This window comes from Pelobates fuscus, chromosome 5 (genome assembly GCF_036172605.1).
Source record: "Pelobates fuscus isolate aPelFus1 chromosome 5, aPelFus1.pri, whole genome shotgun sequence".
Lineage (NCBI taxonomy): Eukaryota > Metazoa > Chordata > Amphibia > Anura > Pelobatidae > Pelobates > Pelobates fuscus.
This window is the reverse complement of record NC_086321.1, coordinates 101252603-101496395: the sequence shown is the minus strand read 5'-3', so window position 1 is coordinate 101496395 and position 243793 is coordinate 101252603. Positions and strand designations below refer to the sequence as shown.

General features: G+C 43.4%; 1 protein-coding gene across 1 annotated transcript; it reads right to left on the bottom strand.

Annotated features, from left to right (window-relative positions):
- Positions 1–224: 224 nt before the first annotated feature.
- LVRN (laeverin) lies at positions 225–164909 on the bottom strand. Its single transcript, XM_063454109.1, has 20 exons — positions 164111–164909; positions 84004–84146; positions 80513–80652; positions 73772–73898; positions 69835–69989; positions 67430–67543; positions 66639–66782; positions 56695–56760; positions 56505–56570; positions 53352–53521; positions 52393–52469; positions 51547–51683; positions 51199–51254; positions 36141–36288; positions 31994–32088; positions 29771–29878; positions 28953–29132; positions 28215–28349; positions 24985–25066; positions 225–377 (listed from the first exon to the last, which is right to left on the bottom strand). Exons 1-20 carry the CDS (start codon positions 164833–164835, stop codon positions 225–227), a joined length of 3021 nt encoding a protein of 1006 aa, XP_063310179.1. The 5' UTR covers positions 164836–164909.
- Between the last annotated feature and the right edge of the window lie 78884 nt (positions 164910–243793).

The window sequence follows — 243793 nt, the reverse complement described above, 5'->3', positions numbered from 1 at the left end:
TTTACTTTTGTGAGGTAAATAGAATAAAGAACAGGAAATGTACCGAACCATGAATCAGAGCAAATTTATTTCACATTCTTATAAATTGTAAAAAAATATATAAAATCAATATAGAATGGAGTTCTGCTGTTTAGGTACAAAATAGTGAAACTTTGTATATACAGGAGAACAAATTTAAAAACAGAAATTATTATTATTATCTATTTTCACAAAAATTGACATTTTCAGAAGTCTGAATCATCCGTGTTCTTTTGTAACCAGTTGTAGATTTTGGTATTCCATAAGCTTGTCCACGCCAAGGTGGATTTCCTGTTACTTTCAAGTCTCTCCAGTGTGCTGTCTCTGTCTGCAACCGTCCTGTTAATTAATTGTTGTATCTGTAAAAAAAAAAAAAAATGAAAGTGCGCATTTTATTAAAATTCTGCAGTGCCACGTTTACAAGTGATTGCAACACTAAAAAGGCAGGCATCATTTAATGTTTGTTTAGCTGGATCAACAACAAGGAGACCTAGGCAACAGCCTATATCACGATTGGGTTAGTGATCCAACGACAACAGGTCCAGCACGTGGGGTAACATAGGCAACACAGTTCCAGGAATGCATGAGGTTCTGAAACCTTAGAGACCCAGAGAAAGGTTGCGGACAGTAGAGGCTAATCTGTATGGGCAGATTGGGCAGCTCCCTCCCAGTTTTTGTAGCAGTAAACAAATAAGAATAAAAAAGAAAACAAAGCAATGTTGTTATGTTATGCTGCTGTTAAAAGCATGCTGTGTCTGCCATGATTAGTTCAGCAATTTACTCCACCCCTGTTACTAATGCCTGTGGGTGCTGGTATAAGGCTAACATCAACTAATCATGTCAATATGCCCATTTTTATAGTCCTCTTTAACATGCTTAGTCTGCACTACTGTCTGGTCCAAGGGCACACTAATAAAGTTTATCCTCCTTACATTTTTCCTTTTGTCTTGTTATAGTATTTATTATTAGTGATGTTGCGAACATAACATTTTCGGTTTGCGAACGGCGAACGCGAACTTCCGCAACTGTTCGCGAACGGGCGAACCACCATAGACTTCAATGGGCAGGCGAATTTTAAAACCCACAGGGACTTTTTCTGGCCACAATAGTGATGTAAAAGTAGTTTCAAGGGGACTAACACCTGGACTGTGGCATGCCGGAGGGGGATCCATGGCAAAACTCCCATGGAAAATTACATAGTTGATGCAGAGTCTGGTTTTAATCCATAAAGGGCATAAATCACCTAACATTCCTAAATTGTTTGGAATAACGTGCTTTAAAACATCAGGTATGATGTTGTATCGATCAGGTAGTGTAAGGGTTACCCGCTTCACAGTGACAGACCAAACTCCCCGTTTAACGTACCGCAAACAACCGCAAACAGTCCATTTGCACAACTGCAAACTCCCCATTTGCACAAGGTTGGATACCAAGCTAGCCATGTCCCGTTCCTTGTCCTCACTGATGTCATTGAAGGTCTCTTCCTCCACCCAGCCACGTACAACACCAAGGGTCCCCGAAAGGTGACAACAAGCCCCCTGGGATGCCTGCTGTGTTTGGTCTTCCACCTCCTCAAAGCCACCTTCCTCATCTGACTCCTCTTCTTCAGACTCCTCTCTCTGCGTTATTATAAGGTGTGTTAAGTAGTACTATTCCTATCAGTTTAATCCCTGTTACGTCCCCTATCAGGGGACGTGTATATGGCATCGATTTTAGGAACGGGGAGATGGAAAAAGATGCTTGGTCGGTCCTCCTACTTCAAATTTGGGGCAATGCGCATGCAATCTAATGTGCCACCAAATAGGAATAGTACTACTTAACACACCACTCCCATCAGTTTAATCCTGTTTACGTCCCCTATCAGGGGACGTGTATATGGCATCGATTTTAGGAACCGGGAGATGGAAAAAGATGCTTGGTCGGTCCTCCTACTTCAAATTTGGGGCACTGCGCGTGCAATCTAATGTGCCACCAGATAGGAGTGGTGTGTTAAGTAGTACTATTCTTATCAGTTTAATCCCAATGTCACGACTACTAGTGTGGTCCAGCACGCAGAAACTATGTAAACATATACATAGGCAAGAAAAGGAAAATAAAAGGACAGAGCGTAAACCGGACCTTAGAATGGCCGGACTAATACGCTAGAGACAGAGAATGGTCAAAGGGAAAGCCGAGGTCAAGGAAGCCAGAAAATACACAATACCGTTTACACAAGCCAAGTCAGGGAAACCAGAATTCAGAATAACCAGGGAAAAGCCAAGATCAGGATACCAGGAAATCAGATTCACAATGATAAAGCACTCTCAGGAAACCAGGAACAGGAAACCACGACAGGGCAAGGTACTGGGGTGAGCTAGGGATTTAAATATCACGTGGCGGGCCGGCAGCCACGACACCCTGTTACGTCCCCCTCATCAGGCCTTTTTTAGTCGAATGTATAGCCCACTGTCAGTCCCTTCAGGATCCATCCCTCATTCATCTTAATAAAGGTGAGGTAATCTAGACTTTTTTGACCTAGGCAACTTCTCTTCTCAGTGACAATACCTCCTGCTGCACTGAAGGTCCTTTCTGACAGGACACTTGAAGCGGGGCAGGCCAGAAGTTCTATCGCAAATTGGGATAGCTCAGGCCACAGGTCAAGCCCTCACACCCAGTAGTCAAGGGGTTCATCGTCGCTCCTCAGAGTGTCGATATCTGCAGTTAAGGCGAGGTAGTCTGCTACCTGTCGGTCGAGTCATTCTCTGAGGGTGGACCCCGAAGGGCTGTAGCGATGCATAGGACTTAAAAAGCTCCGCATGTCCTCCATCAACAACACGTCTGTAAAGCATCCTGTCCTTGCCGGCGTGGTCGTGGGAGGAGGAGGATTACTTTCACCTCTTCCCCTGTTAGATTCAAGTTGTGCTGTGACATCACCCTTATACACTGTGTAAAGCATACTTTTAAATTGATTTTGGAACTGCTGCATCCTTTCCGACTTGCCGTAATTCGGTAACATTTCAGGCACTTTCTGCTTATACCGGGGGTCTAGTAGCGTGGACACCCAGTACAGGTCGTTCTCCTTCAGCCTTTTTATACGAGGGTCCCCCAACAGGCACGACAGCATGAAAGACCCCATTTGCAAGCCTGGGTGCCGAGCTACTCATGTCCTGTTCCTCGTCCAGCCACGTACAACATCACGGGTACCAGATAGGTGACAACGAGCACCCTGGGATAACAAAAAACAACAAATACAGGGTGCGCTGGATAAAATAAACGAAAACGATAACACAAAAAGGAAAGTCTCTATAGGTACAGTGTAGACCTTGAGTAAATGTTCTTCTGTTCTCGCTTTGGAATCGCAGTGGTTGGATATGAAACACAAAAGCAGAGAAGGGGGGGACCAATAGTGCAAAACCGTATGGTAGAGAGGATCACGAACAACACAGACGTAGAGAAATGCCAACTTACAATTTTTAGAGCTAAGCCCAGCTCTAGGTAAAACAGCTTACAGTGGTATTTGATACTCCCCACATGTAGGATATAACTGGGCAATTGGAGTCTCCACACGATTCTTTAAAACTTCTGAGACAGACGTCAGCATATAAAATATATAAAAGAAAAAAAACCAATGGTGCAATAACTTAGGTAGTACTGCAACAACAGACAACACAGAGGTCCTAAGAGTGCCAACTTACAATTTAGAGAGCTATAACCAGCTCTGAGTAAAACAGCATACAGTGGTATTTAAACTCCCCACGTGTAGGATATTCCTCTAGTGATGCTTGTAGTGCCGGTCTTATGAAAAATAAAATCACAAGAGAGGGTCCATAGTGTTTTCCATATGTAAAAATGACAAAGTGATAAAAAGAAACGTACTTACAGTGTTCAGAGCAGCCACACTGCTCTATGAACCAAGCGTAGGTGGAATAATCCCCACCAGGGATTTCTTTTGCAGTACTGGATCTTGTTAAAAATGATGATAAAAAGATCAGCCAGGATAAAACAGCAGCATATAAAGTAAATGAACTAACCCAAAGTAAAAGGTAGTAACAAAATACTTTAATATAAAACAGAGTAAAAATACACAACGCGTTTCGCCAAACAGTAGGCTTTTTCAAGTGTAGAGTAAATAATCCTGGCTATTCACATTATATAGGCAGCTAATTTGCAATGAATTTCAAAGATTGGCGCCAAAATGGCATCATTACCATGTGACTGCAGTCACATGACTTTCAGTTATACATATGATAGGTGGACATATTAAAATAGTGAAAAAAAAATCGTTTTTATATTTTAATAGTATAGGGTAGTACTAAACCCACATATGACCTGAGGGGTATAAAAAGAAATAGACTTTTATGTGAGGGAGGGAAGAAATTAGGTTGTGAAATGAAAGGTTAAAGGTCGCGAGGGCGTGGCCGTTTTTAAACCAAAAAGGTGGGCGGGGTCGGCATAATGCTGTGTGTATTCGCTGGGAATGCAGGGAAATGTAGTCCTGGTCACATGACATTGGTTTACACATATAATAGGTGGACAAGTTAAAACAGTAAAAAATAATCGTTTTTATATTTTAATAGTATAGGGTAGTACTAAGCCCCCATATGACCTGAGGGGTATAAAAAGAAATAGGCTTTTATGTGAGGGAGGGAAGAAATTAGGTTGTGAAATGAAAGGTTAAAGGTCGCGAGGGCGTGGCCCTGGGACCATCTTAGTAGAGTGGAGTGTAAATAGAAGGCGGCCATATTGTTGAAGGGCAAAAGGGGTGAAATGTAAGGGTGGGCACTATATTTAAAGGGCAAAGGGGTGGAATGTAATTATGGTTGGAGGAGAACATACAGAATATTAAAACATATTAAAAAACAGTGACAATATAATACAATTTTATGTGCAAATATAAAAAAAAAAAAAAGTTAAAAAAAGAGGAAAATAAAGTTGCAGATTGTATATGGATAAATATTGCTAATAAAGGTTACAATGTATTTTGCTACTATTAAAAGAATAATCCTAATAACCATATTAATTAAAAGTGAATATAAATTATTATGAAACAATACAAAGAATTACAAAAAATTAAAAAGGTCAAATTCTGCATTTAAGCCATCTGGGGTTAGTGTCTTAAGATTAAAAACCCATTCCATTTCGGCTTTTCCCAGAATATTTCTTATATCACCGCCTCGCCATGGAATATTGCATATTTGAATAGGGGTGAATTTAAGAACGTTGGGGTTTTTTTGGTGGTGTGTCAGAAAATGCTTGGACACTGTGTGATTTTCAAATCCATTTTTGATGTTTCGACAGTGTTCTGATATCCTAATTTTTAGGCACCTTGACGTCATGCCTACATATTGGAGGCCACAAGGGCACTCCAGTAGGTATATAACATTTTTCGTACAACACGTAATGAACTGTTTGATATTATAACTTTTGTTGGTAATATTGGATTTAAATGTTGTGGTTTTATTTGGGACTGACGTTTGGGTAGTTTTACAAACAATACATTTTCTGCATTTAAAAAAACCTTTGATGTTAGACAAGGTGGATAATTTTTTTGATGGTTTGGTCTTTGTAAAATTTTTTGTTTAAAAGCGTTTTAAAATTAGGGGCACCTCTAAAAATGATATTAGGTTTTTCAGGGATAATTTTATTGAGAACAGGGTCTTCAGATAAAATGTGCCAATGTTTGTGGATAGTTTTCCTTATGTCTTTGTTCTTGTTATTATAGTCAAAAATGATGGGTAGGGAAGGGGTAGTGGTGGAGTTTTTATTTTTGTATTTTAGCAGACTACTCCTTTCACCAGACTTGATTTTAGTGATAATGGTTTCAAGTTTTTCTTCTGAATAATGTTTGTCTAAAAATTTGTTTTTTAAAATGTTGCTTTGTTCGTTAAAATCTTCGTTAAGTGTGCAGTTTCTTTTGAGTCTTAGAAACTGGCTTTTTGGAGCGCTATCTAGCCAGGGAGTGTAATGACAGCTGTTTTGATCGATGACTGTGTTTGTACACACTTTTTTAAAAAAAGTTTTCGTGTTTAATTTACCATCTTTAATAAAAATGTTTAGATCTAAAAAGCTGATTTCTTCTTTACTAAATTCTGTGGTTAAAACAATGCCTTTGTCATTATTGCTTAAGTGATTTAAAAAGAGTTTTAAGGAGTTTTCAGTACCTTTCCAAATAAAAAATAAATCATCGATGTAACGGAAATATGAGACCAGGTTTGCCCTCCAATCATGGTTACCCCAGACTGCTTCAGTTTCCCAGTCTGCCATGAATAGATTAGCGTAGCTGGGGGCAAACCTGGTCCCCATAGCCGTGCCTCTTTTTTGAATATAAAAAGAATCTAAAAACCAAAAAAAATAGTTTTTTAAAATGATATTAATACCTTCTATGATGAAGTCAATTTGGGGTTGTGGTATTCTCTTTTCGGCTTCAAGTATTGTTGTGACTGCTTTGCAACCTTTGTTGTGGGGGATAATTGTATAGAGTGATGTAACGTCGCAAGTCACTAAAATGTAGTCATTGTGCCATGTAAAATCTTTAAAAAAGAGGAGAAGGGACATAGTATCTTTGAGGTAGGATTTCATATTTTTTACAGATGGTTGGAGTAAAATGTCAATGTATTCCGATAGGTTTGATAAAATAGAGTTGATGCCAGAAACAATGTGGCGGCCTGGGGGGTTGGTTTCATTTTTGTGGATTTTTGGAAGAAAATAAATTACTGGGATTTTAGGGTGTGATTTATTGAGGTAGTTAAATTCTTTTTTGTTTAAAATGTTGGAGTTACTCCCTTTCAGTAAGTAATTATATAAAGTGGCTTGGCTTTGAGGGCTGGGGTCTGTTTTTAGCTTCTCATATACATTAGTGTCGTTTAGTTGTTTGTGGGCCTCTTCTATATACATTTCTTTTGAGAGGATTACAAGGCCGCCTCCCTTGTCCGCTGGTTTAATAACGATATTTTCGTCTAATTGTAATTCTTTAAGTGCTTTTAGTTCTTGGGGGTTTAAGTTAAGTTTGTCTGACTTTTTTTTTCTTAATTTTATCAAGGTCTTTTAAAACAAGTTTTTCAAAAACCTCTAAAGGTCCGGACTTGCAATTTGATGGATAAAATTTAGATTGTGGTTTAAGGTGGGTATTGATGATGTTAAGGGTGGTGGTGGGTTGGGTAGGGGTGGTAGGAAGGGACGTAGTTTCATTTCCCATAAAAAATCTTTTTAAAGTGGCTTTTCTTACGAATTTGTTTACGTCCAAGAATGCTTGGAAGGGTTTAAATGATGTAGTGGGTGCAAATTTTAAGCCTTTACTGAGAACGGCTATTTGGGTGGATGTGAGTGTTTGTTGGGACAAATTAAAAATACCCCTTTCTTTAATGGGTTTTTGATTTTCTATTCTATTAGCCTTTCTCTCTTGCTCCCTTCTGCCACTGCTCCTTCCTCTAATGAATAACTTCTTTTTCTTACTCGTGATGCTTGGAATGATAGTGGGTGAGACTGTGTGTTGGATCTGATTTCTAAAAAATTATCCTCCGTGTCTATTTCAGAATCTACTGATAGGAGTTGATATCTGTTATGGTTAGTGATGGGGGATTTTGGTTGGTCTGTGTAGCCATAGTTTCTATGTGCAAATCTAGATCTTTGAGGTCTGGGGGAGGCATCCTTATATGTATTTGAAGTGTCATTTCTATAAGAGCTATAGTGGTTGTGATTGTAGTGGTTTTTGTGGTGGTGGTAACGAGGTGAGTGCGTGGACTCCCTTTGGGAGGTGTAGTGATAGGTTCTGGGATGTTTTTTGAGTAAGGGCTGGGGTATTGGTGGTATATATGATCTTACTGTGTTGTCATAATGTACGTTTGAATGTTGGTGAGGTCTATATGTGTGGTCTGATGTGTATTTCAATGCTTGGTGTTTAGTTGGGTGTTCATAGTTAGAGTAACGCGAAGTGTGAGCCTTTTTCTGATGTATAGGTGGACTACTACCCACCTTAAACCACAATCTAAATTTTATCCATCAAATTGCAAGTCCGGACCTTTAGAGGTTTTTGAAAAACTTGTTTTAAAAGACCTTGATAAAATTAAGAAAAAAAAAGTCAGACAAACTTAACTTAAACCCCCAAGAACTAAAAGCACTTAAAGAATTACAATTAGACGAAAATATCGTTATTAAACCAGCGGACAAGGGAGGCGGCCTTGTAATCCTCTCAAAAGAAATGTATATAGAAGAGGCCCACAAACAACTAAACGACACTAATGTATATGAGAAGCTAAAAACAGACCCCAGCCCTCAAATCCAAGCCACTTTATATAATTACTTACTGAAAGGGAGTAACTCCAACATTTTAAACAAAAAAGAATTTAACTACCTCAATAAATCACACCCTAAAATCCCAGTAATTTATTTTCTTCCAAAAATCCACAAAAATGAAACCAACCCCCCAGGCCGCCACATTGTTTCTGGCATCAACTCTATTTTATCAAACCTATCGGAATACATTGACATTTTACTCCAACCATCTGTAAAAAATATGAAATCCTACCTCAAAGATACTATGTCCCTTCTCCTCTTTTTTTAAAGATTTTACATGGCACAATGACTACATTTTAGTGACTTGCGACGTTACATCACTCTATACAATTATCCCCCACGACAAAGGTTGCAAAGCAGTCACAACAATACTTGAAGCCGAAAAGAGAATACCACAACCCCAAATTGACTTCATCATAGAAGGTATTAATATCATTTTAAAAAACTATTTTTTTTGGTTTTTAGATTCTTTTTATATTCAAAAAAGAGGCACGGCTATGGGGACCAGGTTTGCCCCCAGCTACGCTAATCTATTCATGGCAGACTGGGAAACTGAAGCAGTCTGGGGTAACCATGATTGGAGGGCAAACCTGGTCTCATATTTCCGTTACATCGATGATTTATTTTTTATTTGGAAAGGTACTGAAAACTCCTTAAAACTCTTTTTAAATCACTTAAGCAATAATGACAAAGGCATTGTTTTAACCACAGAATTTAGTAAAGAAGAAATCAGCTTTTTAGATCTAAACATTTTTATTAAAGATGGTAAATTAAACACGAAAACTTTTTTAAAAAAGTGTGTACAAACACAGTCATCGATCAAAACAGCTGTCATTACACTCCCTGGCTAGATAGCGCTCCAAAAAGCCAGTTTCTAAGACTCAAAAGAAACTGCACACTTAACGAAGATTTTAACGAACAAAGCAACATTTTAAAAAACAAATTTTTAGACAAACATTATTCAGAAGAAAAACTTGAAACCATTATCACTAAAATCAAGTCTGGTGAAAGGAGTAGTCTGCTAAAATACAAAAATAAAAACTCCACCACTACCCCTTCCCTACCCATCATTTTTGACTATAATAACAAGAACAAAGACATAAGGAAAACTATCCACAAACATTGGCACATTTTATCTGAAGACCCTGTTCTCAATAAAATTATCCCTGAAAAACCTAATATCATTTTTAGAGGTGCCCCTAATTTTAAAACGCTTTTAAACAAAAAATTTTACAAAGACCAAACCATCAAAAAAATTATCCACCTTGTCTAACATCAAAGGTTTTTTTAAATGCAGAAAATGTATTGTTTGTAAAACTACCCAAACGTCAGTCCCAAATAAAACCACAACATTTAAATCCAATATTACCAACAAAAGTTATAATATCAAACAGTTCATTACGTGTTGTACGAAAAATGTTATATACCTACTGGAGTGCCCTTGTGGCCTCCAATATGTAGGCATGACGTCAAGGTGCCTAAAAATTAGGATATCAGAACACTGTCGAAACATCAAAAATGGATTTGAAAATCACAGTGTCCAAGCATTTTCTGACACACCACCAAAAAAACCCCAACGTTCTTAAATTCACCCCTATTCAAATATGCAATATTCCATGGCGAGGCGGTGATATAAGAAATATTCTGGGAAAAGCCGAAATGGAATGGGTTTTTAATCTTAAGACACTAACCCCAGATGGCTTAAATGCAGAATTTGACCTTTTTAATTTTTTGTAATTCTTTGTATTGTTTCATAATAATTTATATTCACTTTTAATTAATATGGTTATTAGGATTATTCTTTTAATAGTAGCAAAATACATTGTAACCTTTATTAGCAATATTTATCCATATACAATCTGCAACTTTATTTTCCTCTTTTTTTAACTTTTTTTTTTTTTTATATTTGCACATAAAATTGTATTATATTGTCACTGTTTTTTAATATGTTTTAATATTCTGTATGTTCTCCTCCAACCATAATTACATTCCACCCCTTTGCCCTTTAAATATAGTGCCCACCCTTACATTTCACCCCTTTTGCCCTTCAACAATATGGCCGCCTTCTATTTACACTCCACTCTACTAAGATGGTCCCAGGGCCACGCCCTCGCGACCTTTAACCTTTCATTTCACAACCTAATTTCTTCCCTCCCTCACATAAAAGCCTATTTCTTTTTATACCCCTCAGGTCATATGGGGGCTTAGTACTACCCTATACTATTAAAATATAAAAACGATTATTTTTTACTGTTTTAACTTGTCCACCTATTATATGTGTAAACCAATGTCATGTGACCAGGACTACATTTCCCTGCATTCCCAGCGAATACACACAGCATTATGCCGACCCCGCCCACCTTTTTGGTTTAAAAACGGCCACGCCCTCGCGACCTTTAACCTTTCATTTCACAACCTAATTTCTTCCCTCCCTCACATAAAAGTCTATTTCTTTTTATACCCCTCAGGTCATATGTGGGTTTAGTACTACCCTATACTATTAAAATATAAAAACGATTTTTTTTTCACTATTTTAATATGTCCACCTATCATATGTATAACTGAAAGTCATGTGACTGCAGTCACATGGTAATGATGCCATTTTGGCGCCAATCTTTGAAATTCATTGCAAATTAGCTGCCTATATAATGTGAATAGCCAGGATTATTTACTCTACACTTGAAAAAGCCTACTGTTTGGCGAAACGCGTTGTGTATTTTTACTCTGTTTTATATTAAAGTATTTTGTTACTACCTTTTACTTTGGGTTAGTTCATTTACTTTATATGCTGCTGTTTTATCCTGGCTGATCTTTTTATCATCATTTTTAACAAGATCCAGTACTGCAAAAGAAATCCCTGGTGGGGATTATTCCACCTACGCTTGGTTCATAGAGCAGTGTGGCTGCTCTGAACACTGTAAGTACGTTTCTTTTTATCACTTTGTCATTTTTACATATGGAAAACACTATGGGCCCTCTCTTGTGATTTTATTTTTCATAAGACCGGCACTACAAGCATCACTAGAGGAATATCCTACACGTGGGGAGTTTAAATACCACTGTATGCTGTTTTACTCAGAGCTGGTTATAGCTCTCTAAATTGTAAGTTGGCACTCTTAGGACCTCTGTGTTGTCTGTTGTTGCAGTACTACCTAAGTTATTGCACCATTGGTTTTTTTTCTTTTATATATTTTATATGCTGACGTCTGTCTCAGAAGTTTTAAAGAATCGTGTGGAGACTCCAATTGCCCAGTTATATCCTACATGTGGGGAGTATCAAATACCACTGTAAGCTGTTTTACCTAGAGCTGGGCTTAGCTCTAAAAATTGTAAGTTGGCATTTCTCTACGTCTGTGTTGTTCGTGATCCTCTCTACCATACGGTTTTGCACTATTGGTCCCCCCCTTCTCTGCTTTTGTGTTTCATATCCAACCACTGCGATTCCAAAGCGAGAACAGAAGAACATTTACTCAAGGTCTACACTGTACCTATAGAGACTTTCCTTTTTGTGTTATCGTTTTCGTTTATTTTATCCAGCGCACTCTGTATTTGTTGTTTTTTGTTTTCTCCATTTTCTGAAGGGTTTGAGGGTAGCCCTTCCTTTCAGGTGTGCAGCTTTTTTTCCCCCTTGTGATCAGTACTGTAGCGCTGTTCCCCTCCCACCTTTTCTCACTAGAGCACCCTGGGATGCCTGTTGTGGTTGGTCTTCCTCCTCCTCCTCAAAGCCACATTCCTCCTCTGACTCCTCTTCCTCACAATCCTCTTCCAGCGTTGCCGCAGGTCCAGCAAGCGATGCTGATAAGGCTGTTTCTGGTGGTGATGGTGACCACAACTCATCCTCTTCATGCTCATCTACGGCCTGATCCAGCACTCTTCGCAGGGCACGCTCCATGAAGAAAACAAATGGTATGATGTTGCTGATGGTGCCTTCGGTGCGACTGACTAGGTTTGTCACCTCCTCAAAAGGACGCATGAGCCTACAGGCATTGCGCAGTAACGTGGCAAAAAAATTCCCAGCTCTGCAGAGGCTGTCCTAGCACCATACAAATACAATTCACCATACCTAGTCATACAAATACTCGTTAACGGCCTTTTCTTCTTGGAGCAGGCGGTCGAACATTAGGAGTGTTGAATTCCAACGTGTCGGGCTGTCGCAAATCAAGCGCCTCACTGGCATGTTGTTTCGCCACTGGATATCTGCAAAGTGCGCCATGGCCGTGTAGGAACGCCTGAAATGGCCACACACCTTCCTGGCCTGCTTCAGGACGTCCTGTAAGCCTGTGTAATTATGCACAAAGCGTTGTACGATCAGATTACACGCATTGCCATGCACGGCACATGTGTCAACTTGCCCAAATACAATGCCGCCAACAAATTTCTTCCGTTGTCACAAACCACTTCGCCGATCTCCAGTTGGTGCGGAGTCAGACACTGATCCACCTGTGCGTTCAGGGCGGACAGGAGTGCTTGTCCGGTGTGACTCTCTGCTTTCAGGCAAGTCAACCCCAAGACGGCGTGACACTGCCGTATCCGGGATGTGGAATAGTACCTGGGGAGCTGGGGGGGTGCCGTTGATGTGGAGCAAGACGCAGCAGCACAAGGCGGTGTCACCAACTCCTCTGCAGAGCCACGCATTCCATGCTTGGCAGCCGTCAGCAGGTTTACCCAATGCGCAGTGTAGGTGATATACCTGCCCTGACCATGCTTTGCAGACCAGGCATCAGTGGTCAGATGGACCCTTGCCCCAACACTGTGTGCCAGACATGCCATTACTTCCTTTTGCACAATCGAGTACAGGTTGGGGATTGCCTTTTGTGCAAAGAAATTTCGTCCGGGTACCTTCCACTGCGGTATCCCAATAGCCACAATTTTTTTGAACGCCTCAGACTCCACCAGCTTGTATGGTAAAAGCTGGCGGGCTAATAGTTCAGACAAGCCAGCTGTCAGACGCTGGGCAAGGGGGTGACTTTCTGACATTGGCTTCTTACGCTTAAACATAACCTTGACAGACACCTGACTGTGGGCAGATGAGCGGGAACTGCTCAAGGCGAGAGATGGAGTGGCGGATGGTTGAGAGGGGGCAAGGAGGACAGCAGTGGTTGATGTGGCTGAAGATGCTGGACCAGGAGGAGGATGGCGGCTTTGAGTTTGCGTGCTGCTTGTACTCATGTGTTGATCCCATAGGCGTTTGTGATGTGCGATCATGTGCCTTCGCAAAGCAGTTGTACCTAGGTGGGTGTTGGACTTCCCACGACTCAGTTTCTTTTGGCACAGGTTGCAAATGGCATCGCTGTTGTCAGAGGCAGACACACAAAACAAATTCCACACTGCTGAGCTCTGCAATGACGGCATTCTGGTGGTGGCAACAGCATGCGTTGATTGGCATACTGTCTGGCTGACCCCGGGTGCCGATGCATGCTGTCTGACTGTGCCACCTCCCCCTGCTTCCAACTCGTCTCCTCCTCCTCTCTGTCTCCCCATCTGAACTTTCACACTGTTTTTCTTCTCTTCTAGCGGGCACCCACGTGACATCCACGGACGCATAGTCATCATCAACCGCTTCACTTGTATCTGACAACTCAGCAAAGGAAGCAGCAGCGGGTACAACATCATCATCATCATCACACCGTACGTCCATGTGTGTAATGCTGCCTGACTGAGACATATTCCTGTTATCTACATCCTCTGGTAATAATGGTTGCGCATCACTCATTTCTTCAAACGGATGTGTAAATAACTCCTCTGACAGATAAAGTGAAGCTGCTGTGGTGCTAGTGTTGGTGGTGGCGGCAGGCGGGTGAGTGGTAACTTGAGAGGTGCCCAAAGCTAAGCTGGAGGAGAATGGTGCGTCAAGGTTCCGAGCGGAAGCTGTAGAAGAAGATTGGGTGTCCTGTGTTAGCCAGTCAACTATGTCCTCAGAACTTTTCGAGTTCAGGGTACGTGGCCTCTGAACACTGGGCATTATTCTACAGGGAGTGCAGAATTATTAGGCTAGTTGTATTTTTGAGGATTAATTTTATTATTGAACAACAACCATGTTCTCAATGAACCCAAAAAACTCATTAATATCAAAGCTGAATATTTTTGGAAGTAGTTTTTAGTTTGTTTTTAGTTATAGCTATTTTAGGGGGATATCTGTGTGTGCAGGTGACTATTACTGTGCATAATTATTAGGCAACTTAACAAAAAACAAATATATACCCATTTCAATTATTTATTTTTACCAGTGAAACCAATATAACATCTCAACATTCACAAATATACATTTCTGACATTCAAAAACATAACAAAAACAAATCAGTGACCAATATAGCCACCTTTCTTTGCAAGGACACTCAAAAGCCTGCCATCCATGGATTCTGTCAGTGTTTTGATCTGTTCACCATCAACATTGCGTGCAGCAGCAACCACAGCCTCCCAGACACTGTTCAGAGAGGTGTACTGTTTTCCCTCCTTGTAAATCTCCCATTTGATGATGGACCACAGGTTCTCAATGGGGTTCAGATTAGGTGAACAAGGAGGCCATGTCATTAGATTTTCTTCTTTTATACCCTTTCTTGCCAGCCACGCTGTGGAGTACTTGGACGCGTGTGATGGAGCATTGTCCTGCATGAAAATCATGTTTTTCTTGAAGGATGCAGACTTCTTCCTGTACCACTGCTTGAAGAAGGTGTCTTCCAGAAACTGGCAGTAGGACTGGGAGTTGAGCTTGACTCCATCCTCAACCCGAAAAGGCCCCACAAGCTCATCTTTGATGATACCAGCCCAAACCAGTACTCCACCTCCACCTTGCTGGCGTCTGAGTCGGACTGGAGCTCTCTGCCCTTTACCAATCCAGCCACGGGCCCATCCATCTGGCCCATCAAGACTCACTCTCATTTCATCAGTCCATAAAACCTTAGAAAAATCAGTCTTGAGATATTTCTTGGCCCAGTCTTGACGTTTCAGCTTGTGTGTCTTGTTCAGTGGTGGTCGTCTTTCAGCCTTTCTTACCTTGGCCATGTCTCTGAGTATTGCACACCTTGTGCTTTTGGGCACTCCAGTGATGTTGCAGCTCTGAAATATGGGCAAACTGGTGGCAAGTGGCATCTTGGTAGCTGCACGCTTGACTTTTCTCAGTTCATGGGCAGTTATTTTGCACCTTGGTTTCTCCACACGCTTCTTGCGACCCTGTTGACTATTTTGAATGAAACGCTTGATTGTTCGATGATCACGCTTCAGAAGCTTTGCAATTTTAAGAGTGCTGCATCCCTCTGCAAGATATCTCACTATTTTTGACTTTTCTGAGCCTGTCAAGTCCTTCTTTTGACCCATTTTGCCAAAGGAAAGGAAGTTGCCTAATAATTATGCACACCTGATATAGGGTGTTGATGTCATTAGCCCACACCCCTTCTCATTACAGAGATGCACATCACCTAATATGCTTAATTGGTAGTAGGCTTTCGAGCCTATAGAGCTTGGAGTAAGACAACATGCATAAAGAGGATGATGTGGTCAAAATACTCATTTGCCTAATAATTCTGCACTCCCTGTAGGGCCAAAGGGAATCACAGCACCACAACCACATCGGCCCCTGTGGGGTGGCCTGCCTCTGCCTGTCATTTTTTTTTCGATTAGTGGTACTATGCGTGCAAGCTACTGTGACAACAGATATGAGTGGCACTGTGCAGTGGCAGAAGTTGGCAGAGAAGACGCTGTAGGCCTGACACACACGCTTGCAGACAACTAACTGCTATTCAATCTATTACAGTCAAATGTTTTTATTTTTTTTTTTAAATGTACACTACTGTTACACCAGATATGAGTTGCACTGGTGTGACACTGTGCCCTGGCAGGCCCTGAAACGCACACGTGTGAAGGAAACTGACTGCTATTATATTACAGTCCAAAAAGGTTTTTTTTTGTTAAATGCAAGCTATTGTGACACCAGATATGAGTGGTGGCACTGGGCAAGTGGGCACAGTATACGCTGTGAGCCTGACACACAGGCTGGCAGGCAGGCAACTGCAATTACATTACACAGAAAAAAGCAGACGGATGTTCTAGCCCTAAAAAGGGCTTTTTGGGGTGCTGCCCTTACAGCAGAGATCCTTCAGGACTGTAGTGGACACTGAACACTAGCCTAGCTATCAATTTCCCTATCAAATCAGCAGCAGCTACACTGTCCTTCCTCTCACTAAGAATGCAATGAATGTAAAATGGATGCTGTCCAGGAGGTGGGAGGCTCTGGGAGGGAGGGTCTGCTGCTGATTGACTGGAATGTGTCTGCTGACTGTGAGGTACAGGGTCAAAGTTTACTCAATGATGACGAATAGGGGGCGGACCGAACAGCGCATATGTTCGCTGTAACGGCTACCCAGATAGAGAGAGGGTTTCTGCCGTTGAAGACGTCCTTTTTCCCTGCAAGCTGCTGTGGAGAAGTAGGCTGATGTAATCCCATCCACGATATCCAGAGTGAGGAGCAGGTTCAGCTGTAAACAGGAGCAGAATAATATTCCCAAATAATCCCCTTCCAAGAACGAGACGAGGCTACGTTTTGAAGGGTCAAGATGAACTGAGGACTGGAACACCCAGCCTGCTTTTTATTAGAAATAGATACACACAGAACACTCCCAGGGGGAGGATGAAAACAACCAATAATACAGATGGTAACACCCCCACGTCTCCTCCCCTCAGATAACTACATAACCCAATTAAAATGTCCACATTTTTCCACCAGTTCTGGATGTACCCCAAAAACAGGGGGTACAGCTTTAAATCCGGTAGCGCTGGATAGCTCTCCTTCAGGGGGACAATATATCCAAAAATCACCCCATTCGGATGTACAGTTCGGGAGATACAACGTTCCAAAGTTTTGACCGACCGCACAGACCAACTAGCCGAAATTAGTTCCATGAGTTTTGGCCTTGCGGTCGGTCTCCGTTCGCACGGTAAAAAGGTATGATACTCTGGCCATCCATGCGAATCGCGGGGTTCGCTGGAATCCCCATAGATGATTGCATATAACTACCGAACGAGGGGACGTTCGGTAGTTTCCGTACGAACTTATGGAGGTCTGGAGGATTCAGCGGTGTTCGCCTGTTTGCGTATCCGTTTTCAGTTCCATGCGGTTACAGGCAAACACCGCTGTTCGCACACAAGATGGCCGCGAACACGTGGAAAGTCCCGAAATGGCGGCCACCTCTGCATTACACGTGAAATTCGCACGGAACCAGACGAACAGGGGAATGGAACGAATGGATGTGTAAGTTGTAATTCCCTTGTTTCTTTCACATCCACCAGAGGTTGGTAGGGATCTGTTACACTGCTCCCCTTTTGTGGAACACTCCGGCAGACCCGGATTGATCCTTTTCGGGTCAACTTGGGGCTGTCCGGTCCTTTGTTAGGGCAATAGTTCTGTTTGTCTGGACAGACCGTCCGCGTTCCCATTAAACTTGCCAGGGCGGTATTGGATGGAGAAATTGTATGGCTGTAGTGCGAGACTCCATCTCAGTAAGCGTCCATTATCTCCAGCTACTCTGTTCAGCCATACAAGGGGGTTATGATCAGTAATTAAGGTGAATTCTTGACCATACAGATATGGGGTTAATTTCTTTAGGGCCCAGACCAGGGCTAAGCACTCTTTTTCCACTGCCGCGTAACTCACTTCTCTAGGTAACAGTTTTCTGCTGAGATACGCGACAGGGTGTTCGCCCCCGTCTTCGCCGACCTGGCTTAGCACTGCCCCCAGTCCGTACATGGACGCATCTGTGTGGACGACAAATCTTTTGTTAGGGACGGGGACAGATAAAACAGGTGCATTGATCAAGGCTTGTTTCAAGGTTTGGAATGCTGTTTCACAGGCGGGAGACCACAGGACTACTCTAGGTAAATTCTTCTTTGTTAAATCTGTCAAGGGTTTGGCGATGGCGCTGTAGTCAGGGACAAATCTCCTGTAGTACCCTGCTGTCCCTAAAAATGCTAACACTTGTGTCTTAGTGTGGGGTGTGGGCCAATTGGCTACGGCCTCTACTTTAGCGGGTTCTGGTCGTTGTTTCCCACACCCCACCCTGTGTCCCAAATACTGGACTTCAGCCATGCCAAAGTTACACTTCTCTGGCTTTAGAGTTAGGCCGGCGGCCCTAATCTGATCCAACACAGTCTCTATGTGTTGTAGGTGTTCCCCCCAAGTCTCGCTATAGATCGCAATGTCATCCAGGTATGCGCAAGCGAAGTCCTGGAAGCCATCAAGGAGGCGGTCCACTAAGCGCTGAAAAGTAGCTGGGGCGTTTTTCATCCCGAAAGGCATGACCTTAAACTGGTACAGGCCAAACGGGGTGACAAACGCCGACTTAGGGATAGCGTCCTTGGCCAGGGGAATCTGCCAGTACCCCTTGCACAAGTCAATGGTGGTCAGATAGCGTCCCCTGGCAATGCGATCCAATAGCTCGTCTACTCGGGGCATGGGGTATGCGTCTGTCACAGTTCGGTCGTTGAGGCGTCGGTAATCGACACAGAACCGGGTCGTCCCGTCCTTTTTGGGGACTAGGACGACGGGAGATGCCCAGGGACTGTCGGATGGCTCTATAACCCCTAGTTTTAACATCTCCTGAATCTCCTTCCTCATCTCTTCTTTTACAGCCTCGGGAATTCTATAGGGAGTTTGTCGGAGCGGGGCTTGTCCTGGGGTTTCTACGTAATGGGTCGCTACAGGGGTGTAACCTGGCTCCTGGGAAAAGGTTAATCTCTTTTCAACTAGTAGTTGCTGGAGTTGTTCTCGTTCTGTGGGAGTTAATCGCTCCCCTAGCTGTACTGTATTAAGCAGGGTTTTGGACTCGGGGTTGGCTAATAGATCAGGGATGGGGAGACTGTCAGGGTCCTCAGTGGCGGGGATGCATATGGCGGCTATGTCTTCGGGCCGTTCTTGGTATTCCTTTAATAGGTTTATATGAAAGGACTTCTGTATCTTTTCGTCCTTGCTACTGGCAATGATATAGGTGGTGTCACAGACCTGGGCTACTACTTTGTAGGGGCCTTGCCAGGAGGTCTGCAATTTATTTCCTCGAACGGGTTTAAGTACTAGAACTTTCTGTCCTACCTGGAATGTTCTCAGCCTAGCGTTCCGATCGTACCAATGTTTCTGCCGACCCTGGGCCGCATGGAGATGATCCCGGGCCATCCGGGCTAACTGTTCCATACGGTCCCGCATTTCTAGCACATATGGTACGATGGGGACACCTTCGTGTTCCGTCTCTCCCTCCCAGTGCTCTCGGATGAGGTCGAGAGGGCCTCGCACCCTCCGTCCATAGAGCAGTTCAAAGGGAGAGAACCCAGTGGACTCCTGCGGTACCTCCCGGTAAGCAAACAGGAGGTGTGGCAAAAATCGCTCCCAGTCTCTGTATTCCGCCGTAAAGGTCCGTAGCAATTGCTTTAGGGTACCATTAAAGCGTTCACAGAGACCGTTAGTCTGGGGGTGGTACGGTGAACTAAGTAGGGGCTTAATACCACAGACCTTCCACAACTGCTGGGTTAAGTCTGCGGTAAACTGGGTCCCTCTGTCCGACAAGATTTCCTGGGGAAATCCTACTCTGGTGAATATCCCGACTAGCGCACTGGCGACAGTGTCAGCCTGGATATTCGTCAGAGCGACGGCTTCTGGGTAGCGGGTGGCATAGTCCACCACGGTAAGAATGTATTTCTTACCAGAGGGACTGGGGTTAGGTAGGGGTCCTACTAGATCGACTGCCACCCTGCTAAATGGTTCCTCGATCACAGGCATAGGGGACAGTCGAGCTTTCGGATGATCCCCTCTCTTCCCCACCCTCTGGCATACATCACACGTGCTACAGTAACGGCGCACGTCCTTCGAGATTCCTGGCCAAAAGAAGGTCTGAGTGATTCTGTAGGTTGTGCGGTTACCCCCTAGATGTCCTGCTAACGGAATGTCGTGGCCAATTCGGAGAAGCTCCAATCGGTACTTTCTAGGTACCACTAATTGGCGCTTCTGCGAAGGAGCACAGCCTCTCTTCCTGCCTTCGGTTAATCTGTATAATCGGTCCCCCTCCCATATAAAACGTTCCCGCTCATCCCCTCTATTGTCAGCTAGTTCTCGGTACTTTCGGAGGGTGGGGTCCTGTCTAGTTTCCCTCCCAAACTCCTCTGGGGTGTCCCAAGCTAGCGGTCTATCTGTAGTGTCATTGCTAGGTGTCTGTCGGTGGCTTACCTGGGTCTCCCGACCCGTTGGCGGATCGTCCTCGATACGGGTCTGTGAGCGGGTGGTCACGGGGCAAGCCGCAGCAGTAGTGGGTAAAAAGGCCGAGGCTAGAGGGCCAATATCATTGCCCAACACGACCTCAGCGGGTAGGTTGTCCATAATGCCCACCGTGGTCTTTCCTGACCCGACTCCCCAATCCAAGTGTACCCGGGCGGTGGGTAAGCGAAAAACAGCCCCCCCTGCGACCCGAACAGCAACAGTACGGTTAGACACAAGTTCTGGTTTCACCAGATGCTTTTGTATTAAAGTGATGGTAGCGCCAGTGTCCCTTAGGCCTTGTGCTATCTGTCCATTTACACGCACCTCCTGACGGTGGTGCTGGCGATTATCTGGGGAAGCCGCTTGTATGGGGTTGGCCTCATATAATATTCCCAGGCATTCCTCAGGGCTCCCTTCAATTTCCAGGCAATGAGCAGCAGCGGGGCGTGAAGATGGGCTTTCGGTGTTAGATGTGCGCCTCCAGTTATTATTGGCCGATCCCAACGGGCAAACACGGGCAATATGTCCCAGGTTGCCGCAGCGATGACACGTCACTTTGTAGGATTCCCGGGGCTGGTTGTTAGACCCTTGAGGACGTGGAGGTCCTGGGGGTACCGGGGCCCGGAATTCTGTGCGTGCAGCGTAGGTTGGGGTGCGGGCCTCTGTTCTAGGTGCTGGTCGCGTAGTACCTTGGCTCACTTTTCTTGTTTCCACATATTCGTCCGCTAGTCGTGCTGCCTCATTTAAGTTGGCTGGGCGGCGATCTCTCACCCAATCCTGTGTTTCTGCCGCCAAATCTTGGAAGAAATGTTCCATCAAGAACAATTGTAGCACTTCTTCTCCGGTGTTAGCATTGCACCCTTGCATCCAATGTGATGCCACCCTTTGTAGCTTGTTTGCCCATTCCATGTGGGAGTCCGCTGCCTTCTTTTTGGACTCCCGGAAGCGACGGCGATACGCCTCTGGGGTGACTGCGTATCGGGTGAGTAGTGCGGCTTTCACCCGCTGATATTGTGTGATATCTTCGGCCGTGAGTGCCCGAAAAGCCTCATTTGCTTTTCCTGAAAGTTTTCCAGCCAGAATAGTAACCCATTGGTCTGGGGGTATCTGGTGCAGTGAGCACTGCCGCTCAAAATCTGCCAAATACCCATCAATCTCTTCCTCATTTTCTGCAAACGCTTTAAATGCAGTAAATGGTATTTTCCTCCCTGCAGCAACGGGAGGAGGAGTAGGAACTATATGTGTACTAGCTTGTTGCGCCAATACATGTTCCGTGTCTTGCCTCCTCTTAGTCTCGATCTCCTCTTTTGCGTTCTTGAACAGTCTGTCTAATAGCTCCGTGGTCTTTTCCGGATATAATGCTAATCTTCGCTGTACAATAGCAGTGAGTACATCGTTCTCGCTGACCGGTGCAATAGGTTCAGTTACCTCCATGGATCTATCCATTTCGTCCAGCTCCAGTAGGTCAGCTATCAGTTCTCTCCTTGGTCTGTTACTAGCACTCCTACCACGATTTTCCAATAGATCTTTCAGTGTGGGTCTTTTCAGCTTGGCATACTGAGACTCCATTCAGCACTTGCTCCTTGGGCAAAAAGAACCATCCCACCGCTGCCACCAATGTAACGGCTACCCAGATAGAGAGAGGGTTTCTGCCGTTGAAGACGTCCTTTTTCCCTGCAAGCTGCTGTGGAGAAGTAGGCTGATGTAATCCCATCCACGATATCCAGAGTGAGGAGCAGGTTCAGCTGTAAACAGGAGCAGAATAATATTCCCAAATAATCCCCTTCCAAGAACGAGACGAGGCTACGTTTTGAAGGGTCAAGATGAACTGAGGACTGGAACACCCAGCCTGCTTTTTATTAGAAATAGATACACACAGAACACTCCCAGGGGGAGGATGAAAACAACCAATAATACAGATGGTAACACCCCCACGTCTCCTCCCCTCAGATAACTACATAACCCAATTAAAATGTCCACATTTTTCCACCAGTTCTGGATGTACCCCAAAAACAGGGGGTACAGCTTTAAATCCGGTAGCGCTGGATAGCTCTCCTTCAGGGGGACAATATATCCAAAAATCACCCCATTCGGATGTACAGTTCGGGAGATACAACGTTCCAAAGTTTTGACCGACCGCACAGACCAACTAGCCGAAATTAGTTCCATGAGTTTTGGCCTTGCGGTCGGTCTCCGTTCGCACGGTAAAAAGGTATGATACTCTGGCCATCCATGCGAATCGCGGGGTTCGCTGGAATCCCCATAGATGATTGCATATAACTACCGAACGAGGGGACGTTCGGTAGTTTCCGTACGAACTTATGGAGGTCTGGAGGATTCAGCGGTGTTCGCCTGTTTGCGTATCCGTTTTCAGTTCCATGCGGTTACAGGCAAACACCGCTGTTCGCACACAAGATGGCCGCGAACACGTGGAAAGTCCCGAAATGGCGGCCACCTCTGCATTACACGTGAAATTCGCACGGAACCAGACGAACAGGGGAATGGAACGAATGGATGTGTAAGTTGTAATTCCCTTGTTTCTTTCACATCCACCAGAGGTTGGTAGGGATCTGTTACATTCGCCATCCGTGGCGAACGTGAACAAGCGATGTTCGCCAGGAACTATTCGCCAGCGAACCGTTCGGGACATCACTATTTATTATATATTTTGGGGATCAAGCCCTAGTGTATAGGGTCAGGGAGCTGCTAGTGTATAGGGTCAGGATAGCTGTTCTTTTTGTTTTAAGTGCTTGTTTATTCTGCACTAACATGATTGCTCAAATTACCCATTGGTTTTGCATTAGGCAATCACATCCAGGACTGGAATGTTCTGTTTGGTGTTCTAGGGCTGTCGTTGAGTTACAGCATCAGGGATTCATTTGGATCGGTTTTGAAGTGGTTCTTTACAACAAATGTGTATCTGTAGGTTGATAGTGTGGAATAGGGCATAACATTGACATTGGGTCAAAGTTTGAGTTCATTTCTTAGCCATCCTTCTGTTATTTACCTTTTGGGTACAAGAGGGTGGCTGGGGCTGTTGCAAGTCAGTTTGGCAGCTGGCTATCCTAAGCAGGGAGTAAGTGACGGTCATGTCCTCTCAGAACTGGCTATGGCTGCCATTTTTAACAGGGCCCAATTGCGCTATTAAAGGGCTGCAGTGCTGACCAGAACCCTGAAGACATATGCCCATCGGGTGACCCAAAGTTCATGGGCCACCCGATGAGCCCCATCAGTGTGCTGGCCCTGGTGCAGCTGCTACAGATCAGATCAGGACCACTGGGCCTGTGACAACCATCATGTTTGTTACTCCCCTGATGGTGGCCATGCCTGAGGTTATGATGACCCATGGTCGCAGGGGTCGTGGCTGGTCACAAAGCTCTACAACTATAGCCTTCCAACTCAGTGGACAGTGACTGATAAGTCTCAACTAGCCTCAACTAGGATTAACTAGTGGATCTGTTTTTTTTCCGATGGTTTCAGAAGACTGGAAAGCTTTTACGAGGTTTGAAGGAGTTGGAGAAAATCACTGGTTTGATTTAGAGCAGTTGCTTTTAGCCCAAATGTCATTCAATTGCTGGTGATTCATCTGGCCCCAAGGAATTGACTTCAGTACATTTTTTAATGTAACATCACTGTCTTCTCAAGGGTAAAGAATGACCCCTCCAAGACAAGGAATTTTGTACTGAATGAGCTTTGCTGAAATAATTTTGTTACGTTACATATAATAGAACAGTTGAAGAATGGCTTACAATTTTAAGATTGAAGAGTTGGTCACCAAGTTAATGTCATGTACATAATGTGGGTTCCTGTAATAAAGTGTCCAGAAACACTGGCTTAGAAATTTGGGGGATTAGCCAAGTTGGAAGTTGTTAGAGAGACTGGAAAAAAATTATTTTATAAAACACTGAATTAGATTTTGAGGAGCTGGGAGTGGGTTCATCTTTGAAGAGGATATACTGTGGATATACATAGGAGAACACACAGCTAGAGTTAGGGAGAAAGATGGTAATAAAGGAATGTGTGATAAGCCAGATGAAGTGGGAAACTAAAGAAACAAGGATTTAGGGGGAAAATAAATTGTGAGAATAATAGTTTGGTACAAATGGAGAGCTATGTATGAGAACTGTGCATGTTTAGGGGCAATCTTTACATCTGCTGCGATCATATGCACTAAAGTCATTTAAAATAAAAGTTCATGTTACAAAGTAGTCCCTGATTAGTGTCATATGTGCTTTAATTTGACTATGGTGATGTTATATAAATAAAATTAATTACATCAAATGCAGACCTGGTCCCATGCACAGCAGATGACCACAGTATTATTTAGAACCATGCTTCTGAAGCGTCTTTGTTGGGTCCTAGAATGTCTTGAGGTGTGATCTTTAAGGTGCATTTTTTTTTTATGTCAGACACAGATCATTATTTCTGTATGTTGAAGATATCCTAACAATGCCCATACGCACCTCTTGATAGTGTAAATCTGAAACGGCTTTATACCCAAATTCTGGAAGCAATAATTGAAAGAGGTAATCTTTGCCTTCAACTCTGTAAATAAAAAACAAAAAAACAAACCAAAGTGACTCAAACAGATTGAAACAAGTGAATGTAAATAATATCTTGCATGTTTGTATCGTCATGATCAGTTTTAATCAAGTGTTTTTCCCTTAAATTAGCACCACTTGGGTTGCTGCATGATCTTTAGTACATGGTATCCATATGATGCAAAATAATAATTTTTTTTCAAATCCCTTTTGTGCAGATGGGAAAGCTATCTGATTCAAAATTAGGACCAATTACCTTTGCACTAGGATTTGAATAAAGATTCATTGTATTGTTCTTTAAAGTTCCAATTATGTTATTTTTTCTCAAGAACCTGGTCGAGGAAGTCCCAGCTGACCCTGTCAAAAGCCTTCTCGGCATCGAAAGCTAATATAATAATACTGAGCTAATTTGTTGTGAATTTAATCTGTGTAAAAGGTTGAGTATGTGACGAATGTTATCAGACGTGCTCCTTCCCTTCATAAACCCCGACTAGTCACCATGAACTATACTAGGTATAACAAGGCTCAATCGGTCAGCCAGAATTTTGGAGTATATTTTTATATCAACATTTATAAGTGATATAGGTCTATAACAAGAAGTTGCAGATGGGTCTTGACAGGGTTTTAGTATCAGGACCAATGTGGCTTGTAACATCTCTCGTGGTATTGATTTATTTTTAGATATTTCAATAAAAGGTTTCCTGACCATTTCTAGTTTTTTTTTAATTGATTCTATAATCTCAGGTAATAAAAAGGGAGTATTCAACAAATCTAGTTTAGATTGCGTAATCTTTGGGAGACTTAGTCGTTCTAGAAATTCAGCTATAATTTGTGATTCTGGAGGAGTATTTTGATAATTATATAAAGATTTAGATTCTACGAATGTTTTAGCTATATCTTTTGGAATTAAAAATGTGGTACCATCTATCAAGATCTTTTTTATTATCTTACTTTTTGAATTATATTGCAATCTTTTAGTTAATAATTTACCTGTTCTATTATTGCCATGGTATAATTTTTGTTTTAATATAGTTATAGCTCTATTAATTTGTTCATATGTTTTTTTCCATATTTTAGCTCTAATCCGTGTGATCTCCATGGTACAGTTTGAATTTTTTTTGTATTTTATTTAATCTTTCCATCTTGGTAAGCTCAATTTGGAGTTCCCAAAGATCCTTTCCTCTGTTCTTTTTTAATTTTGATCCCAGTTTTATAAATAATCTTCCCGCAAAGCACTTAAAGGATCACTATAGGGTCAGGAACACAAACATGTATTCCTGACCCCATAGTGAAAACCCACCATTTAGGTGGCTTGCCCACCACCCCCCCACACACCTTATTTTCAGCTCTTCACGGGTCTGCCGACACTGGCCCCGCCCCCTTTGTGACATCAAAATGTCCAATGTTTAGCCAATCCAATTGGGAAAGCATTGGATTGGCTAAAATCAGCAAGGGGGCGGGGCCAAACACTGTTTTGGCCAATCAGCACCTCCTCATAGAGATGCATTGGATCAATGCATCTCTATGAGGAAATTTCTAATGAGGAAAATTCAGCGTCTCCATGCAGAGTCCTGAGCCAGGAAGCCCTTCCAGTGGCCATCTGAGGAGTGGCCACTTGGAGGTGTCCCTAGGGGCAATGTAAACACTGCCTTTTCTTTTAAAAGGCAGTGTTTACATGAAAATGCCTGAAGGGAGGTATTATACTAACCAGAACTTCTTCCATCTCAAGAGATATTTGATTTACATTTAAAGTAGAATTTATTAGGCTCTCATTCAGCCTCCATTTGGACCTCATCCTAAAATCCTGGTTGTTATTGAATTCTAAAAATACTGGTGCATGATCCGACCAAACGATTGACCCTATGGTTGTTTTTACTACACGATTCAAAAATTTTGATTTAACAAAAAACATGTCCAAACGAGAAGAAGATTGGTGGACATGTGAAAAAAATGTATACGTAATTCTTTTCATTAGGATGAAAGGTCCTCCAAAAATTGTATAAATAATGACTAGTTAACGTGTCTTGGAGGGCTTGGGATATAAGTTTAATCTGGGGATCATGTCTGGTGGAGTCGATTTCATTTTTATCTAGAGATGGATTCAGTATACAATTAAAATCTCCTCCTAAGATAAGATACCCCTGGGATACAGATTCAATTTCGTCAATGATATTACTAATGAACTTGGTTGGAGCTTGGTTGGGGGCATAAATATTAGCTAAAGTGTATGGAATATCGTTACTTTTTGCAATTAAAACATATCTTGACATTGTTTATCTTGCGGATGTAAACAAATGTAAGTCTAGCTGAAACTATTGTGACTACTCCTCTTCTTTTTCTCTCCCCATAAGATTAGAAATATAAATTATTGGAAAATCTTTATATCTCCATAATTTATCAGGTATGTCTATCCAGTGAGTTTCTTGAGTGAACATTATATCAGTTTTATTCTCTCTCATTAATTTATGTAAACAACCTTGTTTATGAGGGGAAGTGAGTCCCTGAACATTCAGTGTCGTTATTTTAAGTGTCATTCTCTATTATACTAATCTCCATCCCCAGCCCGTCCCGTAGTCCAAGCGAGCCAGAAGGGGGAAATAAGGGGGGAAAAAATCCATATAACATCCATTCATTCCTTGTCGCATAGTGGAAATTCTTAAGTCCACAATGCAGGTCCTGCTACAGCCGCAGGCACTGGGTTCTTATCTGTGGGTCATTCATTATGTACTTGATATTTAGAGGCTAAACAAAACAATAATAAAAAAAAAGAAGATATGTAAAGTTGATATCTGCTTTCAAAATCACAGATCCCTAAATAGTCTAGTATACTTTCAATGAGAGTTTAAATATATGTCAAAATGTTGTCAATCCCAGAGATAGTATTTTTTTCTTTCCCTTTTTCCTTCTATCCTAGGTTTTTCATTATGATAAATAATTCTTTACATCTAGAATCATTTATAGTTATTATAAATCTCCAATAAATCTCCCAAACTTCACAAGTAAATAGTTTTGTTTAGTTTTTTTTCTCATTTAGGATTTCTTAATTGTGGTTAAACATAACAAAATAAAATGTCATTGTGGTAGGATAGTCTATATTAATAAGTTGAAGATAAAATATCTTCAATATTAGTAATAGTATTCCCAATACTCACAGATCTTTTATTCGGTCAAAGTTGTCTTTCAAAAAATCCCAAGCGATATATTTTCCTAAATCTTGCTTGATCATGGCTTGGAAGACGTCTAAAGCAACATGTACATTTCCAATTTCCAAGATATTATGTAAATATCTACCAAAAAATAAATAAAGAAATTAAAATTTTGAAAATACCAACTAACACAAGCTCTCCAGCATTAGTAGTGGATATGGGGTGCAACCACCAATGAACCTCAGGTAAGACAAACCATTCAAAAATGATTTGACTACTTACAATGGGTGGGCGCCAGGGCACTCTATAATACTCTACAGTATTTTTTTTTATAATGATAATTTGAGCATTAATTAGGTTTACTTTTATATAATAGCTTTGCGCTTTAAAATTTTGGTTTTACACATGGATAGTATACCCACACTTCTATTAAAAGATCTGAAGAGAGAGATTGGAAACACACTCCCAGTTTTAATAAGATATATTTCAGATTGCAAGCTCGTTTGGGCAGGGCCCTTTTCACCTAGTGTTTCAACATGTCAATCATATTTTGTAAGAATTTAGCGTTTGTCTGGTTTACCTATTGTACAGCTGTATAAATAGTTGTCATTACTATAAAGAGTTAGGGAGAAGGTTCTACTGAACACCTCAGCTGTTGAAAACCACAACGAATTGGGATGATAATGGGGACAAGGGTTAAGATGAACATTTCTACTCTGTATACCTGGCAGTTCAGTTCCTTACCTCTGAAGTAGCCAGGGCTCTTTTGTGCAGGAAAGACTGTGGCTCAAGTATTCATTGTCAAAGTCATAGTGATCTTCGCTGATTGACTTGTTAAATATGTTCCATGCAAACTCCCACTCCCTCTCATTACCCACTGAGATGGCATAACAAGTGATGGAATTTTGAACGGAATATGGAATTCTAAAGAATGAAATAGCAAGCTTTGTTAAAAAAAAAAAAAAAAAAAAATAATAATAATGAAAAGAATATTGCAACTAGAATAAGTACAGTTCTTGACTTCTGCTCTCTCGATAATTTTATTATGACTTCCAGTTGTGGAGCCTTAATGAATCCAATTTTTTGGTTTTGCTGTGCATGAGAATACAGAGAGTCTTGTGGAGCCACAACAGCACGTACGAGAGCAACAATACTTGACATAGACAAACAGATTGCATGTCATTGTACTGTGAGTAATATTGCATTAAGTGGCTTTCCGATGAGGAAGCACAATTTTATAATGTAATGATAATGTTAAGCGGAAATGTCCAAGTAGTTAGAGAAACAACACATTCAAACAGAAAATAACTACTAGACATGCTGAATAACTAATAACGGAGTAGTAGTACCACTGGGTGTGTATGAATCCAATTTTGAAGCTCAGCAACCCATTCTTCAATGGTTATAAAATATAAAAAATTAATTCTGCAAAACCCTTTCATTAGCTGTGGCCATAGCAGAGTTGGAGAATTTTTTAAAATCTGTTACTCTAGCCTGAACTATGCAATTCACTACTAGAAAATCCTTGTGTGTACATTTAGGTAGTAAACGTATAGTCTTACTCATTGGTGCTGTTGTCCATCATTACAGAGTACATTTCACGTGCCAGGTCCAAGCAATCTTGCAGTCCAAGTGAGCAGGCAGTTTTAAAAATATTGTTGATTGTTGTACTTAAAAAAAGGAACAACACTGGTATAGAGATCAAGGGTGAAACATAAGACTCAATTAAAGGAAGTGACACAAGGTTTTGCAATTAGCCTAGCTGGTCTGCTTTTTGGAACCTTTAAAGTTATTCTTATTTTACCTTTCCATAAAAGGTATTACATACCTTTGCCAACACTTAAAAAATTTAAATCCAGGAACATGTTGGAGTGAATATATTCAGTGAAGAGTTACTAAGTCTGTCATTTTTGTTACTGGGTATAATCTACAAATACATTCATAATTATCCAGGAATTAAATAAAAAGGTAAACGAGGAAGAAAGAAATAGAATCACCACTTCGATAACATATCCCTATTCCTTATATATTGAGTGCAGATTTTTCTGTCTTGAATAACAGACAATGGAAAATTCTCAATAAGCTATTTTTTGTATTTCCTAGCACAAGTACATCCCTTATAACTGTTCAAAGTGTGCATTTTTTTTGTATATTTAGCTGCTTCCACTTTATCCAAGTCTGCAGCATCTACAATATACATAGTAGCATTAACACCCCTACAATAGGGTTCCACAATTTTTGCTGACACCCAGTATCCACTTAGATGGCAATATTCATTGACCAGATGCTAGGACATTAAAATGGCACTGTCACCGTCTGGGGAATTTGCAGAATTAAGACCCCCGACAGTGACATTGCCTCTGGGAGTCCGGTGGTTGCGGGGGAAGGTAACTTACCTGAACCTGTCCCTTGCACACCGCCTTCTTCCTCTGGCGGGTCCGCTTCAGTGCCAGGAGCTAACGTCACTGCTGTACTCTTGTGCATGTGCAAGAGTACATAATTAAGGTCTATGGAGGTCCTCCATAGATTGAGTCAATTCCCTGCAGCTGTTACTGGTGACAGCTGGGGGGATTGCTACTTCTAGATGGCAGTAACTCCACCCAGTGTCAGGTAGAGACAGGCCTAGGGAATATACATAGAAAAAGTAGTCCCTACTTTGTCTCAGTATATCTCTTAAATGGGTTGGATTTTCAGTGAAATTCCAACACAGTCAAAATGAGTATTTCATAAAGGTTCTATCTTTATGAAATACTAATTAGTTTTTGGGGGGTGAGGCTTTAAAGTGGTCTTCCCCCGCCAGTGTGAACCCCATCTCCTCCTTCCTGAACATGGACTGGAACTAGTCCTCATGGCGCCAGTGGCAGGTGTAATGAAAGAGGAATCGATTATGACCCCAGCTGCGGGGATTGGGGTGGACATGTGATGCCTCCCTCTCCCAAGTTCGCAGCTCTCCTGGGAGGAATTGTAATCACTTCATCTTGGCACAATGACCACATAGTGGCTGGTCTAGTAGCCTTTTAATGCAGGGCATTTCCTGGGACTTTTCCGGCATAAATAGGATAGCTGACAATTATGATATTAGTTTGATGAAAATTTTCCTACTAACCAGATTAGGTTAGTAAGTACCAGAAAAGATAATATGTGTTTACTATTCCTGTAATAGGTTTACTCCCACTTTTAATATACTACTCCACTGAATAGGTTTGTTCTCAGTAGCAACATATTCTTACTACAGGGAAGAGGTTATCTTTCAGTTCACCTGAATTTGTATGACTAGAAGGAAGTGTGTTATCTTTTCCCTAGCCATACCAACAGGTAGATCCCAAATGTTGTGTAACTACAACTCCCATGATGCTTTGCATGCCTTTAGAATGACAATTATCCCGGAAGCTGTTGTTTTAAAACATCTGTGGATCTACCTTTTGGACACCCATGGCCTCCAGTGTCCCTTCAACAAATGTGTAACATTCTAGCAGATCAGAGAAACAAGGACTGCCCTGTCTACATTCCAAAAAATAAATGGAAAGATGAATGAATAGTTGTGTTCTGAAAACATGACCGAGGAGCGTCTGGAGGGAACAATAGATATTGGGTCAGCCTTTATTCACCAGAATCCGAACAATCTAGAAAGGAGCATATCTACAACCGATTATATATATATATAAAATTTTATATCATCTATCCATTTCCAATCATGAAGTAATAACTGTTTTACAACTGTATTTTTTAATGTCCCATGATAAATTAGGCTCTGGGTTATCTGACTCGTGCAATGCAGTACTTACTGAATTAAATAGTCATCAGCTGTTTCATCAAAGTTACTCCGAATTAAACTTGCATAGTGCTGATATATTGGATTAATTCTTTGTAAAATATATTTCTGTAAATAAAAAAAAAGTACAAAAAAAAAAGTATTAACTGAAATTAATGATGTATATTCCATTTCTATATGCTGGAGAACAATAGCCAATTCCGTTTTTATTATTCTATTATATTTGTCATTTTATTTTTATTTCACAATTGTAGTTGTAGTCAAATAAAAAAAATGAAATGAGAGGAACTATGGAGGTACGCTTTAATAAGAACATGGTTTATTAAGGATGAGACACCTTTGGATCCAAACCTAACTTGGTTACTGTATCCATCATGTATCTATGCAATCAATAAGCTCCAGAAGTTACCACAGCAACCTGGTACCTACACTACTCTCCCAGCAGCTTCATCTTCTTTAGTGGTAACTCACAAGCATCAGTCAACCAATGGATGGAGTCATTAACATGTCTCCAAACCTCATATCCGAAAACTAGATAATATCAATAAACAGGATGATTGTAGAATACACAGTGTCAAATAAAGATGAGACAAACAGTTATAACTTTGATGGAAGACTGCTGTGAGACATTAGGAACCAATCGCAATGCTGGGTATATGCCCAGTACAGAGAGTATTTCCCAGCTCCTGTGCTTTGTGTCCAAATAATGCTACTTGTGGCTTCCTGGTAAAACTCTGGGAAGTGAACTGGTATGTATTAGTGGGGTATGTGTGCGGGAAAGGTGGACTTACAGTTGGTCAGCTTAACCAGAGAACTATAAGGTAAGTAAATGCATTTTAAACATTAAAACATACAGACAATAAGCGCTTTCAGTTCTGCCAACCAAAATACAGCACCTTTTTGTAAAATCCACTCTTTCCATACAATGATAACCACCTGTACTTTACATCATTTTAATTATTCTTCATAATTAACCCTTTAGATGCCAATAAATATTAATCCTTAAAGTTCCAATCCCCCATTTCTAATTTTAAGGACAATCTCCTGCTGATATTTAACTCTTCATAGGCCTCACTTGTCCATTTATTGTTACCTCCTGGTTAACTAGAGCTGGGACTCATAGTCTATTGGCAAACCCCTGATGCTCTATACATGTAACAAAATCTTTCCACAGTAGAAGTGTGATGATAAGGTTGGCTGTCTCAGGGACCTGGCAGATGAGGCTATGATAGCATCCTACCTGCCAGCTTTGACTCTGCTGGAATCAGGGGGGATGGCCTGATGAGGGGTCGTATCGACCTGTGCATTCACAAGGAAAGTAGGTGGGTCTGCCCATTAGAGGGGCGTGTTAGTATGGCATCAAGCACACAATGCTCAAAGACATCTGCCGTACATAGAGGTTTATGCAGAGAATGCTCCTGAAGCTCTCTGTACAGGATCCTAGTGGCCGCTGCACAGTGAGAGTGCCTCTAATAAAATATGCTCATGCTGTGCTGCCCGTGAACAGTTCCCTGGTGCCCATAATGTGGCATACCAGGGAAATAAAGTGCATACCCTGACAAAAGCAGGTCTGTAGGGAGGCATGGGATGGCAGGCTCCCCAATCCTGGCAGACTAACCAGGAACCAGGACCCAAAGAGTTCTGTATCCAGGTTAGCATGGATGGTGTGGGATATTGAATGGTCAGGCCAGGAGGGTGTGACAACCAGAGATAAAGCAGGCTGACTGGCAGACATATTCAGAGTACTGTTAAACATCTTCCAGCATGGGTTAAATAACCTGAAGTCACATCTTGTAACTGTTACTCCTATAGTCTTTGTACCCCTGACGCAAATAACAGTTCCACGTCTGAGAAGAGATGCCAAGCACGTTGTCTGCATAGACCTCATTCTGCTGCTGGGGATGGGTGCTGTGGCCTAGGACAACTCAAAAGTCATCAGAGTGACTATTAAGTCGTACTAAAAGATGTGGTCACCATAGCTGGAATATGCTCAGAATGGAGGTATGGACTGATATTTGTCTCGGTTTTCATTTTTCAATATTAAAATGTGAAAATCCTCTAGTGGGAGCAGGATATACATCCCTTTTATCTCCACCTTTCTGCATCCCCCAAAACTCTTCCCTACTTCCTTTCTATTTCACATGCTTTCTTCATTTTATTTTAAAGTGGCTTGCTACCTCCTCCCCTTCACAATAAAAATTGTATTTCACAAAATTATCACTGAAATTACAACGCAGTTATAGCATAGAGTAGGGACTACATTGTCTTATGCAAAAACTGACATAACTTCACAAAAGGTGAAAACTTTGAATGCTAATGTTATTTCCTCCAGGCAACACTTGTGACATCTGTGCAGAAAAAAAAGCATGGTCTATGGAGGATCCAGTGTTCTCACAGGTCTCATTAGTGTTGTACTCTCACACATGCGCAAGAGTACAGGACTGACATAGGCTCCTGGCAGATGAAGCTTCAGGAGCTCAAGAGGGACATCCAGGTGGTCATGGCGGTGGCCGTGAAGGACAGCTTCAGATAAATAAAATATTAATTCCCCTGCACCCTTGGGCTTCTGCACTGCAAACAGTGAAGTCAGCACTGGGTGTTTTGCAAAATAAACAAAGACTACAAAAGGTGACAGGGCTGCTTTAAGATCTATCTATACTTTGTGTTCCAAGATGCTGTTTATTGCAACATTGTTTCATATATTATACATATAGAAAATACCTGTATAGTATCAAATAATTGTTGAAAATTGTTGTTTATGCACTGTGCTGGGAAAAAAAAAAATCTGCCATCGGTTGATATGTGTAAAAGTGGCATGTATCTTGGCATAGGCACATGGTTTACAATGGCCACCTTTGATGAGACTCTCAGCGAGTTTTCCAGTCAATCAACACACTTGAGGGGCCAATTTCTGTCTCCTGTGGTCCAGTGGTACACCCTCTGGTTTTGATTGGACTAAGTTCACGTGTCTTAGGTAGGGTTTCATCTACTGACTGTATCCAAAACCAAAGATCCCTACTATGGTATGTATTCAATAAATTGTGCATATATGTCAATACAATTTGCATATATCTTGGGGAAAAGTAGAAGTAACTTTACTCTCAAATAACAGCATATACTTTTTCCAGGTATTTTTTAATATGTTTGTACTAAAAAAAAAAAAAAAAATCACATTTAAAAAGCTCGTTATAATTTTGCAGTGAAACTTTGTAACTGTGATAATAGCCATTGGGTACTGCGGTAGCAGTAGACGTGCAAGACTTAGCACCTGCTCCATTTGATAAAGAGGATGCAACAATCATTTCTATCACATTGAAATTTATATTTGGTAATTAATTATACATCTTTAGGTGTAATAGGTGCAATTATTTTTATGTTTAAACTTCAGTTACGAAAGTCAGCAACTACAAAGGAAAAAATACAATTTTTATTTTCTTTAGAGTAGACATAATTTTCAATATCGATTAAATGTTAACATTAAGCATTGCCCTTAGAGTGCAAACGTGAATTGCAAAGTAACTCATTGCCCGACAATGCATTGAACACTTCTCAGACACAAAAGTGTTAAGACATTTATTCATATAGAAGCATTTAAAAATAGTTACTTTAATTAACCGTATATTTTTGCCCAATGCCACATGCATGTACATTTAATAAAACTGGCACAGAGTATAGGATGCATTTCTACGATATATAGGTTGATATCGGTTATATCTCAGTTTAATATTTTTGGAAAAGTCTTTCAATGATTTAATGTTTTTGTATCAACTTTTGTAAAATATTTGAATACTTTCTGATAAATTGATGCTTTTTTATATACAATTTATATTTTTATAGTTTGAAAAATCATTTGATAAGTTTATCCCTTTAATAATGACATAATCATGACTGCATTGTGCAGGCAGATGTTTTACTTCTACATCTACAAGCAACACTCAAACTATTTTAACAATATAAACTGGCAAAAATGGATAACATTTGTTTTAGGTCTTGTCATTACAACATTTTGCTTTTTTAATGATTACAATTAGGGAAATATTGAACAAGTGATTCAATATTTTGAAGAACAGTAATGGTTGTTTTAGTGCCCTTTGGAGATAAATTTGCATTTGCAAGGCATGAACACTTCAAAAAAAAAAAAATCTATAAAGAGAATATACCTTTATCAGTGGAAATGTGATATAATTGATGTGTGGGTTTCGTTCGGGCATTATATGTGACAGCACTGTATCCCACACTATGATTTCATCCTCTTTCTCGAGGTACTTTGTCAAACCAAGAGCAGCATCATATTCTATGTATCCAGATCTAAAAAAGGAAAAATATAACCAGTGGTATTGAATGAAATATTAAAACCATGTATCTACCCATTACAGCTTATTGTATTTGTTCTGGTGAGTATAATCATTCCCTTTAGACTTTTTGCAGTAAACATTGTATATTGTGAGAAAATACAGTGTTTACATTACAGCCTAGTGATAACTCCACTGGCCACTCAGTTGGCTGCTAAAGTGGCTTCCTTGGGTTGTGCAGCACCGCCATTCAGTGTCTTCACCCTCTGCATGGAGATACCGAACTTTCCTCACAGAGATGCATTGATTCAATGCATCTCTATGAGGTGATGCTGATTGGCCAGGGCTGTGTTTTGCTTGTGCTGGCTCTGCCCTTGATCTGCCTCCTTGACAGTCTCAGCCAATCACATGGGAAAGCATTGTGATTGGCTCACAGAATCACTTCTGATGATGTCAGTCAAGCAGGCACAGGGGCAGAGCCAGCAGCTGCAGACTTGAATACAAGTAAGATTGTACTATGTTTTTGGGGAAAGGGCATGGCAGGGCAGGGGGCTAGATGGTGGTTTTAACACTATAGGTTCAGGAATACATGTTTGTGATCCTGACCCTATAGTGATCCTTTAAAGTGATTTTTGACATCTGGTAGAACTTTTTCTTAAACATGTCTGATTTTAAAACCAAATAAAAAACAGAACACCAGATAACTATAAATTAGTGAAACAAATGTGAACTATTGAACTTGCAGAAAGAAGTTTGTAAAGGTATTTGCTTGTTTTTTTCCCATCATTGACCAGAAATAAAATGTATTCTTTCACATAACGCAAGATGACATTATATGTTAAGATAGAATAGAATAGTTGTAAATTAACCAAACACATTTCCCTTGCGAATTTCCTATAACCGCAGTACGGCTGGAAAGAATAAACATATCTGTGTGGGGTCATTCTCTGTGTCCCACAGCCACCCTATATTTTTAAATGCTTGGGTTGATTGCCTTTCCTTTTTCTTACTATATTTGTGTTTTCATGCAGAAACATTTCAGAGATCAGTGTTTTCCTTGACATCAGAATTACTGTTCTACACCTTTTCATTATACTTAAATTCTTGTTCAAAAGCTTATAAAATGCGTATTCAGAAAAAAAGATGTTATGAGGTCAAGATGAAACACTGCACATCCAGGCTCCTACAACCAGGACCACTTAAAATCACTTAAGTGGTCATGGTGGTTGGAGTTACCCTTTAATTTTGTCTGTCATTGACATTTTAAAATCACTTCTGAGTACAGTATATATATCATATGTTATGTTTAAATAAATGTGCTCTCACAGTGCTAACAATAGTGTGCTTGGTACCTATTGCAAGAGCACAAATCATGAATTTCACCCACTGAGTATGCAGTTGAAATGTTGCTAATTGAATATTGAGTTTGAAATGTTGACATTGTTTGTAGTGTTGCAGTAATGTCTCTGTGTTCAGATAGATTTCATTACACAGATGGCACGTTAATGCAAATGTAAAGAATCATTCCACTAAAAAGGGTAAAATTAGGTTTTGTGGGAGGTTTGGGTGAGGGCTAGGTTTAGGGCCGTTTGAAGCATTAAGTATAGTCACGCTTAGATTTGCCTGGCTGAGAAATAGGAGAGTTACAATACACAGCATCATGAATTTAGGCATTCCTTAACCTTAAAGGACCACTATAGTGCCAGGAAAACAAACTCATTTTCCTGGCACTATAGTGTTAATAGGTCCCCCCTACCCTCATGGCCCCAGGCTCTGTGGGGAAGAAGGGGTTAAAGAGTTACCTTTCTCCAACGCCGGGCTCCCTCGGCGCTGGGGACTTGTCTCCCTCTTCCACTGAATGCACATGCGCAGCAAGAGCCGCGTGCACATTCAGTCAGTCCATAGGAAAGCATTCACAATCCTTTCCTATGGACGCTGGTGTCTTCTCACTATGAAAATCACAGTGAGAAGCGCGGAAGCGCCTCTAGCGGCTGTCAATAAGACAGCCACTAGAAGCTGGATTAAACCATATGTAAACATAGCAGTTTCTCTGAAACTGCTATGTTTACAGCAGGCAGAGTTAATCCTAGAGGGACCTGGCACCCAGACCACTTCATTAAGCTGAACTGGTCTGGGTGCCTATAATGGTCCTTTAAGTGTAACTAAATCTGCATCATGTGGCACACTTCTTCACCCTATGTAATTATACAGCTGGGTATAGCTATTCCTGTTCTAATCAATCTATTCATCATATGATTGTACAGCTCAATAGTATGAGATGGGTGTTGATAGCATTCTCTCCATATTCTTATCAGTGAATTACTCTCAAACAGGGTTTATTTGTTCTTAAGGGGAATGTCTAGGTTCCATGTATTTATACAGTAAAAAATATGCATTTATTAATATTTGCACTTATAAGCTTTTCAAAACCCCTTCATAAAAGTCTTCCTGATCTGAGCAGCAAAACTTGCTGTTTTTCACCTTGAGAAAGGCAGCCAGTAAGTGCCGGAACGCTGGGGTATTGGTGGCTCATGTTTCTGTCCTGTTAGGCTTGTGAAAGTTGGGTAATTACTTTGTATTACGTATCTTGCCTTTTTTGCTTTGTCCATTTATTTTCTTTGTATTGACAATGTTATTTGTTTGATTAAATGATTTCTGTATTTAACTCGTGGTTGTTATAGTGTGCATTCTGATCCTTTGTATATAATAATATATATGTATCATTAATATTTACACAAATATATATTATAAGCATAATTTGTATAAGTATTGTTCTTACAATTTATACCCAAATAATATAATATATATGCATTAAAATACATGTAGTATTTCTGTGGTTATAGGTGTATGGGTTTAGTAAATAGCTCCATAATTTGATATCTTTAAATATGGCAATCCCACATAAGGATAGTAAATTAGCCAGCTATCTACTAAGCTGCTGAATTATCAAAATTAAGAAAATTGCTTCTATTCATTTAGATTTTTCACCTGTTAAATAGATACCGCCCTAAATGGTACCCTGATGTAGAATTGCCATATTTCAGGGGTGGGCAATCTGTGGCCCTCCAGATGTTTTGGACTACATCTCCCTTGATGCTTTGCTAGCATTATGGCCCTAAGAGCATTATGGGAGATGTAGTCCAAAACATCTGGAGGGCCACAGATTTCTCATCCCCTGCCATATTTAAATATGACAAATTAAGGAGCTGTTTAGCAGATAGCTCCTTATCTGGCTGCCATTTTGACTGCAAATGGGTGTTGCCAAATACATTCATAGAAGGGTAGATTTCTCTTTAAATCAACAGTTTTATGAATTGGTAGGCACACAGTTAACCCCTAAGCACTTTAGGAAGCTGACGTGTTTTAGGGGCCCTTCAAGTTGCAGGAAGAATTTTCAATGCTAAGTTTTGTATATATGCGTGCTATACTGACGCAATGCATTATAGGGCTGGTATAAACATTTTATTCCCAGTCCGGCCTTGGTGCCACGAGGAGCAGGCCAATGGCCTGTCACAGGGGGCCTAGGAGGTTGACAACTAGCCACCTTAGGGCATCTCCTGAAGTGGGTACTTATTTACCAAGGCAGAGTAGGCACCATCTTACCTGGACAGCAGGTGCATACTCTGCCAAAATATACTGGAGGGAGAGAGGAGACAGGTAGCAGGTGACTGTGAGGGATCACCGATATACTTCTAATTCCTAACTGCTCCCTCGCGCGCCCCCTGTGGTGATCCTGGAAGCCGGAATAGGAGGCCACTCCAGCTTTGACATCACTAAACATCGTGAGGGAGAAGTGAGCTACTGGAAAATTACAGGACCCACACAATCTCTCCCAAAGGTAGGTAGGCTTGAAATCGCCAAAAAAAATATAAAGACACGAGGGGGCCGGCAAAGTCGAGGACTGTCCTGGGCGGCAAGAGCTCTAGCTACTTCACTGGTCAGCAATATTCAGAGTTAATTTCAAATTTAGGGTAAAAATAGCTGAATAGGAAACATTATCTTTTAGAGATGCTTCCAGTTTGGCTATGTGGTCCTTAAATTTATATGTGTGTATATTTATTATAGTATTATAAATATATAATATAAATTATAAATATTAGATATTCTATTATAAATGGTATATCAAAACTAAGTATATATGTTTACCTATTTATAAATATTTATTTGACTATACCAGTTGTATGCCTTCTTGAATTAAGCCATTTAACATGAAACTTGCAATGCAGGTTATATACAAAGACACCTCTGAGGTTAAATTAACACTCCACTGGGATCTTGTTCTACAAACTGCTCTTTCATTAAGCAAGATGTATATTTCAGAGGACATCCTACAGGTCATAAATCCTTTCATATTTAGCTGAATAGTGCCATAGACATAAAGATGAAAAAGGTATTTGGACGAAGATCAATATGGTTTTCTGAAATGTGTGAAGAAGCATCTTGGATCTATGTTAATGCATACAATGTATACGTGCTTTATGGTTCGTTTTCATTCAAAACTGTAAAAAAAAAAAAAAAGAGGTGTATGGCACTACACCCTAATAAGACATTCCTGAATACTGACCACAAATGTGTGAAATAGGATCCAGGATCAGGATTTATATTCCAAACATTCAGAATGCCCAAAACACCAATGTATAGAAATCAAATACTATGTACTAGACACAGGTATAGGAAAAAATTATAAAAAGAAATGGGGAAAATCTCCTGGAGAAATCCCTCTTGAGTACAAAGTGGTAAATTGGCTGATATAATAAAGTACAACCTATATCAATTAACGAGGAAGTGGATACTTTATTTTGATGGATAGGTTTAAAAATATCTGAAAGGTAAACTGCCAGGCTTTATTTCCCTTGCCTAAAATGTGTTACCAAAGGCAGTACCCTCTGTCACGAAGGAAAGATAATTGATTGATTGAAATAATGATATTAGTGGTCAATTATAGCTTAACATCTTTCAATTTTCAAAGATTAATGTATTAATCAATTTCAGACAAGCCTTCATATTATCTGGTCCAATTGGACCTGTAATTAATGGGCTTGTATTGAACCGAAACATGGGGAAACAAAATGTAAAATGGGGAGAGAATCGCTAAGGTGTTGACTGGCTCAAAAGGAAGATGAGAGGCAAGTGTCAACAGTATGGGAAGATATATGTTAGATACTTTGAGATGGATAAGTGCTCACAAATTGATATTTTAAGGCAATAAAATTATAGACAGAGTAGAGTGAAAATACAAAGGAATAAACGAACAAATGGCTCTAATACTGATCTAAAAGGCACAAGACTATCAGGCAGCCAAAAAAATCAGGGCAAATAAAGGTCTTGTTATGGATCAACTTGTAATCCTGACAATAATTCCCACATATACGGTCGACTAAATGACTGGCAGATCAGCTACGCTGTCCCTCTAGCACCTTCATGGGTGCCGGTTAGACGTGTCCCCGCAGCTATGGCTGATCGCTCTCGTCTACCTCCTCAGAAAACCTCTTGTCCAGTCAATAGACCCCCTCTTCCTCGTTACAGGACAATAATCGAAACCAAAGTGCAATTAAAAAAGTAAGTGCATAGTGCTAGGTGAATAAAAATAAGAAAATCCTGACGCACGTTTCGGTGATATAGAAGCACCTTCGTCAGGGGAGAAAACTCTCACACTGAGAGTCTCCGGTATATAAAAGTGATGGGTCCCACCTTCCAATCGGCTGCAGGATCTCAGATGTCAGTAATCCGTTCCGCCAACAAGGCGGTTAAATCCCATCAGCTCTCCCTGTCAACGTCATCGCTAAAAGCAAATCTTAGACACATCCTTTCTAATTACATTGTATCAACATGGAGAAAAACAGTGTAATTCATTCTGTAAGGGGTGAATCAATGTATTTTGGTATTAAGATATTGTTAAAGTTCAAAATGAAATTAATTTTGTCTCACTAGGATTCCCCATCATTTATTTTGTAATTTATATCAGCACCACTGAGTAATTACTCGGAATTTATAGTCCGTGGCTCCTAATCTTGAGTAGAATGTTGCTATTCTCATGTATCACTAATAATGAAAATTTGTTTTTATTGTGTTTATCATTATAATATTTGATTGATCAAAGAGATAATACTTTCATTCTGCACTATCTTGCAACTTGCAAAGATTTATTATCTTTGTTGCCATTTATGATATGGAGTACTGTAAATCTCCTAGTTTTAATACTTTAAAGGAACACTATAGTCACCTAAATTACTTTAGCTAAATAAAGCAGTTTTAGTGTATATATCATTCCCCTGCAATTTCAATGCTCGATTCACTGTCATTTAGGAGTTAAATCACTTTGTTTCTGTTTATGCAGCCCTAGCCACACCTCCCCTGGCTATGATCGGCAGAGCCTGCATGAAAAAAAAAACTGGTTTCACTTTCAAACAGATGTAATTTACCTTAAATAATTGTATCTCAATCTCTAAATTTAACTTTAATCACATACATGAGGCTATTGCAGGGTCTAGCAAGCTATGAACATAGCAGGGGATAAGAAAATCTTAATTAAACAGAACTTGCAATAAAGAAAGCCTAAATAGGGCTCTCTTTACAGGAAGTGTTTATGGAAGTCTGTGCAAGTCACATGCAGGGAGGTGTGACTAGGGTTCATAAACAAAGGGATTTAACTCCTAAATGGCAGAGGATTGAGCAGTGAGGCTGCAGGGGCATGTTCTATACACCAAAACTGCTTCATTAAGCTAAAGTTGTTCAGGTGACTATAGTGTCCCTTTAAAATGGCAATGTAATGAATAAGGAGTTTGGATGCTTATAGATCTAATCTACTCAATGATGAAAAGAAAAGGGGGGAGGGGGGTTGTGTAATCCAAAAATATTGAAATTATATTGAAATTAAAAAAACATATGTTGATAAATCATTGTGATTGTAATCAGCCATATTATATAGATTAGAGATCATTAATGAAAGATTATGTAAACCCCTCACTCAGTTTGTGAGGAGAGAGCGTTCCTAGACGGTATATCTAAAAACACTCCCTCCTCAGAAGGCGTTTATCAAAGTTGCCTTTTCTTTGGTCAGTAGTTACTAGTTCGATGCCTTGAAACTTAAGCCCATTAGGATTACCTTGATGGGCAAGTTTGACATGTCTGGATATTGAGGTCTCAATGTTTCTGAGGGTTTTAACTGAATTGACGTGTTCTAAGATACGTCTCCTGAAGGGGCAGAAAGTTTTCCCAATGTACGTTAAGCCGCATTGGCAGGTCAGGAAGTATGAGTCCTTTGGAACTGCAGTTAAAAAAATTACCTAACCATAAATTATTCATTATAGTTGCCGTTTTCAAATTGTTTGGAATCCTTCAAAATGAAGTTACACATTTTACAGCGCCCGCATGTGTATGTCCCTTTCAGTTTACTGGACAGCCAGTGTGGTGGAGTGACAGCTCTTTGAAAATGGCTGTGCTAGAAGATCTTTTATATTTTTACCCCTCCTTGCCGTAATGGACGCACATGGGGCAATTACACTCTTGAGATGTTCATCCTGTCTCAAGATGGGCAAGAATCTATCCATGATGGCCTTTACATTGTCCCAGCCCGCGTCATAGGTTGCTATGGGTTCTCGGTTTCCTCAAATTAGACTCCTCCCCTAGGAGGCTCTAATTTTAGATTTTAAATCTATTTGCACTGATTTTTTGGCTCTCTGATAGTCGTGTGCCTTTTAGATCAGTATTAGAGCCATTTATTTGTTTATTCCATTGTATTTTCACTCTACTCCATCTATAATCTTATTGTCTTAATATATTATTTTATTTATATAGCGCCAGCAAATTCCGTAGCGATGTATCAGTTTGTGAGCACTTCTCAATCTTGCACTCTCTCACATATATCTTCCCATACTGTTGACATTTACCTCTTATCTTCCTTTTGAGCCAGTCAACATCTTAGCGATTCTCTCCCCATTTTACATTTTTTTCCGTGTTTCGGTTCAATACAAGCCCAATAATTACAGGTCCAATTGGACCAGATAATATTAAAGCTTGTTTGAAACCGGATTAATGCACTAAACTTTGAAAATTGAAAGATGTTAATCTATAATTGACCACGAATATCATTATTATCTTTCCTTCGTGACAGAGGGTACTGCCTTTGGTAACACATTTTAGGCAAGGGAAATAAAGCCTGGCAGTTTACCTTTCAGATATTTTTCAAACCTATCCATCAAAATAAAGTATCCACTTTCTTCGTTAATTGATATAGGTTGTACTTTATTATATCAGCAAATTTACCACTTTGTACCCAAGAGGGATTTCTCCAGGAGATTTTGCCCATTTCTTTTTATATTAAATTATTAGGGTTCATGCCCTGAGTGGGTGGGTACCACTCACACTGACCACCCATGATTGGGATATTTCCCACACAGGGGCTATTAGCTCATTTTGCTTTGAATAGGAAAAAAATGCTTTAAAATAATAATTGAGATGGGCAGCTATACATCAAGGATTTAATAATCAAACCATTACTTGCCGTGGGTATATAACCAACGTTCTAATTGAAAATCGAAATATCTAATTTGAAAAAATAACTTTCAGTTTATATTCAACCATTTTGATCTAAATTTTACTTCAATAATTGTCATTGAATGGCAAGATGTCATTCTTAAATTACTTATGGTTGCACAAAAATATTGTTTTAAAGAAAAAGGCAAATGATAGCAGTATGTGGCTTAGCTCTATATATGTGAATGTCAGCTCTCAGCCAATGACCTAAGTCCTGGGTTGACATCTTACAAAGGTGTAGTGGTTATGGTGCTTGGAGTGTTCCTTTAACATTGACTAGTTCATTTCCTGCAACCAAAGGTAGCAGCTCTAGTTAAACCTATATATTGAACTCTTCCTACACATTATTATTCAAGACCCAGATCAACTTCTAGTCATACAGTGAATGCTCAATCTAATATCCCAGTCCCACTATATATTTTCTTTTTGCAATTTAGGATTCTATTAACTGTGATATATTAATATTAATAACATGCTGCATGTCCCATTAGGCAAATGCAGGAAATGTGGAAACAAAAACAGCGCTAAATTAGTCACAGATAATAGAAACTACCCTGTAGGAAAAGTGATTCAGATTATTTCATACACTTCTGTAACAAGGATTGAACTGGCATGCCATTACTGTACATTGCACAACTGATTCCTTTTCATAATTAAATAGGACTGCAAAAAAGTCCCAGCTTACAATATCAAAGTGTCAGGCAGAAATCAAGTGTCTTCTGTGGTATATAAGGTAATGTGTGCACTATCTCTAAGCTCCACAACACTCCATTTCCTCTCTCAGATCACCCAATAGCCTCACCCTAACCCCCCTCAACTCAGAATGGACCTGCATTTTCTTGACCTCCAGCAACTTTCAGCTAATCTCCATTCCAAACTCTCATGCATTCCCATACCTTCTCCTGTCCCTCTCTGGCTTTCTCCTCATATAATGCTACCCTCACCTCTGCCCTGGACGCTTCAGCCCGCTCCAAAGATGCACCTCAAACCTTGGCACACTAAGTCGACCCACTACCTGCAGAGATGCTCCTGTTAAGCAGAATGCTGCTGGAATAAGTCCCACACCTTGTCAGACTTCCTTCATTACAAATTAATTTTGTGTTCATATAGCACAGCCCTCACCTTTGCTAAATAATCCTACTTTTCTTCTCTTGTTGGTTCATGCTCACGTAATCCCAGGCATCTCTTTAATACCTTCAACTCTCTCCATACTAATTATTTTTGACCTCTCTGTCGTCTTTGACACTGTTGATTATGTCCTCCTTCTCCAAACTCTTCAATCCCTCGGTCTCTGTGACACTGTCCTCTCGTGGTTCTCCTCCTATCTCTCCCAACATTCGTTCAGGGTCTCCTTTTGCAATGATATCTCCTCTTGCCCTGTCTTGGTTGGAGTCCCCCAAGGATCTGTTCTTGGTTCCCTTCTGTTCTCTCTTTACACTGCCTCTCTTGGAAACTCATTAACTCCTTTGGATTCTGCTACCATCTGTATGCAGACACCAAGATCTATCTCTCCTCCCCATATCTCTCCACCACGGTTCTACAGCGTGTCACTGCTGGTCTTTCTTCAATCTCTGACTGGATGTCCTCCCGCTTTTGAAACTCAATCTCTCTAAAACTGAGCCTCTTATTTTTCCCCCTCATAATGCTGATCCCCCCCCCCCCCCCTTCGCTTTCCCTGCAAGTTGATGGTGCTTGCATCAGTTCATCCTTGCAAGCTTGTTGTCTTGGATTCTGGCCTCACCTTCGTGTCACATATCCAGTATGTTGCTAAAACCTGTCGATTCCACCTTAAGAACATCGCCCGCATCCAACCCTTTGTACCACAAGATGCTGCCAAGCAGCTGGTTTATGCTCTGGTAAACTCTCGCTTGAATTACTATAGTTCTCTCCTTGTTGGTCTCCCCAGAAGCCGAACTGCCCCACTACAATCGGTAATGAATGCTGCCTCCAGGCTGATCTTTCTCACCAGTCGCTCCTCCCATACCTCGCCCCTCTGTCAATTCTTACACTGGCTTCCTGTATCCTATATAGATGTAATACTAACCCTTACTTATAAAGCTCTAACCAACTGTAGTCCTCTTACATTTCTTCCCTGATTCATAGATATGCCCCTTCTTGGTCTCTCCACTCTGCTGGTGACCACTTCCTGTCCGCTGCTCGCACCCTTACTGCTAACTAGCACTTCCAGAACTTCTCGGGGGTGGCTCCCTTCCTTTGGAACAGCCTGCCTACCCGCATCAGCCTCTCCCCTAGTCTTGAATTGTTTAAGAAGTCCCTCAAAACACATCTGTTCAGAAATGCTTATGGGCTCCCAGAATATCTATACTTATCCAAATCTGTCTCTTGCTCTCCTAAAGAGCCATACTCCACTCTTACCTCCAGCTCTGCTACTTTTCCACCTTGTTTGGTGGCTGTCACCCTTGCTGCCCTGTTGTGTATTTGTACCCCACCTCCTCTAGACTGTAAGCTCATTTGAGCAGGGTCACCATCTACCTATTGTTCCTGTGTCACTGTGTAATTGTCTCATTTATTGTAAATTTCTCCCCCTTTCATAGTATTGTAAAGCGCTGCGGAATTAGTTGGCGCTATATAAATACCAATAATAATAATAGTAATAATAATAATCAGTAATAATTAAAGGACAAATTCATACCAAGTCTTCTGTGTCATAATAATGGTGCATTTAGAGGGACACTATAGTCACCCATACCATTTCATCTCAATGAAGTGATGTCTTCAATACTTTCCTATGGGAACGTTTGAATGGGTACAAGGCACTCTCTGCATGCCATGCATTAGGTTGCTAACGCTCTTCTATGCGGAGCATTGGGTTGGACACCGATGAGCAGCACCAAAGAGTCTTGGCAGTGATTTGGCAGTGATAAGGTAGCTCAGTTAGCAAATTCCCTGACTATAGAGCCTATTCATAAAACACAAGGTCACAGATTCAAATCTTAGCAGGGTCAACTTAGCCCTTCATCCTTCAAAGTTTGATAATTTAGTCCCATTGATTGGGTAATAATAACATTTATTATTACTCTGCTGTCGATTTGGTAAATTCGGAGTGCGTGCGCTAAAAAGTACTTTGAGTCTCACTGGGAGAAAGCTCCTATATAAATACAAGTTGTTGAGAATAGGTAAATAAAACTTTTTTAAAATGTTAATGCACACGGAGGGGGTCCCGAGCAGGACCGATCTTAGGCTCCAGACTCCTGGGACAAAGTTAGCTCTGATCAGGGTAGGGCAAAGCATCAAATCTGCCCCAAGATCATCTGGTAACAGGATTCCCCCCCTACCTGGCCCAAGGTAAGCGTCTGGGGAAGGAGGGAATATACCAATGTTTTTTCTTTATCCCTTATCACCACAACTGCAGCTTCTATGCCCTATTACTGCCCCAACCCCAACTACAACTCCTAAACCCCCACTTTAGCCTCCAACTCCACCTACTACAACCCTAACACCTCTACTACAGCCTCCAATTCCCACTACTACAGCCCCTTACTCCCTACTATAGCCCTAGCCCCCCACTGCTGCCCTAACCCCCTACAACAGTTCATAACTCCCCACTACAGCCCCATGTCACTCTACTACAGCCCTATCCCCCCTACTACAGTCCATAACCTTACTACACCCTTTTACCCTAATAGCAGCTCCTATTCCCCCACCACATCCCCCATCTCCACTACAGCACCCAACCCCCCTACTACTGTCCCTTATTCCCACTGCAGCTTTTACCCTCACACTGTAGACCCTATCCTCAACTACAGTCTCTACCCAAAAGCACTGATATCCCCCAACTGCAGCCTATACTCCCCTTACTACAGTCCCTAACTGCCTACTGCAGCCTCTACCCCCCACTACAGCCCTTATAATCAAACAGCAGCCCCTATTCTCCAATGCAGACGGTATCCCTACCACAGCTCCAAACCCCCCTACTATAGTTCGTTACCCCCACTGCAGCCCATATCCCACTCTCTACACCCTAATGTAGCCCCTATTCCCCACTAGTGTTTACCCCCTACTACAGCTCCTATCCCCAGGGCCGTCTTTAAGGAGGGGCAAAAGGGGCAGCTGTAGGGGGGCCTAAGGCAGCTACCCCATGGGCCCGTTACAGCACCTGAGGTAATCAGGGGCCATGGCCATTTAATACTGCTCTGGACCGGGCCCCTGTAATATGGGGGTTGGCTGAATACATACACACAGCTAACCTCCTCACACACTGCCCTGTGATTCCTTTTTTTCTCCGTGGCATGCTGGGAGGAAGTGAGGTCAGACCACTTCCTCCCAGTAAGAACAGATCACCTCCTCCTCAGTGCCGCTGGGGAGGAGGCACACACCACACGGAGGCATTGTGGGGGAGAGGGACTGAGAAAGCTGATGGCAAACACCCATCAGCCTGGGTCAACAAGCTCCCACTGGACCCCAGGGAAGCCACCTTTCTGTACCCAAAAGGTAAGGAGACAGGAGGGTGGCTAAATATTTTTTGTTTTGCTAATTTCTGATATTACTTTTATTTAAGTGTTGGTGTTTGTAATGTAACACACAGGGAATAACTACATGTTAAAAATCCTAGAAGAATCTGGCAGTTCCCTATTAAATATAAATTAAAAAAATATTTATTTTAACATATTATTGCATAAAGTGTTATCAAAGGCTGTACACCATTTCCAAATGTCACTTTTGCAAAAAAAATTGGACCAGGGTATGTAAGTTGAGACATTATATTGACCAAGGTTGCTGGCAGCTGCTGTCCAGGATCTGCTAGATGGCAGAGATTAAAATATGTACATTTACACATATGTGTGTGTATCTGGCTGTGTTTGTGTCAGTCTATCTGTGTGTATGTATGCTTGTGTGTCAGTGTATATGTGTACCTGTGTGTGTGTGTGTGTACGTGTGCATCTGAATGTGTGGTAATGCATAAATGCCAACACTTCACACAAATATACTCCTACATTTCATCGCTGGCACTGTACACATATACACCCCCCCATTTATACCTTTGTGTATGTGTGTATCTGAGTGTGTGTGTACATACCTGTGTCAGTGTGTGTGTGTGTGTGTGTGTGTGTGTGTGTGTATCTCTCTCTGTGTGTGGATGTGCCAGTGTGTATGTCTGTGTGTGTGTGTGTGTGTGTGTGTGTGTCAAAGTGCTTGTATCTGTGTGTCAAAGGGTGTGCATCTGAGTGTGTGTGTGTGTATATATGCCAGTATGTGTCAAGGTGTGAGCATGTGTCAGTGTGCTTATGTGTGTATCTGTGTGTTAGTGCGTATGTGTATAGGTGTTAATATGTATGTGCATACATCCCAGAAATCACACAACATGCAGACAGATCCCTGCAAACACAAACATTACATACAAACACACCAGTATGCTGAAACACCAATACTACATACAAATGTACATATGCATTTAAAAGACAACACTACATCCAAGCACCCCCCTGCATGCAAATACAAACATTACATACAAATACATCCCTGTATTAAAATGCTAAAATTATATACAAACGTACACCTGCATTTAAAAGCCAACACTACAGACAATCACACACCCCTGCATTCAAACGCAAACACTACACACTAGTACACCACTGCATTCCAATGGTAACAGTACATACAAATACACCCCTACATGCACACATACACTCTATACAAAATCATGATGACATTCAATTGCACAAACACTGCTCACAAATACAACCCTGCAAGGATGGTAGATCCCCAGCTGACATAGCATCGCAGGAGTTGTATGACAGATGGGGATCTATCTTTTCTTTACACTCGTGCTACAGGGGAGGCGTAAAACATTTTTTTGCACCAGGTCACTCTCTACATTAGTTTCACTGCTGGGTTGGGGTGGATGAAGTGATTGCATGCCCAGAGGGCCCAGGCAGATGCTTGCCCAGGGTCCAATCAATATTAAAGACGGCCCTGCCTATCCCCCCATTTGCATAATAATATTATGTTATCTATATTACATAGTTCAGTGTTTTGTTTGACATATTTTTCATTTTCAGAAAAATTCAAAGTACATTGTGATTAATTTATAAAACCTGGAGTTGCATAGAGTTGCACATTTTAATGCAAATATATTCAGTCTGGATGAGCTGGAGACAATACACAATAAGTCAGTACTTACAGAAAAAGCATTATTCAGTCAGCCGCTTGTACCTTATATAATACACTGACATGGTTATTCACAAAAGTGAGAATTCAAAGTAAATTTCAAATTTAAGGTAAAAAAAAAAAAGTTAGCCAGTTACACTATGATTTCTGCTACGCTGGCCTTAAATTTAAAATGAACTTTGAATCCTCAGTTTAGTGAATAACCCTGTCATTGCTGTACATTTGGGACTTCAAATTAATTATTACTACGTTTCATACTCACTTTGCCAGAGTAAACGCATTGTCTATCAGTTGGACTCTGTTAACCACTGGGAAAACCTGCACAGTAACAAACATGATGTGAGACAACACAGCGTAGTGAACATTACAAACACAATACTGACACTCTCTGGTACCCTCAGGCTGGCTATGGATGATGTGAGTTGTCTGTAGCCTAGGCACCAAGTGTTGCATAACCCACAACAAAAACATGCAATTTGGACTCAACATTAACACCAGATATGATTTATTAGAGCAGCATAGTTATCTGAATATTTTCTTATAGACACCTCTACCACAAATAAAGTAATGCCATATGTAAACCTATTTAAGTTTGTGGTTTTTTTTTTACCTTGTGGAATTTTTGAAGTTGTTTTGCTATATTATTCCAATTCTTCCCATCATAGTTAATTCTGTAATACCCTGTTATGTTAATATTTAACAGAATCCAATCGTCATCGGAAGTGATTTTCAACTCTGGAAAAATACCTAAAATGATATGAAAAACTTTAAAGCTCTTTCTAAAATATTGTGCAATGCATGAAACCTATTTTATTTTAGCACTGTGTCTGATCTGAATGATAAACCATAGCATAGCAACATAAAGTTGGTAAATATGCTAAACCTATTGTACAGTGATGGTGACCAGCAGATGACAGCAGATACTTTGAAATTGTTTTAATTGTGGATGCCCATATTAATTCTGTGTGTTAGATCATTGATGCTTCATGATATAGTCGAGGGATTACTCATTCCCTCCCTGTTCTAAATATCTGTACACATTATACTCCTGATCACATCAAAGATAGAGTGAGCGATAGAAACATAGAATGTGACGGCAGATAAGAACCATTTGGACCATCTAGTCTGCCCAATATTTCAAAATACTTTTAATTAGTTCCTGGCTAATTAAAAGTATTTTGAATTATTGGGCAGACTACATGGGCCGAATGATTCTTATCTGCCGTCACATTCTATGTTTCTATCTCTCACTCTATCTTTGATGTGATCAGTATAATGTGTACAGATATTTAGAAAAAGGAGGGAATGAGTTATAGTTTAATATAAATTGTCCTTAGCCCTGAATTTTCCAACTAGTAAAATGTATCCATTTATTTGTCATTCCCTTTATCTTCTCTTTATATTAACACATTGGTAACAGACAAAAAGTAACATAATAGAATATTTTCTTACTTACTGGATTGGTTGTTTAGCCAAATTATGGACTGTTCTACTCCATTTTTCATCCATGAAACAGGGATAATCCATGTGTTACTGAATGTAGAGAGAATGTAGATAATTAGATACGTACAGTTTTAAGTATAAGTTTATAAAGTTTCTTTCACGTTCTAAGAGGTTCCTAAAATAAGTCCTATAAAATAGTTTAATAGAATACTTTGCATCCTCATGTCTTATTTACTGGGTATTTACAGACACTCGTCCACGATTCTATACAACATTAACTATTACAATAGTATAAATCTAAAATGGTGAAATGGTAGATACAAGTTAAAGACCAGATTTCCAAGGGGGCTGCATTGTCAGAAGGCATCCACATCACTCAACCTACAGCATCAAAAATGAAAAGTTTAGCCCTTGCATGTATTCTGTTGATTTACATTAATAAAAAAATATATATATATAACGGTGCAGTGTTTTTACTCTATGTCACTGCCAAGTTTGGGTTTATCTTAGAGGAAACCCAATCACACATAAAACATGCCCATCTCAACCACCATGTGCTGAAAAGATTAAATAAAAAAACTAAAAAGACTATGAAAACAAGGTGTTGGTTGACCTTAAATTTGAAATTCAATTCGAATTTTCACTTTAGTAAAAAGAAAAAATCCTGCAAGTGTCCCCATAATTGCCTATTACTTCTAAATTAATTCAGAGAAACAAGGATAACGTAGTTCGTGTACAAATAGTATCATAATATAAATGTAATCATCACAACGAGGTAAAATATGTGATGTAACGCCTCATGGTAGTTACATAGTACTAAGTCTAAGTTTGCTGTGAGAACAAGACGACATCATATAGAACACTAGAAGAAATAGCTTTAGCATAGTTAAGGAAATAAAAACACAACAAAGACAATATATATATATTAGGTATATTTGTGTGTCATGTATAAATTGCAAGATACTAACATACTTATTATTACTTGTTATGTTATTTGAACTGGCAGTCTTGAGTTGTTCTTGGATCAGATTCCCAGTAGAGGTGTTTAGAGTTAGCAGCGGTATCCCTTCGTGCCATGTCCATGAATCCATGATTTGCCTTAATGATGCTGGTAACTGAACTTCTTCCTGATCATCTATAATCTTAGAAAATGTTCTATATTATTGATGATAATGACAGTCAGTAATGGTCTTATTGACACAGGTGACCCTGCTCAAAGTCCTAATATGTTCTATTGCAGTAAAGTCATTTTACCATAGCCAACTAATCTCTAACTGGTTACCGTTAACTCACAGAGTTATTTACTAAATTGAGAATTCAATGTGAAATTTCAATTTAAGGCCAAAGTAGCCGAACTGAAAGCACAGCTGAATTAGAGAATTATTTCGGTCTTTTAACTTTAAATTTGAAAGTTTGCTAACTTTCTCACTCTGTACAAAAATAATCTTTCCATGATGAAACATTAATAATAACATTTTTTTTTTAAATATTGCAAATCTCCTTATTGTTTCAGAAACATTTCACTACCTATGAGTTTTCTTTTAACTTTTACATTTTTCTACTGTTTGTTGGATATATAAAATGGAAATATTAAAATAATGAGGGTAAAGATGAATTACAAATAATTGTTCATATACTTTTGATACTTTTGACATTTTATGGTGTTAAGTCACACTGGTTACATGTAAACATAAAATATAGCAATGCAACAAAGCAGTGAACAGCTAGAATAATAGTTGTGTGCGAAGCAGAGCATTCTGCCAGTCGGTGTAAAATTTTACCATGTGACCTTGAAAATAACCTTGCACTAAGGGACACTACAAAGTTAGAACTCATCATCTTCATCCTTCAGTGCCTTATATAAGATAGGACTGTGGCTATCCACCCAACTGCAATGGTCTTCTCCCAGTCATCACTCTCTTCTGCCTTCTAGTCCCCATACCATTCTATACTATAATTAAAAGGATTACTCCAACCAAAAACAGTGTTTTAATAAAACACTGTATAACACTTGCCAGCAAGGATCCCAAATGACCATTTCAAAACACTGACGTGGTCATGGTCCTTGGATAAATCTTTTCATTTATTGTATATACACTGAACACAATTATAAACACAACACTTTTGTTTTTGCCGCCATTTTTCACGGAAAACAGCCACTGGATGTTGGCTTAACTCCAAATGTAAACATATCAGTTTCTCTGAAACTGCTATGTTTGCATCTGAAGGGTTAAAACCTGAGGGACCTGGCACCCAGACCATTTCATTGAGCTGAAGTGGTCTGGGTGTCTATAGTGTCCCTTTAAGTTTATTTATTCATACCATGATGGCTGTAAGTTATGGAAGGCGATTACTAAGCACAAACCGTAAAACAGGTGAAGCCATAAATAACTTCCTACAGCCTTTAAAGTTTTACTGAAGTTTAATATTAGATAAAGATGATTGCCTCAGGCCTGTCTTATGATGCAACTTCAAATCATCTGGTAGACATACAGACAAAGGGAAATGTTGCGAACAGCTTCAGGATTACTCACAGCTAAGGCTTGTGTTGCTGCATACTGAATAAGCAGCCTACTGGGACTTCCATAAAAACCTAGTGAGATGCCCTGACCTTCATCGTGTCTGTCGCTGACAGGATGCTCAGAATGCTTTCCTATGTCTACCCTCTCAGTTGTATCACAAGGGAAGAGTGAAAAGTAGACTGTGTGCATTGTATGGCTCCCTCCCAGTGTTGTGTGTGAGAGGGTCCTGCCATGTCTTTAATTTCACAGGCTCTCATACACGGAATCGTGAGGGGTCAGTGCCAGTCACTGCCAGACTACCAGGCATAGGGGTACGAGTTTGAAGGGATTATGAAACTGGGTGTAAAGTAATTGGGGCCATGGGAATATGATTTGGATGTATTTGCACTGAGAATTACAGGATTGTTGGGCTAGGAGGGATGTGATTGAGGCTGCGGTAAGATGCTTGTAATTACATTGGGTGAGATTGATGTGACTGGAGTTGGTATAATGTAATTGGGCCTCGGGGTAATGAAAGGTTTATGGGATTAAGAGCACTGGTGTTGAGTGTGATGTGGTTGAGACTAGGAAAATAACTTTAGGACTGTGTAACTTTAGGGACATTCGATTAAGTAGTGTAGCGGTACTTACCCTTTCCAGGTGCAGGCCGGGGTCCTCCGTTCATCCGTTCATCCGACGGCTGGAACTCGGGCGCGCTCTTAAAGGGACAGTGGGAGCCTAAATTAGAAAAGGCCCCCATTGGTCCCTGTCATGCCACATTCCCCATACTATTACCTTTTGGGGGCGTGGATATGACAGGGACCAATCAAAATAGATGTTTAGTTATATATACTTACCTCTTTCCCTTAGTTCCTTGCCCTATCGTGGTTTCTGTTACAGTTCCCTTTAGCGCTTGTTGTGTTCAGTTGTGTTCCTTCGTATTTGACCTTGGCTTTGTATTCTGACTTTGTTTACTCTTTATCCTTATCTGTTCTGTTTGCCGGCTTGCTGTTTACTGTGTACCAGACCCCGGCTAGTCCTAGTTTACGCTGTCTCTTTGTGCCCTTGACCTCGGATCGTTCCTGACTCTGTACTTCTCCTATATACGTTGAGTCCGGCCACTCTAAGAACCGGTAAACGTATCTCCCCTCTGTGTTGTCTTCTGTTTAGCTGGATCCTGCGTGTTGGGGTATATTCTCGTTACAAGTAGGCTTCACTTGCTAGAGACAATATCAGAAACTCAGAGTAAATTATTTAATTATTTAGCCATGCTGTATGATTGATGGCGGACTTCAGACCTGATGTTACCCAACTCTTAAGTTACATGTAAAGATTTGTAAAACAACTAACAAATACATTAACAAAGTGAATAACATTGTGATTTGATATTAAATTGCCTGCAATGAATGTTAATTATCAGCAATATAACAATAGGTCTTCGCATATGGTTTCCTATTTTAACATGTTAACAATTGTGCAACTGTCCAGCAACATGTACTAAAATATGAAGCTTGATTTGATAAAAAAGAAAGACTTAAAGTTAGTAATGGAATGTAGTCATAGTATTATCATATATTATAGACATGCTGTACTGATGCAGTAAAGAAAAATGTGGAGAATATACCATTTGCAAATGATCCCATAGCTCATCCTGGTCAGCATTTGAGAATGAAAATGTCTTCAAGTATGACTGTGATGAAACAAATGGAAGGCTTATTATTGCTTTAGGAGGTAAAAGGGATTGTAATATTTCATGTGATCAATTAGTTAATCTGGTAAAAAAAAAAAAAAAAATCATGCAATTGAAAACTCACTCTGATCCCCTTTAAGAAGAGTTTCTCAGTTAAGAAGTTGGATAACATACGAACAAAAGCAGCTCCCTGTGGAATGAAAAGTAGAATTGGTTATTTTCTTTCAGGAATTTTTATTAATGCAGATTCCCATCTACATAAGTGTTTCCATACTTTGCTAAAACACAAGATATTGAATATTGCACATGCTTGGAAAGAACATTGGTAAGCAACATAACCATTAAATGCCATATGTGTCTGGCCACTGTATCCACCATTTTTTTTTTATTAAGCGGTTTGGAAATAGTTTGAGGAAACACTGCTTTTCTTGTGTGTTTCCTGTAGTGGATTCTGGCAATGGATGCAGACCACAGTTGTTGATACCACAATATGGCATTCAGGCATATGGATAAACCTACAACAAAAAGAAATGTAAAGTTTTTTTTTCACTTTAATAGAGCATATTGCATATTTTATTGATTGATTTTAAGTAAGAAATCTGAGCGACTTTGACATGGGTCAAATAATAATGGCTAGATGAGTGTGTCAAAGCATCTCTAAAATGGCAAGTTTTATGGGTGTTGCCAGTATGCAGTGGTTAGTGTATGGTGCTGCACAGACACAGACCGGTCAAAGTGACGATGGTAACCTCTGTCGACCAACGAAACCACTTTTAATGGGGATGTGAGCAGCAGGACTGGACCATGAAGCAGTAGAAGAAGATTTCCTGTTATGAAGAATCACATTTTCGTTAATCATGTGGATGGCTGTGTGCCTGTGCATCGTTTACCTGGGTAAGCGATGGCAGTAGGATGCACTATGGGGAGAAAGAAGGCCGGCAGAGGCAGTGTTATGCTCTGGGCAATGTTCTTCTTGGATCCTAGTATTCATGTGGTTCTTACCTTGACACGTACCACCTACCTATAGAATGTTGCGGATCATGTACACCGCTTCATGGCAATGGTGTTCCCTTATGGCAGTGACCTAATGCACCCTGCCACACTACAAAAATTGTTCAGGAATGGATTCATGAACATGACAAAAAGTTCAAGGTGTTGCCTAGGCCTCCCAGTTCCCATGATCTTAACTCGATTGAGCATCTGTGGAATGTGCTGGAATAAATCGGATCCATGGAGACCCACCTCGCAACTTGAGAATGTAAGAGATCTGCTGCTAATGTCTTGATGCCAGATACCACAGGTATCTGTGGATGTGTATTTAACCCATGTATTTAACGTCCGCAGATGTACTAGGTACGTCCGACAAAAAAAACAGTCGTTAAGGACCACAGACGTACCTAGTACGTCCACTGAAAATATGAGCGCTACACTTACCTGGACCGACGCTCCGTGGGGATCCCGGTCATGGGGGGCTGCCCGAGACCCCAGCAGTCCCCCAGCAGCAGCTCCGGTCACCATGATCACATGGTCGCAATTGAAGTCTATGGAGCTGCCTGCAGGGGGGCTGAGCTGTCAGGCAGTCCCCATGACACAAAGTGTGAAAAAACTGCAATTTTACTCACCGTAAATTCCTTTTTCCTTAATATGGTGGCAGTACAATAGGGATGTACTCTTCCTTTAGGGCAAGCATCTGAAAGAAATAATTAATTAACATAAAAAGTTCCTCCCCTTACCAGGTATAAGAGACCCTGCAGCCTTAGGACCTCAGTACGTATCAAGAACACCACAGTGGAACCACAAAAACCTTTAGAAAACGTTTTATTAATTAGATGAAGGGAGGGTGTGCTGTACTGCCACCATATTAGGAAAAAGGAATTTACGGAGAGTAAAATTGCAGTTTTTCCTGGCATATGGTGGCAGTACAATAGGGATATATCGAGATCCCAGAGTAAGGGCGGGAATTTAGGCCATAACAGCTTGTAACAGCCTGTGCCCGAATCAGCGTCAGAGGCAGAGAATACGTCTAGCCTGTAATGTTTCACAAAGGTGTTGAAAGAAGACCAGGAAGCCGCTTTACATATCTCTTCCGGAGATGCACATGCTTTTTCGGCCCAAGACGTAGCCATGGCTCTAGTGGAATGTGCTTTCAAGGAAGCAGGTATAGGAAGGTTCGATGAAGAATAAGACAACTTTATAACCTCTACCAGCCATCTTGCCAAAGTGGCTTTGGATGCCACTTGACCTTTGAATTTTCCAAAAAAAATTACGAAAAGATGATCCGTCTTCCTATATGCAGAGGTGCGTTCTAAGTAGATTTTAAGCGACCTCCCTACATCCAGTAGGTTCCAATCAAACTCCCAATCAGGCTTAGCCGGACCAATGAAGGAAAGCAGACAAATTTTGACTTTAACTTTGGAGGAGATGACTTTCGGAAGAAAGGAAGGTTTAGGGAAAATAACCACTTTATCCGGATAAAACTTCGTAAAGTCAGGCGAAGAGGACAGTGCTTGTAGTTCCCCAACTCTCTTAGCTGAAGTAATTGCTACCAAAAACACAGATTTTAGGAACACATTCTACAAAGAGTCCTTTTCTAAAGGCTCAAATGGCTGAGAACACAGACATTTTAAAACTAAGGAGAAATCTCAAGAGGGAAACCGGATTTTAATAGGAAGCTTTAAAAGCCTAACTGCTTTAAAAAACCTCCTAATGAGAGGATTAGAAGCCCAATTTTTTACCAAAAAATTACTTAAAGCAGAAACTTGGACCTTGAGGGTAGAAAGACTAAAACCCTGTTCAAGACCATCTTGCAAAAAATGAAGGATTGTGTCAGCAGACGGATGGGATCTAATGCAATCTTTAGCAATGCACCAGTGAAGAAATCTTGTCCAAATCTTCAAGTATATAGAAGAGGTAGAGCTCCTGGTGGAATTTAAAAGCAATTGAAACCTATCTTTCTTAATACCCTTATGATGCAGAATCAGCCTTGCAGCAGCCAAGCTGTCAATTTGAACATCTTCAACACTCCCACTGGGACCTCCGCGTTTTCCAGGATATCCGGCGTAACCGGAAGAGTCCAGTACTCTAAAGTCATATTCTTCAAAACCGAGAACCAGCTGCGATTTGGCCAGCAAGGCAGTATGGCCAGGAGACGTGTGATCTGATGCCACTTTTTGCAGAATTCTCGGGATTAAGCTTACCGGGGGAAAGATGTACGCAAGGGGAAATTCCCACCGGATTGAAAGACCATCTATAACCAGAGGCCTGTCCACCTTGAAGAGGGAGGCAAACAAACTCACTTTTGCATTGGATCTTCTTGCCATAAGGTCTATAACTGGAAGACAGAATCTCTCCACGAGCTGAGCAAAAACTACTTGATTGAGAGACCACTCGTTCTGGGACCATTTTGATCTGCTCAAATCGTCTGCAACCACGTTGTCTACACCACAAATGTGAACTGCTGAAATGTCGTCCAGATGGTACTGAGCCCAAGACATGATCCGTGAGCAAAGGAGATACATTTTTTTTTACTTTTGTACCACCTTGTTTGTTCAGGTAGGACACAGTAGTCTGATTGTCCGACTGGATCTTTACAGCTTTCCCCAAAATGAAAACTTTGAACTGTTGAAGGGCGTAGAAGACTGCTAGCATTTCTCTGAAATTTAAATTGATTCCTTTCTTTCGTCTTTTGACCAAACACCCTGTCTTAAGTGATATCCTAGGTGAGCTCCCCAACCTGTGTTTGAGGCGTCTGTCGAAATTACTACCCAAGATTTTAGACGAAAGGACCGGCCTTTTGTAAGGAATTTTTCCTCCAGCCACCACGAGATTCTCTCTTTTGTATGATCTGATATACGCATGATTGCATCTAAGTCTTCTTCCTTTTTTGACCACTGCGCAAGGATTTCCCATTGTAAGGGCCTTGATTCCGCTCTGGCCCATTTTACTGCTGGAATCGTAGAGGTCAGATTACCCAAAACCTGCATGGCTTTTCTTACAGAACATTCCGATACTCGAAGTAGTTTCGTTATCAAATTTTTTATCTTTTTCTTCTTCTTGCTTGAAAGATGAATTGACAGAGTGTCTGACTTGATCAAAAACCCTAAAAACAGGATGGACTTTGAAGGGGTAAGGTGTGACTTTTCTAGATTTATAATCCAACCATGTTCTTCCAGGACTTTTAGAGTGTAGGTCACATCTGATTTCAGCGTGGTTCTTGAATCTGCTTTTATCCACCAGTCGTCCAAATAGGGCATGATTGTGATACCTTGTAGCTTTAAGAGTGCTGTGATAGGAGTGAAGATCTTTGTAAAAATCCTGGGTGCCGAGGCTAGCCCGAACGGGAGAGCTTTGAACTGGAAATGATGGATGCTTTTCCCTTTCTTTATAGCAAACCTGAGGTATCTTCTTGAGTTCACATCCATAGGAACATGCAGATAGGCATCCTTCAGATCCGAGGTGGCCATAAAATCTCCTTTTCGAAGGATATGTGTGACAGACTCTATTGTCTCCATTCTGAAATGTTGATAAGGAACAAGTTTGTTTAGGGATTTTAAATCTAAGATTGGGCGAAAAGACAAGTCTGGTTTTGGAACAAGGAACAAATGGGAGTATACCCCTTGATAAACTTGGGAATTTGGAACCTTTTCTATAACACCCTTTCTTAAAAGGAAAACAGTGGTGGAAAAAAGGGCTTGGTTTTTTAATTTTGACCAGTAGGAGGAGACAAGGAAAGTTGACCTTGGAGCATCCAAGAAATCTATTCGGTAACCTTTTTGGACTAGATTCAAAACCCATGGATTTGTAGTTGTCTCTCTCCATTTGTGAACAAAATTCTGCAACCTTCCGCCCACTCTGATGGCGTCAGAAACGTTTGTTTTCAAAGGATTTCTCCTTTGTTGACGAAAACCCCTGGGTTTGTCTTGAAAACCCCTCCGATGCCTAAATTGGAAATTTCTGTACCTGGGCTTCCAGGAATACTTTCTGTCTTGAGGCAAGGCCTTTTTAGTGTCCGACATCTGTCGGACTAACTCTTCTAGGGGAGAACCAAACAACTTTTTCTTCAAGGGAAGTTCACACAATGCAGATTTTGAAGCAGTGTCTGCTGCCCAGGCCTTAAGCCACAGTGCCCTTCGGGTTACTGACGAAAAACCCATGACACGAGCTGATAGTTTAACCCCTTAAGGACCAAATTTCTGGAATAATAGAGAATCATGACATGTCACACATGTCATGTGTCCTTAAGGGGTTAATCACCTCCGTAACAATATCCATAAGGTACTCATTGGACAACCTCAAATTTTGGAATAGGAGGGACAGGTCTTTGTCCTGGGTATCACCCAGACATTCTTCCAAGGTATTCAACCAAAGATTCTGAGCTCTCGCCACTGAAGCCCCGGCTAATGCAGCTTTAGCCTGAAAACCTGCTGCCTGATAGGCCCTTCTGCTGGAAGTTTCATCTCTCTTGTCCATAGGGTCTTTCAGACCCGAAATTTCCCCAATAGGCAAGGTAGTTTTTTTAGACAATTGAGCAACTTGTACATCAACTACCGGTAAATCTTCCAATTTATCTTCCTCCTGTATTTTAACAATACTTTTAAAATGACTGGAGATAAAGGCCCTTTTTTCTGGGTTCTTTCCATTCCCTGGAAATTAAATCCAGCATATTTTGTTGGATTGGAAGAGCTTTACTCCTGGTTTTATCTACCGTCTCATCAGAAAGGACCATAGACACCTCTTTAATAAATTTCCTCAGCTCGTCACGAGGAAACCCCACCTCGTTATCAGAAGAGTCGCTAGAGGATTCTGAATCCAAAAAGGAACATTCCCCTGAAGAGAGTTCTGAGCCCGATGGTGTCCTCTTCCTTTTAGCTCTCTGCTTAGTAGCTTTAACTGGAGAAGTGTGAGCGGTTTCTTTAAAAGACTCAAAAGGTCTGGGCTAGATTATCCTGAAACCAAGACAAAAAAAGACTTCATTTCTTGTTGCTTGGATTTTTATAGCGATAATGAGGAGCAAATATTACAGATTTTCCTCTTAAACCCATCTGGCAAAGGAGTGGAGCATTCACTACAACAGAGATGCTTAGACTTGGAACTAGCTTTTTTTTTTAAGCAGGAGTAGGAACCTTGTCTTTATCGATATTGTCAGTAGAAACAGGGCTAGACATATCTGTAATACACAAAATTTAAACAATATTTGAATTCGAAAAATAATTTAAATACCTAGAGAGGTTTAAAGAATAGAAACCAGCAGGATCCTACCTCTAAAACCTCTGACCCGTGTGGGGGGGCTGGTGACACGGGAGATCTTCACTGCTTAGCATCCATGCTGACAGAAAGATCTGCACAGCATATATAGGCAGATCATTTCAAATCTGGCACCATTTCCGGGGAGTTCAGCCCACGCATGCGCGATAGCGCGGTCGGAACTCCGGTGGAAGCAAAACCACCCGGGCGTGCGTTCCACCGCTGTGCGCATGCTCCTCCGATGGACCGGGATTTCGCTGCCCTAATGAACCGCCTCCTTGTGTAGCCGGTGACCTCACGCGGCATAAAAGCAGGCTTTCATACCTGCCCCGTAACTGCAGTATGTCCCATGGCCACTCAGCGCTCCACCCGGGAGGCTATCAGGCCGAATCCCCCTGGCAGCAACCCATGTGCCTCACCAATCTCTCCAACTTCCAGATGCCGTCCGTTCCTGTTGGAACAAGAAAGAGAACTGAGGTCCTAAGGCTGCAGGGTCTCTTATACCTGGAAAGGGGAGGAACTTTTTATGTTAATTAATTACATCTTTCAGATGCTTGCCCTAAGGGAAGAGTACATCCCTATTGTACTGCCAGCATATGACAGGAAAAAAAAGTTATCAAATATTTTGTACATATATTAATTATTATTTATATAGCGCCAGCAAATTCCGTAGCACTGTACAACGGGTACACTAACAGACACATATTTGTAACCAGACAAATGGAGGCACAGGAACAGAGGGGTTGAGGGCCCTGCTCAATGAGCTTACATGCTAGAAGGAGTGAGGTATAGTGCCACAAAGGGTATAAGTTGGAGTAATGAAAAGTATTGTCAAAGGCAGCAGAAAGATCAAGGAGAATTAGGATAGAGTAATGGGCGCGAGATTTAGCAGCGATTAAATCATTGGATACTTTGGTCACACCTGTTTCAACAGAGTGACGAGCGCGGAATCCAGACTGAAGCGGATCAAGCAGAGAGTTGGATTAGAGGAAGTCTGTCTATCTCGCACATATATCTCAAAATACACTTCTAATGTAATTCTATATATACATACAATCTACATTTTTTTATTATATATACATATATATATATAAATAAAATAATTTTTTAATTTTATTTATGTTATATATATATACACACACACACACACACACACACACACACTCTCTACATATATATTTAACTATTTTACAGAATTATTTGATTTTATTAATTATAATTTGAGGGACCTGCCTGACAACCCAGGCAGACAGTCCAGAGAATTTAATTGGCAAGCCCTATATTTAACCCTGTAACTTTCCAGAACACCATAAAACCTTTACATGGGGGTATTGTTATACTCGGGAGACTTCGCTGAACACAAATATGAGTGTTTAAAAAAGTAAAACGTATCACTACGTAAAAGTGCAGTTTTTGTTTTAACAAAATGCAAAAAAAACAAATAAAAACGCTAACTTTGGTCAGCGTTCCTGACTAAGTGGCTACTACAAAAGACTCATTCCTGGGCTACCATATGGTCTCAAGAGGCAACATAGACCCAACAAACCAATCTGGCAAACTATTGTTATACTCAGGAGACTTTGCTGAATACCAATAAGAGTTTTTCAAAACAGTAAAGGATTTAACCCTGCTCACACTGCATTGTGCTCTATGGGGATTTAAATCCCCATTTAAACAGCTGCATGCCATCTCACTTTGAGCTCTGCATGCAGCTCATCAAAAAAAATGGGGCCACTAAAAATGGCCCCAACTGACAGAGGGGACCCCCAGGTTTCTAATGATACCTGGGTTTCCTGGTGTGAGCAGGGATTTAACTCTGCTTACACCACAATCTAGATATAGGCATTTAAATGCCTATTTAAGCAGATACATGCCGCGCTGACTTCCAGCACTGCATGTAACTCATCAAAAAGGCTGGGGTCACTAAAAATGTCCCCAGCTGATAGAGGGGAGCCCCAGGTTTCCATTGATACCTGGAACTCCCTTGTGTTAGCAGGGATTTAACCCTGATCACACCAAATTGTAATAGAGGGGATTTAAATCCCCATTTAAATGCTTGTTTGCAGCGCTCACTTTGAGCTCTGCAAACAGAGCATCAGTCAGTCTGGGGACACTAATTCTGGCCCCAGGTGAGAGAGGGGAGCCCCAGGAATCAAATGATACCTGGGGCTCATAGTTACCAGCAAGGTAATAGACCCTGCTGGAAAAATACTGCATGACGGAAATGTTCCGTCATGCATCCTTAAGGGTAGGACCAGCATGACGGAAAATTTCCGTCATGCATCCTTAAGGGGTTAAACATATCTTGAGTATGTATTCAGCTCAGCCTATGATGAGCTGAGCAGCTGGCATCACTCTGCTCTCCAGCCAATCACTGCCCTCGTATTATTGGTATCTTTGCTACTTTGCATGGACATAAAATGCCATACAGATAATAGGGGCACAGTGATTGGCTATGGGGTTGGATTCAAGTCAGCAGCTCAGATCACATTGATCTCTTATTGGCTGAGCTACACTGTTTAACTTCCAATCAGAATGGTTTTTAGTGAAAATGGGAGGTGTGACAAAAGTTATGGTGCAGAAAGCTGCAAACAAAATAAAAATTGAACAGGGAGAAAAAAACAGCATGAATATGATGTCAAAGCCTATGAAATACACTTCAGTTATGTAACTGCAAATGTGCAGACTGGAAGAGAAAACACAATCAGGATAAAACGAGGACAGATAAGAACATACATTACAAACACATTGATTTGCATATAATCTTACCAGTTAGAATAAGTGTGCTGTCATTTCCAGAGTGAGTAAAACACAAAGCCTCTTAGACTGCGGTCATCCTCTCAAATATTGAAAGTAACTGGATGGTGGCCCATCTTTGTCTTGAACGGTGGTAGGCTGTCTATGCCCATCTTTTTTTATACAGTCTGTTTGCAGCCATTCTACCTCTCCTTTAGTGCATTATTCGTCATCTTGGTGATCCATCTTCCACCTACTGATAACATCTTTCACCTTCCACCATATTTGAATCTTGCAGCTGGCTTAATGTTTGGGACTTTTCAAACCCGAACTGTTCAATTTCCTGTTTAGTACAGTTTGCAATAGGACTACATTTCTGTCATGTGTGAATTTAGGCCAACTCTTGCTCTCTTCCTCTGGCTGTGTAGGTGCATGATACCCCAAATGACCATCATGTCCAGCTGGCATTTTCTACCTAGCCCTTTTTTGCTTATCACCTTGGGACCAGCAGTTGTGCCTGCCTTTCTATCCAAATGTCTCCACTCCTTCAACCATGCTGTCCAGACTCAAGCATACTTGAATCAACAATTAGCTTATGCTCTCAGCCAATAAGCTAAGGCCCGCACTGTAAGGCCTAGCTCAGGAAAACTAACAGAAGTTCCTGATAAGAAACTTCAGACTCTGTGGCGTTAGTAGTGGAGGCAGGGAGCAACACCCAGTTCACCCCAGGTAAGAAGTTGAACCATTGGAAAAAAGATTGATTATTTATAATGGGGGAGCCAGGGAATTCCTAGCACCATAGCAACTTCAGTAAGCTATAGTAGTTATTGTACTTTGAGTGTTCCATTAAATATCTTGACTGTTCCATTTCAGGAGTCAGTTGTGAAGTCAGTGTAAACTGTATATATAATATAAATAGCTAGCACATCAAAACTTTATAGAAAAATAAATACACATATTTATATGTGTTACAGTCAACAACACTTCTTAAATATTAAGGATTTGTTATGATATGCAAAAACATCTTACTGCAACTGTTCACAAGGTTTCCAAACAAGCTTTTGATTAACGTAAACTTAAAAATAATACCTTATTGTAAGAGACTATATCGAAAAATGTTACTATATTGTCTGTTTTTTGGATGTCATCTTCCTTCACGGAGAGAGCTCTTAACTGTCTCTTGCTGTCAGATCTGAGCAGGTTTGCCAAGCTGTGCATTACAAACATTTCATTCTGTAACGTGAAGCAAATACAATATTTATTTATTTAACATCACACCATCTCCTATACATTATGTAGATCCCCCAGGATATATCCTTAGCGTTCTGCATTTTAGCCCTTTTTAGTGTCAGAGGTAAACCCAGCACATTGCTTTGCTATTTATTTTATCAAGAAGGATATATTGTGATTTCTCTTGCGATGGGTACACCTTGGGCATTAGCAATAACAAAGATAAATCCCACTGCTGCTACGGATGCGGTTTCCATTTCAAGCAGTGGTAGAAGCCTTTAAAAGCACGCTCTTGTATAATGCTCTTGTTACTTGAAGTCCACTTACAACTTGATATCTGTTCATCCATCCGTTCGTTCATTCATCTATCAACCGACCCACCCATCCATCCATCCATCTAATCTATTTTCCTGACATTTACTAAGAATAGAGACATAAGAAGACACCTCTAATATCTGTTGTCTTCCACTGGACATAGTGAGAAAGGGATGGCGGTGTAAATCCTGGACACATGGAATCTGCTGGCACAACCATCAGTAATTTCTGTATTTGACAAATACGAGCCATCCAATGCATCTAAAATATACTTCACACTCCAGTGTAAAGCTGTAATAATGAAGATCTTTATGTTACTACTGTAGAGCACTTACTAGTTTTAGCTTGCAGTCAACGGAGCTTGCACCCAAGAGTTCCATGTACGATGCAAATCCTTCATTCAGCCAGATATCATTCCACCATTTCATGGTAACAAGGTTCCCAAACCACTTGAATAATAATTTAAAAAACAAACAAACAAACAAAAACAACACAAAATTATATTTGGATGTACTAATGTCACATCTATAAAAATACATATATGAGATGGCTATTCTAGTACAACAACAACTGACGGTTCACAGCTGAGCACCCAAGGCTCGTTCCCAACGTTGTCATTACTTTGACCAACCCGCCTCTACTAATTTAAATGCCTGTCAATGCGGTTCATGAGTAGCAGCTGTTTACGGATTGTACAATTTCCCCAACTGCGACAGGGAGTTATCAGCTGCCACTAAGTAGCATTCAACAGCTCCCATTATTCTATATCAGAGCCATTAACCGCTACTTAGCAACTGGATAACATTAGCTAAATCCCTTTATATCATATCGAAAAAAATGAAAGTTGGCTGTATGGAATTACAATGAAACCTTAAAGCACATTTCAAAGTATATTAACCTGAAACTATAGAAATATTCTTTATATAAATATTGTGGAAGGATAAATGAGCAATTTTACAAGAGTAATTTAGAAACAAACCTCAGAATTGACATATTTAGCATAGCATACAGTGTATGTGCTGTCACTATTTCCCACTAAGGCCAGTCACACGGTGAGGAGAGCATGCTCAGAGTGAACCTTATTACTGGCAAGGTGTGGTTGAATTTACACAGAAATAGTTTCTGTGCTTTACCAGTGAGTAGCTAAGCTGCAATGATATTATCGAAAGTCACAGTTTAGAAAGAGCAATGAGATTGGAAAGCACTCAGTAAATAGTAGCTAATACTTGCTGCTGTGTGTAGTTAATAACAACAGCTTATAGCGGCTATTTACCAAGTATGCTGAAAATAATAGGGCTCTATACAAAAACAGAAATTAACTCTGATATGTGCAGTATCAAACTTCAATGGTCTCATTTACACAGATCAGCATAATTTGTAAAACAAAGTTAAATTTCTGGTGAAATATAGAGATAAAGAAAAACCTATCAGGGAGAAGGTGTCAGGTTACTCTGAGGTAGGGGGGATAACCCCCCCAGGCTCAATGAACTAAATAATTGAGAGAAGAAACAAAAGGGTGAACCATAATAGGTGAACCCTTCTGAAAAACGAGTAACCCAGATACAACGTAACTTTTAATTAATAAAGTGTAAAAATGGAGGTAATAAAAAATAAATAAATATAAAATATAATCGATGTAAAAAAAATAATAAAAATAAGTAATAAAAAATAATTAATAATAATTAATATGTTTTAATTACATACATTTTTACACTATGTTAATTAAGTTAAGTTACGTTTTATCTGGGTTACTCGTATTTCAGAAGGGTTCACCTACTATGGTTCACCCTTTTGTTTATTCTCTTTATTTTAAAGTTGCATTTCTTCCACACAAAAGAGGAAAACGTAAATCAAAGTGAATGATGTGAATCAAAGGTTTTACCTTAAGGAAACATGAAGAGGGTTAAATAGTTAAATATTTAAGAGTTAAACTGTACTGCTATCTGAGCACACAGGCTGTTATTTGTTGTATTTTATTTATTTTTATTAAAAAGATGCATACCAAATTGCCTCTATAATAATTGCCCTGCTTGTGCTTCTGATCCTGGCATTATTTTATTTATTTATTAATATTAAGTACAGCAGCAACTAAGCTTCACAAAATGTCAATAACCTTGTTTAATTGTGAAAATAGAAAACAATATGCATTTAGTTATTATGCAAAAAAAAAAAAAAAAAAAATCATAAAATAAGGCCAACACAAGTATTAATTGTGTTGGGCTATTTAGATGAAAATGTTAAACCTAGCACATAAAGATATGTTTTAAAAGAATAACACTTTGAAACAAAATGAGCTAACATAGGTACTACATCGCTAACGGTGATCTGCCGGACCTCTTGCTGGTGGGTTATCGTGGTAGTTCACGCACATCTGGAGGGCCAAGATCAACCATAGCTGATTTCAAAGATTGTCAGGGTTGTTTACTAAAGTGAACATTCAAAAGTGGAAGACTGCCAGTTTAGCAGTTTAGATACTTTGCCTATAAAATTTAAATCTGAATTCTCACTTTGGTGAATAACATTGTCTACCAACAGCTGTAACAATATGCCAGTCAAGGCTCTATTTATATAGAGATTTATAAAGCAATGTACATGAAGCAATACATAACACTACACTAATCAAGGCTCTATTAAGATACAGATTTATAAAACAAGACTCTATGCGTAATACAATAGTATTGTTCCTTTATCAGTGTTGACAATTAAGACAAATAAAGATTAAGGACATTTTACCACATGCCTGGTGCCCAATCTCATGAGCAGTAATAAGGCAAACCAACGCCTTTGAATTGCGGAATTTATGTTTCGGGTTATAAATCAACGAAGGCTCATGAAAAGTAATTAATCCCCAGTTTTCCATTGCACCAACGCCAAAGTAAGGCAACGCCACAAAATCTAGGAGAAACAGAAAAAAAATGAGAACTGGCAAAGATGCCATCCAAAACTAGAAGAAACCAGTTGAGCCTTTAAGTGGAAATATTCTATCCGCACATATGTGAAGTACTGGATTATCTACATTTGATTGCCTTACGGTATATTAATCATTGATACAGTCAGTAGGTAACAACTTAAATTCCTGATATGTTCACTGCAGTCCAGCACTTCCCTAGATGTCCATAGGCCTTTTAATTTAACAAGAGCATTAGAACTGTCATCTATACTCACTTATGGTGGCGGAACCACCTCCTCCCCCAGAGAAACTAGTAAAGTGCAGAGGCTCTCCATCTACACTGCAGGGCCCTGCTTTGTGCCTTCATGGATTGGAGGGGAGATCAGAGATCTCCAACACTTTGCTGGGCAGCCTGTAGGGGAGGGACCCGTGAGCTCTAGTCTGCAGCTCTGCCGGACTCTCCTCTCGCGAGCTCAGAGCATTGCCGCAGTTACCATGGCAATGCTCCGGATCTTGTGAGATTGAACTCTAGCCCCAGAAGCTGCAGACTAGAGTCCACTCCCAGTTTGGAATTTGGACCACCAGGGCTTCCCCACCGGGCTTGGAAGCAATGTCCCCCCTTCCCCGAGCAAAAGTAAAGAATAAAGTATATTTATTTTAATTAAAATAATGTATATATGTTTGCCTTAATCTGTCCCACTACCCCCCCCCCACACACACACACAAACAATAACTCCCTACACATTCACACACTGCCCCCCATGCACACACTGTCCCCATACATACCCTGAACCCCTCACACAGTGCCCAAAGCAAACTGAAGCCCACACACACACACATTGTACCCTTCTCTCACACACACACACACACACTCATTGCACTTCGCTCACACACACACACACTGATACCCTTATCACCTACTACAGGCCCTATCCCTACAGACCCCAGGAAGTTGTTAAACGGTTCTTAAATTATTTGACTACTTACTCTTGGAGCATACCATGGCTTTTCTGTCACTATAACCACTACATAAAATTGTATTGGATATTGTACCTGGATAGTTCCTTTAACCCCTTAAGGACACATGACATGTGTGACATGTCATGATTCGCTTTTATTCCAGAAGTTTTGTCCTCAAGGGGTTAAATAATCTACCAGTGCCACCCCCTGCCTGTACTCTTACCGAAGGCAGAAAATAGAAAACATCGAGTAATGTGTGCTAAGTGCATACAATAATAGTGTTATTATTATTATTATTATTATTATTACAGACTGAAACGTCGACTGGAACGTTGTGTGAATTTGTAATTGCTCAATAAAGTAACAGATGAAATTTACCTTGAAAGACTCCTGAGTGCTCTCTACTGGTATCGTATACAATTTGGTTGGAGACAGCACCAGAGCATTAAAAGACCGGGAGCATCGAGTGCTGGGACCTGGGACGTATATATATATATACGTGCCCTCTTTATGGGCTTAGAGCTAGTCAGGAATTTCAAACACTTCTCTAATTCAAGTTCAATTTTATTGTATAGTATAAAAAAACATTAAAAACAATAAACAGTGGGGACTTTAATGTACAGAGTAAGCCAGAGAACATGGTGAATATGTCAGTAATCTTTGCTGTGCTCATGGCCAGTCTTAAATATCCGCACAATGCGTTTTAACTTTTGTCTTTCTCAGGGGTATTAAACTCTTCAGCTCTACACAATGTGAGTATTTTTGCTTATTACTTTGTATTTCTTTTTAACAGATATAAATACCATGTTTTAGTGTTCCTGGATCTATTGCATCTCCATAATTTTACACCTTCTGGAGGTATATACACACCATTATTATTATTGTAACAACTGTGCACACTTTACCTGCTGTTTTCTATTTTTGTATTGGTTGGTTGAGAGAATACCTTTGTTAAGAGCTGCATGTGTACTTTGCGTTCACATAAAAGTATATTGAGAAGTGGCTCACTGCTTTTTTGGAACTTTGTAAAATGCAGCCATTGTTCAAAGAATCTAAATCACAATTATTAAAAATGTTATGACAACTGTTTAAAAACTAGGATTTGCCCCAATGTTTGTTTAGTAAGGGTGTGTTATTACTTAAAAAGTTTTAGACGTTTAGTCACATTTTAATCCTAAACATGCGATGCATATTAAATTAATATTAATTAGAAGCATACGATGTCCATTTGTTTTGCAGAATTTCCTGTACACTTTTTTTAATGCTTTCTTTTTTAGGAAGAGAACACAAATAGCAAGGAAACATTCAGGAAAATTGGCTGTGCATCACATTATTCCCACACACACACACAACACAATAATGTACATCATGCGTGTTGTTAGAGGGGAGCTTTGGAGGGAAAAATTGTTTGCTGAGCTTTAAGTCTTGGATTCAAAAAGAAATCTGAAAAATAACATTTTAAATTTTAGATTTTCTATCTTCTTATCTACTGGGTCAGGATGCAAACTGAGGACATCCATTCACTGGAACACAGTTGTTGAAAAGGACAAAATAAAATAAGATTTTGTGTGTTGTAGTAGTGTGTGCAAATATGGGGATGCCCGTGTAAAACATGGCAGTGTTGTATATTTAAGGTTTGTGTGTGTGAATTTTTTTTCCATATCCTTTATCTCCATATCCCCTATTATTTTGTCTCACTCCCCTTCTGTCTTTCTTATGCATCTCCACCTCCTTCCTAAATTTTCCCGCTCTCTTACATCTATAACCCCCTCCTCACCTTCCTTACAGACACTATCCTTAAAATATTAATTGCATTTTTTACAATATATTTATTCTCTCTGTCCTACTGTAATTCCCGTGTAGCAATTCTGAGTTCTTTATATGGAATTGGCTGGGCTGCTCCTAGCACCAACACTGTAGCTCCTGTATGTGGCACTGTGTGGGGTCAGAGAGGTGATATGAAATAACATCGTGTCTCTGCCCCTTCAATCAGAAAGGAATCAAACATTTAGAATGGACAGAGGGGAAGATAATGCTAATGGTAGATAAGGAGCTTGGTTCTCAGAGCTGCCTCTGCTGGTTCACGACTTATAAACTATCGATAGGCCTCCAAGATCCATAAGCCCTCAGTCCATGATCCAAGTAATCAGTCCAACTCAGTGAAGATGCTCAAAAGAGATTTTGTCATGACTCAGCGGCCACCATTAGTTGCTTAATAAAGTAAACCATTTAGGATTAGGAAGTCATATTTATATTTGGAAACTGAGCTGATGTAAAGATGGAGTAGTAGAGTATGCCTAAGTGGAGTACATCACCGATCTTGTCTTGACTCATTCTTATAACTTTATTTATCAATATTATTTTAGAGGCTTCTGATATGCTATATTTGCAGCTGGGAAGAAAAATTTAATATTTTGTGGATTAGGAGACAAGAGAGAAAGGTCCAAGGTCCCCTGTAGTTTATTTAGAATGCAGGGAGTAACATACACACCTCTCTCCTATGTATTGCAGCAGGTGCCCCAATATAATATCATATACCATTGCCTGCTTTCTCTAACAACATGCACCAAAAAGTATCAGATTTGAAGTTGTAATTCACAGACATATCGCAGTCCTGCTAGATGATTTACAAACAGGAACATAGAAATGCAGAGCTCTAAAGCCCCCCCAGAATCTCATAAAACTAGACACATCCCATGTTACGCCAATTAAAATGGCAAAACATTAATGAAAGTTAATTGGAAAAGATAACAGAGGAAAAAAGCTGTTCAATATAATTCCATAACAAGTAAAAATTAAATAAATTATAATCGTGATGAAATCTCACCTGTTTTTTGAAGAGGATATGTGATGTTTAATAAATCTTCCATAAATGAAAGTAATGGTCCCACGATACTCCGTGCAAAGTCTGCATACCCGTTTTGTACAACTTCTTTGCGAGCCCAAATTCGGATCTATAACAGTGCCATAAAAAACTCTTTAGAACATTATAATGCACAATCATTTAGTTAATGAAAGGTAATGGAATTTTTTTTCGTATTATTTGTTTCATAATTTAATTCATACAGAACTAAATCCCTTAGAACCAGTGGTATTTTTCTAAATATTCAAAGTGTTTTTACATTTATATGTTTACTTTTACCAAAATAATCTAAAGTTTTATCCATTAAATATTTGGGTGCAGTTAATTTTTCTTGTAAAGGTAGACTACTTGTCACTTGAAACGTGTCTTCAGAAAAAATGTATTTAAAAAAAATGCATCCTTATCTTATATGAGAAAATCATTCAGCCATATACAGGCACCTTGGGTTATATAGTGTTTGAAAACCTCTATATAGTCTTTATAGTTTTCCCTGCATCACTCCCTGTATAGTGTAGTGGCATTATCATACCAACTGTCAAATTCAGACACTGTCTGACCTAAGGTGTATGTATATGTCACAGACTTCCATGGAACCTGAGCTGCTCCCCTCCTCGGGCCATACAGACGGAATGCGCCACATGGCTGCACTGCTCAGTGCCCTGAATAGGGAAAGAAGTAAAACTTCGGTCCCGCAAACGAATGTCAGGCGCCTGCAAAGAAGTTCAGACACTACCCACTCTAAGTGCGCGTCCCTAAATAAATTTTAAGTGGAGGTCACGCCCTTAAAGTGACCACGTCAGCTAGATGACCCTATGCTGTTTGGAGTCACAGAGATGAAGTGGACCAATTAGAACACATATGAACCTATTTAAAGCCTGTTTAGGCTCTATCATGGTTTCTGTTTAGTAACACGTTTAGTGATTCCGCAACTCTCTTGTGATTTCCTGTTGTTGACCTTTGCTTCGTTTTGACTTTGTTAACTTCTGGTATCCTAGGCCTGTTTGTATTGTATTGTAACCATGTTTGTACATGGTTGAAGGATCCTGTCATATACTAAAAATAGGGATGAGTTTCTTGTTTTTTTACATATACTTAAATTAGCAAAAAAACTATTTCCTTTCAAGAATTGATGAATGGATCATTAAATTTAAAAGAAAGTGTTGAAGTGACAGTTCTCCTTTAAGCTTCACCTTTTGTCGAGATTGTCAAGCTTAAGAAAAATACATAAGACAAAGTAGTCCACCATTTAGACTTATGTTTAAAGGGACACTCCAGGCACCCAGACCACTTCTGCGCATTGGAGTGGTCTGGGTGCCAACTCCTACTACCCATAACCCTGCAACTGTAAATATTGCAGTTTTTCATAAACTGCAATATTTACATTGAAGGGTTAATTCCTCCTCTAGTGGCGATCTACTAGACAGCCACTAGAGGGCACTGCGCATTAGGTCTCATCTAGCCAGCGGCCGCGCATGCGCAATCGGTCTCCCCCGCCGGATGAAGTCGGTGGGGGAGGAGCGTGAGCGGACCCTAAACCAGGTAAGTCCCTGAAGGGGTTTTCACCCTTTTAGCAACATGGAATTTGTTTTACTGGCACTGGAGTGTCCCTTTAACCCCTTAAGGACCAAACTTCTGAAATAAAAGGGAATCATGACATGTCACACATGTCATGTGTCCTTAAGGGGTTAAAGATCAGAAATAAACAAAAAAAAGAACAGATTATCAAAGAGCAAGTGAAGAAGAAACAATAGGAGAAAGGTAATTTTGAGGTGACAGGGCAACTTTAAATTTGCTGCCACTGTCAAAGATGTTTACTGCAGTGCCCCCAAGAAAATCAGTAGGCTTGATCAGTAGAGTGGGAGTAAACTCTTAGAGGAACTTACTAGTTAGTTAGCACATAGAGAATATATAAAAAAAATTAAGTAAGAAAAGTACCTATAAGGGACTTGGTGGTGTGCTATAGGAACCGATGGGTTAACCCTACAAAAACTGTTGGCTGCAGATGTGAACCTTGTTAAGACAGATATTCAACAGGTCACAGAGAGTGAGAACAAATGAGGAAGACCTCATGAAGGTACAGTCCAACCTGTCATCACTCAAAGACTGTCTCCATCAGCTACAAACTTAACAGAGGGCACTATCAACACACATGACTGCTCAAGAAGACCGCCAGCGCCGAACCTACATAAAGATCAGGGGTATACCTGAAGCAATCTCTGTCGAAGAATTGACGCACTATGTCCGACGCTTGCCAGCCACTATATTGCCGCACTCTGTCGCTAAGAAAACAGCCATAGATGGGATTTACTGCATCTCCAGCCCGGCCAGGGCTCCCACAGCTATGGTCAGGGATGTGATCGTGTGCTGTATATCGGTGCAAGACAAAATTCAAATTATGTTAGCCCTAAAGGGCAAAACCCCACTGGCCTTTGAAGGCTCCCGCCTTTCCTTCTTCCAGGACCTCACAAGATCCACTCTGTTATGGAGGAAATCGTTAGGTACCATAACCACTCAACTAAGAAATGCTGGAGTGACCTACAGATGGGGAACAAATGGATCCCTACAAGCCACCCACAACGGGACCACACAATCTCTAACCATGCCAGAAGGAGCACCCGCTTTCAGGAAGGCACTGGGCCTTCTCGACTTGACCGCAACCCAACCCCCAGCAAGACCCCAGAATCTTTGGGATCCGACCAACATCACTACTTTTGTACCAAGGGAAGGATCCTCCCGAGACCCAGCTACCTGACTCAGAACCGGGACTAAGCTTCCTTGCCGGGAAACCAAGCACCCTGGCTGCCCCAAAGGGGACGTAGGACACTCATGTTCCCCACACAATGTCCCACCAACAAGTTTTGGCTTTAAATACCCAATTTTATAGCTCACTAGTTTATAATATGTTTTCAGGAGTATTATATAATTGTTATCTAGGTTTGTTTTACATTATATCTCTCTTGTGCAACTGCCTGCGACCAAAAGGTCACCACAATAAATGGTGCAACAAGCGAAGTTGGCACCTGACTACCTGTAATAGACCCAGCGGTACCCTCTATTTCCATCTCAGCACCAGATGATAGGTCTTGTCACCCCCTCCCCAACACCCCGCTGCCCCCAAGGTTAGGGGTATCACATCAAGGTGCATATTGCCCCAAATCCTATGGCTTAGCTCCTGAAGCCTAAATTACTTGCTTGTAGTAGTACATTATGCACCCCGAATACATTCTCCTGGGGACCACTGGGTGAACTTAGTTACATGACCAGTTACCGGGTTTTGATCCCCAGCCAATGTTAGATACCCTCCCCTGTCCCATAGCATTCTCCCCCCCCCCCTCCCCTGTCCCATAGCATTCTCCTCCCCCAGGGCTCGAGTCCTGCAGGAACGCGTCGGAACGGTGTTCCTGCACTTTTTCCACAGCAGGAACGCCGTTCCCATTACTAGTCCTGCAGGACACAGGGCTGGCACAAGCGGCTGCCAGAGCAGGGGGAGCACAAATCCGAATCCCCTGCCTCTGACTGGGGACTCGGATTTTTAAACTCACCTCTCCCCCTGCAGTCAGTGGAGTCGTCCGGCCTCTCCTGATAATGTCAGGAGGAGGGGGCGTGACTTTCTCTGCTCTTCTCACAGGACCGCTGGGGAGCAGAGGAAGTCACGCCCCCTCCTCCTGACATCATCAGGAGAGGCCGGCTTACTCCACTGACTGCAGGCTGCAGGTTCCAGATCCTGTACCACCCCTCCTGGCCCAAGGTAAGCCTCAGGGAGGGGGAAGGGAATTTAGGTTGTTTTTTTTATTGTTTTTTATCCCTTTCCTCCTCAAGCCCTGTCTCCCTCCTCAAGCCCTGTCTCCCTCCTCAAGCCCTGTCTCCCTCCTCAAGCCCTGTCTCCCTCCTCAGTCCTTGCCCCCCTCCTCAGTCCTTGCCCCCCTCCTCAGTCCTTGTCCCCCTCCTCAAGCCCTGTCCCTTTACTCAGTCCCTGTCTCCCTCCTCAGTCCCTGTCTTCTTACTCAAGCCCTGTCCCCCTCCTCAGCCACTGCTCCCTTCACCAGCCCCTGCCCCCCTCCTCAGCCTCTGTCCCCCTCCTCAGCCCCTGCCCCCCTCCTCAGCCTCTGTCCCCCTCCTCAGCCCATGGCCCCTTCCTCAGCTCATGGCCCCTTCCTCAGCCCATGCCCCCCCCTCCTCCTAAGCTCCTGTCCCTCTTCCTCAGCCCTGCCACCTTACTCAGCCCATGGCCCCTTCCTCAACCCCCCTCCTCCTAAGCTCCTGTCCCTTTTCCACAGCACTGTCACCTTACTTAGCCCCTGTCCCCCTCCTCAGCCCCTGTCCACCTTACTCAGCCCCTGTCCACCTTACTCAGCCCAGTGCTCTTACTCAGCCCCTGCATACGAGCATCAGCCCCTGCCCCTCTTCCTCAGCCCCTGTCCCTCTTCCTCAGCCCCTGTCCCTCTTCCTCAGCCCCTGTCCCTTTCCTCAGTCCCTGTCCCTTTCCTCAGTCCCTGTCCCCCTTCCTCAGTCCCTGTCCCCCTTCCTCAGTCCCTGTCCCCCTTCCTCAGCCCCTGTCCCCCTTCCTCAGCCCCTGTCCCACTTCCTCAGCCCCTGTCCCACTTCCTCAGCCCCTGTCCCACTTCCTCAGCCCCTGTCCCACTTCCTCAGCCCCTGTCCCACTTCCTCAGCCCCTGTCCCACTTCCTCAGCCCCTGTCCCACTTCCTCAGCCCCTCAGTTCCTGTCCCTTTCCTCAGTTCCTGTCCCTTTCCTCAGTTCCTGTCCCTTTCCTCAGTTCCTGTCCCTTTCCTCAGTTCCTGTCCCTTTCCTCAGCCCATGTCCCCTTACCTCAGCCCATGCCCCCCCCCCCAAGCTCCTGTCCCTCTTCCTCAGCTCCTGTCCCCCTCCTCAGCCCTGTGCCCTTACTCAGCCCCTGCATACAAACGTATCATTTTTTTGGGGTGGGGGGAAGGGGGCGGGGAGTGGATCTTGGGTGAGTTCCTGCACTTTTTTACCCAGGACTTGACCCCTGTCCTCCCCCCCCTCCCCTATCCCATAGCATTCTCCTCCCCCCCCGTACCATAGCGTTCTCCTCCCCCCTCCCCTGTCCCATAGTGTTCTTCCCCCCACCCCTCCTCCCCGTCCCAAAGTGTTCTTTCCCCCTCCACCCCTCCCCTGTCCCATAGTGTTCTTTCCCCCCCACCCCTCCCCTGTCCCATAGTGTTCTTTCCTCCCACCCCTCCCTTGTCCCATAGAGTTCTTTCCCCCCCACCCCTCCCCTGTCCTATAGTGTTAGGGTTACCCTCCCTCATTACTCACAATGCCTTATTGGCTTTTTTAATTTGTTCTTTTATATTTTTGTTTGCATAGTCCCTGTATTTATGAGCATATTCAATAAACTGTGATTTTTAAATTATTTCTTTTGATTATGTAAAGGGACCTCATTGTGCCTTTTGGGTCTTTCATAGCCCAATAGACCCTTCAGTTTGTTTGTTTTTCTCAATATTAAAAAATTGTCTGGGTCTACAGTATCACATGACCATTGAGGATGTTTGGCCTATTGGTTTAGGGCTTGTCTTATTGGTAAACATTTATATACAAATGAGATAGGTTCCTTCTGTAAAGGCCCCCCAGAGCTAATAGATTGTCTGGTATTGCCTTATATAATTATTTTTTTTTCATTTTGTACATTCCTGGCATTTTCGTTTAGGACTGCCCTTATGGGTTGGATGCATCTGGTATGAATATAATGTAAATTCCTACTGCCGTGGCCCAAAGGAGTGAAGACAATTTATGCATAAATTAAGCTATGGATCTTTTTTGTTCTCAGTGGGTGTCCCCTACACTCTATTTTTGTTTATTAACAATACTCATGTACCTCCTTATACCACAGGGGAAATATGTCAATAGAAACAATGTCAAGGTCGCACTCCTATTTTAATTTAGAGACAAATAATCATATAAAATCAAATACAGATCTCCCACAATGCGAAAAGAATGGAAAAACTAAACAAAACAATGTTGCATGGAAGGATTTCTAAGTCATGGAAATCATGCACTTTAATTCCTGTATGAAATTAGTTAACAAATAATAATAAATGAAACATGGCACCAATTTAGTTTTTCCTAAAGAAGAATTTTATTTCATAATATTACTGAGGTTTTAATTTTAAAATGTATTGGGAGTGCATTTCTTCAACCATTTTAAATGGGGGATTATAATCTATACTAGAGGTGCCAGATGCCATCACTACTCAGGTCTCAATTGAAATGTGTCTCTATTGATTATATGGAGACAAGTGTGAAGAAAAGACTATTTCTTAAGCCTAGTTAATGTAGATACAGTTTTATCTGTAGTAACTATTAGAGCAGAAAAAAAATGGCTCCCAAACATTCCATGAGGACAGTCACTTGCGGCTTCCTTAGAACTCAGAGGACCAGGTACACCAGTTGTGTCCATAGGAATGTGCTACAACATAAGAAATATATCCGATAACCATAGCATTTTTCAAATTACCAATTTGCCACTGGATTGTTTTTAGTTCTCTCCAGTATCAATATTCGATTATAATGAAACAACCAAGGATACTCAAGAAACGTTATCTTCATTTTCCCTAATTCAGCCCTGGAGTGTGTATTTTTATGAGATTTTGAATATTATATCAAAGTTTGTGAACCTTAGAAACAAATTCTGTCAACAGGTTTAGCATATACATATATTTTACCTCATGGCCCCTTTCAGTTGTGTTGACGTAATCAAAGTCGCAAATTACAAAAGCAGTTATATAGGTTGACATTTTCAGTGTAGTATTAAATGTGGTAACAGTCCACATATTTCCATCTACATCTTCCCTTTCGGACACAGCTGTAGGAAATAAATTAATCTTAGTACAGACATTCACACTATAACAGAGAATCCATGCAGTTGGCACAATGTGATATGTAGTAACAGTACAGAGCTCAAGCTGTACTGTAGTTGGTATTTTTAATTCCCATTAAAACACCCATTCTTGACAGATAATGCTTATTTGTTTGTCCTTTAGTCAAGTGAAAGTAGAGTATATAACACAATAAAATAACAATTAGTGTGCCGAGGTAATACTAAAAATTAACCAAAATATTTACTCTTTAGCTTACTCCAGCATTACCACAAAACCACATTTCAAAGCTACGGTCTCCTATTCGATCATTATCCCTACCCACCCATAATCTGTCTGTTAGGTCCTCTCTTTTCTTAATTTAATGTCACTTGTCCCTTTGTCTCTGTCTTGTCTGACGATTCAATTTATTTTTACTAAAATGTCAATGTTTACCAACATGAGGATATCAGAGTAGCGAACCATTCCACACATCCCTGAATTTAATTACATGCAACAAGAGTTTAAAAGGTTATTTCTGAGAATCTGCTTAAACTTTTGAATTTCAGTAATTTTCCATTTTCTCACAATTGTACAGCCTCCTCTTTCCATATGTTAAAAAATGACAAATTGCCAGAGCAGATGAGTGAAACAACATCAATAGCATCTCAGCTCATCCCTTTATTAGAGCTAGATTTAAATGTCACCATCATAAAATATATAGTCAGCCTTCCCGTTCAGCACATGAGTGGGGAAGGTTTATAATTAACTTGTATTTATCTAAAATCCTTTCATATCTGGAATGCAGTAAAGTGAAATGTGACACGTAAAATACATTTAAACTCTGATTCATCATACCACTATTTCCATCTTGAAAGATTCCCATATTAATGACTGCCTAATTGAGGCTACAGCACTAATCCCAAGACACTGGAAACCAGAAGCCTCTCCTACGGTTTAAGGAATGGGTGAATGGAAAAAATCTGCTTAAGGGAGCCACGCCAATGTTCAGAGTTTTGTTCACTCCGTCCCCGGATCCTTGACTCAGAGAAATTCTGGTTACTGTTGGAAAACTAAACTGTAACTGATGTATGGGTCAATCACATCATGCATTCTTTTCTCCCGAAAGTCATCCCAGATCCAGGAGTTCAGTGTTTCTTTCCATGACTCATCCCCCCCAACCACTCTCTGTCGGCGTCCCAAAAGGTTCTGTCCTTGGTCCCCTACTGTTCTCTATCTATACTGCCTCCCTTGGTAAACTCATCAGCTCCTCTGGCTTCCGTTATCATTTCTATGCGGATGACATGCATATCTACCTATCCTCTCCTGATCTCTCTCCACCCATCTTGACTCGTGTCTCTGACTACCTCTCTTCGATTTCCAACTGGATGGCTGCTCACTTCCTTAAACTCAACCTGTCCAAAACAGAACGTCTGGTCTTTCTTCCCTCAAGTGCTACTATTCCCATGTCTGCCTCCCTCCAAGTCAACAGCGCTACCATCACCTCTACCTCAAAGGCTCGCTGCCTGGGTGCTCTTTTTGACTCCAACCTCTCCTTCACCCCTCATGTCCAATCAATCGCCAAATCCTGTCGCTTCCATCTCAAAAACATAGCGCGCATTCGCCCCTATTTAACCCCGGATGCGGCTAACATGCTGGTCCATGCTCTTGTTCTCGCTCACCTTGACTACTGCAATATCCTTCTCAGTGGTCTTACGTGTTCCCAGATTGCACCGTTGCAATCTATGATGAATGCGGGGGCAAGGCTCATTTTCCTGTCCTCTCGCATGCCTCCCCACTCTGTCAGTCCCTGCATTGGCTTCCAGTTAGATATAGGGCTCAATTTAAAATTCTGGTGCTTGCTTACAAGTCCCTACGTAATGCTGCTCCAACCTACCTATCCTCCCTAATACACAAGTATGTTCCGTCAAGGCCCCTACGATCTGCCAAAGACCTATGTATATCCTCTGTCCGTACGCCCACCTCTAATGCTCACCTCCAAGATTTCTCCAGGGATGCACCTCTTCTGTGGAACTCCCTTCCCTTCTCCTTAAGGGAAGGGAAGGGCGTTCCACTCGTTCAAAGAAAATCATTGAAAACTCACTTCTTCAAGAAAGTATATCAACTAAACTGTTAGCAGGTGTTTATCCCCCATGACTCCTCTCCTGCAACTGTCAAAAATTACCTACTAAGTCCTCAATGAATATTTTACTAACAACCTACTTCGTACCCCTACTTTTACCCTTTGTGTCACCATACCACACTCCCTCTAGAATGTAAGCTCATTGAGCAGGGCCCTCTACCTCTCTGTTCCTAAATGCCAATTGTCTGGTTAAACTTACATGTCTGTTAGTCCACCCATTGTACAGCGCTACTGAATGTGATGGTGCTGTATAAATAATAAAATAATAATGAGCAGTAACCTCAAAAAAGTATTAAAAACATATGCTCCCCTTCTCTCTCAAACCTACTCTGCTGTGATGAATTTATGTCATCCTTCTCTCCATCCTCTTCTTTGGAGTTTACACCAAATATCATGTTTCAAGCTGTCTACTTTTTAGTTTGGCTTGATGTTTGAACAATTCAATCATGACATTTTTGGCTGTATGTGCGGCTCGTACACTTCAGAATTGAAACCTGTGTATCTTATATACTGTGCTTTGTATGTATTCTCTACATGTGTTGTAACATAATATTTATTTTGAGAATAAATTACATTGAAAAAAACTAAAATTATTTCCTTTATCCTTAAACTATTTTGATCAATGCCGCCAACCCTACCCTATTTGGGCATCAAATGCTATTAAACTCATCTTTATTCCAACACCTGGACATTTTCCTGGCTGCAGCTCTGATCCACCTCCTGTGAAGGCATCATTACTGATGACTTGCATCCAGAGACTTCCCTTGAAGAAGAATTGGGACACACTGACAAACAGCGACACCTGGCTCATGCATTGCAACTGCTGCGATCCACCAACACTGAAACCAAAGCTTCGCTCTGAAAACTACTCACTTCTACTTGGGATTATACTTTCAAAGCAAGTGATACAGGAAACCATCCCATCTGTCTGCTTGACTGCCATATCATGTTACTCAGTTAATTTTGAAAAGTGCCAATTTCTCTTGAAATCAGCACTATTACAAAACAAGTCAGAGGGGACATGCAGTTAATCCCTAAAGAACTTCAGAAAGCTGACGTACTTTTGGGGAATTAAGTATCCCTTTAATGGAATGACTACCATAAAATGTCCTTCATAGAAAATGTGTTTTGAGTTATTTTTTTCCTGATGGACCCATTTAAAAGTTAAACAACTAAAAGTGAAAACAAATTTGTTCTTAATCAACATATTACCTACCTATAGCAGGCATATTGGATAGGGCAACATAGCTTGAATTATGAACCATTCTAGTTTTAAAGGTTGCTTTAAATGCAGGTTCATCAAAACATGGGTAAACGGTCCGTGCAGATGTTGGCTCCATCTCTGAGGCAATCAGGACTCTGTAAACAGAAAACAAGGCTAAGTACATGGAGCGCAACCATGGATAATTTATGACAGTCACTTATCACAAGTTAGCTTGAAACAGATGTTATAAGAAAGCATGGTATCCTTCCTTTAGGCAAGAGACAGTCGCGCAATCTTTACTTGATCTCCAAACCAGCTGTACACGTCACCCTGGGCATTGTATTCTATTAAAACCACATGTATGCAACGGAACATTGTGGAATTTATCCTATCCAGCAATTGACAAGTTTATTAATACATATATTTCATATTTAAGTCAACTTTATGAATTCGAGAAAATGTAGAAACACACCATGTTTTGTCCCCCTTGCAGTGTCTTGCTCAAGCTGGAAAGACCCATAATCATGTTCAAATTGAATTTTCGATATGGTTTCCGTCTTTGCTTGTTGTGGGAAGGATGATAAATCAAATGATGTCAAGAAGGTAAAAAAAAAAAAAAAAAACAAACATTCCTGCAATAATAATCATGGTTGCAAATACATGAGCTAAGTAGTTTTACTAAATGGTACATGTCCAAATGAATTTAACTGTGAAGATTTAGGAAGTAGAGACTTTTTAGCTTTTAGATGTCCCTTAGAAACAATGTATCACTTCATGTGTACAGTTGTGATGAAATAATTCTTTATGCAAAATATACAATTTGTGAGTGCCAACTTTGAGTAAGAAAGTAGAGAAAACTGGATCATATGTTGGTGGGAAGAGAAGGGATGAATCTTCCAGTCATGATGTTTGATGGTGCATTACCTCCCATACATATAATTTTAGTTGATAAAGCGCACTGTAGAACATATATTGGAGTGAATTTATGTTACCGGAAATAATGCAAATTAAAGAAACACTACAGCACTGGAAATACAAACATGTATTCCTAACGATGTAATGCTTAAAAGATAATTATTACTTATCTTTCAGTCCCCGCTGCGATTGCACTCTGACTCTTTGGGTGAGATCATCAGTGTACATGATCTCAGCCAATCCATTTGTTCCATTGGAAGGTTTGTACACTGCACCAAACCATTAGATTCTATGAGAGCATCTGGTTAAAAAGCCTAGTTTAGCTCAGACATTGGGGCGTAAGAGCATCTAGTGGGTGTCAGGAAAATAGCCACTGGAGGCATGTTAGCCCTGCAATGTAAATGGCAATGCCATTCCCACTGTATAAAATGGTTTTACATCGCAGATTTTAAAAGACAGGGAAGTGGCACTTTAGACCAGTTCATTGAGATTAGGTGCTCTGAGTGCCTATAGTGTCCCTTTAAATAGAGGGCATTTGGAATGAAAGAGAGCATGGAAAGACAACTTAGTTCTGAGATTCATAGCAGGTTCAGTGTCCTTACTGTTGGTATGATTAAATAGCTTACCTTTTGTGCAAGAGAGTTTGACAATTGATTTTATGCTTTTTTGAATAGTGGAAGAACTGTTCTTGTTTTGGTATGCATTTAATAAAACTTAAAGTGTGAGGCTAGGTTGCATAATTAGACTACAACAAATACTGCATATTCTTTTATTTTAATAATCCTAAATACGTACTTCTGTATAAAATCCAACTTTTCATACCTGGTACATATACACACACATATTAAAGGAAGACTCCAAACACCATGACCACTACAGATTGCTGGGCTGCTAATGGTGTCAAGAGTGCCCTGGCACAGAATACTTTGGCAAATCGTCTAAGAATGGTTTGACAATTTACCCAGGTGACAGGCACCTGCAATGCATCTGGAGAAACTTGGTGTCTCCCGTGAGGAAAGGACCGCCTAATTTAGGGCCATATATATTGGCTTAGAGTGCTGAGCTGATGTGCTCAGCCAACGAAGGTGACCCTGCTTAGTTTAGAGTAGTTACCTAGATTCTCATGTAGGAGAATCAGAAAGCAAGCGGTCATACCAGCTCTGCATTCCAGATGTCCCTGATGGTCCTGGGCGCTGTTCGGACAGCAGCAATGATGCAGAATGCTCCACCTCCTCCTCCCTTTATGCTAGTCACAACCTGCGTTTTGTGTGAGCGCCCTGCTAGAACTCTTTCCTACCCACAATGTGGGTTGCATTCGTTTTAGGTGCACAATGTGACACAGACCAACTAGAGGCCTATATTAAGTCCTTGTGACCCCTCTTCATTGCCCTGTTGTGGTTATTAATAGCCTTAGAGTGTTGTTTTTTTGGCATACTGGAAATGACTTGCTTTGTTTTACAGTTAATTTTGTATTCTATACCCTTAACTCTTCGTTCGGATTACTCGTTTATCTATCTGTCTCCATCCCTTTCCTTGGCCTGTATCTGACTATTCTCTATACCTTAAGTCTAGCCACTCTTTAACATCTGGTCATACGTCTTTATTTTAAAAGTTTAAACTTGTCTCACTGTTTGCAAGTTAGGGCGTCTGACCTTGATACAGATATTGCGGTCACTGGTGCCCAGGGAGAACCTCTCCAGGGATAGTGTATATCAGTTTTGCTTGTATAAAGTTGCTCTCTATGTATGTGAAGGTATAGAATTTTATTAGTATACAGCTGTTCTCTCAGACTTTTTGTGTTCCTGAACTGATGGGAACATATATAGTAGGCTGCTTCTGAAAGCAAGTTCTAATGCTCTTTTGATGGTGCTGGCTGGGAAAGAACCTATCAGAGAATAAACACCTTCTGTATTATGAAAGGTATCTTCTTAAAGTGACTGTCATTGCCCTCCCCCAAAAAGGAGTATTTAATAAAGATACAATATTTATTAAACACTCACATTGACGGTGTTGGAGTTTTGATTAAAGGCAGTGAAAATGCAGTGTTTACATTAAAAAGCCTGTAGGGACAGGCTATAAACACAAGAAACAACTATGTAAAGCTGTAGTGGTTGTGGTGACTATAGTGTCCCTTTAAACAATAATCACCCAATATACCCCAATACTAAATTTACCCTGACTAATTCTAAACCATAATAATAATAAACTTTATAATAACTAGAACTCATCTTATTCTTTTAATCCTTCTACCACAAAACTCCAAGTATATTAACTGTGACTTTAACCCCTCTCAAAGTTAAATTCCGATTTACCATATCCATTTCTATGCATTTAAACTATGCATAAACCTACACAGTTGCTACACGCACTATGCTAACAGATTCAAACAATATATTACAAGCAGAAATGTACACATATACATAGAAATATAAAATAATAATGTCAATTGTTGGAAACTTTCATGGCTGCAATGCCCAGCTAATACATTAAAGTAATTTAAACCTCTCTTTAAAGTGGGATGGGTGCCTTAGAATTCTGTGCCTAGAGGCACATGACATGTACACTGATCAGTCACAATATTTAAACCACCTGCCTAATATCATGAAGGTCCCCCTCGAGCTGCCAAAACAACTCTTATGCGTCGAGGCATGGACTCCACAAAACCTCTGAATGTGTCCTGTGGCACCTGGCACCAAGATATTAGCAGTAGATCCTTTAAGTCCTGCAAGTTGTGAGGTGACACCTCCAAGGATCAGATTTCTTGTTTAGCACATCCCACAGATGATCAATTAGATTGAGATCTGGGGAATTTGGAGGCCAAGCCAACACCTTCAACTTTTTGTCATGGTCCTTTAACCATTCCTGAACAATTTTTGCAATGTGACAGAGAGCATTATCCTGCTGAAATAGGTCACTGCCATCAGGGAACACCATTGTCATTAAGGAGTATACGTGGTCTGCAACAATCTCCAGATAGGTGGTATGTGTCAAAGTAACAGCCACATGAATGCCAGGACACACATACTGCCTCCGACAGTCTGCCTTCTTTGTATAGTGCATCCTGCTGCCGCCATTTCTTTCCCAGGTAAATAAAGCACACACTGTCAGGGTACCTGTAGTCTCAACCTCGGAGGAGGTGAGAGACTTAGACGTTTATCCTCCCAGAGGGGTTGTTTCTTCCGTTCCTCGCGGTTCTCTCGGCCATTTACAAGCCGACCGCGAGGGATCCACTTCCTTATATGACGCGACGCTCAGTAGTCGACGTCATGACGCCAACCCGGGTCGACCTGTCAGTCAAGTCCCGAGCACTAATCAGGACTCGTCGGGGGCGTGATTACCCTCTAGAATCAAGGTATAAAGTAAGGCTTTCGGCATCTGCTCATTGCCCTGTCGTGGTTCTAGCCTGTCTAGTCACTCAGTGCTCTTGTATTCTAGTTGTCTCTTTGGTTCTGACCCGGCTTGTTTGTTCTACCCTGTTTATCTCTGTTACCCTTTGACTCGGCTTGTCTCTCGCTTACCTGTCCTCTCGTTCCCTCGACCTCGGCTTGTTCCTAGACCATTCTCTACTTACTCCTTACGTTAAGTCCGGCCATTCTAAGGTCCGGTATACGTACCTACCACCTGTTTGTACTCTGCGTGTTGGATCCCTGTCCCGATCCTGACATTACGACAGGGCCAATGGATCCTGCAGGTACAAACACTCAGGTTGGTCCTTCTGACTCTAGGTTCGACGCCATGGATCACAGAATGGACCAGATGGCTCTAGCACTACAGGCGTTACTATCTCGTTCTGGTAATCAACCAGAGGAGATGCGTAATACTTCTATCTCTCCTGTGAGTTCAGGTCTAGAGGTAGCCACTGTAGGTGCTTCTTCCCGTATCCCGTATAAGTGTTGTGGTTTCTTAAACCAAATAGGTATCCATTTCGAATTACAACCCCGCTCCTATCCTACAGATAGGGCGAAGGTTGGATTTATTATCACATTACTTGTTGAGAAAGCTTTGAGATGGGCCAATCCATTGTGGGAAAATGATAATCCGTTAGTATATAATTATAATGCCTTTGTAGCTGCTTTCAGAAGAACTTTTGACCCTCCAGGTAGAAAGGTCAATGCAGCTAGATTACTGTTGCGCCTTAGACAAGAAAACCGAACACTTGTGGATTATGCACTAGAGTTCAGGTCCTTGGCGGCAGAGGTTAAGTGGAATGAACAGGCTTATATAGATGTATTTTTAAACGGGTTATCAGACATAATCCTTGACGAGGTTGCTACTAGAGAGCTTCCTGAAAATTTGGAGGATTTAATTTTTTATTTCTCGCATTGACGAACGTTTAAGAGAGAGGCAGAACACTCGAGAGAGAAACCGTAGACCTCCCTTTAAACTAGCTCCTTCATTTCAAAGTTCTGAATCCACAACCTCACTTTTTCCAGAACCTATGCAGATAGGCAATACTCGCCTCTCAGAAGAGGAGAGACAGTACAGGAGAAGGGAGGGGTTGTGTATGTACTGTGGAGTCAGAGGTCATTTACGCCTAAATTGTCCTAATCGCTCGGGAAACGCTCGCACCTAAGTTTCTCTAGAGGACAGGCCTTGGGTGTTTCTATTTTGTCCTCTAATCTTAATTATAAAGATCACAGGCTTCTGCTACCCGTTTCTTTAACTTGGGAGAAGGGAGTACTAGAAACTATGGCATTAATAGATTCCGGAGCTGCTGAGAGCTTTATCGACCAAGTTTTTGTTACCAAACACGCTATCCCATCCCAGTTAAGGGAGACACCCTTGGCCGTTGAGGCCATAGATGGTAGACCTTTAGTTGAGCCTGTTATTTTCCGTGAAACCATACCCGTTAAATTAACTGTTGGTATCTTACACGAGGAAGACATATCTTTATTGCTTATTTCTTCTCCTTCTGTTCCCGTAGTCCTGGGGTACCCTTGGTTAAAAAAACATAACCCTATTATTGATTGGGAATTAGGGGAGATAATCTCATGGGGTCAGGGTTGTCAGGACAGGTGCTTACGGACAGTGTCACCGCTTTGCGCAGTTAACACACCGATTAATTCTACCTACTCTACAGAGGTACAAATACCGCCCCTGTACCTGGATTTAAAGGCAGTATTTGACAAAAAGAATGCTGATACTTTACCTCCACACAGGTCTTTTGATTGTAAGATTAATCTACTACCTGGTACTATGCCCCCCAGGGGTAATGTATATCCTTTGTCCACTAAAGAGAACTTAGTCTTAGAGGAGTATATTCGTGAGAACCTTGAAAAAGGATTCATTAGGAGATCCTCCTCTCCTGCCGGGGCTGGGGTTTTTTTTGTTAAAAAGAAGGATGGTACACTAAGACCTTGCATTGATTATCGAGGTTTGAACAAAATAACCATTAGAAATGCCTACCCAATTCCTTTGATTACCGAGCTCTTTGATCGTCTAAAAGGCTCCAAGATTTTCACCAAGTTAGATCTCAGAGGGTCGTATAACTTGGTGAGAATTCAGCAGGGACACGAGTGGATGACGGCGTTCAATACCCGTTATGGGCACTATGAATACACAGTAATGCCTTTTGGCCTCTGTAATGCACCGGCAGTATTTCAGGACCTGATCAATGAAGTTCTTAGGGAATTTCAACATGACTGCGTTATTGTATATCTGGATGATATACTTATACACTCTAGAGAGATTGAGACTCACCACAGACAAGTCAGAAGGGTATTGCGCAAGCTTCTTCAACATGGCCTGTACTGCAAATTGGAGAAATGCAGCTTTGACCAATCCCAGATAAACTTTCTTGGTTATGTGATTTCTGGGGAAGGGTTTAAGATGGACCCGGATAAGCTCCAGTCCATTTTGGATTGGCCTTTACCCAGGGGCCTCAAGGCCATTCAGAGGTTTATTGGACTCTCCAACTATTATAGGCGCTTCATTAAGGGTTACTCTTCAATTATAGCTCCTATTACCAATATGACCAGACAGGGGGCTGACACTAAGAACTGGTCTACTGAAGCCCTTCTTGCCTTCAAAACACTCAAGGAACTGTTTGCTTCTGCACCAATTTTAGTTCACCCTGATACGACTGCCTTTCCTACTCGAGGTAGACGCCTCAGAGACAGGTATAGGTGCTATCCTGTCCCAAAGGTTAGGTGTGGATAAGCCCTTACATCCATGTGGTTTTTTTTCCAAGAAACTATCAGGCCCTGAGAGCAGATATGACATTGGTGACAGGGAACTACTAGCAGTTATCATGGCTTTAAAGGAGTGGAGACATTTATTGGAGGGCACCTTACATCCTGTTACTATTTTGACAGACCACAAGAACCTGTCCTATATTGGGGAGGCCAAGCGCTTGTCCTCCAGGCAAGCTCGTTGGTCTTTATTCCTCACGCATTTCAATTACGTGCTCACTTATAGACCTGGTTCTAAGAATTCTAAAGCCGATGCTTTGTCTCGACAATATGAACCTTCTGCGATATCTGAGCCGGTTTTGTCTTCTATAGTACCCAGGTGCAATATTATCGCCAACACGAGTCTTAAGATTCACTCTCCGTTGCTTGGTCAGATCATGAAGTTGCAGCATCTGGCGCCTAGACAGACTCCTGGGGCAAGGCATTTCGTTCCTCCTGAACTCCAACTGGAACTCTTACAGTGTTTTCACAACAGTAAGGCGGCTGGGCATCCGGGTATTCGCAAGACATGTTCCTTGATCTCTAAAGATTTCTGGTGGCCTTCTTTACGGAAGGATATTAGGGATTTCATCGGAGCATGTGAGGTCTGTATGAAGACTAAGCAACCTCATACGCTTCCATGTGGGTTGTTACATCCCTTGAACATTCCAGAGAGACCATGGTCCTGTTTGGCTATGGACTTCATTGTAGATTTGCCTGTTTCTAAAAAACAGACTGTGATCCTCACGGTGGTTGATAGGTTTACTAAGATGGCTCATTTCGTGCCCTTAACTAAACTCCCGACTTCTCCTGAATTGGCGGAGATATTCGCGAGAGAGATTTTTCGCTTACATGGGATACCTTCCGAAATTGTTTCCGATAGAGGTTCCCAATTTGTTTCACGTTTTTGGAGATCCTTCTGTTCTCAACTAGGCATCAAATTGAATTTTTCTTCTGCCTATCACCCTCAGTCTAACGGAGCTGCTGAACGTACCAATCAAAAGATTGAACAATATTTGCGTTGTTTTGTTTCTGAACACCAGGACGATTGGGTCGGTTTGATTCCTTGGGCGGAGTTTGCACACAATAATCTCGTTTGTGATTCTACTCGTTCCAGTCCCTTCTTCATGAATTATGGCTTTCATCCTTCCATTCTTCCCTCGGTTTCTCCTTCCCAAGGGGTACCGTCGGTTGATGTTCATGTTGCCAATTTGAGGAAGTTGTGGGATCAGACTCGACAAATTCTCATACATAATTCCATGTTGTTCAAGAAACACGCTGATAAGCACAGAAGGGCGGCTCCGGTTTTTGTTCCAGGGTATGGTTGAGTACTAGAAACATTCGTTTGAAGGATCCTTCTATGAAATTCGCTCCTCGTTACATTGGCCCTTACAGGGTTCTGACTCGAATTAACCCAGTTGCGTATCGCCTAGCTCTTCCAGCTGCCTTACGCATTCCTAACTCCTTTCATGTTTCTTTACTGAAACCGCTAGTCTGTAACAGATTTTCCTCCACTATATCCTCTCCTCGCTCTGTTCAGGTTGAGGGTCAGGAGGAGTATGAAATCAACTCCATCATCGATTCTCGAATCTCCCGGGGGAAGTTACAATATCTTATTGACTGGAAGGGATATGGTCCTGAGGAGAGGACTTGGGTACCTCAGGAGGATGTACATGCTCCTCGCCTCCGCAGGGCTTTTCACTCCCGTTTTCCATCTCGTCCCGGTTCCTTCCGCCCGGTGGGCGTTTCTGAGAGGGTGGGTACTGTCAGGGTACCTGTAGTCTCTACCTCAGAGGAGGTGAGAGACTTAGACGTTTATCCTCCCAGAGGGGTTGTTTCTTCCGTTCCTCGCGGTTCTCTCGGCCATTTACAAGCCGACCGCGAGGGATCCACTTCCTTATATGACGCGACGCTCAGTAGTCGACGTCATGACGCCAACCCGGGTCGACCTGTCAGTCAAGTCCCGAGCACTAATCAGGACTCGTCGGGGGCGTGATTACCCTCTAGAATCAAGGTATAAAGTAAGGCTTTCGGCATCTGCTCATTGCCCTGTCGTGGTTCTAGCCTGTCTAGTCACTCAGTGCTCTTGTATTCTAGTTGTCTCTTTGGTTCTGACCCGGCTTGTTTGTTCTACCCTGTTTATCTCTGTTACCCTTTGACTCGGCTTGTCTCTCGCTTACCTGTCCTCTCGTTCCCTCGACCTCGGCTTGTTCCTAGACCATTCTCTACTTACTCCTTACGTTAAGTCCGGCCATTCTAAGGTCCGGTATACGTACCTACCACCTGTTTGTACTCTGCGTGTTGGATCCCTGTCCCGATCCTGACACACACACACACACGACTATCCACGTGATCTAAAATAAAGCATGATTTATCAGACCAGGCAACATTCTTCCATTGCTCCATTGCCCAGTTATGATGTTTATGTCCCCACTGAAGGCCCAGTCATGATTAGCTGCTGACTGGCCTGCGGCTACACCGCCCCATACACAGCAAACTGTGAGTCACCTTTCGATCAGAGCCAGCATTACATTTTTAAGCAATTTGAGTTACAGTAGCCACTCTGTTTGATCAGACCAGACGAGCTACCCTTTGCTCCCCATGTGCATCTAAGTGCCTTTGGCACCTATGACCTTGACACTGGTTGTCCTTACGTGCACTAAGTTTGGTAAATACAAACCACTGCAAGACTGGAAACATCCCACCCCCACAAGACATGTCGTTTTGGAGATGCTCTGTTGTCTAGCCATCACTATTTGGCCCTTGTCAAAGTCACTCAGATCTTTTCACTTACCCATTTTCCCCGCTTCAGCACAGGAAATTATATTGCTATGTTTTATAAAAATGAAGCAATAAAAACAATTTCAAAATAAGATCTGATTGTTCATTTGCTGCCTAATATATTCCCCCTTTTTATAGGTCCCATTGTAATGATATAATCAATATTATTCACTTCACCTGTCATTTTAACGATGTGGCTGATCAATGTAAGTTGTAAATGTTTAAGTTATTCCAATGTGATACACAAAAAAAGGTATATAATTAAAAGACAACAAATATACACTTTGATTAACGTAATGTAAATTTACAGAGGTCATCAACAAGTGAGAATGATGAATTATGATGGCGTACAGATTTTAGATGAAAACACGTCTTATTCAATAAAGAACAAATTGCTAAGAATTGACTGCTCATTATCATATACATAAAACTAAAGAAATTAAACCATTTTGAAACGGACATGAAATTACGTTTTTTTATTAGGTAATTTCAGGGTGCAAAGCTATAGGTGTGTTATAAAAGAGAGCAAGGGAATGATGTGTTTAGGTAGTATAAAAAAGGCAATTATTATGATGAAAGAAACAAAAATTATTTAACTTTAAAATCTTCGCACACTTTAAAATCTTCCCCAAGTCTTTAAGAGATCCCTCTCTACATACCTGAAAACATAATGCACGTGTCATGGCTGATTATATTTTTCCTACCTGTTCAATGTTGAATTTTGTATATATTGTGTATTAATATTGTTATTGTACCCTAATGTAACAATGCAATGTTTTGTGGACCCAGGACATACTTGAAAACGAGAGAAATCTCAATGTATCTTTCCTGGTAAAATATTTTATACAAAAATAAATTTGGTTACACAGACAACAAATCCGGTAAAAATATTCTTTATCACAATATTATCGAAAGGTTTATTCACAACCAGGGCAGTGCACCACAAGATAATGGTTATCACAAAATAAAAATAACAATAACCATCTATTGCCAGTGGTAAAAAAAAAAAAAAGTGAACTGCTGTTATTTTGTTCCCTCTGGGTAAGGGTTAACTTGCAAATTTCCATTATAAATGGTAAACATAATTTCCCATCCCCTTTTTCCACTACAACACAGACTTGTTCACTGATATTGAAGAATGGCGGTCTAGAAAAGCTGTTGGGAGCAACTGGGCATGTGTAGAATTTAGGTCAGTTTTTAAATCTGTCCAATCAAAGAACACATACGCTCAGTTTTTGAAGTGGCCTATTTTACCCCAAGCAAAGCAGTATTGGATGCCCATTGTATGATAGTTAAAGCCTTAAAAGTATAGCTTATAATGCAAAGGTTAGGAGTTCAATTCCCCAGTCCTGAGGGTTTTTTCTGTTCATTCTGTAAATATCAGATTCTGTTTTTTTATTTTTTTATTTTATTTCAATCCCTGCATTGTGTTTTTTTTTCTGCTTAATATGTTTGCACAAGTGTCATGTAGTCATTAAAAATATATTTTATTAATATGTTGAGTGAATGCTCTTATTCAAACTTGGGCACACTGCATTCATTTCACTTTTTGAGATTCTGTGGGGTGAACATGCACGAGTGAATAGGTTTACTATCTTATGTGTTGATCCATGGAAAATGATATAGTCACTGCATGCAATATCTCAAACATTGTTTGTTTTATTATTTAGCAAAACCCTTAATCAGTATGGCAGTATCTAGAGGGGGACTTAACCATGGCATGTAAACATTACGGTTTCTTTTAAAAAAAAACAGCAAGGTTTTAAATTGCAGGGTTAAAATTAAAGGCACACTGCATTGTATTGAAGTGCTCTGGGTGACTATAGTGTCCTTTTATATAGCTAAAAAAAAAACAAAAAAAAAACTCACACAGAAAACAAACAGAAAACCGTTTCAACCCTTTAAAGACGACAGGGAGGATAAAACACAGCATTATTCACATTTTATAAATGTATTACTTCTTCAAATAAATAGAACAAAACAACCAAAAAATGGTTTAGGATACTCAATAAGCCATATGGTAGCACATCCATGTCTGTCCGCTCTTCTGCCTATTCATATGCCCGACCGTGGGAGGAATGAATGAGACAGTGGACAGCCCCCCAAATGCAAGCCCTTTTCCATTCATCTGTTCCCTTGGTTTTCCTTAGAAAGGCTACGGTTAACCAAACACTGGTTCACAAATGTATGCCGAAACCCCTCTGGATCAGATAGAGGGGGCAAAACGATACCCTATGGTCAGGTAATATATAGCCATCACATAAAATGTATGCGACTAATGCATATCAAATTATTGAGGTAAACCACCAGAAATATTTCCCCAACCAAATCTGGTCAATAATACAGGCAGTATTTTCAAGCAAAAGATAGCGATGGTTAACTAAAACCCTTACACTAATACACATGACATATATATATATATATGGGTTTTAGTTAGCACACACACACACACACACACACACACACACACTATATATATATATTAAAAAAAAAATTATATATATATATATATTAAAAAAAAAATTATATATATATATATTAAAAAAAAAATGATATATATATATATATATTAAAAAAAAAAAATGATATATATATATATATATATATATATATATATATATATTACACCCAGCAGGACATGCAATTTTATTTATTTGCTACTTTAAAGAACTGACAATTTAGTTTCAAAGTGGAAATGCATTTAACCAAGAATAAAATAATGATTGGTACCAAAGCAAATTATTTTAAGTGTTTGGCTAGAGAAAACCAGCCATTTATACTAATGCCTCCATCACAGATTGTATAAAAATTGGCAGGAAAAAAAAAAAAAAAAAAACATTTTCTCCATGTTAATCTATTCAATTATCAATACTTTTACTTCTTACCTTTTCATTTTCTTCCATTTAAGTTGGCAATCTTATGTTGCACTTTTGACTGGACTCTGCACTTGATCATTTAGCAGTTGTAACCAACCAGCAGTATAACATTAAACGGTGTTAAATACACCCGTATTGTACCAATTTGTTTTATAGATTTTTAAAGTGAATGGTCAAATGTCAGAATCCAAGGCTGCAGTGCATACAAAGCTTTGTATATCTATCCCATGTCTGTCTGAAAACAACTACAGTTGCCAAATCATTTTTCCCAGCTTACACAAAAAGACAATTTCCTATTCTTTTACAGACTAAGTATAAGGTCATCTGAGGAATGAAGAATTTTTGGGTTTTGTTTTTTCAGGGCAGTAAAAGTTATATGCTTTATTAGAAGATATACATACTCTGGCTGGATGTCTTTGTAATCCACCAATAAATAAGGTTTCTATAAAAATATGTGTATGTCATAAAATTACTCAAAATGCCACCAATATTTTTACAATTTAATTAACAGATCGATTGGTTAAAAAGTTGACAATAACCGTGTTATTAGATATTGGCATTTGCATCTGGCATATCTGTATTCATCAGCACATTGGTTGATGTGTTCATTCCTATACATCACAATTCACAAAATCTCAGTAATAATCTGAGCAAAGAACGAATGAGCTAACCAACAAACTGAATTTGTGTAATTAATTGGTCTGTTTGCACCAGTAACGGGAGAGGAAAAGAGAAAAGAGCTAGAACTTGATGTTTTTGGAAAGGGTTGCCTTCATATAATAAATTCTAACCACAGCTGGGATTAGTTACTCACACAACGAGTCCAAGGGTCAGTATGAATATCGAAATACAGGATTATCTTATTATATAAAATATGACTGTAAGGACCATCCACAAAGAAATAGATGAACTGATTTCACCCTAGGGAAAAAAGGAGTTGATCATCTCTATCTTATTACATGCTCTGCTGTGGTGACGAAACGATAAATTTACTGGCACGTTTCTCATAGACCCAAGCATTTTTACATTTTTTTACAGAATTATAGCTACAAATAACATAGCTGTGTCACGGTTTGCAGCTACAAACAGATTATGTCAGCAAAAATAGTCATACAATTGTATTGTAATATTACAGATTGTATCATTAAAGGCAGTGTGTTTTCAGTACCCGTATACACTGGGCTGACCAGTTTGTTGTATGCATGTGTGCATTAGGGATGACCATTCAATCCCAGACTACGGTGCATATGAAAATGAAACGGATACTCTAAGCACCAAAACAACTTTAATGAAGCAGTCTATGAGTGTAGAATACTGGAGTTCATTCCCCTACAGCTTCAATACTCTAGTCTACCATTTAGAAGTTAAATCACTTAACTTGTTTAAGCAGCTCTAGCTACACATGGCTGTGACTCACACAGCCTCCATGAAATAAAATGTTTAAATTTTATAGCATGTTATGTTTCCTGTATAAGGTCTTATACATGCGCTGTTAGTTGAAATGTAATCACACACATTGGAGGCTGCTTAAAACTAGACTGCATATATCCCTTTTAGCTGCGCTAATTCAATGAAATGCCTGTTAACAGATGAAAAAAATTAAACAGTTCATTCGGAATACTGAACAAATCGATTCGGTCTCCATCAATTAAAGGGACACTATAGTCACCTGAACAACTTCAGCTTAATGAGGTTGTTCAGGTGAGTGCTACAGCTACCCGGAGCCTTTTTCTTGTAAACACTGTATTTTCTGAGAAAATGCAGTGTTTACATTGGAAGCTTGGAACACCTCTTGTTGCAGTCAATCAGACGGCCACCAGAGGGACTTCCGAGTTCAGAGGCCCTAAAAAGGCCTCTCGTCCGATGCATTCTGGGTGAATGCATCAGACGGGCTATCAGCACACAAAGCACTGTGAACGCGCTTTGTGTGCTGACAGCCTGTCAGCACTGCTGTGGGCGTGGCTTCAGCTGACAGCTGAAGCCCGAACCCACAGGGATGCTGTCCGGCCACAATAGTGGTTGAAGGGGGGGGGGGGGACCTACTCTCCTCCCCCCCACCGGCCCCCACCCCTGAGCGGTGGGTGGGGGCCCTAAAAATAAGGGGGGCACATACTGCCCCCCCGGCCCCCACCCCTGTGCGGCGGGTGGGGGCCCTAAAATAATAAATAAGGGGGGGGGGACATACTGCCCCCCCCGGCCCCCACCCCTGTGCGGCGGGTGGGGGCCCTAAAATTATCAATAAGGGGGGACCTATTGTCCCCCCCCCGGCCCCCACCCCTGAGCGGCGGGTGGGGGCCCTAAAATTATCAATAAGGGGGGACCTATTGTCCCCCCCGGCCCCCACCCCTGAGCGGCGGGTGGGGGCCCTAAAATTATCAATAAGGGGGGACCTATTGTCCCCCCCGGCCCCCACCCCTGTGCGGCGGGTGGGGGCCCTAAAATAATAAATAAGGGGGGGGGACATACTGCCCCCCCCCGGCCCCCACCCCTGTGCGGCGGGTGGGGGCCCTAAAATAATAAATAAGGGGGGGGGGACATACTGCCCCCCCCGGCCCCCACCCCTGTGCGGCGGGTGGGGGCCCTAAAATAATAAATAAGGGGGGGGGACATACTGCCCCCCCCGGCCCCCACCCCTGTGCGGCGGGTGGGGGCCCTAAAATAATAAATAGGGGGGGGGGACATACTGCCCCCCCCGGCCCCCACCCCTGTGCGGCGGGTGGGGGCCCTAAAATAATAAATAGGGGGGGGGGACATACTGCCCCCCCCGGCCCCCACCCCTGTGCGGTGGGTGGGGGCCCTAAAATTATCAATAAGGGGGGACCTATTGTCCCCCCCGGCCCCCATCCCTGAGCGGTGGGTGGGGGGACCCTAGTTAACCCTCCCCCCCCCAAAAAAAAACCTTATCTCCCTACCTACCCCCCTCACCCTAAAAATAATGAGGGGGGACCCTTTAACTAAAAACCTGTAAAGAAAAAAAATAAGAAAAACAACTTACCATTCGATGTTTTCTTTCTTCTAAAATCTTCTTTCTTCAGCCCCAAAAAAGGCCAAATAAAAATCCATAATAACCGACGCAATAAAAAAAATAAAAAAAAACCCGAGCGCAAAAAAAATAATCCATCTTCACCCATGGAGGGCTCCGCGCAGACTGAGCTCCGCAATGCGGGGGAAGGCTTATAAAGCCTTGCCCCGCCCTGCAATTAGGCTAAGAACACTCTGATTGGTGGGTTTAAGCCAATCAGAGTGCTCTTTGTCATTTTACAAGCGTGGGAAAATTCCAAAGAACTTTCCCACGCTTGTAAAATGACAAAGAGCAATGTGATTGGATGGATTTCAAGCCATCCAATCACAGTGCTCTTTGTCATTTTACAAGCGTGGGAAAGTTCTTTGGAATTTTCCCACGCTTGTAAAATGACACAGAGCACTGTGATTGGATGGCTTGAAATCCATCCAATCACAGTGCTCTTTGTCATTTTACAAGCGTGGGAAAGTTCTTTGGAATTTTCCCACGCTTGTAAAATGACACAGAGCACTGTGATTGGATGGCTTGAAATCCATCCAATCACAGTGCTCTTTGTCATTTTACAAGCGTGGGAAAGTTCTTTGGAATTTTCCCACGCTTGTAAAATGACACAGAGCAATGTGATTGGATGGCTTGAAATCCATCCAATCACATTGCTCTTTGTCATTTTACAAGCGTGGGAAAGTTCTTTGGAATTTTCCCACGCTTGTAAAATGACAAAGAGCACTCTGATTGGCTTAAACCCACCAATCAGAGTGTTCTTAGCCTAATTGCAGGGCGGGGCAAGGTTTTATAAGCCTTCCCCCGCATTGCGGAGCTCAGTCTGCGCGGAGCCCTCCATGGGTGAAGATGGATTATTTTTTTTGCGCTCGGGTTTTTTTTTTTTTTTTTTTATTGCGTCGGTTATTATGGATTTTTATTTGGCCTTTTTTGGGGCTGAAGAAAGAAGATTTTAGAAGAAAGAAAACATCGAATGGTAAGTTGTTTTTATCTTATTTTTTTTCTTTACAGGTTTTTAGTTAAAGGGTCCCCCCTCATTATTTTTAGGGTGAGGGGGGGTAGGTAGGGAGATAAGTTTTTTTTTGGGGGGGGGGGAGAGGGTTAACTAGGGTCCCCACCCCCTTTGTATTTAGGGCCACCGCTCAGGGGTGGGGGCCGGGGGGGACAATAGGTCCCCCCTATTGATAATTTTAGGGCCCCCACCCACCGCTCAGGGGTGGGGGCCGGGGGGGGGGCAGTAGGTCCCCCCCTTATTGTGAATTTTAGGGCCCCCACCCGCCGCACAGGGGTGGGGGCCGGGGGGGGACAGTAGGTCCCCCCCTTATTTTTTATATTAGGGCCCCCACCCGCCGCACAGGGGTGGGGGCCGGGGGGGGGCAGTAGGTCCCCCCTTATTGTGAATTTTAGGGCCCCCACCCGCCGCACAGGGGTGGGGGCCGGGGGGGGACAGTAGGTCCCCCCCTATTGTGAATTTTAGGGCCCCCACCCACCGCTCAGGGGTGGGGGCCGGGGGGGGGCAGTAGGTCCCCCCCCTTATTGTGAATTTTAGGGCCCCCACCCCGCCGCACAGGGGTGGGGGCCGGGGGGGGACAGTAGGTCCCCCCCTTATTTTTTATATTAGGGCCCCCACCCGCCGCACAGGGGTGGGGGCCGGGGGGGGCAGTAGGTCCCCCCCCTATTGTGAATTTTAGGGCCCCCACCCACCGCTCAGGGGTGGGGGCCGGGGGGGGGACAGTAGGTCCCCCCCCCTTATTGATAATTTTAGGGCCCCCACCCGCCGCTCAGGGGTGGGGGCCGGGGGGGGGACAGTAGGTCCCCCCTTATTTATATAGTTTTAGAAAGCGAGCTGAGCTGTCAGTCAGACAGCTCAGCTCGCGAACGCGCTCAGGTTCTTCATAGGGCGGCTGTCAATGCCGCTCTATGAAGAACGCGATTGGTGCAGCGCGAAGCCGCGCATGCGCACCACATCGCCCTGACGCTTCTCTCAGAGAAGCGACCTATTGGGCCCCGCGATTTCGTCATTTTGACGAAAAAAGGGGCGCGGCCTGGCTGGGAGCTCGGCGCTGGAACGGAGGTAAGTTTTTAATTTAAAAACACCTCGAATTTTTTTTTAATTAAATGTAAGTTCATATAAAAGCAAGAAGGAAGGCTGGGGGACCTGTCTTTCTTGCTTTTATATGTAGACTATAGAGTCCCTTTAAGAAGGCATTTTATTTGGTTAAAGCATCTGAAAGGGATTCATGCACAAGTTTACTATAAACTTCTGCAAGTAAATAACAAAACAGGAGATATAAATTCTAAACTACAAACAAAATTAGGGGAAGCAATTTCCCAGATCACCTGCCTTGTAGACAGTTCTCATGGAGCTGCATTAGGAAGTCTGTGATTGGACAGCGACAGAAAGTCTGGGCGGGGTTTAGAAGGGGAGACTTTCTAAAGACTGCAGATAAGAAAACTACAGGTTTTGCAAGCTGTTTTTTAAAACAAAAATGGGGCGCAAGAGAATACGGTGAACGGGCAGCAGGACTTCCAGGCAGTCCAGAAACGAAATGCCAGGATGGGTGGGACCAGTCTGATAGGTTTCAGAGATGTTCTCGCTGTAATGGCACAAGATGAGCTAAAACCAGCTTGAGATCTGAACAGGAACCCACCTTTCTGTATAAGACAGTGTGTCTGTGTGTGTCTGGCAGTGTATATGTGTGTTACATAGTTACATAGCTGAAAAGAGACTTGAGTCCATCAAGTTCAGCCTTCCTCTCATATGTTATTGCTGTTGATCCATAAGAAGCCAAAAAAAACAAAAACACAGTCTGAAGCGCTTCCAATTTTGCAACAAACTAGGAAACAATTTCTTCTTGACCCCAAAATAGCAGTCAGATGTCTCCTTGGATCAAGCAGCTATTACCCCACTAATTAGAAATGATATCGCTGTATGTTATTTTTTTGCAAGTATTTATCCAATTGCAGTTTAAACATCTGTATGGATCTGATAAAAGCATCTCTTCAGGCAGAGAATTCCATATCCTTATTAATCTTATTGTAAAACCTTTTCTTTTCCTTTATATGCAATCTCCTTTCTTCCAGCCTAAATGTGTGACCTCTTGTCCTATGTGTAGCCCTGTTTATGTATATATTTCCAGCTAATGGTTTGTACTGGCCCCAAATATATTTGTATAATGTTATCATATCCCCTCTCAGGCGCCGTTTTTCCAAACTAAAGAGATTTACATTTTTTTAACCTTTCTTCGTAACTAAAATGCTCCATTCCTTTTATCAATTTTGTAGCTCGTCTCTGCACTTTTTCTAGTGTCATGATATCCTTCTTTAGAACAGGTGCCCAAAATTGCACAGCATATTCAAGGTGTGGTCTTACCAGCAATTTATAAAGAGGCAAAATTATATTTTCATCCCGAGAATGTATGTCCCTATTTATACATGACAAAACCTTACTAGCCTTAGCAACTGCAGATTGACATTGCATATTGCGGCCTAATGTGTTGACTGTAAAACTGTAAAAATTCTCCCACTTAGCTATGCTTTCAGTTCGACTACTTTGGCCTTCAAATGGAAATTAACTTTTAATTCCCTGCAATTCTCACTTCAGTGAATAACCCTGTAAGTGTGTCTGGCAGTGTGTGATGTGATAGGAAGATGGAGAGAGAAGATAGTAAATACATCAGTGATAAAAGATATATTGATTTTCCATTTGTACAAAATTCCACATAATTTATTAAATTTTACAATTCTAGTTTGTTACAGTTTTCTTTTATATGAGTCTAGAGCTAATGGTCCTTAGTAGTGAACTCACATAAAAGTTGATGCCTTCCTGTGATGTCATAAGGGTAGCTTCAGCTATAACAGCTTGAACAGTCTATTCCTCCCAGTTACATCTGAGGCTCTGTCAAAGCTTCACCACACAAGTTCTTACTGGGATAGAGCTGGGGTGCTATATTTTGTGTGGCTACTCATACACCTAGTGGTGGAACCAATGAAGAGAGGGCCCTGGTCCAACAAGGTTTTTTGGGGCCCCTCTCTAATGCAAGCATAGCCAAAAGGTAGGTCCCCAATTGTCGTACAACTCCAATGATGCTATGCCAGATAGGGATCTACCATTTCCCTGTCCTTGCAGGGTTGTATCTGTGAGCAGTGTTTGTTTGTATGTTTGAATGAAAGAATGTTTTTGTATGTATTGTTGCCATTGGAATGCAGTGGTTTACTTGTGTGTAGTGTTTGCGCAGGGGTGTTTGAATGTAATTTTAGTGTTTTAATACAGGGGTGTGTTTGTAGGTTATGTTGACTGACATTTGTGTTTGAGTGAAGGGGTATATTTGCATATAGTTTTGCAGTTTGAATGCAGGGATGTGATATATGTAATGTTTGTGTTAGATTGTCGTGTTGGTGTTTGCTTGTATGTATGCACAAATACTGCCTGATACATAAATACATACTTACATAGATATACATGCCACACGCGCACATCTTGACACACACACAAAGAAAATTAACGAAGACCGATTCCACAAAAGAGAGGGAAGCCTGACTTCAAAGATTACCACCAATTTATTGGTAACAGAAAAAAGGTTGAGTAAACTTTATTAACATTAATAGAAAACCTATATAATAAAAATGACAAAGTGCAAGAAAGGGGGGATGTTGTAGTAAGGAAGGAGAAACAGATCCCATAAAGATTAGATCTTAATTAGATTGGTGCTAGTATTTAAAGGAATACTATAGGGTCAGGAACACAAATATGTATTCCTGACCCTATAGTGTTAAAATCACTATCTAGAGAATCCTGGGGGCGGGGCCTGATCCTCAAGCTGGCCAGATGTGCTTTCTATAAGCTCCTGCCAGCACAACGCCTAAATGTGCTAAAACTAAAACAAAAAGCATTATAAACAGCATGAAACCAAGCACAGACAATACCTTTGACAAGGATAACCAAGCTTGCAAGTTTAATCTTCCATCTGAAAACTGGCCTTTCATGACTGCCGTCCCGTCGGCTAGGAGAGGTGGCCGATCTCCCGTCGGGTTACTGCACACCCCGCAGTGAACCAACTGAAGCCCCGTTATCACTCTGCCACCCTCCCCCTTCCCCTCCCCGCGCCTTTGGTCTAGTGGGGGAGATCCTGGTCCCCACTGGGAACACCAACCATGCAGCCGCAACCACATCGATCTCTGATGATCTTGAGACCACGTGGTGGAATAAAGATGGCCGACGCATTGACTGTCCCAGTAAGCCAAGCAGGCCCAGTGAGCCCAAACTGGGCAAAAAACTTTGCAGACAGATTCGACAAAGTGTGCCACGATTTTTGGACTCGCATAGCAAGCCACTCACGCATTTCCACTTCACCCAGGGACAACCACGAAGGGCCTCAACACTGCTCAAGCCTGCAAAGCCCACATTTAACGGCTTTAGCTCAATGCCAAAAGCAAGGAGGCAGAAGAGGAGGAAGCGGAGAGCACACTGACCACAGAAACGCCACACAGTCAGCAGCCTTCACTAACCTAGGCCAACCAGGGACAAGTCCCAAAGCACGGGCCACATCCTCGGGATACAAAGATTCAGCATGCAAAGTAAGTCACTGGCGAGACCACGTCTGGGTAGCAGGACATAACCGGACCGGAGGGCAAAGTGCACTGGACTGTGCTAGAGCCTGGGGCTGGTGGATTACCGCTATATGGGACTTGAGCAACAAAAATCTGCCGGGTCCATCGCTGTGTCAAGTGGGCATAAGATAAGATGCGCACAATCTCAAGCCTAGTTCTGGAGGTCCCTCACTCCTTCCCTAAACTGGCCCTCTAGCATATTTGGGGCAGCAGTTTCTATGTCTGCTTTCTGCATACCAACAGTATTCCAGTCAGTACCAGTGGTATTACTTCTACTGTTTAATATACCTATCTAACTATTATCTTGTCTGAAAGGTTATGCCATAAAGGAAGCGTAGATTAAATTCTCACTCTCAGATGCATCTATATAGCATGCTTAGCTGGTTTATCCCCTTCTTTATCTACACTGTTATGCATTACTCATGAGCCTTAAAATGTATAAAAATGTGCAGTCAACTCTTTAATTAACTAGGTTTTCTTAATCTTGTGAAAGTTATCGTGACATTGCAAGCTTGTCTATTATAATGTGCACAGCAAAAATAAAGAATATAAATAAAAAAAAAAACAAAAAAAAAACAGAATCCTTGCACAGCAAAAAATTAAAAATAAAATCACTATCTAGTCCTCTCGGGCCCCCCTTGGTCCTTCTAAATATAGTGAAATATTACCTTATTTCCAGTCCAGTCCTTGGAATCAGAAGTGTTTATCTCAGCAAATCACAATGCTTTCACATAGGAAAGTATTGGATTGGCTGATATCATCAAGGCGGCGAGACAGGGGCAGAGCCAAACACCACCCTGGCATATCAGCATCTTCTCGTAGAGATGCATTAAAATCGATGCATCTCTATGGAGACACTGAACGTCAGTGCTGCACACTGGGCAGCACTGCCCCAGGAAGCACCATCTGAGCAGTGGCCACTGGAGGTATCCCTAGGCTGTAGTGCAAACAGTGCATTTTCGCTGAAAAGACAGTTTTTACTGCAAAAAGTACAACTACAATAAGCTGCACTTGTTCTGGTGACTATAGTGTCCCTTTAATATGTTACTGTATTGCAACAGTGTATCAAATGCCTTTTCAAAGTTAAAGGACCACTATAATGCCAGGAAAACACACTTGTTTTACTGGCACTATAGTGCCCTGAGGGTACCCCCACCCTCAGGGACCCCCTCCCGCCGGGCTCTGGGGAGAGTAAAGGGTTAAAACTTACCTTTATTCCAGCGCCAGGCAGGGAGCTCTCCTCCTCCTCTCCGATCCTCCCTTTCGGCTGAATGCGCATGCGCGGCAAGAGCTGCGCGCGCATTCAGCCGGTCTCATAGGAAAGCATTTATAATGCTTTCCTATGGACGCTTGCGTGCTCTCACTGTGATTTTCAGTGAGAATCACGCAAGCGCCTCTAGCGGCTGTCAGTGAGACAGCCACTAGAGGATTTAGAGGCTGAATTAACCCTATTATAAACATAGCAGTTTCTCTGAAATTGCTAGGTTTATAAAAAAAAAGGGTTAATCCTAGAGGGACCTGGCACCCAGACCACTTCATTAAGCTAGAGTGGTCCTTTAAGAATATAAACATGTAATGAGTTTAGATGAAAATATCAGAAAGGTTATTAAGAAAAACCTCCTACTCAATATGGCTAAAGATGCATAGTTAGTTATGTCTCTCGCGAACTCTGTACTGAGACTGTAAAACCATTGACATGTTGATCTGCATCAACGCTACCAATGGCAATGAGCTCACAGAAGCCATTAATTATTGTGAATTGTATCTAGTGCTGTGGAATGAGGTAAAAACATGTCATCATACTGCATAATCTTTTCTATGCTCCTCTACGATAGACTAATATTGACATAAGAGAAATATAGTTCAGGTTATACAAAATCGTTTCAGATCAGTGAAATCTGGCAGTCCCGCATCAAATTGCAACAGTACATGGAAACATAAAACTGCATTCAAACATGAACACTACACACAAATACATCCCTGCATTCAAACACATACTTCTATTCAGACACTGCTCACATATACAACTTTGCAAGGATGGTCAGATACCTAGCTTGCAAAGCATTGTGGGAGTTGTACAACAGTTGAAGAACTACACTTTGGTCTACCTTGCACTAGAGGGGGAGCCCAAACACATTCTTGCACTAGTGCCTTATCTTCATTAGGTCTGCCATTGTTACCAGTGGGTACCTGATTTGCAACTCCTCTGCAAGTACAGGATTTGTTTAAAATTCTTTTATTGAGGCAATTAATTCACATTGCAGACAAAGGTAAGTTGGAGTTACATCACATTGGTATATACTGTATGCAGCGTGTGATAGTTGTATAATAAACAGGGATGTGAATACAGTAGTGCCTGAGTAATATTGCCTCCTTTTTTGTTGTTGGAAAAAACAACAAAAGAGTAACAAACTATAATACTAATAAAAGGTGTAGGGTGAAGTTGGGGGTATCACCGCTTGGTGTGTATGCAAAAGACCTGAGGCATTGTTAGTGGCTGTTTCTTCCTGTGTAATCTTGTATGGGAGACTATGAGGGTTTTAGTGTCATCGTGTGACCATGGAGACATGGAGGGGCGATTAAGGAAAGGAACCCGCTGAGTAACAGAATAAGCGGGTTGAGCAGGCTCAGTATTTACTGGTTGTTGTTTATGAGCCTAGGTCATAGCTAGTAGTAACCATGGTAGGATGTGCTTAAACCAGCTTTTGCTCTTGGTGCCATAACCAAGGTGGTTTGTCAGGGTATTTATATCGGCAGACATATTGTGCTATGATAGAAATTAAAGTGTATATTGCCTAAATCATTCTGAACAGAGCAGACTCCATTTTGTTATCTTCAAGCTAACAAAAGACACAAGATTTCTATCCCTTCTGTAAAACTAACCACTTTGCCAGAGCTAAAGGAATGCTTAGTATATACAAACCTGTTGATAAGAAATGAGAACGGGGAATGGACAGACTGTCTAAATGCTAATGGAATATAATTAATTTTAAACCCAGACATTTATGACAGAGAAGATTAAATAATATAATTTTACTTTCGATATTGTATAAGATCCCATTGTAAGTTTAGGGGTCATATTTAGTTATAACTGTCATATCAGAAATTATAGCAGAATTGCCAGACACATAGTCTGAAGAAAGCCCAAAGAAACTCTTTGAACTGACAGAAAACTTAAAGTTATAGACAACCATAAATATAAGGTAAATAACGTCAGAATAGCCACCAGGAAAAGTTAACTCTTTCCTGGATAGGAATGTTTAGTGGGACGAGACTGCCCTCTATAGACCAAATACTTAAATTGCTATCTGGAAAGTAACCACACCTCCAGTTTTCTATTGGTCTATCACCTAGTGAATTTTCCCTTTTAAAAAGTTAAGACAAAGGGAAGAGAGGTATGCAAAAGAAGCAAAGAAGCAAGAGGTGAGCAGTCGGGGGCAATGCAGAGAAATCCATGACAGATATCCACTCCAGGGCACTCAAAATTTCTTACACACCAATCACACATCCATTCAGTTCCTGAGACTACCTACTAATCTGATTAAAATATCTACTCAACTGGTAATTATACTGGTTTCATTTAATTAATCTAAATGGATTAAAATTTTCTAATAGCAGGATATATGACTGGATAAATTACGATCCGATTTCGATATTTAGAAATCTTAGTTAACTAAAGAATATATAGTTATAATATCCCAATCTGCAGATGGGAAAATAATAGTTATGTATTAATGTGACATATCACATGTTAGCATATCGTGATATTTATCCAGGTGTATTGATTTGCTCTAAAATAAGATAAAATATCTGTTTAGGCAAGTTAAAATTCTGCTTATAGAACATGGTAGTTTGCTCTTATTGGATGGTTCCAGGAAATGGCTAATGAGCTAGTTTAAATGTTATTTTATTTTAAATTACATGAGAATAGGTCTTAATTACCTAGGAGGTCTAGCCAGCATTGAAAGGGTTATTCTAACTGTCAGCTAAAGTTTTATGGCCTTAAGCTCCAAGCTCTGTGTGTAAGTTTCACTTTCTTTCTGTGAACTACCGTCATAAATCTTGTCTTGACAATTAAGACATTGTCAACCATTGATGTGTATTGCCATTAATTGCATACCATGTTATACTGAATATTCATTGATTATTGTCACGCATGTTGCATATTATTATTATTTAATTTGTCACAATAAATTGTATCTATTTTTATAACAAATTGTGATTTTATTTATATGGAATACATTTCACTTACACGATAACGATCTTTGGGATCTGAGAATTGAAATAGTGGGCAATTCTCAACTGTTTACTATTATTATCCCATAAATATCCCCACAGGTTGCAGGGGAGAAGGGAGGAAGGGGAAGGGGGAGTGGAGTAGGTACAGACCAGGAAACCTTCCATTGCTTCAAGGTCCAGTTCTGACACCGACATCCCCATTGAAGGCGCCTTTGGTGGTGGACACGGGTCATCATGGGCACTCTGACCAGTCTGAGGCTACGTAGCCCCATACACCGCAAACTGCAATGCACTGTGTGTTCTGACACCTTTATATCATGGCCAGCATTATGTTTTTCAGTAGTTTGAGCTACAATAGCTCTTCTGGGTGATCGGACCAGACAGGCTAGCCTTATTCTATCCATGTGCATCAATGAGTCTTGGGCGCCCATGATTCGAATGCCGGTTCACCGTTTGTCTTTCCTTGCACTGCTGCCTGGCCATTATTTTATCATGGTGCACTGTGCAGCCACACCGCTCACAGTCCAAAGGCCGGCATCAAAAGGTTTAACCCCTGAAAGTAAAAAAAAAAGAGCCCAGACACCTTTAATTTGTTATGGGGCATGGGAGTATTCCTTTGATGTGAAATTTTTAATCACGGTGTTCATTCACTTTTATTTAACTTATACTGCTCTGTATTAGTTCAAATACCTAAACAAAACTACTCTGCTGCTCTATGATACCATTTTGTACATTTCTTAATGAACACAGTTACTCAATAACAGCCACATATATTGAATTTGTGCTGACAGCCAACACTAGAAAGGAGAATGGATGAATGCGTAACGGAAAATAGCTAATTTCACATAATCTGTGATGCTAGAGTAAATGCGCAGCTTTCATGTACAAACGTTAACCACTTTTCAATGTTAGTGTACTCTATAATTTCCATATTTGGTATTTCCTGTCAAATATTTCTGGTTCCTCATTCATGACCTAGAAAATAAACACCTCATCACATACTCTACTTTTTTTCTCTCTCTTTTTGCTATAATAAATATTGCTCCAAACAATATTCTCTTACACATTTGGAAAATCTCTGATGGAAACTTTAGGTAGCTCTTCCATAATATGTTAATTTTTAAATTGGATTATATCACAAAAGTAAAAAAAAATACATATATAGCCAACCTATACAATCTACAGATGATGAAAACTTTATAAAACAAACTACAAAAACAAATAATAGAGCAGGCTGTCCAATGTGTATAAGTCGCTAAAGGTTTGTTGAACTGAACTCACATGTAACAGAGCCAGTAGATACACTTATGTCTGGCAGGAATTGTGCTCAGACCAATAAAGGTGCTCTCCAGCCTTCAGTCACTGCACCTTGGGGATAATTAAAGTAACACTGAAGCGTTAGGAATACAAATGTGTATTCCTGATGCTACAGTTCCCTGGTGGCCGTTTAGGTGACCAGCCCCCACCTGCAGGGAGAAAAAAAAAAGTTTTACTCACCCTGTTTTCCTACCAATGTGGGTCTCCGTGGCTGGTCCCACCTGCTTGGCTGAGATCATCGAGATGAGCTCAGCCAATCCAATGCTTTCCCTTAAGAAAGCATTAGGAGCCTTGTGCAATTGCTTGTAAAAATGCTGCTCTGCAACCATCTGATTAAAATAGTAGAGTTTTACTCTGCTATTTCTGCTGAAGCGCCTATAGTGTAAGTAAAAAACTTTTTTTCTACAAGTATAATTATCGAAACAAAATCATATAAGTAGGACATTATAGATTCTCTCTTTGCAAGAAACTTCTTCAATCAGAATCTGATCAGATTGATAGAAGAACAAGAAAAAAGTAAGGAGTTGAGACAGGTTGGCAAAGAGATGGACATAACTGGGAGTGGAAAGAATAGAAACGAAAGTTGAAAACATGGATAGGATGGAAGGAAAGATAGAGTACAGTATACTATAGATAAAGACAGCAACAGAAGAATAAAAATAGAAACGGCATAGCGAAACGAAGGTCAAACCGATTCAGTCTTGAACAGAGAGAAATTATTCCACTAGTATGTTTAATAGGTCATATCTAAAGATACGGAAGAAAACACAATTAGCTGCCAGCACAGACAATATATATTCGGAACATGGTTATCCATATTGATTTTTATGACAACAACAAAAAAGAATGTAATAAGAAACACTTTTACAGGAATGTTACCCTACTATGTAAAAATGTGACTACTGGAGGATATTTGTTACACTAAGCGTCATCAATGGATTATGGAAGATGCTAAACTTTTCATTATGATATCTATTCTTGGAGGTATAGAAAATGTCATAATTATATATATATATATATATATATATACACACACACACACACACACACACACACACACACACACACATACATATACACACACATCATATAATAATGAAAGAAACCCTATTTCACCAGAACAACTACAGCTTAATGTAGTTGTTTTGGTGAGTATAATCATTGCCTTCAGGCATTTTCATGCAAACACTGCCTTTTCAGAGAAAAGGCAGTGTTTACATTGCTCCCTAGGGACACCTGATGATTTCACCAAGGAGGCAGATCTGGGGTGGGAGCAGCGCTGGAAATAAGATAAGATTAGTTTTAACATTTTCTATGGGGATTAAGGGGGGCAAGCCACCTAAATGGTGGATTAAACACTATAGGGTCAAGAATACATGTTTGTGTTCCTGACCCAACAGTGTTCCTTTAAATGTTCATTATTTTGTAAGCTTTACTTCCCATAATAACCTTAGTTTCATTAACACACTGCAGCATGACACGAAAATATTTCCAAAGATTTATTTTTTAAATTTTAGGAACATGTACCTCAGTATTTCAAATAATTTGTAAGATTGAATGAAAATTAGAAATATACTGAACAAATAATTTATATAAATAGCCATTAGATTTATTTCAAATGCTTCACAAGCGGAAGCAGAGGAAGGAAGGCAAAAAAACACAGTAACAAACTATAAGAAACAAAGCACGTTATTATAAAAACAACAAAATGCTTAAAAACACATTCATTTTTTTACTCCCTTTTGGTATGCAGTTCCATGGAACTGAAATGGCCTTTTCTTACAATCCAGAGTGAAAAGTCCTCGTGCAACAGCTATAGTCATAAGACTGACTTTATAGACCCTGGTATTCTAGATCACCCAATTTTCATATACTGACCTGACAGGTCAATGGCATGCCAATCGTGTCATGATATTACTGGCTTTTCCTTAAATGGTTAATTATTTAAACATCCCTGTTCTGTTAATAATCCGGTTTCATTGCTTTGGCAAGCAGGCCTGCTCTGCAATGGTGTTACAATATGGGAACTGTATTCCAATCCTCTTACCAAAACACTGTTCTAAATGTAGCAATGTCTACATTCCAATAATTTACAAATTACTATAATAACAGAGGAACACAAAAATTGTGTATGGTATTACAGCGGTCTTCCAATCCTCTTACCAAAACACTGTGCTTAATATGGTAACGTTTGTATTTTAATAGTTTACCAATATGCGGTTTAAAAAAAGGACGAGAAAAGTGTGCATTGTGTTCATGTTTTATATAAATATTACACTGTTGGATCTAAGGGGTAAACTAATAAAAACCTAGCCACTCACACTATAGTTATCATTTATAGAGCCAACATATTCCACAGTACTTTACAAAAATACAATGGGGATATAGAACGAGTGTCAAAATACAAAGTAATGTTGACAGAAAGAAGTGAAGAGGGTCTTGCTCAAATGAACTCACACTCTAATAGTTGGGTAATATTGATAAAATATTCTATATAGATTTGTGATTTTATAATCCAACATCTTGTTGATTAGAGCACCCAATATCACTTTTTGAAGTCATCATTAGCCTCAATAGTAGATCACAGAATGCTGTAGATTGAATGTCATTGTGATTTAGCAGAAGACTAGACCACACGTTATCAATGGAACAAAACCGAAAACATGACCCGTGCACAGACCACATATTTGGTTTTGTACTTCGTATTAGGCCTGAGGATTACTGTAACTATTGCTGCCACCAAAGAGCTGTGAGGGTATGCGCACAAGACTTCATTTTGTGTGTTCACATTTGTACAAATAATTAAATTAAGAAATATGGGTCATTTCATGGGGATCACAGACATATTCTTATAACTGTTTGAAATGCTATGCAGAACATGCTGGATTATATTCATAAATAATGAAATAGCTACGATGACAATAGAGTTTGATGCTGCCTGTTTTGAAGGAGCACCCTCATGTGACGAAGTGCCCTTCGCCACTTTGTCCTGGAGAGGCCTGCTTGCCTGCCTCCTCCCCTGCGACTATGGTCCTGGACTATATTGCACTGTAAACCCTGTATTCAGGCATATGGACTTGTATTAGACTGTCTTTTTCCCTTTATCTATGCTGTAGGTTTGGACTGCTAATATAACCTAACAGCCAGGGGATTTAGGCGAATATATTGCATGAGAATGCCATTACTGGAGAATACAGCCGTTCGTATGATTTCATGCGAATTCTTTGTGCTCTGAATAGGTGGCCGCCATTTCGGGACTTTTCCACGTGTTCGCGGCCATCTTGCGTGCGAACAGCGGTGTTTGCCTGTGAACGCATGGAACTGAAATCGGAAGCACAAACAGGCGAATACCGCTAAGACCTCCAGACATCCAGAACTACGCACGGAAACTACCGAACGACCGGCCGTTCGGTAGTTATACTTAACTTAGTATGGGGATTCTAGCGACCACAAAGATGCGAATGGATGGCAAGAATTTCGTCTATTTTACCGTGCGAACGGAGACCGACCGCAAGGCCAAAACTCATGGAACTATTTTCGGCTAGTTGGTCTGTGCGGTCGGTCAAAACTTTGGAGCCCTGTATCTCCCGAACCATCCATCCGAATGGGCTGATTTTTGGACAGACTGTTCCCCTGAACAAGGGCTATTTGGGGATACCAGATTTAAAGCTGTACCCCCTGTTTTTGGGGTACATCCAGGACTTGGGTAAAATAATGTATGTTTTAATTGGGTTATGTGTTTATCTGAGGGGAGGAGACGTGGGGGTGTTACCATGCATGTGATTGGTCAATTTCATCCTCCCCCTGGGAGTGTCCTGTATGTACCTGATCCTAATAAAAAGCAGGCTGGGTGTTCCAGTCCTCAGACCTCTTCTGACCCTCAATACGTAGCCGTGTCTCGTTATTGGAGGGAACTGCTATATCACACTGGGGATTGCTATGCTCTGCATATTCCCCTGAGCTCTTAATCACTTAGCTCTTTTAAGAGCTTGTTCCAGATACGCTCTCCTGGAGGAGAGGTCTTCCCCACACGGTCCTGGAGGACAGAAGCCGATCCAGGGTGGAAGGAAGACGGCGCGGCTCCAGTTAAGCTACGGCGGTTGTGGAGTCTGCGGTGGTTGTGGTGTCGTCTGCAGTGCTTGGAGTCCTCTGAGAGCGCTAGGAGCATCCATCAACGGAGGGTACTCGGTCGGGGTACACGGAGCTCCGTTACATTGGTGGCAGCGGTGGGATGGCGTCCTAGTGCGAGGAGAAGCAGCTCAGAGACACTGGTAACGTTTGGAGTTACAATTGAGGGCAACGCTAGCCATTGGGCAGCGCCCCTGGCTACAACAGGATGGCTTCCCTAGGGCGAGGAACAGCATCCTGGGAACACCCAGCAAAACTGGACTATTGGTATAGTCACGTACAGTTTGACGCTATGCTGAAGCGGCGGTTGGCTGTCTACGGGCCCCTTCTAACCGAGGAAATGATACCAAGAATGAGGAGAGAACTGGCGGAGTATCTGCAGATGGAAGCAGAATATCGGGCAGTGAGGGCAAAGTATTCCGTCCCTGCGCCCCAACAACAGCGTGAGTTACAGGGGGCCGAAGGGGCCGTCCTTTCCCCCCAGCAGCCGTGTGTCCTACAGAGAGCAGAGACAGTTGGTCCCTCTCTACAGCAACAGGACCATGGTAAGGGAGTGGAGACAGGCGGTCTCCCTCTCCAGCGGCAGTGTGTACCCCAGGGGGCCGAAGGTGCCGTCCTTCCCCCCCAGCAGCCGTGTGTCCTACAGAGAGCAGAGACAGTTGGTCCCTCTCTACAGCAACAGGACCATGGTAAGGGAGTGGAGACAGGCGGTCTCCCTCTCCAGCGGCAGTGTGTACCCCAGGGGGCCGAAGGTGCCGTCCTTCCCCCCCAGCAGCAGTATGTCCTACAGAGAGCAGAGACAGTTGGTCCCTCTCTACAGCAACAGGACCATGGTAAGGGAGCGGAGACAGGCGGTCTCCCTCTCCAGCGGCAGTGTGTACCCCAGGGGGCCGAAGGTGCCGTCCTTCCCCCCCAGCAGCAGTGTGTCCTACAGAGAGCAGAGACAGTTGGTCCCTCTCTACAGCAACAGGACCATGGTAAGGGAGTGGAGACAGGCGGTCTCCCTCTCCAGCGGCAGCCTGTGTTTCCAGGAAAGGAGCACAGCACCCCCTCTCCCCAGCGGCAGCTTCCCCCAACAAGGGGAGACACCAATCCTCCAGACGGCGCAGATGGGACCGTGGTCTCTGTGCCTGACCTACAGGGATGCTGGACAGCCTTTCCAGATCCCCAACTACCCTCACCGGGACACCCAGAGGAGGGGGTAAGTACAAATTCCCCTCCCCAGCTAACTCCTAGCGTGGCACCAGGGTTAACGGAGGCGATGCTAACCCCTCCTGACGTCCATGTTCCCTTGACTACTGAGCCGGACTATGGTCTCAGTACCCCAGCGGAAGAGCTGGCAGCTGGACAGAGCGCAGTCGGCCTCTGCCCTACCTTTGTCCCTGGTCCAGAGCCTGATGTCCTGCAGGCTACCCCAGCAGAAGAGCTGGCATCTGGGCAGAGTGCAGTTGGCCTCTGCCCTTCAAGTACCCTCGGCATGTGGCCTCATTACCACAGCCAAATACCCAGGTGCAGTGACTGTGTGTTGTGGGTGGGCTGTTCCTGTACTTTGATGTTGTGGGGGGGCTACTCGGACATCTGTTTATTGTGGGTTGGTGGATCGACTAACGGAGGCACTGACCGACAGAAGGTCAGGTGCCTGGTTAGTCTTCCCCCCAAAGGGGAGATGTGTGACGAAGTGCCCTTCGCCACTTTGTCCTGGAGAGGCCTGCTTGCCTGCCTCCTCCCCTGCGACTATGGTCCTGGACTATATTGCACTGTAAACCCTGTATTCAGGCATATGGACTTGTATTAGACTGTCTTTTTCCCTTTATCTATGCTGTAGGTTTGGACTGCTAATATAACCTAACAGCCAGGGGATTTAGGCGAATATATTGCATGAGAATGCCATTACTGGAGAATACAGCCGTTCGTATGATTTCATGCGAATTCTTTGTGCTCTGAATAGGTGGCCGCCATTTCGGGACTTTTCCACGTGTTCGCGGCCATCTTGCGTGCGAACAGCGGTGTTTGCCTGTGAACGCATGGAACTGAAATCGGAAGCACAAACAGGCGAATACCGCTAAGACCTCCAGACATCCAGAACTACGCACGGAAACTACCGAACGACCGGCCGTTCGGTAGTTATACTTAACTTAGTATGGGGATTCTAGCGACCACAAAGATGCGAATGGATGGCAAGAATTTCGTCTATTTTACCGTGCGAACGGAGACCGACCGCAAGGCCAAAACTCATGGAACTATTTTCGGCTAGTTGGTCTGTGCGGTCGGTCAAAACTTTGGAGCCCTGTATCTCCCGAACCATCCATCCGAATGGGCTGATTTTTGGACAGACTGTTCCCCTGAACAAGGGCTATTTGGGGATACCAGATTTAAAGCTGTACCCCCTGTTTTTGGGGTACATCCAGAACTTGGGTAAAATAATGTATGTTTTAATTGGGTTATGTGTTTATCTGAGGGGAGGAGACGTGGGGGTGTTACCATGCATGTGATTGGTCAATTTCATCCTCCCCCTGGGAGTGTCCTGTATGTACCTGATCCTAATAAAAAGCAGGCTGGGTGTTCCAGTCCTCAGACCTCTTCTGACCCTCAATACGTAGCCGTGTCTCGTTATTGGAGGGAACTGCTATATCACACTGGGGATTGCTATGCTCTGCATATTCCCCTGAGCTCTTAATCACTTAGCTCTTTTAAGAGCTTGTTCCAGATACGCTCTCCTGGAGGAGAGGTCTTCCCCACACGGTCCTGGAGGACAGAAGCCGATCCAGGGTGGAAGGAAGACGGCGCGGCTCCAGTTAAGCTACGGCGGTTGTGGAGTCTGCGGTGGTTGTGGTGTCGTCTGCAGTGCTTGGAGTCCTCTGAGAGCGCTAGGAGCATCCATCAACGGAGGGTACTCGGTCGGGGTACACGGAGCTCCGTTACACCTCACATCTCAAAAATATTTCATTTACTTATCTCATATAGTTAAATAATGTGTTTGTGAGATCTAATAAATGACCGAGGGTGGTGGTGTTGCGGAGACAGGCTCAGGCACCGAGGGTGGTGGTGTTGCGGAGACAGGCACAGGCACCGAGGGTGGTGGTGTTGCGGAGACAGGCACCGAGGGTGGTGGTGTTGCGGAGACAGGCACCGAGGGTGGTGGTGTTGCGGAGACAGGCACAGGCACCGAGGGTGGTGGTGTTGCGGAGACAGGCACCGAGGGCGGTGGTGTTGCGGAGACAGGCACCGAGGGCGGTGGTGTTGCGGAGACAGGCACCGAGGGCGGTGGTGTTGCGGAGACAGGCACCGAGGGCGGTGGTGTTGCGGAGACAGGCACCGAGGGCGGTGGTGTTGCGGAGACAGGCACCGAGGGCGGTGGTGTTGCGGAGACAGGCACCGAGGGCGGTGGTGTTGCGGAGACAGGCACCGAGGGCGGTGGTGTTGCGGAGACAGGCACCGAGGGCGGTGGTGTTGCGGAGACAGGCACCGAGGGCGGTGGTGTTGCGGAGACAGGCACCGAGGGCGGTGGTGTTGCGGAGACAGGCACCGAGGGCGGTGGTGTTGCGGAGACAGGCACCGAGGGCGGTGGTGTTGCGGAGACAGGCACCGAGGGCGGTGGTGTTGCGGAGACAGGCACCGAGGGCGGTGGTGTTGCGGAGACAGGCACCGAGGGCGGTGGTGTTGCGGAGACAGGCACCGAGGGCGGTGGTGTTGCGGAGACAGGCACCGAGGGCGGTGGTGTTGCGGAGACAGGCACCGAGGGCGGTGGTGTTGCGGAGACAGGCACCGAGGGCGGTGGTGTTGCGGAGACAGGCACCGAGGGCGGTGGTGTTGCGGAGACAGGCACCGAGGGCGGTGGTGTTGCGGAGACAGGCACCGAGGGCGGTGGTGTTGCGGAGACAGGCACCGAGGGCGGTGGTGTTGCGGAGACAGGCACCGAGGGCGGTGGTGTTGCGGAGACAGGCACCGAGGGCGGTGGTGTTGCGGAGACAGGCACCGAGGGCGGTGGTGTTGCGGAGACAGGCACCGAGGGCGGTGGTGTTGCGGAGACAGGCACCGAGGGCGGTGGTGTTGCGGAGACAGGCACCGAGGGCGGTGGTGTTGCGGAGACAGGCACCGAGGGCGGTGGTGTTGCGGAGACAGGCACCGAGGGCGGTGGTGTTGCGGAGACAGGCACCGAGGGCGGTGGTGTTGCGGAGACAGGCACCGAGGGCGGTGGTGTTGCGGAGACAGGCACCGAGGGCGGTGGTGTTGCGGAGACAGGCACCGAGGGCGGTGGTGTTGCGGAGACAGGCACAGGCACCGAGGGCGGTGGTGTTGCGGAGACAGGCACAGGCACCGAGGGCGGTGGTGTTGCGGAGACAGGCACAGGCACCGAGGGCGGTGGTGTTGCGGAGACAGGCACAGGCACCGAGGGCGGTGGTGTTGCGGAGACAGGCACAGGCACCGAGGGCGGTGGTGTTGCGGAGACAGGCACAGGCACCGAGGGCGGTGGTGTTGCGGAGACAGGCACAGGCACCGAGGGCGGTGGTGTTGCGGAGACAGGCACAGGCACCGAGGGCGGTGGTGTTGCGGAGACAGGCACAGGCACCGAGGGCGGTGGTGTTGCGGAGACAGGCACAGGCACCGAGGGCGGTGGTGTTGCGGAGACAGGCACAGGCACCGAGGGCGGTGGTGTTGCGGAGACAGGCACAGGCACCGAGGGCGGTGGTGTTGCGGAGACAGGCACAGGCACCGAGGGCGGTGGTGTTGCGGAGACAGGCACAGGCACCGAGGGCGGTGGTGTTGCGGAGACAGGCACAGGCACCGAGGGCGGTGGTGTTGCGGAGACAGGCACAGGCACCGAGGGCGGTGGTGTTGCGGAGACAGGCACAGGCACCGAGGGCGGTGGTGTTGCGGAGACAGGCACAGGCACCGAGGGCGGTGGTGTTGCGGAGACAGGCACAGGCACCGAGGGCGGTGGTGTTGCGGAGACAGGCACAGGCACCGAGGGCGGTGGTGTTGCGGAGACAGGCACAGGCACCGAGGGCGGTGGTGTTGCGGAGACAGGCACAGGCACCGAGGGCGGTGGTGTTGCGGAGACAGGCACAGGCACCGAGGGCGGTGGTGTTGCGGAGACAGGCACAGGCACCGAGGGCGGTGGTGTTGCGGAGACAGGCACAGGCACCGAGGGCGGTGGTGTTGCGGAGACAGGCACAGGCACCGAGGGCGGTGGTGTTGCGGAGACAGGCACAGGCACCGAGGGCGGTGGTGTTGCGGAGACAGGCACAGGCACCGAGGGCGGTGGTGTTGCGGAGACAGGCACCGAGGGCGGTGGTGTTGCGGAGACAGGCACCGAGGGCGGTGGTGTTGCGGAGACAGGCACCGAGGGCGGTGGTGTTGCGGAGACAGGCACCGAGGGCGGTGGTGTTGCGGAGACAGGCACCGAGGGCGGTGGTGTTGCGGAGACAGGCACCGAGGGCGGTGGTGTTGCGGAGACAGGCACAGGCACCGAGGGCGGTGGTGTTGCGGAGACAGGCACAGGCACCGAGGGCGGTGGTGTTGCGGAGACAGGCACAGGCACCGAGGGCGGTGGTGTTGCGGAGACAGGCACAGGCACCGAGGGCGGTGGTGTTGCGGAGACAGGCACAGGCACCGAGGGCGGTGGTGTTGCGGAGACAGGCACAGGCACCGAGGGTGGTGGTGTTGCGGAGACAGGCACAGGCACCGAGGGTGGTGGTGTTGCGGAGACAGGCACAGGCACCGAGGGTGGTGGTGTTGCGGAGACAGGCACAGGCACCGAGGGTGGTGGTGTTGCGGAGACAGGCACAGGCACCGAGGGTGGTGGTGTTGCGGAGACAGGCTCAGGCACCGAGGGTGGTGGTGTTGCGGAGACAGGCTCAGGCACCGAGGGTGGTGGTGTTGCGGAGACAGGCTCAGGCACCGAGGGTGGTGGTGTTGCGGAGACAGGCTCAGGCACCGAGGGTGGTGGTGTTGCGGAGACAGGCTCAGGCACCGAGGGTGGTGGTGTTGCGGAGACAGGCTGAGGGTGGTGGTGTTGCGGAGACAGGCTGAGGGTGGTGGTGTTGCGGAGACAGGCTGAGGGTGGTGGTGTTGCGGAGACAGGCTGAGGGTAGTGGTGTTGCGGAGACAGGCTGAGGGTAGTGGTGTTGCGGAGACAGGCTGAGGGTAGTGGTGTTGCGGAGACAGGCTGAGGGTAGTGGTGTTGCGGAGACAGGCTGAGGGTAGTGGTGTTGCGGAGACAGGCTGAGGGTAGTGGTGTTGCGGAGACAGGCTGAGGGTAGTGGTGTTGCGGAGACAGGCTGAGGGTAGTGGTGTTGCGGAGACAGGCTGAGGGTAGTGGTGTTGCGGAGACAGGCTGAGGGTAGTGGTGTTGCGGAGACAGGCTGAGGGTAGTGGTGTTGCGGAGACAGGCTGAGGGTAGTGGTGTTGCGGAGACAGGCTGAGGGTAGTGGTGTTGCGGAGACAGGCTGAGGGTAGTGGTGTTGCGGAGACAGGCTGAGGGTAGTGGTGTTGCGGAGACAGGCTGAGGGTAGTGGTGTTGCGGAGACAGGCTGAGGGTAGTGGTGTTGCGGAGACAGACTCAGGGTAGTGGTGTTGCGGAGACAGACTCAGGGTAGTGGTGTTGCGGAGACAGACTCAGGGTAGTGGTGTTGCGGAGACAGACTCAGGGTACCCTGAGTCTTTCTCAGCTCGCCTTCTATACCCGCCCCCCTCCTAAGCAAAACTGTGTTTGCAGAGAGAGAGATCACAAATAGTACAAAATTAAAGACAAACACAATCTCTCTCCATCCCTCCCTATCCATATCCATATCCATCCCTCCCTATCCATATCCATATCCATATCCATCCCTCCCTATCCATATCCATATCAATCCATCCCTCCCTATCCATATCCATATCAATCCATCCCTCCCTATCCATATCCATATCAATCCATCCCTCCCTATCCATATCCATATCAATCCATCCCTCCCTATCCATATCCATATCCATATCCATATCCATCCCTCCCTATCCATATCCATATCCATATCCATCCCTATCCATATCCATCCCTCCCTATCCATATCCATATCCATCCATATCCATCCCTCCCTATCCATATCCATATCCATCCCTCCCTATCCATATCCATATCCATCCCTCCCTATCCATATCCATATCCATCCCTCCCTATCCATATCCATCCCTCCCTATCCATATCCATATCCATCCCTCCCTATCCATATCCATATCCATCCCTCCCTATCCATATCCATATCCATATCCATCCCTATCCATATCCATATCCATCCCTCCCTATCCATATCCATATCCATATCCATATCCATATCCATATCCATATCCATCCCTCCCTATCCATTTCCATATCCATATCCATCCCTCCCTATCCATATCCATCCCTCCCTATCCATATCCATCCCTCCCTCCCTATATCCATATCCATATTCATCCCTCCCTATATCCATATCCATATCCATCCCTATCCATATCCATATCCATCCCTCCCTATCCATATCCATCCCTCCCTATCCATATCCATATCCATTTCCATCCATCCCTCCCTATCCATATCCATATCCATCCATCCCTATCCATATCCATCCCTCCCTCCCTATCCATATCCATCCCTCCCTATCCATATCCATATCCATCCCTCCCTATCCATATCCATATCCATATCCATATCCATCCCTCCCTATCCATATCCATATCCATCCCTCCCTATCCATATCCATATCCATCCCTCCCTATCCATATCCATATCCATCCCTCCCTATCCATATCCATATCCATCCCTCCCTATCCATATCCATATCCATCCCTCCCTATCCATATCCATATCCATCCCTCCCTATCCATATCCATATAGAAACATAGAAACATAGAATGTGATGGCAGATAAGAACCATTCGGCCCATCTAGTCTGCCCAGTTTTCTAAATACTTTCATTAGTCCCTGGCATTATCTTATAGTTAGGATAGCCTTATGCCTATCCCACGCATGCTTAAACTCCTTTACTGTGTTAACCTCTACCACTTCAGCTGGAAGGCTATTCCATGCATCCACTACCCTCTCAGTAAAGTAATACTTCCTGATATTATTTTTAAACCTTTGTCCTTCTAATTTAAGACTATGTCCTCTGGTTGTGGTAGTTTTTCTTCTTTTAAATATAGTCTCCTCCTTTACTGTGTTGATTCCCTTTATGTATTTAAATGTTTCTATCATATCCCCCCTGTCTCGTCTTTCCACCAAGCTATACATGTTAAGATCCTTTAACCTTTCCTGGTAAGTTTTATCCTGCAATCCATGAACCAGTTTAGTAGCCCTTCTTTGAACTCTCTCTAAGGTATCAATATCCTTCTGAAGATATGGTCTCCAGTACTGTGTACAGTACTCCAAGTGAGGTCTCACCAGTGTTCTGTACAATGGCATGAGCACTTCCCTCTTTCTACTGCTAATACCTCTCCCTATACAACCAAGCATTCTGCTAGCATTTCCTGCTGCTCTATTACATTGTCTGCCTACCTTTAAGTCCTCAGAAATAATCACCCCTAAATCCCTTTCCTCAGATGTTGAGGTTAGGACTCTATCAAATATTCTGTACTCTGCCCTTGGGTTTTTACGTCCAAGATGCATTATCTTGCACTTATCCACATTAAATGTCAGTTGCCACAACTCTGACCATTTTTCTAGTTTACCTAAATCATTTGCCATTTGGCTTATCCCTCCTGGAACATCAACCCTGTTACATATCTTAGAATCATCCGCAAAAAGACACACCTTACCATCAAGACCTTCTGCAATATCACTAATAAAAATATTAAAGAGAATGGGTCCAAGTACAGATCCCTGAGGTACCCCACTGGTGACAAGCCCAAGCTTCGAATATACTCCATTGACTACAACCCTCTGTTGCCTGTCACTCAGCCACTTCCTTACCCATTCAACAATATTGGAATCCAAACTCAAAGATTGCAGTTTATTGATAAGCCTTCTATGTGCAACAGTGTCAAAAGCCTTACTGAAATCTAGGTAAGATAGTTTGGCATGATCTCCCTGAAGTAAACCCATGTTGTCTCTGATCTTGAAATCCATGTGTTTTTAGATGTTCAACAATCCTATCCTTTAGCATGGTTTCCATCACTTTCCCTACTACTGAAGTAAGGCTTACTGGCCTATAGTTGCCCAACTCCTCCCTATTACCTTTCTTGTGAATGGGCACAACATTCGCTAACTTCCAATCTTCTGGGACTACTCCTGTTAACAATGATTGGTTAAATAAATCTGTTAATGGTTTTGCTAGTACACCACTAAGCTCTTTTAATAGCTTTGGGTGTATTCCATCAGGTCCCATTGACTTATTTGTCTTTACTTTTGACAGTTGAAATAGAACCTCTTCCTCTGTAAACTCACGTGTAATAAATGACTCATTTATCCTTTTTTTTAACAGAGGTCCCTTTCCTTCATTTTCAGCTGTAAATACCGAACAAAAATATTCATTGAGGCAGTCAGCTAGACCTTTATCCTCATCTACATACCTTCCTTCTTTTGTTTTTAATCTAACTAATCCTTGTTTTACTTTTCTTTTCTCATTTATGTATCTAAAAAAAGTTTTGTCCCCCTTTTTTACTGACTGTGCTATTTTCTCTTCTGTGTGTGATTTGGAAGCTCTTATAACTTGCTTAGCCTCTTTCTGCCTAATCTTATAGGTCATTCTGTCTTCCTCACTCTGGGTTTTTTTATAATTACTAAATGCTAACTTTTTGTTTTTTACTATTTTGGCCACATCTGCGGAGTACCACAGTGGTTTCTTGAATTTTTTGCTTTTACTGACAAGCCTAATGCAATTTTCTGTTGCCTTCAGTAGTGCAGCTTTTAAATAATCCCATTTATTTTGGACTCCATTTAAATTGCTCCAGTCTGATAATGACTCCTTTACACATATTCTAATTTTAGAAAAGTCTGTTTTTCTAAAAGTCTAAAACTTTTGTTTTTGTGTGGTGTGACTCAGTCACTGTTCTTATATTAAACCACACTGACTGATGATCACTGGATCCTAAACTTTCACCTACAGTAATATCTGATACCAAATCTCCATTTGTTAACACTAAATCTAGTATGGCCTCTTTACGAGTTGGCTCCTCAACGACTTGTTTTAGAGACAATCCCAGTAGGGAGTTTAGAATATGTGTGCTTCTGGCACAAGTAGCTATTTTTGTTTTCCAATTCACATCAGGAAGATTAAAGTCACCCATGGTGATAACTTCCCCCTTCATTGTTATTTTAGCTATTTCTTCAACTAGTAGATTATCTAACTCTTCAATTTGTCCTGGGGGCCTATAAATCACACCTACACGAACTACTGTTTGATTACCAAATTCTAACGTAACCCAAATGGACTCTATGTTCGTCTCACTAACCTTTATTAGGCTAGATTTTATGCTATCCTTCACATACAGGGCCACCCCTCCCCCTTTCTTGCCTTCCCTGTCTTTTCTATATAAAGAGTACCCTGGTATTGCTATGTCCCAGTCATTTTTTTCGTTATACCATCCCTCACTATCCATATCCATATCCATCCGTCCCTATCCATATCCATATCCATATCCATCCCTCCCTATCCATAAATATATCCATCCCTCCCTATCCATATCCATATCCATCCCTCCCTATCCATATCCATATCCATATCCATATCCATCCCTCCCTATCGATATCCATATCATCCCTCCCTATCCATCCCTCCCTATCCATATCCATATCCATCCCTCCCTATCCATATCCATATCCATCCCTCCCTATCCATATCCATATCCATCCCTCCCTATCCATAACCCTATCCATATCCATCCCTCCCTATCCATATCCATATCCATATCCATCCCTCCCTATCCATATCCATATCCATATCCATCCCTCCCTATCCATATCCATATCCATATCCATCCCTCCCTATCCATATCCATATCCATCCCTCCCTATCCATATCCATATCCATCCATTCCTCCCTATCCATATCCATATCCATCCCTCCCTATCCATATCCATATCCATATCCATATCCATCCATCCCTCCCTATCCATATCCATCCCTCCCTCCCTATCCATATCCATCCCTCCCTCCCTATCCATATCCATCCCTCCCTCCCTATCCATATCCATCCCTCCCTCCCTATCCATATCCATATCCATATCCATATCCATCCCTCATCCATATCCATATCCATATCATCCCTCCCTATCCATATCCATATCCATATCCATATCCATATCCATCCATCCCTCCCTATCCATATCCATATCCATCCCTCCCTATCCATATCCATATCCATCCCCATCCCTCCCTATCCATATCCATCCCCATCCCCATCCCTCCCTATCCATATCCATATCCATATCCATATCCATATCCATCCCTATCCCTATCCATCCCTATCCCCATCCCTATCCATCCCTATCCCCATCCCTATCCATCCCTATCCCTATCCATCCCCATCCCTATCCATCCCCATCCCTATCCATCCCCATCCCTATCCATCCCCATCCCTATCCATCCCCATCCCTATCCATCCCCATCCCTATCCATCCCCATCCCTATCCATCCCCATCCCTATCCATCCCCATCCCTATCCATCCCCATCCCTATCCATCCCCATCCCTATCCATCCCCATCCCTATCCATCCCCATCCATCCCCATCCCTATCCATCCCCATCCCTATCCATCCCCATCCCTATCCCCATCCCTATCCCTATCCCTATCCCCATCCCTATCCCCATCCCTATCCCTATCCCCATCCCTATCCCTATCCCCATCCCTATCCCTATCCCCATCCCCATCCCTATCCATCCCCATCCATCCCCATCCCTATCCATCCCCATCCATCCCCATCCATCCCCATCCCTATCCATCCCCATCCCTATCCATCCCCATCCCTATCCATCCCCATCCCTATCCATCCCCATCCCTATCCATCCCCATCCCTATCCATCCCCATCCCTATCCATCCCCATCCCTATCCATCCCCATCCCTATCCATCCCCATCCCTATCCATCCCCATCCCTATCCATCCCCATCCCTATCCATCCCCATCCCTATCCATCCCCATCCCTATCCATCCCCATCCCTATCCATCCCCATCCCTATCCATCCCCATCCCTATCCCTATCCATCCCTCCCTATCCCTATCCATCCCTCCCTATCCCTATCCATCCCTCCCTATCCATCCCTCCCTATCCATCCCTCCCTATCCATCCCTCCCTATCCATCCCTCCCTATCCATCCCTCCCTATCCATCCCTCCCTATCCATCCCTCCCTATCCATCCCTCCCTATCCATATCCATCCATCCCTATCCATATCCATCCATCCCTATCCATATCCATCCATCCCTCCCTATCCATATCCATCCATCCCTCCCTATCCATATCCATCCATCCCTCCCTCCCTATCCATATCCATCCATCCCTCCCTATCCATATCCATCCATCCCTCCCTATCCATATCCATCCATCCCTCCCTATCCATATCCATCCATCCCTCCCTATCCATATCCATCCATCCCTCCCTATCCATATCCATCCATCCCTCCCTCCCTATCCATATCCATCCATCCCTCCCTATCCATATCCATCCATCCCTCCCTATCCATATCCATCCATCCCTCCCTATCCATATCCATCCATCCCTCCCTATCCATATCCATCCATCCCTCCCTATCCATATCCATCCATCCCTCCCTATCCATATCCATCCCTCCATATCCATATCCATATCCATCCCTATCCATATCCATATCCATATCCATATCCATCCCTATCCATATCCATATCCATCCATCCCTATCCATATCCATCCATCCCTATCCATATCCATCCATCCCTCCCTATCCATATCCATCCCTCCCTCCCTATCCATATCCATCCCTCCCTCCCTATCCATATCCATCCCTCCCTCGCTATCCATATCCATATCCATATCCATCCCTCCCTCGCTATCCATATCCATATCCATATCCATATCCATATCATCCCTCCCTATCCATATCATCCCTCCCTATCCATATCATCCCTCCCTATCCATATCCATCCCTCCCTATCCATATCCATCCCTCCCTATCCATATCCATCCCTCCCTCGCTATCCATATCCATATCCATATCATCCCTCCCTATCCATATCCATATCCATCCCTCCCTCGCTATCCATATCCATATCCATCCATCCCTCCCTATCCATATCCATATCCATATCCATCCCTCCCTCGCTATCCATATCCATATCCATATCCATCCCTCCCTCGCTATCCATATCCATCCATCCCTCCCTATCCATATCCATATCCATATCCATCCATCCCTCCCTATCCATATCCATATCCATATCCATCCCTCCCTCCCTATATCCATATCCATATCCATATCCATCCCTCCCTATCCATCCCTCCCTATCCATATCCATATCCATATCCATCCCTCCCTATCCATATCCATATCCATATCCATCCCTCCCTATCCATATCCATATCCATATCCATCCCTCCCTATCCATATCCATATCCATATCCATCCCTCCCTATCCATATCCATATCCATATCCATCCCTCCCTATCCATATCCATATCCATATCCATCCCTCCCTATCCATATCTATCCCTATCCCTATCCCTATCCCTATCCCTATCCATCCCTATCCCTATCCCTATGCCTATCCCTATCCATCCCTATCCATCCCTATCCATCCCTCATCCCTATCCATCCCTCCCTATCCCTATCCATCCCTCCCTATCCCTATCCATCCCTCCCTATCCCTATCCATCCCTCCCTATCCCTATCCATCCCTCCCTATCCATCCCTATCCATCCCTCCCTATCCCTATCCATCCCTCCCTATCCCTATCCATCCCTCCCTATCCCTATCCATCCCTCCCTATCCATCCCTATCCATCCCTCCCTATCCATCCCTATCCATCCCTCCCTATCCATCCCTATCCATCCCTCCCTATCCATCCCTATCCATCCCTCCCTATCCATCCCTATCCATCCCTCCCTATCCATCCCTATCCATCCCTATCCCTATCCATCCCTCCCTATCCATCCCTCCCTATCCATCCCTCCCTATCCCTATCCATCCCTCCCTATCCCTATCCATCCCTCCCTATCCCTATCCATCCCTCCCTATCCCTATCCATCCCTCCCTATCCCTATCCATCCCTCCCTATCCCTATCCATCCCTCCCTATCCCTATCCATCCCTCCCTATCCCTATCCATCCCTATCCCTATCCATCCCTATCCATCCCTATCCCTATCCATCCCTATATCCCTATCCCTATCCATCCCTATATCCCTATCCCTATCCATCCCTATATCCCTATCCCTATCCATCCCTATATCCCTATCCCTATCCATCCCTATATCCCTATCCCTATCCATCCCTATATCCCTATCCCTATCCATCCCTATATCCCTATCCCTATCCATCCCTATATCCCTATCCCTATCCATCCCTATATCCCTATCCCTATCCATCCCTATATCCCTATCCCTATCCATCCCTATATCCCTATCCCTATCCCTATCCATCCCTATATCCCTATCCCTATCCATCCCTATATCCCTATCCCTATCCATCCCTATATCCCTATCCATCCCTATATTCATCCGATGGAGAGGGATGGATAGATGGATAGGGAGGGAGAGGAGGGATGGATAAATATGGATATGGATAGGGAGGGATGGATAGATAGATATGGATAGGGAGGGAGAGGAGGGATGGATAAATATGGATATGGATAGGGAGGGATGGATAGATAGATATGGATAGAGAGGGGAGGGATGGGTGGATATGGATAGGGATGGATATGGAAAGGGATGGATATGGATGGATGGGGTGGATGGATGGATAGGGAGGGAGGGGGAGGGACGGGGAGGGATGATGGTTCGATAGAGAGGGATGGATCCATCCATCCCTCACTCAAAATCACTCACTTGCCAACCCACACTCACCCCGTCACCCACTCACACTTACAAATCACACACTCAGTCACCTGCCCATACTCAGTCACTCACTAACCCACACTCACCCAGTCACCCGCCCACACTCACAATCACACACTCAATCTAAATTTTTTAAATAAGTGTACTTACAGTTTGAAGTCAGGAGATCTCTGCCTTCAGCTTGTCAGCTCCAGCCAACTCCTACGCTGCTGCTGACAGGCTCTGGGAGACAGGATGCTTGTGCACAGTGCTGCCCTGTGCTCTGCTGACAGCAGATCTGAGTGGATGGAGGCGTATTATGCCTCCCTCAACTCGGAAGTCCCTCTGCTGGCAGTCTGAGTGACTGCAACTAGAGGCTTTCCTAGCTTTGAATGTAAACACTGTATTTTCTCAGAAAATACAGTGTTTACATGGGAAAGGCTGCAGAGAGCTATAGATCTCACCTGAACAACCTCATTAAGCTGAAGTTGTTCAGGTGACTATAGGGTCTCTTTAACCTTTCCTGGTAAGTTTTTTTTATCCTGCAACCCATGAACCAGTTTAATAGCCCTTCTCTGAACTCTCTCTAAAGTATCAATATCCTTCTGGAGATACGGTCTCCAGTACTACGTACAATACTCCAAGTGAGGTCTCACCAGTGTTCTGTACAATGGCATGAGCACTTCCCTCTTTCTACTGCTAATACCCCTCCCTATACAACCAAGCATTCTGCTGGCATTTCCTGCTGCTCTATTACACTGCCTAACATTTTAAGTCATCAGAAATGATCTCCCATCAATCCCTTTCATCAGATGTTGAGGTTAGGACTCTATCAAATATTCTGTACTCTGCCCTTGGGTTTTTATGTCCAAGATGCATTATCTTGCACTTCTCCACATTAAACGTCAGTTGCCACAGCTCTGACCATTTTTCTAGTTTATCTAAATCCTTTGCCATTTGACTTATCCCTCCTGGACCATTAACCCTTTTACATATCTTAGTATCATCAGCAAAAAGACATACCTCACCATCAAGGCCTTCTGCAATATCACTAAGTACAGATCCCTGAGGTACCTCACTGGTGACAAGCCCATGCTTCGAATATACTCCATTGACTACAACCCTCTGTTGCCTGTCACTCAGCCACTGCCTTACCCATTCAACAATATTGGAATCCAAACTCAAGGATTGCAGTTTATTGATAAGCCTTCTATGTGCAACAGTGTCAAAAGCCTTACTGAAATCTAGGTAAGCAATGTCTACTGCACCACCCTGATCTATAATTTTAGTTACTCAATCAAATAAAAAAAATCAATAAGGTTTGACATGATCTCCCTTAAGTAAACCCATGCTGTCTCTGATCTTGAAATCCATGTGTTTTTAGATGTTCAACAATCCTATCCTTTAGCATGGTTTCCATCACTTTCCCTACTACTGAAGTAAGGCTTACTGGCCTATAGTTGCCCGACTCCTCCCTACTACTTTTCTTGTGGATGGGCACAACATTCGCTAACTTCCAATCTTCTGGGACTACTCCTGTTAACAATGATTGGTTAAATAAATCTGTTAATGGTTTTGCTAGTACACCACTAAGCTCTTTTAATAACTTTGGGTGTATTCCATCAGGTCCCATTGACTTGTCTTTACTTTTGACAGTTAAAATAGAACCTCTTCCTCTGTAAACTCACATGTAACAAATGACTCCTTTGTTCTTTTTCCTAACTGAGGCCCCTTTCCTTAATTTTCATCTGTAAATACTGAACAAAAATATTAATTGAGGAGGTCATCTAGACCTTTATCCTCTTCTACATACCTTCCTTCTTTTGTTTTAATCTAACTAATCCTTGTTTTACTTTCTTTTTCTCATTTATGTATCTAAAAAATGTTTTGGCCCCTTGTTTACAGACTGTGCTATTTTCTCTTCTGTGTGTGATTTGGAAGCTCTTATGACTTGCTTAGCCTCTTTATGCCTAATCTTATAGATCATTCTGTTTTCCTCACTCTGGATTTTTTTTATAATTACTAAATGCTAACTTTTTGTTTTTTACTATTTTGGCCACATCTGCGGAGTACCACAGTGGTTTCTTGAATTTTTGCGTTTACTGACAAGCCTAATGCAGTTTTCTGTTGCCTTCAGCAGTGCAACTTTTAAATAATCCCATTTCTCTGGGACTCCATTTAAATTGCTCCAGTCTGATAATGACTCATTTACACATATTCTAATTTTAGAAAAATCTGTTTTTCTAAAGTCTAAAACTTTTGTTTTTGTGTAGTTTGACTCAGTCACTGCTCTTATATTAAACCACACTGACTGATGATCACTGGATCCTAAACTTTCACCTACAGTAATATCTGATACCAAATCTCCATTTGTTAACACTAAATCTAGTATGGCCTCTTTACGAGTTGGCTCCAATGACTTGTTTAGAGACAATCCCAGTAGGGAGTTTAGAATATGTGTGCTCCTGGCACAAGCAGCTATTTTGGTTTTCCAATACACATCAGGAAGATTAAAGTAACCCATGATGATAACTTCCCCCTTTATTGTGATTTTAGCCATTTCCTCAACTAGTAGATTATCTAACTCTTCTATTTGTCCTGCAGGCCTATAAATCACAGCTACACGAGTTACTGTGTGTTTACCAAATCTAACGTAACCCAAAACGGACTCTATGTTCGCCTCACTAACTTTTATTAGGCTAGATTTTATGCTATCCTTCACATACAGGGCCACTCCTCCCCCTTTCTTGCCTTCCCTGTCTTTTCTATATAAAGAGTACCCTGGCATTGCTATGTCCCAGTCATTTTTCTCATTATACCATGTCTCAGTAACAGCGGCCAAATCTACATTATCAGTTGCCATTATTGCCACAAGTTCATGGATCTTATTCCCTAAACTGCGAGCATTTGTAGACATGACTATAAGCTTATCATTTTTCAACACACTTGCTACAGGCACCTTCTGTCCTTGTTTTGGGGGGCAAATGGATTGATGTTTTATCACCCTTTGCCCCCCCCCCCGCCCCTCCTAGATTAAATACATCCTAGCAAAATCTCTGAACTGCTCACTGAGAACATTTGTTTCATTTTGAGAAGGATGCAAACCATCTTTTTTGTACAGTTTATTACCATTTCAAACACAGCTACCATGAGAAATAAAGCCAAATCCTTGCTCCTGACACCATTCACCAAACCACAAGTTAAAGTCCTTAATACGCATCCGCATGTCGTTCTGAGTGTTATGCACAGGCAGAATTTCAGAGAATGACAGTGTGGAAGCAACCTTCCCTATATCATTGGCAAAAACACTAAAAACTTCCTTAACCTCTGAAACCTCATTGCAAGCCAAGTCATTTGTCCCTAGATGGACAAGATTATCCAATTCCCCTTCCTGCTTTGCTTGCTTAACAATATTACAATATTACGCCTCCTGTCTCTGTTAGAAAGTAGCTCCAGGAAGACATCTCACAAGACCACCATTGTCCATCTCCACACCTCTTATGATAGAATCCCTCAACAACAACTGCTTTCTATTAGACCTCACCATAGTCTCCAAGCCTGTCTCCACAACACCACTACCCTCCGTGCCTGAGCCTGTCTCCACAACACCACTACCCTCCGTGCCTGAGCCTGTCTCCACAACACCACTACCCTCCGTGCCTGAGCCTGTCTCCACAACACCACTACCCTCCGTGCCTGAGCCTGTCTCCACAACACCACTACCCTCCGTGCCTGAGCCTGTCTCCACAACACCACTACCCTCCGTGCCTGAGCCTGTCTCCACAACACCACTACCCTCCGTGCCTGAGCCTGTCTCCACAACACCATTACACTCTGAAAGTGCAGAAATGAATTATGTAGAGCAACAGACTGCAATATGCCTTTTATCCACAATTCTAAGTCTACCAGATCCTACAGTAATCCATATGCCATTCCTAGTGCATCTCTGCGGCAGTGGCTTTGCAGCAGTTCCAGCCTGAGTTTGTTTACCAGATAATTTACAAATCTCAGTCTTCAAAAATACAATCTCCTGCCACAATATAGAGAACTGTTTACAGATTAGACAGCATCCAAATCTCCAAAAAGTGGAACATGAAACAAATGCATAACAACTATTACACTGAACTAATCTTAAATTATTTCTTTTTTTTTGTCCTCCTGAATATCTCAGACTATCTCCAGAATATCTCACACTTTGTAGCAGCACTTAGAAGCAGCTGCCAAGCTGAGATCTACAACCCGTATATACACTCCTAAAGGCACCACACACTAGGAATGTTTAACACCTGGGTAGGCCTATGCTTATTTGCAAACAAAAGCTAATTAACAAACAATCAATAGCAAAAACCTACCTAATCAAATCAAATGCCTTACCAATTACTAACAGGAAATCAAACCTTGTGCAATCAGTAACCTTTTCCTACAGATGAATCTTACCTGTAACCGTAAAAAAGAAAAAAAACTCTCAGCAAAATCTTAGAGACAGTTGAAGATTATGTAAACCTCTCCAGAATATCTCCAATCACACACTTTGTAGCCAGGGCCGGACTGGGGATACAAAGCAGCCCTGGGAAAAAAAAAATCTATGCCAGCCCCATAAGTCATTGCGCCATATATTGTCGCATGTAATATGTAAGGCTATGTCTTGCCACCCCAGATGATTGAGTAATTATATATATATATATATATATATATATATATTGCTTTTTCTAATATAATATATTGGTCCTTTCAGAGTAAAACATTTAATTATACAGTAAGCATACTCACATGCAGACACAGACAATCTCACTGACACACACAAGCTCATTGATACACAGCCTCATAGACAAACAATTTCACTAATATACATAAGCTCATTGACATAAAAACACAAGCTCACTCACTAGCAGACACACACACACATGCAAGCAAGCAAACTCACTAGCAGGCGCACACACACACACACAGCTTAATGTAGTGGTTCTGGTGTCTATAGCCTGTCCCTGCAGGCTTTTGAATGTAAACACTGACTTTTCAGAGAAAAGGCAGTGTTTACATTGCTTCCTAGTGACACCTCTAGTGACAGACACTCAGACGGTCACTAGAGGCGCTTCCTGTGTCAGTGCGGATTGGCTGAGATCATCAAGCTTGATGATCTCAGTCATAGAGGCAGAGACCAGCATGACGTTGGAAAAAAAAAAGTGAGTAAAACACTATTTTTACAAACACACACAGACACTACGACTGACACACACACACCATGACAGACACACACACACCATGACACAGACACACAGTGACACAGAGACACACACACGACACAGACACACACACACACAGCATGACACACACACACACACAGCGTGACACAGACAGACACACAGCGTGACACAGACAGACACACAGCGTGACACAGACAGACACACAGCGTGACACAGACAGACACACACACAGCGTGACACAGACAGACACACACACACAGCGTGACACAGACAGACACACTCCCACTGACATACATACTTGTTGTTACCTGTGTGGGTGGGTGGGCAGACTGATAGGTGCCCCTCCCCTTCTGTGCCCTCTTTTGCCCCCTGTCCTCCTGTGTGCTTTTTAGCCCCTTCCCCTCCTGTGCCCTTATGTAGCACCCTCCCTTCTTGTGCCCTCTTTAGCCCCCTCCCGTGCCCTCTTTAGCCACCTCCCTTCCTGTGCCCTCTTTAGCCCCATCCCGTGCCCTCTTTAGCCCCCCTTCCGACTTGTACCCTCTTCAGCCCCTTTTGTGCTCATCTTTTGGCCCCTCTCCCCTTCCTGTGACCTCTTAGCCCCCTCCCCTCCTGTGCCCTTTGTTACCCCCTCCCCTTCCTGTGACCTCTTAGCCCCCTCCTGTGCCCTTTGTTACCCCCCCTTCCTGTGACCTCTTAGCCCCCTCCCCTCCTGTGCCATTTGTTACCCCCCTCCCCTTCCTGTGACCTCTTAGCCCCCTCCCCTCCTGTGCCCTTTGTTACCCCCCCTCCCCTTCCTGTGACCTCTTAGCCCCCTCCCCTCCTGTGCCCTTTGTTACCCCCCCTCCCCTTCCTGTGACCTCTTAGCCCCCTCCCCTCCTGTGCCATTTGTTACCCCCCCTCCCCTTCCTGTGACCTCTTAGCCCCCTCCCCTCCTGTGCCCTTTGTTACCCCCCCTCCCCTTCCTGTGACTCCTTAGCCCCCTCCCCTCCTGGGCCATTTGTTACCCCCCCTCCCCTTCCTGTGACCTCTTAGCCCCCTCCCCTCCTGTGCCCTTTGTTACCCCCTCCTCCCCTTCCTGTGACCTCTTAGCCCCCTCCCCTCCTGTGCCCTTTGTTACCCCCTCCCCTTCCTGTGACCTCTTAGCCCCCTCCCCTCCTGTGCCCTTTGTTACCCCCTCCCCTTCTTGTGACCTCTTAGCCCCCTCCCCTCCTGTGCCCTTTGTTACCCCCCCTCCCCTTCCTGTGACCTCTTAGCCCCCTCCCCTCCTGTGCCCTTTGTTACCCCCCCTCCCCTTCCTGTGACCTCTTAGCCCCCTCCCCTCCTGTGCCATTTGTTACCCCCCCCTCCCCTTCCTGTGACCTCTTAGCCCCCTCCCCTCCTGTGCCCTTTGTTACCCCCCTCCCCTTCCTGTGACCTCTTAGCCCCCTCCCCTCCTGTGCCCTTTGTTACCCCCCCTCCCCTTCCTGTGACCTCTTAGCCCCCTCCCCTCCTGTGCCATTTGTTACCCCCCCTCCCCTTCCTGTGACCTCTTAGCCCCCTCCAGGCCTCCTGTGCCCTTTGTTACCCCCCCTCCCCTTCCTGTGACCTCTTAGCCCCCTCCAGGCCTCCTGTGCCCTTTGTTACCCCCCACCCTCCCCTTCCTGTGACCTTTGTTACCCCCACCCTCTCCCCCCCTCCCCTCCTCTCCTCCTCTCCCCTCTCCCCTCCTGTGCTCACCTTCCAGCCCAGCCAGCATTCCTGAAGCTCTTCTTGCGGCCGCAGGGGAAGCTCTTCTGGCGGCCGCTGGGGGAGCAGGCTGTTCTGTCTCTGCTCCCCCTCCCTCGCGCGCAGCTTAATGAGACCGGGGCCGGAATATGACGTCATATTCCGGCGCCGGTCTCTTTCTAGCGCGCGAGGGAGGGGGAGCAGAGACAGAACAGCCTGCTCCCCCAGCGGCCGCCAGAAGAGCTTCCCCTGCGGCCGCAAGGAGAGCTTCCCCTGCGGCCGCCATCCAAGCTCTCCATGCGGCCGCAGGACACCCACATTTCTCCCCGGCCCCAGGTGCCAACGGCCCACCGGGAAATTTCCCGGTATCCCGGTGGGCCAGTCCGGCCCTGTTTGTAGCAGCTGCCAAGCTCTGTCATTATCAGACTGGAGTAATTTAAATGGAGTCCAAGATAAATGGGATTATTTAAAAGTTGCACTGCTGAAGGCAACAGAAAACTGCATTAGGCTTGACAGTAGAAGCAAAAAAGTTAAGAAACCACTGTGAGATACTCCGCAGATGTGGCCAAAATAGTAAAAAACTAAAAGTTAACATTAAGTAATTATAAAAAGAAAAAAAAAAACAGAGTGAGGAAGACAGAATGATCTATAAGACTATTCAGAAAGAGACTAAACAAGTTATAAGAGCTTCCAATTCACATAAAAAAAATAGCACCTCAGTAAAAAAAAAAACAAAAAAAAAAGGGGGGGACAAAACATTTTTTTTAGATACATAAATGAGAAAATGAAAGTAAAACAAAGGATTCATTAGATTAAAAACAAACGAAGGAAGGTGTAACAGATCCTTCCAACTTAGTCTTTTGTTCGTTTCATGCCTCTGTTCGCCTGATTTCGTGCGAAGTCCGTATGTGAAATATAGGTGGCCGCCATTTCGGGACTTTACACGTGTTCGCGGCCATCTTGTGTACGAACAGCGGTGTTTGCCTGTAACCGCATGGAACTAAAAACGGATACGCAAACAGGCGAACACCGCTGAGTCCTCCAGACCTCCATAAGTTCGCACAGAAACTACCGAACACTCCACCATTCGGTAGTTACACTCAGTCATCTATGGGGATTTCAGCGAACCCCGCGATTCGGATGGATGGCAAGATTTTCATACCGTTTTACCGTGCGAACAGAGACCGACCGCAAGGCCAAAACTCATGGAACTATTTTCGGCTAGTTGGTCTGTGCGGTCGGTCAAAACTTTGAAACTCTGTAACTCCCGAACCGTTCATCCAATCGGGCTGATTTTTGGACAGAGTGTTCCCCTAACGAAGATCTCTCAAGCGGTGCCGGATTTAAAGGTGTACCCCCTGTTTTTGGGGTACATCCAGAACTGGGGTAAAATATTGTATGTTCTAATTGTGTTATGTGGTTATCTGAGGGGAGGAGACGTGGGGGTGTTACCCTGTACATAATTGGTTGTTTTTATCCTCCCCCTGGGAGTGTCCTGTGTGTACCCTTTTCTAATAAAAAGCAGGCTGGGTGTCCCAGTCCTCAGTTCTTCTTGACCCTTCATAACGTAGCCTCGTCTCGTTCTTGAAAGGGGATTATTTGGGAAGGTTATTCTGTTCCTGTTGCAGCTGAACCTGATTCTCGCTCTGGATATCGTGGATGGGATTATATCAGCCTACTTCTCCACAGCAGCTTGCAGGGAAAAAGGACGTCTTCAACGGCAGAAACCCTCTCTCTATCTGGGTAGCCGTTACATTGGTGGCAGCGGTGGGATGGTCCTTTTATCCAAGGAGCAAGTGCTGAATGGAGTCTCAGTATGCCAAGCTAAAAAGACCCACACTAAAGGATTTATTGGAGAATCGTGGTAGGAGTGCCAGCAACAGACCACGGAGGGAGCTGATAGCTGACCTGCTGGAGCTGGACGAGATGGATAGATCCATGGAGGTAACGGAACCCATGGCACCCATCAGTGAGGACGATGTGATTACGGCAATTGTACAGCGGAGATTAGCGTTGTATCCAGTCACGTCTACAGAGCTAATAACCCAACTGCTCCGGGAAACAAGGGAAGAGATCCAAACCAAGAGGGATCAAGAAATGGAACTGGTAAGAGCCAGACAGCTCACTACACAGACAGTTCCTACCCCGCTACCCACTACTACAGTAAAGAAAATTCCCTTCACTGCATTTAAAACCTTTGTGGAAAATGAAGAGGAAATTGATGGGTATTTGGCGGACTTTGAAAGACAGTGCTCGCTACATCAAATACCGCCAGAGCAATGGGTCACTATCCTGGCGGGAAAACTATCAGGAAAAGCTAGTGAGGCTTTTCGAGCGCTCACTACAGAGGAGATCACGCAGTACCAAACAGTAAAAGAGGCACTGCTCACCAGGTATGCGGTAACCCCAGAAGCATACCGTCGCCGCTTCCGGGAGTCCAAAAAGAAAGCTGTGGACTCCCACATGGAATGGGCCAACCGACTACAAAGAGTGGCATCACATTGGGTCCAAGGATGTAAGGCCAACACCGGAGAGGAGGCATTGCAATTATTCCTAATGGAACATTTCTTCCAAAATTTGGCTGCGGACATACAAGACTGGGTACGAGACCGGCGCCCCGCTAATTTAAATGAGGCGGCTCGGCTGGCCGATGAATACGCCGAGACAAGGAGAGTAAGCCAGGGTACTCCACGACCAGCTCATAAGATAGAGCCACGTACCCCAGCCGCTGTCTCACGCCCAGAGTTTCGAGCTCCAGTCCCACCAGGACCACCCCGTCCTCAGGGACCTACCAACTACCCCCGAGATTTGTCGAAAGTGACGTGCCATCACTGCGGCAACCTCGGACATATTGCTCGATATTGTCCCCTAAGATCCAATAGCAACAATTGGAGACGCACAACTCCCAACACAGAGGCCCCTGCATCACGACCCTCTGCGGCTCACTGTGTGGAAGCTGAAATGGGCCCTGAGGAATGCCTGGGGATTTTGTATGAAGCAGATCCCATACAAGCTGCTTCGCCAGATAACCGACAGCATCATCGGCAGGAAGTTCGGGTGAATGGACAAATAGCACAAGGCCTAAGAGACACCGGGGCTACCATCACGTTGATCCAAAAACACCTAGTAAAGCCAGAGAATGTGTCTACCCGCACTGTTGCTGTTCGGGTCGCAGGGGGCGCTGTTTTTCGCTTGCCCACTGCCCGAGTACACTTAGACTGGGGAGTCGGATCGGGAAAAACCACAGTTGGCATTATGGACAACTTGCCTGCCGAGGTCGTCTTGGGAAATGACATTGGCCCCTTGACCTCAGCATATTTGCCCACACCTGCTGCCGCTTGTCCCGTAACCACCCGCTCACAGGCCCGTGTCACAGATGACCCTAATACAGGCCGGGAGACCCAGGTAAGCCAAGCACCCACATGTAACCCCACTACAACAAGCAGGCCCATAGCTTGGGACACCCCAGAGGAGTTTGGGAGGGAAACTAGAGAGGACCCCACCCTCCAAAAGTATCGAGAATTAGCAGACAGTAGGGAGGGCAAACAGGAACGTTTTCTATGGGATGGGGACAGGTTGTACAGACTGACGGAAGGAAAAAAGAGAGGCTGTCCCCCTTCGCAGAAGCGCCAACTAGTGGTACCCAGAAAGTACCGGTTGGAGCTTCTCCGAATCGGCCACGACATTCAGTTGGCAGGGCATCTAGGGGGTAACCGTACCACCTTCCGGATCACCCAGACCTTCTTTTGGCCGGGGATCTCAAAGGATGTACGACGTTACTGCAGCACTTGTGACGTATGCCAACGGGTAGGGAAGAGAGGAGATCACCCTAAAGCTCGACTGTTACCTATGCCTGTGATCGAGGAACCATTTAGCAGGGTGGCAGTCGACCTAGTGGGACCCCTACCTAACCCCAGTCCCTCTGGTAAGAAATACATCCTTACCGTAGTGGACTATGCTACTCGCTACCCGGAAGCTGTCGCTCTGACGAATATCCAGGCTGACACTGTCGCCAGTGCTCTAGTCGGGATATTCACCCGAGTGGGATTTCCTCAGGAAATCTTGTCCGATAGAGGGACCCAGTTTACCGCAGACCTAACCCAGCAGCTATGGAAGGTTTGTAGTATTAAACCCCTACTTAGTTCCCCGTACCACCCTCAGACTAACGGTCTCTGTGAACGTTTTAACGGTACCCTAAAGCAATTGCTACGGACCTTTACAGCGGAATACAAAGATTGGGAACGATTCTTGCCGCACCTCCTGTTCGCTTATCGGGAGGTGCCACAGGAATCCACAGGGTTCTCTCCCTTTGAACTGCTCTATGGCCGGAGAGTACGAGGCCCTCTCGACCTCATCCGAGAGCACTGGGAGGGAGAGACAGAACATGAGGGTGTCCCCATCGTGCCATATGTGCTAGAAATGCGGGACCGTATGGAACAGTTAGCCCGGATGGCACGGGACCATCTCCATGCGGCCCAGGGACGGCAGAAACGTTGGTACGATCAGGGCGCCCGCCAGCGAACGTTCCAAGTGGGCCAGAAGGTGCTGGTGCTTAGACCTGTCAAAGGGAATAAGCTCCAGACCTCCTGGCAGGGCCCTTACAAAGTGGTAGCACAGGTATGTGACACCACCTATGTAATTGCCAGCAGCAAAGATGAAAGGATTCAGAAGTCCTTTCACGTAAATTTATTAAAAGAATATCAAGAAAGGCCCGAGGATATAGCAGCCATATGTATACCAGCCACTGAAGACCCTGACAGCTTACCCATACCCGACCTTTTAGCTAACTCGGAACCTAAGACCCTGCTCAATACCATACAGCTAGGGGAGCGGTTAACCCCCGCTGAAAAGGGACAGATCCGACAACTGCTGACTGAAAAGAGGTTGACGTTTTCCCAAGAGCCCGGATACACCCCCTTAGCAACTCACTATGTAGAGACCCCAGGTCAAACTCCTCTCCGGCAAACTCCCTATAGGATCCCTGAGGCAGTAAAAGATGAGATGAGGAAGGAAATCCAGGAGATGCTAAGACTAGGAGTGATAGAGCCATCTGACAGCCCGTGGGCCTCACCGGTGGTCCTAGTCCCCAAAAAGGATGGGACTACCCGGTTCTGTGTCGATTATCGACGTCTCAATGACAAAACCCTGACAGACGCATATCCCATGCCCCGAGTAGACGAGCTATTAGATCGTATTGCCAGGGGACGTTATCTGACCACCATCGATTTGTGTAAAGGGTATTGGCAGATTCCCCTGGCCAAGGAGGCTATCCCTAAGTCGGCCTTTGTCACCCCATTTGGCTTGTACCAATTTAAGGTCATGCCATTTGGGATGAAAAACGCCCCGGCTACATTTCAGCGCTTAGTGGACCGCCTCCTTGATGGCTTCCAGGATTTCGCCTGCGCGTACCTGGATGACATTGCGATTTATAGCGAAACCTGGGGAGAGCACTTAAGGCATGTAGAGGCCGTACTGGATCAGATTCGGGCCGCAGGCTTGACTCTGAAACCAGAAAAGTGTAACTTCGGCATGGCAGAAGTCCAGTACCTGGGACATCGAGTGGGATGTGGGAAGCAGCGCCCAGAACCCGCTAAAATTGAAGCTGTAGCTAACTGGCCCACACCCCACACCAAAACTCAAGTATTAGCATTTTTGGGGACCGCAGGATATTATAGGAGGTTTGTCCCTGACTATAGTACCATCGCAAAACCCTTAACAGACCTAACCAAAAAGAACTTGCCTAGGATAGTCCTGTGGTCTCCCGCCTGTGAAACAGCCTTTCAGGCCCTAAAGAATGCTCTAATTCATGCACCTGTCCTGTCTGCCCCCGTCCCTAACAAAAGATTTGTCGTTCATACAGATGCATCCATGTATGGACTGGGGGCAGTTCTAAGCCAGGTCGGAGAAGATGGAGGCGAGCACCCTGTCGCGTATCTCAGTAGGAAACTGTTACCTAGAGAAGTGAGCTACGCGGCAGTGGAAAAGGAATGCTTAGCCCTGGTCTGGGCATTAAAGAAACTCACCCCATATTTGTACGGACAGGAATTTACACTAATCACCGACCATAACCCCCTGGTGTGGTTAAACAGAGTAGCTGGAGATAATGGACGCTTGTTGAGATGGAGCCTAGCACTGCAACCCTACAACTTCTCCATTCAATACCGCCCGGGCAGGTTTAACGGGAATGCCGATGGTCTGTCCAGACAAACAGAACTATTACCCTAACAAGGGACCGGACAGCCCCAAGTTGACCCGAAAAGGATCAATCCGGGTCTGCCGGAGTGTTCCACAAAAGGGGAGCAGTGTAACAGATCCTTCCAACTTAGTCTTTTGTTCGTTTCATGCCTCTGTTCGCCTGATTTCGTGCGAAGTCCGTATGTGAAATATAGGTGGCCGCCATTTCGGGACTTTACACGTGTTCGCGGCCATCTTGTGTACGAACAGCGGTGTTTGCCTGTAACCGCATGGAACTAAAAACGGATACGCAAACAGGCGAACACCGCTGAGTCCTCCAGACCTCCATAAGTTCGCACAGAAACTACCGAACACTCCACCATTCGGTAGTTACACTCAGTCATCTATGGGGATTTCAGCGAACCCCGCGATTCGGATGGATGGCAAGATTTTCATACCGTTTTACCGTGCGAACAGAGACCGACCGCAAGGCCAAAACTCATGGAACTATTTTCGGCTAGTTGGTCTGTGCGGTCGGTCAAAACTTTGAAACTCTGTAACTCCCGAACCGTTCATCCAATCGGGCTGATTTTTGGACAGAGTGTTCCCCTAACGAAGATCTCTCAAGCGGTGCCGGATTTAAAGGTGTACCCCCTGTTTTTGGGGTACATCCAGAACTGGGGTAAAATATTGTATGTTCTAATTGTGTTATGTGGTTATCTGAGGGGAGGAGACGTGGGGGTGTTACCCTGTACATAATTGGTTGTTTTTATCCTCCCCCTGGGAGTGTCCTGTGTGTACCCTTTTCTAATAAAAAGCAGGCTGGGTGTCCCAGTCCTCAGTTCTTCTTGACCCTTCATAACGTAGCCTCGTCTCGTTCTTGAAAGGGGATTATTTGGGAAGGTTATTCTGTTCCTGTTGCAGCTGAACCTGATTCTCGCTCTGGATATCGTGGATGGGATTATATCAGCCTACTTCTCCACAGCAGCTTGCAGGGAAAAAGGACGTCTTCAACGGCAGAAACCCTCTCTCTATCTGGGTAGCCGTTACAGAAGGTATGTAGAAGAGGATAAAGGTCTAGCTGACTGCCTTAATTAATATTTTTGTTCAGTATTTACAGATGAAAATGAAAGGGGCCTCAGTTAGGAAAAAGGACAAAGGAGTCATTTGTTACATGTGAGTTTACAGAGGAAGAGGCTCTATTTCAACTGTCAAAAGTAAAGGCAATTCAATGGGACCTGATGGAATACACCCAAAGTTATTAAAAGAGCTTAGTGGTGTACTAGCAAAACCATTAACAGATTTATTTAACCAATCATTGTTAACAGGAGTAGTCCCAGAAGATTGGAAGTTAGCGAATGTTTTGCCCATTCACAATAAAGGTAGTAGGGAGGAGTCGGGCAACTATAGGCCAGTAAGCCTTACTTCAGTAGTGGGGCAAGTGATGGAAACCATGTTAAAGGATAGGATTGTTGAACATCTAAAAACACATGGATTTCAAGATCAGAGACAACATGGGTTTACTTCAGGGAGATCATGTCAAACTAATCTTATTGATTTTTGTATTTGATTGTGTAACTAAAATAATAGATCAGGGTGGTGCAGTAGACATTGCTTACCTAGATTTCAGTAAGGCTTTTGACACTGTTGCACATAGAAGGCTTATCAATAAACTGCAATATTTAAGTTTGGATACCAATATTGTTGAATGGGTAAGGCAGTGGCTGAGTGACAGGCAACAGAGGGTTGTAGTCAATGGAGTATATTCGAAGCATGGGCTTGTCACCAGTGGGGTACCTCAGGGATCTGTACTTGGACCCATTCTCTTTAATGTTTTTTTAAGTGATATTGCAGAAGGCCTTGATAGTAAGGTATGTCTTTTCGCTGATGATACGAAGATATGTAACAGGGTTGATGTTCCAGGAGGGATAAGCCAAATGGCAAATGATTTAGGTAAACTAGAAAAATGGTCAGAGCTGTGGCAACTGACATTTAATGTGGATAAGTGCAAGATAACGCATCTTGGACGTAAAAACCCAAGGGCAGAGTACAGAATATTTGATAGAGTCCTAACCTCAACATCCGAGGAAAGGGATTTAGGGGTGATTATTTCTGATGACTTAAGGGTAGGCAGACAATGTAATAGAGCAGCAGGAAATGCTAGCAGAATGCTTGGTTGTATAGGGAGAGGTATTAGCAGTAGAAAGAGGGAAGTGCTCATGCCATTGTACAGAACACTGGTGAGACCTCACTTGGAGTATTGTACGCAGTACTGGAGACCATATCTCCAGAAGGATATTGATACTTTAGAGCAGGGGCGTACCTAGAGCATATGGCACCCGGGGCGGGTCCTAGTTTTGGCACCCCCCCCTGCACTTTCAAATGTACAAAACACCCACATTTTTTTAAATGTATGTAGCATTGAGCAGTGCTTGCATGTTTCAATGTAAGCATGCTTTTGTATGGAGTAAGTGTGAGTGAATGAATGGGTGTGTTTGTATGTAGTGTTGGCATTTTAATGCAGGCATGCTTTTGTGTGTAGTGTTGGCGAGATGCAGTGGTGTGGTTATATATAATGGTGATGTTTTAATACAGAGGTGTGTTTGTATGTAGTGTTTGCACTGGAATGCAGGGATGTGTTTGTGTGTAGTGTTGGCAAGATGCTGAGATGTGGGATTGCCATATTTAAGGACACCAAATAAGGGAGCTATCTGCTAAACAGCACCCTAATTTGGTATCTTTACATATGGAATCTCACATAAGGGCACCAATTTAGGGAATTGTCTACTAAATAGCTAAAAGATCAAAATTTAAAAAGCCTTTTTCTTAATTTTAATCTTTAGGTTGTTTAGTAGATAACTCACTTATTTGTTATCCTTATGTGGGATTGACATATTTAAGGACACCAAATTAGGGAGCTATCTACTAAACATATACACAACCACAGATATACAAACGCATTTAGTTATTAAGAGGTCCAACCAACCTCCCTACCTTACTCTGGGAGTGACAAGCGGTTGCTGCTGGGCTGGGATCTCTGTGCTCTTCCTTCACAGCTCACTTGCACGACCAGTAGTGATGCAGATGCCAGGATGTTGTCATACCCCGGCTGCCGGCTTACTGCAGGGCGTACACAAACTCCTATATGGTCCATAAAAATGTTTAATCTCACTGCCTTCCAGTATATATCTGTCCTATCTGTCTGGGGGAATGTGACAACGTGGATGTATATGTAAGTGGGTGAGTATTACTATCAGGAGAAAGGTATATGGCAGGGTGGGACAGTGTGGTGGATACTATGACAGTGTGTGCCACTGCACACAGTGGATTGAAGGAGGTGACTGCAGGTGAGGTGGTGAGTATATGGTGTTTTATGTCACGGGTGGGAACAATGGGATTGGGTGTTATATGGAAGAGAGGATATTATGTCAAGGCAGGGCCAGGGTGTATGGCAGGGTGTGTATTATGATACGGTGGAGGTATATAGCAGGGAGGGGATTATGGCAGTGTGGGTATTATATGACATGTTAAAGGGGTATATGCCAGGGTGGGAATTATGACCAGGTAGTGGGTTTATAGCAGGGAGGATATTATGACAAGGCAGGGGTGTATATGGTGGGGGTGTATATGGCAGAGAGGGCAAGGGTGTTGAAATTTTTTTTTTTTAAAAACTACTTGTCCAGGGACTAAAGTGTTTGCCCAATCTACTTGTCTGCCGTGACAATCTACTTGTCCTGATACAAATCTTTATTGATAGTAATTTAGGAGACAGACCTGGTGTAGGGGTGATAGGGATGTAGTATGGGTAAGACACATAGTGTGGGGGTGGGATGTAGTGTATGTAGTGTGTGTAGGGCATTGTAAGGCACATAGTGTGCTGTGGGATAGGGTTGGCAGAGTGAGGAGGGGACAGGTGGCAGAGCGTAGGAGGGAGGGGCTGACAGAGCGTGGGAGGGAGTGACAGGTAGCAGAGTGAGGGAAAGAGGGGTTGACTGGTGACTGAGGGAGGGGGTGACAGAGTGACTGAGGGGGGGTGACTGAGGGAGGGGGTGACTGGGGGGGTGACTGGTGACAGAGTGACGGGGTGACAGGGTGACTGAGGGAGGGGGTGACTGGTGACAGGGTGACTGGGGAGGGGGTGACTGGTGACAGGGTGACTGAGGGGGTGACAGGGTGACTGAGGGGGTGACAGGGTGACTGAGGGGGTGACAGGGTGACTGAGGGGGTGACTGAGGGGGGTGACAGGGTGACTGAGGAGGGGTGACAGGGTGACTGAGGAGGGGTGACAGGGTGACTGAGGGGGGGTGACAGGGTGACTGAGGGGGGTGACTGGTGACAGGGTAACTGAGGGGGGGGGGTGACAGAGTGACTGAGGGGGGTGACTGGTGACAGGGTGACAGGGGGTGACAGGGTGACTGAGGGGGGGTGACTGGTGACTGGGTGACTGAGAGGGGTGACAGGGTGACTGGGGGGGTGACTGGTGACAGGGTGACTGAGGGGGGTGACAGGGTGAGGGGGGTGACAGGGTGACTGAGGGGGGTGACAGAGTGACTGAGGGAGGGGGTGACAGGGTGACTGAGGGGGGTGACTGAGGGGGGGTGACAGGGTGACTGAGGGAGGGGGTGAGAGGGTGACTGAGGGAGGGGGTGACAGGGTGATTGAGGGGGGTGACAGGGTGATTGAGGGGGGTGACAGGGTGACAGGGTGAGGGGGTGACAGGGTGAGGGGGCGACAGGGTGAGGGGGGGTGACAGGGTGACTGGGGGGTTGACTGGTGACAGGGTGACTGAGGGGGGTGACAGGGTGACTGAGGGGGATGACAGAGTGACTGATGGAGGGGGTGACAGGGTGACTGAGGGGGGTGACTGGTGACAGGGTGACTGGGGGGGGTGACTGGTGACAGGGTGAGGGAGGGGTGACAGGGTGACTGAGGGGGGTGACAGAGTGACTGAGGGAGGGGGTGACAGGGTGACTGAGGGGGGTGACTGGTGACAGGGTGACTGAGGGGGGGTGACAGGGTGACTGAGGGAGGGGGTGAGAGGGTGACTGAGGGAGGGGGTGACAGGGTGAGGGGGTGACAGGGAGGAGACAGGGTGACTGAGGGAGGGGGTGACAGGGTGAGAGGGTGAGTGGGGGTGACAGGGTGACTGAGTGGGGGGGTGACAGGGTGACTGAGGGAGAGGGTGAGAGGGTGACTGAGGGAGGGGGTGACAGGATGATTGAGGGGGGTGACAGGGTGACTGAGGGAGGGGGTGACAGGGTGAGAGGGTGGTGACAGGGTGACTGAGGGGAGGGTGACAGGGTGACTGAGGGGGGGTGACAGGGTGACTGAGTGGGGGGGTGACAGGGTGACTGAGTGGGGGGGTGACAGGGTGACTGAGGGGGGTGGTGACAGGGTGACTGAGGGGAGGGTGACAGGGTGACTGAGGGGGGGGTGACAGGGTGACTGAGGGGGTGACAGGGTGACTGAGGGGGGGGTGACAGGGTGACTGAGGGGGGGGTGAGGGTGAATTTACAATAATAATATTAACTTACCATGATTCAGGGGCTGTCTCTCTCCATCCCAGCCCAGGCAGTGCAGGAGGTGCAGGCAGAGTGGCCGCAGGGGAGAAACCTGGCAGAATGCACGCTCTGCGCCCCCTGCTGGCACACTCCATAACAGCATCCCTGGTGCTCAGTGATGACTCAGAACACAGGCTGGGAATCCCCTCCCTGTGCTCTGACTCACTCACTGAGCGCCTGAGCCGCGAGGGAGAGGACGACCAGCAGGAGGGACAGAGTGTGGCACCCCCCTACTGGATGGCACCCGGGGCGGACCGCCCCCCCGCCCCCCCCTTAGTACGCCACTGCTTTAGAGAGAGTTCAGAGAAGGGCTATTAAACTGGTTCATGGGTTGCAGGATAAAACTTACCAGGAAAGGTTAAATGATCCCAACATGTATAGCTTGGAGGAAAGACGAGACAGGGGGGATATGATAGAAACATTTAAATACATAAAGGGAATCAACACAGTAAAGGATGAGACTACATTGAAAAGAAAAAAAAAAGAAAAAAAACTACTACAACAACAACAAGAGGACAGTCTTAAATTAGAGGGGCAAAGATTTAAAATAATATCAGGAAGTATTACTTTACTGAGAGGGTAGTGAATGCATGGAATAGTCTTCCAGCTGAAGTAGTAGAGGTTAACACAGTAAAGGAGCTTAAGCATGCGTGGGATAGGCATAAGGCTATCCTAACTATAGGATAAGGCCAGAGACCAATAAAAGTATTTAGAAAATTGGGCAGACTAGATGGGCCGAATGGTTCTTATCTGCCGTCACATTCTATGTTTCTATGAGGACCTAAAGCAAATTATCTCTTAAAATCCTGATGCCATAATAAAACAGACGAGTAACATAGAATGTGACGGCAGATAAGAACCATTCGGCCCATCTAGTCTGCCCAATTTTCTAAATACTTTTATTGGTCTCTGGCCTTATCCTATAGCTAGGATAGCCTTATGCCTATCCCATGCATGCTTAAACTCCTTTACTGTGTTAACCTCTACCACTTCAGCTGGAAGGCTATTCCATGCATCCACTACCCTCTCAGTAAAGTAATACTTCCTGATATTATTTTTAAACCTTTGTCCCTCTAATTTAAGACTATGTCCTCTTGTTGTGGTAGATTTCCCTCCTTTACTGTGTTGATTCCCTTTATGTATTTAAATGTTTCTATCATATCCCCCCTGTCTCGTCTTCCCTCCAAGCTATACATGTTAAGATCCTTTAACCTTTCCTGGTAAGTTTTTTTATAATGTAACATAGATCCTTTAACCTTTTCATGCACGTTTTATCATGCACCATATTCACAATTTTCACCATACAGAAGTATGTGCGGCAGAAATGGTGCAGCTAACTTTTTACAGACTTCAGATAGTGTAAAAATAGGCAGATGTTTCAGCAGAGTCTCTCCTGTCACGTGACTTGAAAGGCAACCAATCACACAGCTCTCTCACAGCCAAGTATCACTTCTCAGTTTGAGAGAGCCAGTCAGGTCTCTTGTGATGTAATTCCAGTAAAATACAAGTTTAGCAGGCTAAGATTGCCACAAGGCATATGTATGTATATGTGTTTGTAGTATCAGTTAGTTAATTACACGTAGCTAAGATACTGTTATCACTGTACTGACCAGGTGCAGGAATGTAAGAACTGGAATTACGCGTCCCTCTCCTTTGTATCAGATGAGCCACGTGGTTAGACCGGATGGATGAGTTTAGACTCTATTTATTAAATAGGTTAAGGGTATGTGTGGGTGTAGTTAATTGTGGGAGGAGCTACAGTGCTATATAAGGAATGTACTCTATGTATTCAGTACTCAGACTTTGCTGTATTTTGGTGACGCTAGTCCCTCTGAGTCCCGATCGGTGATCCAATAAAGAATCTCTTCCTTCCTGAAGAAACCTGTGTCCATCTCTCTGTGCTTGGCTTCCGTCAGTTTCTCCGGTATCATTTGGTGCATTGGCCGGGAAGCTCATCGTTCAACGGTAGCTGAGAGGCAGAGGCGTGAGACGGTCTATCTTTGCCCACGTTCTCTACGGCTGCACCCCTGAACTTCTGCGTGGACCTCCCTTCGTCTCGGCGCCACTGGTCTGTTGTCCAGGAGATCATCGGCCTCTACGTGAGAAGTGCTGGGGTGTCCCCGTCGATGAGTGTGAACTCAGGTTCAGGAACGAGGAGGTAAGACAACTGCTGTTTTAGACGGCAGGACCCACTAGGGGTATACCGATTGTGCGGTAGGCCCAAAGGGGTTTTGAATCTGTGTATCTGCCCCCTCTGTCGGAGGGAAGGAGCGAAGGCGCACCGCTCGATCGAACGCTCTTTAGTCAGACCGTTTGATTTGGTTAGTCAGGCGGGGTCCTGGTGTAAATAGCCCTAGCCGGACACCGGTGTCTTGTCTAGACTAGCGTTCTAGGGTGTATATTACGTTCGCTAGGTCGGAGGGACCGGGAGACTAAGCGGCGCCTGTGTAAATTCGGTTCGCTAGTTCTCATCCTATCTGGGCTAAGTGGGAAGGCGTGTAAATTTGGAACCCACTAGACTTTTGATAGTGCGACTAAGAGGCGCCTGTGTAAATTCGGTTCTCTAGCTCGCTATATATGTGGTGATTGGGCAGTGTGGCTAACCAAAACGGGTGTATATAGTTTTAGGTAGTCCATTCAAGGTACTGGCCAATAGTTTAGTTGGGAATTGTAAATGTGTTAACGATTGTTTTAGTAAAGTGTATATCTTGTTAGATAGCGCGAGCTCAGCCGTCTAGCGAGAGTGTTAATAGTGTGTTGCTGTATTATAGTGCACGGTACCATAACCCTGTATATTTACTGACATTATATAATAAGTACTAATCATTGTCGTCCATTGCATGTTTAACACCATAACCACTAATAATTGTATTATGACCTTAACTTGTGCTTTGACCTATGCTAACCGTACTGTAACCGCTATTTGTAAAAGACGATGTTACTGGGGTGTGTTATAGACGGGTAATTCGTATATAGAGAATTATAGCGTGGGTGACTGTATAGTTACGCCAAAGGGCATAATATTGATTATATAGTGACTGGTGTAACAGCTGTGTGTGTACGGGAATTCCCTGAGTGTTTATTGTTATTGTGTACGTTTCACTTGGTAACCGTACCACGTGGTGCTGTTGCCAGAGGAAACGGGTGTGACTGTTGAATAGTACGCGTGTATAGTATTCGTTGTCGACGACGTTCCATTGTTAAGTATGGGTGCGTCGCAGTCAACGATTCCGGATCCCTTAGGATGTATGGTTAAGAATTTTAAAAAGGGATTCAAAGTTTGTGATTTTGGGGTAAAGATGTCTCCTGTACGTTTGGTCACTTTGTGTACTAGGGAGTGGCCTACTTTGGTTGCGGCATGGCCGCCACGTGGCAGTTTGGATCCAACTCTGGTACAGCGCTTACACGTGGCTGTATCGGGTAGGCCTGAACTTTACGGCCAGTTTCCTTATATTGACTGTTGGAGACAGGCCGTAAATGACTCGCCAAAATGGCTCCAGACATGCCACGAGGAGCAGTGTCGCCTCATGGTAGCTAGGACTTGCTCGTCCACTAGGACTGGTGTTAGGCCCATTTTGGACACGCCCCCTGAGTCCGAGATCCCTTTGCCGCCCCCTTACTTTCCGTTAAGAAGAAGTGACGCAAACGCAGGAAGTCCTGCACCCCTCCCCTCATTACCCTCATCCACTTCCGCTTCCTCCTCCAGTACAGGATCCACCCCCCATCGTACTAAATCTCCCCTTCCGGAACCAGAATCCACCCCCATTAGAAACGAATATCCTGATTTGGCGCCACTTCAGACTTCCGGTCAAGCTTCATCTAGCTCGGCTCGAAGTGTTTTATTTACGACCTTTTCCCAAAACCGACCTCCCACATCCCCATACCCTATCTCTCCCCGACCGGAACCCATGACTGACGCCTCTCTACGTAGCCCCATCCAAACCCGACAGTTGACTGGTGCCCAACAATTAAAGCACTATCAGATGCCTCTTCGTCTGAATCCCGGGTCAGCTTATATCGATGCCGCAGGTCAAATGGCACACGCTGACCCAGTCTTCGTATATGTCCCATTTACCACAACCGATCTTTTAAACTGGAAGACCCATAATTCCTCGTATACTGAGAAACCACAAGCTATGACTGATCTGTTCACCTCAATAGTACAGACGCATAATCCGACATGGGCTGATTGCCAGCAGTTACTAATGACTTTATTTAACAATGAGGAAAGGACAAGAATAAATCAAGCAGCCATTAAAGCATTAGAGGATAGAGCCCGTGCTTTGAACCAAGCCAATCCAGCAGCATGGGCCGCGACACACTATCCCAACACCGATCCCGATTGGAACGTAAATGGTGCTGATATGGTTCAACTCAGAGCCTATAGAGACGCTATAATTGCTGGCATGAAAGCCGGAGGAAAGAAAGCCATTAACATGTCGAAGACAGTTGAGGTGATCCAGAAAAGCGATGAAGCGCCCAGTGTCTTTTATGACCGATTATTGGAGGCATACCGCTTGTATACCCCCTTTAATCCGGAAGACGCAGACAATTCCCGAATGGTTAACTCCGCCTTTGTCAGCCAAGCATACGGAGATATTAAGCGCAAGCTACAAAAGTTAGAAGGGTTTGCAGGTATGTCCATCACCCAACTAATGGAGGTAGCAAATAAGGTCTATATGAACAGGGATACAGAAAGTAAGAAAGAGGAAGAGCGCAAGATGCGTAAAAAGGCTGATATGCTAGCGGTAGCGATCGCAGGCGTAGATAAACGGGGCCCAGATAGAGGCAATAATAGATGGAGTAGGGAGCCTTTGAGTAGGGATCAATGCGCGTATTGCAAGGAAGAAGGGCATTGGAGGAACGAATGTCCGCAAAGAGAGCAGTACGAGAGAGACCAACCCAGGGCAGGCTACGGAAACTTTAGAGGTAGAGCGAGAGGTAGAGGAGGCCCCGGAGGGAGTAATGGTTATAGAGGGAGTAATGGGAACAGAGGAAGTGTTAGGGAAGACAGGTATATTCCAGCAGCGCAAAGGTCCCGCGATAGAGAAGGTAGGGACTTTGTAGGATTGGCTGACACTGTCATGGAGGACTATTGATACCGACCGGGCTCCATCCCCCTTGGTCGAGCGGAGCCTATGGTCGATGTATCAATAGGGGGGAAAAGGAGTGCGTTCATGATCGACACTGGTGCTGAACATTCAGTGGTGACTAATCTAGTTGCTCCTCCATCTGGAAGGACTATTACTGTGATAGGAGCAACTGGAAGAAGTGCTGAAAAACCGGTTCTTAAAAGTCGACTCTGTACATTGGGAGGCCACGTAGTAAAACACCAATTCCTTTATATGCCTGAATGTCCAGTCCAATTGCTGGGACGTGATATGCTATCAAAATTACAAGCGCAGATTACGTTCCTACCAAATGGAACAACATCCTTAAAGTTTAATGGACCTTCAGGTATTATGACTTTATCCGTACCAAAGGAAGAAGAGTGGCGACTTTATACAGTGTTGACTAGCCAAAACCCTAGGAGTGATGAGACATTGTTTAACATACCAGGAGTTTGGGCAGAGAACAACCCACCAGGACTGGCCCGCAATATTCCACCAATAAAAATTGAACTGAAACATGGGGTTTATCCAGTGAGCCTAAGACAATATCACATTCCGCAGAAGGCTAAGAAGAACATCCAATCCTATCTGGATAAGTTCATACGGTATGGTATCCTAAAATTCTGTACTTCCCCCTGGAACACCCCATTGCTGCCTGTTCAAAAGCCCGGTACAGATGAGTATCGACCTGTACAGGACTTAAGAGCAGTCAATGATGCGGTTGTTAGCATACATCCAGTTGTACCCAATCCATATAACCTGCTTGCTTTAATTCCGGGCGGGGCTACTTACTTCACAGTCTTAGATCTCAAAGATGCCTTCTTTTGCCTCCGAATTGCCGCAGAAAGCCAATGTATTTTCGCTTTCCAATGGGAGAACGCTGTAACGGGCTCAAAACGCCAAATGACTTGGACAAGACTGCCCCAAGGGTTTAAAAATTCACCTACCCTATTTGGTTCAGCTCTAGGTCAAGATCTACTGGATTTCGAGTCTATCCCAGGAGAATGTGTATTGTTACAATATGTAGATGACTTGTTGATAGCAGCAGTTACAAAAGAAAAATGTCAGCAAGCAACGCACGATCTACTACATATTCTCTGGAAGGCAGGATACAAGGTGTCCAGGAAGAAGGCTCAGTTGTGTTTGCCAACTGTCAAGTATCTGGGATTCCATATCTCTGAAGGTCAAAGGATTATGGGGCCAGAGAGAAAAGAAGCTGTCTGCCAAATACCAATACCCAAGAATAGAAGACAAGTGCGAGAATTCTTGGGGGCAGCAGGCTTCTGTAGGATATGGATTCCCAGCTATGCGATACTGGCAAAACCTCTGTACGCAGCCATCAAAGGTACAGAGCACGACCCCTTCTTATGGACCCAAGAACAGCAAACGGCATTTGAAGATGTGAAGAAGGCTTTGATGAGTGCCCCAGCATTAGGTCTACCTGATCACACACGACCATTCTACTTATATGTACACGAGCAAAGAAGAATGGCTGTGGGAGTATTGACACAGTACTTGGGATCATGGCAAAGACCTGTTGCCTACATGTCTAAGCAACTGGATGCAGTGGCCAGCGGACTTCCACCTTGTCTAAGAGCCGTAGCTGCAGCCGCCCTGCTAGTAGCTGAAGCCGATAAACTCACTCTGGGTCAAGAACTTTATGTACGAGTCCCACATGCAGTACAGACGTTGTTGGATTACAAAGGAAATCATTGGTTTAGTAACAGCCGTATGACCAAGTATCAAGCAATGTTGTGTGAAAACCCAAGAGTGCATTTAGAGACTGTAAACACCTTAAATCCAGCTACCCTTTTGCCGCAACCTACTGAAAGTCAACATGATTGTTTGGAAGTAATGGATGAAGTATTTTCAAGTAGACCAGATCTTCGTGATTTTCCCATCCAGAACCCCGATGTTCAATATTACACCGACGGCAGTAGTTATGTGAAAGAAGGGATCCGCTATGCAGGATATGCAGTGACAACAATAGACAAGGTGATAGAAGCTCGGCCACTGGCGAAAGGAACATCAGCACAAAAGGCAGAATTAATAGCACTAACACGAGCGTTACAATTGGCTGAAGGTTTAAGAGTAAATATCTATACGGACTCTAAGTATGCGTTTTTAACCACTCATGCCCACGGAGCTTTGTATAAAGAAAGAGGACTACTGAATTCAGAAGGCAAAGAAATCAAGTACGCAGCTGAAATCCTACAACTATTGGAAGCAGTGTGGGAGCCGAAAGAAGTCGGTATCATACATTGTCGAGCGCATCTGAGAGGAGATGGTGATGTAACCAAGGGAAATCGGATGGCAGATAGTGCAGCTAAGCGTGCTGCTGAATCAGGAAGACAGGAGTATGTGGGGCATATAGCTGCTCTTATACCAACTCCACTGTCCCAATGGACTCCAGTTTATACAGCTCAAGAAGAGGAGTGGTTAAAGACTGAACCGGGAAAGTATTTGGAGAACAAGTGGTATCAGCTAGAAGATGGAAGAATAGTCATACCAGCATCACTAGCGGTAGAAATTGTCCAAAATTATCACAACGGGACACATTCTGGGAGAGACAGTACTGAAGAATCTCTCAGGAAACATTTCTACATACCAAGATTGTCCAACTTGACTCAGGCCATTGTACGCAGATGTGTAACGTGTGCTAAGAATAATGCAAGACAAGGACCAGTAAAGCCACCAGGAGTCCAGTTTATGGGGGGACTCCCCATGTCCGATCTACAAATAGACTTTACAGTAATGCCTAAATCGGGTGGACATCGTTACCTGTTGGTAATTGTGTGCACCTATTCAGGCTGGGTAGAAGCATGTCCTACTCGTACAGAGAAAGCAGGAGAAGTTGTAAGATTCCTGCTACAAGAAATAATACCCCGATATGGACTACCCTGTTCTATAGGATCGGACAATGGTCCAGCTTTTGTTCATCAGTGCCTACAACAACTGACTCATATGCTTGGTATAAAGTGGAGGCTTCATACTGCATATAGACCCCAGAGTTCTGGTAAGGTAGAGAGAATGAATAGAACTATAAAGAACCAGTTGGCTAAAATGTGTCAGGAAACCCAACTTAAGTGGAACGTTCTCTTACCCATAGCTTTATTGCGAATCCGCAGTACCCCTACCAGAAGGATGGGCCTCTCTCCTTTTGAAATCATGTATGGGCGACCACCTCCCGTACTTGGTAACTTAAGGGGGGACTTGAGTCAGTTGGGAGAAGGAATTACCCGGCAGCAGGTTGTAGAGTTGGGTAAGACTATGGAGGAGGTACAGAAATGGGTACAAGATAGATTACCTGTGAATATTTATCCCCCTGTTCATAGTTATCATCCAGGAGACCAAGTGTGGATTAAAGAGTGGAATAATGTACCGTTAGGGCCCAAGTGGAGAGGTCCTTATGTTGTTCTTTTGTCTACCCCTACAGCGATAAAAGTAGCCGAAGTAACTCCGTGGATACATCACTCCAGGGTTAAACCAGCAGCAGTCGATTCTTGGCAAATTACAGCAGATCCAGAGAATCCCTGCAAGATCCGGTTGAAACGCACTACTCAGTCGGAGTAACGAGGAATTATTGTGGATTACAAATTTTATTGTTACAGGTGTGAGTGAGAAGGCCATAATAAAGCCTGTCCGCTTACCAACACATAGTGTATAAGCCAGGAAAGTCTCGAAGGGACACCTGTGAAGACGAGCAGAACTCCATTCCCTGCAGCCCTCACATCCTGGAAGCTGAGGTTCCATCGCACGGACGAAGACTGAGGATGACGGCGAAAGATGTGCTTTTGATTGTGTTTATTTATATGTGTTTTTATATTCAGGAAGGTAGAGGTACCGACACTCCTAGCTGTGAGGTATGCATTAAGACTACGAGAACAGGTAACCATATTTCCCAAACCCTAATTTGGCATTCACAATACGAATGTAAAGGAGAGGTATCAAGATGTAGATACCTAAATATAGACTATAGTGTGTGCCATTTAGGAGTAGGAGAACCTAAGTGCTTCAGTCCAGAGTATCAACCTCGTACAATTTGGTTGACTCTCAGGAATGGAGATCCTCAGGGGACCCTAATTAATAAGACGGTGTTAGAATCCGTACATTCTTCGGGTGTTCTGCTATTTGATGCATGTAAGGCGATATCAAGTGGTAGAAAACCGTGGAATGTATGTGGGGATCTTAGATGGGAGAGGACGTATGGGTCTAATGATAAATATATTTGTCCCAGTAGTAAAAATAAATATGTGAGTCCTAGATGCCCAAATAAAGACTATAACTTTTGTCCATATTGGTCTTGTGTGGGGTGGGCGACTTGGGGACAGACAGTAGATAAAGACATGATAGTGACTAAGTTGCCGACTAGCCCTTATTGTAAGTCTATGGAATGCAACCCAGTCCATATACTTATTAATAACCCCGACAAGTTCCTAGATAAGTATGGAAATTTATTTGGGTTTCAGATATACGGGACGGGTTTAGATCCTGGGACATTATTGTTTATAGGAATAGAGACTGATACGGTATCCTCCCAGACTCATCAAGTATACCATTCCTTTTATGAAGAGATGAGTATAGATAATAAGATCCCCCATAACGCTAAAAACCTGTTCATTGACCTAGCTGAAAGTATTGCCGGTAGTCTTAATGTTACCAACTGCTATGTGTGTGGAGGTACTAACATGGGAGACCAATGGCCTTGGGAAGCAAAGGAGGTAATGTCCGGTTCTGAGGCAGTTGACCAACTAATATCTACACAAGCCGGTTATCATTTGAGTGTTAGAGGTAAATCTGAGTGGAGATTAAAGACCTCCATCATAGGTTATGTTTGCATAGCAAGGAAAGGAATAATGTATAATACTTCTGTAGGAGAATTAACTTGTCTAGGGCAAAAAGCTTATGATGATGATACTAAAAATACAACTTGGTGGTCGGCTTCAAATGTCTCAGAACCATCTAACCCGTTTGCTAGATATGCCAGTTTAAAGGATGTGTGGTTTGATTTATCCATCACATCTACCTGGAGAGCCCCAGCAAATTTGTACTGGATCTGTGGTAAGAAAGCCTATTCGGAGTTGCCACAGGACTGGGAAGGGGCATGTGTGTTGGGTATGCTCAAACCATCCTTCTTCTTGTTACCGATTGAAACAGGTGAGACTTTAGGTGTTAAAGTGTATGATGTGAATCATAGGAAGAAAAGGGGACCCTTAGAGATAGGCACCTGGGAAGATAATGAATGGCCTCCCCAGCGTATCATAGATTATTATGGGCCAGCCACGTGGGCAGAAGATGGTACCTTTGGTTATAGAACCCCAATTTATATGCTCAACCGTATTATAAGATTACAGGCGGTGGTTGAGATTATTACTAATGAGACCTCACAAGCACTCAATCTTCTAGCGAAGCATAATACCAGGATGAGGACAGCAGTGTACCAAAATAGATTAGCCTTGGATTACCTTTTGGCAGTAGAGGGAGGTGTATGTGGGAAGTTTAACCTGAGCAATTGCTGTCTTCAAATAGATGACGAAGGGCAAGCAATAGCTGAGCTTACTAGCCATATGGTTAAACTAGTGCATGTGCCTACTCAGGTATGGAAAGGGTACAATCCAAGTAGTTGGTTTGGTAGCTGGTATGAGTGGTTTGGAGGGCTTAAGGCAGTGGTAGGTGGAGTCCTACTGATTTTACTGTTGTGTCTACTCCTACCGTGTCTTATACCCTTAGTAGTTAGGTCTGTGCAAAGCCTGATAGGAAGTATAGCAGAGAGGAAGGCTGCTGCACAGATAATGGCGATATATAAGTATAAGGCTCTAGATCAAGGAGAACCAATGCAGGAAGATGAGTGTTAAAAGATTCACATCATAAGATAAGTCTGGTCTGGTTCATGGTAACCTGAGGTATATGCAAACCAAGGTTAAGTGATGCCTCAAGTAATTGTGAAATATCAGAGGCATCAAAGGGGGGAATGTGATGTAATTCCAGTAAAATACAAGTTTAGCAGGCTAAGATTGCCACAAGGCATATGTATGTATATGTGTTTGTAGTATCAGTTAGTTAATTACACGTAGCTAAGATACTGTTATCACTGTACTGACCAGGTGCAGGAATGTAAGAACTGGAATTACGCGTCCCTCTCCTTTGTATCAGATGAGCCACGTGGTTAGACCGGATGGATGAGTTTAGACTCTATTTATTAAATAGGTTAAGGGTATGTGTGGGTGTAGTTAATTGTGGGAGGAGCTACAGTGCTATATAAGGAATGTACTCTATGTATTCAGTACTCAGACTTTGCTGTATTTTGGTGACGCTAGTCCCTCTGAGTCCCGATCGGTGATCCAATAAAGAATCTCTTCCTTCCTGAAGAAACCTGTGTCCATCTCTCTGTGCTTGGCTTCCGTCAGTTTCTCCGGTATCACTCTCTTATGACATGTCAGGATTTCAAAGAAAAAACATGTATTTTTTTATTTTATTATTATTTTCACTACTTATAGCAAAGAAAAAAAAAGTGACACCTAACACCACTCTCATGGAGACCTCCTGACCACTTTTGCATGAGGCACTAAGGAAACCCAGTGATGTTATTAGAATTTTGAGGGACTCAAGTCCAAAAAAATATTTTCCATCCCATCCCTTTTACTTAGAATGAGGGGGTTTTTAACTTTTTTTTTCCCCCTCTCTTTTGCCAATTTCAAAAGTGAACCATTGTTCTTTGTTTACAGGACAAGTTATTAGTCAATCATCAGTTATGATCATTATTAGATATTATAGCTGTACTGACCTTAGTTAGAAGCAAGCAAAAACATAGATAAATTAAGCTTTAACCCCTTAAGGACACATGACATGTGTGACATGTCATGATTCCCTTTTATTCCAGAAGTTTGGTCCTTAAGGGGTTAAGGGCAAATTATATTTAAAAAGTATAAATTTAAAACTAGTGTGCATAACAAAAATAATCCAGGACAACTGTAGGGAAACATCTAAACTTTTTACTGAAGGGCTTTAGATGTTAACAGAAGAGTCCTTCCTTTTCACTTTCATGAGGTGTCAACACTTTTTGAGCCTCTGGGTTACACCCTTGTGGCTATCACACAGCCTGGAGGGAGGCTCTTCCTCACTTCCCTTGACCTTTAGCTTAGGCTGAAGTAAAAAAAAGTGTTCTCAAAGAGAAATAATTGTTTCAATGTGGTTTCTTTATAAGAAGCATTGCAAGCGCAGCATAGCAATTGCCGCATATATGCCCTTCCTCCCAATGATTCTTTTGGAGAAGCATTGTATTGGTTGGGTGATCAGTAATGATTACAAACCAAACATTAGATTGTACTGAATAAGGTATGATCATTTGGTGCAAATCATGGAATTCTCCTTGATTTATCTTTAGTAAATATCTGAGTCCCATGAACCACAAATTGAGTGACAGTACAGTGAAATCCACAGCCTTTTGCTAATCCAGACATTGAACATTGGTGAAATACCTTTGTATGTGCAATTTATTTATTTCTGTCTAATTGCCCTTTAATGTCTTAAAGACACACTCCAGACACTTTAGCACACTGAAAAGGTTTACACGTGAAGTGTGTCTTTTTTTTTTTTTTTAATTTTGCAAAAAAATGCAAGTTTCTATAGAAATTAGCACTTTTAAAAATTAACCTGGTTACACTCGCTTGGCTTTCAAGCAGACAGCAGGTACAATTACTTCCTAGGTGTTTATCTCAGTGGAGCTAAACTCAAGAGGCAGCAATTGCTCAGGGCACCTGCCTTACAAAGACTTCTCTTTGAACTCAATTGTGAAGTCCAGGTTTCCACAGCCACAGAAAGTGTGGCCGGGGTTAGAAGTGGAGGGCTGGCGGAGCCAAGCTACTGAGAGAGAAAGTCGCATGGGGCATGAGCTCCGACACAATCAGGCCCAAATTCACAGAAATTCAGCAAATGGTAACGCCTGAACGGCACTGATATATACTACTGAACCGCCAGGCTCCGGAACCACATAATGGGGCGGAAATCGAAAAAGTCCAGGCAAGAGATCCCGAGATCGGGCCCTAACATTGTCGAAATGCTCCGTCAAACACAGGGGGCGCCTAGGCCCAAAATGGCCGTGTATCCGGACACATACCCGGAGTTCTCCGATGACTTTTCCTCGGGAGAAGACGGAGCAGACTCCCCGGCGGAACCGGCTCCGAAACCGGCTACTCACCAGGAGGATACCTCGCCAGTAACGACGGCGGTGCTGAAAACACTGCTCGCTGACCTCCAACGCACCTTACAATCCGATGTCGCGGCCCTGCGGTCCGATATCCATGGCCTCACAGGGAGAATGGGAGCCCTGGAAGCAGAGTCGACTAACCAAGCCACACAACTTGCGGCGCTGCAACTGGAAATACAGGGTCTCAAAAACCAAAATGATAAACATGAGCGCCGGTTCGCGGCACTCGAAGACGCAAAGCGGGCTAATAACCTGAAAATCCGGGGCATCCCGGAGGATACCCCAGCGGAGGAACTACCGCACATTTTGAGGCGTCTATTGACAGCACTACTCCCACCACGTCAGGCCAAAACGGCGCAACTGGAGGGCTTTTTCCGCGCCCCAAAACCTGCTATGGCACCCTCTGGAACACCCAGGGACTTAATTATAAAGCTTCAGCGCCATAAGGATAAGATGGCGGTCGTGGCGGCAACCAGGGGACAAGCACCCTATCGATTTGAAGCAATGGATCTTACATTCTTCGTGGACTTAACTGGTGGCACACTCGCCTGGAGACGGTCCCTTCGACCTTTCACCACACTGCTGAGGCAGAAAAATATACCCTACAAGTGGCTGATGACCAGAGCCCTAATGATACAGACCGGGGACACAAAGCACACAGTAAGCACCCTCACAGAAGCAAAAGCGCTACTACCTGCCCTGGGGCTGCCAGTGGACTCTCTAAATTCTACTGCAACCCAAAGTGCTACAGCCTCGACACACGCATGGAACCCTGATCGGGTAATCCCCTTCGTCCCGCGAGGTCCGACCCGGGAACAACATGTTACGGCAGCAACCTGAACGCACGGGCGGGACCCTCACCCTAAGGACTTTTACGTTAATGCATAAACTTTTGCTTCACTGTTTTTACTCTCCCACTATAACCTCTCAGTTTTCAATGCAGAGCCTTAAATGTTTCACGTTTAAAATGTTCATTAGTTACCAAGATGATGAATCACACTCTCACCACCTTAGAATAGACGGCCGTGAGGCCATGACTCACTACCCTCCCCCACGCCTGACAGTACTAGAGCAGGGATCTCAAAACATGTATCTACTGAGACAGGCGACACACTAAGCAAGGCACTAAGCGACATTACATCCCATTACAGGGAACATGTCACCTACGCACGACACTCATCGCCCAACTTCCCGGACTAGGCTGTGTACGCCATACTGCTCAAACATAACACTATCAGCCTTCACGCAGCACACACGGCATACTACACCCAACCCGCATTAAGCAAAGGACCGGACGGAGACAACTAGGTCACATAGGACACCAGGGAAGTTACCCCAAGCTACAGAAATTATTTTATGTTCCGCGATAAAAAAAAAAACCTAAAATGTGCTTTTTATAACACGCCATGCAATATTAAATACTGCTTATTGTCTAGTTTCCAAGTTACAAAGCTGTTGTGGCAATGTGACTATATATGTTACTTTATGCACTACCAAAATAAAGAATTAAAAAAAAAAAAAAAAGAAGTGGAGGGCTTGCAAAGGCAGCAGATGAACGATCTGCAGTTTTTGCTCAGGGCACCTGCAGCAATTGCTCAGGGCACCTGCCTTACAAAGACTTCTCTTTGAACTCAATTGTGAAGTCCTTAGTTGCATAGTTCCATGTGCATTTCATGTCAGATCTATTTGGGATTCTGGATCGTATTCCTTACAATGTAAAACACTTCATTTCTCTCTCTCTCGGTTACCTGGATATTGTAACCACAATTCGCAAATGAGTTATTTCCCCTTTGCCTGGGTGACTCCACAGAGCAGCTCCTTTGAAACAGATACATGAAGGGCTGCGACACGCAGGACTACATGTTGCTTTGCACGTGAAATCAATTTAAAATACTTTGTAGCCGCAGCTGAAACACTCCTGACATTTTTTTGGCAGCTGATATTCAGTGAGGAAAAATACTTTTGCAACCTAGTAGCATCATATGGGTCATTTCAAATACCACAGCAATTAACGTGTTCTTTGAAGTCATGTAAGCAAACACAGCGTTTAACCATGAAGTGCCCTACAAATACAATGACATCTCTATCGGAGCAGATACCTACTGGACACTCACATACAGCTCTTTAAAGCATATCTACTTACTTGTCCATGCCAAGGTCTTTATAATGTGTGAGAAAGAGTCCCTGCAGGTCGTTACTCAAGAATCCCTGGTAGTCCAACTCCAGTGTATACAAACCACCAGCCACCAGTGGACCTTCCAGCTCCAGAACCAGATATTGGTGGACTTCAGACACCCACAGGTCCTTAATGCCTATCCTCTCCACGGGTGATGGTAAGGTGTCATCTGTCCTTAGTATATGTTTGTGTAATGGGTCCTGTCCCCAGTCTCTTTCCTCCACGAGGTCCATGTCTTCTCCTTTCTTCTGGACCTTCAGCTCTGCTCTAGAGATGTTCAGCAGGTAGCTGTGCAGCAGGACAATGTCTGTCTTCTCCACACACTGTATGGTGATGTTTACCTGTCCCCAGAGTAAGTAGTTATCATCAGAGTCAGGGAGCATCCTTGGCCACAGCTCCAGGTCATAGTGCAGGGGAACCAAGTTTTTGGGCAGGCGCAGATTGTCCCAGATGCCTGGGCGCCCAGTGGTCCCTGGAGTAGGAGTCATTGAGGAAGAGGGAGTCGAGGTTAAAGGCAGACTGACTGAGTTACTATGTATCTCTGACAGAACTTCCCCAGGATCTGGTGCCTTAGTCCTGGCATAGAGGGCTGCAAGTATAATGAGTGCCAGGAACAGGACTGCCAGTAACAGTGCCAGCAGGGCAGCTGAGGTCTTGCTAAGGTAGAAGCCAGAGGAGGTTTTGGGTCCCATAGTGTTACTGCAGGTCAGTGACACCAGCCCTTCTCCTGTTGCTGCTAGTGCTGTGTGTGGGTTTGTGAAGATATGTCCTGGTCTCCCTTGTCTAAGTGAGAGCTGGGTGTGTCAGAGGGTGTAGCAGGGGAGGGTGTAGGGGAATGCTCACTCATGTTTTTGATTTGGGAGGAAGATATAGGAGAGATGAGAGGGAGGTGAACTGGTTTAATGATGGGGAGAGAAGGAATGAGATATCTGCACAGCTCTGGATCTAGTGACGACCAGAGAATTAAAGGAGAAATAGTTATTTTATTAGTAGGGGTTAAAGCATCAGGATGAGGAAATGAAATCCCTAGATCTACTGCTGTAAGTATACACGAAACGGTGCTGACCAAAGAAAGGTCAACTATTATAAGAAATGAGCATAAACAGGACAAAAACAAACCCCCAATAATAGTTGTGGTTGCACATGGTTAAGAGGGGGGAGTTAAAAAAAAAAAAAACAGTCTGTTTCTCTTTATTCTCTATCAATATCTGAAAGATCAAATGGAAGAATGCCTTTCACTTTTGCTTTTAATATACCTAACTGTTCCTTTTCTATCTCAAGAAAAACAATCAAATATCAGACACTTTGGCTTGTATGTATTAAAGGGACACTCCACTGCCCCAACTCCTCCCAGTTCCCACAATGCTTCCTGTCAGTATTGCCGAACGTCCTGTCAAAAATGACTTGGTATTAGTAAATAATATGCCCCTACTCGCTATACCGCGAGTAGGGGCATGTCTAGTAAGCAGTGAGCAGCCTGTGGCTGCTCACTGTAAAAAAAAAAAAAAAAAAATATTGCCCCCCACCCCTAAACGACGGGTGGGGGCCGTAAAGTAAAATAAGGGAGGGAGACCTATTGTCTCCCCCCCCCGGCCCCCACCCCTGAGCGGTGGGTGGGGGCCATAAAGATAATGAGGGGGGGGGACCTACTGTCCTCCCCCCCGGCCCCCACCCCTGGGCGGCGGGTGGGGGCCATAATGGTAATAAAGGGGGGGGGGGACCTACTGTCCTCCCCCCCGGCCCCCACCCCTGGGCGGCTGGTGGGGGTCATAATAGTAGTAGGGGAGGGGACCTACTGTCCTCCCCCCCGGCCCCCACCCCTGGCCGGCGGGTGGGGGCCATAATGGTAATAAGAGGGGGGGGGACCTACTGTCCTCCCCCCCCGGCCCCCACCCCTGGGCGGCGGGTGGGGGCCATCATAGTAATAAGGGGGGGGGAGACCTACTGCCCCCCCCCGGCCCCCCGGCACTAAGTAAATTCCCCCCCCCATCAAGGTGACTAGGGGTGCCCAAGCCCCTAGTCACCCACCCCCCACCCAAATAAAAAATGCCCCTACCTACCCCCCTCACCCTAAAAAATAGTGAGGGGGGAATAAAATTGCTAACCTGTAAAGTAAAATTAAACTTACCATTCGACGTCTTCTTTTTTCTAAAATCTTCATTTTTCAGCCCCAAAAAAGGCCAAATAAAAAACCATCATAGCCGTCGAACTAAAAATAAAATAAAAAACCCGAGCGCAAAAAAAAAACCCGACGAAAAAGAAAAAACCCGAGCGCACAAAAAAATAATCCATCTTCACCCATGGAGGGCTCCACGCAGACTGAGCTCCGCAGGGCGGGGCAAGGCTTGTAAAGCCTTGCCCCGCAATTAGCCTAAGAACACTCTGATTGGTGGGTTTAAGCCAATCAGAGTGCTCTTTGTCATTTTACAAGCGTGGGAAAGTTCTTTGGAATTTTCCCACGCTTGTAAAATGACACAGAGCACTGTGATTGGATGGCTTGAAATCCATCCAATCACAGTGCTCTGTGTCATTTTACAAGCGTGGGAAAGTTCTTTGGAATTTTCCCACGCTTGTAAAATGACACAGAGCACTGTGATTGGATGGATTTCAAGCCATCCAATCACAGTGCTCTGTGTCATTTTACAAGCTCAGTCTGCGCGGAGCCCTCCATGGGTGAAGATGGATTATTTTTTTGTGCGCTCGGGTTTTTTCTTTTTCGTCGGGTTTTTTTTGCGCTCGGGTTTTTTATTTTATTTTTAGTTCGACGGCTATGATGGTTTTTTATTTGGCCTTTTTTGGGGCTGAAAAATGAAGATTTTAGAAAAAAGAAGACGTCGAATGGTAAGTTTAATTTTACTTTACAGGTTAGCAATTTTATTCCCCCCTCACTATTTTTTAGGGTGAGGGGGGTAGGTAGGGGCATTTTTTATTTGGGTGGGGGGTGGGTGACTAGGGGCTTGGGCACCCCTAGTCACCTTGATGGGGGGGGGGGGAATTTACTTAGTGCCCCCACCCGCCGCCCAGGGGTGGGGGCGGGGGGAGGACAGTAGGTCCCCCCCCATTATCGTTATGGCCCCCACCCGCCGCCCAGGGATGGGAGGACAGTAGATCCCCCCCCCCCTTATTACTATTATGGCCCCCACCCGCCGCCCAGGGGTGGGGGCCGGGGGGGAGGACAGTAGGTCCCCCCCCCCTTATTACTATTATGGCCCCCACCCGCCGCCCAAGGGTGGGGGCCGGGGGGAGGACAGTAGGTCCCCCCCTATTACTATTATGGCCCCCACCCGCCGCACAGGGGTGGGGGCCGGGGGGTGGAGGACAGTAGGTCCCCCCCCCCTTATTACTATTATGGCCCCCACCCGCCGCCCAGGGGTGGGGGCTGGGGGGGGAGGACAGTAGGTCCCCCCCCCTATTACTATTATGGCCCCCACCCGCCGCCCAGGGGTGGGGGCCGGGGGGTGGAGGACAGTAGGCCCCCCCCCTTATTACTATTATGGCCCCCACCCGCCGCCCAGGGGTGGGGGCCTGAGGGGAGGACAGTAGGTCCCCCCTCATTCCCATTATGGCCCCCACCCGCCGTCCAGGGGTGGGGGCCGGCGGGGGAGGACAGTAGGTCCCCCGTCCCCCCCTTATTAACCTTTTTTTTTTTTTTTTTTTACAGTGAGCAGCCACAGGCTGCTCACTGTTTAGTGGACATGCCCCTACTCACGATATAGCGAGTAGGGGCATTGGGGAGATTTTAATCTCCCTTGTGCTATTATGGGGGTCATATTGACCCCCATAGAGTGAGGAGGGGACCTGGGGGGCTTATGAAGTGGTGGGGAGCACTGCTCCCTGCCGCTTCTGTCTTTACATATTGCAAGGAGGGAGCTGCACGCCGGTAGCTCCCTCCTTGTAATAAACCGAACAAACAAACGAACACTGATACTCAGTGTTAGTTTGTTCGTCTGATGAATGAATGAATAGGTGAAATTCCCGTTCGCATGTCCAGATGTTTCACTGGTCATGTGCGGGAATCTCACAGTCTGTGTAGTGTGGGCAGATGACGTGTCCCACAGGGACTTCACCTACCCACACAAAGATGGCGGCGCCCTGAATATAGATCGGGGCAGAAAATAAAGAATAAAAAATAGGTAATGTGGGGGGCATAGGGGCATTTGGGGGTGACTAGGGGGTCGATTGGATGTAGTTGAGGCGGGAGGGGGGTTAAAAAAAAAACGGAATTCGGCATGACAGTGCCGCTTTAAGACTGCATCTAGTGGCGCTTCCTGAAGTTTCATGGAGTTTGACTCTGGACGCTGGACGTCCTCACTCTTTGCATGAGGATATCCAGTGTGTTGAAATACCGAACTGGGAAGGACTAATGTGCATGTTGCACTCGAAGTGCATGCACCTTAGGTGCTCCCGGATAGCGGATGTCTGAGGAGGAGGAGCCCTAATCAGCACCGAGGGACCACTGAAACACTGCAGAATAAGTTCCTAATCTTTATAGCTACACTATACAAGGATAGTTCTTATCATGTGTGCGTGTATATATATATATATATATATATATACACTGACCAAAATTATAAACAACACTTTTGTTTTTCCACCCATTTTTCATGAACTGAACTCAAAGATCTAAGACTTTTTCCATGTACACAAAAGGCCTATTTCTCTCAAATATTGTACACAAACCTGTCTTAATCTGTGTTAGTGAGCACTTCTCCTTTGCCGAGATAATCCACACAGCACAATGCTTCATGGCATTGTGTGGGTGAGTGATTTGCTGATGTCAATGTTGTGGATCGAGTGGCCCATGGTGGCGGTGTGGTTATGGTATGGGCAGGCATATGTTATGGAGAACGAACACAGGTGCATTTTATTGATGGCATTTTGAATGCACAGAGATACCGTGACGAGATCCTGAGGCCCATTGTTTTGCCATTTATCCACGACCATCACCTCATGTTGCGGCAAGGATCTGTACACAATTCCTGGAAGCTGAAAACATCCCAGTTCTTGCATGGCCAGCATACTAACTGGACATGTGTAATGAGTCTTACCTGATCGTGAGTCCAGCTCGCAGAGTTATACGCTCACCCTTGCAAAGTAGACACAGACCTGGGTGACCAGGTAAGACGCCACCTGGCCTGTGAGTCTGTGCACAGGGGCTTTCCTGGAAAAGTGCTCCAAGACGCTATACAGTAGGGATTAGCAGAAGCGTAGTCAAGGGAAGCCAAAATCAGGGAAGCCAGAGGTCAGAGTAGTCCAGGAGGAAAGCCAAGGTCAGAAGCCGGAATTAGACAGGAAACACTGGAACGCAGGTACGGAGAAACAGGAACCAAGCAAGGGAACCAGAGTCAATGAACTGACACCCCTCCCAGGGTGTGACAGGCTTTTATATCCAGCCAATTAATATGGCATACAGGTGTGCTAGAGTAGCCACGGGTAAGTTCAGCTCCAAGGTTCAGCTACAAGGCAAGGACACCTATTACGGTAATACTATGAATGGCTGGATAGCACAGTGGCAAAAGAGCAAGATACACGAAGCCAAAGTCCAGGGTTCAAATCCCCTGCTGGGCACTCCTGGGGTGACCTCGTCTGGCAGACTGGATGTCGCAGCGAGAACCGTGACAGTACCCTCCCTTCAAGAACGCCCTCGGGCGTGAATAGGCTCTTCTAGGAAATAGTACTCCTCATCTGCGGTCTCAGTATCACTAAGAAAGTCTTTATAATCAAGGTATCCAGAGCGGAGTCCCTTTACAGCCTGGGACTTTATGGTACGAGTTTCAGGGTATTATGGCATTTTGGTCGCATGCATTTTGGTCGAGGCAATCTGGTCGCATGGCATTGTGATTGCATGGATTTTTGTCGCCATTTTTACCATAACAAAAAATATTTTTTTTTATTGGTTTTGAACATATTTTAAGGTTTTAACCCGTAACCCGGAACCCACTACCCCTAACCCTATCCCTAACCCTAACCCTAACCCTCTAACCCTAACCCTAACCCTAACCCTCTTATATTACCCAAATGACACCTTATATCAAAATGCGGCCAAAATGAATGGCGACCAAATTGCATGCGATCAAAATGCACAAACAGTGTAATTCGACCAATTTGTCACGACCAAAATGCATGCGACCAAATTGCATGCGATCAAAATGGTTGATATGAGTTTCAGGTACTAAAGGAGAGAGGTCAAGGTTAGTCATGGATTCGGTGCAGGCATTAAGTACCTTGATCCCAGGAGTCATTTTCTCTGAACTTTTTTCCTTAGGTGCATCACCAGGAGCAGAGTTTGCGGCTTTCAAAGCCCTTTCAAACGTTTCCAGATTTGTTCTGTGGACCTTGCAATCTGCAGGTAGTTCTCCTTTGGGCAGGCAGGAAGTGGTGATGGTACCAGTTTTAACAGGAGAGTCTTCTGGAGGTGGTGCAGACTCATCAGGAGTACTGGGTGTGATATTTGCCATAGTCTGAGTACCCTTTTGTGTCACAGGACGGGGACAGGATTGGCAGTTTCCAGGCTGTCTTGCCGGGATGACAGGATGAAGCTGAGTAGTACCTACTTTAAGAGGCTTAGGCCGAGTTGGGCGAATAGGGCAGTGGGAGATAAAGTGCCCTCCTTCTCCACAATAAAAACAGAGACAACAAGCCCTCCTTCGATCTCTTTCTCTAGATGGCAGTCTTGTTCTAGCGCGGACGAAGCCGATCTCCATGGGTTCCTCCTTGTCCTCTAGAATGCCAGGTTCCACATGGGTAACATTATAATGACAAGGCAGGTCCCTGGAGGTAGGTTTAGACTGTAGTAAGATGGGATTTTTGTATTCATAAAATAATCCCTCTTCTCTAGGCAACCGGGTTCTTCGAGAACCTGAAGTAGGCTTGAAAGTTGCTTTACTTGATGCAAAACACTGAGAATCCATTGCGGACATAAACAACTCCCAGGAGTCCAAGACAGTACTTCTCTCCTGCAGCTTCTGGTGTGCCCATGCCTTAATCCACCCGGTACATAGGTTGATAGCGGAGCAAACTTTGATAAAGTCGGTGGCGTAGGTTCTAGATTTCAGGGCAAACAATAGCTCACAATCCGTCTTGAACATCGGGAAAGCAGAACGGGAACCGTCGAACCTGTCAGGCATAATGACATACGGTTCTGGGTATACATGTTCCGGGATTGGAAGTGTTGCTCCTTTAAATGCCAATGAACATCTCTGCAAATCCATAACATTCTGGGACAGGTTGGAGACTTGCTCGGCCAGGGAGGTGAGTAATTTGTATAACTCTGCGGACTCCATTGGTCAGTTCATCTGTAATGAGTCTTACCTGATTGGGAGTCCAGCTCGCAGAGTTATACGCTCACCCTTGCAAAGTAGACACAGACCAGGGTGACCAGGTAAGACGCCACCTGGCCTGTGAGTGCACGGGGGCTTTCCTGGAAAAGTGCTCCAAGACGCTGTACAGTAGGGATTAGCAGAAGCGTAGTCAAGGGAAGCCAAAATCAGGGAAGCCAGAGATCAGAGTAGTCCAGGAGGAAAGCCAAGGTCAGAAGCCGGAATTAGACAGGAAACACTGGAACGCAGGTACGGAGAAACAGGAACCAAACAAGGGAACCAGAGTCAATGAACTGACACCCCTCCCAGTGTGTGACAGGCTTTTATATCCAGCCAATTAATATGGCATACAGGTGTGCTAGAGTAGCCATGGGTAAGTTCAGCTCCCAGTGCTGGAACAAGGCAAGGACACCTATTACGGTAGCCACGGGTAAGTTCAGCTCCTAGGTTCAGCTACAAGGCAAGGACACCTATTACGGTAATACTATGAATGGCTGGATAGCACAGTGGCAAAAGAGCAAGATACACAAAGCCAAAGTTCAGGGTTCAAATCCCCTGCTGGGCACTCCTGGGGTGACCTCGTCTGGCAGACTGGATGTCGCGGCGAGAACCGTGACAGCATATCACCTATTGAGCATGTTTGGGATGCTCTGAATCAGTGTATACGTCAGTGTGTTGTTTTTTTCAGTGTATATACCAACCTCATGCTGATGAGTTGCATTAACAACAAAACAGCTGTCCATGAGTGGTTCACTGGCTTTGCATCTTTTCCCAAGTTGTGTTTCAAAGCTGTTGTATACAGCAAACACAAATTCCAAGGAATCCATGTTTATGGCTTGACTGGAGTGCAGATCTTTGTATTGACTATCCACTGACTTCAGGTGGAAGGGGTTTTCAATCACAAATTTTCCACACCATAACGTTTTGGGTTTTTGCTTTATATATATATTTGTGGTCGGTTAATATCGTATAGTGAAATACCTTGTGATTGGAATTAAGTCGGTGTGGTGTGCCGGAACCGACGTAGGGGGTAGGCCTGTAAAAGAGGGCCTCCCCGAATGAATTGTATAAGAGGGAGAGGTGGGTGGGGTGAACAGCGTGCGGACGGCAAGGTAGGAAGGGGGGGAGTAGCGTTTATATAGGAACGCTTAACTCCTCCCACAAATACAGGCCTTACGGCCTTAAACTTGTGGTCGGTTAATATCGTATAGTGAAATACCTTGTGATTGGAATTAAGTCGGTGTGGTGTGCCGGAACCGACGTAGGGGGTAGGCCTGTAAAAGAGGGCAAAAGGAAATGCAAGGAAACACACTTATTGCACTATAATTATCACATAAAATCCGTTTGCCTTACTTCTTATCCGTTAGGAATGTTCCTGTATAATGTAGCTGACTTCTAGTGACTCTAATTATGTGTACCGGCATACTGCTACTGGATGCCGTGCTTATTGAAAGGATGTGCTAAATAGGAGCCGTTGGTCCCAACCTACTCTAATGCCAGGAGTATGAATGTAGAACCGTATTAAGAAGTAGTTAGGGAATGATTAGTATGTCAAGTGTCTTGATTGCCTGGTTTGAATGTTGGCGTGACATGATGTAGTGTTTGTACCTTCTTAAATCTTCCTTGAGGAGACATGATTTGCCAGTCTGATTAGTTGTGATCGTGGAGTTGTAGGGTTCCGGAACCCTTGTACGGTTGCAGGCACATAGATTTAAGACCTGGTTGTGTGGTGAGGATGCTGTTTAGGGAGTCTGATACTGCCCACAATTCCCATCTGTGGACGTACGTTACTGTAGAGTGATAAACCAATATTATCTTTTGATATTTTAAGACGGGGTATGGTTTGAAAGGCTTGTCAGAACATGTTATTGTATGTCAGTTCGGTATAGTGCGATCGTGTTGTATGAAGGTTTGAATAAAAGGTGGCAAAAAAGCAGAATAGACTACAATTGTACAGTATACCTGTGAACGTTGTGTACCACTGAGTCTTGTAATAAAGTCATGTTCTGTCGTACGTAATCTTAGTACAATTGACAAACGCTATAGGCGAACACTTGTTGTCGAGTCCCAATAGCCGGGCGACCGAATTAGGATGTTAAAATGCAGATTATGAAATGCGGAAAGTAACCGTGATGACAAGGAATTGGGTGTTGTAAGTTGGGTGAGGTACTAGGCCAAGTGACTCTTGACCAGGAATCCCTAATAGTTATGTGGATGCTTCCACCCAGGATAGTGGTTTAACTGTACAAATTGGGAGTTGGTCGGAACCAGGCGGATGAACTCATAAACCCAATTCGAGCTCTATTGACTCCCTCTACCTGGCCCGGACTGCAATGCTGAAGGACCTTCTAATCCTGTTTCCGTCAGTCTGTGAACCATCTACCCAAAGGTGGAGAAGGTGAATGATTGTACTGAATATGTTGCGGACCGCCATGCAGCTGGCCTAACTGAGCCGGGCTGGTGTTCTCTAAGTTAGACAGACTATTATTGAAGGTCTGAAGCGTAGCCAGAATGGAGTTTAGGTCTCCTGTAATGTCTGAGATTCCTCCTTGTGAGCTGGACACCAAGACAGAATTGTCAGTGTCCAGCTCGGTGGATGCGTTAGGGAGGGATGGTCCTTGTCCGATGTTGCCTTTTTAGGACATACTGAAAAAGAATATCACAACAACAATGAACTGATGAACAATAATACGGTTAAGCAATATAGAACTGGCTGGCTAACTAGTGTCGAAGCGAAAAGCTCTCTACCCCGTGACAAGTGAGGCCCTGCTAGTTGCCAAGCGGCAGGTGAGAGGCTCTACCTATGATTTGGGCGTGGGGCTCGAGCCACTAGCGTGGTGGCGGGGTGGCGGCCTCTCGGTGACAGTAAAAGATCCAAAACGTGTGGCCGTGTCAGGTGAGGCCCTAACTATAAACCCGATAGGTGGGTGAATGCGAGGCTCTAACTATGATTTAGGCCGAGGGGCGAAATCTCCGTGTTGAGATTGGGGGGTTGGCCTCGCGGGACCAGCTACGTTGTACCACTAAGGCCAGCTCCTAACCCTAGATAGCCAGTTCTCTGACCCTAGACGGGGGCTTGATAAGGGGATAACGCAACGAGTTTGGAGAACCCAAGTTGTGGTTTGTGATAGGTACCTGGAGATTCCCAGTCGGAGAAAGAGAAAAAAAAAGGGGGGGAAGGAGGAAGAAAGAAGAGGAAAGGAACTGTGGTCGATGGAGAGGATAGAAAGAAAATGATATGCAGTATAGCGTAGTACTTGGAGATATAGCTGATAGTACAGTATACTTAGACCCTTTTCCTGAAGGGAGATATATGAGGCGTTGTGTCAGGAAAGCGAGCTAGTACCTGACGGAGAGAGGAGGGTGAAATTAGCAAGGTAGTGAGTAACAAAACGATTGTTACGGATAGTGAGTATGAATGAACATATGACGAGTTGTCAAGTGTAGCCGTGGCCTGACGAGGCAAGGCAGGAATCAAGCCCCCGTACCCCAATACCCCATCGTGTAACAATGTGGCCTTGTCGAGGCAGTTGTTTGAAATGTGAACGAAATGTGAACGAAATGTGAACTTATTTGTACCTGATAGAAACAGGCGACAATAGCGAACTAGTGATTGTCTAATGATAACAAATGACAATATGCAACATTAATAGTAATCAGCTAAACTAACGTATAACGGTAATAGAGACTGACTAATTGCAAAGTGTCTAAACCGATTAGTTTGAATCGTCCGACAACAATGTGTCAACGCATTGGCTATTCATGTTATGCTTAAAAGTAGGGAAAGAATTAGAACGTAACCGATATGCAAATTCTTTTTTTTATTTTTTTTTTATACACACTAATCGTCAGTTATTACATTAATATTTGCGAAACTTTCGTAATTGTAATTGAGACAGGCAATTGTACTGTCAACTGATCAGTCTGAGTCAACTGACAACCATGTTCCAGTTTTATGAACATAATTCAAGTTAGCCTTAAAATATGGCAATTCATGGCAGAAAAGGCAACATCTGGTACTGGTGTATTCTAAATATCACATTACGTTATTTACAAGTCAGTTCATTCAAAGCAAGCATACAATTGGCACAAGAAGCTCTGTGCATACATAAAGTGACCTACCTATCTCACACCTAGCCGAAAGGACAGTAAAGCACACATTGACATGTAGTATGAATTGACGAACAACCTGGTATAGCAGGTATTGAGGGTCCGTGAGTTTCGAGTGTTCGTGAGTTTGTGAGTTTCGAGTGTTCGTGAGTTTGAGCGTATGAAATATAGGACATAACGCACAAGTGTCGTATGGCGGGAATAGCCCGAACGAGGCTATTCCCACCGATTACCTGAACGTTCGTTTGTTTGTTGGTTTGTGAGTTTGCACGAACGGGCGGGAAGCAGAAGGATGACGGGAAACCGGAAGTGCGGCTGGCAGGAACCGGACATTTTCTGCTGACGGAGAGGCGGCAGCTGTCACAGAGAGACTGTAACCGCTAGTACTCCTATTTACCGCTATAATGTCTTAAAACCTAGAATTTAGCAGGGCTAACCATACAGATATCTTAGCTAAAATTTTGTATAGTCGGTATAGAGTTTCTCTATTTAAAATACATAAATAATTGAGAATACAATAAAAATAGGAGTTGGAAGCAATAACTTTGTCTTTTAATATAGTTTATTGAATATAATCCATTAATAAATCATAAAGCAGAGTATATAAAATTAAATGAATAAATGCTTGCAAAAGTATTAGTATAACATACCCTCCTGCATATACAGGTAATCTCTCAGTATGTCACCTCCAGAGTCGGTCAGTAAGTCTCTACCTAGCATTGATTATGCATGTATATATAGTATAGCATTTCTAATTACTACTGGTAATGTATGGGTTAATTAATCTTGGGGTTAAAAGCCGTTCATATATTAAAATAAAGGAAAAACACCCTGATCAGTCTTATGTCATAACCCAGACATCTTTAATCTTTATTTGGACTAGAGGTTAGGTTGACATACACCTTAGGGTTGAAAGCAGTTCATATTTAAAAATAAAGGAAAAACATACTTAACCGTCTAATGTCATAACCTAGACATCTTTAATCTTTATTTGGACTAGACGTTAGGTTGACATAGGCAAAGCCTTGATTTGTTATTGCATTAGTCTAAGACAAGATGGAGTAAACATGTTGTGTACTGTAAATAGGTAAAAGGTTATTAGTTAAAGAAACAGTTGCAGTTTAAAGAAATACAATTTAGCAATGTGTATTATACCTACAATTGGCCATCACATCCTCCTGATTAAACTGAGGGTTTCTTTGGAGGATATCTTTTTTTTCTGTGCTTAACACCTCCCTGCTCATGTAAGGGAGGGGGCTGTGGTGAATAGGACACATTGGAAGGGACAGGAATGAAACAGTTACAATCATATGTACCTGTGTGATTGCACATTATGTCATCGTGATCAATACGTAAATAATAAAATTCACCTGGCATATAATGCGTTATGTAATTTTGAGTAAACTCTTTTCTCATGTCAGTTTTCCAAATTCCACCCCAGCATTTGTTAAAATTACGTGTACACACCATAACTGTTGTGATCCCATATGCACCATGAGAGACAATGTTAATATGACCAATATCTTTGATTAAAGTATATAGCTGAAAAATCTCTTTAACTCGATCCACACATTTAATGGATGGTTGGTTGTAATGAGTCAATAGAGCTGTTGTCTGACAGAAATTTAAGAAGGTCATCAAATCCCTCGGTAGAATGTTCATGGCTGGATCCTGAAAGGAGAAGCATGTCAAAGTCATCAATTGCCTCTTGTAATCCAGGTTTCTGGGGTGCATTTCTGGTGGTGGTGATTGTTTTGGAGCATCTGGATACCGGGTTAGTATTGGTAACAGGTATTCCTTTAACATCATTGGTTGCCATAAGGACACTGGCACCTTTGGTCTTGGTATTTGTCTTTGCATGTTTCCTCTTCCGTGATACATTTTTACACCTCCTATAATGTGTATAGATTGGATATATGTAATGATAATTGTTCTGATATTTCTTTATAGAACAAAAACCTTTGTTGGATCTAAAGATATATGGGTTATTGGAATCAGCAAAATATTTATGGCAATTCCTACATTGGTATTTTAAATAATATTGTCCTGGTATAATTTCTTTGAAAGTTAAGATTGTTCTTTTATGCAAAATCTCTCTAAATCTTTTTGGTATAGTGGATAATTGAAAACAGGTAGAAATGAATTTATTCATGTTTCTTTGCCCTGTGAGGGAGAAAAGAAATTATTCTCCAAGTTACAATTAGTAAAAATATAATAATTATAGTTATCATTATTGGTTTCAAATACCAAAAAATACTAAATCCTGTTCCTATTACCCCTTTAACAAAATTTGCCAAAGAATCAGCTATGCTTTGAACAGTTTTACCAATTGAAGGTAAAATAGGAGTCAATATCTTAACAAGTTCTTTCAGCCAATATGAGAAATCTCTCTCGTGGGCTTGAATATTGAGAAGAGAAAGCCTAACCCTTATTAATATATCTTGCACTTGCTCATGGGTGGAGCTTAAGCTGATCTTGAATTGTTCTAAGTGAGCCAAGAAAGCAGTCATATATGGAAGTTTTAAAGATATTGGGGGTATATGTATTTTAACGATACCTGTTAGTTTATCATTTTGTAAAGGAGGTTTTAACAATCTTCCATAACAGTAAATGTCATAATCCGTGGTTACAATTTGGCTGTAAAGCAGGTAACTTGCAATCTGAATAAGGACTCATAATTAAATAAGAACCATTTCTTAAAGATTCAAAGTACAGATAATCATTTTGTATTGGTTCTATATTAAGTAAGCAATCAGCTGATGTGGCAGGATTATTTCCACAAGGAGTCTGTACTTTTATATCTTCACATATTACATAACTTTTTTCTTGGCATCTAGAAACAGACAAATAATATATCTGATCACATGTCTTTGATATATATTGATATGGATGTTGTATTGTTATTTTTGCCAACTTTTCACCTGTTTGTAACAGGTGACCTATATTATCAAGCTTCCAATTCGTAGTGTATATTTCACCTGGAAGAGTTAACTCATAATAGATTTTAACTTCCCACTGGCTAACCTTGGCATTGTTTAAATGTTTTGTTTCTCTGATATCATAAACAAAGGTCTGTGAAATGTGCAATAACACTTCAATTTGTTTCTTAGTTAATTTTAACTTTTGAAGCACCTTAGTTATGTTAACCAGACTTGTATCAATTAAACCATTTTGTAAATTTGATCGAATTTCAGAAATCTTCTGATTTAACATAGATATTTTCACACTTTCTTCTAGTGTAGAAATGTCATATATTAACGCTGCAGTAAGCGTTATCAGGTGGTCTTTAAGAATCAATATACCTTGACGTAGCAATTCATCATTTAGATCAGAATAATGGGATACAACCTGAATAGCTTCGACAAGTAATTGGCCAGTATGTATGAAGGAGTTTGTATTAGTTAACAAAGTCCTTCTTCTGCGAGACACACTTCTCATGTTACATTCATCTGGATCACTATTTTGTATATTTTTATATGTAATATCTAAAAATGTTTTATTAGTAGGCCATGCTGCGATTGCAAATGGCATCTCTGCAACATTTTGTGAAGTACAGGTCTGAAACTCACAAGGTCTATCTTCATTAGCAATTAAAACATGCATTTGCGTTTTTATACCATTAATTACAATATCTGTATTATATATCATACTGTCACTGACACATTTCTGATACAGGGAGTATACTGAATAATTTGCAATACTTATCAGTTTTCTCTTGATGTACCACATTCCTGGAAGTCCAGAATATAGCAAAAATCCTTGGTCTATGTTTTTAGGGAGCCATTTAAAGTTCTGATTTATAATTGTACCAGAGAGAGCAAGGGGCACAACGATAAATTATATCTGGATTAGAACCATTACAGATTCCTTGCTTTATTAATGTCTCTGTAGTTATATTACAGGAATTCCTTGCTTTGCAGGTATGTACATAATATGTAGAATTAAGGAATGCTGCAAATCGGGGTTTAGTACAAGTGTCCCATGGTGTCAAATCTCTAAAAAGCTTTTGTTGACCATTTATATTCCATTCTTTCGGCAAGGCTTCTGCTTTTAGTAGGCCTGTCTTGTTGTTGCTCATCAATAGCTGCAACGTTTCTATCATTAATTGATGTATTTCGTCTGAATTCAGATTCACACGCCACCATGAGTCATTATAAAGTTCATTACTACAAAATATGGTTCCAGTATGGTTTCTCACTCCACCAGGAAATCTATACTCCTCTTCTTCTGCTCCTTCCCAGTAACCAATTTTTTCTGAATTGTAGGTAAAAATCTGTGTCTTATACTGAGAGGTGCTTAGATAATCAATTAGGTATTCTTTATATTGTATTCCATCTTGAGTAATACCTGGGCGTGGACAGTGATCAGCCTTTATTTCTGATTCCGGACATCTTCTGTTTGTCTGGAAATTAACATAATAGCAATGTCCAAAAGTAGCATAGCACATCTTTTCAGCATAAGAAGGCTGTTTGCGATAGTCATCCAATGGTAAACTATATGGCAAAGTCTTTTCTTGAATCACCATGTGTGCATCCAAAGTTTCTTTGACAAGCATCTGTCCCGTCTCGCTCCTAATTCCAGCATCTTTAGCCATCACTGGTGCTGAGTCTAGTATTAGGATTTGAGATAGTCCAATCACCTGTTTCTTGTGTATAATCGGTTTTGGGTATGGTTTCCAGTAGGTTCCTTGTGGAATACCAGAGTAAGTCACATTGGCTATTACTTCGCTGTGAATTGTGTCTCTTTTCATAAGATGTAGTAAGATGTATAAGAAGTGGAGCGATATAGAGTGAATAAGCCCCTATCACCAAACAAAGATAAATTTATACTTAGACTTTGCTGGATAGGATTCAGATTTCAAATGCAACATGCAAAAAAAGATCAACAAGAGATCATAGTACAGATCTGTATGGACTGATATAAATTCATATACGTATGTATAATATAAAAATTAACAATTTATTGTATACAATTCGTAAAAACAGCTAGAATATAGCTAAATAGCAGTAAAAACAAATTCCTGCTTACTGGAAATGGTGGTGAGCATAACGGTATATGTTCCCGTTTGCTCACAGCAAGACTGTCCCACACTGGGTGATGTCTCCTGAATCACACGAGTTGAATGGAGCTCCTGTTGTTGAAGTCGGGTCGGCAGGCGAGTGTAAGCTCGTTCTCTACTTCCGTGTTCCCGGCTCGTATTTTGGCTCCGCCTCCTCTTTTGCGTGATTACGTGTCTGTCACGTGTCTGTCTACGCGTTTCGCCGTTCTCGGACGGCTTCGTCAGGACGTGATGCGCTGGAGTCGGTCTTCACTAATGTGCGTTTTTATACGAGTGATCCAATGTCTAATTGGCTTAATTACTTTCCAGTCCGCATTTGCATATGTATGGTGTCCCAAATAGATCAATTGGATTGGCAAGCACATCCTATTGTGAACGGAAGGCTGCTTTTTCCTCATCTATTGTGGGGTCTTCATTTCTTATGTACTGCACATATACATTACATATTTAAAGTAAAATAAAATATTTATACACAATCAAAAAATTAAATTAAGTATTTATACATAATCTTAAAAAATATAATTGTATTTACAAATTTACACACTTTATATGAATTTCTTTTTTACTGTAACGTGTTTTTCCTTTTGTTACATATCTTATAGAGAGAAAGAAAACAGAAATATACATGTTAATGCAATTGGATTTGTTGTATATTTTGACAAATATTTTTCTTTCTTATTCTTATATGATTTCCTATATGGAAAACGGGGGGGAAGCAGAGAATTATAATGCTGCGCTTCCAACACTGACATTTCACCATTGTGTTTTCTTTTACCATATCGTGATCTAGTTAGTATATCGTGATTTAACTCTATTTACATACATATAATTTCAAAGTAATATAGTAAAGTCCTATCAATGTACATGTAGATAGCTACTCCCTATATTGCATATGAAGGTTAAGTATACGTCAATCTACAGTTCTCAGGAATCTAGAAAGTGGCAGATCTCAAAGTCATTGTTTAGTCCGTTGGGGATGAGGGTGTTGAGTTCAAATATCCACCTCATCTCCATTCGGCCCAAATTTTGAATAGGATTGCCTCCTCTCCAGTTTTTCTTTATTTGTTGGATTCCCATAAATTCCAAAAGGGAAGGGTCAGAATTGTGGAACTCTTCAAAATGCAGAGAAACTTGATGTTGTGGAAATTTTCTCCTGATGTTATATGCATGTTCACAGATTCTAGTTTTCAATTGCCTAGTGGTTCTGCCTATATATCTTAGGCCACAGGGACATTTTAACATGTATATTACATTTTGGGTTTGGCAGGTAATGAGTTCTCTTATCTTATGTGTCTTACTATTTACTGTAAATTCCTTAATGCCCTGTTTGTCACTTTTTGTCTTACGGCAGGCATTACAGTTACCACATCTAAAGAAACCTTTTAATTGGTTCAAAAAATTGGGTTTAACTGTGTTTCTATCTTGGATGTTGTGACGAAGTGCCCTTCGCCACTTTGTCCTGGAGAGGCCTGCTTGCCCGCCTCCTCCCCTGCGACTATGGTCCTGGACTATATTGCACTGCAAACCCTGTATTCAGGCATATGGACTTGTATTAGACTGTCTTTTTCCCTTTATCTATGCTGTAGGTTTGGACTGCTAATATAACCTAACAGCCAGGGGATTTAGGCGAATATATTGCATGAGAATGCCATTACTGGAGAATACAGCCGTTCGTATGATTTCATGCGAATTCTTTGTGCTCTGAATAGGTGGCCGCCATTTCGGGACTTTTCCACGTGTTCGCGGCCATCTTGCGTGCGAACAGCGGTGTTTGCCTGTGAACGCATGGAACTGAAATCGGAAGCACAAACAGGCGAATACCGCTAAGACCTCCAGACATCCAGAACTACGCACGGAAACTACCGAACGACCGGCCGTTCGGTAGTTATACTTAACTTAGTATGGGGATTCTAGCGACCACAAAGATGCGAATGGATGGCAAGAATTTCGTCTATTTTACCGTGCGAACGGAGACCGACCGCAAGGCCAAAACTCATGGAACTATTTTCGGCTAGTTGGTCTGTGCGGTCGGTCAAAACTTTGGAGCCCTGTATCTCCCGAACCACCCATCCGAATGGGCTGATTTTTGGACAGACTGTTCCCCTGAACAAGGGCTATTTGGGGATACCAGATGTGACGAAGTGCCCTTCGCCACTTTGTCCTGGAGAGGCCTGCTTGCCTGCCTCCTCCCCTGCGACTATGGTCCTGGACTATATTGCACTGCAAACCCTGTATTCAGACATATGGACTTGTATTAGACTGTCTTTTTCCCTTTATCTATGCTGTAGGTTTGGACTGCTAATATAACCTAACAGCCAAGGGATTTAGGCGAATGTATTGCATGAGAATGCCATTACTGGAGAATACAGCCGTTCGTATGATTTCATGCGAATTCCTGGTGCTCTGAATAGGTGGCCGCCATTTCGGGACTTTTCCACGTGTTCGCGGCCATCTTGCGTGCGAACAGCGGTGTTTGCCTGTGAACGCATGGAACTGAAATCGGAAGCACAAACAGGCGAATACCGCTAAGACCTCCAGACATCCAGAACTACGCACGGAAACTACCGAACGACCGGCCGTTCGGTAGTTATACTCAACTTAGTATGGGGATTCTAGCGACCACAAAGATGCGAATGGATGGCAAGAATTTCGTCTATTTTACCGTGCGAACGGAGACCGACCGCAAGGCCAAAACTCATGGAACTATTTTCGGCTAGTTGGTCTGTGCGGTCGGTCAAAACTTTGGAGCCCTGTATCTCCCGAACCATCCATCCGAATGGGCTGATTTTTGGACAGACTGTTCCCCTGAACAAGGGCTATTTGGGGATACCAGATTTAAGGCTGTACCCCCTGTTTTTGGGGTACATCCAGAACTTGGGTAAAATAGTGTATGTTTTAATTGGGTTATGTGTTTATCTGAGGGGAGGAGACGTGGGGGTGTTACCATGCATGTGATTGGTCAATTTTATCCTCCCCCTGGGAGTGTCCTGTATGTACCTGATCCTAATAAAAAGCAGGCTGGGTGTTCCAGTCCTCAGACCTCTTCTGACCCTCAATACGTAGCCTTGTCTCGTTATTGGAGGGAACTGCTATATCACACTGGGGATTGCTATGCGCTGCATATTCCCCTGAGCTCTTAATCACTTAGCTCTTTTAAGAGCTTGTTCCGGATACGCTCTCCAGGAGGAGAGATCTTCCCCACACGTTCCTGAATGCTGAAGGTTCATTCCAGGGTGGACGGAAGACGGCGCGGCTCCAGTTAAGCTACGGCGGTTGTGGAGCGTGCGGTGGTTGTGGTGTCGTCTGCAGTGCTTGGAGTCCTCTGAGAGCGCTAGGAGCATCCATCAACGGAGGGTACTCGGTCGGGGTACACGGAGCTCCGTTACAGTGGTGGCAGCGGTGGGATGGCGTCCTAGTGCGAGGAGAAGCAGCTCAGAGACACGGGTAACGTTTGGAGTTACAATTGAGGGCAACGCTAGCCATTGGGCAGCGCCCCTGGCTACAACAGGATGGCTTCCCTAGGGCGAGGAACAGCATCCTGGGAACACCCAGCAAAACTGGACTATTGGTATAGTCACGTACAGTTTGACGCTATGCTGAAGCGGCGGTTGGCTATCTACGGGCCCCTTCTAACCGAGGAAATGATACCAAGAATGAGGAGAGAACTGGCGGAGTATCTGCAGATGGAAGCAGAATATCGGGCAGTGAGGGCAAAGTATTCCGTCCCTGCGCCCCAACAACAGCGTGAGTTACAGGGGGCCGAAGGGGCCGTCCTTCCCCCCCAGCAGCCGTGTGTCCTACAGAGAGCAGAGACAGTTGGTCCCTCTCTACAGCAACAGGACCATGGTAAGGGAGTGGAGACAGGCGGTCTCCCTCTCCAGCGGCAGTGTGTACCCCAGGGGGCCGAAGGTGCCGTCCTTCCCCCCCAGCAGCCGTGTGTCCTACAGAGAGCAGAGACAGTTGGTCCCTCTCTACAGCAACAGGACCATGGTAAGGGAGTGGAGACAGGCGGTCTCCCTCTCCAGCGGCAGTGTGTACCCCAGGGGGCCGAAGGTGCCGTCCTTCCCCCCCAGCAGCAGTATGTCCTACAGAGAGCAGAGACAGTTGGTCCCTCTCTACAGCAACAGGACCATGGTAAGGGAGCGGAGACAGGCGGTCTCCCTCTCCAGCGGCAGTGTGTACCCCAGGGGGCCGAAGGTGCCGTTCTTCCCCCCCAGCAGCAGTGTGTCCTACAGAGAGCAGAGACAGTTGGTCCCTCTCTACAGCAACAGGACCATGGTAAGGGAGTGGAGACAGGCGGTCTCCCTCTCCAGCGGCAGCCTGTGTTTCCAGGAGAGGAGCACAGCACCCCCTCTCCCCAGCGGCAGCTTCCCCCAACAAGGGGAGACACCAATCCTCCAGACGGCGCAGATGGGACCGTGGTCTCTGTGCCTGACCTACAGGGATGCTGGACAGCCTTTCCAGATCCCCAACTACCCTCACCGGGACACCCAGAGGAGGGGGTAAGTACAAATTCCCCTCCCCAGCTAACTCCTAGCGTGGCACCAGGGTTAACGGAGGCGATGCTAACCCCTCCTGACGTCCATGTTCCCTTGACTACTGAGCCGGACTATGGTCTCAGTACCCCAGCGGAAGAGCTGGCAGCTGGACAGAGCGCAGTCGGCCTCGGCCCTACCTTTGTCCCTGGTCCAGAGCCTGATGTCCTGCAGGCTACCCCAGCAGAAGAGCTGGCATCTGGGCAGAGTGCAGTTGGCCTCTGCCCTTCAAGTACCCTCGGCATGTGGCCTCATTACCACAGCCAAATACCCAGGTGCAGTGACTGTGTGTTGTGGGTGGGCTGTTCCTGTACTTTGATGTTGTGGGGGGGCTACTCGGACATCTGTTTATTGTGGGTTGGTGGATCGACTAACGGAGGCACTGACCGACAGAAGGTCAGGTGCCTGGTTAGTCTTCCCCCCAAAGGGGAGATGTGTGACGAAGTGCCCTTCGCCACTTTGTCCTGGAGAGGCCTGCTTGCCTGCCTCCTCCCCTGCGACTATGGTCCTGGACTATATTGCACTGCAAACCCTGTATTCAGACATATGGACTTGTATTAGACTGTCTTTTTCCCTTTATCTATGCTGTAGGTTTGGACTGCTAATATAACCTAACAGCCAAGGGATTTAGGCGAATGTATTGCATGAGAATGCCATTACTGGAGAATACAGCCGTTCGTATGATTTCATGCGAATTCCTGGTGCTCTGAATAGGTGGCCGCCATTTCGGGACTTTTCCACGTGTTCGCGGCCATCTTGCGTGCGAACAGCGGTGTTTGCCTGTGAACGCATGGAACTGAAATCGGAAGCACAAACAGGCGAATACCGCTAAGACCTCCAGACATCCAGAACTACGCACGGAAACTACCGAACGACCGGCCGTTCGGTAGTTATACTCAACTTAGTATGGGGATTCTAGCGACCACAAAGATGCGAATGGATGGCAAGAATTTCGTCTATTTTACCGTGCGAACGGAGACCGACCGCAAGGCCAAAACTCATGGAACTATTTTCGGCTAGTTGGTCTGTGCGGTCGGTCAAAACTTTGGAGCCCTGTATCTCCCGAACCATCCATCCGAATGGGCTGATTTTTGGACAGACTGTTCCCCTGAACAAGGGCTATTTGGGGATACCAGATTTAAGGCTGTACCCCCTGTTTTTGGGGTACATCCAGAACTTGGGTAAAATAGTGTATGTTTTAATTGGGTTATGTGTTTATCTGAGGGGAGGAGACGTGGGGGTGTTACCATGCATGTGATTGGTCAATTTTATCCTCCCCCTGGGAGTGTCCTGTATGTACCTGATCCTAATAAAAAGCAGGCTGGGTGTTCCAGTCCTCAGACCTCTTCTGACCCTCAATACGTAGCCTTGTCTCGTTATTGGAGGGAACTGCTATATCACACTGGGGATTGCTATGCGCTGCATATTCCCCTGAGCTCTTAATCACTTAGCTCTTTTAAGAGCTTGTTCCGGATACGCTCTCCAGGAGGAGAGATCTTCCCCACACGTTCCTGAATGCTGAAGGTTCATTCCAGGGTGGACGGAAGACGGCGCGGCTCCAGTTAAGCTACGGCGGTTGTGGAGCGTGCGGTGGTTGTGGTGTCGTCTGCAGTGCTTGGAGTCCTCTGAGAGCGCTAGGAGCATCCATCAACGGAGGGTACTCGGTCGGGGTACACGGAGCTCCGTTACACCAGATTTAAAGCTGTACCCCCTGTTTTTGGGGTACATCCAGAACTTGGGTAAAATAATGTATGTTTTAATTGGGTTATGTGTTTATCTGAGGGGAGGAGACGTGGGGGTGTTACCATGCATGTGATTGGTCAATTTCATCCTCCCCCTGGGAGTGTCCTGTATGTACCTGATCCTAATAAAAAGCAGGCTGGGTGTTCCAGTCCTCAGACCTCTTCTGACCCTCAATACGTAGCCGTGTCTCGTTATTGGAGGGAACTGCTATATCACACTGGGGATTGCTATGCTCTGCATATTCCCCTGAGCTCTTAATCACTTAGCTCTTTTAAGAGCTTGTTCCTGTTACGCTCTCCTGGAGGAGAGGTCTTCCCCACACGGTCCTGGAGGACAGAAGCCGATCCAGGGTGGACGGAAGACGGCGCGGCTCCAGTTAAGCTACGGCGGTTGTGGAGCCTGCGGTGGTTGTGGTGTCGTCTGCAGTGCTTGGAGTCCTCTGAGAGCGCTAGGAGCATCCATCAACGGAGGGTACTCGGTCGGAGTACACGGAGCTCCGTTACAGTGGTGGCAGCGGTGGGATGGCGTCCTAGTGCGAGGAGAAGCAGCTCAGAGACACTGGTAACGTTTGGAGTTACAATTGAGGGCAACGCTAGCCATTGGGCAGCGCCCCTGGCTACAACAGGATGGCTTCCCTAGGGCGAGGAACAGCATCCTGGGAACACCCAGCAAAACTGGACTATTGGTATAGTCACGTACAGTTTGACGCTATGCTGAAGCGGCGGTTGGCTGTCTACGGGCCCCTTCTAACCGAGGAAATGATACCAAGAATGAGGAGAGAACTGGCGGAGTATCTGCAGATGGAAGCAGAATATCGGGCAGTGAGGGCAAAGTATTCCGTCCCTGCGCCCCAACAACAGCGTGAGTTACAGGGGGCCGAAGGGGCCGTCCTTCCCCCCCAGCAGCCGTGTGTCCTACAGAGAGCAGAGACAGTTGGTCCCTCTCTACAGCAACAGGACAATGGTAAGGGAGTGGAGACAGGCGGTCTCCCTCTCCAGCGGCAGTGTGTACCCCAGGGGGCCGAAGGTGCCGTCCTTCCCCCCCAGCAGCAGTGTGTCCTACAGAGAGCAGAGACAGTTGGTCCCTCTCTACAGCAACAGGACCATGGTAAGGGAGTGGAGACAGGCGGTCTCCCTCTCCAGCGGCAGCCTGTGTTTCCAGGAAAGGAGCACAGCAACCCCTCTCCCCAGCGGCAGCTTCCCCCAACAAGGGGAGACACCAATCCTCCAGACGGCGCAGATGGGACCGTGGTCTCTGTGCCTGACCTACAGGGATGCTGGACAGCCTTTCCAGATCCCCAACTACCCTCACCGGGACACCCAGAGGAGGGGGTAAGTACAAAGTCCCCTCCCCAGCTAACTCCTAGCGTGGCACCAGGGTTAACGGAGGCGATGCTAACCCCTCCTGACGTCCATGTTCCCTTGACTACTGAGCCGGACTATGGTCTCAGTACCCCAGCGGAAGAGCTGGCAGCTGGACAGAGCGCAGTCGGCCTCTGCCCTACCTTTGTCCCTGGTCCAGAGCCTGATGTCCTGCAGGCTACCCCAGCGGAAGAGCTGGCATCTGGGCAGAGTGCAGTTGGCCTCTGCCCTTCAAGTATCCTCGGCATGTGGCCTCATTACCACAGCCAAATACCCAGGTGCAGTAACTGTGTGTTGTGGGTAGGCTGTTCCTGTACTTTGATGTTGTGGGGGGGGGGGCCACTCGGACATCTGTTTATTGTGGGTTGGTGGATCGACTAACGGAGGCACTGACCGACAGAAGGTCAGGTGCCTGGTTAGTCTTCCCCCCAAAGGGGAGATGTGTGACGAAGTGCCCTTCGCCACTTTGTCCTGGAGAGGCCTGCTTGCCCGCCTCCTCCCCTGCGACTATGGTCCTGGACTATATTGCACTACAAACCCTGTATTCAGGCATATGGACTTGTATTAGACTGTCTTTTTCCCTTTATCTATGCTGTAGGTTTGGACTGCTAATATAACCTAACAGCCAGGGGATTTAGGCGAATATATTGCATGAGAATGCCATTACTGGAGAATACAGCCGTTCGTATGATTTCATGCGAATTCTTTGTGCTCTGAATAGGTGGCCGCCATTTCGGGACTTTTCCACGTGTTCGCGGCCATCTTGCGTGCGAACAGCGGTGTTTGCCTGTGAACGCATGGAACTGAAATCGGAAGCACAAACAGGCGAATACCGCTAAGACCTCCAGACATCCAGAACTACGCACGGAAACTACCGAACGACCGGCCGTTCGGTAGTTATACTTAACTTAGTATGGGGATTCTAGCGACCACAAAGATGCGAATGGATGGCAAGAATTTCGTCTATTTTACCGTGCGAACGGAGACCGACCGCAAGGCCAAAACTCATGGAACTATTTTCGGCTAGTTGGTCTGTGCGGTCGGTCAAAACTTTGGAGCCCTGTATCTCCCGAACCACCCATCCGAATGGGCTGATTTTTGGACAGACTGTTCCCCTGAACAAGGGCTATTTGGGGATACCAGATTTAAAGCTGTACCCCCTGTTTTTGGGGTACATCCAGAACTTGGGTAAAATAATGTATGTTTTAATTGGGTTATGTGTTTATCTGAGGGGAGGAGACGTGGGGGTGTTACCATGCATGTGATTGGTCAATTTCATCCTCCCCCTGGGAGTGTCCTGTATGTACCTGATCCTAATAAAAAGCAGGCTGGGTGTTCCAGTCCTCAGACCTCTTCTGACCCTCAATACGTAGCCGTGTCTCGTTATTGGAGGGAACTGCTATATCACACTGGGGATTGCTATGCTCTGCATATTCCCCTGAGCTCTTAATCACTTAGCTCTTTTAAGAGCTTGTTCCTGTTACGCTCTCCTGGAGGAGAGTTCTTCCCCACACGGTCCTGGAGGACAGAAGCCGATCCAGGGTGGACGGAAGACGGCGCGGCTCCAGTTAAGCTACGGCGGTTGTGGAGCCTGCGGTGGTTGTGGTGTCGTCTGCAGTGCTTGGAGTCCTCTGAGAGCGCTAGGAGCATCCATCAACGGAGGGTACTCGGTCGGAGTACACGGAGCTCCGTTACAGATGTTATCTGTCAAGATTCTTTTCATGTTCTTGACACCTCTATGGACAATTCTAGGGGTGGGGGGTAAGAATTTTGCTAGAGTTGGGTCTTTAAGTAACCAGTGCCAATGTTCAGAAATTATTTTTCTGACTTGCTTGTTCTGGTATCCCGAGAATTGGCAGATGAATGGAACACACACTTCTTTCTTAGAGTCTTCTCTCTCTTTTTGAACCCTATAGGTTAACAGACTATCTCTATCGACATTATCGGTGTCCTCTACCGCTTTAGCCAAAATGCGGTCATCATATCCTCTTTCTCTGAAATCAGAGATGATCCGCTGGCTTTGATCCAAAAACACTGTCTGATCGGTGCAGTTTCTCTTTATCCTAGTTAGTTGGCTTTTCGGAATATTCATAAGCCACGGACTATAGTGGCAGCTGCCTACATCTATATAGCTGTTAACATCAATAGATTTAAAGAAAGATTTCGTTTTTACTTGTCCTTCCTCTATATATACCGTAAGGTCTAGGAAATTAACTTCCTTTGTGCTGTAGTCAAAAGATAGACTTATTCCCCATTGGTTCAGATTGATGTACTGGATGAAAGATTTCAAATGATCTTCCCCTCCTTTCCAAATGAAGAATAGGTCATCGATATATCTTTTGTAAAGCACCAAGTTCGCCTCCCAGCCACTGCCCTCTCCTAAATGGAGGGACTCCCAGCGTGTCATAAAAAGATTTGCGTAGCTGGGGGCGAACTTGGTGCCCATAGCCGTACCGCATATCTGGAGGTAGAAGTCCTGATTGAACCAAAAGAAATTGTTATGTAAAATAAAATCAATGGCATCCACAATAAATCTAATTTGACTACTCGGGTAGGAAGACTTTTCTTCCAGAGTGCTCTTAATCGTCTGGATTCCAAGTTTATGATCGATATTAGTGTATAATGCGGCTACATCTGCTGTTACTAATAGCCAATGGTCTTCCCACTTAATATTTTGTAGTTCTTGTAAAATATTAGTAGTATCCTTTAGATATGATGGAGAGGTCTTTACCAAGGGCTGTAGCAGATGATCTACGTATTCTGAAAGTCTACAAGATATAGAATTAATTCCCGAGATTATGGGTCTTCCTGGAGGCTTATCTTTGTCCTTATGTAATTTCGGGAGAAAGTAAAACACTGGTATCTTTTCAAATTTAATTTCTATATACTCTTTTTCTTTCTGATTTAGTACCTCTTCGTCATATCCTCTCTCAACCAACTCCAAGAATTTCTTCTTAATTTCTTGTGTTGGATTGTGGGACAATTTTTTATATGTGGTATCACATATAAAAAATTGTCCTTCCTCTATATAGACCTTACGGTATATATAGAGGAAGGACAAGTAAAAACGAAATCTTTCTTTAAATCTATTGATGTTAACAGCTATATAGATGTAGGCAGCTGCCACTATAGTCCGTGGCTTATGAATATTCCGAAAAGCCAACTAACTAGGATAAAGAGAAACTGCACCGATCAGACAGTGTTTTTGGATCAAAGCCAGCGGATCATCTCTGATTTCAGAGAAAGAGGATATGATGACCGCATTTTGGCTAAAGCGGTAGAGGACACCGATAATGTCGATAGAGATAGTCTGTTAACCTATAGGGTTCAAAAAGAGAGAGAAGACTCTAAGAAAGAAGTGTGTGTTCCATTCATCTGCCAATTCTCGGGATACCAGAACAAGCAAGTCAGAAAAATAATTTCTGAACATTGGCACTGGTTACTTAAAGACCCAACTCTAGCAAAATTCTTACCCCCCACCCCTAGAATTGTCCATAGAGGTGTCAAGAACATGAAAAGAATCTTGACAGATAACATCCAAGATAGAAACACAGTTAAACCCAATTTTTTGAACCAATTAAAAGGTTTCTTTAGATGTGGTAACTGTAATGCCTGCCGTAAGACAAAAAGTGACAAACAGGGCATTAAGGAATTTACAGTAAATAGTAAGACACATAAGATAAGAGAACTCATTACCTGCCAAACCCAAAATGTAATATACATGTTAAAATGTCCCTGTGGCCTAAGATATATAGGCAGAACCACTAGGCAATTGAAAACTAGAATCTGTGAACATGCATATAACATCAGGAGAAAATTTCCACAACATCAAGTTTCTCTGCATTTTGAAGAGTTCCACAATTCTGACCCTTCCCTTTTGGAATTTATGGGAATCCAACAAATAAAGAAAAACTGGAGAGGAGGCAATCCTATTCAAAATTTGGGCCGAATGGAGATGAGGTGGATATTTGAACTCAACACCCTCATCCCCAACGGACTAAACAATGACTTTGAGATCTGCCACTTTCTAGATTCCTGAGAACTGTAGATTGACGTATACTTAACCTTCATATGCAATATAGGGAGTAGCTATCTACATGTACATTGATAGGACTTTACTATATTACTTTGAAATTATATGTATGTAAATAGAGTTAAATCACGATATACTAACTAGATCACGATATGGTAAAAGAAAACACAATGGTGAAATGTCAGTGTTGGAAGCGCAGCATTATAATTCTCTGCTTCCCCCCCGTTTTCCATATAGGAAATCATATAAGAATAAGAAAGAAAAATATTTGTCAAAATATACAACAAATCCAATTGCATTAACATGTATATTTCTGTTTTCTTTCTCTCTATAAGATATGTAACAAAAGGAAAAACACGTTACAGTAAAAAAGAAATTCATATAAAGTGTGTAAATTTGTAAATACAATTATATTTTTTAAGATTATGTATAAATACTTAATTTAATTTTTTGATTGTGTATAAATATTTTATTTTACTTTAAATATGTAATGTATATGTGCAGTACATAAGAAATGAAGACCCCACAATAGATGAGGAAAAAGCAGCCTTCCGTTCACAATAGGATGTGCTTGCCAATCCAATTGATCTATTTGGGACACCATACATATGCAAATGCGGACTGGAAAGTAATTAAGCCAATTAGACATTGGATCACTCGTATAAAAACGCACATTAGTGAAGACCGACTCCAGCGCATCACGTCCTGACGAAGCCGTCCGAGAACGGCGAAACGCGTAGACAGACACGTGACAGACACGTAATCACGCAAAAGAGGAGGCGGAGCCAAAATACGAGCCGGGAACACGGAAGTAGAGAACGAGCTTACACTCGCCTGCCGACCCGACTTCAACAACAGGAGCTCCATTCAACTCGTGTGATTCAGGAGACATCACCCAGTGTGGGACAGTCTTGCTGTGAGCAAACGGGAACATATACCGTTATGCTCACCACCATTTCCAGTAAGCAGGAATTTGTTTTTACTGCTATTTAGCTATATTCTAGCTGTTTTTACGAATTGTATACAATAAATTGTTAATTTTTATATTATACATACGTATATGAATTTATATCAGTCCATACAGATCTGTACTATGATCTCTTGTTGATCTTTTTTTGCATGTTGCATTTGAAATCTGAATCCTATCCAGCAAAGTCTAAGTATAAATTTATCTTTGTTTGGTGATAGGGGCTTATTCACTCTATATCGCTCCACTTCTTATACATCTTACTACAATATTTTACATCTGGTGAAGGGAACACCTGTAGAAGTGTGGAAGCTGCTTTATTGAAATTGTACATAAATATATGCCTAAATAGCTCTAAATCTTCACCCATAATAGAGCTTGAGTACATTAAATTGCTCCGGTAAAAATAACTTTATTTCTTTTCATAAGATGGTTCCTGGAGGTCATCCTCACGATCACGGAACTTGTATTGTGTGCAGTCCAATTCAATACAGGAGCTTCTTGGTTGTTAACATAATCCCAGTGCAGTTTCAAAACGACTACTAGGGTTGATGTTATCATGATAATGCTGCAGATAGTAATAAAGAGACACCACATCCAATTCTTTAGTATCCATTTGCTTCCATCTTTGCATTTCTTTCTTACTGTATTCCATAATTTATGTACAGTCTGTGTTTCTGGTAATGATGATTCAGGTTCCAATTCTTCCATATCAATTGTAAAAATATCGTCTGTCCGTAGATCCTTCTCCTTTGCAATCTGGTCATGAGTTAGTCTATTGCGAGGCTGTGAGACGGGTTGCTTTTCCATTCTCTTTTGCGTTTCCCTTGCTTCCTTCGACAGTATCCATTGTGTCAGGGTCAATGGCTCTGTGGACATTTTGGAAATGCTTTGCTGGTTTTAAATTATCAATGCTTACTGTTCTCTGTTGGCCTTGTTGGTTCTCTGTAATAAAAGTTCTCGGATTTAGAATCGTCACAATTTTCACAGGCTTTTTCCAGCGTGGTCGCAGGGGGCGTACTGTATGGACCCTCTCCAGGACGAACTGGCCAACAGTAGGAACCCAAGTAGTAGGTGACGGATTGTGGTGGGTCGAGAAAACAATTCTCTAATTTCCTCTAACAGAACCAGCTGTTCTAATCTCCCTGGTGCAGAAATATGTTCAGTAAAAGTTGTGTTACAAGGGACACCATACAACATTTCATATGGAGTTTTACCATTAGTAGTATTAGGTATGTTGTTAATGCCCAATTGTACTATAGGAATAAGTGGATACCACTGTGTGGGGCGAGCAACTAGCAACTTGGTTAATAGTCTTTTTACCTCAGCATTTTTCCTTTCCACAACCCCACAACTTTGGGGGTGGTTGGGTGCACTGATTTCCCAAAGTAACCCAAACGAGGTTGCCCAGTTCTGGGTTTCTTTTGCAGTAAATGCAGGACCACCATCCGAGTGGATGGTCCTAGGTTTACCAATGCATACTAAGGAAGTGAGACTAGCAATTGTGGTATTAGAGGTCGCACTTCGCACAGGGTACAACCAAGTAAACCTGGTACATGCATCAACACATACTAAAACATATTTATAACCATGGGATGGTGGCAATGGTCCAATATGATCAACATATAACAAGTCAAAAGGTAAATTGGGTATTGATTTTTCAATAAATGGTACGACTGAATAATTCGGTCTATTCACTAATAAGCATTGCTTACAATTACCAATAACATGAACAACAGTCCTTCTCATATTGGGCCACCAGTATTTCTTTTTTAGAGTAATAAGTACATTATCTCTACCCAAATGAGCTTGTGCCAATCCCGAATGGGCCTCTAGGGCAAGTTTTTCCCTCTCCTTTACAGGGGGAACAATGAAGTTATTACCATCAATGGTTACTATACAATCAACCCCTTCTAGATGATAAGAGTATTTGGTAGGATAGCCAGGTGGATTAAGTCTGGTCTTATCCAGGCAAGCATTTAACTCTGCATCTACTTTGAGAGAGAGGGTATGTTTCTGTGATCTAGTGACCACATTAACAGAATAGCTGGGGCTGACACTCTGCGCCAAAGTGTCTGCCAGCTGGTTACCAACTGTATGAGGTGAAGAACCTAACTTCCTGTGTGCAGGTTCATACACAATTTCAATGTCAGGTTTCTTTTGCAAATATGCATCAATTTGTTTCCACAAAGAAATATGTTTCAACGGTTTACGTTGTACAGTAAGAAAACCATTTGAGCGCCAGGCTGAGAGGTCTTGTACAGTGGATCTTGCGAGATAAGCTGAGTCTGTCACTATCAAAACCGGTCCCACTATTGACAAACTTTCCTTTAAAGCATGTGTATATGCATATATTTCGGCATACTGTGCTGAATGATCACCTATGGGTATTGACCAAGTCTGATCTACTTGTCCTGGCACACATTTTACAATACCGCAACTTGCAGATTTATTTTTGTTTTCGGCTAAAGAGTTTACAGCCGACCCATCTGTATAAAATATAGCTTTATAAAAATCATTAGGGTGTGTCTGCCTTTCCCATTCATTTTCAGAATCTGATGAGGTTGGTAGATCATCTAATGTTGGTAGTGTTTTGTCATGGATAAAGGTCAGTTGTGGATCTTCTAGCAGAGCATACCATTTGAGCCAACGGCCTTTTAGAGCCCTTCTTTCTGTAATTGTTTGTTTTTGCAGAGCATTTAGTGAAGCAACAGGTGTATATAACACAATCTGTTGTCCTTGAGCTATGTCTCTTGATTTTAATAATGTAATCGAAATAGCTGTCAAAACCTTTTCCAGAGGAGTATATTTTAATTCAGTTTTAGTAAAAACATAAGATAGTAGACATAAAGGAATCACGTCATTATCATTATATAAACGTGCATATGCTACATGTGGGGAACATGTGATTATAGCTATGAGCTTCGTATCACAGTTTCGTTGGGCAAGATATGATGTGTTATTCACAGCATTAATACGAGCTTTTAATGCCTTGTCATTTTCTGTTGTCCATTCAAAAGCAATTTTATTGCGTTCGTTGTTAATTTCTCTTGAGATGGCTGAGTTTAATGAGACTATCAGTTCTTTATAGTTTGGAATAAAAAACATTGCATAATTTAAAAGGCCAACAATACTCCTCAATTGTTTTAAATTCTTTGGAGCAGAAATATTCGATATCTTATCTTTGTAGGACGTAGTCAAACCACAACCTTGATTCGAGATTTCAAAGCCTAAATAGTTTACAGTATGTCTTGCTATTTGTGACTTTTTTAATGCAATGATGTAGCCAGCTATTTTCCGTCTGTGAAGAACTGTTTTCAAAACATCCAAATGTTCGCTTTCAGTGTCATGTGAAAAATATACATCTACATAAACTTCCACATTAGGAATGTCAGTTAGCAATGAGATAACATCCGCTGTAAATAATGCAGGAGAATTAATAAAACCTTGGGGTAATCTCGTCCAAACATACTGTTTACCTGCCCAGGTAAAACTAGTTATATTATAACTTTCAGGACTGATGGTATGGCTCCAGAAACCATTGGTTAAATCCAATGTAGTTTTATATTTTTCTCTAAACATATGCTGTAATATGGATGGGGAATGTGTATTCTGAGCAGCTACAGGCGGTGTAACTCTATTCACCTCTCTATAGTCCAATACCATTCTCCATTTATTGTCTGATTTTGGTACAGGATAGATGGTGGAATTCATGGAACTATATTGTTCCTTAATAACACCGTGTTTCAGCAAGTCATTTATTACGATCTGTATATCAGGTATTGCAAGTGGGTTAATTTTATATTGTGCCTGTTTCTTAGGTGTAAGTGTACCTGTTGCTATATGATGACAAATGTCTCTCCTGTGTCCTACTTGATTTTCCCATTGTTGAAAAACATCCTTATTCTGCACTAGAATTTCTTTTAATTTTTGTTGATTTGACAATGAGGTGTAATTTAGTTGATGTTCTATTTGTGAATCAACATTAATTGGTACAGTAAGCTGTAATGTAGGTTTTGAAACTATATCTATGAAATGTGAAACATCTTTATATGCAATTAAGAATGAAACATCCAAACTAGGATGTTCAGCCAGTTCAAGATTAACCTTCCTTCCATTAACTTTAATGGTCTCATGTACCATTGCCCTCTAACGTTTCAATAGTAACATTAGAAAATGGATTGGTTTTTAATATGTTTTTCTGTATAAGTGAGATTTCTGCTTGTGTATCTAAAACCCCTGCATATGTCCTCAGATCATATGTAATCTGCAAATCAAGATTATTTTTTTTTTGTAAATCTTTCTTTTATTATGGCATATGCGTTATGGGGTACAGAATAGAAAAAGGAGGTACATAGGGATAACATGCGTGGATGCTAATAAGATGGTTTGTGTTACACTCCTAAGAAAGACTGCCATATTTTTCTTTTTTTATAACATGAATAAACACAGCGTTTCAGGTGAAGGTAAGTGTCACAAAGTAAGACAACAGTGTTGACTACTAGCCTACAATGATGCATACGTTTAATTATAAGGGATTTATAGGCTATTCAAGCATCAAAATGTTCCTCAGCTATGTGTGATATTACAGGCTTTAGACATACACTTCTAGTACACATATAAGGTTACGGTTAGTTACAGGCTGGAGACCAAGTGTATGGGGGATAGCCCCCTTTAAATGCTAGGGTTAAGAATGTAAGTTGAATCGCAGACTGTAGACAGGTTGAGGCTTCTCACATGTTATATCAATTACAAGTTGCCAGACACGGTGAGTAGGGCATGCATACGTTCAAAATGGACGTGTAAGCTTAATTTGCACATTATAATTAAGCTCCATCTGTTTAACACGTCTCGAGAGTTACGAGATGAAGATAAGTCTTACTAGCCCCTCTAGCCCCACTAAACTATAGCAAATAATAATGCATAACAAATTGTGCATAACAGATAATAGGGTGAGATGGATATCCCACAAGATATGTTAAAAAGTAAGATTACGTTAGGCTAGCAAGGGGCAGCATCTCATCAACAGAAACAACAGTAGGCTATGCATTAAGCAAAAAGACATAAGTGGTAGCAGGTTTCGTTTTAGTAACCCTCTCATAGCCGGTGTGAGGTGGCATATTCTGGTTGACCGGAGCGTGAGTTGGAGGGAGTCCTTACAGTGAGGCGTATAGAGTAGAGGTACTCCGAGTCCACAGTACAGTCCCCTTGGGCCCATGCCGGTTCCAGGCTTGCAGGTTTGCGGTATCAGCCCGCTGATGGGCATGTAGTGTGTGTCCGACGCTGGGTTGCAGTGTCCTGCTGCATGTCAGGCAATGATACTGATGTCGCTTTAGGCCTAGGTTGGTCAGGAGGCCTGTGTTGATTTGCCGTAATCTCGGTCGCCAATGGGGTCTGGAGTGTCTGCGCCCCGAGTCCACTGGGGTTCGCTGCGGGCGGGGGATGCCACGCCACGGTCCCTGTGGTGGCTTCTCTGCGGTCGAGGGCCGCTGGTCTTCGGCCTGAGGCCTGTATAGGTGCTCTCGCCCTGTGCCATTGGGCCCATCACCAGGTCCGTGGGCCCAGGGTTCCGCCGGATCCCAAGCTTCTCCCTGGGTGTATGGCAGGCTGTGGGGGGTGGGTTCCCTCCCTGTGAGCGCCCAGCTCAGAAGAAGAGTGAGCGGGCCCCATGACCGTGGCATTCACAGGCGTGGTAGTTGGTGAGTGTCGGGTGCCAGGGGTAGCTTCGGGTGCGAGGGCCTCCGTGTGGCATAGCCCTGTGTGCAGGTATAAATGACGGCAGATGGTAGGCCTGTGCTCGGGGCTGCTTGTAGTATGCACATGTCTCCGCCATTTTGTGTGTAGGTCACAGGCTATACGACAGCGGTGTCTCAGAAAGCTGTGGAGTCTTAGTTTTGTGTCGACCGGGATCACCCCCCCGGTCCAGTGGGGGGGGAAGCAGGACCGGGTCCGCAGGCTCTACATTCGTGTCGGGCTCCGTCGGGCGGGATAGCGATGCGGCGGCCGTCCGCTTCACTCACCGCCAGTACAGGTCCCGCCTGGTGCAGCGGGCCCCATCCTCCGAGGGACTAAAACTGCGAGAGCAAGCCTCTCCTCGGCTCGGGCAGCCCGGGTACAACGATGGTCGCAGGAAATTGCCGGTAATTCCCAAAGATAGTGCGATTTGTAGGCTAATTGTGGCCCTGTTTGCAGGAGCCGAGCTGTCCTGCGACCGCTCAGCTCGGCGGCCCGGCCCCGCCCCCCCAAATCAAGATTATTCATCCTGATTTTCTTCTTGTTCTGGGTTTTGATTCTCAGTTTTCTTTATTTTTTGTATCTTTCTGGTTGTTGCTGGAGGATGTGTTGGAGGATGTGTAGATGATGATGATGATGATGTGGTAGGAGTTTTATCTTGTCCTGTTCTGTCTCTGTCCCTGACTTGTTCTGGGGACCCTCCGTATCTGTCTGGACCTTTAACCCTTGGTCTCAATCTATATCCTCCGCTATATCCCGGAAAATCTGAATATCTTGGGGCTTCTCCTTTGGAAGTTGACTGATATCGTTCAGTACGATCTATCTCTGTAGTCTGTTCTTTTTCCCTTTGATATGTCCTATATGAGGGACGAGAATAATCCCAGTTAGTGGTCTAGATTCCCTTTTTATGTATGTAGAACTTCTCCTATCTTGCTTCTGCCTGTCTCTTTTAGGGGTAAATGCTGCGTTACTTTTTCTCTCTTTGTTTCCTGTTTTTTCTTTGCTTTTAAACCCCTCTCCTGTAAGATCCTTACCTAAGAGTGTGTATGTGCTCCTTAGGATTTCAGGCATTCTGTCACTTTTCTCATTCTCAGTCAATCCATCCAACCTCCTTTCTATGTCAAGTATTAATGCTTGACCTTTTACTAGTGGTTTCAAGCAACCCCAAACCATGGAATGATTTCTGCTTGTGAATCTCATCCCTAAATTATATGCTGCTATAATCCCTGACTTTGTATTCACTCCCGCTAGTGTGTCTGACAGTGTAGAAATTGTCACTTTGCCATAAGTCTTTTCATATAGAGTGGATATTACAATATCCCAGTTTTCAGCTTCTGCTTGTGTAATTGACAGTCCAGAGGGCAGTAATGCATTTACTAGCCCCTGTCTCTGAACTGCAGTTTGAGTTGGGTATACCCCATCTAACGCATGTGTTTTTTCATTAAGCCATAATGCTATTTCCTTAGCAGATGTTGGTACTGTACCAATAGTAGCTTTAATATTAGACATAGGAATACCCTGTATTCCTGTCCCTACTGTGTGAACTATAGGAGCACTAACAATTGGTGCTATTAACGCTTGTCGTAACAAGTCTCTCAAGAAAATAATTTCTGGCATTAACCTCTCTCTTTCTGCTCGTGCAGACTGTGCAGGCGCCGGTAGTTCGTGGCTGTGTACGGGAACATATAGTAATCCCCTACCTATACCCCACTGTCCTGGGAGTAATGGACCATGTCTTGTTTGTGTATTAGGTATATTAGGGCGTCTACCAAATAGTTGTATATATGTCTCTCTTGTCATATTAATTAAGGTCTGTGTACTTAAATCTGGTAGAATATTAGGTAGTTCTGTAAATGTTGGCTGATCTAGATTCACATTTTCCGCATCAGTCAATTGAATGCTGATTACAGCATACCTGGCTCCTGCACCCCAAGGGCCTTGTACAAGTTCACATAGTACCATTTCTCCATGATGAAGATCTCTCTGTGCCTGGGCTACAAATAGTTCATTAAATTCTCGATATCTCAAGAATAATTGTCCCATGACAAAGAATTGTGTCTTCTCTTACGTATAAGAGGTTACCTAGGTAATTTTGTTTAAAATGCGTAAAGTTAGTGCTTCCAGCCCCACGTTGGGCGCCAATGTAACCGCTAGTACTCCTATTTACCGCTATAACGTCTTAAAAGCTAGAATTTAGCAGGGCTAACCATACAGATATCTTAGCTAAAATTTTGTATAGTCGGTATAGAGTTTCTCTATTTAAAATACATAAATAATTGAGAATACAATAAAAATAGGAGTTGGAAGCAATAACTTTGTCTTTTAATATAGTTTATTGAATATAATCTATTAATAAATCATAAAGCAGAGTATATAAAATTAAATGAATAAATGCTTGCAAAAGTATTAGTATAACATACCCTCCTGCATATACAGGTAATCTCTCAGTATGTCACCTCCAGAGTCGGTCAGTAAGTCTCTACCTAGCATTGATTATGCATGTATATATAGTATAGCATTTCTAATTACTACTGGTAATGTATGGGTTTATTAATCTTAGGGTTAAAAGCAGTTCATATATTAAAATAAAGGAAAAACACCCTGATCAGTCTTATGTCATAACCTAGACATCTTTAATCTTTATTTGGACTAGACGTTAGGTTGACATAGGCAAAGCCTTGATTTGTTATTGCATTAGCCTAAGACAAGATGGAGTAAACATGTTGTGTACTGTAAATAGGTAAAAGGTTATCAGTTAAAGAAACAGTTGCAGTTTAAAGAAATACAATTTAGCAATGTGTATTATACCTACAATTGCCCATCACAAGACGAGATCAGGGTGAACAGCATGCGTACGGCAAGGTAGGAAGGGGGGAGTAGAGTTTATATAGGAACGCTTAACTCCTCCCACAAATACAGGCCTTACGGCCTTAAACATATAAATTGATCAGTATTGCTTCAGATCTGAAGAAGAGAGGAAAACTACTGAAAGCTTGTTTTTGAAATATTAGGTTAGTCCAATAAAAAAGGTATCATTGCATACTGCACAGTAACACAGTAAAGGAGTTAACACAGTAAAGGAGTTTGAGCATGTGTGGGATAGGCATAAGGCTATCCTAACTATAAGTTAAGGCCAGGGACTAATGAAAGTATTTAGAAAATTGGGCAGACTAGATGGGCCGAATGGTTCTTATCTGCCGTCACATTCTATGTTTCTATGTTTCTATGTAATTTTGGCATCTTGTCTACTGGACTAATACATCTAATCCAATCTACACTATATATATATTTATATTCTACTTTTATTCTGGAAAGTGTATATATAACTATATATACACTGTCAGGGGTGGCGGTCCGTTGACCGGGGCCCAGTATGCCTGATCTTGATAGTATGAGTCACTGTGTGGAAATGGATTATCAGGGCCTGGTGCAGGGTAACCGCACGCCCCCTGGTGTTGAGCACCAGCGTTTGTGCGGCCACATACCAGGGCCCTGATGCAGCTTCTGCGGATCCCAGGTGCCAGATGACAAGAAGCAGACTTCCCAGGCTCTGAATAGGGAGGCTCTGCAGCAGATATGTATCCAGTACAGAAACAAGGAAAGACTAGAATAGGCACCAAACAAGAAAACAAGACAGAACTAGGAGAACAGGACTGAAAGCAGAACCAAGAACATGTACACAAGACATGAGGAAAACAAGAACAGGCAGGACAGGACTGTACATGAACTGGGAATACAAGACAAAATAAAACAAGACAAGAGATACAAGGCAAAACAAGAGGAGACTGTCAGGGTTTCTTCCCTTCCTTCCCTTCCCTTCCTTTTTCAGCTGTGATTAACGATCAGCTCCTTCAGTATGTTGCCACGGTTACTCACCTGAGAATAGTAATCAGCCCTGCTGCTAATCAGTGCAGCCTATTTAAGCAGCAAATCCCAGTACCTCCTTGCCCTTGCGTGGTGTCCGGTTCCCCAGAAGTCTCCTTGTTCATGTGTTTCCTGTTTGTTCCTGGTTCCTGACTCTGGCCTTGTTCCTGACTTCGCTGCTCTCCGTGCTCCTGATCCTGGCTCGTCTGACTACCCGCTTTGGTGACTGACCCCTGCTTGCCTCCTGGACTTTGCTTTTGGTTATTTCTTTGTTATTTATTAATAAAGGTGTTTTTGCATCTAGTTCTGTCTCTGTCTGGTTCCTGGTCCCTAACAGAGACATAACTAAGTAATATATATGTAAAACATTGGAGATTTAGACATACATAAATGGCCAAGATGTATGCAGCCCACCACTGCGCCAAAGTACTCCAATTAAGGTGGGTCCTAGACTGCCTAGCTATGCATGACTAAATTAACAATAATAAAACACACACAGCACTTACCTGCAAGAAAGGGGCAGAGGACTTGGAGCAACTGCCTGCAGGAACCAACTGAAACAAAATGGATTAATGGAAAAGGAACGGGTGTGGCAACATAAAACAAACATTTAAAGGAATTCAATATACTGGGAATTCCAGGAACGGAATACAGGAATGAACCCAGAAAACCCAGCATAAAGAAAATCAGACATAAAATAGAGAACCAGAAAAACCAAGAAAAACTAAACAAGAATTGTAAAAAGAGTACTGTATACCAGAAGCCAAGGCCAGACATCTCCGCAGAACAGAGCCGGATGTGACATACACTTTCCAGAATAAAGCAAAGTGGGACAATATAAAGACTATGTGTTTGTTTCTGACGTTTTGGAACAATTTGCATATCAACTCTTTAAGAAGCTCATTATTATTTAAATTAGTGTCAGTTCAAGATCAACTATACGGTACTATTATTCACATTGAAAGTTATGTAAAGTTTTTGGATGTTGTATACCAATAATGTAATTCGGCTACAGATATTTTTTTCTAAACATACGGATTGTAACAACTGATTTGTTAACTCCTTCACTACTGAGTACTTTTTGATTGCAAAAAATATTAGCATAACATTTATTAAAAATCATAACTTTTTAAAATAAAGTTATCTAAAATGGATATAGTTATCTTTATCAATCTCTGCAATGCTAACGTGATGCGGACAGTGAGTGGCAGAGTCCATTCACTTCTTCCTTCCCCCTGACTCTATGAGTGGGGTGTCAATTTCACATTTAATAATTTACTAATTAAATAATAATGTAATAATAATTTAGGGGTAATAGTTGTAAAGTGTTTATGAAATCATGCATGTAATCAGGCAGAAATTGTTCTGAGCACAACACAGTTGCAGCAGGTAGTAAAAAGGGAATTTTCTTAGAATTTTCTTAGGATTTTTGTTTATCAGTCTTTTCTTTACAAAGCAAATGAAAGAAGGATTATAAATATCAAGATTAATACAGGTTATAAAAATGAATTTCAAAATACGAGTTCCACCAGTGAGTAAGTATGGGGGGGAGGGGGGTGCTGTGTGTGTGTGGGGGGGGGGGGAGGGGAGGGGGTTGCTCTGTGTGTGTGGGGGGGAAGGGGGTTGCAGTGTGTGTGTGTGTGTGTGTGTGTGAGAGGGGTGCTGTGTGTGTGTGAGGGGTGCTGTGTGTGTGTGTGTGAGAGAGGGTTGCTGTGTGTCTGTGTGGGAGGGTGCTGCAAATATATTAATACAATCTTTATCCCACCTTTCCTTCTTCTTACCTTTGGTGAATGAGGGGGGGGGGAGGGAAACACAGCCAGCCCTGGTGGTCTGGTGGTGGTAAGTATGTAGGACAGGTTCTGCAGCTCTCCTGTCCTCCCGCGCGCAGCTAGGGATCTACCATTTGCTCATCCTTGCAGGGTTTTACTTGGGGGCAATTTTTGTGTGTTTGGAAGTACATATTATTAGTATGTTTTACTGGGATTTAAAAAGCGCAAACATATTCCGCAGCGATATATGGTATTACATGGTCCTGCCCTGGGTCCTACCACCAACTTTGCAATCAATTCATCAAGTGCTAGCGCACTGATCTCTCCAGGGATTCAAGGTCCTGGGAGCACTGAACAAGTGTTTACATTATTTATTTTTAGAGACTAATCTGGAGGTGTCATGTAGAAAGTAGATGCAAGAGCAGGAGAAAATGGGCCAAAGGAAATCTGGTCAAGGACATACAGAACTGCCTCCAAACATACATCAAGACCAGGCACTCAAACAATACGTGGAGAAAATGTTCAGGGGTGCTGGTGCATTATCGACAGCTATCAGGGATTTGGGGGAAAAAACTATATTAGTCTGCTCAGCCATCTACCTTTAAGACTTTGTAGTCAACTTTAGTAGTTTTTTTTCAATTATTTTTTTTTATATAGTGGAACAAATGACCAAATTATGGACACTAACAAACTATACAGTACAGATATACTCTTACAATATGGAGAGCTGAGCATAATACAGAGATGCTTATACAATAAAACAAGCTGGGCACAAGAGAATAATAGCACAAGGCACAACACAAAGTTATCTATATAATACATAGAACTGGGTAGACTGCAGAGGTACCAATGCAACAGGTAGAGCTGAGTACAATACGGAGATACAACAGAGCTGGGAATAATAAGGAGATACTCATAACTATTCCCCACAGCGAGGATTACTGTGATGGACTACACAGAGCTGCTATACAGAGATACCCACACAGTACAATGTCTCTGTATAATGCTCCATCTCTCTGTCTATCATCCTAGCTCTCTCTTAGTTCTCCCTCTCATTACCTCAGTAGTGCTCATGCTATGATAATTTTAGCTTTCTATTAAATGATGCTGCTGTTATGAAACATGTCAGCTACTCCAATAGCTCTCCCCACACAGTTTGCAAAGGGTTAAAGCATCAAGATACTGCTAGACTCCAACCATGTCAGCTACTCCTGACTCACTATTAGCTCTCAGCACACAGTATACACATGGTTAAAGCAACAGGATGCTGATAGACTCATTATCTTTGCAGCTGGCAATATAATTAATCTGCAGTGGCAATATGGAGCCAAGGAGTAGTTGAAATAGTTAACAGAATCAGCAATCATTATTGATTAAATTGTCACTGTCACACTGAAATTCCAACCCAGTCATGAGATATACTGAAACAAAGTAGGGATTGCATTGTCTCAATATTTCTCCTACACCTGACACTTCTAGACACTGGGCAGAGCTACCACGATCTAGAAATTTCAATGCCCCCACCTGCCAGTGACAGCTGCAGGGAACTGGCTTCATCTCCATAGACCCTATTGCTTGGGAGCAGGGATTCGGCTTTATCTCGATAGACCTCAATGCTGTACAAAAAAGTACCTAACAGAAGAAGATGGACAGTTTAAGGTAAGTAGAACTTACCTCAGCTTGCTCCTCCAGCAACCGGATCCCCAGTGGCGATCTTAATATCGGGGGTCTTTGAAAATTCTGCAATGCCCCCTGGATGATGACAGTATCGCTTTAAATCAGATTGAAATTAGAATCAGATCAGTCCTCGGAGTCACAGCCCAAGTCCTGCAGTTTGAAGATTCACAACTTTTCAACTAGTCACAGCATGAGTGTCTCAGGTCTCAGCTGTAGAGTGACTGAGCACTGTAAAGAAGATGGTGGGTATGTGCAGTTACAACTATTAGCACAATTCCTTGTGTCAGAAATGTCCTCCCTTCTCACCCCTGGGCTTCCCTGGCTTTATAAATATTCATTTTAGTAAATCCCCTTGCTTAATCAGCCCTCAGGCAGCCATGGGGGTTATTGGGGGAGAGGAAATGATAATATTATACACTTACATTTGGCAGGAGCTGCTGCTGTGCTCTCCTGGTGCTAATTTCAAGATGGCGTCTTGCTTCTCTCTCCATTGGGCACTGTAACTCCACCCCATGGTACTATGAACCAATGATGGCCACTGAATAGAGAGACCAATAGCATACCTACACTCAGGGCAGCTGGCTCTGTTGCTCGAATGGCAACTCAATGTAAATTCCTTCTTAAAGGAGACTAGGCATGAACCTGCTGAAACCTGCTGAAACAGGGCAGATTTCAAACCAGCTCAATTTTTTGACATGCCCAGATACTGACAAGTAAGCTTATCCAAACAGCTATCAATGAGGTGGAGGGAGCCTGCAGAACTAAAACCGATTACAGAATTAACAAGACACAAATTTTCCCCCTTTTTGGGGGGCTTACCACCCTCTCCTCCAGACAAATAATTTCTTCCCCACATACAAACTGGTGGCGCGATGCCCCAAGTGCCCCTATGGCCGAGCCTCCACTGCTAACAAAGGATAGTTTAAATTTCAACTTCTAATTGTATTGTATGCTGCTTTATATATTTTATGTCATTATATTTTAACAATTAAGAAATCATGAAGTATGTAGCTTTTGAAAGAAGCCATATCATGGTTATTTCAAATTTTAAGCCCAAACAACTAATTTGAAAACATTTTCATTTTAGCTATTTTGGCCTACAATGTTAAATTCCCTTTTTCATTTGACTTTTCTGATATTCTATTTTTTAATGTTTTATTACTATTTTATTGTATGCTATATATGTTTTCCCATATCTGAAAACTAATATTTTAAATGATTATTTAAGCCACTCCGCTATTTAAATATTAATGGACGATGCAGTTGATTTTATTATTAGAATGAGTTTTCAACTCATAATTCTTCAAAAAAATAGAAGAGACAAAACAAAAGGCTATGACGAAAACACATTTTAATTGCCAAATATGGCAGAATGCCACTTGCTTTGCCCCACTTTCAAAGCTGTAGACAATTGTGAAAAAAAACCTTTGATCTTACAAAAAAAATTGTTGTGTTATATAACACAAGGATACACATTTTACAGTATACCATTTCAGATTCAAAGAATTATTGCATTAAGGCCGAGAGTTTGCAACTCACTTGATTATGAGCTGTGTGTACCGATTAACAAAAAAAAAAAGAAAAGACAACACATTTTCAGATGACCATGTCCTTCCATCTGTCACAGATCAGTAGCAATACCCAACATGCACAACCTGGTCAGGAAATGAGTTAGAAAGGAAAGAATGGCAGCATATATGGGTATTCAGAGTGGCCATACTAATGCAAGACATCAAGAGGCAAAAAAATAGTGAACTTGTAAGTAGGCAAAATGGTCATGAATAATCAAGGTAGATAGAAAACAAGCCAGGTCATGAAATAACAGAAATTAGAGTCAGAGCCAGATCTGAGTCCGAGGGTATCAGAAATTTGGGCATGTGATATAGAAAATGTGTAACCCGGTAGATAGTGCACATTACTAGAGTCCCCAATAGCCTTTTATAGGAAATTAGCTTTCCTGAAAGAATGACGGCCATACAAATGTGCAAAAACTTGATCTGTTCTGCTATATTATATATCTGGATAGTGTGGTAGGATGCAGTTCTGAGAGGGGTGGGGGGCATATCTGCTAAAGCGAGAAGCCAATTGCATCTCAATATAGCTGAGTCAGGAGACTGGGCAGCCAATGTTGGGGATGGGCCAGTAAATTATCAGGTGAGGCCTGGTACTGCTAACCCCATGTGCCTGTCTGCGTGCATCGAGTAGGTACTTACAGAGTTTAAGATTAAATTATACAACTTGCAGAGTTAACACCTGGTTCCAAAACTACAGGCAATACATGAACTCAAAGAGGCTTTGCCTGCCAACTCAGACCATAGCAACCTGAACACTGTAATCTGACTGCTACAAGGACTTTATTTAGTGCAATGCCATCTGTGGGTTGAAAGCTTGCTTGCTGCAGTTATATGCATCGCCTAGATGTTTAAACACTTTTAACATATTTGCATGCCCCAGACAAAATGCTGTGGTCTTTTGTTATTTGTCTTTCATTGACTTCCCTGTCTTGACCAACTATATCTTATAGTGTTTATTGTGTTGTGTGACTGTATGTTTCTCCATAGTGTTTTTTTTAATGTGTTTTTTTACATTTCTCGCTATGAGTTGAATGGACATTTGTGAAAGGCTTATCCCACTTTAACATAAATCCTTTTAGAATGTTTACTATGGAACAATAGTCTAGGTGTGGTCTTTTAGAAATGTCAGTGGCAGATTTAGGGGTCTGTTATTAGGGGCAGTTGTATCCTGATACAGTTAGAAACTGCCACAGAGTCTGTGGATCTGTTGGCTAAGAGTAAGTTATAAAACAGGGGGTACAGGTTGTGCCAAGAAATATAAAACAAGATACTAATAGGTACTTGTTATATAAATGAAAGAGGTACTAATAAGGAGAAACCACAAAAGAAATATAAAAATGAAATTAAAATTAAAATAAAAATAAAAGTCCAAATGGAATACGAAGGGTCTAAAATAGTCCTAGAGAGCAGATAATCTTCAGATATATAATGTATGAAGTCATTGAGCCAATCTCAACCAATGTCAGCATATGAAAAAACGAGAAGACAGGAGGAACCAATAGTACAATATGGCAGGTAAAGTGTGCTACAGACAACACTGAGATATAAAAATGCCAACTCACATCTTCTAGAGCTAAGCCCAGCTCTAGGTAAAACAGCATATAGTGGTGTAGTCCCCACTTGCAGGATACCCCTTTGATGGTAATTGCACAGCTTGATAGTGATGGTATAGGATTTTTGTATTTGTATTCACTTTTGTATCCTTATTAGGGATTAATAAGCATGTAGGGGTGTATATAAAAAATACTCCTCTGTCTCATTAGATATTTTTTTGACATAAATAAATACAGAAAATAGTAAATTACTGCAGACAATCTTGACCCACTCAGACCTAATGCGTTTCATGCAGGGTCGCACACCTAGTCATAGATACCGGCATAGTGCACACACCTCTGTTTAAATATCTAAAGGCATATTCAAACCTAGCCCATGTACTACCGGAGACCCAGGCTAATACAATACAATAATATAATATAATGTGAAATATATTGCATTAATAATAAAATGCAAGTGGAAAGATTGTTCACTAGTCGTGTAACACAGAAAAAAAAGATTAAAAAAAGAAGATTGGATGGGCATATCTACTAAACCAAAAGACAATAAACTAAGTTAAAATATATTCACATGGGGCGGAGCCTAGCTTCCAGACTGATCAGACGTGCAGGAACCGAGCTCCTGACCAAAACTGCCGATTTAGGGGTAAAACCCTCCAAAAAAGGCACGTCTGGCATCAGGGGGACGAGAATCGAGGAGGGGATACCCGGGGGAACCGCCTGACACCCGAATCGCGACTAACAACCGACGGGTACCCTAAATCCCGCTAAGGTCTGCTGGGGACCGAACCGAGGAGAGGCGGCCGCTCTCCCCACTAGAGAACTAGCAAATAGGGTCAGCATACCTCCCAACTCCTACCCCCCCCCCCCCTTAGACCGGTGTGGGATATCCCGGTCCACACTAAGCGACTGAAATACACGCCACAAGCTACTGCAAAGGGCCTGACCGGGAAACCTGGGTGAGCCACGAGGCACCCCCAAGATGGCTGACGCAGCGAAACCCCAGCACAGCCCAGTAAGCCTGATGGACCAGAGCTGGAACCTGCTTTGATGCTGTTTGCCAGGCATTCTGGGACCGCTTAGCTAAACGCGGACCCCTGCCTGCAACCCCTGAATCGACACCTACCAGCCACACAGCAGCGGATACCTGCCCCTCTTCCCGGGCCGGGGGCCCAACTGGAGGAAACTCCAGGCCGCAGTCCGACCACTCGCAGAGAAGACCACGAGCCAGGAACCTCGGGGACCCACGATCCAGCCTCACGATGGAGGGGGATCCACGGACAGAGGGCACCAGCTCCCTACAAAGCCCGGAGCCGAAGAGACAGGGACCTGTCATGCTGCACACGGCGCTCGCAACACTAGCAGGGCAATTCACGCTCCTGCACAACAGGAAGAGGCATGGATAGAGCAGACCTTACCATGGACTATACACTAAGGCAAGCACGGGGCATAGGTTGAGGACGGCGGACAACACACTCATCAGCCCACCTCCTGAAGCCAGACACCGACCTGAGCCCTGACAGCCCCACTTGGACACTGCTAAAAGTAACTCAGACTTACCCACACAATAGTCAGCAACAAGAATCCTCTCCTCCATAGCTCTGGACTGGGAGTTACGCTTGTCATATATGCTTTCGCTCACCCAGTTCATCACACATAGACACTACACTTCAGTGTCTAATATGAGCATCACCACATAACACTAGCCTAGCATATTAACCATAACAATGTGTATGATTGACCTGCCTAGCAATGTATGCTTGTATCAAACGTGAACCACCACTTTAACCCACGCTCAGGCCAAGCTTGTTTACAGCATAATTATATACCTACAGTTGAAACCACAATGCTTAACCTGCTATGTTATTATAATATTGTGCCTGATAATCCAATGCCCTGCATGTTAAGCGAAGGAAATGCTTGAGGAATGCCTTTGGGGCACTTCGAGCCTGCATGTACCAATTCTATGCACTGCAAAACAAAAAAATGTATATGTATTGTGACAAAAGTACTCCTTTCCCTTGGTACCTTGTCCTGGGATTGGGGTGTTACACACAGTCTTTTCAGGCTTTAGAGACACTTCACACGCTGGATGAGGTAAATTAACTTGCTCTTTTATTGAGGTTCCAAAATAAATGCACAGTAAGGTATAAAGGTAACAAAAATATTTAAAACAAAAGCCTTGCTCTTCTGAGCACTAACTAAACAAAATAATCAGCTAACTGGGTTGGATGGCTTGTCCATTTCCCAACATAAACATAAGCATAAACAACCTTACTGTTTCAGGGTTTTCAGCTCTCTGTTTCCACTCACAGAAACCAAACACAATCTCCCTCCTTCCTTGGCAGGGGAGTACTTAATAGCACCGGTAATTGGCAATCCTTTTCAGGTGAGTTAAATTAGGATTCAAACTCTGGAACTGGACTTTTCACCTGTAGGTTCCAAGCAACTTCCAAAATGTGGAGTGGAGCACTGGCCCACCCTACTCTCCAAGTACTCTGCCCCAGGGCCCAAATATACACATATTTAAAGTGCAACATTCATTATAACATTACACATTTCCCTGGGGCTAATTACACAAAGTAGGAACCTTGCCAAATCTGGGGAGGTATATAGATTCCCTCCAGCACAATTCCTTGCTTTCGGTCACACATCCTCCCCCCAGCTCAGACCTATTGGGTCGAGCGACCATGGACATTAGCGAGTGCATCCGCGAAAGACCATCTGCATTTCCCTGTTTATTCCCAGCCCTATGCTCTATGGAGAAATTATAGGGTTGCAAGCTAAGGAACCAGCGGGTTACTCTACTATTTTTCTCCCTGTTTTGGCTCATCCAAGTAAGGGGTGCATGGTCTGTCACTAGTCTGAATTTTCGTCCCAAGAGATAGTATTTAAGTGTGTCTACTGCCCACTTTATAGCCAGACACTCCTTCTCAACAATGGAATAGTTTCTTTCTTGGGGATTAAGCTTCCTGCTTAAATATAATATGGGGTGCTCCTCACCCTGAATTTCCTGAGAGAGAACAGCACCTAGTCCTACATCAGAGGCATCTGTCTGTAAAATAAATTCTTTAGAAAAATCAGGTGTTACCAACACTGGTTGGGCACAAATGGCTTCTTTAAGCTTTCTGAATGCTTGTTCAGTCTCTGGGGACCATTTTACCACTACTGGAGCATTAGCTTTAGTAAGGTCAGTTAATGGGCTTCCACTTGTAGCAAAATTGGATATAAATCTCCTGTAATAGCCAATGAGGCCAAGAAATGTTCTCACCTGTTTCTTAGTCAGTGGTCTCGGCCAATTTCGTATGGCTTCAATTTTAGCAACTTGGGGTTTCACTAGTCCCCTACCAATAGAGTAGCCCAAATATTTTGCTTCCACAGTAAGGTATAAAGGTAACAAAAATATTTAAAACAAAAGCCTTGCTCTTCTGAGCACTAACTAAACAAAATAATCAGCTAACTGGGTTGGATGGCTTGTCCATTTCCCAACATAAACATAAGCATAAACAACCTTACTGTTTCAGGGTTTTCAGCTCTCTGTTTCCACTCACAGAAACCAAACACAATCTCCCTCCTTCCTTGGCAGGGGAGTACTTAATAGCACCGGTAATTGGCAATCCTTTTCAGGTGAGTTAAATTAGGATTCAAACTCTGGAACTGGACTTCTCACCTGTAGGTTCCAAGCAACTTCCAAAATGTGGAGTGGAGCACTGGCCCACCCTACTCTCCAAGTACTCTGCCCCAGGGCCCAAATATACACATATTTAAAGTGCAACATTCATTATAACATTACACATTTCCCTGGGGCTAATTACACAAAGTAGGAACCTTGCCAAATCTGGGGAGGTATATAGATTCCCTCCAGCACAATTCCTTGCTTTCGGTCACACATCCTCCCCCCCAGCTCAGACCTATTGGGTCGAGCGACCATGGACATTAGCGAGTGCATCCGCGAAAGACCATCTGCATTTCCCTGTTTATTCCCAGCCCTATGCTCTATGGAGAAATTATAGGGTTGCAAGCTAAGGAACCAGCGGGTTACTCTACTATTTTTCTCCCTGTTTTGGCTCATCCAAGTAAGGGGTGCATGGTCTGTCACTAGTCTGAATTTTCGTCCCAAGAGATAGTATTTAAGTGTGTCTACTGCCCACTTTATAGCCAGACACTCCTTCTCAACAATGGAATAGTTTCTTTCTTGGGGATTAAGCTTCCTGCTTAAATATAATATGGGGTGCTCCTCACCCTGAATTTCCTGAGAGAGAACAGCACCTAGTCCTACATCAGAGGCATCTGTCTGTAAAATAAATTCTTTAGAAAAATCAGGTGTTACCAACACTGGTTGGGCACAAATGGCTTCTTTAAGCTTTCTGAATGCTTGTTCAGTCTCTGGGGACCATTTTACCACTACTGGAGCATTAGCTTTAGTAAGGTCAGTTAATGGGCTTCCACTTGTAGCAAAATTGGATATAAATCTCCTGTAATAGCCAATGAGGCCAAGAAATGTTCTCACCTGTTTCTTAGTCAGTGGTCTCGGCCAATTTCGTATGGCTTCAATTTTAGCAACTTGGGGTTTCACTAGTCCCCTACCAATAGAGTAGCCCAAATATTTTGCTTCCACAGTAAGGTATAAAGGTAACAAAAATATTTAAAACAAAAGCCTTGCTCTTCTGAGCACTAACTAAACAAAATAATCAGCTAACTGGGTTGGATGGCTTGTCCATTTCCCAACATAAACATAAGCATAAACAACCTTACTGTTTCAGGGTTTTCAGCTCTCTGTTTCCACTCACAGAAACCAAACACAATCTCCCTCCTTCCTTGGCAGGGGAGTACTTAATAGCACCGGTAATTGGCAATCCTTTTCAGGTGAGTTAAATTAGGATTCAAACTCTGGAACTGGACTTCTCACCTGTAGGTTCCAAGCAACTTCCAAAATGTGGAGTGGAGCACTGGCCCACCCTACTCTCCAAGTACTCTGCCCCAGGGCCCAAATATACACATATTTAAAGTGCAACATTCATTATAACATTACACATTTCCCTGGGGCTAATTACACAAAGTAGGAACCTTGCAAAATCTGGGGAGGTATATAGATTCCCTCCAGCACAATTCCTTGCTTTCGGTCACACATCCTCCCCCCCAGCTCAGACCTATTGGGTCGAGCGACCATGGACATTAGCGAGTGCATCCGCGAAAGACCATCTGCATTTCCCTGTTTATTCCCAGCCCTATGCTCTATGGAGAAATTATAGGGTTGCAAGCTAAGGAACCAGCGGGTTACTCTACTATTTTTCTCCCTGTTTTGGCTCATCCAAGTAAGGGGTGCATGGTCTGTCACTAGTCTGAATTTTCGTCCCAAGAGATAGTATTTAAGTGTGTCTACTGCCCACTTTATAGCCAGACACTCCTTCTCAACAATGGAATAGTTTCTTTCTTGGGGATTAAGCTTCCTGCTTAAATATAATATGGGGTGCTCCTCACCCTGAATTTCCTGAGAGAGAACAGCACCTAGTCCTACATCAGAGGCATCTGTCTGTAAAATAAATTCTTTAGAAAAATCAGGTGTTACCAACACTGGTTGGGCACAAATGGCTTCTTTAAGCTTTCTGAATGCTTGTTCAGTCTCTGGGGACCATTTTACCACTACTGGAGCATTAGCTTTAGTAAGGTCAGTTAATGGGCTTCCAATTGTAGCAAAATTGGATATAAATCTCCTGTAATAGCCAATGAGGCCAAGAAATGTTCTCACCTGTTTCTTAGTCAGTGGTCTCGGCCAATTTCGTATGGCTTCAATTTTAGCAACTTGGGGTTTCACTAGTCCCCTACCAATAGAGTAGCCCAAATATTTTGCTTCCTCTAGGCCAATTGTACACTTATTGGGGAAGGTTGAAGCCTCTGTAGTAACCAGAACTTCCCTTTGTTTCCATGGTTTTAGCAAATTGACATGGTATATTTGCACTTCCTTTCTTCTACCTGGTTGCCTTACTTTATAATTTACCTCTCCTACTCTTTCAATAATCTCATATGGCCCATGCCAAGTTGCCAGGAATTTGTTCTCTACTGTGGGAACCAGGACTAATACTCTGTCTCCTGGTTGAAATACTCGAATTCTAGCATTCTTATTATAGCTATTCTGCTGATTTTGTTGAGCCTTTTGCATGTGTTCTCTGACTATTGGCATAATGGCTTCAATACGTTCCTGCATCTGAGTTATGTGTTCTATTACACTGCGATGTGGGTTTGCTTCTTGTTCCCAAGTTTCCTTTGCTATGTCAAGTAATCCCCTGGGGTGTCTGCCATATAATAATTCAAAAGGTGAGAAACCCGTAGAAGCTTGGGGTACTTCTCTAATGGCAAACATTAAATAGGGCAATAGAAAGTCCCAGTTTTTCCCATCTTTATCAGTTACTTTGCACAGCATAGCTTTTAACGTTTTATTAAATCGCTCAACCAAACCATCGGTTTGTGGGTGATAAACAGAGGTTTTGAGGTGTCTAATGTGAAGGAGCTTGCAGAGTTCCTTTGTAACCTTGGACATGAATGGAGTACCCTGATCTGATAGGATCTCCTTGGGAATCCCAACCCGGCTAAACATCATCATTAACTCTTTAGCAATGGACTTTGCTGAAGTTGTGCGCATAGGTATTGCCTCAGGGTAACGGGTAGCATAGTCTAGTACTACTAATATATACTGATGCCCCCTACTGGATTTTACCAGAGGACCCACAAAATCCATAGCAATACGTTCAAAAGGCACTTCAATAACAGGCAAGGGTACTAAAGGGCTACGGTAAGCCGTAAAGGGCGCAGTGACCTGACATTCAGGGCATGACGAACAGTAGTTCTTGATAGCTGTGATTACTCCACGCTCTCTTGTTTTGTCAACCCCTAGGTGACCCCCCAAAACATGGCTATGTGCAAGGTTTAACACAGTGCGCCAATAGGCTTGTGGTACTAACAGCTGCTTTGTAATAACGGACTCTTTTTTCTCAACTCTGTACAACAGATCATTATCCACTTCAAAATAAGGGTAAGTAAGAGAATTCCCTGGATTGACAGGGGATCCATTCCTTATAGAAATATTATTCCTGGCTACCAATAATGTTGGGTCAGACCACTGTGCACTTCTGAAGTTACCAGGCCTAACCTCTAAATCAGCTAACTCTATATCTGGTTCAGAGCTTCTAGAAGGTCCCGCATTAGTTTGTTCTGGGTTTTCACCAACTAATGTGTTTTTTTTTATTTATATTCTTTATTTTATTGTGCAGATTCAACATTAATGTTCACATTGCCACAGCAGTGTATGTAGTCATACTTAACAACATATGGTAATACAATAGCGGCATATATATATATACATTGCACTTTTTATATATAGTAATTGTATAGTTGTGGAGTCATCTAGTGTTCCGGCCATGTCCAAGGCCTAGTGAAGTCTGTGCGTATGTCTACTTGGAGATTGTCTTGGGCATGTGTTGTGCCGTGTGGGTCTGTGTCGGGACCAGCTGTGGAGGTGTACTTCTATATGTGCGGTATAAAGTCCGCGAGTCCCCCAGTGTGGGTGTCGATGTAGTCCCCAGTGTGCGGCGATGGTTCTTATTTCGGGTGTATCTTCTTAGGCCGGTGTGTGTCCTATTCTAGGAGTACCCGCCTGTCCCACTGCTTATGTAGTTAGGTGTGTCATTTTGTGTTCGTGCGTGGAAGTGAGACGGGTACAGATGTGGTCAGTCGTACGTCTGGTCGTGTGTGCTTATGCCACCGGTAATGGGAGCAGTGAGTGCATCCCTTTGTGGACTAGTAAAAAGTCAATTAAATCAACCAAAAATAAATGGGGAGGAGGAACTTGGGTGGTAACCATATATGAGTTCGCAAGGGTCTATCGTGGGCAGAGGGCCATAACCAGGTGAGAGCATTATCGGCAGTCTCTGGGATAGTGAGGAGGAATCTCCCTGTTTTAGTACCCCTCAGGGTGCCTTTTGTTGGTGCGGTGGTCTGGTGGGTCCCCTGGGATGAAGTCCGCAACCGCAGCTGGGTCCAGTTGGGCGAGGCTTTGGCTTGTCCTTCTTGGGGATGACAGCAGGCCTGCCGTGCGCAGGTGTGAGTCTATTTCAGGGTAGCTCCGGGCTCTGTAAGTGGTGTCCTGGTGCGTGAAGGTGACCATATTCGGCATCCCCCTTTTATACTGGATGTTCTTGTTCCTGAGGTGTTGTAAGAGGGGCTGCATGGTCTTGCGCCAACTCATTGTGCTTTTAGTAATGTCCTGAAAGAGGGACAGCGTGGCTCCCTCGAATGTCAGAGGGGTTTTCCCTCGCGCGGCCGCCAATAGCTGGGCTTTGTCCTGCAGATTTTGGAAACGGAGGATCAGGTCAGTGTGTGCCGCGGCCGACGCCGTTGCGGGCTTTGGCAGTCTGAACATGCCGTCTAGGCGCACTGCTTTTGCCTGTTTGGGCGGCAGTAAGTCGGCCAGCAGGCGTCTGATGAAATGCGGCAGGTCATTCTGGCCTATTGAATCCGGGATGCCACGTTATAGCGTCGTCTGAGGTCCTCAAGGGCATTAATCCGGTTGTTCGTTGCGCTCTGCTGAGACTGCACCTCAGTGAGAGCCCGTTCTAGGGACGCTATCCTTGCCTCTTGGGAGGTAGTTGAGGCCTCAAGGTGCTGAACCCTGGTAGTGACCCCCCCCCACTGCCTCTTTTATACCGGCCATGTCTGCAGCGATATTGGATCTGAGCTCTGCCAGCATGTTCTTCAGAATAGATGGTGTGACAGGATTTTCTGCAGTGGTTTGTGAGGGCTTTGGGTTGGGTGACAGGGCTTGTGCCATACCTTCTCCGTGGTTGACAGAGAGATCATCAGATGAGAAGGAGTAGCCGTCGTCTCCCGCCGCCATCTTGTCCCATGCGGCCTTTTGGGAGCGTCGGAGAAGTTCCCCGATATCGTGGGTAGTTGGGTCTTTATCCGCCCTGGTTTTTTTGTGCTTGCGTCCCATAGTTAATCCGGTGTCCGGTGTGGGTCGTGGATCCCGGGTGGACGTCGGATACCACTTGAAATAGCGTTTTTTGCGTTTTTTTATGGAGGAGCTCTCGGTGAGTGCGGCCACTCTGCTCCGCTGCTAGCTCCGCCCCCCCCCCCCCCAACTAATGTTTTTATAGGGGAATGCTGCATATTGTTAGGCTCATCATCATGATCTCTCTCATCTGCCAGAGTATTTGCAAAAGGAAATTCATCATTCTGTTCACCTGGTGGGTTTTCCAAACATGCCCATAGGTCTAGAAAATGGGGAAAATCCCTTCCAATAATCATCTCATGTGCCAGTTTTGGTACCAGCCCCACTCTGCAGTTTACAGTATCACGCTGGGTTTTAACAAGTATATCTGCAGTAGGGTAGTTATGTATATCCCCGTGCACACAAGCAATATCAACTTTTCCAGAGTTAACAATATGAGTATCCTGTAATAAGGATTGGTCTAGAAGGGTAACCATACTCCCTGAATCTATCAATGCCTGTATATTTTTTCCCTCCACATTCACGGTACAACCAGGGTGACTATTCAAATAACCATTTTTTTCCACAGAACATACAACCTGTGAATAAAGTGCAATTCCTTCCCAATTATTACCAAAATTACACTCCATTGGTTCAACATTTTCAGGACAGTCTTTTGCAATATGTCCAAAGTTTCTGCATTTAAAGCATTTTATACCATAATTAGTACTTTTTGATTCATTTGTAGGCTCTTCCCACCTCCCAAAGTCTTTTTCTCTTTTAACAATGTCTCTTGGGTAATAAAACCCTGTTCTTTCATCAAAAGACCCCCTTTTCCCTGGAACAGTCTTACCAGATTTGCTGGGGCTGTAGGTTTTCAGATTCTTGGGTCTCTCTTGGCCAGGAGGTTGAAGCAGTTCTCCCGCTGCTATATACCGTTCAACCAATTCAACCAATTGGTCTGCTGTTTGGGGATTGCTCTGACTGACCCACCGACGAAGTCCAATAGGTAAGCCTCTTAGGAATCTTTCCATCACCAGTTGCTCCACAATGCGGCTGGGTGAGTTGATCTCTGGCTGCAACCATTTTCTGGCCAGGTGTATCAAGTCAAACATCTGTGAATGAATCGCTTTATCCAGGCTGTAAGTCCACGAATGAAATCTCTGGGCACGGACGGCTGTTGTCACCCCCAGGCGTGCCAGTATTTCTGCTTTCAGCTTCTTGTAGTCACTGGCTTCCGCTGGTTCCAGATCATAGTATGCTTTCTGGGATTCACCAGTAAGAAATGGTGCTAGCAGACTTGCCCATTCCACTTCAGGCCAACCTTCTCGCTCAGCGGTTCGCTCAAATGCCATCAGGTAGGCCTCTACATCATCTGTGGATACCATCTTTTGCAAGTAGTGACTCACTCTGATCACCTTTGGACATTGTGGTGATTCTGTGGCATCCCTGGCCAGCCTTTGTGATAGACTCTGGATCTCCTGCTGTATGACACATGTGGCATGCTGCTGCTCCTCTCTGAGCAATTGATGAGCTGCTGCCTGTGTTGCTTCAACTTGCTTGAATAAAGCATCTGTATTTTCCTTTTGAGCCAGTACAAGCTGCTGCAGTATTGAAATGCTCTCTTGCTGTATTGCATTAGTCTCTGCAGTCCTCCTGTTTGTCTCTTGCTGTACAGCAGTGGACTGGAGCAAAGCTTTCATGACATCCTCCATTTTCTCAGCAGTCTCTTTCTCCCTACTTACAGACTTTGCCGTGTGCTGCCCGCATTCTCCACCATATGTGACAAAAGTACTCCTTTCCCTTGGTACCTTGTCCTGGGATTGGGGTGTTACACACAGTCTTTTCAGGCTTTAGAGACACTTCACACGCTGGATGAGGTAAATTAACTTGCTCTTTTATTGAGGTTCCAAAATAAATGCACAGTAAGGTATAACGGTAACAAAAATATATAAAACAAAAGCCTTGCTCTTCTGAGCACTAACTAAACAAAATAATCAGCTAACTGGGTTGGATGGCTTGTCCATTTCCCAACATAAACATAAGCATAAACAACCTTACTGTTTCAGGGTTTTCAGCTCTCTGTTTCCACTCACAGAAACCAAACACAATCTCCCTCCTTCCTTGGCAGGGGAGTACTTAATAGCACCGGTAATTGCCAATCCTTTTCAGGTGAGTTAAATTAGGATTCAAACTCTGGAACTGGACTTCTCACCTGTAGGTTCCAAGCAACTTCCAAAATGTGGAGTGGAGCACTGGCCCACCCTACTCTCCAAGTACTCCGCCCCAGGGCCCAAATATACAACATTCATTATAACATTACACATTTCCCTGGGGCTAATTACACAAAGTAGGAACCTTGCAAAATCTGGGGAGGTATATAGATTCCCTCCAGCACAATTCCTTGCTTTCGGTCACAGTATATATATATATATATATATATATATAGAGAGAGAGAGAGAGAGAGAGAGAGAGAGAGAGAGAGAGAGAGAGAGAGAGAGAGAGAGAGAGAGAGAGAGAGAGAGAGAGAGATCAAATGTAGGAAAAGCACTCCAAGGACTTCTTTCAATGTTGAAAATAAATAACTTAACTTTATTCGGCAACTGCCATGAAAAATCAACGTTTCAGTCCTGTGTCAGGACTTTCGTCAGGATCCTGACGAAAGTCCTGACGAAAGTCCTGACACAGGACTGAAACGTTGATTTTTCATGGCAGTTGCCGAATAAAGTTAAGTTATTTATTTTCAACATTGAAAGAAGTCCTTGGAGTGCTTTTCCTACATTTGATCTCTATAAATTCTGCTGACAAGCACCGGGCTATATCTATAATTCTACAGGAGTGCAAGCATTGGACAATATTATATATATATATATATATATATTCACATAACCAAATAATCTTCCTAATGAATTAATATAAAATTTAAATGCAAAATAATAAATACAGAAGTACAAAAACAAAGGACACTAATAACATGGCAAAAATATTAGAAAAGCAGCAACAATTTTAAACAACATAGAAACCAATAGGAAAGCATTGGATTGCCTGAGATTCTGATGATCTCAGCCAAGGAGACAGGCCTGCGGGCCAGAGCCAAACGCCTTCCTGACCAATCAGCATCTCCTCATAGAGATTCATTGAACCAATGCATCTCTATGAGGAAAGTTAAGTGTCTCCATGCAGATGGTGAAGACACTGAATGTCAGTGCTGCAAACTACTGCCCCAGGAAGCACCTCTAGTAGCCATCTGAGGAGTAGCCACTGGAAGTGTCTCAATGTTTCTCTGTTTTCTCTGTTTCTCTGAAAAGGCAGTGTTTACTGCAAAAAGTCTACAGGGACAGACTATACTCACCAGGACTACATTAAGCTGTAGTTGTTCTGGTGACTACAGTGTCCTTTTAAATAGAGGCTTGGTGACATTACTTACTTCCTGGCCATCACTCTATGCTCTACGAGCCATTTTTCTGTATTAAATTCTTCAATATAGAATTATTTAGTACTCCTAAATTGTTAATTATGGTTTATTTGGTTAAATTTCAGACTTTACTATGCTTAGTAACAGTACAAACAGAGGCGTAACTAGAAACCACAGGGCCCCGGTGCAAAAACTGCCCTGGGCCCCCCCCATATGTCTAAAAAACTCCCCTGGGCCACTCCCCCCATACGGTTACCCTCCCCCCATATGTTGCCCCCTCACACATGCAGACAAACAGATACACATGCAGACGCACACATAGACCCACACACACATAGACCCACACACATACAGGCACACATACATACAGACACACACACAGACACACACACAGACATACAGACACACATACAGACACAGAGACACATACACACAGACACACACACATACAAACACACATTTACACACACACACATACAGTTGCAAGAAAAAGTATGTAATCCCTTTGGAATGATATGGATTTCTGCACAAATTGGTCATAAAATGTGTTCTGATCATCATCTAAGTCACAACAATAGACAATCACATTCTGCTTAAACTAATAATACACAAAGAATGAAATGTTGCCATGTTTTTTATTGAACACACCATGTAAACATTCACAGATGATGATGATCAGATCACATTTTATGACCAATTTGTGCAGAAATCCATATCATTCCAAAAGGTTCACATAATTGTTCTTGCAACTGTACAGACACACACACATACAGAGAAACATTTATACAGACACACATACACAAACGCACACACATACATACAAACAAACACACACATATACATATACAGCGCTGACCGTGCCCCCTGGAAATTAAAGAGCATGGGCCACCCAATGGACCCTTAAACGTGCGGCCCAAGCAATTTTACCACACGGGCCAGGGCCGCAACACATTGTGGCGGGCACTGGGGTCACAGGGGTCCACATTGTGGCCAAGGCCCCCTGGAGTGGTGGGCAGCTGCGACCCCTGCAACTGTGGTAGTTCAGCTACTGAGTACAAGAGCTACATTTAGATCTATGGTAAACTTAATTCATCAAAATACTCTCATCAGTACTAAGGGCCATAACAAAAGTCTTCTTCAGGACCTATTTAAAATAACCTCTATCCAAAAATCTTTTCTTTAATTCACAAGATTCATACAGAAAAGTGTCAAAGGTGGAAAAGTTACATCTAGAATTAAGTAACTGCCTTATGAGAATACTTTGAGTAATGTGACCAGCTGTCCCTTTTCTGAATTCAACTTTATTGTACATTCAACTTCAAATCTAGAATCGCAATATCTGTTTCACTGTAGTTCAAAATAAACTTCAAATTTAAATCATTGTTATTTAATTGATGAAACTAATCAGAAAGAGAATATTTCCAAACCACCAAAAGATCATCGATATATCATCTATAAAATAAATGTTGGGGCGCGGAGCCTGGCAGCCATGCCGAGCGGTCGCACACTACATGGGCTCCGCGACAATAAAAGCTTAAGCAGCTGTAATAAGAGAAACTAAGCCTTTAAACTTGCCTGCTCAACAGGCCCAGCCTAAGGAGTCTTCAGCAGCGGCAGCAAATGCCCTTCACCGCAGCAGCCTTCTCGGCTGGAAGTCTCCCTGGGAAACTCTACCTCCCCCCCTGCTCATGGGGGACAACCCGGCAACCAGCACCAAGAAGCCAACCTGGCCCTACACGCACAGGAGACCAAGCGGGGGGAAAATCATGGCGGACGCCACATGCAGCATTGCGCCCAGCAGCACACTGCACTCACTAGCGGAGAGGATTGACCGCCTGCTGAATGATTTTTGGGCCAAATTCGCCCTCTGCAGGGACACCTCCGCGGCGACTCCGTTTGCTAAGAGCTCACGGGAGCCTGCACAGCAGACAGTAACCCCTGGACGGGGCCATGAAGCAGCCCAAGTCGCGGGGAGGAGAGTGCGGGTTATCTGGCGAAAACATACACCTAGAAGCCACATAACCAGTCCAGCGGACTACCGCTGCACCCTCAGGCACCAGCCTGTTCAGAAGGTAACCCCTCCAGGCTCCCGGATGAAACCAAAGTCCACCACGTTACCCAAGAGATCGCGCCATACAGGGGGATCCCAAGAGCCCGCAACACACCGCAGCAGAGCTAACGCACCCAGCTCATGGGGGAGCAACAAGAGGAGGGACCGGCACGGAGACACAGCCGGAGATATGCAGGGCAGCTTGAATCATCCGTGCAGACCTTACCTCCCTGTGGCATTCCCCACTGAAGGAGTCCCGGGAACACAGCAAATGGCGGTCAGTCGCGGCGCACAGCTAGAGGGCCTCAAAAAGCAGCGGCAGGCATCGGAGCCCGGTCTCCCCTTCCATAGAGCCGCAGACGGACTTAAGCATCCACCCACTGTTAGCCTCCCATTCCTTGGCATTGGCTGAACTACTCTACCCACGGTCCACCTCTCAACATTGGACGAGCCGTCACTGAACTTTGCAGCACTGCAGCTGAGCCTGCAAGGATCCTGCAGAGCACAATGCTTCGATGATAAGCCTTTGCTGTTATATATTCTGGTTTTCCTCTTCTTTTCAACTACTATAGCCCATATGCATTTAGCATCCTGTAGGCTTACTCATGACTACACATTTTCAATCTGGAACCCACCAGTTTTTTTTTGTTTGCATCTACTTACTATCAGCCATCATTGTAATACCCTATGCGGTGCAAAGATATGGCTATCCTGATAGCTCCAGTAGAACCTCTCCTCTTGTAACCTTGTAAGAATGTCTTATTATAGGTCAAGATGACCTCTTTAAAACGTGTTCCTTGCCTCTAACTACCTTCCTGCCGTGTGGGCCCAGTTCCCAGCTTACTCAACCAAAATTTATTGTTACACATATCACAGCATCACCATCTTATTAACCAATGTCACATTCACAACACTCGTTTAATCTCGCAAACTACACTCATATAGTCAGCCGGAATAGCCTGATATTAATTAATTGATATGTCGTCGCACCACTGTTTTCTCTTGATAACCCTTATACAAAAATGTGCACCGATATACTATGCCACAACTGTTATACTGTTATGTCTATTTCAATACATGTTACTGCTGTTGGGGCATGACATGAATGCTTGTTAAATTAACCCATGCACGAAAAAATAAAGAATTAAAAATAAATAAATAAATGTGAACATTCAAATCAACACCAAGTTAATTTCCATAGATGTGCAACTCCTCTCACAAACTCATGTATAGGTTGACAAAGGCACTGGTAGTACTGGGAATTAAAGGCAAAACAAGCATGTGTTAGCATGTATAACACAGAGCAAAGAATAAAATTCTGATACTGTGAATTGTAAGTAATGTATTTCTCAAGATGGTTTTTACTGGCGCCAGGGATTTGGTGTGAGGAATGGTAGAAGAGGCAACATTTAAGGTTACCAACAAAAAATCATTACTCCAACTCCAAGTTAGATGCTCCAATTTAAATAACAAATGTTGAGAGTCTCTAACACAATACGTGAGGTGCAGAACTAACAGTTGCAGGCAGGGCCGCCATCAGAAATTTTGGGGCCCCTAACACAGCTCAAGGTCTGGGCCCCCCTTCAAGCCCGCCCACAGGGCCCGCCTCCAAATCCCGCCCACAGGAATACACACACACTAACATATACAAATACTGAAACAAACATACACACATGCATAGGGAGATACTGACACACACACACACACACATATACATGCAGAAATACATACTGACACACATACTGCATACTGATATATACATACATACACACACACTGGCATACATACATACACACACTGTGGCATACACACACACACACACTGTGGTATACATACACACACACTGGCATACATACATACACACACTGTGGCATACACACACACACACACACTGTGGCATACATACACACACACTGGCATACACACTGGCATACATACACAGGCATACACACATACATACACAGGCATACACACATACATACACAGGCATACACACATACATACACTGGCATACATACACTGGCATACATACATACATACACTGGCATACACACATACATACACTGGCATACATACACTGGCACACTGGCATACATACACTGGCACACTGGCATACACACATACATACATACACTGCCATACACTGGCATACATACACACATACATACACTGGCACACTGGCATACATACACTGGCACACTGGCATACACACATACATACACTGGCATACACACATACATACACTGGCACACTGGCATACATACACTGGCACACTGGCATACACACATACATACACTGGCACACTGGCATACACTGGCACACTGGCATACACACATACATACACTGCCATACACTGGCATACATACACACATACATACACTGGCACACTGGCATACATACACTGGCACACTGGCATACATACACTGGCATACACACATACATACACTGGCATACACACATACATACACTGGCATACATACACTGGCATACACACATACATACACTGGCACATTGGCATACAGACATACATACACTGGCATACATACATACATACACTGGCATACACTGGCATACATACACTGGCATACACTGGCATACACACCTACATAAACTGGCATACACTGGCATACACACACTGGCATACACACATACATACACTGGCATACACACATACATACACTGGCACACTGGCATACATACACTGGCATACACACATACATACACTGGCACACTGGCATACACACATACATACACTGGCATACACACATACATACACTGGCACACTGGCACACACACACTGGCATACACACATACATACACTGGCACACTGGCATACATACACTGGCCTACATACACACACCTCATTTTCAGCCACCCTCCTCTCTTCCTTACCATTTCGTCGCAGGAGGGTGGCTGGGGATGATGTGCGTCGGCTGCCTCTCCTCGCGGCTTTTCTCTTCTCCTTCCCCTGCGCGGAGTAAACAGGGAGGAAGTGACCGGACGTCACTCCCTCCCAGCAGCACTTGCTTTCCGGCTGCATTTTCTTTTTAAAGGGGCCCGGTCGCGCTATTACAGCGCTGACCGGGCCCCTGAAGATAATAGGGCCCATTGGGTGGCCCTAAATGCTTGGGCCACCTGATGGGCCCCATCAGCGTGTGGGCCCCGGTGCAGATGCACCGGCGGCAGTTAAGCTAAAACACGTGGGGCCCGGGCGGCCGGGCCCCCCAGGGCCGCCGGGCCCGTGACAATTGTCACGGTTGTCATGCCCTGATGGCGGCCCTGGTTGCAGGTGCAGGTCAAGTTCAGCCAATCTTCCATTCAAAGACTCAATGCTATACTACTGTATAACAGTATTATTATAATACTATTTAAGTTAATTAAGTCATATGTGCAAATTTAAATAAATGTAAAAGCTTTAGGCTTACTACATGAGCAAAGTTTACCTGGACACCGCATGTCATGTTGTTGGTCATTATGTGAAATGTGTTGCTTGGAGTTATAAGCACTTTCTTCTGAAAGCGGAACCTCAATGGAGCTGCTATGAAGATTAAACTCATTCCTACTTGCAGCATTTGAATTCTAATTCCTAATGTGTCTGCGCGTGGATGAGGTGTGTTGCTGGTTAGGTTGGTATTTGTGACTAGTGATGCATGTTTTTTTTTTTAATTCTTTATTTAAGGTTTGTCAGAAAATGAGAAAACACGTCTTGCACAGTTTGACCGGTTTGCGCAGAAACCGTCCTTTGCCTTTTCCTTTTTTGGTGTTACAAGACATAGTTTCAGTGCTTACGCAGAAGCCAATGCAGACTTTAGTGTGGGTATCTTCTCGGTCGGTTTGTATGGATGCCGACCATTGCTCTCATCATCCGACATATTTAACTTTTAGAAATTCAACTAATGTTATACATGTGCTCATTACACATCTGTTGGTCATTGTTTAGTAGAGAAAGTAGGTTTGAAGGAATAGCAGGAAATGAGAAGAGGGGGGGGGGGGAGGGGGGGAGAGAGACCCTCCTTGGCTGTTCAATTTGCTGAGATGTTGAGCACCCATACTCCACACGCTGCTGGGTAAGTGGGTTTGCGAGCTGGGTTCTTGCTGTAGGGGGCCCACAGCTAGAGATATGGGCGTGTTCTCGAGTAGGTGGTGGTGAGGAAGGCCTGAGTATGGGCGGCGGGAGATGCGCCCTTCCAGGGAAGGAGTGGACTCTGCTGCCGGGGGGGAGGAGAGGGGGAGGGAAAGGAAGAGGGGTTTATGTCATTCTTTGTGAGTCTGTGTATTCCACCCAGGGTTCCCACACTTTGAGGAAGCGTGGGTACGTGTCTCGTACCTGAGCTGTCAGCTTGTCCATGAGACAGGCTTCTTTGATGTTTTGTATTACCTTGTCCATGTGTGGGGTATCTGCTTGGAGCCACGCCAGTGCTAAGGCCCTCCTGGCTGCAAGGTTTATTTTGTTTAGGAGCTTCTGTTCTTTGTTGGGTAGAGTGTCTATTGGTTTGGCTATTAGAAATGTCCAGGGATCTGGTCGGATTGGTTTTTTGAGTATCGTTGTCAGGAGTTTGGCCACGTCATCCCAGTAACGGTTAAGTCTCGGACATGTCCACCACATGTGCAAGTAAGTCCCCTTTTCCCCGCATCCTCTCCAGCATGTGTCTGTGGGGGTCTTGCCCATTCTGTGCAGCTGCACAGGGGTCGTGTACCACCTCATGAGTGTCTTGTAACACTGTTCTTGGTGTACAATACATATTGAGGATTTGGCTGCAGCCTCCCAGATGTCCTGCCACTCCCCGCCCTCTAGTGTCTGTTGTAGATCGGCTTCCCATTGCAGTATGTAAGAAGGTGTTTGGGTGTCTTTTGTAGGTGCGCTTAACTGGACATAAAGGCGTGTGATAAGGCCGGCACGTGATCCGTCAGTCATACAGAGTGTTTCAAAAAATGTGGGCTTGAGTCTAGCCGCCTGTGCTACAGCGGGTGTTTTGGCAAAGTCCCTAAGCTGAATATATCGGAAGTAATCTTTTGAGGCTAGCGGGGCCAGGGTTTTCAAGTTTTCGAATGTGCGGAAAGCATCTGCTTGGAACAGGTGGCAGTAGCGTTGGACTCCCGTAGTGATGCATGTTTGTGACTTGCTAGGGGCATGTATAGTTGTATATTTGTGTATGTGGCTAATTAGGTGTGTTTAAGTAGCTAGTTATGTATGTATGGCTAATTATGTTTGTGTGACTGTTTATACTATATACATGTGAGTAGCTAATTACATATGTGTGTACGTGGAACCACTGGTGTGACTTCTGGAAGTTGGAATTGAAGTGTGGATGGTGAACCATATTACCCTTGGAACCCAGCAGCAAGAGGCTCATCCACTCAAAAATATCTGATTCTTAGAAAAGAGGTGGCCCACAATATCAAGGAAAAAAATCTAATGTGTCCACCAAGCTCCAAATGTGTTTCCAACAAATGTCATGCCAATTAAAGCTAGTGTTTGATCGGGTTTATTGGTACAACTGCAGCAAACTGAATTCTAAATAGTAACATTTAAAGGACCACTATAGTGCCAGGAAAACATACTCGTTTTCCTGGCACTATAGTGCCCTGAGGGTGCCCCCACCCTCAGGGATCCCCTCCCGCCCGGCTCTGGAAAGGGGAAAAGGGGTAAAACTTACCTTTTTCCAGCGCTGGGCGGGGAGCTCTCTGCCTCCGATCCTCCTCCGTTCCGCCCCGTCGGCTGAATGCGCACGCGCGGCAAGAGCTGCGCGCACATTCAGCCGGTCGCATAGGAAAGCATTATCAATGCTTTCCTATGGACGCTTGCGTGCTCTCACTGTGATTTTCACAGTGAGAATCATGCAAGCGCCTCTAGCGACTGTCAATGAGACAGCCACTAGAGGATTTGGGGGAAGGCTTAACCCATTTATAAACATAGCAGTTTCTCTGAAACTGCTATGTTTATTAAAAAATGGGTTAACCCTAGCTGGATCTGGCACCCAGACCACTTCTTTAAAGGGAATCTCCAGTGCCAGGAAAACGATCCGTTTTCCTGGCACTAGAGGGTGCCTCTCCCTCCCACCCCCCACTCCCCGGCTACTGAAGGGGTAAAAACCCCTTCAGTCACTTACCTGGGACAGCGGCGATGTCCCTCGCCGCTGTCTCCGCCTCCGCGACGCTCCTCCCAGTGATTACGTTGGCCGGTGGGCGAGACTAATCTCGCCCACCGGCCGAGGAGACCTAATGCACATGCGCGGCAATGCCGCGCATGCGCATTACGTCACCCCATAGGAAAGCATTGAAAAATCATTTCAATGCTTCCCTATGGGGTTTAGAGCGACGCTGGAGGTCCTCACACAGTGCTAGAACCCAGGAAGTTCCCTCTAGTGGCTGTCTAATAGACAGCCACTAGGGGAGGAGTTAACCCTGCAATGTAATTATTGCAGTTTATAAAAAACTGCAATAATTACAGTTGCAGGGTTAGGAGTAGTGGGAGTTGGCACCCAGACCACTCCAATGAGCAGAAGTGGTCTGGGTGCCTAGAGTGTCCCTTTAACCCCTTAAGGACACATGACATGTGTGACACGTCATGATTCCATTTTATTCCAGACGTTTGGTCCTTAAGGGGTTAAGCTGAAGTGGTCTGGGTGCCTAGAGTGGTCCTTTAAGCTAGAACAGTCAAGCTGTAAATAATGATTTTACTTTGTCATTTGGATTTTAGTTTGCTCCAGTAAGCCCCATTGTTTAGTTCAGGTATATCAAATAACAGATAAATCAGAATAGAAAGTCACCATTGGGTGACTAGTAGTCTTGCCACAGGATTTGCAAATGGGGATAACCCAGTAACACAAACACTTGAGAATTAAGTATATGGAATAACAGAACCTTCAACTGTTAATGGACTACAAATCCCACTAATCTTTGCCAATCCGTTGCTTTGTTTATGTCATGCAAAGGTTTATGGGAGATGAAATTCCCTAAATATAGTTGTCATATCTAGCACATATTTCGGGACACATATTACTCTTTAATATTGGTGGACAACAAATGGGAGAGTCTGTAAAAATGATGTGAAATGAATGAATATGCTGTAGGTAGGAAATGAAGATGGTGAATTCGGCAACCCCTTCTCCTATAGCTGAAAGTACATCCAGTATTAAAATATCCTGGATTTAGTAAACAAAACCCTGAGCCCTGAAATTCACATAGTCTTCTTCTTTAAATGAACAAAGAACTGACGTCACGTGCTGAAAATCACATTGATATATTTTGTGTGGTTTACTGATAACTTAAAATAAAAGTAATAAAAAAAGCTTAACTGCTGTGGCTCAGTGACGGAGAGGAGATTATTTTGGAAGGTAAACTTAAACTTGATTTATCAATTGTCTGTTAGAAAAACTATTCCAAACCTGGTCTCAGTATTATTTCGGATACATGACAATTTGTCTCGGCACAAAAGCCTCCAACTGAGAATCCATTATCTTTGTTGTGGACATGTGGTGGTGTGGGCAGGAAATTATTCTCATACCTGACCTTTTTATTATATAAGTTTAGGACTTGCCTGTGCCAGAAGTATTCTGCAAAAGAACAAACGATACACACTAAATTGGTACAGTATTTCCTCCTGGGTGGGGAGGCGGTCTAATGATTTTGGTATTTTAATATAAAACAGATTGGATTTTTTTTTAAATCCTGGAGAGAAACAGATGTATATTTAAAAGTTATTTTCTTTTAAAGGCAATAACCTTTGCTACATCAAATGGAAAACATATAAAGAACCTAAGCAGTTTGTCTCAATGGGAATCTACTGTGAGGTTGCTACATCCACCCTGTTTTATTGGACACATATAGCAGATTTGCTCTAGTGGGCATGCCATGATAAGCACTGCCATGTTGCAGATTGCTTTTACATGCTGCAAATGGCAAAACAGTGAATTAACCAAGACAGTTGTTTTGATTAATGAATCAGTTCCCTTCCAGTGGTATGTAGCATGAATTCTACATGCAGAGCAGTGCTTCCTTTCTTAATGTTCTATCTAACACAGTAGTTCCAAACTCAACCATCAAGGCACACCAACAGTCCTGGTTTTGTCAGTATCTCTACTGATCTCCGATGGACTGTCGGATGGTCTTCAGAACTGGGTTGGAACCCACCAGTCTAGCAGAATGAAGAGGTGATGTCTGTCCAGGAAACATGATTCATCATAATCATCAACTAAAGCCTCCAAGAAAAGACATGAACCACAAGTGCTAGTAGCACTCCCAATATGAAGAAGATAATATACAATGCAGAGATATCCTTTGTGTATTTTCTATAGCAGGAAGCTCAATGTATGGTAAAAGAATTGGAGTAAGAAGGTGGGGTGTGGGTTTTTAGAGCATTGGCCTAATTTTTAGAAAAAAACAAAGAAAAAATGTTACCTGTGCTCTCTCCTTAATCCCTATGTATATTTAGAAAAATGGAGGTCATTTAGTTACTCCAATGGCCATTGGAGGGAATGCCTGCCTGCCAACATCAAGGCAGACCCCCCTGAACGGGTCCTTCACTGATTTTTAGACATGTGCAATTAGTTTTGTTCCGAATGTAAATGCGGACGAATTTCGGCAATTCGGATGCTTCCGAATGTCTGAATTCCTGAATTGTCGCAATTTCTGAATTGCCGAAGTGCCGAATTTCGGAAGTGTGGAACAGAACCGAATTGCTGAAGTGCCAAATTTAGGAAGCGCGGAAGTGCTACGGATTTCTGAAAGGCAAAACAGGAGAGGGAGGGAAAATTACAGGAATGATGACAGGAATCTAACCCTACCCCTAACCCTACTCCTAACCCTACCCCTAACCCTACCCCTTACCCAAGATGTGTAAGTGGTTGTGGTGGTTTGGGGTAGGGTTAAGGGTAGGGTTAAGATTAGGGGTATGGTTAGGGGTTGGGGTATGATTAGGGGTGGGGTAGGGTTAGGGTTAGTGGTAGGGTTAGGGGTTAGGGTTAGGGAATTGCCAAAGTCTAGAAGTGCCGAATTGCCAAGGTCCCGAATTTTGTAAGTGCCGAACCAAATTTTTTGCCCATGCACATCCCTACTGATTTTGCACTTCAATCTTGATAGTAAAGGTGAAGCACCTGAATGGGAGAGGATCTGCTGTATTTGTGGTCAGTTTATACAATTTGAAGATGGTAGGAGTGAACAACAAAGAAGGTTAAATAAGGAAGGTATTAAAGTTGATTTGAAAGTCAGGGTTCAGCTGAATTTAGTTGCTTCGAGGGGGACCAAAACCCATGCTATGCAAGGAGAACTGAAAATTAGTCAGGGGGAGGCAACTTTAAAAAAAAAAAAGTCTATGAAGCAATCTTGAACCCGCATTAAAAGCATGTTCCTGCTGTGTTTCATATAGGAGAAAGGGCAACAAACACATAAGGAGAGATTTATCAAAGTGTCACACAAACTTTTCTGTCTAATATTTTGTGGGGGGTTTTGGCACAATTTAACAAACATGTCTGTTGCTTTTTATGCATCCTGACCATAATTTTTGAATATGCTCCATTTTTTTACAGACGCTATAGATTTATGAACCCTTACACCAATATAAATTTGGCAGCTTTCTGAAATGGTAATTTCTGTGAAAACTGTTGGAGTTTACTAAAAAGTAAACCATTACTTTCTAGATCACTCTGATAGATAATATCAAAATAATGAGGGACTTTTCAGAACACTGTGATAAATATCCCCCAGCATTTCCACAGTGATAAACTGTATTGAGGCATATTTTAAGAAAAAAAAAACTAATGCAAAACATATTTACTGTTTTTGCCTAGTAAATGGCCCCTAAAATATGTATTTTGTCTTAGAATGCACTTTGCATTCTAAGCATTCTAATAAATTATCAAATTGTTGAGCTGAAGTGGTCTGGGTGAAGTGGTCTGGGTGACTATAGTGTCCCTTTAAGTCTCTGACTCTCTGACTGAAAATATAATAATTATTTTCAGCAATCTTTCTTTTTAATAAAAATGCCTATAAGGGAAACATGGAAAAGCAGATACTGCAGAGCAACTGAACAAATTATAAGTAAGAGAGCTTCTAGAGACAGACTTGGCATCAGGATGTTGCAATCATTGGATGAAGGCTACGTACTAGGGCCAGGGGGATTGCTGAAATCAATATATCTTTTGGATCAACCATCATATGGCCAGAAGGAATTCAGATTCTAGATATGTATTGTGGTGCACGATCATCTCTCAATTTGTTGGCTAAAAGTGAGTAAGATTTATTGTTATTTTGTCAGAGTTATCTATTAACTTTCTTCAAACCTCTTATGACATTATCTGATGATATTATATTAATTTTAGACCATAAGTCCGAGGTAGTTTGTAATGCCCCAGCATTTAAAGTCACCTTATGTTTGTTTGATACTTTTTGTAGCTCCATTTGTGCTTTATTTTGTGTAATCAAGAGATTGTCGAATCTAGAGTACATTCCTTAAGAATGTAAATAATGACCTGGATTAACAGTCCTCCAGACAATGCGAAAAAAACCACGAAAAAACAGAGAAGCTAATAGGTTTTTCAGAAAACCAGTGTTTTCAAAATGTCCTCCAATCAATAGTAAGTGTGGACCACCACTTTCCAGAAGTCCAGCTAGAGTGTCATAGAGTATAGGGTCACGTTCATCTAGAGCATAGACGTTCAAGATTCTCACATTACAGCCATTAAGTTTGCCAATTATCAGAAGCAACTATCTTTGATGCTTGTAATCTTATCTTCCAAAAATTGTGTTGTTTTTTTTTATCTGAATAAATCCGATACAACACACATATTTGATGTACAAGCATAAAATGTATTCAAAATTTGAGGTCCCCAGTAAAACTGGATTGTCTTTTTTTGTGATATTAATTTCCCGGAACAGTATCAAATCTACATTCATCTTTTAATAATAATTCAATATTTGTCCATGCTTCACTATGTTTAAACCTGGTGTATTATGTGTGACGAACGTAATATCACAGCAAGTCACCACAGCTTACAGCCATCCAATCACTCACATACAATAGAAATATAGGGTGGGATAAAAAAAGATAAAAAAATAAACAAAAGCATTAATAAAAATAATAAATAATTAAAAAAAAAGATTGATAACAAAAGAGACTAGCCAAATAAAAATATATAGTAACAGAATTTGAAAGAAGACACATACATTACTCTAAAGGGGTTATTGTTTTACACAGGCCAGAATCATATGTTTATGTATAAGGACACCTAGATCAAAAAGTGAGATGTTAATTCGGGGGCGTTGAAGAACAGAATTAAAGTAGATTTAAAAGTCTTTAGAATCACCCTAGAAAGTACATGGGAACAATACATTTCATGGATGAATACTCAGGGAGTGAGACCACAGAAGAATACAGCATGCTAGGTAGTGGGAGACCGGCGACATGACCCTAAGACACATAACCTGCATAGATATGGTGGACGGGGATGCTTAATGAGTAGAGATGGAGACGGGAATATAGGGCAAACATGATAGTGCAACGTTTCATTACTCGGACCCAGGATCCGACACTTAAGACAAACAGAACACTTGCACCCAGGCCTAACTGAGCATGATCCTCCCATGGACCACATACAAGGGGGAAACTTTACCAACACGGTTAAGTTAGACGAAGCAACCAAGTGGGAACAGGACCACTCATAGCGGTTCGGGGGCTATGGTAGGCCTGAAGTGAAAACCTATCCGAACCTGTTGCGGCCACACTGAACCCTGGGTACTATAGATCTAGCTAATAAAGTACTTGCCCTTCACCAGACACTGTACTAATCTTAATGTGCAATAACAGAAATGGGATGTAGGAAACTCTGATGCAATAAGCCGTGCCTTATCAGGTCGCAACTGTAACTCTTGCAAGTGTAACTCTTGCCAGCGTAGAATACAGTGGCGCTGCATCTCTCACATTGTGCTATGTTTTGTTTTGGCTGAAAAATGTGCTGTGTTGTTTGACTCTCTGTGAAAACACTAAATGAAAAATAAAGATTGTAAAAAAAAAATGTCTTTAGAATAAAAAGATGTGGAACTGAAGCTCCCATTCTGCCTGGCCAGCAAAAAATATGGATACATTCGAATTGAAAAGGGGACAACTCCAAAATGTAAACGACTCCGTAAAAGGAAAATGGAAAGGGAGACCAACCATGAAGAGTTAATTATTATCAAATCGTAATTTCAGTTCACTCAGTGACTATACAGACATTAAAAAACACTTTAAGTAGACTTATTGAAGCCAGTGTTTACTTTGATCTTGATGACTAATTTAAGCTTTTAAGGTATGTGGTCTTTTAATTTTCTTACAAACTGCTCTTATCCATGCAGGATTAAACACATTAGCATTTGTTTATACTTAACAGGTTACAGACAGTTCAATAAAGATAACCATGGCATTAGCTTAACTATGATGACTACACCAATTCTTAGCAAAGAAGTCCTTGCAGTTTTTTTTCCGTGGAATTTCAAAGACATTTTTAAGTAAAGATGGGTTTAGCGCCTATTTAAGTGTGACTCTATACCGTGTAGAATTTTTAAACTTTATTAAACACAATTTTAGGCAACGACATCACTGGGGATCACTAGGGATCGCTGGGGGATCGCTGAGTCTGGCACTGAAATCCTTGGGTAAGTGTAGTATTTGGTCTGGTGGGTTGAGGGGCATTGGCCCATCATTATGTATTTTTTAATGATAATTGCCATGCCATTGTTAATTTCCTTTGATATTATGCTGAGTTAATGCTAGCTAGCAAGGGCATGCAAACTTATCATGAAAACCATATTTTAGAGTGTATCAGCTCACAACATTTATCTGTGGCTAGCATCAGCTAATACAGTCATGTGCAAGAACACTAAATGAAAAGCTAAATGGAAAACAACTTTTTCTTAATTGGATGGTGTATAGATTATACCCCTACCAATTTTCTGCTCAATTGTCTGACATTTAGGACTTAAATCAGTTTGTTTATGCCTTAGTCACACCTCCCCTGGTAAGAACTCACACAGTCTTCCTACACACTTCCTGTAAATAGAGTTCTAATGTTTAAACATTCTTTACTGCTTTAATTTAGTATATCTTATCTCCTGCTCTGGTAATGGTCTGTAAGAGCCTACAAGAGCCTCATGTGTGTGATTAAAGTTAGTTCAATTTACAGAGCAGGAGATCAAAATACACTTTGCTGCAAGTTCTGATTTAAAAGAAAACCATTTTTCATGTTGGCTGTGTGTGTTACAGGCAGGGGAGGTCTGGCTAGAGCTGCACAAACAGAATCAAAAAGGGATTTGACTCCTAAATGGCAGAGCATTGAGCAGTGACACTTCAGAGGCATAATCCTTTCACCAGAACTGCAGCATTAAGCTAACATTGTTTTGGAGCTTAGTGTATCCCTGAATTATAATAACATTGAAGCTGGCTGTAAAATCAAACATAGCTTTAATAGCACTGTATTTAGCGCGAGGCTGACAAGGCATTTGCCTTGGGCAGCACTTTCAGGAGGGGCGGCAAAAAAAGCCACCCCCAAAATGCCCTGGCAGATGCCTTGTCAGCCTCTTGTCCTGGGGGGCACAGGAGCTCGCCGGCTGGCCACCTTGGCTCTCCCCAGAGGCTGGCATCTGATTGTGAGGGAGGCGAGCGGCGTTGGAGCACTCTCCCCTGAGCTGTTCTTGCTCCACTCTCTCGTGCGCACCGCAGTGATGCTGGAATATTACATCACTCTGGCACCAACATCACTAAGAGCTGCACAAGGGAGCTGAGCAGGGAGATCAGAGCTCCTTCGCACTCCTGCATTGACCACAGGCCCAGCTGCTCAGCAGCCCCACTGGACCCCAGGGATCGCATGCCCAGCCGCTCAGCATAGCAGCCCCTCTGGACCACAGGGACATGGGGACCCCATGCCAGCACTCCCAAATGTAGGGAGGCTGGGTGGAGTAAAATGTTTTAAAAAATAATAAATTGTATGTGTCTGTTTGTTTGTCAGTAAGAGTGTATATGAGTTTGTCAGTGAGTGTGTATGTGTGTTTGTCAGTAAGAGGTGTATGTGTTTGTCATTAAGTGTGTGTGTGTGTGTTTGTCAGTGAGTGTGTATGTGTGTTTGTCAGTAAGAGGTGTATGTGTTTGTCATTAAGTGTGTGTGTGTGTGTTTGTCAGTGAGTGTGTATGTGTGTTTGTCAGTGTGTTTGTGTGTTTGTGTCATATCCTGTTCCATTCTGCAGATATTTCTTGGCTTCTGTTATCCATTACTCTTTTTACAATTTTGTTTAGTTTTTCTTGTTTTTTCTGGTTTTCTATTCTATGTCTGGGTTTCTTTATGCTGGGTTTTCTGGTTTCATTCCTTTATTCCGTTCCTGGAATTCCCAGTCTACTGGATTCCTTTAAATGCTTGTTTTGTTTTTTTTGTTTCCTCACCCGTTCCTTTTCCATTTATCCTTTTTGTTTCAATGTTCCCTGCTAGCAGATGTCTCATCCCTCTGCTCCTTTCCTGTGTGTGTTTTATTGTTGTACTTTTAGTCATGCATATCTAGGCAGTTAGAACCCACCGTAATTGGAGTACTTTGGCGCAGTGGTGGGCTGCATTCATCTTGGCCATTTGTGTATGTCTAAATCTCCAATGTTTATTATATATATATATATATATATATATATATATATATAGTACTTAGTTTGTTATCCTCTTGTTTTGCCTTGCATATCTTGTCTTGTTTTATTTTGTCTTGTATTCCCAGTTTGTGTACAGCCCTGCCCTGTCCATGTCCTGTTCTTGTTTCCCTCATGTATTGTGTATATGTTCTGGGTTCTGCTTTCTGTCCTGCTCCGGTTCTGGGTTATTCTAGTCTTGTCTTGTTATCTTGTATGGTGCCTATTCTAGCCTTGCCTTGTTTCTAATACTGAATACATATCTGCATAAAATCTAGCTTCTGGCTTCCGCTAAAGCTGAATCAGGGTCCTGGTATGTGGCTGCACAAACCTTGGTGCTCAACACCAGGGGGTGTGTGGTTACCCTGCACCAGACCCTGATTGTCCATTTCCACACTGTGGCTCCTAATATCATCAGACATACAGGGGTCCCGGTCTTTGGGCCGCCACCCGTGACAGATTGTCAGTGCGTGTTTATGTGTGTTTGTTAGTAAGAGTGCATATGTGTTTGTCAGTGAATGTGTATGTGTGTTTGTCAGTGTGTGTGTCTCTGACACTGAGTGGGTGTGTGTCTGACATTGAGTGTATATGTGTCTGTCAGTGAGTGTGTATGTGTGTTTGTCAGTGTGTGTCTGTCAGTGAGTGTGTGTTTGTCAGCGTGTGTGTCTGACTCTGATTTGGCGTGTCTGATTCTTATTTGGTGTGTTTCTGACACTGAGTTAGTGTGTCTGTCAGTGGGTGTGCATGTATGTCTGTTGGTGAATGTGTGTGTCCGTCAGTGAATGTGAATGTGTCTGTCAGTGAGTATGTGTGTTTCAGTGAAAGTGTGTGTTGGTTAAACAGTGTGTGTGCCAATGACTGTGTATCTATCAGTGAGTGTATGTCAGTGTATGCATCAGCGAGGGCGTGTGTCTGTCAGGAAAAAAGTGTGTTGGTTTTTAAAAAAGGAAGATAATGTTAGATGTCGGGGTGCCCGAATTTTGTCATGCCAAGGGCAGCACAAAACCAAAATACACCACTGAACTTCAACAACACACAAATTATCTCAATATTTTTTTCTATACATAAAATTAGATACCATGAGTGAATATGATTTATTCTTAAATATACATCCATTTTTAAATAAAATTCAAGATCAACTTAAAGTCAAACATCTGAAATTCATCATAAGATCAAAGCAATTTTCATGACGCCTAAACAAAGGGCTGTTTAAAAAGAATATATGTCAGGACGTTAGCCAGAAAGTCATGATAACAGTCAGGCAGAAATTTCTATTGTTTAGCTGTAGACATGTCTTATATATTCAATTTGATTTTATTATTTTATCAAGCGAGACCTTTCTTAAGCGAGACCATGAAATATTTCTTGAGCTTTCCATATCTATTATACAGGGAACGTGGATTTGGCTTCTTGTTAGGTTAGATATTATCACTAAAAACGTTATAAGAATATTTCTCGGAATACCAGACTTGCCTCTGCAGAGGACCCATGCAGACAATCCATACATATTGGATAACAAGGTATCTCCTTTTATGGTAATTCCAAATGTCTTATTGTCTACAATACAACTAAAAAATAATATTACCCCTGTAACACTCAACACCAGTAGTGAATAAGGGAAACACACAATAATAAGTTGCCCTTGTAGGAAGTAGGAAGATTCCTGAAGATCTTCAAATATACAAATTTAAATAAAAAAGCACTACCTACAAGATAAAATCAGAGAGGAACCACAAATGGTGCAGATAAAAGTAACACCATAAAATAAAGTAAAATCATCTCATATGCACTCACAAACATAGGATAAAATAGGCGGAATATTTAATTTAATTCACACTTATAGTCTTCTCTTTCCCAATTTTCATGTGACTTTAGGGAAAAAAAAAGACAAAAAACATGTGGCAAACTGCATACACAAATGAACACTTTATTAAAGTTGCACTTACAAAAGGTAAGTAGTTAAAAGCCCATCATAATCAGAGATTCTCTTCTAGACCCAGGAGGAGAAGCTTGCATCCACCAGGAATACGATGTGTGCGAGTAAGAAAAAATACATAAAATAATACAGCAAAATAAAGTAGTCCAGCCGCCCTACGCTTTTGTCCTCAAAGTGACCTTATCGGCTTGTGTAGTACAGTTTTGTTAAGCTCTTCTGTTTAAATATCCATCTTGGACATCCCCAATTGCACTTGTATTAACAACATAGCAAAATCAAAACATATATCTAAATACACACGATATGGCCAAAACTATGTGGACACCCCTTCTAATTTTGATCTCAGGTGTTTCAGCCTTACGCTTTGCTAACAGGTGAATGCAAACCAGCACATAGCAATGGGTCATACTGAATAGCTAAGTGACTTTAAACATGGCACTGTCAGAGGATGTCACTTTTGAAGCAAGTCAGTTTGGGAAATGTATGCTTTACTAGATCTGCAAAAGTCAAATGTGACAGGCAGCTATAATTGTGAAGTGTCAGCCTCTAGGACTAACAGCCCATCCATGAATTGATAGACTATGCATTGATTGCCTAGCATTTGTTGCATCACACATCACCAAACTGCCTATGGCATCAATGTCAGCACAAGAACTGTGTATTGGGAGCTTCATGAAATGGGTTTCTATGGCCAAGCAGCTGTTCACAAGCCTCACATCAACATGCGCAACGCCAACTGTTGGCAGGCATGGTTTAAAGCATGCCACCACTGGACTCTGGAACACTATGTTCTCTGGAGGGATGAATCATGCCTCATTGTCTGGCATGGTTTGTGCACCAAAGCAAGGTCACTGAAGACATCATTTGAGAAACTAAAGTAGCCTGCACAGAGCCATGATCTCAACCTTCTTGAACACCCTTTGGATGAATTGCAACATGGATTATGAGGTAGACTTTCGAGCGAGACCCTTTTCGTCCAACATTGGTACCTGATGTCACAAATGTTCTCTTGGCTAAATGATCACAAATTCCAACAGACACAATCTAGTGTATTGCAGAGAGCCTTCCTTTAAGAGTGAGTTAGAGGTTAGAAGTAAAACTCTGACCAAAACAAATAAAAAATTGCCCGCACTCTATCTCAAAGCCCAATGTACACTTGGTGAAGAGAGTACACTAGGGATTGGGATAGTGCGCAGGTAACTTTTTTGTATTTGGTTTGTTTATATAGAACAAAGAAGGAACATTGAACTGTAGTTATCCATTGTGCTGTTGCTGTGCTTGGCTCTATATGACCAATATTTTGCTTCCAGATGTTTCCTGTTTGGAAAAAGGAGCTGTTTAAGAGATTGTGCTTATATTTGCCATCTTTAACAACTGGCTTTGTTAAATCGCCACAATTCACTGTGTAGAGATTTAATTACTTTGTTTCAAATAGTTCACATAGAATCAACACTGCATCCATGTTGCCCATATCAGATATCTCTGATAACCATGATGACCTTCTAAAGCCAGTATCTGGAGGGTCTAATGTCATTATAAAAATGACTGCTTATGAAAGCTGATCATCTAGAGCAGGTGTAGTCAACCTGCTCCGTACCGCCCACTTGTGGGTGGTTTGGGATTTCAGGTGGTCGGTGGTGGGTTCTGCGGAATACTCCCAGTGAGCCTTGATGCCCATGGGCCAATGCTGGCAGGGGAGATGCTTTCATCTCCTCTGCTGGCCCATGCAGAGCCAGCCTTGCTGTAAGCCCTCTCTTGCTGGTGATGAGATCAAAGATCTCCCTCAACGTCCCGCTGCCTCCCCTTGCATGCACACTGCCCCGCCTCGCACGCAAACTGCACCCTTTACACATGCCCAGCACCCTTTACACACACAGTACCTCTCACACAGACACAGCACCCTTCACACACACACACACACACACTGCACGTCTCACACACAAACTGCACCCTTCACACACATACAGCACCTCTCATACAGCACCACTCACACACACAGCACCCTTCACAGACACACTGCACCCTTCACGCACACTGCACCTCTCACACACAAACACAGCACCCTTCACACACAAATACAGCACCTCATAGACACATGTAGAAAAAAAGTAGAAGAGAAAAAAGGAAAAAAATAGATACATTTTTTAATTAAATTTTTGTTTTGTTTTTTTATCGCACCTACACTATAAAATTAGTTACTGCGGCACTGGTGGGCGGTTAGGAAATGTTACCATCAACAAAGATACAAAAGCGGTAGGTATTAAAAGGTTGACTACCCCTGATCTATTTTTTGGTAAGCTATGTGTGTTAAAAAGCGCTCTACCTATTGGTATAAGTACTTAGTCACTTACACCGCACTTATAATTTTAAACGTTGTTTTTGTGGAATAGAGGATATTTCCACATTGGTGTTTTGAGCAGCTTGACTATCACTGTATTTATTTATTAGAAACTCTGACACACACATACCTCTGTAACAGGAGGTACTCTTTGATCGGTACCCCTGATCTAGAGCCTATGGAACATTTCCATTACTCAGATAGCTGGTAATCAAGAACGTACTTAAAAACAACCAAAAATGAGCAGGGGAAATGAGGGAGAGGAACATTGACAGTGACAAGTCTCTTACTTTTGAGTTACCCACTCATCCTTTCCACAACTTTCTTAGTAGCTTCTATATATGAACAGGGCCGACTCCACTGTTAGGCAAACTAGGCATTCGCCTAGGGCGCTGGCCTGCTGGGGGCGCCCACTGGGATGTTTCCTGGTGAGCTCCCCCTGTCTTCGACTGCAGCGCAGGGTGAGCGGCTCTTGAGCCGCCCCCCTCCCTCCCCTAGCGCAGGGCCAATCTTCCAGATGCCCGAAAGGTGGGGCGCCCAGAGGAGCCCTGTCACAGGGGGCCCAGGTGGCTTTTGAGGAATTGCAGAGCAGGCACTTACTTACCTTGATGGCAGGTGCCTGTTCTGTGAGAAATGCAGGAGGAGAGGGGGACAGGAGGTAGGCGGCTGTATTGTGGGCAGTGAGGTAGGCTGTTCTTGCAGCTTCCCAGTCCTCCCTTGCATGATCTCTGATTCCAGGAGCCGGAATATGACGTCATTCCGTCACCGGCATACTGCCTGTTGTCCTCCCCCCTGAGCGGTGGGTGGGGGCCCTAAATAAAAATTTAACCCCCCCACTCCAGGTGACTATGGGTCCTCAAACCCCTAGTCACTCCCCTCCCAAAAAAAATTTACTCCTACCTACCCTCCTCACCCTAAAAATAATGAAGGGAGGACCATTAACTAAGTACCTGTAAAAAAAAAAAAAAAAAACACCATTTGATGTCTTCTTCT

What these genes read in the sequence shown, in the direction of transcription:
- LVRN (XM_063454109.1), bottom strand. Translation starts at nt 164,835, where the DNA reads ATGGGACCCAAAACCTCCTCTGGCTTCTACCTTAGCAAGACCTCAGCT. An exon ending in TCACATTTCCACTGATAAAG is followed by an intron (nt 32,089 to 36,140) that starts GTATATTCTCTT and finishes TTTTATTTACAG; the next exon opens with AAATATATTTTACAAAGAAT. An exon ending in CAGATTTACACTATCAAGAG is followed by an intron (nt 378 to 24,984) that starts GTGCGTATGGGC and finishes TTTTTTTTACAG; the next exon opens with ATACAACAATTAATTAACAG.